At 39.4% G+C, this 268,344-nt stretch overlaps 1 protein-coding gene across 2 annotated transcripts; it reads left to right on the forward strand.

The window, feature by feature from the left end:
* The first annotated feature begins 34,189 nt into the window (after nt 1–34,189).
* cadm2a (cell adhesion molecule 2a) lies at nt 34,190–233,796 on the forward strand. 2 transcript variants are annotated; one of them, XM_080509554.1, is made up of 11 exons: nt 34,190–34,658; nt 171,614–171,640; nt 184,111–184,260; nt 199,065–199,217; nt 201,813–201,950; nt 212,047–212,208; nt 212,630–212,720; nt 212,820–212,998; nt 217,252–217,365; nt 231,280–231,402; nt 232,342–233,796. In XM_080509554.1, the coding sequence occupies exons 1-11, from the start codon at nt 34,598–34,600 to the stop codon at nt 232,458–232,460; spliced, it is 1,317 nt and encodes a 438-aa protein (XP_080365680.1). In that variant the 5' UTR covers nt 34,190–34,597; the 3' UTR covers nt 232,461–233,796. The 2 variants fall into 2 exon arrangements, with proteins under 2 accessions (XP_080365680.1, XP_080365681.1); XM_080509555.1 differs by lacking the exon at nt 171,614–171,640.
* Nucleotides 233,797–268,344: the final 34,548 nt, after the last annotated feature.

Consider the following 268,344-nt stretch of genomic DNA (forward strand, 5'->3'; position numbering starts at 1 on the left):
AAGGGATCTTTTTTTTTTTTTTCTTCTTCCCAGTACTCATGGTGTTTACTAGACGGATCACACAGTGTAGAGTAGAAATGGATAACGAGACTCCTCCATGCAGTAAGCCTGAGGCCTCTCTGTGCCACTGGGTGGTGCAGTGCTAATAACAACCCCATTAGTTGCTAAAAAGAATTTCTTGATGCAAAACTGATCTGTAAGATCTGGCTCTGAAACAATGAAAACATTTGTTCACATTAGGAGAAACATCAGTGGTCACCCTCGCATACAGTGCTCGTCCTTCGTCTCTCATCTTCCGCCACTTATTCTCATTAAAGTTCTCGGAGATGGCATTGGACGAAAGAAAGAAAAAAAAAAAAAAGACATTTGGCACATACTGTGCATCACCTGCAGGTTTACTATATGAAAGCAGCAGATTATTAATACATCCTCTTTATACATTCAGTGTTCGTGCCATGACGAATGGCAATAAAGCGCCTCCTTACGATCAAACAAGAAATTGCTGAACAGCTGAATTAAAAGTGAAACTTTGGAGAAACATATTAAAATAAAAGTGAACAATCAAGAGATGAAGTGGTAGAAATTGAAGACCATAAAAGACACGTAACAGTCTGTTATAAATGACCATATGTAATAACTGAATGGCTTAATATTTAACAAACGGTGATTAACAAAACTTGACCTATTTGCTGGGAGGCTTCGGGGGATACATCTTTCCTCTGACTGTTTATCTCTCACTGAAGAGACAAGGTTTATTAAATGCATTTTTGCATTTATTGTTTTTCTATTCTTTTCCACTTCCATTATAGAATTCCATTTAATAAATAAATATTGAGTTTCAGGGAGTTGCATTTGAATGACGTTATTTTCAATTATAATGTTTTCCTATTCCTCTTTAATCTTTCAGTTATTTAAGTGTATTGAACATTTTCTGTTGAAAATATATATTGTGAAACCAATCACCCATGGCCAAAATCCTTTCAGTTTGTTATCAACAAGGGCTGCAGGTTCTCTAAAATGTATACATTTAAAAATGTATACATACAAAAATGATGAGTCTGAAAACTGATGAGTTTGAGCATTTTAGCATTCAAATTTACTGATGATTAATGAGTCAAATAACGAACTAAATGTTGAAGCTGTAAATGTTAAGTTGCATTAGTCATTGGGATTTTGGGAGAAAACATTCTATTTACCACATACTTAACTGACTATTGTTGTTCAATAATATAAGGTGTTATTTGTAAAAGAGCATCCTCAATATAATTATTTTGGATGGACTAAAGTGTATGTTTGATTTGCACTGGCATTATATATGCCCAGTGGACACCATCAAATGTGGTGTCAAAAGAAGAAAACTATATTTAATTTAATTTAAATATTTGTGATTCTTACTTAATCCTTAAAAACATGTATCTCAGTGTCCAAAATTACATTAATTAGCTTGCCATGTTTAGTTCTAAGGTTACAGGGACAACTGCAGAAGTCACAAAATATCTTTAAAGGGTTAAACCTCTTTTACAATCCGCCGCTCAGTCTGCTTGCCCATCTCGCTTCTTCTTCCTGGTATACTGTCTGAGGCTTGTAATAGCCTCCATTACACCTGTCTTTGAGTGGCCTGAACCAATAACTCTCTTCCTGCAATATGTTTGTCCACATCTTTCACACACCCATTCATTGCTTATGTCCAATACTTCCCTCATCACATGTTGCTATATCAGGGTCATTTGACATGTTGGAACAAACAACCAGTGCTTTTGTCTCTCTCGTGTCGGTGTACTCTGTGGTGGACACTGTGGTACGTTGTATGAGTGTTTTTATATCGATGTTAGTGTTTTTTTAATGCATGTTATTCTCTTTTAAACATTTTACCTCCTTTTGTATATTTATGGTGCGGCACATGCAGTTTTATGGATTTTATTGTTTACATTTTTTTTTACCTCTTTATTTGTTATACATGCAGAGATGGTTCTTTCAATGTTGTTGTTTTTAACAATGACAAAGAGGATTCTGATTCTAACAGTCAAGGCTATTAACAATATCAAACTGCAGTCGAGTTATTCTCCTGAGGCCAAATTTCTAAATCCATGTTGGCCTTTTTTTGCATTTCTTTGAATTAATCCCTTTTTGCAGGAGACCCGTGTTACTGTTGGTATTATTACAATTTTCAACTGATATATTTAAGCATGAACTAAGAGGGAATAGGTTAGACTGGAGAATTTATTGACTGGCATTTAAAATGTCACCTCACGGCACAAGAAAGGCTCTTCATCTATAGTAATTGGATGAATATTTAACAAGCACATTATCTGGTCCTGACAGCCAAAAAACATTTGAAAAAAATACCTTCATTGTGGTTATCATGGACACAATGAGCCATTACAGGCATTGTTTCTTGCTCACTCGAAATGTGACACTTCCTCTCTCACTGTCATTTACTCACTATTGATGAAACAATAACATGCTTCCTATGGTAATAGGATACAAACAACTAAACATTTTAAATGCCATCTCCCTCTGTGATGCTCTCTCAACTACTCCCTGTGCTTCTTTTTTTCACTCTGTAATATATGAATATAATGGTCCCTTCTCCCAATACATGAGAGTATTTCTTTTGGGAACTTTTTAAAATGGAGGTGTCTGGTCTCCTGGAACTTTGCGGACTTATTTTCCTGTGTTTTGTTCTTAATGGTGATGTGCATAGCTGATGGAAGAAATTAAGGCATAGAACATGTTATGTGTAGTTGTTCCATTGGGGACTATTCCATTGAATTTGACCTTTACAAACTGGTTGTGAGTGACTATCAGGGAGTTGCTAATTAATTCAGTGGTGTGTTTTGGGGGGCAAACTCAAAGCAACTCCATCATGATCAGCAATCAAACATATACTTTGTTACCAGTTTTAGTCTGTGGCATTTGGTCTGATTGTTAATTTATGTCTTGAACTGTGCTAAATGTTTGTCAAACATTGTTGTCTGAGTTTCTTCACATTCAATGCCTGCTTTTTCTGTTTCTGTAAACAGTGTCAAATATTTGATAACTCAACTTGCACTTGGTGGCATTCACTTATTTTTATCCCAGCAGAATTTTTTTTCTCCAGATTTTTCCTGCCTTTCACCTTCCTTGGTTTCATGGTGAAACCAAGGGAGCATCAAATAGAATAATTAATTAAATTAATTAAATGTAAAATAATGATTTATATATATATATATTATATTTTATTATAGAGACAAATGTAAATATGTGAAAGACAAGAGAAAGTCTGGCACTTAGTCAGAAATTAGTACCTGGCATGAGATGAAGCATGTGCAGATCTTTTATGTGAGCATCATGTTTTGCATGCACCATGATGGGAGACTGGCATCAGTATTCGAGCATCCCACCCAGGGTGGCAGCTGCATGTGATAGCTATCAGTTTCACTTATTCACTCATATGCACATATGCAAACACACACTCGGATACACAGCAGGATCAAACCAAAAAGAAAACCTGTATTATTGTTTTGATCCTGATCCCACTCATTTGAATGCTGCTCCATGCACAGCTGCTAGGAGGGATGTTTCAGTCAGAGTTTGTATAACCATCAAGAGTTTCAATCATCAAGCAGAGTTGAATGTGTGAGCTTTATATTTCTGTTGAACATATAGTACAGAGACATCAGGACACCAATCTGACTAAATGTGGCACGGAAGAAGCCCTTCACAATCAAGGTCAAAAAGAAACAATGTCAGCGCAACATCTTACATCTCCATCCATCCAAATTCTTTGCCGCTTATCCAGTTCAGGGTCTGCTTCTTCTATGTTTTACATTTCACTAACAGGCGGCATAGCTCGCATGCGTTCTGGTTTCAAATCCCAAAGTGTTTCTAAAAGACAGTAGAAAAAAATAAAGGCTTCCTGCTGTTAATCTCTAAGCTTGTGTATAACCCCAGTCCCCGCCTGAGTCCCAAACCATCGCCCCTGGAATTGGCATTAATTGCTTGAGAGAGGAAAGTAATTATCTCAGGTAATTATTACTCTGGGTAGAGTGAGAAACTAGACAAGCCTTCTCTGTCGGTTCCCTGCGGAGACAAGTAAAGAGAATTCTGCCTTTAACATGCTTTAATTGGAGGGGTTGGGCCCTCAAAGCTATAAGCTCTCATGGCTCAGGGGTTTACAGCTCACACGCATTAAAACGAAGAAAAAAAAAAAGAAAAAGGACACACGCATGCACAGCACTTAAACCCAGTGACAGGCTTGTTTGCACCTACACATTTACACTTTCAGATGTTTAATACCTCAGCAAATTAGATAAATGGATGAAAAGCGCTTTTATGGTATCGATTTATAATAGTCTGTCTCAAAGAAAAATAACAATATTTCTGGCATAAATATGACCATTATTCAAGATGTAACTACAACTCTCTCCCCCGATTCTCCTGAGATACTTCAACTCAAAAGCTTCTTCATTACTGATTAATGTTGCCGTTGAAGGCCGATTAATTCTTCAAGATAATGTCCTCAACCATCAAACAACACGGCAACTAAAAGTAGCACGTGAAGTTTGCGAGTACGAAAAAGGGGAAGGTTGTGTAATGATGCCTCTGGAGACGTGGCCCACACTACCTGCAGTGCAGCAAACATGCCAGTCAAGCACCAGGTGGTCAGTACCCTGCTAAGCCCTCACATCTGTAAATACAAAGATGCCCACATACACACATCAGCAGCGAAGGAGCACATGTGCAACTGCACTACACACCTTTCTCAGATGTGGAGCAGGACAAGTAAAGAGTTGATGACAGAGAAGAAAGTCTAGACAGTCTAAATGTCCTTTTTTTTGGGGGGGGGGGGGGGGTTTGCCTTTTCTTTTTTTTTGTGATTCAGGCACCAGAAACTGTGGGGCCTCTGTTTAGACAAGTTTGTGCCATAGAAGGCAGACTCGATGCAGTCTTGAGATTTCAGTGGGAGTGTGCAAGCGGGTGGACGGGCATGCGTCCGTTATTAATTTACCACTGTTGAGGGGGTTTGCATATCTACACTGTTGGGACCAAAATGTAGGTCCGCTGAAAGAAATGCATTGTATTATTACATGGACACTTGGTTTCAATCCAGACTCTAGACTTAATATTATAGTGAGGTTTAGGTTTAAATGTGTAGTAGTTACAGGTGAGCTTTAAATTAAAACAATTATGTTTTTTGATCGATGCATGTTTCGAAAGTTAGACTGGTCAAGCATATGAATGAAAAACATGCGCGTGTGTTGCGGCTATTATCAGCTCAAATTGTCCCTCTAAAAGTCACTTAGTGTTCAGTTCATCTTAAAAACATCTTACAAGAGAGTATTCCTTGGTTTGATAAATACTAGGAGACATGCTTACAAATATCACACACCAATGACAATGGAAACATCAAATGAAGATAAGTTGGTGTCTTTTCCACAATGCTGGACAAATACAAAGAACAGGAAAATAAATTTTATGGATGACAGTTTGTGTAATATTCCCTAAACTGTCCACACATGTCAATGTTTCCAACATCAACCATGATCAACTGTCATTTTCCAATATATTCAGTCAAGTATCCACCAAACTGAGGTCAACAAACAACAATACTTCGATAGTTTTGCAAAACAAAGATCAAGGTGAGGAATGTACCTACTTGGAATAAACAGGTAAACGTACTATAATGTGTGCAATATGTCCGTGATGTGCTAGATCTCGTTCATCCACTCTTAAATAGTCATTTACAGCTCAATTGTTCACCAAGTTGAATGATCAGAAATACAGAGCTTAAGATTGTTACAGAAAAATGACACATTACAAAAAGAAGTATACAAAAGATAAACAGAAAAAGAGCAATGGTTTCCAACTGCGCACTTATTCTGGCAATATTTTCTTTCTATTTCTGTTTACTTTTGTTACACAACATGTGCACATTTTACCAAAATGATTTGATTACTCTTTAAATAAGCACAAAAGAGAAGCTGTGCCACAAACATTACACTTGCTTGAATTTAATAATACACAATGAGAGATTTGCACTGAGACGCAAACTGATATGAAACTTTTTGGTGGGAAAATAGAAGAAGCAGTATTGAAAGATAAAAGCTAAATGGAGAGCTGCAGTCCTGACTCGAAGGAAATTACATTCCTGCTGGACTGAAGAGGAAAGAGAGTTTTGACCAGATGGAAAAATGGAGGGTTGCTACTGAGAATGGACTGCAACACCTCCAGCTGCTGCAGAACACAGGGCAGAGGAGGAAGAATTGTGCAGGATCATATTCTACTGATGGGGGGGGGGGGGGGGGGAATTGCTACCTTTGTATACTGTAGAGGGGAGTCTGGAGCTGGCCGTCTGGAAAAATAAAAAAAGCAAATTTTGATGTAACAAAATATTAGTTCACATAGAAAACCACAGGGTGGTAAGTATGTCTTGCGTGTGTGAACAAAATATAATTACTGTTTGGGTGAAAATATTTTCATCTTATAATTGATAAACTATTAAAAATGGTTCAAAACTGTTTTTAATCGATGCGCCCAGCAAATAACAAGGGGAAACGATGCAACTGGGGAAGCTTGATGCTAATGTAAGATCCTGTCCATTGTAGTGGTTGAAGCAACCATGACTTTTGACTTCATTAAATCCATCTTCCGATGCAATTCCACAATCACTCCGGGGACAGGTGATGTTTGTTGTTTGAGGGGCTGGAGTCAAATCCCACCCCACAGGTCGTCCATCTATCACAAGTCCGGCACAATGACACCTTCAACAACAAAACAAAAAAAGCAATCTTGAGTCATAAGATTGGGAGAATGAGTAAATGTGTCTGAAGAAAACAGAAAATGAGAACATGCAACCTACACTCACACAGGCATGTGTATGTATAATTATATGTATTCCTTGGTCTGATCTAAAAGTCATGATGGTAATCATTGACAATGTGAAGTACAATGCAATAAAGGTCTCAGACACAAAGAGGTGGCTACAATATACTACATGAATCCTCTAAGCACTTGACTTTTTCATTCGTCTTTGTTGGTTATGCTCATTTTACAGACAAAAGATGAAAGAAGACCAGTGTCCATGATTGATCTTGCACCATTAATACCAAAGGGAATTTAAAAAAAAACCAAAAAAAAACACCAGGGTGATATTTCTTTACCTATGAAGGAGATTTGAGTTGGAGACAGATATAGTCAGAGTCTGGGATGATCATCTGCATTTACATTTTTTTTCTTAAAATCATTAATCAGAGCAATGGCTATAACCTACATTTTAAATAGGGCAATTCATTACATCATTTAGAGAAACAGAAAGAGCCATTTGTCCAATTCATGCCAGAAAATGACTGAGATAAAAATAAAGCAATTCATATTCTGGGCTAAATTAACTAATTCGGCTAGCCTACTTCATGCAGCGTGTCATTGTAGCGTATTATGAGACATGTTTAGGCACCAGTTTGATCAAAAAAAGTGCCTGGTTACTCTATCGATCATGGTTACATACAAGCAAAACAACACAAATACAGATACAATGTACACGGAACAACTAAATCCTTATTGTTTTTGTGTGTGTTTTGAATATAGCCATTAGACCTCCAAATGCGCAGGTTAACTGGGTGCTTCAGTTTTTAGATATGTTGTTCAAAGTCGATCGGATCACCTGGTGGTCCATGAGCCATACATGCTCATTATTGGTTTCACAGGCAAAGTATAGATTATTTTAGGCACATTTGAACCACATATCAATTCATGTTGTTCTTGATTGAATTGCATTGAACTTCATAACATTTTAAAACATCAAACAACTATATTGTTTTTTTGTTTTTTTTATATATTATTAAACTGGTAGGGTTGTGTGTTTTGTGGTTCCCTAAAATAGGTTGTTTTTTGTTTATTTACTTGTTCTTGTATTTTCAAACTACTGTTCATATTTGAAATTAAAAGCTGTATTTATATGTTTTACCCTCACTTGATTTCCCACAACTCTTACCTTTTTCTGCTGTGCATCAAATTCCAATCAGGTAAGCATCTGCTCAGAATGCACAAAACAACCTGTCATATTTACGCTGGGATAAAAAAAAAAACAAGCTTTCCAGGATATTGCTCATTTTCCTTCTGCTGTTTGGGATAAGAGCTATGATTTATTCATTTTGAACCATTTTGGGCTTTCGATGGTATTCAGGGCCTATTTTTTCCTTTTAATCAGGAGTTACATTTGTGTAATTTATAGCACAACTCCTCGCTCACCCTGTGTCCTGGGTTTGTAGGTATCTGTGAACATGAGTATGTGCATGAAAACACTGCATACACCCAGGTTTATCAACAATGATAGGATCACTAATGTTTGTGAATCACTATTATTCTGTGTCTCAGATCATGTTATCATATATTGTTTGAGGCGCTGAAATTACCAGAAGAGTATGTAGATGAGACATTGCGATGCATGCTTGAGGTTGCAAAGTCCTGGGTGATTAAAGTAATTTTAAAAATAGCATGCTGCCTCTGAGAGGGGACCGACACTCAAACATGCACGCCAACAGATTGATGGATAAAAATAAACCAAGACGGTCCTCCGCCTAGTCATTATGATACTTGTGCATTCAACAGCATGGACTATTATTAAGTATAGTGCTGTCGCTTGGAGGTTTACAGTCTGTTCACATGCCCATCTAGTCCAAGTTTAAAATGGGGGTTCACTCAAACTTTTGTTACTGTTTTGAACATTCTAAGACAGATGAATTTGTTTGCTGGGTATATTTCCAAATGTTGTTTAGTAAAAATAAGATTTAGACATTAAATATTATTTTCTTTTAGCTGTACATTCAAGAATTATGACTACTGTGAGACTTTATGTGATCATGGGCAGCAAAATTGCACTTATAGTTTAAATCACTTGGATATATTACAGGAGAGTGTGTTATATTCTTTACCATGCTACTTGACCAAAGGCCAGTCAAATGTATTTTAAAACATATCATCCTGATGACTATAGCTTTAAGGGAAGACTTTACTGAGCAAGTTGGAGTTTTTTGTATATATGACAATCCAAGATTTCTGAGGCACAAGTAAAATGTACAAAAGTTTTCAATAGGTTTTCAATTGTTTGCTATGCAAACAGAAAATTCAGACATACAGCTCAAACAGAACTGATGTATATTCCTTGTCTACATTTGAGTCTGTTCAAATTCAAAGTTCAGTTTTGTTGGTCCATAATTTGTGTTTCCAAATTACTATGGGAAGTTGGATCCCTCCTGAGGAGGGTGCAGCTGTGAAATTTGGCTTTGGAATTCACAGAAAATCCTGAACTTTACCTATCATACTCTGATCCAAACAAAGAGACAGGATCACCGGACTGACCAGCCAAGTGAGGACAGGATGGTTTGAGTGTGAATGATGCGACCAGTGAATTCTAATGTCAGTCTTTATGGCCAAGTATCTTATCTGCGTATTTGTGGAGTAAAGTGTGATAGATGGAGTTGGATCAAAACTTTGGCAATATTATAAACAGGAGATATAAATGACAAAGCAAGCTGTACATTATATTTTTGCCATGGACTAGTATTTGTGTGATCTCGAAGGCTTGTTTATGAAAGTGAATAGGTTAAATTGCATCTGCATTTTTATGCTCATCTGCGAGACTCAATCTTCAGTTGATTCCTGTTTTAGATCAGCTTCCACGTGTGTGCATGCAGTATCAAGTGTGTGCATTTTTTTTATATATGTGTGTTTGTGTGCGCGTGTGCGTGCGTTGTCCAATACTAGTGCTGGTAACTTCAACTGACATGGGAACAAATGGTGATGTTTTAAGGTTAAATTGAGATAAGTGTAATGGTCATACTCATATTCGCACATCAATTGTCACAGTGGGCGAGAAAAAAAGCTGACTCACCGTTTTGACACATGGACAGGGGGAGATTGGGAATTGAACCATAAATAGTGGAATGGTGGAGCAGTGCATTGATGTGTGCGCAAACTGTACGAGCATGACAGATCCTCAAAGGTCGACAATGTACATTTGAATATTTTCCTCTCAGCAAAATCTTGTAAAGGATGATGATGGTCCATACACAAATGAGTGCCACATATTTGTAAATGAAAGGCTTTTTTTTTCTTTTTTTTTAATGATTTTTTTCAACTTGTACAATTTTATCAAAAGAATCCACACTGATACATTCAGAAGATGACTAATGTAATGTAATGGTAGGTGACAGGATGATTGTATACAATTGCTTTGGAAAATCTGTAACACAAGTATTTTTTTTTTCATCTGACTCCACCTGCAAATCTATTAAACATTTCTCTATCAGTTTTTTTCTTACAATTTTCTGTATTAACAGGCAAGGAAACCTACGTGTTCACAACAGGAATTATTCAGGTCTGTCCAATGACTGAGAATCTGTAATTAGATACGAACAATCCAGTTTGGACTAAAGTCAAATTGAACACAATGCCCTCTACTTGAGCATCATTACCAACATTTCACACTGAATAATGAAGCAGCGTGCAATGCTAATGCAAGATGAGAGTCAAACGAACAACACCAGTCCTGAGAGGGAATGTCCATGTTGTCATTAATTATAGGATCAGAGCTCTCAAGTAATATGCTGAAAAGTCTGGAAACTAAGAGATGACCCAAGCTTGCACTCATTTCAGTGATCTTACTTTTCTGGGACTTCCTGTTAACCTTTGGTCAGGAGAAAGATTATTAGGGTTGACTTTAAGAGTTTGACCAGTGCTCTGATGCCACTCTAAGACTTACAGTTGGTTCAGCAGTGAAATTATGTCGAGTCCCTCTTGTGCATATCCTGAATCTCATTAATGCCCTACTCACCCCATTTGGCAGACAGTTCAAACTTCTTCAGAATTTGGAGAAAAGTAGCAGGATGAAGTATCGGCACTGGTCCAACTCTTTAAGTAGATATTGGTGATTCATTTCCAAACATTGCGGTCAGTTAAATTGTAATTAGTCAGCAACAGCAATGTTTATTTCACAATGCTGAAAATGGCAGTGACACAGAGTCTGTATAATTTGTGTCTCTTAAGTTTAACTCCAACTTAAGCAAATGTATTGAACTGCAATTTAGATGTAAAGCAAATTGATTTTGTTTCATTTCAGTTGAGATGAGATTTTAATTCAGATGCATCAAGAGAGAAAGACTCATTTGGTTTCATGAGCATTGCCATGGTAATTTGTTGCATTTTTAACATCCTTAAGTGTGATACTTTGACTGTTGACAAAGTGCACGTGCATGATAAATCTGCACCATTAAGACACCCTTTAATCATGACCCTTTGCTCATTTCAGGCTCATCAATTTGAAACAAGAAAGAGAAACTTCTCCCAACCATACCCAATCATGCTGAAAAGTCTGCAACATCTGTGGACTCCTTTCATTCTAATAACATTAAAAGATTTCACATTTCAACAAGCATCCACTGGCATAGACTAAAAGCAATTCTGAGGAAGGTTCTTTAGTCAAGAGGACATTGGGTAACAAACTACTGAGAGCCGTTTTAAAACCTCAAACCCTGTATGAAATAGGTTTGATATCCTGTGCTCGGGATTATTGAGTTGTGTATTTACCAATCACCGCGCTGCTTGTTTTGTTGAATGTGCTGTCAGAATCCACCAGCTACGACTGAGCAGAGCCTAATGATCTACAGCAAGCCCAGTTCATTCTGGCTTTGAGTGATATGTGAAAATTATTGCAGTGTTTACTTGTATAAATTCGGTAAACCTCTATTCCGCATTCCTATCAATTTATACCAAGGCAGCTTAACTCAGGCTTCCTCAAGCATGGCTTAAACAGTGTAACACAATGGACTCACTCCTGTACACATCAACAGCTAACAACTGCTACACACATACACACGAACACAGTGAGTGAGTGACTTGTCCACTTGCTTCCCACACAACCACGTACATACAGCACACACGTCAAACTTCTCTGTTTTCATCAAGACAATGGTGAATTAAGCCGACACAGCAATTAATGAAAACATAATTAGAATACAAATATCAGGAATAATTATAAAGAATGATCAATAAGCCTGTACATGATGCCTGCAGGGACTTAAATGTCATGGGAAAACCAAGAACTGTGAGACCCAGTCACTACAATAAAATATGTGTAGTCATTGAATTGGTTCACTCAGTCAGTGATTTCTGTCATCTACTGTGCCCAAACAGGATGATTAGAGAAGGATAGTTGTGAAAGTGGCCGTTCTGCTCAGCTTCTCTCGCAAGCTGTGCAGCGGTGGGGTGGAGATCTGTCTCAGCGAGAGTCTCTAGAAAACAGGGTGTAGAAGTCACAGGGAGACTGATTGTGTTACCTTGCTGTGTGTTCCTAGTAATTTGATTGTGTTGGGTCTTTGGTAGCACTTCTAACAGGCTGGGATGGCAGCCAGGTGTGTGAAGTGATGAGCAGGCAGCCAAGACTCTGGTGACTTGTCTTTCCATTTATGTGCTCCTTGTGTTTACCATCTTCCCATCTTTCATTGGTGGGGAATTTATCAGTCTGCTATTCTAGTTGTCATCAGTCAACCTTTTGCTTGGTGTTTATTAGGTCTTACCATTTTGTATTTACTTTTGTTTCTATCTATATATACACATCTTCTCTTCCACTACTACCGTCACTTAATCACAAACAATTACTTATCAAACCAAATGCTCTGTGTTCACATTATACAGGCTTGTATACAAACGTTTCTGCTGACTGATTGCTTGTTTGGTGGGTGGCTCACACCAAGTAGGCTGTTAGATACTGGTAAATGTTTCAATTAAGGCTTCAGGGAGCTGCAAATATTGAGTACAACCGTCACCTATAACCTGCTTTAGCTTTAAAAAAAAAAACCCAGCCGGACTTTGGCCATCAATAATATATTTAGGCAATTATGTGTTCTGATCGCTTTTTGAAACAACGATTATTTTTTTATCAAACCTTAACTATCACACCAAAAGTTCTTCACTATATCAGAGGGTTTTTTTTGGAAATTATTGTGAAAAGTTGTACTGGATTATAGTTAAAAATTCTCAATCTTCTTTATTAAACAAATTAGTTACCTTAGAAGTCTCTCTGAAATGGAATGTCTTAATAATGTGCACATACTGTAGTTGTAGTGACACATTAGTGGTCATTAGTAGTTATTAATAGGTTATTCGGTCAGGTTTAAGTTTTAGGTCTTTTACTGCCAATTTGTGAACAAGCATTTATTTCAGGAGAAAATAAGTTGAGGTTGAAATGTATGCAATATGTTAGTTGGATAGTGGATATCACTCATGGATGGATGGATTGATGGATGGATGGATGGATTGATGGATGGATTGATGGATGGATGGATGTCACTATGAAACAACAAAACAACTTCAGCATTAACTGATTGCCTTTCACTGTCCTAAAGCAGTTTATTTTTTGTTAACTCTCTGTCATGGACTTGAGCAATTCCCATTTAATAGATTGCTGTCAAACTTGTGGTCATGTATTTTTAGCAATGACTAGCATTAATTGTACTTTTATTGAAACTGACAATGGTCACTGTCAAAGCATGTTCTTGTCTGCAGCTTGCAGTAAATAAAGCAAGGGCATGTTAAAACCTGAACAATACACATTTCAATTCAGCCACAGTTTTCACACCACCTGCCTGTGCAATTTCCATCATAATTACTGTAGAGGTTTATGATGCAGTGTGAGCATATCTAAGGCTTCCTGTGTGTGTGCACGTGCATGTGAGTGTGTCTATTTCTGCATCCATGTGTTTGGTCCCCGATGATCACTAAACAAAATGGAGAGCTGCAAAAAGTTGACAGATATACAGCTGACGCAAGGGCCTCTGGGAGATATGAGTCACTCAGGAACATTAGGTACTGTAGTACCTCTAATAATTCTGCCTCTGCATGTATTTGCCTGGCATTGCTTACATGGTTACGTGATTTCTTAGTACTTTCCCCGTTAGTATGAACAGTGGCTGTGCGCAGGTGCCAGTTTCCATTTCTGTCAGAGGGAAATATGAGTGTGTCTCTTAATAGGCATGTCATCCTCTCATGCTTTTGTTTTCTTCCTTTTCTTGGCTGGCTTGAGCCTCCTTTTATTAGCCAGTGGCCACAGCAACTGCAGTGTTTTCAGAGGCAAATAGTTACATGCTGGAGAATAGATGAGAAACACAAAAATGGGTTCAAGGTAGAGGGAGAGAGGGATGATAGATGAGGGGACACTTGATTTAGGAGGGGTGCAGACAGGTGAGAGCTGAGAGCCAACAAGTGAAATGGGGCAAAGAGGGTAAGAATAGGTGAGGAGAGATAAATGGGTGTCATATGGGTTAAATTGGTGGATAGTAATAATAAAGTCCACAGAAGAAAAGTGTGCTGCTGAAGAAAATATAGATAACACTGTGAGAATCGGGCGTGTGAGGAAAGATCAAACCTCCATACAATGGACAACACTGATATATGAATTCACCATAGTATTATTAGAAGCTCTTCATTATTCTCCTCTGTCTCTGGGCCTTCTCTTCTGTCTCAATATGTTAGACCATTATCTTCCACCCCCCTCTCTCTCTCTCTCTCTCTCCCTCTCTTCCTTTCCTTTGCTATCCAGCTGTTTCCATCAGCGACAGTATATTGCGGGGCAGTGCATTATGGCTGTGCCATTATCTGTGTTACAGAAACTGCCTGTCCACTGATAACAGTAATCAATTACATCTCTGTTCAATGCCATTAAGCACTGAATCAGACATTACTTTGTGTAACTCACTCGTCTGATCTCTACACTTTTTTGGTCTTGAGTTCAAGCATCTCCACTTCCTCATTATTTCCTTTGAAAGGCATTTCTGTGTGTCTTACGTCTATGCACGTTGTGACAATCTCATCTATTTTCCCATGTTGCCAGTCCCCAAAGCTCTTTTATTTTCAGCGCTATCTTGGCATTGTTGTTTCTGTATTTAAATGTTTAAATGGTTAATGTTTTTTTAAAACCATAAACATTTGCAAAAAGTTCTACTCGTGGTGGCGATGTCATGTTAACTGTGGTATAGCAGTAAGTAGCAGCTGCACTAATTAAGAAACAGGCGCACAGTTTCTAGCTCATGATGGCCGTGGGTGTCAACCAAACTGCAGCTGTGAGTGCCCTGGTAGCACAAAGTGTTAAGAGTGTAGCATGCACAAAAGGCCTTTTAATATGTGCTTACACCTTTTCACTGCTGTTAAACATAGGTCGAGGTCACATTGTATATAATAAAAAAGCATTAAGGATTCTTCCAGTTTCCTGTTGCCTTCCTATCAACCTGGACCACTTTACAAATATTATACGTTAAAAAAACGGCTTGTTTGAATGGTTTGTCTCTCTGTATTTTGTTGTGTTGAAAATAACACCTTGTTTTCATGTTCTCGTTTTTTGGTTTTTACTGTGTTTCGTGGAGTCAATCCATCCAACTATCTTCTATACCGCTTTTTCTTATTAGGGGCTGTGGGAACTGATACTCGCCATCTATGGACAAAGGCAAGACAGGTCACCAGTGTATCACAGGACAAACACAAGACAAACAACCACCACATTCACACCTTTAGCAATGAAACTGGACTCCACAGGAACACAAAGCAATGCACACGTGGTGGGAACAGGCAAAATGCGGACCGTAATAAATTCTTGCAGTGAGGCAAGAACCACTATTATACATTATTACCTCCAGGGTTCGAATTACAACGTGGCTTTCGGGGGAGCCCTATTTTCTGATCAGACCTCTCAAGTTTGTAGAATAGGTATGCGTGAGATTTTTTTTTTCGTGCGCGCGCATGTAAAAAAATGTGCTTGGCAAGCCACGGCGCTTCAGCACCCGGTAGACGGATCAAAGCTGCCAAATAAAACAGAAAATCGTCTCAGATAGACCTATCTTCTGCGGTGGACATCCACCCTTGGGCAAACTGTTTGCCACGCGGTTGATTCAGTACCTTGGACAGGGCTGTTTGCCGCAACATTGACATAATTTTTTTACTATTTTTTATTTCAGGAACCTGATGAAGCTTAACCCATAGAAAATATAAATATATATGCGAAAATTGCCAGTGTTTTTAGAGCTCCCCCTAAATTTTTCAAATTAGGCTTTCAGGGGAGCTCAGGTCCCTTTCAGGGGAGCCCAGCTCCCCTTAGCTCCCCCGTAATTCGAACTCTGATTACCTCCACCACGAAGGTTCTAAAATCACCCGCATTTATTTCTGTTTGTCTGTCTGTCCGTTAACAAGATATCTCAAAAACGAATGAATGGATCTTCATGAAAATTGGTAAACAGGTGAATTTTGATCAAAGTAATCCGGATCAAAATAATAGTTACAAATGAGCATTTTCATATCTAAATAAATTGTGTTGTTCTTATGTTCTTTCAAATTATGAAATAAAGTCACGTGATCGCCAAACTAAATATACGAATAAAGGCAGGTGATCTGGTGATATGTGTCATTTTTTTTGTGTCCATGTCTACCCTTGGCAGAGGTCAGAAATCTCTGATGTCTCTTGTTTGAGGGTATTTTTCAGTCCAAAATCGAAAATAATAATTAAAAGTAAATGGGTGAGAAATGTAATGATTCTCGGAGGACAGTTCGTTGTCCTTATTATATTCTCTATCCCCAGAGTGTGTTGCTGAATACTCCCAGGTAGGGAAGTCCTCATAAAATGCCAGAAAAATACAAGCAGCCTCTGCTGAGGGAAAGAAGCACGTTCATGCTGCTCCTCACACACAATTCCCATTCTGACCAAATGAAACCAACGTCTCCCCCGCTAAACTCTATTTCAACCCCAGTTCTTCAAACTCAACCAAATGCAGCAATAGGACGGTGAAGTAATTGAAAAGGTTTACTGCCTTACAACATGTTCATCTCTTGAATAAGGATCAAAATGACTGAAGAGGGTGAGAGCGATACTGGAGATCCAAAAAGTGTCCAGATCCAAAAACTCCTTTGTTGCAGTTTCTATTTTTGTTTCTACCCCTGATTCATATGATCTGACTTGTTCTTCAGTGACCTTTTCAGCTTAGCTTTTGATTGAGATTTACAATTTAATTTGTTGTGTCCAATTGATTAATCTATCAAATGGGTGTGCAGTGGAAATATAAAAATCATATTAGTGTCTTTTATTGTCATTTAATCTTCTACACTTAGAATATATTAATTTGTTCTGTAATGGATTAATTCAGTGTTTTGTTTTGTTTTTTGCATGAGTGTTCATGATGTGTAGCACTTTGCAATACATCACAACAAAACTTTTTTTTTTTAATTGCTCACTCTTGTTTTTTTAATACATTTGCTGCGGTGGATATTGAAAGTGATTGCACAGTAGTGGTTTTACAGCTTAGCTCCATAGTCAGATTGGAAGGGTTCAAGTCCAGGCCAGGCCTGTCTGTGTTGAGTTTGCATGTTGGACTGGGAACTCCAGTTCCTTCCTTGCGCGTGAGCTTAATTGGTATGAGTGTGTGTGACTGGCAACCTGTCCAGGTTGTACCCTGCCCTTGCTCATTGTTAGCTGGAATCACCTTCTGTGACTCTCAGTAGAATAAACATAGCTGAGTTTGACAATACAAACAGATAACAGGGCAGGATTTAGGGCATCACCCTCTGTTTTCAGCTTGTTTTATGTATATTGATCACAGTTTGTTTGTTATAGATACATTTGCCTTTGTCTACTAGCACAACTCACAAATAAAAAAGAACTACGTGATTTAAGTAAGCAAAGAGGATGATTTTCTGATTAAAGATGATTATTAAGACTAATTGATCTTGTTGAAACATTGTTTTTTTTATTGAAGAATTGTATTCATTCACCAAATCTCTGATTTGTATTTTGAAGATTCTTTTCTGTTGAAAATCTCCCAAATGCACTGCATGACAGCCTCTTCACACTTTTTAGGCAGTTGATGCCTAAGCACTTGTTTGTGCGTGCGTGTGTGCGTGTGTGGGTGCGTGCGTGTTTTAATAGCACAGGTTGGGCTATAAAATCAGTGAACCTGATGGTCAAGAAGTTTGTCAGCACCCAGAACCCTTTAAACTTCTCATCTGGACCTCAGTCACACAAACTCCAAGGTTTATTGCAAATTTGTGCTCAGGCATGCTCACTGACATCTCTGTCCTAAAAAGATATGAGGAGCAATTTATTGGAAGAGTAAAGTTTAAAGAACCAGGAAGGAGATTGCTTGATAATCAAAACTTGCAGCTTCAGGACTGGATGTGCACAAACATGTTGGAGCTGCACAATTTCGGAATTCTTCATCTGATGAGCTGCTGACAGGGAGTGCAAGATCCCACAGGTTTAAAAAACAAAAAAAATCTAATGAAAGACCTGACAGGATACACAGAAATCAACTAACCATCTTCCAACTTACCTAAAACTATCTATGACTTGGCAAAGTCAAATTAAATGATAATAAAGGAAGCATGATCATTTTCTCTTCAGCAATTTAAGGTGTGTACGTGCACAATGCATTCAGATTGTATTCAACATATTTTCTTTTCTTGATGTTAGGTAAGGGAGCATTGTAAAAGAACGGTCCACTGTATGCGGTGACATGCTCAAATGTCTGAGCTGAGGTCAGTATGACCTGCTGAGAAGTATGTTCAGCTGTACTGAAAATGTGTCTCCCATTTTCAGGAGTGACACAGTTCTCCACTGACCTTTAAAAAAAACACTGTAATCACAGCTACAGAAGTTTTTGTTCTAAGCAAAAGTAAATTAAAGTGGTTGACTTGATACACGTTTAGCAACCGTAAAAAAAATTGTTCCGATATTGTGGGAGACGAAGTTGTTGGAAAATATAAGAAGGAGCTGCAAACAATAAATAGCAAATCAGAATATGTAAATACAGTGATCTACAGCAAGCTGCAAGTTCTTGGCAAATGAAGTAAAGTATATATTATAATGAGATTTATAAACGATCCGAGGGCAGCCCGAGGCAATCACTTGCCATGTTAAAACATGGGCAAGAACTGTCAAAACAACCCTGCAGCACCACAAAAGTTCAAAGCTGTTGCCTCTAAACTCAGAAATGTGTCTTTTCCAAGCCTAGCTCTTTGTGTGTCTTTAAAAAACAGTGCCACTCGGGATCAAATGGAGTAAGGCTGTTACACAGATAATGACCTCAGATCCCATCACTTTTACAGTGAGATATGACGCAACTATGCCCGCACTATGACCTGTGAAGGTTAATATCTCTTGCTGACAGCGGATTACTCTCAGAAGCTCAGGATCAGAGAGAAGGGCCAGTGCTGCCAACACAAAGCTATTCTTGTTTCAAGATTTTTCAGATCTAACTCTATCTCATGAGACAAATAGAGAACAATTGATCAGTGCCAGAGTTTTGAATAATACTAATAATAATAATACTAATTGGAAAACAGTGTAGGACCAGAGCTATTATGGTGTGTACCGTTTTTTTTCTCATAGAACGGCAAATGATGCTCTTCGAGGCTCCATCAGTTGTAGCTTTTCAGACAAACACTGTTGCTTCAAAGGAAAGAATCCTGCAGGATGTACTTCGCCTGGTCATCTCACTGACTGCAGATGATGTTGATCCAAACAGGTGTAATTACATTGTGCGCCAACACCTGGTGCAGCTGTAGCCATGGCAGAGCTTAGGTTGTTATGCTAATGGCTGTGAAACATTAGTTTACAATGGGTGTAACGTCTATGCTCCATGCAGTTGGGTGTAGTGGCATGGCTGTGCCAGCTGAGCAGTGAGCTGAAACCCCGATATTTCTTTACTCCTGTGGCATATTGGTAACTCGGTCATAAAAGCCTGTTCTGTAAAAGCAATTACAGATAGTTAGTCTATAGCTGCAGTCTAGACATAATCATAACACCATAGCACTGGTAGAATGTACACTGCTCACAGGCTTACTTATAAAAATGAGAAATGAGAAATAAATGCATAATGCAAAGTGTCATGTCAACTGTCCTTTCTGTTGCTTCAGCAGAATATTTTTCCTGGACTGGCAATTCATTATAATTGGATGAGACCAGTAGTCAAAATACTTCTGTAGATCAGATCATGAGATTTAGGTCTTGAAAATAATATAAACGTATTGATGCCTCCTCACGATACATGCAATCACATGTCAGAGGTTCCAGCATCCTATGCTTTTTATCATTGTAAAAATGAAAATAAAAATAATGAAAACAGTCCAGTAGTGCTTACACAAAGTTTGATTTTGCCTCAGTAAATCGTCCATGGTAATTAGACTGATGAACCTATTCAGGCCAAGTGACATCTCATTCACCCTCTTCCCTTTGGTCAGGATCACAGCACAGATAATAAAATTGGTCTCTGATGCGAACAGTCTTTTTTTGTAACAATTTTTAGTGTCTCTGACACCTTCAGACAGCCAAAAAGCCCAAGTATCACCCTGATCAAGTGCAATGAACCGCTTGTCAGTTTTCCACAAAGGAGTTAACTTTGAAACAATACCTGTGGTTCAGGTTAGCCACCACTATCTCTTGATTTGTTCCTGCACACTATTTGTCACTTCTTGCACACACGCAAGCACACACGCACACACGCACACACACACAAACGAGATCTGTGGCCCATGGGGATATGTTTTCTTTTGGCTGGAGGATCACAAGGATGCAGAGCTGTGAATGCTTCAGTCCTATTCTCCTCAAGTGTGCGCTCTCGCTCACACTGAGTTGGGAATTAATGACATCTCTGTGGCCCATCAACAGCACAAAACACGTGGGGAGAAAACACAAGAGAGGGAGTGTAGGGGGAGCAGCTGGGGAGTAGAAAATAGCAGATAAACCTGGGACTTGATGTTGAATTTCTTGGCCATGCACAGTACTGCGGCAAAAGAAGCAGTAAAGGATAATACTAAAAGGTGACTTGAGAGCAATAGGAATGAAGAGAGAAGAACAATAAGTTGGTGCTGAGTCAGATTGGTGATATTGCAGGAAGAGGTAATTTCATTTTGGCTTCCCACCAGAGACTTGAGAGAAGAAAGTGAGTTTGAAGACTTTATACCCTTTCCATCTAACTTCTCACGTTCATGTTGAGACACAATCACTCATTTGATTTGATCCGAGTTTAGTGACACACTCAAACAGTGCAAGCTGACATTAAAGAAAACGCACAAAAGAAAAAGTCAAACACAAAAGAAACACATTTAAAAATAGATCTAAAAGAGCACATGTTCTTGACACTTGGGAGGTACCCTTTTAGAACTTAATTTTGTGCTTGTCCATTTATCTACCTTGTTGAATTGTCTGTCTTTTGTAGCTTGCGAGCTCAAAAATTTACCTTTTGGAAACTAGTGTATCAGAAATGTATTCATTCAAAAGGTAAAAGTTTGGACTTTATAGAAACAGAACCGTAAAAAAAAAAATATTCACAAGATATTGGGTATAGACAGATTAATGTCAATAAAATGTGTTTTTCACTTTTGTGATTTTTCATAACAAAAAACTCACCCTGAGCTATTTGTTCCACCTTCATTCAGTCAGATCTTATATTGCTGTTTAATTTTCAACAAAATATCTTGTGGTTGCTTTTTTACGTATCAGTTTTAGTTCATTGTTTAGAGAATGATTGTCAGAGACAGAGAGAGACCAGAAACTTTATTCAAGTGAATTGTATTTTCAGGGAACTCACCTGGGTGAGCAGAGAGTAAGTGTCAGTCTTTGCTTCTCAAGTTTAGTCTTTCCTCTGAACGAAAGGGCTTATCAACATGTACACCTAAAATCTATTTTCTTTGGAACTTTTCTCACTTGTACTTGAAAAGACTTAATTCCCCAGAAAGCCAAGATATATGACAGCGTTCTGAACTCCTGCATAGTGATTAAAACGACTGACTGTGGCTCCCATTTGAGATTTTTGTCAACGTCTCCTATATGTATACTAAACATTTACGAGCAAAACAAGGTGGTGCCAATATATTATTTTTAACAGGACTCTGTGGTGCAGTAGTTAAGCTGAGTAACTTTGGGATTATGGGAGCAGGGGTATACTCTGCATCAACCCTTGAATTGTATACTTTACTTAGAATATCCATGGAAACTGTACAGAATGTATCAGGTCATATCATACCTCTGGCTTCAGGTTGAGACAACTGACTTTGTCGTAACTGAGTTGTGTTCAAATCAGGCCTCAATCCCCATCCAAATAGTGGTCTTTCTGTTTTTCCCGGGTAATGAATAGTGATTTTAGACAACCGAAGAAAAACCCAAATAAGTTCCAATGTACAACTGCTTTCAACGTCAGCACTTGTGAGTCTGTGGTCGGAAGGAAAATGCTGCACGCAGGGTTTCAATCACAATTCAAGACATAGATTTTCTCTTCTGCCAAGGTTCTTTTTAGGTATTTCAACAGCCCGATAACAACAAACCCGGATCCCATAAATATAAATGAGGTGCCAGTAGATGCAAGGAAATCTTTGCAAAAATGTTGACTAAAAATAATGATGTATAAATTAAATGTATAATTGTCTGTAATATACACAAATAAGATAATGATTATGATTTTCAATCACAAATCAAGCAGTGAAAAATGTCATTTAATCATTATGGTATCAACATTACTTGTAATAAAGAAAAGAATGCAAATATAGACTTGTTGGCAGGTAACACTTAATATTTTAAGTGTAGAAAGGATTCATTTTCCACAGCATTTTAACGTTCAATCACTTTGCTGTTAATAAACAGTATCCTTAATGCTGCTTCTGTTGAAAATAATATGTTGCAAAAAAAAAAAAAGAACATAGATCAGTAGCTGATTCACTCCAATGGGGCGACAGTGCCAAAGCAAAGAGCCACTTGCATCTTTAAGTGACAGCTCATGCTGTCTGTTTTAGTACTTAGTGGTCTAAAGAGGTCACTGGATCAGTTTTGGATAGGTCTGGCACTTTCAGCAGAGTGTGTAGGCAGCCAGTTCAGTGCAGACCAGCTGGCTGCATTTCACACAGATGAACTGAGATTGGTTCAGTTAAAATCCCAATCAACACCAACAGAGCCGTTTTAACAAATTTATAAGCAGAAGGAAGAACGAATTAAAATCAGGGACGCGCAGAGCACAATGCATTGGCGCCAGCAGCTGCAGTGGTTGGTAGAGAGACACAGCACAGAGGTGGGAGTGCTGTGAGGAAACCTGGCAGCCTTTTCGAAGTCCAAATCCTGATTAATCCAAAGATGAATGAGTATAACGCTGTTGCAACAAATCATCATGTTCAAATTTATGACAGCACATTTCTTAAAGCAACAAAAAAGTGGATGAATGTACATATTGTTCAATCAGTTGAAACTAATAAAAGACACAAGAAAGTACTTTTTGGTCTGCATTGTATTGTCTCGTTATCGATTTGTGATTCTAACACATTTGATGGGTCTAGGGATTTGTGTTATTGCAGAAAGTAATCCAGTTTTTGGTCATTGCATTGATTTATTACTTTTTGCTGCTGATGTGAATGTGTTACATATTTGGTTTAGTTAAGAAAACAAGTAGTAAATTGCTTTGTGTTCTTCTCCTCTGAACATTTATGTCCATGCTGACATTTGTGTTCTATCTCGTGCTTCCAGCTTCTGTATCTGTTGTCTGCCCCAGGTTATCCACAGTTGGAAGCCAACAAACTGTCAGCTTCCAAGGATCATGCCTGTACTCTAGCTCAACAACACTCTCTTCCTCGCTTTTTATGAACATCACGTCAAACTGAAGGCTGAAAATGTGTCATTTTGTTTCCCTTCTCACTGACAAGCACATAATTAAAAACATGCCAGAAAATAGTTTTTTTTTCTCAATTGATGCTGCTCATTGTCACTAATGAAATGCATATTGTCTGTTTTAGTTTTGTATTAAAACTCTTTTTTAATTTTTTTATTTCTCCCATTACTGTTTTCTTTCATCACCATCATTTGATAATCCAAAGTGGGTAAACCAGGACTTGTCACATGAAGCTGGCATATAGTCTTCCCGTTAAATCTGACAGGTGAGCAACTTGCCACCAGGTTAAGATAGACTGAATGGCCTCTTCATTACTGTGATATTATAACACAGGTTTGCTGACTGATAAATGACAGATGCATCCAATTATTACCAACGTGAAAACAAGAGCCATATTCTCAGGATATGTTGATGTTTTTTGATTGGGGGGGTCGAGTTTGACAGACAATTTGACTGAATCAACTACCATCTATTAGTAATTGCTATTCAGTTCTCACGGCACATGATTACATGCAATACTGTGATTTATTGCAGGCTGAAAATCAATACTCTGTCTTAAAAATGTAGCGCTTTGGTGTAAAGCATCAGAAAATAGACTCCCTTACACTGACACTATTGGCACAACACCTTGGAGGTGGTTTATGCAAGGTTCAGGTGATGTAACTTTTATGAATCGGGCATTGATGAGTCACTGTACTATACCCAGACTACCTTTATTTTGTCTCGAGATGTTTTCAGTTTGCTTTTCATTTTACAGTTGCCAAATTCATCTGCATTACACGGTTTACTCTTTGATTGGACAAAACACAAGAGTAAATAACTACACCATGTTAATATACTGAGGTAATACTACAAGACTGAACAGGCTGGGCACACATGATAGTTTTATTTGGCGTCATCAACCCCACAGAAAGATTTGAATTGAGAGCTAAATATAAATGTAATCACCCAAAATTTAAAGTCCTACTTGCGCTGTCTCAAATTTCAACAACTGCCAGTTGAAGAAAGCTGCATTTGAAACTATAATTATGACAAGTACACACAAATTTTGACGCACAGTAATTAGTGGATACATTGCTGGTGAGGGTGTCAGCAATGGAGGATTGCGAGGTCGATGCAGTCACTGTCACATGCAGCAGTAACAGAATTGATGTGGTTGAGGACAGTGGCTTAAAGAAGAATGTGTGACCATAAAATCAAGATAGAAACCTCACTGCTGACACATCGCCACTGTGGACCTCTGAGCAAAGCCTTTAACCTTAGAAAACTTCCCGGGGTGCCGCACAGTGGCGGTCCACTGCTCATTAGAAATGGGTTAAATTTAGACTGATATAATTGTGATCATAGTATGAAATTTTCAGCCCTAAAGTGAAATGATACTGATTCCTGAATATGACAGGGCAACTTGACCTTCAGCATGAGATTTAATGGCGATAGAAAAGGACTTCTTGATGGAACCGAAACGCACACATAATCTGTACTACAGAGTAATTGAACTCTGATTAAAGAAAAAAAGGATGCATTTTGTGTACAAATAGTCTGGATTTTTAGTGAGTAAAACATAACTATTTTCCTAAATAATATTTCAATTTTCTGAGGTTAATATTAATATTGATATTGCAGCCCGGATCTGTTTCTAAAGTAAAGGCATTTACTCTGGCTACACAAGTAACTATCTGTGGTGTGACGGCTTTTTATACTTTATTTCTACATATTAAGATGTTTATTACTGCCATAAAGACTTGGATGGTTTTATTGATTCTGACCAAGCCCCACTGAAGGCCTAGGTCTGAAAAGCACGGCTCGCCACTGGATCATACTTGACACCCTGTCTTAGATGTCGTCTGCTTTTCACCGAGTCAGCGGTGGTCGACTCCAGCTCCGGTGTGACAAGGTTCTCAGGAATGACTAAAGAACTAGACTCGAAGTCCATGTTATTAATTTAAATAAAAAAAGAAAAAAGAAATGACAAAAACTCACAGAAAGTACATACCAAAAGGAGGCAAGACAAAATCTAACATGTAAAGTTGACACAGAGAATCACAACAATTCATCTATAACACAGGTAATCCACAGAGAATGGGCTTTGCCATAATACTGCACAGACAACATCTAGGTAATGATTTGATGAGGCCCAGGTAGAAATGATGAGGGTGAGGGCAATGGAGACTTCCTCTCTGTTGTCAAAAACTTCTAGATCAGTAGAAAAACTTGTTTTCCCCAACTTATAGCTGTATTAGAAACACACACTAACGAAGCTACATATTGAATTGCCCTTCCCTTCAATGTAGACTATCTGTTGGCAGGGTAAATGAAGGTGACACTGAGAAGTTGAAGCTAATTGAGACAAAATAGCACATTTAGCCAAGAATTAACAGATTGTACACACAGCTTTGCCCCACAAGCTGGAAAAATCAAACTGTGCTTGTAATATCTGTCCTTTACAGTGGTGTTGATGACAATCCAAACTTTTAGTTTTCTACACATACCTCAGTCACCAAGGTCAATTGACATACAGCAGAGAAAGTGCAGAAAATAATATTTGGAAAGGAATATCTGCTACAAGGTGGCATATAAAATATATATGCGTCTGAGTGTTAATCTTTGGGAGCAGACCATGTACAGATTCAACAATTGTAGGCCAAAGAGGCAAAACATAATATGCACATCATACATTATTACATGTTTTCCCAAATGTTTATTGTTACTCAGCTTCAGAAACTATGACAAGTTTACTTACAAAAAGTGAAAAGTTTATTTTGATTTAAATGGTTGCAAATTACAGTAATCAAATGCGTGTGTCAAACTAAATTATTATTTATGTTTTTTGCCCATCGACGGAACAACTTCTTTTATGTGAGAAGCTGATAAATCCCCACTTTCAGCCTTTTATTTTCCCCTTCCTCCTTTCTAAATGTCAGTGCCGCCAGATCACTGTGCCGTCGTTCCACCCCTGAACACCCAAACGGAATTGAGGGGAGCCAAGAGGAACCGGAACAATTTGGCTTGATAGCACACCCTCTGCTCAACATTGCTAAGCGACCACCGTGAACTCAATTTCGCGAGCCTTCCCTTACCTAGAGGCTAAGGCTGGTGAGTGAGTGTGTGTAAGTGTATGTTTGTGCGTGCGCGTGTGCGCGTGAGTGTGTGTGTGTGTGTGTGGGTACACTGAGGACCCATCCCTCAAGTGAATCATCCCAAAATCTGTGCAGGTTCTGGTCTGTTGGGTTCCGGTTTCGATTTGGCTCAGTGTATGTTCATGTGTGTATAGTATGTGTGCGCATGTTTGCGTGCATATGGCATTTGTGTGGTTCTGCATGAGTGAGAATTTCGTGGCCCAACCAGATACCTCAGCTGTGGAAAGTCACACTCATATTTCGAATAAATGACAAATGATGGGGCATATTACTGTGAGCGAGCAGGAGAGACAAGAGAGCATGGGAGTTGGTTTGTGGTTTAAGCTTTGAAGAGCTAAATATTTTCATTATTTGCCCTTCATAAAAATAGCTTATTATTTTTCATTGCGTGAATGCAATTTTTTACAGTAAAATAAAAGTCCTTAGATGACTTTCAAGTAATCTATAATGTGTAATTTCACACCAGCATTCATTTAATGTAGTTTAAATTACACATTTTTGTGATACACTAAGTAGCATCCTTTTTATTTTTTTTTATTTATTTCATAGAAGTACCGTGAACTCATCTCATTGCATTCTGAATTTCCTCTTTCAGCTGCCTGAATCATTTATTTCTACTACCAGCACAGACTGTGGATGGAAAATTGAAGCATTAGGAGTCTCTTTTTAGCACTTGATCTTAGCTTTACTCCCACTGTTTTGGCATCACTGGCACTGCTTTGCTGAATATGGCAATCAAACACGGAAATGTAACTTAAATGGACTGGCTAATAATTTATTCCTGACTGCCAGGAAACAGTTGGTGTATTCAGTCCTGGCTACCTCCCCCTAGACCAGTACTGGATCAGACTGAATCAGATGATGTATTGTGTACAAGCTCATAAACAGACACAGGCAGCAAAAAAAAAAAAACGACCAAAAAAAACCCACATAAAATGACGGAAAGAAGCAAAAACAAAAATAAGAGCATAGGCTAGTCTCCGATGTTGTTTCATGGTCCAGTTTTTGTCATTCAATCTTTATGTACATATATGAAATACAGTCCTTCCTTCCCGGTGCTCACAGAAAAGGAACAAAGCTATGGCAAGAAGCTCAGGCATAATAAGATGAAAAAGCACTGCAAAAAAAAAGTCTCGTACTTACTGATAACTGGGAGCATCTCGTATTATTATATAACAATGGTATATTCAAATTTGTTAGCACTTGCAACAAGTTGGCAATCACAATTCAAATGAGCTTCCTCACAGCTCACTGAAACTGAATTTGAATATTCAAGAAAAGGAGGAGGGGTGGGAGCTGCCGGTACAGGTGTTGTTGTCTCAGAAATAACTGTGGCTCACAAGCTATGCTGTGCTACCAGCACAACATAATGTGACATTTCACAGGCAACAAAACATACAGGAAGAGAATTCTGACCTTTAGAAGTTCAAATTTATGAATCAAATGGATACGTGCTCACACAAACACACTCACAGCCTCTCCGTCTCACACGGAGGCTACGCTTCAGCGTGATCTCCAAGAAACATGGCCATTATTCTGATCTTACAAGAAAATGAGCGTCTCTGAACACCACAGTGAAATTTGAATTGTCACATTTCTAGTTTATTAGATTTGCAGAATACTTCAGATATTTTTTTCCGGTCTTAGTTGTCTCAGTTGGGTACCCTTTGTAATGCAGACGTCTTTTCTTGTACATTAGGCGCGTCTTGCAGTGTTGTCTGTGAGGCAAAACAATGTTAGGCATAAGAAATAATGATAGTGTTTATTAGAGAGAAGATGCTGCATGTGAGTCTCTGAGACTGAAAATAAGAGAAAAATCATGACTGCAGATAGACGAGAATACTGGCAAGCGTGGGGAGTAGAGATAGCATACCTAAAATATTATAATGATGTGCATGAGAAAGCTGTAGTGGGCATAGGAATTAATGTTTAATTGAAGAAAGGTTGTTTGGGGGAATGGAACAAAAACCCTCTGATGATGATTGGCTTGCAGGCTTTTTTAAAACACGGCCTCACCTTGCATGTTTTTCTTTTGTCTCTTAGTGTCATTGGAAACTATTATTAAAAAGTAACCAGTTTAACTGTAACCATTTAAACAGAACGTGGATAAGATAACATTTTAAACAAGTTCTGTTTATTTAATGCTTTTCTTTAATTTTTTTTTATTCACTAAAATCCATACAATAACTATATTTTTGCTTAATTGTAAGATTGTATTTGATACTAGAGAATACAGGTAATCATTTGAGCTACAAATAAATTCCGGTATTGCTGAACAGTTGGATTTTAAAGCCTGCTGGTGAATGACAGACACCGTCAGAGCCACCAGCTACAAATGATCTGTTCCTGACTGTACCCAGATACTAACCTGACCTTTGTAACCAAGCAACACAACCAACACATGGTTTATCCTTTTTTTTTGTCATGAAGCCTCAGTATATACACTGACATTCATGCACACACACACACACACACACACACACACACACACACACACACACACGGACACGCAGCAAAAAAAAATACAGACTCCGGTATGTCCTGGCATATACATTTAATCCTTTCGGAGCCCATATGTGTGGGTGAATATTAACCAGACAGGGCAGCTACACAGTCTTTTACACCTCTGAAAGGATGTGGATTTGTGCCATTCTCATTAACAAGAGGGCTGTCCCCACCATCTTTGTACGCAGAGTTTGGTTGAGGAACACTTTCCGAGTGAGTGGTACTGAAACAATTGGTGTGCCACTCTAATCTCAACACTGCTGCTGAGCTTTGGATCTGGTTGTATTTGGCAGACGGTCTCCCCTTGTGGTGTGGCAGTCTGCAATAGCTCTGGTCTTTGAGGCACTTCATGGTTGCCAAAATCTGACGGAAAGGTCATTTATACTGCTGACACAGTGGGAGAAAAAACACTCAGGTGGCTGCGCGAGAAGTTGGATTCATACTGAGGTTGTACAGCCGTTCTGGATAGAAGCAACTGGACTGTAAAAACGTTTCAGTTACTGGTGCATTGTATAATCTACATACAATTTCTTTCCTCTCAGCTTGCTGTCTGTACAGCTGCAGAACTTTTCAGCATGCTCCCACCCCTCTCTACTCCCACCTTCACTCAATGCATCTCATTTTCTGGTTTTGGCATCGCGTGTAGCAACTACACAGGATGCATGTTGACAAGCCCTCTCAGCTGAACCGCACATACATTAATGAACTAAATTCAGTGTTATCACACATTATGCGATGGGTTTCGGCAATCCTGAAATAGCTGTATAGTGGAATCAATTAGTCATCTCGTGCTTACAAGGCATTTCAGGTAGCTCATCTCTCAGGTGATGTTGCTTTAACTAGATAGTTAAAAGCATATAGCAGAAAAATGAAGAATGAAAAATGGATGGCAGCAGAGTACTGCCAAAAAAAAAAAAGCGATAGAGTTCCTAACTCTCATAATCCTGGCAATAACTCCCACACACTTCCAGATGTCACACCTCAGATTTCTAACAACTGTATGCCATTAACAGATGTTATGAGTCCAGAAAGTGCAACGGAGGAGACACACCATGTAATATTCAAAACTCACCATGATTAGTTACGTTTCCACAGTGTATTGTGTTAAATTGGATTCTGTAACTCGAATGAAAAATGGATTAGCAAATAAACACAGTCTCATATTTGGGGAGAAAACAACATGTATTTAGGCATGTTAATGAACACTGGGCAGATAATGGTTGCAGAAGTCTTTTTTGTTTTTGGGACACAAAAGTGCACATTTTTCAGATGTTATTTCTGACGGACTTGCATTATCCAGTTGGTATGTTTTTCTCCCATTTCATGTTTTATTTATTTATCTTACATTTGTTATCGTGGATGGGCTTGTACTTGTTTGACAAAGTAGGTCATTCAATTGAACACATGCAAACACATAGTGGAAAGAAAATTTCAATATAAAAGGGTGAGGTGATTTATGTGGTGCCCCGCCTTGTTCCATCTGAGCCGAAGTGCTCGGCCCTCAGCTTGGCAACATGTGTCAGCCCACATTAGGTGGACCAGTGAACAATGGACTCAGCCAGGAGCAGGTGGTGGTGGTTACTTTAAACTCTGAGAGAGATGTGTGTGTGTGTGTGTGTGTGTGTGTGTGTGTGTGTGTGTGTGTGTGTGTGTGTGTGTGTGTGTGAGTGGAGAGAGAGAGAGAGAGAGAGAGAAAGAGAGAGAGAGAGAGAGAGAGAGAGAGAGAGAGAGAGAGAGAGAGAGATGTGCCATCTGGAGCACTGTGACAATCCCAGGTGAAGCGGAAACTTGAATGTGCTGTTGCTATCAGTTTAGTGGCCGGCCTCTCTCCGCTGGATCCAAACAGGTTTCAGAGAAGACCCCCCTGGTTCTTTGCTATGCCTCTAGTGATGGCACACACCAATTTTGAGAGTGTGAAATGAGCCATTACAAGGTGTGCAGCACCTACTCTTAAAGTGGATTGACCCAAAATGAGATCAGCAGGCCAAGTCAAGCCAGGTTTATTTATAGAACGCGTTCCACAAACTGATTAAAATCTTTTTGGGGCACAATAAAGGCAACTTATCACATGTGTTTGCGTGTGTGTGCGCACGAGCACGCATGTGTAGAACCGTTCAAAAGCTGCAGAATCACCAACAACATGCTGTGAGTTCATGCAGGTCAGCAGCAGAAATTAAAGAAAATGGTCCAAATTTGACCATTTTCTTTTTTCAAATTCGACACACAAGTCAAGTGTGTGCACTGTCAACCTTAAATGACCCGCCAACAAGCTACAGGGACAATGATATTGTGACAAACAGCGCTGGTAGTATGTTTGTTTTGTGTTCACCTCGGATGGACTTTCCCTGCGAAGCAGCTTTTTCGTTGCGTGATTGAAATGATGCTGTGCTGTTATTAGTATAGGCAGGCAACTGAGCATAGCTAATTTGATAAATAATGCATAGGTGTATTTAGAAGCCATCTTATAATCAAGATATGCAATCTAAGGGAGAGACCCAGTTCCTTTACCACAGAGAAGTGTTGTGAAAATTATACATACTGTGATACAGTATGTGATTGCCAAATTATTACATAAAGCATTTGATCCATAACTAATTTTGTTTTTCAATCACACCAGATGCATTAACCCGGCATTTTGCAAACAACACCTTATTAATTCTTACTGTTGCATAAAGTCTTTGATTGCAGAGGCTCCGTATGTCTCTTCCGAGATTAGTTTTATGTTGCTTGATTTTCATTTATATGTACAATAATTATATAGTTCACTGCAGTTTTGTGGACTCTTTGTGTTATGAGATTCCTTCTGATAGTTTTACAATGGTTATATTCTGAAGTGGTTACATCCTGAAATCTTTTTTTTTTTTTTTTTTTTATGATGACAAAGGAAGTCTGTCATAAAATCTTTCACATCCCGGGTTTTTTAGGACCTTACAAAGCAGTTTGCAGGGCATATCCAGTTCATGGAAGCTCTATACTTCGGCACATTTATTACAAAACAATAAGGCCGAGAAGTGCCATGTTTCTGCTTTAATTGAGTAGATGAATATTTTCATAGAAAGATCACAATCTTTTAACACACTACGCTTTATGGTTGCGGACTGTAATGCAAATCAAACAAATGATAATATTTAATATTCCTTGCAGCCACTGACTGGCCTTAAGTCCCACACCAATAGACATTAGCAGGTGTTCAGGCTATTCCTCACCGTGGAAGTTTTATGCTCTTCATTCCGACTCCTGCCCCTCAATCTATCAGCTTATTTTTGCTGGTTATCAGGTGCACGCCCCCATTAGCTTGCTGAAATCAGCCCTGTTCTAAATTTGGCAAGCCAGCCTCTTTGAACCCCTTGATGGCTTATTTTGTGCCTTTTTTTACAGCTTCATTATTCTTTACTTTCAGGGGCATCTCTTCACTCATCATACAGTATTGACAGGCAACTCCAGTGCAATCTAAATGACCACACTTGACTGACAATCAGCAGCCACAATTTTCCAAGGAGACAAGTATTAGCTATGTTAAACTATTTAAACCCTTGCAATTTTTTTAAAAATATGGGTTTATTTCAGAAATAATGATTAAAAATAGACGATAACAATACATTATAATGTAAATACACTTAAAAAAAAAAAAAGAACAGAATATATTGTCTCGTAAGTTAAATTGCAACAATAAACTTATCAATGGGTCAGGCTGTGCCAGGAGGGCCTGTCTTTGAAAACACCCGAAATAAGACAAAAACAACCAGGATCACGAAGCAACATGAGCCACAAGAAGCTGTGTCACCAACACCGTGCACTGTACATCCAGTTCTTTCCTTCCCTCCATTTCAGCCTTAACAGCTTTTTCAAAAAGCAAGCAGACCACTTTCACCCCTGTCCCCTCTCTGTCTTGTCCCATCACATCCCAGCTCACCCCCTCCACCCCACTGATTGTCCTCTGTGAGACAATCTTCAAAACTCAGACCGTTGTCAACCGTTATACTTCACAGCTGTCTAACCTGGACAGTCACGATATTGAAGGGTCTTATATACACTGAAACATATGGCGTGCCTTGTTCGTGTGGAAGGACAAGCTCTCACCCAGAAGCATGTCTGCATGCGCTTTCTCTGTTTTGAATTCTAAACCCATTGTGCCCGTACGCTGCAAAAAATGACCATCCCTCCTCTCAGGGTTGCACCGAGCAGCATAGTCCATTTAAAGGAGGCAGCTTCTTGGAAACAATGTATTTCACACCATATTCCACACATTGAAATGAAGAATAACAGCCAAGGAGCTGAATCATTCCCCAACTTTTGGAGTGGTCGATTCAGTAAACTGACAGCAGGCTTCCACAAGCTTTCACAACCTCTCCCGGTTTTTTGGTTTTTTTTTTTTAGCACTTACTGTAGAAAAGTCTGTTTTAATATTCAAATGCTGTGAGTAATAATTTAGTTGGTTTTTGCTTGACTGTGGATGCTTTCCAATTGTTTGCAATTGGTTAATAACCTCTGTATTGTTTTAATTGCAGTGTGCAAATGAATGAATAATGAATTTAAAGAAAAGGGACAATATCTCCGTCCTGAAAAGCACACTTTAGAAATAGCGTAATATTTACATGAGTGTGTGCGTTTTTTTTGTTTTTTGTTTTTAATTGGATTACTTTCTAATAACATAATGCCTAAAAACGTCCTTACGGTGCCTGACAGTGATATTTCTTACAGTGTGTCTAACGCGCTGACTCTCCCTTCTCCCTCCCGGTCCCGGATCCCTCCCCCACCCCGGGTCGCCTCGGCTTCTCGGTGATTGGTTCACGTTTCCCGTCAGTCTGAAGCCGCGTGGGGGCGGGTCTCAAACAATCCACTCGTGTTCTCTGCACTGTGGCAAGATCCACACAGCCGAGCAGGAGCTGAGCAGGCAGTAGTATCACACCGGCAGCGTTTATCCTGTAAACCGGAGGACGACTGTACTTAGTCCCTGAGGGTTCTGGCTGCTGAGCAGAGTCCCGTCAACTGAGTCTGAGGCGACTTCACCGGTGGCGCATTCCTGAAAAAACAAAAAAAACAACCCAAGAAAAAAACAAAAAAAAACAACCAACAACAACATCCAAAATATTTTTTTTAAGGAGGGAGAAAATATCATTCATCCAGAGCAACATCAGTCGTCTGCATCAACCAGTTTTCTTTTTTCCAAGAGACGCACAAAAGACGCACTCTCAAGTCCACCTGGATTGCTGACAAAGCCGTCAGGTCCGAGAGGTCCAGTGGGGGAGACGGAGCGGAGAAATACGCAGGAGGCAAAAGAAAGAAGACAGGATGATTCTCAAGAGTAATTTAATTTTCACCCTCTACACTATTTATGGGATTCTTCTGAAAGGTGAGTCAGAGTGGTGCGTATTTGTGCGCGTCTTGGCGTGCGTGCGTGCCCTGAGAGCACGCGTGCGCGTTTCGGGCCAGCGGCAGGGCAGACGAAGGGGGCAAAACGCGCGGACACACACACACACACACACACACACACACACACACTAGTGTGTGTCCGCGGGGGGGTCCAGTGAGAAACATGTGGGTCTCACAATATCTCAACACACACACACAATGGTTTTCATTCATGTACACGTGTGTCTGGCTGAGTGTGTATACGTGCGTTGAATTGAGGGTCCGTCTGCAGACGTGTGCTGTGCGTATATCTCAGAAGAGAAAATTGATCCTGTAACATTATGCATCTATTGGATATTAGAGTTCATGAATGAGGAATTCCTGCTTTTCTCTGTTCGTCAGCACAAGCTGAGCTTAACTGTTCAGCTCTGCAGTGTGGCGCGTCTCCTGCATGTTGTGTCCTGTGCATGAATTACAATGGGGGCAAATAAAGACACACCTCAGTGAAATAACCAACACCGCAGTTGGTTTTGACTTGCAGCACTTTAGGGATAGGTCCCGCATACAGTTGCGGGCATCTTACTGTTTGATGCTGCTGGATGTGAAACGGTGCTTTGTTCACTTCCTTGTGTATGGCTTTTTCCCTCTCGTTTTTCTATCTTGTTCAGCGACACACTGTCAGCTCAGGTCAACTGTATGTGAAAAGATTTAAAAGCTGCTACTAACCTCAGACAACTATTAAAGGCTCATGAGAAATTCATTCAAATGATCAAAACTTGATATGTTGGCAGCATATTTAATAACATTAACCTTTACCTTTAAGGTTAAACCAATATGTCAATACCTTACAGGTCTGACTTGCAGTTTGAGTTATAAGAGGAAGGCCAATTTGGTGTTGTGTATGTCTTGACCAGAGTCTTTTGGTAGCAATACTGTAAACACCTCACAGGGGTGTTAAGACTACAGATGATCCTACTGTAAACACAACAGTCAGGTGACTTTGGGGATCAAGGTCACAGTGAATGGTGCTTGCCTGTCTCACATGTTTCATACACACACCCGAATAGACATATCATTGCAAACAATTTGAAATATAAATAACAGATGCACATTTGCTTTAGCGGTGTCACATTTTACAACTTGTCATTTACCAAGTTTTCACTATGCATTTCCAATTTGTACCAGTTCTAAAAAGATGCATTTGCAAATATCTACACATTGGAGAATATCCTCCGACACTACTGGGATAATTTTTTTCTACCGTTCTTCCCAAATTTAAATCTGATTATGCTTACAATAATTTCATACAGATTCCTTTTAATTTCAGGATTGACATTCAGGTCTTTATGCTTAATGAGAGATATTGTACTATTTATATTTATATAGGAAGGTAAATGATGAAAAAAGCCTTTTGGGATCGTGAACGGCACATTCAAGATACGTGGCAGGAGGAAGGTGATGGATTAACTCAGAAACAAATAAAGGCATATTTAAGGCCCAGAATAACACATTTAATAACATGAAAGCCAAAATTAGCATCATCTTGACTTCCATCACTGTTTTCCACGCATCTAAAGGAGGAATCCAAAATGAGAGATCATTTGTGCTTGATTCCCTTGATCATTTGTTGTCGTCTCTTTGAAGTGCATGTGTGTGTGCACATGAGAGACTGAGAGCGGTCCTTCCTTAATAACCAGAAATGATTAAGGCCATTCTTGACTTAATGAATTGGTGTGTAATGAGGTATCTTAGGATATATCTGACAGCTTCCACTGCAGCATTTATTGACGTTCCGGAGCCTTTATTTTCCTCTTTATTCTCTTAAGGGCGGCACACTCATTATGAGTGTGTGCTCAAATGCTAGGTAATGTTTGCATATATTCCTGCAAATGTGTGTCCTGTTTGGATAGCTCGTGTTTGAAGAGGCCTAAGCAATGGCACAAGCATGCCAGTAACTGTGGCGCTCCCATCAGGATCATTCGATGTGTGCTTACACACCGCACGCACTCGCACAAGTCTCTGTCTCCCTCATCCTAACCCTGAAGAGGATAATACTAGGCTTCTTGATTTGAACAGTCATCTCTTGGAGCAAGACCTATTATTGCATAGGTTCCACACAGCAGGCAGGTCAGCCTCCTCCCGAATGAAGTCTATCAAGCCAAAGACATATCCGTGTGCCCTGTAAATGACAGCTGTTTCAGCCCCTCTGGCCTTGAGCCAGCTGGCATCAAGACGTACAGAGACACTAAATCTCTGTCACTGACTAGACCTGCGTCGTATATATAGTGTGAATGTGAAGTGTTGTGATGGAGGTCGCTGTTTACCAACAGCCCGAGTTGTTAACATATTATCCAGTGTGTCTCATGTGCCCATGCCGTAGCCAGAGAAAACAGCCTGTTATGCAAATGGGCCTCTTACGTAAGAGCTCAGGGCTGAGCAGCAGGCGAGGGGAGATAGAGGCAGGGAGCGACAGAGAAACGGGGAGATGTTCTAGAATAGAGGAGTTGATGTAAGACTAATGTGGGAGCAGAGGTGTGGAGGAGGAATGTGCAATCTCCTCATATGTGATATGTGCACTGGTTGTTTGCTGTTTGGAAGCTTGTTTATCTCCGCTGCTCTGCCCGTTTCCTGTCGCTTTGCCTGCCTGGCAGTCTGTCTGTTGTGAACTCTGATCTTGCTAGCCTAAATACAAACCCCCGCTGAGGGATGTGTTTATCCCCGCAGTGAGTCTAAGCTGCTGAAGGCTGACCCTCCATCCCTCTGTACTTCCGTCCATTCCTCCCTCGCTTCATCCTCCCATCCTGGTGTGGAGCTTTGTACCACAGCAGCGTGGGAAAGCTTCTGATAACAAGCGGCCTTGTGTGTGTGTTTGCAGAGCCACTGATTACACGGGAGAAACAAGATGTTCCCTCTTTTTTGCTCACTTGCACTCTCCCTCCCATTTCTGTGTGTCTGCAAGCGTGTTCTTTTTCACAGCTGAGCTTTGACGCATGGCACATGTGAGATGCTGTGCACCTTATACCCATGCCATGAAGCTTCAATACTGAGAATCCTCAGTGGAGCAGTGCTGGCTTGGTGTGCATCACACAGACAAATGCACACGTACACACACACATGGGGCTCCTCTGTGGATTCATTGCTGCTCTGCCAAGGGATTTCCCATGATCAAAGCCAGTCTTTTGTTAGTCCAGGTGTTAAAAAAAGTTAAAACAGAAAGGAGGAGGAGGCTAGAGGGGAATGTGGTAGGATTCAGAGCTTAGAAGCTCTTCGTGGCAGAGTAGAAATCTGCCTCTCCAGCACTGCTCCAGTTAAAAAAGAAAACCTTGGTGATCTTGCCACCTGCTTCAACTGTTTCACATATCATTGAACTCGTGCATTTTGGCAGGTTTTGCAAGGAACTCTACAGTAATGGCAAATTTAAATGCAGATGATCTGAGGGTTTCCTTTCAAGATGGAGGGATAAAGTTAGACAGGGAAAGAGGCATTGCTATGCCTAATACGCATACTGCAGATGGCAAAGATTCCAGTGTGGCTAAAACACACATGGCAAGACACCACAGAGAAGATAAAATGTTTTATGCAAATGTGATCTTGTGCGCCGAACAATAGCCAATAGCTCACTTACCAAACCAGCATGTGAAAATCTCCTAGGTATTTATGAGCTGCAAAAAAAAAGTGCCAACAACAAATGGTGCAGCACAGACTGAAATGAGACCCAAAATAAGCATCATTGCTTTACTACAATATTTTAGTAGTGTTTGATATTGAATGTGAGTTAACAATCCATTTAAAACAATCAAAAAAAGTAATTCTGTCAATATGCTAGTTTATAGGGCATCTTTATAATCGCCTCAAAAACACCTGTCAAATTTGAATTTAGTCGGCGAGTGTCACTGTAGTCTTCCCTCTTCCATTTCTTACAAGGAGGAAATCGGAGCAATTTCACAACTGGCTCGCAATCACCTGATTGCTGACTTGGGAAATAATTGAACTATGAAGAAAAATCTGACTGATTCTGTGTTTGGAAAATGACAAAGTAATGCCACCTGTAATGTTACAGTTTTTATGCATGTTGTTCCTTATACATGCAGGAAGAGGTATTGAGAGTTATGGGCTATATACCCATGTGTTCATGTATGCATGTACCTTTAATACAAGACACAAGAGACCAGGGGTCGGCAAACTCAGGCACAGCATACCACAGTTGGCACGCACCAGCATAATCACTGGCACGCTTGCAGTGGCCCTCTCAGTACGCATATTGTTTAAAATCCGTCATCATCATGGTAAATCCCTGTCAAAGTACACTAGCGCAAATGAGGTCCACATGCATGGATATAAAAGCCTCCGACACATTTTTTGGCACGTTGCTCCTTTGCATTTGATCGTGTAGACCTTTCATTTTTCTGTGGCTTTTTGCAGGGATTTTTTGTCACAGCTGTTTGTCAGAAGCCAAACTGGGTGAAAATGTGTTGTAAAATGAGTCTGTTATGAATATTTTACTCATATAAGGACCCTTTTCCTTAATAAAAGTAAATAGACCAGAACCAGTGAATGAGGCGTCTCGTCGTATATGTCCACGTTTGTTATCTGAAGTGTTTGCCACATCATTATGATCTGTATGTCGACAACCGAAAGGAACTTTCTCAGGTTCAGTGAGAAAATGTCTGTACAATGCCTAAGCTATTTTTTAAAAACATTTTTACAATAATTAATAACTGAAAATTAACATATGGAAGTTCCAACCCTAGATTTTGGTTAATTTTATGTCAATCAAACTGTAGTTTAATTTTGTTGAGCCTGCTGGTGTTTATGCCACACTCACTGAGAATAGAAAATCAAATGGGCCCTCTGCATCAAAAGCATTGACAGCCCGTGCAATAAACCTAAAACTTGGCATTAGTTGTTCAGTAATGCACTTCTTTATCTTTTTGCAAAGGTGAACCAACATGTCAAACATTAGTGCAAAGATTTGCTTATGTTAATTTTAAAACTACAGAGACTTGCCCTATGATTGATATTTCATCATCCGCGTGTGACGAAAATCTTTGGTAATGCCTTTTCTGTTGAGTAAGGACATGGACTAGAATGGTTTTACCAGCCTAAGGTATGACTGTAGTAGTACAAATTCTCACTCAAAATCGGGCATTATTTAGCGCTTTGGTGAGCATAGAGATCACAGTGTAAAGCCGACTGAGATCTTGTGTGGTATCTGCTATACTTTGAAGGCCACAAGCCAAGTTCCAACAGCTTATTAGTTTCACAGACAAAGGTAAGAGTGTAGTTTTAACCACATTTGAGCCAAGTTTCATTCACAATTACAAATTAAATTAAAAGGCATGCATGTTGATTAAAAATAGGAGATATAGGTTATTCTCGCCACAAGGCCTTGTGGTGAAACTGGCTGGCCACAGAAAGTTGCCAATGCCAGATTGTAAAACAAACGGTACAAGGTTCATCTCAAGTTTTACACTTATGTTGAACCCAATGGCTGGGGAATAGCATTCATGCTCATCAATAGTCAATATTCAAACATTCAGTGAGCCCTCATGTTTTGCGGATGTATTGCCTTCTCAGAAGACTTCGCTTCTGCCAGAAGGAATATGTTTCGTCATCAGATAAAAATAATCACTCAGAACCAGAGTCCCTGTGCGTGGAGAACACGCATGCACACAGACATTTTTTTTTTTTTCCCCAATTTGTTTTCAAGTATAGAATTTGTTTGAACAGACAAACACACCTGCCATATCTTAAAAGTGATTATTCACTTTACTTAATTCTGAAGTATTGGTCTTTACTGACTTTGGCATGGAATATAATAATTGGCTTTGTCATAGCAATGAGACTGTAGTTGTTTAAATCATTGCACATTTAAAGATAAAAATAAGAAAAAACCCTGCAATTATGCTGTCAGGCTTAGAATCAAGAACATGTCTCATTTATCGGTTGTAGTTGAATTCCAATGAATAGTATATTTATACCCAAGTGATAAGCCGTATCCAATAGAATCATAAGATGCTGATGCTGCGAGCTAATATCCCCCTTTTAGTTAAAAATACAGAACATGTCAATCACACTTCTAAGCCACGAATAAACATCTTTGGAGAAAGTATGGTGAGAGTAAATGTAGATTTTTAGTTTTGGCATCAAGGCTGTGTTTCTTATCTCTTAGGCAATGAGTAATTTAAAGGCAGCCCAAAGCGAGCAAAGAGAGAGATCAAATGCAGCCTCCTATTGAGAATGGTACAAAAAACAAGCCCACAGGTGGATTCGGCTGCAGCAGCGGCATCAGCAGACGGCAAGTTTCCACCCTAAATAGACCTCCCAGTAGGTGAAAGAAAGTATGCAAGCTCAGCTAAAATATGAGCTGATAGGGCTTTTCTTTAAAGTTGCAGCTATTTATGTTTACAAGCAGGAATATGAACTCCTGTACATTTACCAGTGTGTGATGCTTTTCAAGTTGTTCTGATGAGAGCAGCGATCCAATGTGCTTCATACTCATCAGGGAACACAAGTATTCCTTACATTTTCAGGTTAATCACTTTATCTAGTCGCTACATCTTGACTGACGAGCTGACTTCTTTATTTTTCTTTGTTTGTTTGAGGCAGACTTCATCAAGCAGATATCATCTACCCCTTCAAATGAAACACAAGCATGCATAGTGGTAATGACATCGACTGTGTTATTGTGTCTTGTGTGTGTCTGTGTGTACGCAAGCATGCATATGTTGATGTCTGTATTAGCATTGAATTCCAAAGGATTAGCGAGTGGTTAATCTGAAGCTCCAGTCTTTAACGAACCATGTGTCACTAATCTCAAACACTCTGGAATAAAGAGACACAAACACAATCACCTTTTTGGATTAAAACTCTCCACACAGAGGGTGTTGTAATCTTTTGCTTTTACTCAGAAAGTTGAAAGAAGGTTCAAAGTGAAGAAAATGGGCAATTAAATAAACTGCCAGATTAAGACAAAATGTGATGACTCTCCTCCTCTCGGTGTTTCTTTGCCTCTCCCGAATGCATGGAATATGCAAACATGCAAACATGGACACAATTGAAGTTGATGCCCTTTCAGTTTAACCAACTGCGCTTGAGAGGGTTCATGTATCGCACCGTCTTCTAGCTGAGATAAAGTTCTTTTTATGCCATATGCACTTTCATCTGACAGCTTCTTTTCATATAGCTCCCCGAGGGCCAGAGTCAGTAGCATGTTCCAGTAATCATTTTGTTCAACAGAGATGAAGATATGGACAGCAGTAAATCTGCTCGCCTCTCCTCCCCCAGCTCTGTTATTATTTGGGGACTCTGTCTGATCTTGACAAAAATTGAATTCAGCTGAAGCCAAGTTGGGCTGTCTTGTATTCTTGCAGAAACCTCCATGTGATACGTGTACAAAACAGTCCACTAATGCAATGCGCTCATGCAAGTATGTATAGAAATGTGCAGTATTGTCGAATTTAAAAACCCAAATCTTATTTAAAAATGTGCAAAATATATTTAGTATGAACAAACATGGAAAGAAGCTTTAAAATCTCTGCTCATGTTCCTTTTGGTTTTTTCTCCTTTGGTGGCCCAGATTTTTGTGTCCGCTCACACGTAACCGTTTCTTCAGTTAAATCAGGGTTGGCAGGATGAGTTTACAGGGAAGACCGGGGAATGAAAATGTAGGTAGATCCAAACAGAGAGAAGGAAGAGAAAAATACATTTGTGAGCCTTTAGATTTGAGCGTGTCCTTTGAGATTTTCTTTTATTCATGTCCAGTCAGTTCAAAATTAGGATTTCTAAATCAATATTCACAGATCATCCAGAAGGTGCTCCCTCAGTCACTGTTCATATTTCTCAAAAGTCACTGTTGCTGCACCAAAGTAACCCTGTAAAGTGAGTTGGTTCCCTCTTTAATTTCCCTCTGATGATGATTACATATTTCTAATGGATACTCACAGTTGTTCATTCCTCATTGCTATAATTTAGTTCTAAATCAACTTCAAATGTGCAGCTGCATTGGCTATAGCTGCATAAGTCCTTCAGCATGCATGCTTCATTTTGATGTTACAATTCTTTCACATCCCACAAAACATTGATTTAGTGCCTAACTTGTGCTTACATAGTAACAATATGGAGTTATGTCATGATACTAATTAAAAACCAGGATTTACTGCATTCGCAAATACACAACTGTTTTAACATTATGGTCTCAAAGGAAAGCTGAAGCTAATTGAAATATAATTCCCTAAAGACACATGTTCAAGTTAATTGACTCTGTGTGTACGCCCGTATTTCTGTGTATGAGTGTGTGAGTTTGAGTGTGTATGTTTTTCCATTCATATTATCGCCGGCAGTCACTTTCTAGTCCCATGTCTAATCATCAGCTGGAGGGTCCCTTCACATCTTAATTTAGTCTTTGAAAGTTATTAGACTCTCTTTTGCATGAGCACTATTTCTAAACACATTTAATGTCATAAAATGATGCAGTTGCAATCTATTGATGTTGTCTTAGACTCAAATAGAAAGGGTCTGGTTACCGTTATATATGGGCTTTCGATTTGAGTAAACTGAGGACTGTGCAGTGGCTTAGTACATTTGTTCGTACATGGGTTTCTGTCTGTGTGAAACCTGAGAGATTTTTAAAGGCTGTAATTCAGTGATTACTTTTGAGAGCTAAGAGTGTGAAATTTCATCCAATTGAGACATCTTTACAAGGCTTTACACCTTCAGCCTTTGCACCTGTTAACAGACTCATAATAGTATGTACATATACACTCCCACAAACACAGCCTACCTACTACATACCCAACAATAATGAAAAGGACAATTGACGTAACATGATCATTTAGAGGAGGAACAAAACTGTTTTCTTTGTCTTTCTGCATGGGAAAGACATTCTAGTATATTTAATTTACGGAGTGAAATGTGATATTGGCTTTACCATGTTAGAACTGTTAGTGTCCTCATCCCTCTCTTTGTCAGGTGCAGTCCACTTTTATTTTCCTTCAGACATATATACAAGTATGCCTACATGCTCCTGATGCTACAGGGAGAACATTTTGTGCAGGTTATATTTTTTTAAGGCAATAGAAGCAGCAGTGACTTAATGATTTGACCAGGTTCTTTTTAATCCCACAGTTGGTGGTTTATGTCCTGAGCATCACCCCGAGTTTCTCCTAAAAGTACTTTGCAAAGCAGCCTCGTCCCAACATTGTGGATTTTAATCACTTTTTAGTCCTGTCAGAGTGCTTTACACTGTGCAATATTGAATGTTTCAGACAAAAGATTAACAATCGCACAAAAGCCTTTATCGTGGCATAAAAGCTGTGGTGATACGTCAGGAAAGTGAGACAGTTGTTGTGATGGGCGTGAGCCAACCGACAGCCAGAGATGATTTTCTCAGAGTGTTGGAAAAATTCATAACCTTCGCCTCACTGCTCGGGATGTTCCTGGCTACTAATTACAATGTTGACAAAATTAAATTTTAATTAAAACTTATCAATTAGTGTTGGAAAGAAAAAAAAAAAGGGAACACTCGGAAAACAATTACAATTCTGCACAATTCATAGTCAGCTTTGTTTTAACATTGCCGCTGAAATATTATTGTGTTTAAGCAGAGCCACATGAATCCTTTCAGCAAGTTCAATATCGTTGTATCGTTTTTAAGATGCTGGTATTTTTAGTACTTTTACATTTTGTGGCCCAAGACTGTATATATAAGTTAACTTTGTGAAACCTGGTCCTTCTGAGGTGAAGCTTAACCATATTTTGACTCCATGGCAAATATTTTCCTTGTGTTTGTATAGTACTAGAATAAAGGCTCTATTTTCTGTTCACTATATATACAGTATATATACACACACACTTCATCCAATTCAGCACACCTGAAGTGTGTCGACTTGTTTGTTGGTAGCAGTTGAAATATTTGATAATGTCTTCCCTTGGTTTGGGTTTGTTTTTATACAAGTTTGGACCCTGTTTGAATATTTGAAAATCTGGTATTGGTCCTAAGTTTGAAGTTTGTCTCGCTCTCTGTGCAGAGATTGCCCCGGGCTTGTTGTAGAGGGGAGGGAAGATGGAGTCAAGTGAGACAATTTATAACAGTTAAAAACCAAATGAACTGAGACCCTTGGCTTGGGTGAGCGAGCGGCAGCATATATAATGTGCCTAAGGGATTTCTTCTCCACAGTGTGTGTGTGTGTGTGTGTGTGTGTGTGTGTGTGTGTGTGTGTGTGTGTGTGTGTGTGTGTGTGTGTGTGTGTGTGTGTGTGTGTGTGTGTGTGTGTGTGTGTGTGTGTGTGTGTGTGTGTGTGTGTGTGTGTGTGTGTGTGTGTGTGTGTGTGTGTCCAAGCTTGCAAATACATACCACACAGAAACACACAGCCCCCTCCTCCATCTGTCTCTGTTTGCCACATTACGAATCCATTATATGCTACACAACATTATTCCCCCCATCCTAAGTGGCACACACCCCTAAGCTCACTTCCACTCTCTAACTCAGTGGCATGGTGACAATCTGCTCCCACATACACATCTTTGTTAAAGATGCTGTGGCATGATTCCAGTTGGATTTTAATACATATTTTCATGCTCCATTTGAATTTTTTGTAAGTTGGTGTTGAGCATTGATGCTCTGAGATTTTACAACCTGGTTTGATTGTTCCTGCTGCTTCATGCGGAAATTAGTGTGATAAGATATTTTCAACTGGTCCCTGTTGAACTGACACTGGACTCTAGTAATAGCGCCTCGTCCAGAATTATTAATTTCTACAATTTGGCAGATAGATTTAACACAAACACATGCACTCGCACACCGCATGAATCTGGCGAAGGTTCGGCTCAGTAGTTTTATAGCGAACTCATCTCCAGTTCTAATCAAAAAGCTTCCCCAGCCCCGCACCTCCCGCTGAGGAAACAAAGAAGTTATTATGTTTTTAAATGGTCTCCAATTATGGGTAATTTCACTGCCTATCTTAAAGCTATTTGCCTTTCTCTCACTTTGCTTCAGTTGGGTAGAGCGAGCATTGTGCTTTCTGAAAACAAGCAGACGGGTTAGACATACAGCAGATGCATTCTTTAGGAACTAAAATAGTTTGGCTTTCGTTGCACTCCCTTCCTGTCTCTGCTCATCTCTTATCATTACAAATGGCAAACAAAAGTTGATTCAATTGCTTCTTTATCTTCTTCATTAGTGTTTGCACTCTCATTCACCCTGTTCATAAGTCTCACATACACTCAAGTGTTTCCACTGGTATGTACATGATGGATGCCAAAAATGAGCATTTATCTGCAAAACATAAACGTGACCAAAAAGTAATGCTACTTTTTATGTTTACATAACTTTGACATTGCCGGTCTGAATCCTGCTGGAGCATTTCACAGTTTTGAACAATAATCTGCAACCCACTCAGGAAATGAACTTAGCTGGATTAGTTTTGATGGATTGGATTTCAATTGTAACCTTGGCTTTATGTTCCGGCTTCTGGCACAAATCATTTATTCTCAGATTTTCTGACATTTCAATAACAACAGTAGTTTCTCAGTGAGACATTTGTCAACATGATCGCTTCAGATATTCAATGTTGTTTGGCACCATTTTTGTACACGTTTGTATAATGTTGATATTTTATTCTGAGGATAACTCTATGCCTGTGGAACGACTATAATATATGATATGCAAAGGCCAAGAAAACCAAATTATGAATTCTAAATTAACAGCATGTTCTTTTTATTATTACAGTTTATGTTGCTCTTCTCCTAAACTGTTTTATTTAAAGTAGCTGCCTTTTCTGATCTTTTTTCTGGATTTACAAGATACTGGAAATGTTTTGTGGCATACACTTTTTGGAATTGCAGCCAGATATTTCTCCTGTTTTCTGCTCCCTTACCCCCATTTATAAATGTGTACTATGGCTTCAGGCCCAGCCTGGTTTGCCAACATGCAAATGCTGCTGTATGCATATCCAGTTCAAATGGACCAGCTAATGCTAATCTCTGCTAATCCTCTGAGAAGCACCCTGAGTAACATTATCATGCTACTCTGTAGTTAAGATGGATAGCAGGAGAACAAGGGGACAGAAACAGTTAAATAAAGACATGTTTGGCAAATATTGAATCTTAATAGATGCCACACTCAAAGAATTATGACGAGTGGTCATCTCACAATATCTGCTTCCCCACATCACACACTCTTGCAAATATGCATAAACACATGCATCCTCAGGCGTGATGCAGGGATGAGCTATTACTGGAGAAATAGAACCAAAATCTCCAGGCACCACATTCATAATGAGCCGGTGTTAAACCACAGTTGCACTGAGGTGGTAAATAGTAGTGACTGTCCAGGGCTAAGCACTGATCCTAAGCCCTTGCCTTAATGCACTGGCCACCCTAATCCTGACCTTATTAAAAAGTGATCTGTTAACCAAAAAGGAGCCGTATCTTTCAAGGGTAGTCGTGCTGATAACAGGCCAGCCTGTTTGTGGGGAAGTCCCTTTAACCCTCTTAATCCAGGATCCACCTTTTACCTCAATAGGTCTTATGATTACAAAGCTGAGGTCATTTCAGCGTTACGTTTCAATTGCATGGCATGTAGTCATTTAAATGTCAGAATGCAAGAATCAAATAAAAAATCAAAAGACAAAAACAAATCGATGGTCAATTATATTTGACTATCTTCAAAATAAACATATTCTACATACACCGTGCTTCAATCTATTTCAGCAAGATAGCATTTTCTCACATTTCCACATTTATTGAACATATATAATAAGGGTTTTTATGCTAAATTAGATTTTATGCATATAGTGATCTAAATGGTTTCCCGTGTCCCACACATACAATACAGCATTACTCGCAGTTTTTCAAAAGAAAAGAGTCATGAAATTGATAAATTGCAGTCTGACTTTGATCCCTCCCTCATGCTGTGAGATTTAGTAAAGGTGCTGATTCCAGTGGTTACGTCGTGCATGTCCAGGTTCATTGTGTGTACTTTGATGTATTGCTTTCACTTATAGAAAATGTGACATTTAAGGTAATGGCACTCCTCCAGTTTGAATTTCGCTCAGCATTTAAATTACTAATATTATGGCACATTATTTCCATTCTTATAATGATACACAGCAAGGTGCTAATTTAAAGAGCAATTTCATTATATAATCCTTAAGGACAAATTAGGGAAGTGCTGAGTTTACTTGAAGCAAACGGATATTTTCTGACAAATTTGTATCAAATCAGGCCTTTTAAAGTGTGCCACTGTACCAAACACAATTATTGCACAAACTCCTCAGTGCTTTCATCTTTTTTCAGCATGATTAGCAAAATTAGCAGCATACTCTCCAAAACAGCAGCTCCGCTGATATTCAGTGGCTATTTGTCATTCCAAGAAGACCACCTTGATAGAAGAGATAAGAGGAAAAGCAAAATAGGCAGGAGGAAGACACATGCAGACAAAGGCAGCAGACGCACACCAGGGGAAGGCGACGGGTTGTTTTGAGATGCTATGTGAGTGTACGTGATGCCTGTGGCTTGGCTGGCATCCTGAATGACATGTTACTGGCCACTGTTGTGTCAACGCTCCCTTCCAATCTCCCTGTGATGGGATGAGATGAGACAACGATGAGGGTTACAGCAAAACACTCTGTGTTTGTGTCTCATAAATGGGCTGAGGGTGAAGGGGGAGTGAAAGAATTAGCAGGGTGTAGGGGGTAACAGGATGGATGGGGGAGAGTAAAGGAATTCCCTTGTGCTGTGAGGAAGAGAAAAAAAAATTACAGAGCCTAAAAAAGAACAGCAGCCATGCATGAGATATTCAGGAAATGAGCCTTGATACAGCTTCAGTGTTGTCCTCAAACACAAAAACTCACATACACTATCTGACAAATGTAAGGAGAATACAAAAGCGTGGCTTTGAACCATTTATGATCTATGTAGATACAATTCCTCAGCTAACCAGTAACAATGAAGGCAGTGTTTGTAAAGGTCCATGTCATGTTTCTCTGAAAAGCACAGAGAAAGCAATAAAATGGTTGATTCATGTGTTTCCCCCCCCCCCACTCTTTTACCGAACATTCCTTTCGCCATTATTATGAATAGAGCACAACAGTACACTTGTAGCATAAAAAAAAAAAAATTCTAATGCGAATATTTCGGTTTCATTTCTTTTGTGAAAAAGTGCAACCTCCTAAATGTGAAGGCTATTGGATTGGCCTGTAGATAGATATGCAAATGGATCTGTCAAAAGTACTGTCTTTATCTGCATTTCCACAGTCGAAAAAGGAAGCTGGTTATTCATTCCTGCTTGCTGCTCACTTTTTCACAGAGTTTGTCTGTCTCTCTCTTTACGGCTCTCCATCTTAGACCCTCTGCTCTCTCTCCCTCCTATCTGGACGTTTCATTTCTCTTACCCCGACACCTCACTCTCCAGTGTCACCCTGGGCTTTCATCTTTCCAGGGTGCTTCCTTTATAAGAATACTCCAATTGGCAGACAAGCGCCCTTGTCAGACACCATTCATTGCACTTGCATAGATATGAAAAGTGTTTTAACAAGCACCACTGAGTTTTGCCGTGCGGTGGAAACTGCATACCAATGGCAATGCAGATCCTGTGACCAAATTAAAGAAGTAGTGAAGTTTGGAGACAGTCATGTTGGCGTCTTTTTCAGATATTAAAGTTTCACCGCTGCAGCCCCGAGGTAGTTAGCAAGTGAAGTTTGTTTTGCTTTGCTTACATTTTTTGAGAATTCGGACTTTGGAATGAAGTTATCTGAACTGGATACTTTGCCACATTTTCAGAGTTGAAGTTGTTTGCATTTTTCCAATTTTAAGCATAGCTGTCAGTATAACATGGATTTGGTATTCAGATACAAAAATATATACTGTATAATTTTCTTTGTTAAAGTTGATATATATTTTGAATTTTTCACTCCTAATAATTTCTGACTGACTGCTTTATGCACAAGTGCAAAAAAGTGAAGAAAAAGTAGCATGTGATGCATTTCAACAACTTTACTGAGAGTCAGTGACATAAATGTAGATGAGATTTTCAATGTGAGATCTCTGCAGTTGATATGGGCTTATTCTTCCAAAGAAGGAAGTTACATATGACCAGATAACTGAGTTAAACGGCCCTTCATCATCATGCATTAGAAGAAGATACACTTGCATCACGATATAACAGCATTGCAGTGGTCGGCACTGGTTACCACTGCCTTGGTTTGATTCCATCCTAGAAACCTTTTGTGAGGAATTTGTACTTTATTACTGTGTGAGTTTCTGCCTGATACTTTAGCTTCTGTACAAGATTAAAAAAACCAACATAATTTGCTTGGTTAATTGATTAGTTGTCTATCTGCTTTTCCTCCTATTTCCGCTGGGACCATCTTTAGTTCCCCAGGACCCTAGTTTGTAATCAACAGAATTTGGTATTGAGATTCAAATGAGCTAAAAAATATATATATTCTTGCTTTCTGCTATACAAGTTATACATGTAGCATATCTTATCTTGTAACTCTGTCTAACAGCATGACAGTTGGATGGTCATTGTTGTGAATGATGCCATTTATCCCATTGTACAAGTGACTAACCAATTTTCTGTCGGCATATTCACAAAAAGTCTTCAAAATAGCAGATCGGCTTGAATGAGACAAAATGGCACTGGGTGGGTGTGAATGTCTGCCATATCATTATGTTACTTCAGTTCTATTTTGGCCCTTGTCCTGCTCAAACTATGTGAATGGAATTTGGGAAACTCTATCCTTGAAGTATTTCGATCTTCTGCAGTCGGCTGCAGCAGAGAAACTAAATGACTTAAAATGGAGTGATGTCATCATGACAGCCACTGTACAATGATCTAAGCCACAAGGATGCTGTCTTTCAAAATACATTATGGGCTGGCTTTATAGACCGTGACATATAATTTCCTTTCTTCAGAGCGATACATACAATCCTTCGTTTCCATCAGAATGCACCCAGGCTGTACTGATGAAACTGTTACACAGGCAAGCTACTTTCACTTTGTTTCATTATCTGTGTCCTTTAAACTCTCTCTTTCTGTCTATATCCTTGGATGAAGTGAGACTTCAGTTTTATATCACTGCAAGTTCTCCTCCGCTGCATAAAGGTTATGTGCATCTAAATGACAGTTAATATGCAATGTCTGTCAGGGGGCTCAGACAATTTTCAAGCTAAGCATTTTTGCGTCTTGTCCTGATTAATGTGCATATAGCATATAAATTCTCATAATGGAGTAAAAAAAATAAAAAAAACCCAGCTGTGGCAAAAGCATTGTGGATGTGACGTGAAGATTCAACCTCTACCTAGAGTTGAACTCAATTCTGGAGGTTATGGGATTTGACTCAGAATACAATAAGGCCATTGGTTAAGAGCAGGTGGAGAGCAATCAATGTGGTTCAGAAGAGATAGCTGGAAGACAGAAAGGTTGAAAAAAATCCAATAATACATTTCAGATACTCATTTGATTGTGTATAAAAGTCTTTTTGAAAGCAGGCTGAGATACAGCATTTCTTTTTTTCTTTTAAAATTTTAGTAGTGGTTTTAAACTAAATGTTAAAAGTACTAAAACATATAGCACTGGAAGATATGACTAAATGTGAGTTTTGAATCAGTAATGTGTTTGTAGAGCTTTATACACCACAGCTAATTGTTATTGTTATGACTGCATTATAATCCAATATATTGATCGAAACTAATTAATAAGCCACATAAGAGGGAGTCACCTTTGCTTGTTTTCCTCAGTCATAAACTGCAAATAGAGAAGTAACGTGACCAGAATGAAATATGTGGCTGGGAAACTGTTGGAGACCATGGAGTGCCACTCAGTGCTAAACACAGCAGAACTTTTGCACTTTCAGATACTTTTTGCTCATTTCAAAATCTTTTCTGCAAGGATTTTAAGAGGAGGTAAAAGTGTCTGAGTTTTAACACAACAAACTGTTTACTGAGATTTTCACTCACTATGTTCGGCATGACTCGACTCTCCCAGCAAACTTGCAATTATAAAGATAACATATGCACATATTTTTAGCGACAGCAAATCTTTGGTGTATCCTGCTGACAATACCAGCAGATGATTCAGCAGTAACAACAGGTTATTCAACACTCTTGTGTTTGTCTCATATAAGGAAGTAAATGTAACCACAACAAAGTGATCACTGCAGAGGTTGGTGTCGCTGGAAATTCATGCTGGCTGTGGGTGAAGGCAGGGTACAGCCATGACGGGCTGCTAGGAAGTGCTAGCCACGACACCACAATGCAAATATAAAGCATCAAAAATATTTTTAAAAGCCAAACTCTACACTCAATGGTTCCAATTTATCACAGTGGTGTCGTATAGGTCAGTGGACTCCATTCCTCTGGTTACAAAAGAATATTTAACTCAATAGGACCGCTTACATTTTCTGTACATTGATGTGCAGTTTTTAAACCCCTGAGGAGGTACAAGACATTGCATATCTTTCTCTCTTTCTGTCACTTCGCTCTTCCTGTTTCCGTTTTCTCGGTCTCCTCGAGGGGAAACATGACTTGTTTACAGACTCGGCGGCAAGAACTAAATGAAATCACATTTCCCACCAGTTAGTGAGCTAATTGAGGCTACCTCTTCCATTAGTCGTCTGCTCACATCGGCTTTGTTGGAAACCTGATCTTGGAAACCATCGGCTGAAGGTCTGACAACAGGTTAGTCCCTGGGGGCAGGTTCAGATATTTCACAACCTTCAGTAGATATCTGTAAAACTGATATCTGGGTTGTCAAGTATTCCTCTGCTCCATTCTACTTCTATATATATTTTTTTTATGTCATGGTGACATTCAAAGTAATCTCCACTAACGGATATCTTCATTTGACTGCAGAAAAACAGGAAGTTTTGAAGATTTCGTCTCTTCATTCTGCCTGTTTAACTGGACGTAGCCTAAACACTCAAACATGATTCATCAATATTACTTTGATAACAACTTGCCCTCTAAAATGGAACATAAAATGCTTCCTGAACCATGATTTTGTTCCTTTGCATACAGCTTCTGCTGAAGGCCAGAATGATCAAAGCATAGTATCACGAGCATACACAGGCACACCATTATACACACATATGCATATATTTAGATAGAGTTCAAAGTGTATAACTCAATGGTGCTATAATTTTGTATCTATTTCATTTTACCGTGTACGTTTGTGTTTGTGGAAAACAAAAAACATCTGTGTAAGTGTTTTGCATGCATTCTAAGTAGAAAAGTACTGTAACTGCTGCATCAGGCTCAGAAAAATGGTGATACAATCAAGGATAATACTTTCACAGCTCTGAATGTTTGTATGAGGGAATGAGAGAGTTGAGCTGCTCTTCCTTTATCTTTTGTGGTTTAAGAAGGAATCTGGCTGTTCCCACAGTCTTGGCAAATTCAGTCTTCCCAAATCCCTTTCTCAGTAATTCTGTTGTCCTGCCAACGGTGAGTGAAAGCGCAGAAGTGCATTATGGACTGGTCATGCATGAGTAACGAGGGGCCCCTCTCTCTCTCTCTGTGTGTGTGTGTGTGTGTGTGTGTGTGTGTGTGTGTGTGTGTGTGTGTGTGTGTGTGTGTGTGTGTGTGTGTGTGTGTGTGTGTGTGTGTGTGTGTGTGTGTGTGTGTGTGTGTGTGTGTGTGTGTGTGTGTGTGTGTGTGTGTGTGTGTGTGTGTGTGTGTGTGTGTGTGTGTGTGTGTGTGTGTGTGTGTGTGTCTCTTGGGTTTTAGCTACTTTTCTGCCCAACAGAAACCTAGTTATTATGCAGTGCCCTTAAGTGGTCTTCTGCTCTTTAGTTACCCCACACGCACACAAACACCTACACAGCATACGTACACACGAAACACAAACAAAAATCAACAAAACAAAACACCTCAGCACAGATTAGAAACTTGCTTCTGCAGTTCACTGCAATAAATACACCCACGCCATACTTGCAGCACTTTGCCCCTCATCCCATCTCCCACTCGCACCCCCCCCACCCACCCCTTACTGCATATCCATGCATAATCCATGTGTAGCAGGTTGGAAGTCGGTTGCTGTGAGCTTCTTTCTCTGTGGACAAAATGAGCCGTGCCAAGACAAACCCGATTCTGCTAGCGGAAATCAAAGTGTGACAACTTTCCGCACACCAGCGAGAGATCATTGTGCTGCAGTTCGAATTCAGTGTTTTGAGGATTATGGTGATACATTAGTCCAATCTGTGTTGATCTAGCAAAGCAGGAGATGAACAGCCCGTATGTCAGATTGTCATTTGGATTGGTTTGGGTTTTTATCACGTCTGCTTTGGTCCAGTGTGTCTTGGCGAGAGCGTTTGAAAGCTGTACCGTGTTTGCTTTTCAATACACTACTCGTGCCAGTGCAGACAACTGTCATCAGCAGAATCATGCTCTGCCAATACCTGATTCAGCCATATCCCTGTATTTTATCACAGTGACTTAATGTCTCCATTTATATTTAATGTTATATCCACATGCATTATGCAGGTACTAGAAATATTAACACTTTTATTTTTATCCCACTGTTGGTATTTTCTGAAAACTGATGAATTTGACTGTTCTACATTGTAAGCCCGTGTAACTAATCATCAGTTTGAGAAATACATCAAACCATGGAGGCAGGATTAGCATTTGAGGCTGCTCTTCCTTGCAGGATGAACAATAATTTCACATACACTTTATTTGCGATTTCATTATGTTCAATTCTTGTCAATAGGCTACTCTCTTCTTCTCCTTCTTCACATTCATGGTGACACAGAGGAAACGTGTCATCATCCTGAGTAAGCAATTTGTCAGATGTAAATCTTGTACAGCAAGATATATATAATCAGGTGATTTCAAAGCAATGTTGTGATTTTGTTTTTGAAGAAAAAATGATAGTGGTTTGTCACCTACTACCAAAGACAAAACTATTCACCATCCCACATGCCCTTGCAGCTACTGGTGTTTCTCTGATCTCATCTCGTGTCAGTATCTCAGTCACATGCAGGTCAGATGTAGTCAGTGTGGTTTTCTCACACACCCATATTCGCACACCTTTAACCAAGGTCATGCATAACTCGTTTGGCATGCTTAGGTGTATTTGCTGATGTAGCATTGCACTTTCTGCCCCCTTCTCTCTCTTCTCATTTTGTGTGTGGACTGTTGAATGGTATTACGCACGCACGTACAGAAACATTAATGATTAGAATATACTGTTTGAAGACATGTACATGATACATTAATAAATTAGAATTTAAATGATTTCTCCTCTGATTAATACAGTATTATGGTGTGCTTGTGTGTGTGCGTGCGTGTGTGTGTTTTCCCCTGCTTCTTACACATTACATTTGGGCTTTGGAGGATGGTATTGTTTGACTTTCTTTTTTGTCACATTCTATTTTAGTTGTACCTCAAACACAGCATGACTTTTAGCCTACGGCGCAGTGAAGTGCAAAGTAACAGAAACCCACTGCACAGAATTTTCTGTGCTGTCTTTGATTGTTTATATGTCTGCAACTCCAATCATTGAAAATACACTCTCCCAGGATGCACAATAAAATGTTACAGTAGTGGCTGAAATTTAATGGACTGGAATAGAATATTTGTTGTCTCTTTTAACAAATTTGTGTTTTGTTGTGTGTGCTTGCTTGTGGGCAAATTTGATTATGTTTATGTTGGCATCATGAGGATTTTGCTGGTAAATGGTTAGATGATGACCAATAATGACAGACGTAGCCCTTTTGAGGATCTGGATCTGCTTTTTCCCCCAGTCCCTTTGCAAAATGGCTCTGCGGGTCAGCTTTGGCCCACTGACAGACTGACGAAGCGAGCGCTGTCTGTTAGGGGCCAGGCCTATTAAATGATCAGAGAGCGCCTTCCCACGACGCCGCTCTGGCTGAGAGGCCTCGCTTTCCTCCTGGAGACGAGCCCAGAGGTGTGTACTTGTGTGCATATATGCATGAAAAATGTATGTTGGCGAACTTGATTTTTCAAGTGCCACTATTGTATAAATGTCCCACAACACTGTTATAACTTGGTGATTTAAATTATACAGAGCAGTGCCATTGCATACTGCTCATAAATGTGAGTCGGAGAGGAGCTAGTGGAGCAGTCACATCAGAGTGTCGTGTGTGTGTGAGCTTTGCCCACAGGGTGTTGTGCTGTATCTAGCGCAGCAGCCCAGGAGCTAGATTTATCCCGACAGAGCCATTTCAAGGAGGCATAACTGTGCAAAATTGTTTCTGTGGTGGGGGGTTGAGGACAACAATGAATTTAGACCCCAAAATACCCTAATCTGTCACCGCTGGTCATCATTTGACCATTTGCCAACTGTTCCCCATTAGGAACTATGACAGCTCACAGACATGAATCCACTGGTTGCTGCTGCCGGTTAGACTTTTAGGCAGAATGACATATTAGACAGAAGAGACAGACTGGAGATAACGTAAAAAAGGAGGAAAGAATTGATAGAATGGAATTGATTGAATTGAACCACTCACTGCAGACACCTTTTAGGTCCACGTAAAATATACCATAACACTGTAATTGTCCTGCTACTTCACTTTAGCTTGAAGAAGCACCATTTTTTTATATGTGTTTTGCTTTGGTGGTGATTAGATTATTAATGTGACTGTATGGTACACAATAGGAATGGATAATAATATCAACTAATTAAACATTCAGATGTAATCAGGTCTGCAGTGACTCATGATCGATAGAGTAAGATTATCTTCTCAACTATAATCATCAATGAATGTCAGTATGATCTCTTCGAAGAGCTTAATAACAACACATATCATATCAATGGACTTATATACGTAGTACTTATGCGTTGCATGACGGTCCCCAAAACGTTATTACACTGTTATACACACACACACACACACACACACACACACACACACACACACACACACACACACACACACACACACACACACACACACACACACACACACACACACACACACACACACACACACACACACACACACACACACACACACACACACACACACACACACACACACACACACCAATGGAGGCGGCTGCCATGCAAGGCGCTCAATCCATCCATAAGAAGTGATTTGACATGGAGTGGAGAGGGGAAGATGCTGAATCAAACCTGCAACCTTTCGATTGAAAAACAAGCCATAGCTACTTGTTGAGGTCTGCCTTTTATCTGCCAAGATATATTTATTATTTGTAACTGGGATGTCTGTGAGGTTGTGTCCAGAACCAAAAGAGGGCAGAAGTCAGTCACGCTGTCTGTTTTAAATAAGGAATACCTCTCCCATGTCCATATGATTTGCTCCTTTTATGTCTTTATTTTGTTGTGTTTGCACCCACTCTGTATCTTTGCAGTTGAAAATTGTGAGTTGCATATGGCAGACAGGCAGCTCCGGGTTTCATTAGAAAAGCATCCACAATAACATTGCATAATGCCATCTCCAGATCCATTGTACCTGTTTGTATCCTCTGTGAATTTATACAAGTGCTCGCTATTTATTGTTTTCAGCCTTTATTTTTTTCATTGTTCATATTTTTAAAACAGCATTTACCTCCTTCCTGAATAAAAAAAACTTGATTTTTGGACCGTTAGGCTTTCAAGTGAACATATGCCATTGTTTCCTCTATAGTTTATGATTCATGACGCATCATTGAGAGGTAGTAGTTTGAATCCTGATTTGTCCAAAATGTGTGCGCACCAATGTGTGTACATTCACAGAACATGCTCTTGCATTAGAGTGTCATTAATCAAATGGGATATTATTGTTTTCAGCATCTCGCCCAAGTCTACACATTACCATTTTAATGACATTACTCTCCTATTAATCTGCTTACCACACAGCCACTGGTGCAACTTATAAAACTATCAAAGAAGTACTTTGATAAGAAAGAGAGCGAGAGAGAGAGAGAGAAGAAAAAACAAGGCCGTAAAAAGAGAGGGAACAGTAATTAAAAAGCCACTCTAATGAAAGAAAACTCATAAACAAGAAATAGTACTGAAAGAATGGAAAAAGTGCATATGCTGCAGTCTTGAATTAGACATCCGACAAATAAATGGATGTGCTTTACAGCACAGACACACTGTGTGTGTGTGTGTGTGTGTGTGTGTGTGTGTGTGTGTGTGTGTGTGTGTGTGTGTGTGTGTGTGTGTGTGTGTGTGTGTGTGTGTGTGTGTGTGTGTGTGTGTGTGTGTGTGTGTGTGTGTGTGTGTGTGTGTGTGTGTGTGTGTGTGTGTGTGTGTGTGCGCATTAATACACAGTCATACTCAGTGCCTCCAGCAATACCAGCTATAATTGTAACTTAGCGTGTTCCCCAGAGCCTAATCAGATAACTAAATTAAACCTGCCATCAACATCTCGCAGACTAGATTTAGGAGCACAGCAAACGTGTTCCAAACGGTCCATGATTTCTCAGAAAGTTAAAAAGCATGCAATTTTTTTTCCTAGTTTTTCTTAGGCATAAAGTGAAGATCAGGAGTTATTGCTGGGAGAGAGAAAGATTTTTCTTTAGCAAATGATGAGCTGATTAACCTTGTTCACTAGGTCTAATGAATCTGTGAAATTCATTTGCATGGGGTGTAGGAGGTAGACTTACGGGCAGCTACACTGATGAAGGGCAAGTACGGCCCATGGGCAGCACTTGGCCACCGCACCTCTTAAACCTGAGCCCTCTACCTCAATTTCCAATTTATATGAGTATTTTGCTTGTTTAAAAAATACAAACACCAACCATTCGTTTCATACGCTAAATAAATCTTTTTTGACCCTTAATATACCTGAATATATATATGATTGAATACATTAACACACCGCTTTGGTTTCTCAAGCCTTGAAATGATCTGAACAGGTGTTTCAGGGAGAGACTGCTAAACGATTGGCTGGAAGTGAATGCAAGTCGCCCACTCTCAAACAAAAGAGGTATGTGTGTAGAATACAAAGATAGCTCGCTCGGGTTTTTTCATGCTTGCAACTCGCAGCTTAAAGGAGACCGTACCATTGAAAGGTGTGTTGTTCTTCAGCAGCAAAGCCGACCTTTTAAAGTTGGAAAGGAAAAAAAGCTTCAGAATTGATTAAAAAGCAGCAACACAGTAATTGACACATACTGCATGGTCCTACGGACATGCAGCATGCTCCACTTTAACTCATATCAATATTGCAGTATACTGCAGTATATTGCAGTATACTGCCAGTTATTATTCTGTTCACTATTACAAAATGTTTTGCCCGTCGGCACTATTAAGCTTGGCTTTGCCATCTCTGAGTGCTCACAGCTTGAGTATTCATCTCGAGCCAATGCAAGAGTAATTCACTGTTTCGTGTTAGTGATTTGCAAACACGTTGGGCTTCATTTAATTTTTCTTCCTGTCTTTCTCATTAGTTCTCACTGTGGCACTTTCTTATCGTGGCTTCTCTCACAGGAACGTTCTATCATTGCAGTCTGTTAGCACCAGGCTCTTCATTACAGGGTGTTTGTGGTGCTCCACAAGTTAAAACTTCTCCTGCAGTTTTGCTCTTTGTGAGTATGAATGTTCAAATCAGACTTTAACTTAGTCTTATTGATTTAATTCTCCACAAACTGATGATGTCTTTCAACATATTTACCAACATCTGCAGCTTCAGAGGTCCTCGGTCACACCCTGTCTTTTATTATACTGAAGTAAATTTCTGCATATAATTCAAGTAGTTGTCTTAATTATAGCAAACGTTTGTGTATTGCATTTCTTTGGACAGCTATTTTTCTCTTATCCAACATGCAATTATCCTGTAGATTAATATTAAATATACAAGCTCACACATATTGATATTTTACTTTTATTACTAAAACCATGTAGTTATGGAAGCAACCTGGTAATCACCCATTTGCTGGTTCGTGTCCCGCTGCTGACTGCATCAGGAAGGGAATCTGGTGGAAAGGTTTTCCCAAATCAAAGAAACTTCCAGCTCACGTGCTCAAAACACACTCTTGTACTGGAACTAAAGCTCTGTCCACACACATTTCTTTTTAATCAGCGAGTCATTTCTTCCACATGAGAGTCATACCACACCTGAGTGGACAGATCTGAAAGCTATGGCGAGATGGTGAAACAGTGATGTTACAGCCCCACCTCTCCTTCCACCTGCCAAACAACAGGGCAATAACGGATTATATATTTCTGTTGTGCGTGTTAGAGAAGCACTGAACTGGTTTTAGCTTTTACAACACATTTTGACATCCTCTTGTAAATTGTTAATGGCATTGTGATTTTTTTTCATGATTAATCTCCCAATTATTTTGTTCAATTCATTGATCATTATTATCCCCCAATATTTAATTAATATAGCAATTTACTCATTGTGAAGATCAAAAAACATTGATTTCTTTTAACATTTCAATATTAATTCAACATTTCTTTGATTCATCCCTTCAGAGTATTGCTCCTTAAATCTCTCAAAATTCCACAATAAAATTCAAGCAAGAAGAATTAAATAGTGCAAAATATTGCAATCTGGTACCAGGTCAACAAAATAAAACCAAATAAAGAAGGAATGCAAAAATACAAATATTTCAATTTACAGAGCAATTGAAAGAAGAAAACAGGTTTTTCCCCCTTTTAGAGATACCAACAGTAAATAGTCCATGTGCCTTTAGTCATTTGTTCTGTCAATTACCTAACTTCATCACCCTGGCCCTATTGTTAATAATCCACTGCGACGCAAAGCAAAAGTTCAACTCTATCATCAGCACATAAATAACTCTTTTATGAAATTGTGTGTAGAAAAAGAATGCTTTTATGTTGACTCAAAACGGAAAAACTGAGTCACCTATGCGACTGCACTCTTAAAAAATAAAGATGTTTCTTGAACGATATTTTTTGGCTAACATATAATGCTCGTGGTCATTTGGAATGGTGCTTTTTGCATTTCAGTGTTTGTGAGAACAGTTCATCTCTTTGCTTGATGAACTTTTGTACTCCTTGTTCAATCGGCCTTCAATAATGGCAGTGAGAGCTGGTGTGAAGTCGGTTCCAATTGGTATTGATGTAGATATTATTATCAAATGGAACTTTCACAGTAATACAAGCAATTGAGAAGGAGATTGTGCATGACGTTGAAGAGGAACCGAAATCAGAAATATAAAAATAATAGGACAAATGTGTCCGACCTGAGTTCAAATAATGTTGAGGGGAAAATACCATACCGTATATAAATGTCAGGCTGTTATGAAAAGTGCCTCGTTCTGGTTTGCTTTGCCTTACATAAACAGAAGTGGTAGTAACTGCTGTTGTGGTGTCTGAATCTTAGTGGTTGGACATGTGCAACCAGCCTGACTGTAAATCACATTCACACATTCAGCGCCTTCTTTATTCTCGTTCGCCTTCGCTCCCTCGCGCTCGTATTTTGTCTCTGTGCTCCTTCAATCTGCATCTTTATTTTCTCAACAAATATGTGCTAGTGTCAGTTTTTATACATGCATAAATGCTCTGAATGAAAGAGGATTCCTGAAAGTCGCATCCCCAGCAGCTCAAATTTGCTGTCCAAGAAAAGGTCTTATTGGCTTATCGTGTGCTGAGAAGACCCAGCCACATAATCTTTAAGCAGCTAGAATCCAGAACATCCATCCTTGTCAGCCATTGTTCTGTTCAGGAAAACAGAAAGCGTGTGTGTTTTTCCTGAAAGCGTGCTCTATATGTATAAACTGTGCTGCCTGCTGTCCTTCCTTAACATGTGTCGTTGTTTGGCGCACGCTCCCCTGAGTCTTCTGCAAACGTGTGTTCATATATGTGCATATGGCTATCTTCCACTTGAAAATGGATAAAAATGCTTTAAAACATGGAAATGTGTCTTTATTTAGATGGTGGCAAGAGGAAGAGAAGCTTAACATAGTTTTTGTCATTCTATTGTAAAATTAACCAAAAGAGGACTGAGCCTATTGTTGTCAGTAATCCAACTATTTCCATTTCAAAGGCAGAGCTAAGTGGCTGTGATGGACACAAAAGCAGCCTATTACTACTGCCATTTTGTGCCTCTTAGATCACAGGACCGTGTTCACCATGGGATGTCCATGTAGTCGAGGGGCAAACTTCACATGGTACACTGGATAAAGTTGAGAACCCCTAATTGGGAATTAGTACAGCACATCCAAAGTGACCAGTGTTGTCGGGATAAAGCATGTGCGGCTCGACAACCCAATATTTTGTATTTGTTTTTTTGCGTTGTGTGTGGGAGTAGGGTGTGGGGGATTGTTCCCCTGGCAACCTGACCAGGGTCAGCATGTCATGCTGTTTCCCCGGCTGAGTGTGCTGCCATATGCAAATAAGGCTTGTGCCAGCCTTCAAATATTAGCATTAGTGAGCATTTGCATAATATCAACTTTTGCTGGTGGAAAAGTAGGCCAAGAGAGAGTGAGTATGAGAACAGGCTGGAAGAGTGTAACTCTTAAACAAAACATATGCAGTGTAAGAGATAATCTTCCCAATCAGATTATCATATGAGAAGTCACTCAGACAAAATGGATGTATGTCTGTCAGAGCTGAGAGTCTTCTTTGTGTATATGGAGCTGATTAGTGCCAAGTCTGTCATGGTTGACATGTTGTCCAAGACAAGGCACTAGAATTGTTTTCAGTGCAAAGTACATACACTCATTATTGTTCAAAGTGAACCACGTGCCAGTGAGTGCATGCTTGTAGGACTTGTGTGCCTGTGTGTGTTGTTTATAACATGGATTTGCCTTCAGTCAGCTTCCCCCTACTGAGCTTTTCTCTGGAGATCAAAGAACCTGCCTCTAACTAGCTCACTTGCTTGTGGATCAGGTGTTGAGATTCCAGTGTGGACCTCTCTGTCTTTATGTGCGGATTGTATTTTCTCTCTCACTCTCGCTCTCACTACGGCTGCTCTGTCAATTTATCTCTGTCTGCGTTGCGTCACTGCAGCTTGAATGCTGTGCAAAAAATTCAACAGTCAGCTGAAAGGAAAAGATAATGTAAAACATTAAAATCTTATCTCCTTTTTCACCATATATTTTATTTTAGCAAAATTGTGTGAGGCTCTCGCATGTTGCTTCATATGGCCAATGGTATGTTGGGAATTGTATGAACCCATATGAATATCTTACAAACAATATTTTTTGGCTCATCTTAATCATTTTAAAATGTATCACTGTTGATTTTTGTATCTTGTCAAGTCTGAGAAAAATATGTGATGATCCCTGAGGTTTGCTTTGAATTTGCTGGATGTGGCTTTTCACAGAGATGAGCTATTGACAGAAGCAACATGCTCTGGGCTACAAGTCGACTCTACATTTTGACTTTGACACATGCTCATGTACACAAAAAAGCACATGGAGTGATGGATCTATGGCTATAAGGATATTTAATGGTCATCTAATATACAAAGCTGTGAAGGGCAGAAGGAATGAAGGTTATGCAATGTTCACAATCATGATCAATGTTTTAAAAGAATAAAACTGTCAGCACTATCTTGGTTTTATATCTTATCTCACTCCTCTATTTGGTATTTTTTTAGACTGAGGGTGCTAGTAGGTGATGGCAATATGCAACAGTTGTATTTTTAAATTCTAAGGCACCTTCTGTTGCCTGTTGCTAAAAGTCATTACCTTGAAGGTGCCACAAGAAGGAACCTGCATCAAAAAAAACACAATCTTTTTTCTTCAGTAAACTACATTTTGACTTTTTTTTTTATTGTTTCCTGTTGTTTCCTCCACCTATCCTCAACTGAACTGTCCTCATCATTTTACGTCTTTTGTCCATTTTCTTATTTTTATTTTCATTGTGCACAAGTGCCTGCTGGGAAGGGTTACAAAACTTCCTCAGGTGCACACAGTCCCCCCAGTTAGAAAGCACACACGACCACATACACAAACTGATGAACCACAATAAGGTAGAGTCCACAGACATTAATGCGGATGGAGGAAGGTTTATTTTATGTCGGGGTCACATTGTCTGTAACTGGATTTTCAGCCATTTCAAGCCAAGAGCTGACTATATGGAGCAGTGGTGTTGGATTTAGTCATCCAGTGTTTACATATCTGTCACTTACGTCAACAATAGTCCACATATGTGCCAAGCCATGAACAAATCATCAAATTCTGGAGGAAGCTGTCATTTCTCCTGTAACAGTTTATATTCTTCACTTCCCAGTGATTTTGTGTGCTTGACTCAAAACTTGAATAGTGTCTATTTCTTCATTATGAGGAAATAGTATGGGTTTTGTGTAATTCAAGTCTGTAAACATTATTTATATATATATATATATATATATATATATATACACACACACACACACATGGTTCATAGATTTTTCGTTTTTTCTTTTGGTAATATCCAGCGATAATTTCATTTTGTCTGCACCGATTTCCTCACATGAAACTTAAAAAATCCTTATTGTTTTATTGCGCAAAAAATTGGATGGTAGTCCAAATGTTTTCCTCTTTTGGTTTCTGTTGTGGTTTACTATAACATTATCTTTGTTATGCTCTATCCTTAGATCAGCGCTTATGTCATATACACAAAGATGCAGAGCAGGTCTGCCTGCAGGGCATGCACTGTATTATATATTAGGACCATATGTTGGTCTGCTGAGCTTGATTTGTTTTAGAGCCCCTGTAATTGCCTGTGCTAGATTCAATGCATTTGTATGTATCAGTAACATGATCAATTCTTGATGTTAGAGCTGACTGGAAAAACTTCTACAAATCTTCTGTGATTTCGCAATGTATGAACCAATCCATTCATTTCTATGAGTAAAAATTGCTTTCTTGCTTTCTCAGTAAAGCACAACCAATCAATGTGTCATGGTTACAATGCATTTTCTCCCAGATAAGTTCCGCTGGCAGGTTTCAACTTCAAGATCATACAGGCTATCAGATAGCAGGAAAAATGACTGTGTCATGATCCTGACTGGGACTGAGGCTCTTATCCAATTGTAGTTCAAAGAACAACTTTCACTGTATGTGTTAGTGCGCGAACTGTTCGTGGGTGTATGTGCTACAAAGAAGCCTTTAATCCCATATGGCATGTCACATATTGTGACAGCGTCTGTCCCCGCCCACGACTTTGATTTTGTGAGAGAAAAGATAATTATTTCACCTTTCACTTAAAATTCATTATCAGAGGGAGAGAGAGACAGGTAAATGACAGGTAATTGCTTTTTCGAGTCTACACCATTCTTTCTCCAATATACCAGAGCAAGCGGGGAGATGTGAGGAATAGAAAAAGAGCAGGTGAGAGAAGCGAGACAGAGACAGAGTGGGAGGAATGAGAAAGAACGGCTAATTTCCATAATGAAAAGGTAATAATTTGTGGTGTTAGTGTTAGTTTCAGGCTAGTGTCTATGGCATGTCAGCTCCTTGCTCGAGGTCATTGTGTGCTACCAGCCATGCATACTAATTCATTAACAAAACCCGCACGGCCTGCCCCCTCTCAAGAATGTCAGTTTCACCTTCCCTCTTTCCTCTCATCTTTCCAATCCCATCAACCCCCACTACCCTCCCACCCGACCCGCTGCACTTGACTTCCACTTCTCTCCTTTCCCACATTCTTTTAATTTGATAGTTTTGGGGATCTAAGAAAGCTAGTTTGGTATATAAAAATCTACAAATGAATATTTACTTGTGGAATCCCACTAATAGTACTGTATGGGATTTTTCTTCCACTCCCCCCTCTCTCTTTCTCTTTCTCTCCCTCTCCCTCCCCCTCACTTGTTATATTCTTATATTGTTACATTGTAACATCAATAGAAGCCTCTCCTTCCTCTTCTGACACACTCACACATAAACACACAATCCCCTCAACCCTACATGAATGATTTAGGAGCATGCACATTGACTATCTGCCACCTGCCTTGGGCTCTGCTCAGGCCCACCTAGTGGCTGCTGGCCCTGCATGTTAATGCAGAGTGGATAGGGACTTGCATGTTAACACAGAATGGGACACTAGACCAGTTGACAGGCTGACAAGGAGTGGACACTGTACACCTCCAGTGCTGGTTACAAGGATACATTAGGATATCAAGGAAACTCTGCCTTCAAGCTGTTTTCACTTGTGTCTTTCCATAGATTCAATAGATTTGAGCTTTTGGACTCATGTTGGATGGATAAAAGCAACTTCCCCCTTAATTCCTAAAAAAGTAGAAAAGACCACTGAATCTCTAAGATGTAACAATGGTTGGTTTAAAAACGGGTTTCCGAATGGTATGGAAATGTCAAGTGAAAGCAAAACACAGCAACTGTTCATGTCAAAGGCAGAGAGGTTTTGTGCTTTTTTTCACTACAGTAACCCTTCTTAACAAATGCTTTTGGGAAGGACTGGTGATGATGGCTGCTGTTGCTATGTGACTAATGGAAACACGTTTGAAGTGCACTTCCCTTTAGCTAGCTAAAAGTTAGACTGTTTCTTTTTCTATTCTCTGCACTGTGAGCCTTAATCACATGCTAAGCTTTCAGTGCTGTCGGGATGGACAGCAGCAGTGCACAAACAGTGACTTGAAGTTTTTTGTGCTGGGATCACACAGCAACAGTGAATCACAGAAAAAGAAAATAACTTAAAGGCGCCACAGATCCATGGTTGCTGTTAAAAAGAAATGGAAGGCAACAAGTATTTTAGAGCACTGATGTTGACAGACATTATAAAGCTGATCTTGATGAATGACATGACAGGAAGTGGTGCATTAGGTCACATCAGATCAAATTTCTTAATTTCCCATAGCTGTCACACTTTACAGCTTCTGTCCATAAAAAAAGTACTGCTGTATGCAGGCAGCTTTAGCTCAGTTGGTAGAGTCAGTCAACTTCCAATGTCAAAGTTTGTGCTTCGTAGAACTTCATCATATCATATGTACCATGAACAGTGAACATGCAATATATGATAGTTATTCATTGTTGTGATAATAATAAATGCAACCACATATGTAAGTGCAAGTGTTCTTTCTCTTGCCCCTAATTTACAGCACCTGTTTTTTTTTCCTTTCTGATTTGTTTTGTTTTATTCAACACATACAGTATGTATCTGCAATTCCCATAAGCAGTCCCTGAGAAGCAGAGCCGCTTGTTGACTTTGGTTTTGGTCCCCTTGATTTTTGAGCTTTTGTAAAACTTAAGGCAGCTTCAATGAATAGTTGATATATTGTTTGTGGAGTCACACACCTTCCTGCTCCACACGGGAACATGAGCATTGTTTACATTGAATGGCTGTGAATCACACCAGTGCTGTGGTGCGTCAGTGAGTTGCCAAAGCATTGTCTGATATGACATGTTCTGTTTTGTTGAAGAAGCGTTGGAATCTGCCATTGGTATTGTTGTTTATCTACTCACACATATTTACAGAAAACCTACTGACTGCCACCTCGTCATTTTCAGGAATTGGTGCCTCGTGCAGGAGGGATCCATTTGATTGGTCAAATATGTTGACATGCAGAGCATGAAAGGACTGTGCATTGAAATATAACGTATTGTTGTTAAGCCAGTATTTGTGATATTTATATCATGCATCCCTGGTGATTTTATCCCCTGATTCATCTTTAAATGTTTATGCTGGCAAAACATTGAAACCCCTGATTGAAGTTTAATGTCTTGCATAGCAGCTGTTGGCATTGGTGTATGAGTCTTTGTTGTCCATCCAATCACCCATCTTAGTCCACATAGGGTTGATATGATAAATGGTATACAGTATATGGAGTTCATTTATATAACACTTTTATATTGATTTAATAGTCTCCTAAGCACTTTAGAACGTTAGTCACATTCACACATTCAGACACATTCACGCACCAGTGATGGCAGCTGCTATGCAAGGTGCTCAGTCCATCCACTGGGAGCAATTTAGGGTTCGAAGTCTTGCTGAAGGACAATTTGACATATGTACAGGTGAGGGGTAAAACCAGCAATTATCTGATTGAGAAATAACTCGCTCACTCAACTGAGCCATAGTCACATAGTAGTATGAGAGCAAAGAAGCCCAAAAATCTTCTACCACAAATTCTTCCAGGTCTTCTAAGGGAACCTAGGCTGCTCCCAGATCAAACAAGAGAAATAATCCCTTCAGGGGGTCCTGAGCTGACCTCAGATCTTCCTCCCAGTTGAACGTACATAGTAAATGGGAGGCAACCAGGGGGCATCCTAATCAGATGCCCAAACCACCTCAAATGGCTTCTCTCACTTTGATTTCAATTGCACCTTGACATCCTATCCATGAATATCACAGTAGAACAGACAAAGGACCATCTTGGCAGAGTCTTGCACCCACCTTGAATAGGTCTGATGTGAATTATACAGACACTGCTGTCATATCAGAGGTACGGAGACCAGATCGCCCCTTAGCAGTGGCTTCAGTACTCCATACCCTTGACACTTCCAAGGTCGCCTTCTCAAAGTCTACAAAACCCGGTATGACTTGATTGACTCGATTGACTCCCATGCCTCCTCGATAATCTGTGACATAGTCTATTGTTCCATGGCCAGGAGGCAATCTTTATTATTCCTCCAGGATCTGAGGTTCCACTCTTGTTTGGAAACCCTTTTGTACTACCATGGCATACACTGTCTCATGGTGGCGAAGCATGATAAGCACATACTCTGGTCAACTGTTTTGGAAATAGGTACCACCTCTCTTGCTGAACTCAGCTTGAGCAAGACCCCTCTAACCCTTCCTTCTGATGGAGCCCTACAATCTTTTTAATGCTGACCAAAAGTCTCTCAGTCTTTCCAAACTTCTCCCATGCCACATATTTTGCTTAGCGTGCAACTTACCAACTGAACCAGGCTGTAAAGGCCTCCTTTTATTATGTTTGACTGTCCCCGGGACAGCTGGTGTCCTCTGATGTGGCTTTGGGCTGCTGCATGATTATGCTCTGAGACTGCTGAAGTGGTGCACAATGCAACAGAAGTCTATTTACCATTTACATTTTAGATCAGTTTCTGAGACTTCTTCCTGCACTTGATCATAAATCATAATTTAAGATGTTCCAAAGAGATTCAAGTGCATCGAGCATTTGAGTCTCACCTAGTCTCTCACACGTCATTTTGCAACTGATTTGTCTTTTTTAGCTTTGGAAACTCAGCCAGTGCCTGTACAGCTTGTGTCTTAGCTTAGACAGCAAAGAATGTAATTGAAATTCATTGTATGTGTATGGTCACTTTCTCCCCATTAATATTTGTTTCCAACTCACTTGCTTTTCTAAATAGATTCCATTCTTTCTCAATATGAAAACATGTGCTTGACGAATATTAATATCTAACTTGCAGCCAATTTTAAGAGGTTGAATACATCACAGGTTCAGAAAAGCCTTGCTGAATTTTAATTGGCATTTTTATTAATCAAGCAGACATGATTTTAAAGAGTTTGATGCATTTCCATCAGAATCAGCCACTACTATTGGTGATAAATGTGTATTTGGTAACGCGGGCTCACACAGAACACATTTTGTCCATGTTTTGGCTAACCTCCTAACATGACAACTAATCACACATTCTTCCTGCAGTTTCTGTATTTTTAAAGCTTGAAAACACACAAAATAACTCAGTTTGAGTTGGGAACAGAAAAAACCTGCTCTACTATTTATGGCGGTGACATTTGATTTATGTATGTATGTGTTCTCGAGGTGAGATTGTGGTCTGTGCGTAACTGTGTAACAGGATTAACCCAGCTGGATTGCATATCTCCTTCCACTATCTCCCACTGGCAATGCAGAGTGATCAAGCTGAGGAGACTGTCAGTGGGTGGGCGACATATTCTCCACAACTAGAGGGGGATTTTATAGAGTTTGGCAACCGGCACAAATAAGACACAGGCAGGCAGCTCCCCTTCCTCTATCCACCTCCCTTCACCGTCTGGGCTTGTCACTGCTAAAAGGGGAACAAAGGCGAGATCAGCAAAGGGATTTGATTGCTATTGTCTGCAGGAGAAATGTGTTGCTTGAATGTCGGTAGCATTTTCAACAGGTTGTTGTGTGATATCCTGAATGCGGGTGTTTATAAAAGGTGTGGAGAAAGTTGGCTGTCTCATCAAAACACATTCCCATCCATCTCGATAATAATCTTTAGTTACTGATTTGAGTGAGAAATATGCAGTATCAGTGATGACAAGTCTCCTGGAACCTAAAGCAGATGGGTGTGGCTGCTAATTCATGCTCCAATGCAGCTGCATCAACACCTTGCCCCCATCATATGTATATGACATATACTATGATGTTTGTTGGAAGTGTGGGTGACAGAACCATAATGCTATGTGATGGACTACTCTACATAACTGTTGCAACTCAGTGAATGGTAGTATATTACCTCTGTTAAAACCCATATAGATTATTTTCTATATTCTATAATGTTTCCAAATATTTGGATTCTTTTGTTAAATGCTCAACCAAAATGGATTTTCGGTTTTTAACAATATATTTTCCACATCGAGTGAAGTGACTAGGAAGAATAATGGACAAATGAATGACTAATTAAAGTAAATGTGAGCTTCAGCTTTAGGCCACATCAGGCAAAACAATATTTTTTCCTCCCTGGGATTCTCTAAAAAAATTCCATCCACACGTCACTATGAACACTGCTCAACACGTGGCTTCAGGGCATGTAGTACATATACCAGATGTTTAGGGGCGCTTAACTCACCAAACACACCAAAAATGCAGAAGAAGAGACAGAGTACTCCCGCTCCTAGCGTCGGTAGTTCCTGCTGCTTGACCGGAGATTGTAGTCTGTGCTTGTTGTGGTTATTTCATGAGATTGCAGACTGTGGTGGGGAGACAGGGGGGCGATTACATCCACAGATGATTGCCTTTGGTGGACAGCACACGCCAGGGTTTTAGAATTTCTAAAACGCCGCCTCGTATGGATGACCGGCCACAACAAATCGTATATGTGAAACGGCATTCTCGTGTGGACGGCCCTTTGTGAGCATGTTCTCATACATGTATAAACACATGCAAATAGAAGTGGTCAAGTGTTGGTGTTGGTGATTGCTCATTAGTGCTCAAAATCCTGGAAGCAGTCATCAAGTAAAGCAACATTTTTCTCTGTCCGGTTACTGATAAAAAAAAAAAAAAAACGAGACTGTATCCTTCACACTTTAAGAAAATTATGTAGTGACAAAATAATTGCATTAGCTTTCTTTGATAACTGTTTTTATTTTTTGTAGATTTGCTAGCAGATATGCACACATCAAAGAGCATGGAAGAGAAAGAGTGACTTTGGTTGTTTTTTTGTTGGTCAGTGAGGCATGGATAAATATTCTACTTGTAACAAGAAGTAACAGAGACAGTGGTTGTCTGAGATTGTACCGCTTCTCTCCTCTCAAATGTTTGCAGAAGTGATGCTCAGAGTCTGCAGGAGAAGAACTATTCATTTGCACTTATGCAAATTGTAACTGTTTATAAGCTTAGTGCATGAGCGGAGATGGACAGCATGTAACCCCAGCAAAGCATTCGGCCTCCATCTAACTCTCTGAATCGCTACTTATATGTCTTTTATATTTGCTTGCTTATCACCAGTCAATCTGCAGTCCATGCTGTGTCCGCATTTGCCCTAAGCTGAGTTTGTGAGATACTCCCACCCCCCACCTCTCCACTCTCTGTAGAATATGCAGTCACAGTGAGGGCTTCTCTGTTGCTTGTCAGCTTCCTTGGGTCAGTATGGTGTTACTGACACATTCATTGCTGATTTCACAAGTTGCTTGTTGTGAAGCAAATACCCCGGCATCGGCAATTCCTTTGACAATTCAAAAAATCACGACATACAGCCGTGCTGAAGCCACCATGGTGTGGTAAGCTGTAGTTGCAAATTAATGGCTACAAGCAGTGTGGAAGCAGAGCAAGTGACTCTTGTTGGACATGGGGATTTGAAAGCCAGCATGTTGTCTCTTGTGGGGGATGTGTTCAAAGCTCAGTGGCTTCAGGCTTTATCTCTACTGGGAATTTTATGGAGTTAAAAACACATGGATGTAAGGTATCTGTTCTTAAAAAATAATTGAGGAGTCTATATCCATTAATACATAGACAATTCCCAATTGTCTAATATTTGAATGGGGTACCTGTTGGAGGTATTATCTAGAACACCATACACTCACACCAAGAGAGTCATTTTCTGTTTTGATAAGGATTATTAGAGCTTAGAATGTTAAAAAAAACAATAAAAAGTTTTACTTTTGCACATATTTAGCACATCAAACGCCATGCAGATTATACAATGGAAAAAAAACCTTTCAATTACCATTACGGACACTGAATCATGCTAAAACTGTAGTGTGTGTGTGTGTGTGTGTGTGTGTGTGTGTGCGCGCGTGCGTGTGCGTGTGTGTGTGTGTGTGTGTGTGTGTGGATCAGCCATTGTGTTAGGTAATCGCACTGCCAGTTGGTGGACAGACAGACTGCCTTGCAGGGAAGCAGACTGCCTTGCAGGGCACTCTGGGGACAGCAGACACTTTGCCTCCTCTGGGTCAGTGATGAGGGATGGAGAGCGAGCACCACAGGGGGCCAGCTGACACCTGGGTCACTCTCTGAGAGTCTGCACCTCATCTGGCCTCTTTGTTTCAACTGAATCACTGGTGTTTTGTTTTTTTGATATTTTGTGAATTCCAGATATGCATCTTTCCTTTTTCTGCACTTACGCAAGATCCACAAAATTGAAAAACGTTACATGTCCTCGTCGGCAAATAGGAGCAAGTCACAATTGAACAAGGACTGTGTTTTCTTGAAATAAGTTGAACATTTAATTGATTATTTCTGTAAGCTACACATTTGATAATAACATTTCTGGTGTGTTTTCACAAATACTCTAACATTGAAATAAGAGCTTCTTTGTGTTGTACTTTAATATTATGGGCCAAAGTTTGCCATCATGGTGATATCAATGAATGCTTTAATACTTGGTGATGACTATATTGTTATGGTGTAGAATACATTATAATATGCAGATGCAGCATATGATTCAGTGAATGAAATAGAGCCTGAGTACAAGACAGTTGTGTCTTCAATGATAGCATCCATGGCTGGATGGATGCTATGAGATGCTGCCGTCATCTCTCTCTTGATATCAGGTGTGGTTCTGAGCCTCTGCTACCTCAATGTACTTGTGTGAGGCAGTGATGAAACAGTGATGCTAAAAGAGGCACAGCCTTGATTGGAGCAGATGTGACATGTTTGTCAAATGACCTACTTCTGTCCCTATTATGAATTAAAATTGTATGATGGAGACTGGGGCGAATAATGAATGTTACATGTGGGGGTGGGGCCAAGTGACTGAGTGGGGAGGTTAGATAAAAAAAAAAAATGCATATATATATGACTCATTTTTATTTTGTGTGTGCATGTTTTGTTTACGTGAACACACGTGTAAATAACACATGGCAGTTCACGCACCATGAAAAGATAACATTAATTTTGAGAATAAGCACAAACACAAACAGGCATGCTAACCCACTCACCACCCACCATGCCTGAGTGCTAATGGCTCTTTAATTGGTTGAGTGTGAGCAGGCAGGTAGCTGTAGACAGATGTTATCTGGCCCTGCTCGCTGTAGGAGGTGAGAGTGGGGCTCTAATGGTCTGTGCATATGGAAACAGGACTTGGACCTGGGGTGTAGACATAGCCTGCTGATCAGGCCCTTTTAGCTACTTCGCTGCTGAATTAGTCGGCGTGGGAAGAAAGTTGACTGAAGAAAGATGAATTTCCACTTTTTGTGCTGGATATTATTGTAACAGAAACCACAAAGGGCTTGTCCACTTCTCGTGGTCGGAATTTCTTTGCCTTTATAGACAAACATACTCTGAGTGGGATGCTGTTTTTGATAAATGGACAATGGCTTGCCTCAGGAAAAGTTGCTTGTCTTTCTTAGCCCCCACTCTCATTTCTCTTTCTTAGCACTTCGTTCTTTCCCCCATCTTCCCCCTTTGTCTCCCTTCTCACTCTTTCTCTCTCCATCTTGCGTGTTCCCTCCGGCTCAGTGAGGCACAACTGTGTGTCGTGAGAGATCATATCCTCTTGACCTTGCTCCAGGAGTTCTGATATATTTCATCTCCCATCGATTTTCTATCCTCGACCATTTTTTTATCGCCCACTCCCTCCCTTCCATCGTCATTTTTCTTCCTATCCACAAAATCATTTTCATCTCTCATCCCATACAAACATACTAACAGAATTTCTATTAGTCAGAAAAAAAAGACTGAAAAAGCTCGAGAGTAAGAGGATGGGACAAGATTGCATTTTCCATCAGAGTGAACTCTGAGAAAATGTCCACAAACAAATAGAAAAATACAGGTATGCTGGCCAAGTAAAGATGAGAAAAGAGGTGAAAAATAAAATCAATACACTAATGTGCATACACGCACACGCACAGATCTTACTTCACCAAACAGCAGTTTAACTCTATTCAACAGCAGCTCCACTGATCTCAGTCCGAGATCTTCCTGGTGTCACCACCGCCATGATTAAAAAGGGACACAAAGCAACTTCTTTCATCAAGTGACTTTTTGACCTCGGTGCCCCTGCTAATGTGTTTTGACTAACACAGTCTGTCCCATTAGCATCCATGCTGTTGGAGGCCAGAGGGTCAGTCACCGTATGGTGTACTGGTCAGGGTTCAGGGTTATTGCTACGCAGGCAGCATAGGCATCGTGTTTACTGTCCATGGAGGTGACTTGGCTCATGACCCGCTGCCCCATTGCATCTGGGTCCTCCCTGCGGAATGGCTCTTTGTCGTTTTGAGCTTCTGACCTCAGCTGTCACTCAAACCCTTTCATCTACTCTCATTGATGTGCTTCATGCCTTGTTAAGGATGAGTAGTGAGAGTAGACATTGGAGTAAAGATGGAAAAACAAGGCATTTCTCACAGTGGAATACAATGACCAGACAACTTCTTGTCAATGTATGATATCACTTTCCCTTCTTTTATCCACTTACAAGTGCCCATCCTTACTGTGCACAGCTCCCAGGGAGTAGTATTCTTTCCTGTTAGAAAACACAAGTGAAGCAACATTAGTGTGGAGAATGGCTCCAACAAGAAACAAAGAACAGACTCCCTATTGATTTGATGGCTTGACTCAAAACAAGGTTATGCAAAATTGCCCTCCGTCTTTCTCACCATTATGACAAATTATTCTCTGAATTTAGCAATCAAAAAAATCTGCTGCGTGTACGTGCACATGCAAGTGCTTGCATAATCAGATCAACCTATGCACTACTGGATATCTTTATTAGTGAGATTAAAATTCTGACTGCTATCAATATTAACAATGTTTCCATTGTGTAAACAAAAAATTAATGTGCTTACTTCATTTTCTTTCTCATTGTCTTCTATCATTTTTTTTTTCCCTGGTGCTTCTATTTTTTTTTAACAATAATGAAGACAGTAGTGTCAGATGAGTGTCGGTCAATTATTAATTTTGCACAGTCTCCGTTTGTGTGTGCGTGTGTGTAATACATAAGAGCATAGACTTCTGCACTTTCACGGCTGCACTGCAGTTCATATTCTCTATTGACATTTTTTTTTAATGTTGTCATTTTCTCTCTTTCTTCCCTTTTTGTCTTTTGTGCTCATTGCTTAATGTAACCTCAAATCATTTTAATCAACTTCCATTCTGCTATTTTTCTTTTTCTGAGAAGCATTTGAGTCAAATTCTTCCATTGATGCAGATTGAAACACGCTCTGTGCTGATTACCCATCATGCATTCAGCGAGCCTCAAATCAAACGGATAAGTCTGTTTGAATAAGGAAAGACAACATAATCATTTTTTTTTTGCCCCTTTTAAGACTCAGAGAAACAGGTGAAATTTTGAGGTATCCGAGGGAATCTCATGATATCCCAATAGTTATGAGACGATCAATGAGGAATCTGTACAAATCATAATTTGTGCATTTTGATGTTTTGTTTTTACACGCACCAGAGCTACATTTAAGTGAAGTTGGTTTTTAGTTCATAACGGAATTAATTTCAAGACTAAATATCTTATATTGACTGTTTATAAATGAAGCTTGATAATATTATTAATACATTTTATTTGTATAGTGCTTTTCAAAACATTCACATACACCATTATCATTATCAACATTATCAACAAGCATAAAATGGAGAAACTTCATAAAAACGGTCATAAAAACACGTAGATTTGTGCTAAGCATTAAAAGCCATTCTGAGCAGGTGGCGCTTGATGAGCAATTTGAAGGTTTTTAGGTCATTACAGTCACAGGTGTGTTGGGACAGGGAGTTCCAGAGTGCGGGGGCAGATATGGAGAAGGTTCTCTCACCCCAGGTTCGGTGTTTAGGTCTGAGCAGAAGGAAAAGAAGGTTTGCATCAGAGGATTGGAGGCTGCGGGAGGGAATATGGTGGTGTCGAAGGTCTCTGAGGTATGGGGGGGACTTGGCTATGGAGGGCTTTGAACTGGATGCGTTGTGGGTCCGCGAGCCAGTGGAGGTTTTGGAGGATGGGGATGATGTGATCATGGGAGTTGGAGTTGGTGAGAAAGCGGGCATTAGTTTTACTTAACTGAATGTAAAAACTTCATCATATTACAACTAATGATATCAGTTTGAACAAAGGAATGCAAGGATGACTCTCTGAAAGGAACACTTTTTTTTACATAATTACTCTACGCTTTCATTCAAGCTGGTATGCTCTTCACACATTTGCTTTTAATGCCTGATAACCCTTGTTATCTCACCAGGATGTGACATTCTTGTGATGTTTGGGATGCTTGGCTTTGCCACTCTTCAAGAGCCCCCATAAATCGTCGGTGGGGTTAAGCTCAAATGATCATCATTACCTTTGCAATTATTGCCTCACTGCAGTATGAAGCGGTATTCAAAAGGATGCCAACCAAATTGAAACTGTGAAAGTGTATTTCTTTTATGTGGTTGATTTGTTGAAAAAATGTTACTGTAGATTTGGATTTCCAATTATTATGTTTCCCTCTCAGATTCATTAACTGTTTATATGTTGTGTTTTTGCATATACCGCCCTGTCACTGGCAGAAACTCCCCCCCCCCCCAAGTTTTTCTTTGGAATGTATTTTTTTTTCAAGCCATTGTTCATTTTTGGCATTGGCTCAAAGAAGCCCCTGCTTTTCCTCTGGCACCTCTAATAAACACCCTGTTTTACAGTCCTGCATTTTTTTTGCTGTAAGATTTGTACCTATGATTTAATTAAAAAAAACAACAAACTAAACAAAAACATGCTATGTTTTCATCTCCTAATGGTGTGCCAGTTTTGTTGGGGCTGATTATACTTGTACAACAGATCCAGTTTCTGCAAAGTGCACTCACTGCACCATAGAGACTTCGAGCCAAGTTATAATCTCTCCTTCCTTGGTTGCAATAGCAGTTTAGACATTTTTCCCAACTGTTAGTGCTTAACATTGGCCTGCTCTAATAAGAATAAAAATAAGAATAACAATAACAATAGCTGTGCCAATAAGTATCTGATAAGTTGCCCAAATCAGTGGCATGATACAACATAATCATATCTGACCATTTTTACAAAGAAATAAGTAATTGCCACAGAGGTGCCTGGATGTGGTTGTTAAAATATGCAAATGTACACAAGAGTACTTTGGGAATGTAATGTTTGTGGATTGAATATCATTTTGCATCATAATGATTTCATTTTAAGATGGTCTGAAGCTAAAAAAAACCAAAACAATATTTTGTTTTCAAATAGTTTGTCAGACCAGGATTAGCTTCAGTAAAGTTCCGCAACAAATTGTGCAAAGTCTACCATGTGCAATTTGTTTGGCTTTGCTCCTCTAATGGGATAAGTTTAAATCCAGCACAGCCTTGTGTTATTAGCAGCCTTCTTTTTGAGGATGCATCGCTGCTGCGGCTCATCAAGGAATGTGTAAAGCTGTGCTTGTCTGGGTCAGTGTTCAGTCCTTGCATTAGATTTATTGGGGTCTTCTCTGTGTTCACAAGTATTTTACCGTTACGCCTTCGAACTAGAGAAAATAAAACAGTTTTATTTTGCTGCAATGAGCTGGCATTTTGGTTTGGTCGTTTCAACATGTTTTATTTGTATTCCTTTGATCACTGAGCTGCATTCCCCAGTTTCTACCATAGAAAACTCTGATTTACAAGTGCATAAATGGAGTGAAACCAAAATTGTTTTGTCAAGGTTTTGATACAATTGATGTTTGAAATTCCATTATAGGCTGAGCAGCATTCTCATTGGTGCATTTAAGTCTGTCCGTGTGTTGATTAGTTTCAGAAGAATGTATTGAAATGGAACATTATTGATGTCTGGTTATTATCACACCTGCACATACTGTTCTGTACCATTCTCTAAATCCCCATTTTGTGAGTTTCACTCATTGCCGAAAGAACCACTGGAGTTATCAAAGTCTTTACAAAATATTAGCAGTCAGCAGTTGGTGTGATTTCATGATTTTGTACTGTTGCTATGGTAATTCTTTTCCCTGCATCCGTTTCCCCGCATCTGGTCTGTGACCTTACTGAACTCTGTCCATCTATCATCAGAGAGGGTGGGAGCACATGGTGGGAAGTTTGACCTCTGCGTATTTGTATGGTTGACTGATAAAAACCTGAGTCTACCTGTCCCAATGGACAAGGAGAGGATTGTAGAGTGCAGGCCATGACAGACTATTCCCTGTGTGCTCATGGTTGGCCTCTTGTGAACAACCAGTTCCACAGCTGACATTTACGCACAGCTCACTCAAGCCCTCAGAAAGAGGGAAGACTAAAGTGAGCGGATGTGTGTGAAGGAAAAAAAATCAATTTGCATTAACTTACATCTCAAGTTTAAGGAGGGGAAAAAAAAAATCAAAGAGGCCTTTTGCCCAGTAGTAGCACGTACTAAGTTCTCTACAGGGAAATCAACTCCTCTGCATGCTTATGTGACGTACTGCTGCTGTCATGCCAGCAAGGAGTACTACTCTGCCTCCTACAAAGGCAAAGTGCACTTGTATGTTCTGTTCTGCAGTTATTGCATTTTGGACAGCTGCATAGATTCTTGTCAGGCGTTTTTTTGTTTTTCGCAAGTATAATCCAGCTTTTAAAAGCAGTTAATATTTCTTTACATAATGTAGTGTGAATTCTTTTAACACTGTAATTATCAAAGTGTGTGTGTGCGTGCGTGCGTCAAAACTCACACATTTTCAATCTTGTTTGTGAGTTATTTAGCAAACCGAGGACATTAAGCTATGTTTTTGAGATGTGACGTGTGTGCAGGGTGTATAGTCATAGTAAACATGTGTGTTCAAGAAGTTAAATGTGTAAATGAACCTTATTAATATGAAAGGGCGTTTTACCAGAAAATGATACCACGATCAAATGTTTCCCACCTTTTACTGTTTGAGATTTGTATTTCCTATACTGCATTATCTAATAAAAAAATGTGACTCTTCTTTATATTTCTCTTTATCTCTCTTTCTCTTAGGTGAGTACCGGGATCCTGGGTGCATGCATCATGGCCACATGACACACTGAGTTCCTGGTCACAGTATGTGCTCCTGTTAAATTAAGTTTCATCCCCACTTGTGAGACTTGGGAAATTTACTGTGATTCTCGAGGGCATCTACACTTAACTTCTGTGAGTAATGGCTGATTATAGTTGCAGGTGCTACAATAGATAATCATTAGCCATATGCACTGTGTACTGGCATCGCTCAAGATTTAGAGCGCTGTCCATGGTGCTGAAAACAAATCTACTGCTGCCAATACATTTGTGCTCAGTTGTGTAATAGGTCTATTCTGTGTGCAAGAATCTGTGGGAGCATGTGGCACTGTGTGCCCGTCCATCTTTATAGCATGTGTGTGTATGTATCCGTGTGCGTGTGTCCGTGTAGCTCCATTATCTTTGCGTCTGAACAGTTTTCCCGTCCCATGCATCATCCACCCCCGTCTGTCTCCATGTCAGGCCTGATAACAGCTCCTATTGCCCACAGAGATGACTAATCAATAACACACAACCATGGGAACAGCAGCGTGCTGTACACACACACACACACACACACACACACACACACACACACACACACACACACACACACACACACACACACACACACACACACACACACACACACACACACACACACACACACACACACACACACACACACACACACACACACACACACAGCGGAAATACTGGCTTAGTGTCCGTAAACATTGCATTGACTGCTGTAGGCTGACAAAGAATCAGTTGTTTTCAAATTTCAGGATATCTGGAAGACTCACACTTCCACTGCTCCCCTATTACTTGCACTACCACCCCTGTAGCTTCACTACACTATCACTAAAAAAAAAGTGTAACACACACACACACACACACACACACACACACACACACACACACACACACACACACACACACACACACACACACACACGCGCTAATCAGCCAACAGATTCACAGTCAGTTATGCTTTTTCAGTATGACAGTAGCACAGTGTGGTGTTAAGGATGTTTCTTCTTCGCTCCAAAATCTTCCGTTTCTTTCTCCTTGCATCACGCTCACCATTTGCTCCGTTGCCTTCTTATCTATTCACGTTCTGTGCTTTAATACTCTCCTACTACAAGGCCTGTCAACTTCTGTGGAAGCTAAATCAGCACCTCAGCTGAGTGAAACTGCTTACTGATTTCTCTTGATTCAGTGCCCCTCACCTTCAATCAGTATCTCAGTCAGCCTTGGTGGAATAACACAGGACAGATGACAATAAATGCATAAAAAGCCTTAGAAGGCACTGACAAAGCACTTTACCTTCCTCCCCTTTCTTATTTGGTCTTGTTTCCTCCACCTCTCAGTGAGGTGTAATTCCCATAGACAGACTGGCCTGTATAAAAGCTTGTCTGCTGTCCTGATTCCCCCCCCTGAGGTGCCATTCTGACCCAATAACTCCTTCATTCCTCTCTCATGCTTCATTCACTCCTCTTTCTGGCTCCTTTACCCTCCCTCTTCTTATCCTCTCACTATTGCTCTCCGTCACTTGCTCGCTCTCCCTCCGGTGGCCAGAATGCTGTAATTGAGTTTTTTATTCAAGTCAATTAAAAGTGCAGGCCCAGTCGGAGACAAAACAAGTGTGCAGAGTTGCTTTTTTCTTCAGGCTGCCTCGTTTTTTATTCAGTCCACTCTTTATATCACTCAGTGACTAAGAAAGCACGGGTGTGCGATTTCATTTCATATGTGTCATTAAATTGTTTTGACATTGTTTACAGTGTAATTTATCTTTCTGTATGACGCTGCCCCATCCCCCCCAAAAGAAATCCTATTTAAATGGTAATTCAAACTTCCATTAAGTTGGGCCCTTTGTGAATGCCATGCAGAAGTTGTTCTCGTCCTCCCTTCTACCTCAGCAGCCATGTGAGGCATGATTGCTTACTCCCAAAAAAACAAATACTCATCAAACTGAAACACCCGCCATGTTTTCTTCAGTTGATAATGTTTCCCATTTCTCATTTAGCAGCGTTTTTTTGTTAGCCACTAGAGTGACGAATGAGAGCGATGAGTGATGGGTTCATGGACATCATCCGAGATGATGGAGTGTCGTAACTATGTGTCTTCTGTCGATGCGTAATAACTTAGTATTCAGCAGGAAGGTTCACCAAGGCTTCAGTGTGAGCGGGTCCACTTCAGACACCACCTCAAGTTTTGGGGCATAAATTGATATGCAGATGTTGACACTGTGCCACATATCACAATTTAAATGTTTTCTCCTGCTCGTTTACCGAATTGTAATTCAGTTTGTGCAACATGGAGATAGTGGAAGTGAAGGTGATGCTTTTCATATGCTAATGAGAAATGAAATGTGAGATTTGCAGCATTCATTAGAGAAAAGCAGGGAGATTTATGGTGGCTGTGGGGCTAATTTTCTTTAAATGCTTTAATCAGCAAACTGTTCGGAAGGCACAACTCTGAAATCAGACTTGTCCTCCTCTTAGACACACACACACACACACACACACACACACACACACACACACACACACACACACACACACACACACACACACACACACACACACACACACACACACACACACACACACACACACACACACACACACACACACACCCATGCTGCTGACAGTATTTCACTCTGAGAAGTAGCTGCAGAGCTGACTGAAAAATCTGATATATGCATATCTGTTTTTTAAGGTTAATTGTCAGTGGGCTGATTTTAAAGCAGTCTCGTGCCACATAAGTCTCAATGAGAAACTAAAATTAAAATCGTCCTCACCGTCACCTTTTTTTTCTTCAAAGCCATTTCGGGTGGCAAATTATAGTATTATTGTATCATGCTTAATTTTGAACTCAGACTTGTCCCATTAAAAGCTGGAGTCCTCATTTTTTTGACATTTAAAGACGGGATAAGAAATAAAACGTTCATTTGAAATTAATTTTTTTAAATTAGGATTTCTTCAAATAGTTGAACCTTTTTACTATTGCCATTAAAATACTGCCTGTATTTCACATTTCTCTAACATGTTTGTTTTTAATCAATAAACACTTCAGAAATACACTCTGGGTACTGTTGGAGGAAGGTCTGTGTTATTAGACTCATATTATGGAATAGAATTGGAAAAGATGTGACGTGTGTTGTTTTCTGGAGGAAATGTTATTGCATTTCGCCATTTTCTTTATCTCTATTCCTTTTGTCAGTTATGGTAGCAATTACATTCATTCCTATCCTTTTGTGTAAATTTGTATTTATTCGATTACATTATTAAGCATTGGGGGTTTTTCATTGCATGGGAAAGCAAATACTCATTTCCATTTCACTGGTTCATGGTCACTATTTCAAACATTGTTCGATGATTTACAGGAGCAGTTCACCTTGCAGGTTGAACATTAACACCTCCTATCTTTGGGCTCCATGCTGATCTCCTGATTGTTCACCCTTTCATTATTTACAGGAAGTTTGCGTGGGCGTGTAAATGCCATGAATAACTGAGTGGATATAATTGATGTGGTCTGTATACCGTAGAGGAGGATGCTTCTCTCCGATCAATAGCTGTATGGATACAGGCTTAGCGGCTAAACGATTCAGCTGTAAGAGATGGGGTTAATAATACGTGGTCCGGGCTTAACTGGATAGATGTGGCTGGTTGGGAGATCATTTTAGAGCTAAGAAAATACATTTCCAGCACACACATCGACCTGAGTCTGTTTTGTCTGATATCTTTTCCCCCAGTTGACTTGTTAACCTTTCTATTATGCATGCTTGATGAACTGCAATCTTTATGCTCACAGTTTGGAAAAAACAAAAAACAACCTGCAAACGACCGCATTAGATCATTTGATGCTTGTAAGTAAACCAATGTTGATTTTAGATGGTGGGGCTGTTGGTCAGATTAAAATAGCTTTCTCTCTCTGGAAGGTTAGTGACTCAATAGCATAAATCTCATTGAGCAAAACAACAAAGTGTGTTCTTTCTTTTCACAACACCCAACAGCCATTTCAGGCAGGCGAGGTTTGATATACCTAATGATGTGCATCATTGTTCTAAGTATGCAAATGAAGGTTTCATTGGAGGCACGACAGACTTTTACAATACGTTGCATTTTTTACTCAATACATTTTTAATTGTTTTAATTGAACAAAACAACAAAAACGTCAATGGGAACATTCTCAACTCCCATAAACCAAAACTGTTTTGAAGAAAGTCAAATGAGTAGGTTATTTACAAGAGTTATTTAACTCTTATCTACCTCTCTTCAATATTGTTTTGTCCAAATCGGGGTCGCTTTGGTCCAGAGCTGATTTCCAGCTGACTGTGGGTGAATGCAGGGTACAACCCCAGACAGGGTGCAGTCCATCACAGGGCAAACAAAGAAAGATAGTCTCTCACGCACACTCACGGCTTCGAGTATTTTAGAATCACTATGACTCAAATCGAAAGTTCACAGAGAAAGACTAGACTGGCGAGCCCATCCGGGCCATCCTCATTATAAGCTGAACCATACTATAACCACTCCACCACTGCGTGGCCTGCCGAACAACTCACTTTGAGACATTTCATGTCTGAAACTTGTAAAATTTGTGTTGCATATCAGTAACTCTTCTTCCATCTAAACAGAAAAATAACGGTGATGTAGAGAACGATGGCATTTTGAAGGCTGGGGCCTGCTGCTGACATATCCACACGCTATTATTTTATCTTATAAGCTGTTTATCTGTCTGGAATAAGACAGAACCGATGCACTATCAGCAGTTGACATTTTACAGTTTGCTCAATGTAGCATCTTCTGGGTGATCAAAAGTTTTACCCACAAGTTTTTGTGCCTTGACTTCTGTTTTGTCACATTTTTTTTATTTTATCTGGAAGCGATCTTTGACTTTTTGCCCTGATGCTTTTCACTGATGTCTCATCGTCTTCCCTCTGCTAGTCTATTTAGTTTCTGTGCTCCGCGGCCGCTGTGTCAGTCCATCATCTCAGTGGCGTGTGCCTTTCTGTTTTCCATTCTCTGCAAGTTCCTTGTTTCATTCCCATGCCGGCTTGTTTGTGTTTGTTTCTGGACCTTCTTTTTTTTTAAAATATTTGGATGCAGCCGAGTGGCTCGCTTTGTTTCTCCGTCACCTGTTTGTGTTACAGCATTGCCATTTTCGTTATTCAAGGCCTTTGTTTTGCCTGAACCACCTGCCTCAGTTGTTTGAGTCCTTTCCCTGTGAACACCTGTGTCACAATCAACAACTTCCAGACATATACTGTATATATGCTACATCTATTCTTTGTGTTTTAATATTTAGATTTTGATCACTCTGTGTCTTTCCATCTACACTGAATAAGAGTTCAGTATTCCTACTTCGCCCACTTTTCTTTTTTTCTTCTAAATTCTAGTTTCCATGGTTACTGACGGCTGTAAAAGGCAGGTAGATGCTGGATAGACACTTTCAGTCTGTATGTGGACTCACCAGTTAAAAGTGCCTAGCCTAAACCCTTCACTAGATTGTTATCCATTTAAATGATCTGCAGGCAGGACTGCATATGAGGCGCTTTTTCTAATGTGTTTTCATGATCAAGACCAGACCACAGACAGACCTGCTTTTCTTTGTATTCTTGCCCTGCTTCCTGTTCAGCCTAGTTTATTGTGTGCCATAATGATAGTAAAAGAAAAACCTCCCTGTACGAGCACTGTAGCAATATATTGGATTAGTGAGGCCACTTTGTGTTTATACGACATTTGCAAACTGTCAGTGCACTACCAACTACTGTAAACAATAAACAAGGTATGCATGAACGGAGTCGTATGTCGATTCAAAGGTAAATGTCTGACAATCATTTTTACTTCTTTTTTTTTTTTTCAGCATAAAAGAAAAAGTCAGATTTATTGTGTAAGTTGCATTGATTTGCGAACAGTCGTCCCAGTACTTTTATTTTGGCTTTTTATTATTGTATCATGCTGATAAATGCTGATGTGATGTAGCATGTTGTGAGAGATTAAAACTCCCTCACCTTGATTTTCTCAGAAAAATCAATCCAAAGCTCTTCCTTCATGCTCTTTACAAGTTTTTTAATCTTGCCACAGTCATGTCTCTCAACTCTGTGAGTCTTCCTTGCAAAAAAAAACCCAAACAAATTAACCATGTGAGTTGTCTGTGGAAACACTTCCCTTTCGTGGCAGGCATCAGTGAATTAATTATAGATTTGCAGAAGCCATTTTGCTAATAGCTTTACAAGGTTTCCACATAAAAGATGACACTCCTAACTTTGCGAATCATCCAGGAGATAGGTGTATAAGAGCTGCTCATTTCACGTATTTGACGACCGATTTCGAACCGTTTGTGGTTCCTGCTTGGTACTGCTCACAGTGAAAACCAGCTTAGTATGTGAAATGCTGTGTGTATCATGAAATATAATGTCAATCAGCTTATCTAAGCAAGGTCAGCAAACACAATTGAGCTACCACAAGCCAAGTGGGATACAGAAGAGATATTGTGAAGTCCAGGAAAACGCTGGGAGTGCTGTAATGCCAAATCCACTTCCCTTACATTTCCAAACCAGTCTTGTTATTTCCTATGTCTATCACCTCTCCCGCAGCTGCTGTTGTTATCAATTGTAAGTCTTGGAGACTAAACCTCGAGCAGAAATATCTGTCGTTCCACACCTAAGCTGTTGACGATTCCCAGTCGTCGGTTTTGTTTAGCTGTGATTAAGTTTGAGTCTGATCTATTAGATTTGAGTTTGAGTCATTGGTTGTCAGCTGAAAGGTTCTTGTTAAAGGTGGGTATGCTGTGATCAGACAGGACAGTGGAGGAGCTTTCCATCTGTCAAACACTGAAATATAATTTGTTCTATCACAGAGCCGCTACTGATACTGGTTTGACAAGTGTTAGTAGAGTAAAACAAAATCCTTGTGAAAGTACATGGAACTGTCCTATGATGTTCCTCGTTGTCACATCTTGCATTGTCTTGGCCGTTGTAAATAAATATTGTCGGAGTAAACACAGTTAGTGCTGTTTTCACTTGGTAAAGACAGAAAATGTTATAAGGACAAGACTTTTAATTTGCCAAATCACTATTTATTGAAAATAGTTTTTTAAAATATTGTTTTATATTATTATTATTATTATTATTATTATTATTATTATTATTATTATTATTATTATTATTATTATTATTATTATTATTATTATTATTATTATTATTATTATTATTATTATTGCTGTTCTTGTTGTCATTGTTTTTGTTGATATCGCAAGCCTGGTATAGAAAACAGTGCAAGAGAGTTGGTGCTCACACATTTAAAACTCTGCCTTGACTTTGTGACTGTTTTCCTTCTGCATTTTAATTCAAGGTGACTGTAAGACTTGTAGGGCTGGTTGTGATTTTAATTTCTAAATATTTTATACACATCTGTTCCAGCTTGGTGCTCACTTTAAAATGCTATAAAGAACATCGTTTTGTTTCTTTATGATGATCCAATTTCTGTGGTATATTGTAGATACTGAAAGGGAAACAAAATGGTCTCTTCAGTCATTGTCACGGTAACTTTTTTATAGCGGACTTTTTAAACTAACAAATAGACTGTAATCCCCCCCCCAAAAAAAAAAAAAAAAAAAAAAGCCCATTTTAAAATGATTAATTTACAGCAGTTCTGCCCTCATAAAATCCTTCCATGCCCTTCACAAACACATATCCTTCTTCCACGCACACTACGTCTTGGCACAGTGCAGTATGGTACGGATACAGATCAGATACCTTTGTCAACTCACCTCAGCAGGATGTAATGATATTGATGACAGGAAGTCATCATGGAGGACATGTATCACAGCAGGAAATGTCTTAGGTGAAACATGTTCCCTCTTGACTCATCAATTCTTTAGCAACCTGCTGTCGTCTCACTCTTCTGGGTACAGCAGCATATCTCCCATCTTTGCTCCATTGGCCTCTCTCCCGCACATCCACACATAATAACTTACACACAGAGCAGGATTACATCTAGACAAACATACATCACATACCCACCTTTGTTTTTTTCCCCCCCTTGTTAATGGACAAACAGGGACGAGAAGAAAGTGAAAAGAAGAGCCAATAGATATTCTAACACCAAGGGAAACGACATACCTGTGAAAACAGTAAACTTACGGGTAAATAGTACAACGACACACTGAATTAAGAAGGTGCCGATTTTGAACCTGCACTGTAAGTAATTGGGTTAAGTAAGATCCAGGCACTAAGCAGAATCCACAGCAAACAACAGTTGAAAAAGTTGTTTACTGCACAGTTATAGTAAGAAGCCAGGGAAGCTCAGGAGGCTGAAGAGGATGACTCACCTCTGGTAATGTGATCTTTTTTTCAGATATCCTACCTGAGCAAACAAAGATGCTTATTTGTGCAAGGTGCACAGTAAAAACCCTGCAATGTGCACTGTAATGTGAATGTGATCGTGTTTGCCAGATGATCTCAGGTTGCAGATCTTTTTAAACTACGTGAGCCAGAGGTGAAACTTCAGTCAGCTCCCTGTGCATGTTTGTAACAAAACTACATGTGTGCATTGTAATGTATCAAAGAAGCGGAAAGATGAGGTCAAGAAAAGGCGCTGTGACATAGTTCACAGAATACCTTGATGTTAATATTGCAACAATATTGCAGGGATGAAAGTTGATGCATTGAAAAGTATTTGCTGAGATTTTTAATAAATATTTATAAGTGTTTAAATGCAAATAGGCCAGTGTGTTCAGAAAATTACCTTATTTTCCTGAATTCAGTCTCTAAATCAAGCATAAAGCAACTTCACAGTCATATATTATGGTAACCAATAAATAACACAATCTCAGTGTGCATACTATGATATTGATTCATGGCTCAGTCCTCTTTCTGTGTGATTTCCATCCACCTGTCACCACCTTTCTTCTCCCTGTTTAAGGAAGGAGGTTTCTGAGCTCTAATGGTTGAAAACACAGCAAAGTCTGGTATCTGATGCATTCAAGGGAACAGCCAACTGGAACATAAATATCGTACAGGTGGAACCTGCACCTGTCGGGGTTTTTTGTGTTGACTATGCTTCACTTTGCCTCTCCTTTCTCCACTGCTCTGCACTGTTCAGGTGAAAACAGCGCAGCATCATAACAATGCCTGCAATCGTGTTGACATGCATTAGCTTTAAATATGAGACCAAGGTGGCTTGTATGTCACTGTTTTTGAAAATATTGTATGTATTGCATTTTGTCTCTGAGATGCTTTTTCGAGTGCTTTTTTTTTTTTTCTTCCATTCAGCCATGACATTATTAGACATGTTTTCGAGTGGTTGTTGAATAAGCTCACTGTGATCATGCCCTGTAGCGCTCTGCGATAGGTAATACTGGTCATGTTGCTAAAATGCACCTTGGTACAAACCACTTTTTATTCCACTTGGCCTAATTAATGTTTTATTATCTCTATTACTATCTGACAGGTAAAAATTCCATATTTTTTTTCTCATCCTCTCTTTCTCTGTATGTGTCCATGTTCCCTGCTGAGCTGAAGAGAGTCTGGCTGTTCAGCTGAATCTACTAGTGAATTAACAGCTCTACAGCCTGGCAGGTGCCTCATTAGAAATATATTAGAGCTGTTATCAGTAACCCAGCACTCCCTGTTTAAATGTCTATAGCTGTGTGTGAGAGAAAGTGAGAGAGGCTGAAGGACTGTGTGTGTGTGTGTGTGTGTGTGTGTGTGTGTGTGTGTGTGTGTGTGTGTGTGTGTGTGTGTGTGTGTGTGTGTGTGTGTGTGTGTGTGTGTGTGTGTGTGTGTGTGTGTGTGTGTGTGTGTGTGTGTGTGTGTGTGTGTGTGTGTGTGTGATATTGGTTTAATTTGAGCCGTGTTAATGCAGCTCAGCAGTGATTTAATAAAGGAACTGAATGTGTTTATTTCCAGACCTCACATTTAGTTGTGGTTGTGAAGTGGCTCTCAGGCAGCTTTGTGTGTGAGGTGAGGTTTTCACAAGTGCGCTGAAACTTTCCTGACTCAGCCTGCCACACGTAATATGTATTGTGTGCGCGTATGATTTCTGAGTTCTCAGCTTTGACAAACAAATGGAGACTGCAAATGGTTTTGAAACCAATTTTAGTCATTACAAAATACTCTTTAAGAAGATGAGTTGTTATCTTGGATTTCACCATAAACTAAAAAGAAAACTTATTGAATTCATATTTTCATCCTGAAGTACAGTGAAAAGCTCAGTTTCCCAACAGTTGAAACTAAAAACAAATTTGCTGGTCTACTTTTTTTTTTTCCCCAAAAAGTTTTTATTAATTTTTATAACATAACACACAACAAAACACACACACAAAAAAAAAAAAACACATCACACTGCCCGTTTAGAAAGAATTAACAAAGGTAAAGTAACCATCACACTATTACTCATGCTCAAAGGTCTTTGACATACAACATGAAAGGCCCCCAGACACTCTCAAAAACATTTTGTCTGCCCTTCAACACATAGGTGATCTTCTCCAATGGGAGTGTTGACAACATCTGCTGCCTCCACTGTTCCACAGAAGGTCCATGACTCTTTTTCCAAAATAGTGATATACATCTCTTAGCATTCAACAGGCTTATATTTATAAACATTTTTTCACTCCTTGTATATGTACATTCCTCTGGGTATAAACCAAATATGAATAGCTTTCGGTCCAATATAAATTTCCTAGAAATAATTTTTTCAATGACACCCCTTATTTGTTCCCAAAACATTATAATCTTCCTACAATACCACATACAATGAGCCAGTGTTCCCCTACAGTCGGTGCATTTTGGACATAGATCAGGAATGTTACCATTATATCTATGAAGATCTACCGGTGTTACATATACTCGCATTAACCATTTAAACTGTATTAATCTGAGGCGTACGTTAATAGATGTGGTATGTGCCAAGTTACATGTAGCCCTCCACTCCTCCACAGTTAAATCCAATGACAAATCCTCGTTCCAAGCTTTGAGTCTGCCATATGAATCTTCAGGATCTCTTCCCATCATAAAATTATATATATGTGATATTATGCCTTTCTTTTGACTATCCTTTGTCATAATTTCCTCTAAGTCTGAGTGTGTAGGTTTCGTTAGTATATTGTTCTGGGTTTTGTGTATGTAACTTCGCAATTGAAGATATTTAAAGAAATGTTTTTTATCTATATGAAATTTATCTTGTAACTCCTGAAAGCTCATTAATGTATCACAGTTAGGTAGGTAAACATCTCGAATCCTTCCCAATCCTTTGACTCTCCATGTATGAAAAACTGCATCAGCTCTCCCAGGTACAAACAAAAAATTGCCCCATATTGGACTAAATTGGGATAAACTATTTGATTCTTTTAAGTATTTTTTCACATCTCTCCATATTCTGATCATATTTTTAAGTATTGGATTTTTCGTCTGTTTTAATAATTTTGTAACTGTGTTGGAATACATGTACAAAGGGAGTTCCAAATGTAACCCTTGACTTTCCATATCCACCCAATGTGGAGAGTGATTTGTATAATAAAACATCATAGACCTCAACTGTGTAGCCCAATAATACAGTTGGAGATTTGGGCATTTTAGACCTCCTCGTTCATACGGAAGGTAAAGCAAAGACAGGCGGAGTCGTGACCTTCTATTATTCCATATAAATGTGATAAAAAGCTTCTTAATTTGGAGAAAAAAGTCTGGAGGAGGCGCTTGACTACTTTTGCTTGCACTGAGTCCATTGTCAAGACTGAAGATGGTATCAGTGTGTCTCACACAAGGGAGTGGACATTGTCTCAAGCTGAAATATTCCACTTTTCTTTTAGAGATGAAAGAAGTACATAGAGAAAAGGCAACATGTTTACTCAGCCGCCAAGGAAATAGCCCATTGACTTATGACCTGTGTAGTGGATGTGCTGTCTCTCGTTGCTCCCTTGAGCTGCTCCACCTCCTATTTAAAACAAGCTATTGAGGGTTCTCAACCAGTAAGTCACGTGTGAGACTTGAAAAATTTAAAATGGAAAAAAAGAGAGAAATGGAACAACTATTCAAGATATTCTCTGATACCGGGGATATAAATTTGGGGTGGACGATTTAATTCCGTGCTTGAGGGCTCAAGTCCTTAATTCCGTTAATTCAGATACAGAGGATATATAAGGTATAACTTGGGTGATTTGATTTGACCCTATACATCCGGATTACCTGTGATTCAATCAAATATTTTAACGTTTTTAGTATTTAGGAGAATACACAGTCGACGGTGTTTTTTCGGAGCAGGATATGTTGTCAGGTGCTGCTTTTCTCTGATATGTAATAGAGCTTCAAGGTTTTTCTGTTATGCAAGAATTGAATCAAACAATGGAGATAACATTAGAAAACGTGACTGTCGGTTAGAAACTGGAGCTTTAATTGGGATAATTATTGAATGTGTATGAAGGATTGTGTGTTCCTATTTTTGGTTTATCTGATTTATTCAACCATACACTAAACATGACAATATTATATCATATTGAATATAAGCTTAAGCTTGTTGTACTTCTTTCCACCTTTAACATGTTTGTGATTCGGTGTCTGCATATATGAAACTATGTATATTGAAGCAGACTGAAAATATCAGCTTGACTCCAATCAACTCTGTCAGCAGCCAAAGACTAAACTCTGTCAATTTCCACACTTTGTAAACCAATGATTACATTTATCTGACTTCTGAAAAGGACAACATATTTCCATATACATATGCTTCATTTTCTTCTTTATTTTCCAATCTTACAACATGCTGGGAATGTATCAAACTCAATTCTCAGAGTCTTAGAAGACAATAAAACACAATTTCTTTGAATGGTTGAAAGTCAAAGTCTTAAACATGATGTAACCATTTGGTATGTACGCATGCAGTCGACTGGAAAACTGCACTTTTCTTTGTCAGTATTAGCACAGCCTTTTTTGAGGGGGTGAAAATTACGCAAAGGACACTAAAACATTTGCTTCACTGTCCAATTTTACCGGTGATTTCAAGGTTTTAGCTATTTTGCAGTGTTTGTATGTTAGGGCAAAGAAATGAGGCTTTTGTGGTGAGAAGCAGAGAATCACTCAGTGAACTACAAAGTGTGGAAATTGACAGAGTTTAGTCTTTGGCTGCTGACAGAGTTGATTGGAGTCAGGCCGAGATTTTCAGTCTGCTTCCACAGCCTGAGATCTAAATTAACTGAGACTTTCAAACAGAGTGAAACATATTGCTGGGCACTTTACCTACTCGACTGTTTGTGTACAGCAATATACACAGTTTGATATATGCAGACACAGAATCACATATATGTTAAATATGCAAAGATTGTGAAGAGTGTAAATTGGAACAGCTTCAAGCTGAAAATGTATTTAAGGGCTATTTCAGTGTATACGAGAATAAATAGAACAGTTTTAATGGTCAGTACAAAGACGAGAACAAAGCACATGAATCATTGTGAGGTCACACTTCAAATATCTGACCCTGACTGCTCATTTTATGACTTCAAATATCATTTTGTCCACAGAGAAGGGGTTTTGGGCAAAGAAATGGTCTGACATTTGGTATAATTGGTTACAGGGTGTTTTTGCTCATAACTGTGTCCTTGGCGATGAGTTCAGAAATGTGAAGGATACACATGCATATTTCAAAAAGAGAATAAGCTTCAGGGCTTTTATGAACAGTGTTTACATGTTCTCCCTGTGCATGCATATTTTTTTTCTTTTTTCTTTTTGTTTTTTTCTCACAGAATTTTGTTTTTTCTACAACATTTCTCAAAACATTAGGTGTGAATTGTGCCTGTGAATGAATTGGGATTGTAAGTGTGTCAGTGTTTGTATTGTGATTTACTGGTAACATTTCCTAAGCTAGAAAGTGGTACAGACGATGCATTGATGGTTGGAGTTCAGACCTTCAAAAAACCTCTAAAAATGTACCTTCACGTTACGTCAAGATTTATTTAAATATTTAAATTTTCACAGTGATGAGAAACTTTAAATGCCCTTTGAGCATAGCCAAACGCATTTGCAATGCAGTATCAAGAGCAAATACAGCAATGCCAAATTTAACCAGGACTAGAAAGCATTAAAAAAAAATCTTTTGAAGTTGTCATTTTTTTATGATATATTCAGTGTGGCTCATGTAGTGTTTAATTGTTAGTCACAAAAAACTTTGGGCTCTGTGAGTGTGCTTTTGTTATACAAGTCGGTAAAAGGACACAGTCTGGGCCAAGTTTGAAAACCATTTGCCAGGAGAAGTTTCGCACTATTCAGTTAGTCCTCAATGCTGCTTCTGTGAATCAAATCCGAGTCTAAACAACATGTGTCTCTGTAGACAGAATATAATATCCTGCAATGTCAGGAGATGGGTTCGGGAGCAGTGAACCTTTGAGTTTTGGGAACAGAACGACTGCTTTTGAATCAATAAATATGGATTTGTCCTTTACGAAGCAAATCTGGCTTTCACTAATTAGCTTTGAATTTCACAGTCTAATTCAGACATGGTTTATTTTCTTATAGTGTGGAAAATATCCACAGAGAAGCACTTTAGCCTGGCAGAAGTGTGGTTGGCATGATTTTGTCACTCCAAAGTATCGCAAAACCTTGTGAATAACCAAGAAAATACTTTTTGAGCCTTGGCGGACTACAATACACAGAGCTAATGTTTTTTGCTCTGTTTGCGGAGTTTTCTGAGCGCTTGTGGTAGCAACAGTAAGTTAGTTTCTTAACAGACTTAAGACTCAAATTATTAGATCCAAATTTTTAAAACTTCCACCATATAAACTGTGTTTGCCAGTCGGTGAAACACACCCAACGATGCTGGTGAACGCATTCAAATAACTACTGCATCTTTAAGACAGAGATGACAGCAACATTACTCTTTCAAAAATGTAATAAATACAACTTTTCGAGTGAATTGGTTTGGCAGTTAACATTGAATATTTTCCTCTGCTACGTTTGTGAACAAAAGCTTGTCTTTTCTGAAGGTCTATGTTTTAATGTGAACCATAAAGAAATGTAATAGCAACAGAGAAAATCACCACATCAATGAATATAATTGGATGCATTTAAGGCCAACTCTGTAGTCCTTCAGGTAATATTGCATGATGGAATTGCCAGAATCAAGCTTTTTCTGGCATGAAATAAAGTTCTTAATGCTCTTTTATTGTAGAAATTGTCTTTATTTTTTATTTTCTTATTATTTTTCCTATTTCTGTAAAGCTGTTCTTGGTTACATTTAATATTAACAACAAACATATGGATAAAAAAGTGTTATTCTCTGGTGAAGGGCACATTTCCCATATTCAGAAACTCGCTGTGGATTTGACAGTGGGTCTTTATTTCTATTTTCATGATGCCACAAACCTGATTGTTTCAACGTATATTAGAACTCACTGTCCAAGCCAAGAGATCCTTCACTAAACAAAACATCCATCCATCCATCTTTAATGCTGTTTTATCCAGTTCAAGGTTGTAGGGTGCTGGAGAAGATTTGATGGCCTATGAAGTACTATAGTATAGAAAATACCTTTTAATAAGAGTTGTGGGGGAGTCAGCTCAGAAAATGCCTTTCACTACAATAACTTCAACATCTCTGCTGAAGGCTGAGCATTTTACAATAGACACTATTACCAACAGTCAGATGTAGTAATACCATTGCATGTTGCAGATTAATCTCTGGACAAAGAACATCACTCTTTGAAGGTTTAATGTTCTATATTTGAACTGTTTGACATGTCTCTAAAAGTGCTTTACATATTTTATATGTATTTTGAGGATCTTTGCTGATGATGTTGACCTATTTTGTGCCCTGCTGCCTGATCAGTAAATGGAGCAAATGTTCATGCGATGCTTTGCCTCGAATGTTTGCATTCATCTGAACAACTCACGGCTCATTTTGAATTTGATCAAACTTTTTTTTTTGAAGAGGTGACAGCCCAACCATGAATTCCTTCTTGGGTTTTGTGTGATCTGGAACTTACCCAATATACCATATTGCTGAAGGCAAGTGTACCAAATCGATGGCATGTGTTACTTTGTACTCTATTGTCAGATGCAATCCTCTATGCACCCCCTCAAGTTATCAGCTCCCACGTGTGTGTGTGTGTGTGTGTGTGTGTGTGTGTGTGTGTGTGTGTGTGTGTGTGTGTGTGTGTGTGTGTGTGTGTGTGTGTGTGTGTGTGTGTGTGTGTGTGTGTGTGTGTGTGTGTGTGTGTGTGTGTGTGTGTGTGTGTGTGTGTGTGTGTGTGTGTGTGTGTGTGTCAACTTTGCGCCTGGGGATATACACGCAAACCTTGAGTAGATCAGCCCTTATATGTTAAAGACACTGTTCCTGGTAGAGAGAATAGAAATCAATACTGAGAGGATTTGGGGTTCTTCCAGCCTTCCATTCATTCATTTCTAAACCACTTTATGCAATTCAGGGTCATGGGAGCTTGAGATGATCCCTGCTGACTGTGAGAAATGGCAGAATATGACCTGAACAGGTCATCAGTTCATTACAGGGCAAATACATATGAACTCACATGCATGTTTTTGGACTGTGGGATGAAACTGGAGGACAAAATGAACCCATGTATGCAAAGACAGCACATCAAAATTCCACACGAAAAGGCCTCGAAGAGCGAGATCTTGAGACCGGTATCGGTGAAGTAGACTGGACTAAAGTTTTGAGAAAAAAAAAATTAATCTTCAATGTGTGCAAGACACTGTCTTATTCAGTTTAAGGTGGTACACCAAGCTCACATTCACAAATCTAAACTGGCAAGGCAATACCCTCATATTGACCCAACGTGTGACAGGCGTAAATCTGAGGAAGCCACTTTAATACATATGGTTTGGCTTTGTCCCAAAATACAGCAGTATTGGGAGGGTATTTGTGAAGCACTTTCTTGTGTATTTGGTGTTATTTTCTATATTTTCTTGAAAAAATTGTTGTTAATGCTGTTCTTTGCACACTTCTGTTCAAACGTTAATAAACATACATCGAGCCACACTTGATCACTGACATTCTCATTCTTTCTCAATCTCCCCCATGTTGCAGTCTTGCTATGACCAAATATCCTCTTGTAGAAGTTGAAACTCACAAATTGGCAATAAGACATTGACATAACCTATGGAATCAGCGTTGCATAGATATTTGCGCAGAAACACAAGATTGCACATTCAGAAACTTATCTGAGAAGCATTACATTAATTCAACATGAACGCAAAAATTGTTTTATAAATGACTATGGAAATGTTCTCTATTTCCCATAAAAACTGCAAAAAAACACAACTATAATCATTGCATCACAGCATGTGACATTACAAACCATATTATCTCTACTTCATCAAATGATCACACGTTATATCGCCTAATGAATGCAAGCAACATAAGAAAAACTTTGTGTTGTCAGTGATCTCTATGCACTATCCCAACTTTGAATTTCAAAAACTTTTTTAGTATTCGTTTTTCTTTTTCAATTTGTTCTATAATGCAAAATAGTGGGAGTAAGGAACCAGAAAGAAGGATGAAAGGAACACTCTTGGCCCAAACAATGCAGTTCTACCACCTAGATAAATGGTATTCTTCTTATCTGTTACAATTCTGTGTGTGCGTGTGTGTGTGCGTGCGTGCGTGCGTGCGTGCGTGCGTGCGTGCGTGTGTGTGTGTGTGTGTTGTCCCAGTATCATTGCATTTGCACTTGTGCTTCGACTCTGCTTTTAGCAGCTTTTACACACGTAGGAGGGACTGAGTGAGAAAAATAGCCTGGTGAAACCAGCCCACTGTTTCACAATTTCAGTGTTGTCTGGTAAGATTAATTTCTATTCAATATTTCCGATTGAGCGAGGACTGATGGCTTTCCTTTTCTCTCAGGATTCATTCTGAACTTTAGAACAGTATTATTTTCAAGTAAATGTGCCAAATTTTCAATTGTCATTGGTCATTACTTCTTCTGTTGTGAGATTTAAGACCAACAGGAGCCCAGGCCAGAGCTGATTACTCATCTTTTCAGGCTGATCTTAACGTACTAAAAGAAACTCACAATTTTGGAAAGGGGCTCAAACTCTTAGAATGAGTAGTCTTGGTGACAATACATGAGCTCTCACAAAACAAACGCTTCACACCAGGGATTTGCTCGCAGTCACGAAGCTGATGTGTGCTTGTGCTGGGACTAAAACACTTGAGATATTTTGGTCTTTCTTGAGTGGGTGTCACTGTGAGTGTGTTTGACAAGATCCCAGTCCTTAGTTGTCTTGAGTTCTTAGTTCCTGTCAGTATCTTAGCACTTACGTTTTAAGGAAAACATTAATAATGAAAGCTGAGGGGTATATTCATAGATTGTGTAATTAGTGACTGTATATGCAATTATTGTTTTATTCAGCCAAACATGAGTTACATTTAAATGTGTGTGTGTGTGTGTGTGTGTGTGTGTGTGTGTGTGTGTGTGTGTGTGTGTGTGTATGTGTATGTGTATGTGTGTGTGTGTGTGTGTGTGTGTGTGTGTGTGTGTGTGTGTGTGTGTGTGTGTGTGTGTGTGTGTGTGTGTGTGTGTGTGTGTGTGTGTGTGCATTGAGAAAAGAATAGCATGCCATTTACCTTTCCTGAATAAATGAAGAATGTAATATCCAGGTACGTTATATTATAGAAAACCGCCTTTGAGTATTCAATTACAGATCCTTTAGCTGATCTATCTCGAGAAAGGACATCATCTCGCATTTCAGGCTCTGCACCACAAGCACATACACTCATTCTCTGGTTGGTCTGCCTGCAGCGGAGCACTGCAAAAAGCTTGCAAACACTCTACCACGCAGATAAACCCGTGTGTACACAGACACACACACACACACACACACACACACTCACACTCGCTTTCAGCTCGTCAGCGCTTGAACCAGATGTGTCTTGATGGGTAAGGCATCCATTAACACATTAGTGCATCTTCATCCATTTCAGCGCAGCTGCACACCTCATGGTGTTTTCCTCCGTGCACACAGCTCAGCTTCCCATAGCAGCGAGAGCCGAGCTTGTTGCACAGCAGCAGTGCGCCAGCAGGGTGAGCTGTGTCTGGATGTTTGCTCACAATGACGCAAAGTCAATTCACAGAGGCGTTAATGTGTTTACTGAAGAAAAGTAACAATTTTCCACCTACTAAAGATCACTTTGTTCCTTGAGGTGGGTTTTTCTGTCTAATGTTAGGTTTTATGTCAGTGACCCAAGCTAATGTGAAATTCCTGGTTGGAACAAAAGCTATAGTGAGTTTTTTAAGGCTGCTTTTTTTGTGCCCCATTAGATTTGCTATCGTGTGATCGGAGGATATGGGCTTCTACTTTGCTTTTGACTTCAAACCAAGGCTCATTACCCCCCCTCCACTCTCATTCTGTCCATTCAACCTTTATTTCCATACACACGTACTCATTCACACAGTGAGTGGAGCTGTATTCTTTCAAGAATTGTCATTAACACATTTATTAGACATGTCATTTACACATCACACAAGTTGCCATCAAATGATGCAAATTGAGTCAAATACAAAGGGATTTCGCGAAAGCAGAAAACAAAGTGTCTTTCATAATTTGGAGCTGCCAATGATGGCTGACACTGAACCACATCGCTCAACATTTCACAAGATGCCAGAATCTCATCCGCCCACTCGTACACATCCTTAGAAACCCATATACGCGGATATACAGGCATACATCTTCTCTTTTCAAATAAACACACTCTACTCCCTCTATAATTTCTATCAGTCATTCAGCAGGAAAAAAATCCTGATCCTCCTTCAGTGCTTTCTCGCTTTAATGAGGAAAGTAGGGCTTTTGTGTATGAGTGTTTATCCATGGCCATATTTGTTATGCCTCAATAGATATATATGCATGTGTAAATAGATACATGTCCTAAGAGTCTTACAAAACATGTTTATGAAACACTAGTGACTAATTAATAAATTCACTGCTCAAGATAATATGGAATTTGATAAACTAATCTTTCTCGTTGTCTCGGTTTCTCTCTTTCTGTCTCTCCAGGTGAGTGAATGATGTGTGAGGAAACTTCCGAGGTGAAGCACCATGGGTTTGTGAGTGATGGGAACATGCCCGTGCAATTCATGTGTACATTTATGCCAGGCTCATGCTGGGTTTGTTTGAGAAAGTTTTAAAGTGTTTCACAACTTCATTCTCAAATTTCTTTTTGAGCATTTCCCCAAAAAAAGTCATGCCGTGTTTCATTCCTCTCCCTCACAAAACTTTGTTCTGAATGTTTTAAATTGTCGTTGTTATGGCATTAACCTTCACAGATCTTACTGTGAATGGACACATTCATTTTTGCTTCTTTGAGAATGGGTTACCCGGTAGAGATCACCAATAATCTTTTTAAACACAACTCAGTTTGACTTCTCAGCAGCAAATAGATCCTTGTAAAAATAACAGGACTCTTCCTGCATCCTTCATACTGCCAACGTTATCTGCCCAAAAGCAAATAATAATGATGCACAATTCCTTTCCTTCTTCTCTTTCCAAGAATCCACATGCTGGACCCCGAAGCGAAACTTCTGCATAGTGCCTTGCCAGATCAACATGTATGTTTGTAAAATGTCTGTGGGTTAAACTCCATTCAGATGCAGTTGCAGTTTTCATTTTGACACACTCATACATGGTCTGAAAGTACCAGGTACTTCAAACATCTCCATCCACCAGGTGGCAGCCACTGTTCGAGCTCCTCGTACCAGTTTTTTTCTCAAGTTCAGACAGCCCCCTAATCAGATTGGGGGAACAAATGAGATTAAAGCAACAATTTCTGCCAAAATACTCCTGCTGACGCTTCGCTTCAAAAGATTTGAAGCATGAGTTTTCCCAACAAAGATCTGTGTGCACAGACGGTAACATTTTCTTCTCTGAGCTCATCGGATCTGTTGGTTTAATCACAAAACAGACTACTGGTATCTTCAGGTCACGTGTAGCTGCTTTCAGTTGGTGTTGCTCTGTCATTGCACACGAATCACCAGCTTTTTATCGTCAAATCACTTGATTTTTGTCCACTTTTCACCCCCACTTAATTCGATACTCCATCACAACTTTCTGACATCTATTTTTTGACACTAACTGTTCTTACAGTCATTTCACTGTTGTTTAGTTTTAGCTGGAGGCATTCTGTTAGAACTCATTAAACTTTGAATGAGGACAATGATTTAATCAGGGAAACAAACTCACGGTGCTTAAAAAGCATGCTATCTGCTATCAACAGAACATATGCATGACTTTAACATGTTTTGGTGCATTTAATTACCAGATAGCTAGATGAAATTATATCTCATTAATCTCCCAGGAAATTTGGACATCCTGTAGCTTTAGGAGAACACAAATGATAATGACAGAATGCGAAGTGATAACAAGCTGATTATATGAAATGATACACTGATAACAAGCAGATGGAATGAGATGATAATATAGGCATGGTATGAATTAATGAGGAATATTGTGGACATTGCAATACAATGTGCAAATTGGGGCAGTGTCATAACAGCAAGGGTCACAGTAATTAATCGTTGTCGGGCAATTGTAAGAAAAAAAGATAAACAGACGTGACGTTTCAATATAAAGGATCGCAGCAGAGTAACTCAGGTCAACAATAGCCAGTCTCCTGCCTCCTTCATGAGGTGTTGAAAGTGTTGATGGCTTTGAGGACAAAGGATTCCCTCAGTCTGTCCATCATGCAGCTACATGACAGCAGTCTGCCATTAAACATGCCCCTCTGGTTAACAAGTATGCTGTGCAGAGTGCGATTGGCATTGTCTGTGATGAACAGCATTTTTTTTTCAGTCTTCTCTGCAACCAACACCAACCTACTGTCAAGCCTAATCCGACACTGTGAACGTTGTTTATTGCAGGGGTCTGTAAACAGTCTCTCCATGGGATTTTTTTTTAATTTTTTTTGTCTTTTTATGCATCTACATACTCTTGATTGTGTTTTTCTGCCTTTATATGGTATAAAACTGGCAGGAAGAAAACTGATTATATTCCACAAGGCCATCGTAGTTTAATTCATGCAGAGCAAAAGCTCTTCCTCAGTAATATTAAAATACTGCAGTTTGTATTCCCAAAGTCACCACTTGAACTCTCATCTCAATTGAAAGCTTTGAAATGTGCTTTTAACAGGATGTGGTCATTATAAAATTTTCTAGTAATGGACATTTCTTGTCTTTTATGACTAACATGTATATTTACTGGCATCTGGAGGGTGAAAATGCAACAGCAAAAAAAAGAAATCATCATCTATTGAGCTTGTTCTTAATGCAAACTCAGGTTCTCATGATATTTGTATTATCAAAACCCATTACACATGAATACAAGAAAATACTGTTTTTCACCCTCCAGTAGCCTAAGACTTGAGGCTCAAAGGTTGTGTCCCAAGTTGCTCTCGTCTTCCAAACCTTTCAATGATGCCCATCTTTGTTTTCATTATTTACCATCTGACAGTCTGCTTGATGGTTGTTTAAAAGTTATAGTTGTTTGAAAGTAGCTGAATTTAATCCTAATGTATCATGAATACATGTACTGAATGATTGTTTCAAACTCGCAGGAGCTTAGTTATCGTGGAGTGGTTACTAATCTTACCTCACACTGAGCTAACCCTGGTTTCAATTCGGGCTAAGCAGCTTTTTGGAGTTTTCATGTTCTCCCTGTGCATGTGTGGGTTTCCTTGTATAATCTGGTTTCTGTTAACAGTCCAGAAACCAGATTATGAAACACATAATCCAAAATTATGTGTTTCATGTTAATTGGTGTCACTAAAATTGCCTGTAGTTGTGAATGTGTGAGTGTGCCAATCCTTAAATGCTTAAATTGATATACAAGGTAAAGTATAGGGAAACTGTTAGTTTCCTTCGCTGAGGCTTTATGGAGATTAAGTGCTTGACATTGCTACACATTACAGAGGTTCGAAAGAGAAAAACTTTAAGGTGTTTGAGTTGCTATACTCTAGTGTATACCCGGTGAGACTGAGCTAATAAAGGGAGATTGAGATAAACTTTATCACAACTTCCCGTCTTTCTAGGTTCACCATGAATACACATACACACATTAAAAAAGACTTCCCTGTCTTCCCAAAAGAGAAGTAGATCCCCACAGTGTGATTGTGTAAACAGATTTATTTCCCTACAGCAGGGGTGATAAAAACACACACACACACACAGTAAAACACATACGCAAGTTTAGGTTTTTTTTTTGCACTACATATCTGCTATTGTTCTCATCAGCTCCTTTTCTCTTTCAAGAAGCCTGTTTAATGATGTTGCTGGACTGAACTCAACCAATTCTCCATAACCTCATTCTACCCCGACGTCCCTCATCAGGACATAAGCAGCCCCTCCCAATGGCTTCTGTCTTCTTTTATGTAGACACATCGGCGCACAGGCACTTTCATAGAGAAGTAAAATTTCCCTTCCACGTATGCACCCGCAATTGGGCAGACACATGCACATACACCCTCCCAGCTGTCTCTGGTAAAACATTAAGCACCCAGACTTTTGATCATGCAGAGTAAGACTGGCTACAGAAATAGTAACAAATGAATCCTGGGCAAAGGCAAACTGTTGTCCCGTCTCAGTGTGCTTTGATTGGCTCACATAGCAGGCAAACCCACCATCTATAAAAAAAAAAAAAATTAAATCTGTGGTTGTAGTCAACCCATGCTGTAGCAAAACACACGCATCTGGTCTGCATTAATGCAGCTTTACTCATCTGGGATCCCTGTCTGCCCTTTCAGTGGAGACCACCCTTCTGTTTTCTCTTTGTTTTAGTGGTGACTGAAGTCATTAACTACTGGTTTGGCTCATCATAAAATAAAAAACAAAGGAGAAAAGACGGGAAAAGAAAGATTTATCATCAGCGAGGCAATAGCAGCGCATTTTGAATTTGAAATGGTAATAAAGCCTCGTTTTAATTTTCTAGAGTCAGCAGGGGGTTTGTGGCATTAAAGCTCTGGCAATAAGAATTATTTGTCTCGTGTTACATATAGCCGAGTGTTCTTTCTTAATAATCCCATGATTTTTTTTAATGCTTGAATAGATATATGTGACATTGATGTGTGTTTGCCCCAAGGCTTTCAGAAAGTTTTTTGTCCCCCCAACAATGACAGAGAAACCTCTATCCTCCAAATTGCATTGATCTATATCCTCCAATTTCCCTGATTTACACAGGCGAGCGAACAAATGCTATGCTCAAATAGTCAATGGAAAACTCCAGTGCAGGGTTCCACATTCCTCCTTCTTTTATGAACACAAGATATAATCACACAAACAAAGAAAACACTTGAAAGCTGTCAGATCTCATCACCCTCTGTGCTACTTCCACTTCTCCCCTGCTTTTCTTCTGTGATGCTTCATATTTTGAGGTGTAAACAACCTCTACACTGGTTTAGAACCGGCCTGGCCTCCCTTTGCAGGAGCTGTCACATCACTTTAGATGCCACATTAGATTGTGAACACAAGCACACACACACACACACACACACACACACACACACACACACACACACACACACACACACACACACACAGACACACTTGTATAGGCAAACACGTCCCCAAACCCGCACAGCCCTTAGGTTATTGGAAGGACCTCAGCCTGTGGAGCAGTTGGCTCGTCTAGGCTCCACCAAAGCACCAAGAAACACATCAAACAGACCCAGATCTCGGCAAACACCAAGGCGCCAGTTGCACTAAAAAAAAAAAAAAAAAAAAATAGTTTTAAATAGCCCTCATCATTTGGCCTTTACTGTTTCAGAGCTGTTGGGGGAGAAAAAAAAGCAAAGAAAATCCAATAATTTCCTCTTGTGTGTAGTCCAAATCAAATGTGACTAACATTCTCAAACACACTCACTTTTAATGAAATGTAAATTTTGCTTAATAGTTGGGTAAGCTCATATGTCAGTGTGCAAATTCAAATCAGCTCATTAAGTGTAGTGGGCTACTCTTGAAATCAGTATGTAAATCGAGAGCCATTGTGATGCTTCCACACACATTATGAACAGAGATTTTTACAGTCCCAGTCTGCTTCAAACTACTCTTTGGGCATAGACTGTAATAGTATGTTCTTTATTTCTTAGTCCCGTTGACATTTGGCTGATGTTAGAGGGGTCTCAGCACTGCATTGGGAACCGAACATGTAATTAGGGCATCTGTGCTTGTGAATGTTGTTGCATGTGTACGTTGCATTGACAGGTATGGCTGCAAGGCTGGAAAGAAAGCTTTAAAGTCAGACATGGAGAAGGAGCGTGCGTATATACATGGCCCTGTGTCTGTTATTTTATCTCTGAGGTTAACCTCAAGCTACGCAAAGGAGCCAGCAATAACAGAGCTCAAGAAACCAACACTACAGCATCGGCTGGTGCAACATCCAACACAAACCTGAGCGCTATTGAGCTTTTAAAAAATAAAAAAATAGGTGCACCATAGGGCACACGTTTAAATCATGACGCATGGCGAGGATGGTGTTACTGTCAGAGAGGCCGCTCTGTTTCTCAAAGGTCACACATTTGAACCCCACAGCGGTCAAAGTGCCATACTCTGCCTACTCACATAACCCTGCACCTGCTGGCTATTCCAGCTCTACTCAGTTCATCCAAGCCTCAACCTACACAGTGACCAACCAATAACAAGATTTGTAGGGTGATGAGAATTGAAAAATAAAGTCTGGTTTAAGTAAGTATAGGGCAAACTTGAAAAATGCTGGCAAACACATTTTTCATGTGCAACTGGTGTTTTTGTAAATGTATCCTGTATACACTAATATTCTTTTATGTTTTTGTGGAAAAATGTCACCATTGAAATCACAATGAAACAGAAGCCATACAGCAGTATTACTTCCTTTTTATAAAAACTGACTCAAGAGTGCAGTGTTTTAAAGCAGTAAGAATAAATGGCAATGTTTTACTGTGCTGAAGTCTACCTTTTTTTTTTTTTTTTTTTTTTTTCCTAATTGAAACAAAGGTCAGTGTGGTTTAGGGTTGGTTTGGCTCGCTTAATTTTTCTGGGGATGAAGACGTTTTTGTGGTTGATATATCTTCGAATTCTGAATTTCTGTGTACTGGAGCTGAGTGGGAGGGGCACTGAGCCCATTTCTTCATTCGTTTGTTTTCCAGAATAGTCCCCATATGTGTCCCAGTTGAATTTTCTCAAGATAAAAGTAGAACCTTTTGATGGATGTAAAAGGAGTCAGATTGAGTGGGTGGAAACTGTGGTCAGGGGGGTGGGGGGGGGAGGTTGGCTTGGCTTTGTTGCTGTTAAATATAGGTTGGAGAAACACCACAAATTGAGAGTTCAGCCACTATGTTAGATCATTCCGGGGCCCAAAGGCACAAAGGCAGAGTAATGAAAAACACACGGCCTTGCACAGCCGGACACAAAATATTGCAGCTTGTTTGCCTTCCTCCCATCTCAAACAGACATGTATGTCAAGAAGACTGTCCAAAACTGGATCAGATATTGACATTACACTGCACTAGAGGACTGATTCAGCTTTGTGTGCTTTGCTCGAGTGGACTTGAAGTATCATATGGCTTCACATGTGTTGTTTGTTTCGCATTAAACTTCCATGTGGCTTGTTATAATTCTGTTTATTTTATGAATGTCTAATCGTTTTATGTCCTATAAAACTCAGTTATGTAAATTTAGATTGAATTTACCACTTCTGCCACTAATATAATGTTCTCCTGCAGATTTTCTTTTTCTTAATTCATAACATTGCAACACACTGTGAAGTGTCTTTATGTCAACATCAACACCACAGTAGGGCTTTTTTCCCAATTCCTTTTATACAAACCTAGGATCAAACAAAACGCTTATATGAGTTTGACCTAAAGGGGGCAGAGACTCTCCTGGGAGGATTTAGTGTGGACCAAGTCAGAGCCAATAAACGCTCCATTCAAACAGGGCCGTGACACCGAACAGGCAGATATTTCTGTGTGTGTGTGTTTGTGCCTGTGCATGTGTGTGCACGTGTGCGTGTGTGTGTGTCCGGGCCTCCACTGAGTGCGCCCCAATCTCGCTGTCTCCAAAGTGTGCTGTGACACTTAAAGATCAGAGAACCCAGAAATTGGCACTTGTGAGCAAGCATTTACCAGGCTTTGATGTAAGAAAAGGCGAGCAGCCTGATAGGGTTAGAGATAGGTTGAGGAGAAAGCATTTAATGGTTGAGGTTAAGGAAAGTGCGAAGGGTGGAAAAATGATGGAAAGTCAAACAATTGTCCTCAGCTTGAACAGAACACGAGTGCATGAGCTCGTACATGCTTTTTCTATTGATTTTTATCTTTGTGCAGTCTCATGAATCGTTAAGGGGGGGATGTTGCTGTCCTCTGCCCCATCAGGGCCCAGGTTGCCCCGCATGGAGAATGGAGGTTTGGGATTGAGGGTAAAAGGTTGATTGCATTAGTGACTTATATCAGGATTCATTTGAAGACTAGTTTAGAAACAAAGTGATGGTTCTTGAACTTTGAGGGTGACCTCAACATTGGGGTGTCCAGCCAATCTCACCCAGTGGGATGTGTGTGTGTGTGTGTGTGTGTGTGTGTGTGTGTGTGTGTGTGTGTGTGTGTGTGTGTGTGTGTGTGTGTGTGTGTGTGTGTGTGTGTGTGTGTGTGTGTGTGTGTGTGTGTGTGTGTGTGTGCGTGTGCGTGCGTGCGTGCGTGCGTGCGTCTGTATATCTGAATCGCAGAAAATTCTCAAGAATTCATAAAACCATTAGCCAGACTGAAGCCTTTTTAATGAGTCACTTTTTTTTTCTGGCTCCATTATTACAACTTACAACTTAATTATGTGCAAAGGCAAGTTCAAACTTTGTGAAAGCTTTCTTTTTGAAAGCTATTCTTGCAAATTGTTAATGAAATACACAGAGTGAGAGTGTGTGTGTGTTTGTGTGAGGGGCACTTGAGTGGAAGAACAATATCAAAATGTAGGCTTGAGGTCAAGAAAGCCTTTACTCATGCATGAACAGATACCCATAAAGTGTACGTACACACACACACACACACACACACACACACACACACACACACACACACACACACACACACACACACACACACACACACACACACACACACACACACACACACACACACACACACTACATACCCCTGGGCTGTATACACGATGAGTTTTTCGCACTGTGCTCACTGTGAAGTAGAGCGTAGGTAGCCATGACGTTAACGTGCATCAGCATGGGACTGGAAATGAGAGAATAAAGGAAGCGAAAAGAAAATAGTTAAACAAAACATGGTGTCCACTCTCCCACTATTCATCTTAACTACAGACAATCCTCTATTGGCTAAAAAGACACCACTAATTCAAAGGAAAGCAGATTAGAACTGATGCAAATAATGCCCTGTACTCTTTTTATCCATACATTATATTCTGTCCTCACATTTTACTATTTATTAATCAAACACACACACACACACACACACACACACACACACACACACACACACACACACACACACACACAAAGATTTCCATGTTTTCAAATCGAATAAGAGGCTCATTTGACAAGAAAGCTGTGAAAGCTCAGCCATCGTCAACATTCAAAGAAACATTTCAGCTCTCCCCCCTTCAAATAATATTATCATAATGACAAGACTTTAGCCTGTTTAAGTCTGCTGCAATGTGTATCGGTCCTCACAATTACGAGCATGCAGTGTTTTGTTCTGCATATTCGCATATATATGTTAAAGTGAATTATGTTTACCACATATTTTCTCTCAGTCACGAGTGTGACATGATGTGTGAAGGGGGAAAGGCGAAAGAGAGGCATGCTTGTCTTGGGAATAGTGACCTACATGGCAATATACAGAGAAAAATATTACAGGTTCCATCCACCGCTGTCTGTGACGTCACAAGCTTCCCCAGATGGGATAGGAGCCGGGAAACAGAAATGATCGCCACCTTTTGCTTTGTCCTTCACAAAACAATGGCTCGAGTAAGCTCAGTTTCTCCCCTGTGGTCGGTTGGTAAGAAACACCAGTGTATCTGCACAGTTATGAACACATTTGACAGAACTGCAGGTCGAACAATACTGGCTACTGGCTTTTGGGTCATTGGCAGATGCTATTTAGATGCATTGCTCTCACCTTCAGTACTGTCTACCTCCCCCTCTTTATTCTCATCTCCTCTTCTCTCCTCCACATTCTCTTGGATGTGTGTGTGTGATGGATGGGCTGCTCTATCATATGAGTAATACTAATGTAGGCCTGTCTGCATGCAATGGCTCTCGCCCTTGCAAATTGAATTTGTCAGAGGACCCTTTTTTTTTTTCTCCCTGCAGTTTTTTATCCACTCCCTCATCCCTTCCTTTGTGTGTGTCTGCTGGTGTGTGAATAAAGCCACTAGATTTTACGTCATCAAAAACACATTTTCGTTATTCTTCCCCTGGAAGAGTGTGTGGGCTTACCTGTGGACCTTTTGAGCAAACCATTCTGTATTCAAATGACCTTGCATCGATCCAGATCATTGTAGCTTTATCTAGTAGGGAAAAAAAACAAAACAAGTACAAAATCTCCAGCCTTTTTTATATTCAGTTTCCATTTTTCTCCAGCTTTGTCAAGTGCCTGCCCCTGTTCTATTATTTTTCTAATTCTCATACCTCTTGCATTTTCTTCATAATATCTAGTTTAAGATTTAGTGAAATCTTATGTGCAGAACACTTGCTCCTAACAAGTAGCAATTTCAAAAAAATAGGCTGTTATTCGTACCTCTTCCCTGACTGACGATGTCACTGTGTGATTGCCATACTAAATGAGTCACTGTTCATTGCCAACAGGGAGATGAAAGATGGAGAGGGACGTGTTCTTTCCCCTTTTAACTGTTTTTACCCTCTTTTCAGACAGGGCAGATGTTGATGACATAAATTTGTTAAATATTGATTATTTCTCATCATGCGTGTGCTGACATGCACATTGGTGCGGCACACTCGCATGTCTGCTTTGGCCAGCGAGACACGTGTGATCGCACATACACCTGGTGCATTTACACTTTGTCTCTCTGAGCCATCAGTCTGCTGCTAGGGTGAAAGCGAGGTGTCACGAGCCTGGCACAGCTGGCAAGGCAACTTTGCCAGTTTGCATGTTAGGGTGGGATCACCGGGGATACGCCACAGACACCCAAGGGTCTTCTTCTTTCCTGCTATTAAAGGAGCGATGTAGCTGAACATGACTATTTGACCCTATAAAAGCTCAATTCTTACAGCCTTTGGATGTTTTTATGGGTCATTTCCTCACACTGGAGTATTCATTCTTGGTATCTGCAGTCTTTTGTTTTATATCTCGATCACTCCATCTGTTTCTGTTTGTCTTTACTGCACCAATTACATTATCTCTCACACAACCTGATACCAGTTCTCTTCGCTAGGTCTTCCTTCCGTAATCCTTTTTCATCTCCTCCTTCACTCCTGCCACAGCAATACATTCTTTCCGGCCTTCTCTTCCCTCCGATGTGTTTTCTCACCTTTTTCTTCACAACCCCATTTATCAGTTTTCTTTCCCCCCTCTCTTCACTCATCTCTCTCATGTCACCATAGAGCCGTCACCTTGCTCTTTTGAGCCTATCATTAGGGACCATTAAGGTTTCAGCTGTTCCAAAGAGAATGATGGAGTCACTCTGACACCCTCAGTGAAGAAATTAGGTGGGTGGTATGATGGAAAGCAGCAAAATATGTGATGAAAATGAAGAGAGCTAGTGAGTTTAAATCTGAAAAAAAAAAACATCAAAATCTATGCAGGCTTTTCTCAAGACTAACTAGAAGGGTGCATGTGATAAATGGGTATTTGGCAAAAGCAAAGGCACGTTTTCAGATTGATGATGATGGAAGTGGGCGATGGAGTGAGAGGTGGGAATTTAATTCATGAATTAAAAGAATGATGCATCTGCTTGTGCTTTGGTTAATTTGATAGCGAACAATGAAACACAGGGGTTAGAAATATGTACTATTATCTGGGATATTCCCCAATATCATAGCCTGTTGCTGGTGTGTGGGTCGGGCTATCACTTCTCATAGTATATGCAACTTAGTCGGTATGTTGCAACATATAATTCACAGCTTTGAACCGCTTGACTGCTCCAGCATTTCATTTGTCGCCAGCAGCCCTGGTTTTATACACGAGCGTTGCTGTTAAAGTTTGCTGGAGGTGCGTGTGGAAAAATAAAAAAGGAAGGTAGAAATAACTAAATGAATAAATTCCATTTGTGCAACATCTCTTTACACTGTGTCCGTATGGTGTGCCAGGTTACATGTTCCAATGAATCAAAATGTGTGTGAGGGGAGAGAGGGAGGAAAGAGATCTATCAAAGTGACACTTAAAGGCTTGTAGATCCCGGAGCTGCTCAGCCAAAGTGGAGTAAGAGTCCCTCAGCTCATGCCTGGTACTCGCACATCTATTTTAATTTCGCTGCTCACTGTCAGTCTTGCCTGACTAACATGTGATCAATATACGCAGACATCCATGTAATTATGATAGATTGGATTTCTGTGGGCATGGAACTAGTGACGTGGAGCAGGGGGATTGTGACATGTTCAGTGGAACAGAGGGTCCGTTCTCATTAGGCAGCACATTCTTGTCTCTGGAGTGTGGGCAGCTCACCACATCCTCCCACATCCAAAGTTCAGTTCATTCATGGTAGTTTCTGTTCCTATGACAAAATGATTAACAAGATAATGATCTATAAGCTGTTCATGCAATACAATCAGTTCAGCTACATGCAGTATCTTCTAATGCAGATGGATTTGTGTTCTTGCTTGGTGGGAAACTTTTTAACAGGTAATGATTCCATGCTCAGTGCTCCTTCCTTTTTAGTAATTTCTTTGTTTGATTTGAAGGTCTTCATAAATGTAAAAATCAGTCGAGACATGCACTTTCAGATCAGCTTTCTGGCCTTTTACCTCAAGTTATCTTCAAGGCCACCTTACTGTGATGCAGAACTCATTGTTGACTGAATGACCACAGCCCTCTTCTTGACACAATAAAGCAACATTGAGCCAAAACATTTCCACCAGCGTACTGCACTGTTGCTTTGAGGTTTTTCCTCCTCTGAATAGGCTGCTGTTGCTCACTGACCCAACATGTCTGCTTTAAATGGTTGACAAGCAGCTCTATCATTGATTTTCCTTTCCACACCACATTATTCCATAAGCCCTGTTTTACCTGTACGTTCATTGGAAAACTGATTTTGCCTTAAAGCTTCATTTTGAGCTGCAAAATCTTTCTCCGATACAGGACACACTCCAGTCATTTCTCTCTGATTCTTCAAGCATGCATATTGATGCCAACCTTTGCAAGTGCTACTTGCAGAGCATGTGATGGAATTTCGCTTTTTCTGAAGACTTATTTTTGAATCAGACAGTGTTGAATGTATCAGAATGACCACTCGCAGACAAATTGGCAGTGATTTTAAATCTACACACTTTGTAGATAATATTCCTCGCAGCTCAATGACTTATTTCAGATTATTTGCGCTTGCTTTTAAATCTCCAGCCGGACTGGTAGGCGTCCAAAACCTTCCTTAAGCCCTTGGAAGACTTTTTTGCTCTTGGCAAGATGAAACCTCACAGTTGAGAATCAAAGGGATCAGCAGACCCTAAATGTCAGAGGTTTAAATAAGTCAGGATCCACCTGTCACTTCCTACGGGAGGCTTCTAATCATTGGCTTGGCACCTGGCTCCAATTTTAGAAATTTCAAAGTATGATAAATTTTGCTTTGATGTGTTTTGCTTTCCCTTTTCATGGGACAGATTATATTTTTAATGAACACAGGTTAAATTAGCTTAAAATAAGGTTTTAAAGCTGTAGAAATGTATGCTGCACCTAAAAAAAAAAAAAAAAGAGGCTTTTTTAAAATGTCTGGATTGAGTGACATGACCCTCAAAGTCGAGCGTAATGTCAAATAAATGTCAATATGTGATGATCATTGTTTTATACATCTATGAAAGCTCACAATTTGGATTGCTGCCATATGAGGGGGAATCAAGTAGCCATTAACTCGGAATCTGCAATTTCCTGTCAATGAGTCAGACACAGGCACAAAGTTTTCAAGGTCTGAGATTAACGTCGGCTTCATTAAGTGTTACCCATCTGACTAAATACCACATGCCAGATCTAATGGCCAGGGTGTTGAATGACAGTGTGGGTCAGATGGTGAGCTGTTCAAAACAAGTTTGAAGATGTAACTTTCAAGTTCTATCAAGGTTCTCCAATACTCCCAAAGTGCATTATAGCTTATGTGACCTAGAATGTTACCCTTGTGAGTGACTGGTAACTCTGCAGGGTTCCCCACATCTCACACAGTTGGCTAAGATTAGATCCAGTACTCTCACGTTAGATGCAAGTGGGCATGGATGATGGATTTATATTATGTTGTCCAGACAAAACATCAATGAGAATATATCCCCTCTGTGCATCACGTCACATACAAAACAGCCTTCAACTTTAGAATGGGCAACCTAAGGGATGTGGAGAAAAGTTGAATGGACTTTTTTTTAGTCAAGTCAAGTCACTTTTATTCATATAGCACTTTAAAACAGCTGTGCCTGAAGCCAAAGTGCTTCACATAAAAGACACAAATTAAAATAGAAGAGTAAAAACAGCAAACTACAGTAAGATTGGCAATAATAAAACCCGATAGAGTCTCAAACATATTTAAAAGCCAAGGAATAAAAATGGATTTTAAGATTAGTTTTAAAAATGGACGGTGAGGGGGGTTGTCTGATGGGCAGTGGTAGCTCATTCCACAACAGAGGAATATATAAACCTTGAGATGGAGAAAACTAGTCGGATCCCGCCTTTGTGTTTATATTTCAGACATTGAGTTGAAATCTGAATAATATCAGCCCGTGACAAAATTTTACAACAGTGATTAATACAATCAAAACAACCTTGCGTCCAAAATAAATATATACATAATTTAAAAAAAAATTGCTCCACTTTAATTTGAGCAGAATTTAAGTATTTTTGTACTTCGAATGAAAACCTAATTCATGAATGCCAATTTGATTGTGATGTTAATTTGCAGTTCAAGCTAGAGAATGTGAACATTTCCGGAGCAGCCCACCTCGATAAAGGCAGTCTGTTTTTGTTGTGTCGAGTTTGATAATACAACAAAAAATGCAACATTTCCGACGTTGACAAGCAAACATCACTGAATAACTCAAGCAAAGCATTTGCCAATCAACACACAGTAGCGCCAGTAAAAACATGCAGATTATTTCCTCTGTTTGAGTGGACTCCAGCAGGCACTTTTGATGCTGGGTTGGCACTGTGTGCATTTATCCAGTGAATAACAAGCAAGTCACACTTGTTCAGTTTACAAGAAGTGCAAATCAAATTTCATATGTCAGTCACAAGGGCCCAATGAAAACATTCAGCACATAAATGTATTTCTCAAACTATGTTAATTGGCTCTGCATTACAAGAGTCAGTGGCTGCGTAAATCACTTGAGACGTTCGGACAATTACATGGCCCTTGCAGTTGTAGGAGTTACAGTATTCACATTAACAATAATTATGATGGTGTCAGAATTTTACTTTTTCGTAAATTGTTCCAGACTGGTTAAATTAATGAGACACAATACGATTCCCACTGTGTTCATTTCAGCTCAGCTATTTGACTCAAACATTGTGCAGTTCAATTAAATCTCTGAGTACCACAATTTGGACAGTGTTTTTTTTTTTTCTATACTCAGAACTTGAATAGACATTGATTTTTAATACTGATTAATCTGGTTACCATTTTTGTCTCAATGCTAATATTGTCCCTGACATCTCACCCAGTTAATTGCTCATTATTTAAAGAAAGATTTTACTAACATGTATACCATTTCCAAGCAACCCTAGAACAATCTATGCAATTATTAGCTTGAAAAAACAAAACAAATAAACAAACTGGAGCTGAAAGTTATTAAAAGAAAACTATTGATCAATGCAGTGATGTACATTTTCACAAACTGGACTGCAATGCCATGGCAGAAAAGACAGAATAGAATAGAATTGAATAACCCAGACATAAAGAACATACACTAGTAGAGTTTCCCCCCCCCATTTTCTTCAATTTAACTGACAAAAAAACTGAATCTGTATTTTTGTTGGGATGAGAAAGTATAATGTATGCATATTACAAAGAGCCAAAAAGATGTGGAAATGTGATCCCAGGGTAATAGTGCCCATGTTTATGTCTTTTTATGGGAGGTTAGGGGCTTTGATCTGTAGTTTAGTTTGAAAAGACCAATGTGGAGGAGCGCTTCAGCTTTGTTTTTGTTTCCTGTGAGTGAAATGAAATAGAGGGGTTCTTTATATTATTTGAATTTGCGTGGAAAGAGAAAATGGAGCATAGCATCATCCGAAATTCATTTTTCTTCAGATATTTCAAAATGCGATAAGATGTTGCTTTGCCCCAATTCAAGGCATCAAATATAAAGTGAGGATACTTTTTAGGTTTTGTCAGATCGGTTTTCAAGTTCATCTGTAGCAGATGACAATTGCAATATATTCGTTCTTGGCTTTGGGGTTTGTCCGAAGACGATTTTCCATCTTTATTATATCATCCTTCAAATGTCTCTGACTGGCCTATAGCCCCGTGTGCTGCACCAGTGCGTCATATCACAGACTTGGTTCTGTGTCCATATTTTAAGATTCCCCCTCCACTTTATTGACCAGTTGTTGTTTCTGCAAACGAAAAAGTTGAGCAAGGGTTAAATATATATTCAAATGCTCATTACGGGTATGGGAGGGCAAGGAGACCCGAGCAGAGGTGACGCGTCAGCCGTGCTGCCAGACAGCAAAGGTTCACCTCAGCACCCCGTGAAGAGGGCGTTGGGCACGGGTGAAAAGTCTTGCTTTTCCCCTGTCTGAGTCTGTCACAGCCTCCCTATGGGAGTCTGCCATGTGTCAGAAACCTTAATTACTACACCTCATCTTCTCAAAGATTAATGATGCCTCTGTTCCCTCAGTATTTATCATCTTATCTGCTCATCTAGATTCTGCTGTGGGTGTACTGCAAAGTGTGTGTGCCAGTGTTTGTGAAGGTGGGCAGCCGATGCAGTGATATGCTTATCCTCTGTCATTCTCTCGGTGTATTCGCCATTCCTATTTCAAACGTGCTTGCTTACTAAAATGAAGTGAAATGCCTTGAAAATTGAGCATGCTGTTAAACTCATTTGTTTTCTTAATTACCTGCCGTGCACAAAGCTCCTGTTTGACTCACTGTTGAGGCTCTGCCTGGTGAGTCTTTTGTTTTGGCTTTTGTTGCTACGATTTCATGTTTTATTACCAGTATCACTGTTTCATACGGCTTGACGTGCGTATTTATGTGTGAAATCTGTTTCCTTGTCAACGCCATTAGTCACACATAGAGTGCCAATATGTGCATGTTTGATGTAACCTTTGCGTATTTTATTGGGAACGGTTGACACAATGAGTTAGTGGCACAAACACTGAGCAACTAATGGCATGTTTTATCAATTTGATCCGTATATTTACAATGTAGCTTCTCCAACTGGAGCCAACATTCCAAAGTTGCTGTGTTTGACCAACAAGAGGAGAAAGACGCGGTGCATAAGGTCAGAAAGGTCTGTCTGTCTCTGTCATCTGCCGCTCCTGTTATGCAATGTTTATATTGTGACCTGCTTACCCTTTGCCCCTTTATCCACATGACCAACAGCCAGATCATCTGGGTCAAATGCCAGTAAACTACGGCCTAGCTGAATGATGTTACCCTATCATGTTCATTTTAATAGGGATCAAAAGTCAGGCTACCTTCATACGTCTGTCTGAATATGTATTATGCCAGTGAATCCTATCGTAAGTGAGTCCCCCAGTGGTACATATCCATTAGGCTCATTGTTAAGATGTGAATTGCTTTGAAAATTAGCCCTGATTATCATGCATAACTGCAATTTTATCCTTGAATTCCCCTTTCTCCTCAAGTCAGCAAGTGTTCATTTTTTCTGAATGATGTCACAAATATAAACAAAATGTGAAAATGGCTGGGCAAGATGCTGCCAGCCAAATCACAGTTATTAATATCAATTTATTCCCAACCACTTGTCTTTCCTACAGTTTCTGCATAATCAAGCTGTCATCAGGCAGAAATATAGAGAAAGGGAGGAAGGGGGTAGAGGGTAGAAAGGAAAAGGGAAATAAACATAGTTGAAACCTCAGAGAAAATCTATTTCTCTTCAAATTGCTCTGCGCAGGAACTGAGTGCGACACCACATGGAGTCTGTCAGGAGTTCGGAAAGTATTTGTGCTGTGCTGTGCATGTGCGTGCGTGCGTGCGTGTTTGTGTGTGCGTGCGTGTGTGGGTAGATGTATTGATAAGAGACACATCATTGGATGGATAGTTGGTTTCATATATTATATATTAAGAAAAGCCTTGGTTTCAGCTGAGAGCATTTAAGTGTCCCGGCTGTCAGATATCACAGTTGTGTATTGCGTTTTCTTAATAAGTCTTATTATCTCTGATTATCTAAAGCACTAACTGAGAAGGATCAGTGTGTTAATTGATTGAAGAGTCGTTAATTTACATGATAATGTGGTGGAAAAAAAACACAACCCCATATGACAGATGATGGATGATGATAGGCATCCTAATTGCCGTGTAATTAATGAAAGCTGAAACATTTTGTGGATGTTGTAGTTAGATTTGAAATTCTATTTCTTTTCCAATGACTAAACTGAAACATTTAGGTAGTGGTCATTTGAGTATTATAAAACATTGTCAAGTGTTTGTCCAGGTGCCATTAAATACTTAATTTTAACTATAATTATGGTCTCTTTGTTGAAGCTACCTATTTCTAATAATTGATTAAGATTGCACAACGTACATAATATTTTGATAAGCAAAAGCTCTCTCTTAAACCCGTTTAACACCTGGAATCTATTGCTCGTGTAGCGTCTCAGTGTGTTATGGTTCCAATATTCTTATGGAAACAAACTGCCGTTCCCAACTAACCTTGGGCTGGAAAGGGCCTGAGGAGGGAGAGGCGGTCACAGATAGGAGTATTAATCACAAGACAACCTCACCAATACTTCCGAGTCCCATCACCTCCCACACACACACACACACACACACACACACACACACACACACACACACACACACACACACACACACACACAGGAGGCAGCAGCCACATACGTACAACTCCCTGCAAGACAGAACCAATCATTCTCAGCTCAGCAATGAGATCCCTGATGAGCAGCATCAATAGTAATCATAGAATTTGCCATGATGGTGATGGATTTGTATGCCTTTTTGCCCTCATTACAGGCCAGACTGATAGCTTAGCTAAGCTTATTTTTACTTAACTAAGCTGTTTACTGGTAGTTTATTCTAATCGAGAGAAGACCAGGAAATATCATTGACTTTGTCTGATAGAAAATATATTCAGATTTTTTTATGGGAAAAATGTTGCAATATTTTATCGACAGAATATTGAGACTTAATGATATTGGTATCAGATTATAGGCTATACAATGTCATCCACTGATCTTCTGTAAAATAGGAGATATGGAAGCTTAGAAACATAGACTTTATCAAATGATTGTGCTTTAAAGAACATGACCTCAGCCGATTCTGTCTCTGTAAATGACTCAAAAAGATGTTTGCTGTACATCACATAAACTTGGCTTTTTGTTTACAGTTCTATATTCTATTTGTTATATATGCTGTGTGGATGTTACTTTTTATACTTGGTAATTTCCCCTCAGCTACAAATAACAAGTTGAGTTCATTTGAACTGAGTAGGTTGTTTCACTGTCAACAGGCCACTTCTTCGATCCAAAATTGCTGTGAAACTCGACTGGCAGAAATATCTCATTTCAGCCCTCCTACAGTGTAAATGTTGGGCTGAAATTATAGCGTAGCAGCAGTTTGCCTGGAGCCAAAGCATAACATATCTTCTTTAAAATCTCTTCATTTGCCATTCATATAGGGTATTGTCAAACAAGCGTTGCCATAGGATGGATGCTGTGGCATTCTTTCTCACCACGATACCACCCGAACAGTTTAAGGTTAATTTCATTCCTTACTGACATAGTGAAATTATTTTTATTTTCATATTGATGAGTAAATCTTTCACACCAACATGTTGAGTAGTCAGAAAAGAACAGTCTTTTTCTTCCCTTTTAAAGGATGCTCGTCATATTTATCATAATGAAATAGCTAAAAGTGTTAGATTAGAAACTTATTTTTAATTGATTGTGTCTTAATCCTGAGAATATTACATGATGTGGTTGTGGCGATGCGGAAAACAGGTTCATGAGCACATGAGAGGAGATGAGATGAGATGAGAACCCAAGTTCAAGCAGACCTTCACCAAGTCATATATGTATGTATGTATTTATGTATGTATGTATGTGTGTATGTGTGTGCGTATATATGTGTATGTATATGTATGTATATATGTGTGTGTGTGTGTGTGTGTGTAGTATATATGTAGTATATATATGTATGTGTAGTAGATATGTAGTATAATTGTGTTGAACTAAACTGTTGGGATGCATGTGGTTGTATATGTACTCCCCATCGGACGGTGTCATATATTAGTGGAAGACGCAAACAACAGCATTCAGGTGTGAGTGTTATTGTAAAATTCATTTAATTCCATTTTTATTCCCCATGTGTGTCTCCACTTATGGATTTCTGAAGAACATTATATATGTTATATCTAGCTGAAACCCACAGGCGCATGGTGTGTAGTGTTTTTGGTCTCCCTCCCCCTATATTTACTTCATAGTCAGTTCATCTCACTCTAAATGGCGAGGTCATGCATACAGTATATGTGCACACTAACATGCTCTATTTGTCATCTTTCCCAAATAAAGGTTGAAATACACACACATGCAAATTGTCTTGGCAAGTTCTTTCAGAGTTTTTGTTCTTTATGTCCTTGTCTCACAATTGGAAACATGTATAATACCAAATGTATATTACGATAAACATACAAACCTAGGAATTGAACCTCAAACCTAATGAGGTTTTGTGTGTGTGTGTGTGTGTGTGTGTGTGTGTGTGTGTGTGTGTGTGTGTGTGTGTGTGTGTGTGTGTGTGTGTGTGTGTGTGTGTGTGTGCGCGCGCTTTCCTGGACTATTCATTTTTCCTTGCAAAGTTTGAGCCTTTTCTAAAAGTGCATATTCAGGAGCAAAGTATTGAGCTACAACTGTTATTATTTATTTCTAATGGCAGAAAGATAAAAGAATAAATGCATGAAATGGCCAAATGAAAAAAAAAGTGACTTATGAAATTGACAGAGAAAAGCTTAAAAGAAAAAAAAAAGACAGTTCGAAGGAGAGAGAGATGGGGGGGTTATTAGGCTGGTTGTTATAGACTGTCTTGCTGTTGTTTCCAAGGGAACAGCTATGCGGTGTGTGGAGGTTGCTGTAACCTCTGAATTCTCAGGCATTACTTTTGGCTATGGGCTGAAATTGGCTGGGCTATAACAGGATAACATCTAATCTCTTCAATTAGATCCACCAGGGGGCTTCCCTGTGTGTGCGTGTGTGTGTGTGTGTCTATGTGCGCGCGTGTAAACGCCTGTAAATTAGGATGTTTGGATCAACTGTCTGTCCTTGTGTGTTACTGTATATAGATTCCACCAATTGCAAAGCGAAATACCAGCAAAGACAGTACATCACATGAATGTCTCTCTCTCTCTCTCTCTCTCTCTCTCTCTCTCTCTCTCTCTCTCTCTCTCTCTCTCTCTCTCTCTCTCTCTCTCTCTCTCTCTCTCTCTCTCTCTCTCTCTCTCTCTCTCTCTCTCTCTCTCTCTCTCTCTCTCTCTCTCTCTCTCTCTCTCTCTCTCTCTCTCTCTCTCTCCTCTGTGTCCAATATGTAAGCTTTTAATGTCCTTTTCTCACACTCTCCAAAAGCCACCTAAGTACACACTCAATACTCTTTCCTTTAGCATATATAATGTATAATTATCTATGCTCAGTACTCCTCAAAGTGCTGTACTTCAACCGATTCTCAGTTATACTCCCCACTCTCCATCTGTCCTCAAGGCAATTCTTCTCATCTCTTGCAAGGTATAATTCTCTCTCTCTCTCTCTCTCCCTCTCTCTCTCTCTCTCTCTCTCTCTCTCTCTCTCTCTCTCTCTCTCTCTCTGTCTCTCTATATTCAGGCAACACCTGCTTCTTATTCAACATTAGGCAAAGTACTTTTTACCACCGTATGACTATTACTACGTAAGAGGTTAAATGTAGAACTTAAATATCAAAGAATTGTAACTATGCAAGTTTGTATAAATAGCCTTGTATCTACTGTTGTATCTGACTGTTTAACATTAATTACATCATGAGCATGTTAATTATGAGGATCTTGTTTAACAGCTGCATCACAGTGATGATATCTATGAATGCTTGGGGCCAATATTTCACATGGCTAAAAAAAATTTCTAAAGGGGAATTAACCGTTTGAGGAGGAGGAGAATTACGTCATGACGTTTTATAAAGTGGATGCAGTGCTAATTGCATGACAGGCTGTTTCCTTAATTTACTAATTCCCTTGGAATAGAAGAGGGGAGCAAGAATAGATGCAACGCATTTGGCAATGCCGCTTGTCTCACCTCTTGACGACACTGTTAATATATGCTGAAAACACAGAATAGCACATTGGGCTGGCTGGAGAGAGGCTTGTGGTGTAGTGGTTCATGCTCTCATCTCACAGTAAGAATATCCCCAATTCAAGCTTTTCTGTGTAGTGTGTACTTGTCAATCAACGTTGGTTTTCTCCAGGTACTCCAGTTTCCTCCCACAGTCCAAAAACGTGCATTTTAAAGTGTGAATATGATTGTGTATGAGCGTGTGTTTTTTCTGAGATGGAGTGGTGACCTGTCCAAAGTGTTCCTTTTCCACGCCCAGAGTTTGCCAGGATTGACTTTAGGCCATCATGACACCAAAGTGGACAAAACTGTATAGAGGATGGATGGATGTTAGCAGGAAAAGTCAGAATCCAGCAAAAGTTAGAGGAGAAAAGTATAAAAAGAAAAAAAAGGACAGGTAGAATTGGGGAAATAGAGAAAGTAAAAAGAGAATATGTCCATTTTACAAGGGACAGCTCATTTCACACAGATTTTGCCTCGTAACAGCTACAGAGCAGTGTACCGAAACTTGGTTCAGCAAGTCAGAATGGATCTATAATCGCCTTCTTGTACTGAACATAAAAGTACTATTCATAATGTCACCCACAATTCACTTTCTTTTTGTAACCCAACAGCTCAGAGGGTACACTGCACATATGCAGCCCTCATTGCTTAACCATCTACTTTCGTTGCTCCTGCAGTTACTTTTCCTCTGCAAGACATTCAGCCTCCCTGTTCTTGTTGGGCAGAGATGGATAGTTTTAAGGTGTGTACAAGGTGTGACATTTCACTCGTCCTTTGGGTTTGTGTTTTCGCACATTGAAAAGTGTGTTCAGCTCAGTACGGCTCACGGTAATGGACAACAGTAGGCTGCCTTCACCTTTTTACCTGACCAGATGATTGCTGGGACTTTTCCTTGTATAGATAGCTGTGATTGTTGATTCTCTCATAGATAAATTCCTTCAGAGTGCCTCTTTGTAGCAAAGCAGGATTGGACTTTTATACTATATACGGTTTCAGGAAAATGTGAAAACTCTCAGGCAAGTGAGATAAATCAAATGTGCAACAACATTTATGAGGCCTCACACACGCATACACAGCACAGCACCACGTCTCTGAGCGGTCACCTTAAGGGTGAGATGATTTAATGTTTTTTTTTTTTTATATATGTATATTTATTTGATATAATCTGATCATTTTCTCCCACATTCCTCATAGCTATCTCAGGCTTTTGATTGTGATACATTCTGACATTCAGACGTCAGATAGTGAGACACACACGCAGGCACACACACACACACACACACACACACACACACACACACACAGAATGGTGCAGTGGTAAATGTACAATACACGTGGCATCACTGGCGTCACTGATAGTATTTTTAGAGAAGGACTCAGCTGAACAGAAAGGAAATACAATTTTCTAAAAAGTAAACGGTCCAATTCATTATTTAAAAATATTAAAAGAGAAATTCATTTCTATTAACAAGACGTCATTTAAGTAGATCAGTGACGCATGTCATCAGCATTGAAACATCCATGAAAGGCTGTTTTTGTAATACTCTCATCTCATTAGATGTCCCATTCCTTGTTTATTATTTATTTTTCTCCCCAGCAGAGTCCCTTTCCACCATCAAAAATATTTAATATTAATGCTACCTTGGTTCAAAAAACATCCTCCATTCGTGTCATTGGCCTTATGTCCTTTTCTTGTTAAATATACTTGCAAAGTATTCACTTTTGCTGTCCTTCAGACAAAACCAAATTACATCCATAAGACGGCGGCCTCATAAACACTGCAAGTTATCTTGTTGAAATGTGGGGCGTGGCCAGGTGATTTCCAAATGCTGCAATCTGAGTTAAGGCGACAAACACTCTTCTCTCCAGCCATTGCTTTTCAACGTGTCAAATATTTGACAAGTAAAAACATTAATGATGTAGTGGTTGCTATTGGTAGTAGTACTGGTGGCAATATTAGAAATTTTGATAATACTGTAATAGAATATTCTTCCAAAGGGTCGACATAGAATAAAGAATGGTTGTACTTAATATCTTAATAGATATGAATTGACTCTAATTGAAGTTACATCTAAGTCAATCTATGATAAAATGCAGTCACAACCTTGAAAACCTATGTAATTGAAATTGTGTAAAAAAAGTGTATTTGTCTTCACACGACATTGGTTTTTATGTAATTTTATGCAAAATGATCAAGAGGAGACTTCATTTTCAGACACATGGAGAAACTGATTAATAAATGATAGGTAGTAGTTGTGACTGTATAATAAAAAGGTAGTTTACATGAGGATATGATGTGTATCAACTCCACATGGAGTAGTTTTGAATGAAAGTCTACGTCAAGGCAATTATATACTCGATTATTACACAGAAAATAGTCCAATGACCAAAATTAAAAAAAAATAATTACATTGTCAATTAGCTTTCTATATACACTATGCTACTGATACCTTATGATGTCAGCATAGAGATTATTGGGTTTTTTTGTAGTCAGAAATAAAATAGATGTTAAATTGGAATGATTGCAAAAAGAAAAAGACATCTAAGCAGCTCGGCATTTGAAGAAATTTGTGGGCAGCTGTCAGAGATGGTTAAAGATGCTGTTATTAAAAAACAGCACAAGGAGGAAATCCTGGATAATTAGCAAACTAAAATCTCTTGCTGGAGAGATTTTTTTTAAGGAAATAAATGACCAGTATTACAGCATGACGGACTAAGCTGTCCACATTATCAACTCAAGCAGTCTATCTGGCAAAGTAGTCATTAGTTCTTTGAGCAATCTAAATCTTTTTTAAATGTGAAAGGAAACTTAATCAAGAATTATTTAGCCATCTGCATGTGCACTTGCTTTTCTCACAATCACAAAATTGCACAACCCTAAAGATAGCCTTATCTCGGAGAGAGAGACACGCATTGCATCACTGTTCTACTGTTTAATTGAAGTGTATGGTGAGGGCAAACAAGGAACAAAAATGTGAGCTGTCACTCACCTCTCAGCTCGGTTACCATAACAATTGTCTTCTCCCCAATCACACGCCATAATGAATCGTCCTCACTGTTATTACATTTAAAGAGGTTTTTTTTTGCTTTTCACATGCTGCTTCAAAGAAAAAAAGCTTTTATGAATCATTTTGCGACTGTTGACTTTTTCTTCCCCCCTTGGAATTGTCCCTCATTCCTGTAAAGCTGTGCGACCTTTAAGTGTGGACTAATCTCAGTTTGCCCGTCTGACTGCTGGGCCTTAATCCACTGACTCTCTTTATTCTTCATTCAATCTCTTTATTCAACACTTGGAGACCCACAGTAATCTTTATCCAACAAATGTTATATACCGTAGCCTCTCTTTTACTCTTCCCCACTTCCTGTCAGGAGATTCAAGCACACATGCAAACATCGATCCCTCTATTCCTTCTTTTTTCTCCAACATGTCATTCTTCTACTCATCATTTTAATGGAAATCAACACAGCAATATAACATGTATGACATATAGGAGCAACACAAAGCAGGAGCTCAAGGTCATTTCGAGGCTTTATTATTTTATTGCTTTAGTAAAAGTGATAAAAGCAGTGTGGGAGCATAAGATGACTTCAAATGAAGAATCTCAGCACACACACACACACACACACACACACACACACACACACACACACACACACACACACACACACACACACACACACACACACACACACACACACATATCACCTAAAGTCTTAGTGTATGTTTCTTCATTAGCACATGCACCTGTGGGGCTGTGAAAAAGTCAAAAGAATTCAAATAAATTCAACTGTGTATTCACATGTTTGCAGCGATAAACATGAGAGTTTTTGCATCAGCACGCTGCAGCATGTGGATATGCACACGTTGGGAGAGCTACGACGAGGTCAGGAGTGCTGTTGGCTCAGCGGGTCTGTTGCATCGGTTCTGTAGAACAAATAGCTTGTGTGCGTGCTTGTGTGTGTGCGTGTGCGTGTGTGTGTATAGCAGGTGGGTGCACAGAGTCTCATGTGAGTGTTGGGCTGTGAAACAGCTGTCTCAGACAATGACTCTGACGAAGATGGATGAGATGGCTACACAAGGCGTTGTCCACCGGCCAGAATACACGCTGCCCCAAAGCAAGCATACACCAAGTGCGCACATGCACACACACACACACACACACACACACACAGATCCACTCTGCTGCGTTACATACAGCATTGATATGGGCGCTAAAAATGCTGTTTCTCTCGCATGGTAGCTCTGAAGCGCCACTGTGTAGCTATATTGCTGAACTGGCAGCAAGAAAGAATGGCTGTGCCGAGATTAGCTAAATCTGAAAATCCTAATGCCATGCTTGTCTCTGCCAGCTGACACAGGACCAGACTCTTACTGACATAAACACCGTGTGCTTAGTCAAACACACACACACACACACACACACACACACACACACACACACACACACACACACACACACACACACACACACACACACACACACACACACCAAGCTGGCCTTGCACGCTGTATTTTCTGACAGATAACGTATTCATTGGATTTTTCTTCTTTTCTTTGTCAACATGGTTCTAGCAAGCAGTTCTTTGTCAGACAGCCAGTTACAGACAGACAGACATAGATCATATAACTTTACTAGTGACATTCAAGTTAATGTCAAAATATTTCAGTTTTATTGTTGTTGGTTTTTGTTTGTTTAGTTTTTTTTGCAATGTCCATTTATCTTTTTAAAAGTGCAGTTATGAAATGCGGACGTGTGTCTGTCGTCACTATATCAACTTTACAGAGTTATTATTTTGATATTTTTGTAGCGGATGTTGGAAGAGAGGTAGGCAGGTAGACGGCTAAAATAAGTCAGAAACAGAGATGGAGAGAGCAAAAGTGAGAAAAAGGCCAGGCCTGCTCTTACACAGCCTCCCCAGCACACTCACTGCCACGCACATACAAACAGAGAGAAAGAGAGAAAGAGGGTGAAGCTGTCGCTTGTCAGTGCCAGTCACTTAGCCACAGAGGCGTGGACAGCCACCTTGTATGGAGTACTTTTTTATACAGAGAGGAGACAAGGACAGTGATGCACCTCAAAGGTGGGAAGGGGAAGAGAGACGGGAGGTTTGAAAGCAAAACACATGGGAACAGTCAAAAGAAACGGCATTAACAATCAAAATTTACTGGATAAGCATGACTAAATATCTTTACTGCTTTTAGAAAGAAGACAGCTATGAAAAGAGGCATTCATGAAACTGTGATGTTGGTCGCTCATTAATTTATCAACCCATATTCCAAGTTCAGCCGCATGTTGTTGAATTAGTTGATCAACTCCTCTGTGGATCTGGCTTTAGCATTTGCAACATCATAAATAAATGCACTGATTAACACCTCTCCTATACATTTTTTTTCAGATATAATTGAGTAAATCCCAATAGGAGTACACCATGTATCTTTTTTTTTAAACACTTGGAAGTGAGGTTTGAATTATTTTGACCTACAGAGGTTTATTAGTGATACTGGAGTTTTTCTTGCAAACATATTATCAAACACATAAATACACTTTTCTTCTAATCTGGAACTTCATCTGTGGATGATCAGTAACTGATCTGATCTGAAGTTCTTCATTAGGCGTTTTAAGAGGAATATTCTGGGAGGAACATTCTCTGAGTTTAAACTGTTTTGTATCAACCAAAGATTTTGAGCCAGGTAGGATTCTTCTTCCGAAACTGCTTCTACCAGTAAGGTGGATTACGCTACTTTTTTTTCTTCTTCTGGTGGATAACAGGAATGATGCAGCAACTCTCTGTCACCTTAAGAAGTGAGGGGATATTACATGCTTTGGCAGGCTTTGGGTAGTTCGTGAGCATGCTCACATCAGTAGATGTCTGTGCAACAAAATACACAGATATCCTTGACGTAATGTTGAAACTGCCTTCTGTTTTGAATATTTTAATCTGAAACACTTGCGTATTGTACTTTTAAACATAAAAACGAAAATCCTTTCTGTGTGTTCTGCCATATTGTGTGTAGTGTTGTTTTAGTTTCCACTGCCTGTGAACCTGTTAGATCCCTTGTATTGTTGCCATCCTACTCTCCTACATTCACCAGCTGATGTGAGGCGAGGCTGCCTTGTGGTGCCTGCTGTCTATTTACTCCCATTCAGGGGATTCACTTGAGAGGCCACGGCTCAAATAAATTCACTCAACAGCCACTGCTCAGTGGGGACCTTTCTCTCTCTCATTCTTTCTGTCTCACTCTCTCCTTCTTTTAACCACTTGCCTGTTCGTTCTCTCTCTACCTCTATCTCCACTCCAACTCCATTCTTTCTCTCTGTCTTTTCCTGTCTTGGTTCATTTCTGTTTCTTCCCCTGTCTCAATGACTTAGTGTCGACCTGTGCATGGCTGCATGGCCTTTTCTGGTTTTCTCCCTCAAACTGATGAGTAACACTGTGGCTTAACACCATAGCAATCACTCTCTGCATGGGGAAACCATGCATGGTGTTGAAAGACTGAAAATGTGGCCTTCTGCATTGGTTTAGCAAGTACTTGTGTCATTTGCCGACTTGGTTGTTCCTCCATGGCAGGAAGCAGTGGATATTCATGGCAGGGCTGCACATGTTTGTTAAAAATACAGAAAGGTAAACCAATTGCTGGATCCACGCTTTTCCCTTCAAATTGTCTGACCATTGATTATTCACTACATTTTCTAAAGTGGGATGTATTCCTGTGGTGATGTACGCAGGGTTTATTTTTTCTCAAAAAGGCACATGAGTACACACACACACACACACACACACACACACACACACACACACACACACACACACACACACACACACACACACACACACACACACACACACACACACACACACACACACATACTTTGTGCACATCAGCTCACAAATGTACACACACGTGTACACACAGACACCTAATCTTGTGTTTCTCCTTTCCAGAAGGAGCATGAATAAAACAGGAGTGCAGGGACTCAGTGAAAAGCAGTGAGAGACGTGGGGTGTACTGGCAGATCTCTGCTGCAGTGGCAGTGTATTCGTGCCACAATCTCCGTGTCTGGACTTACAGGATTAGCTCTCCCTTGGACGCTGTCTGCTCCAAAAAGGCACGCTCTTTTTGCGAACCTATCTGTATAAACATGTGTACACACACACACACACACACACACACACACACACACACACACACACACACACACACACACACACACACACACACACACACACACACACACACACACACACACACACACACACACACACACACACACACACACACACACATTTTTAGACACCTATGTGCATGTCTATCTTCTACTCGTTGCACTATTTCGCAACCTTGCAAACTACATGAAACAGTCCCAAACATCAATAGTTCCTTTTTAAATGTTTTGATCCAATGAAAAGAAAACCCTTACTACTAGTGTCATGGTTAAATATTACTGTATTGCATGCGTGCGTGTGCGCATGTTTGTCTATCGTCTTGCTCTCTTAGCTGGTTTCCAAATCAATACTTCAAAATCTCCAGGGATTCTTTGGCCTGGTAGTGAAGCAGTTATGAATTCTGAAGACTCAGCTGACTGAACCTCTGACCCTGAAAAACGCCCACTGAAAAGAAATGAATACTGCCACTGTGTTATTTCAGTCTCTGTAAACAAATGGAATGTGGAACGTGAAAAAATGCAATGCCTCTCAGTGCTTTTAATATTTGATTCTCCTGAACGACCTCAATTCTCTGAAGGTCTAAAAGAAGAGTCTCATTCCAAAATGAGGTATTCAGTATTTGGTAAGAATTGTGACTTGTACTCTGAAAGCTTGAGTGATGACAAAAAATATACTCAGAGACTGTTCAAAAAGATATTACTTGGCAGAGGTCCTGGGCTAAAGACAAATTATAGGTAGATTTTCTTGTTTAGTCACTCGTCTGAATTATTGAAAATAAAAATGGAGTGGGCGATGTGGCTTTGAGTATCATCACAATATTTCTGGGTATTTTTGCAATAACAGTATTTTTGAATATATGGCTTCAGAGTGTGCAAAACAATGTATGTCCTTATATGATTTACAGTGTCATGTCGGGGCTGATTTTGGTCAAAATTGGATGTAGCCTGAATGCCGAAAATAATCGCAGGGGCTGCTGTGTCTACACTGTGTTTGTGTGTGTGTGTGTGTGTGTGTGTGTGTGTGTGTGTGTGTGTGTGTGTATGTTTGAGCTACGACAGCTCGAATAGTCCAAGAAGTTAATGAATGCGCAGCTATCCACAGCGCACAAGAGTATTGATGTGTGTCAGTAAAAGCCTCATAAAGAGGTGCTTTAATAGCACTGTATAACCATCCACACAAAGGCCAAAAATGTTGGGATCTTTTACATCATCATGATTGTGACACTTGTAAAGCGTTTAATGTACAATAAGTACATGGCTCATTTACAAACGTTGCTTTTGAATCATGTATTCTGAATATATTACTTTATTCTAGAAATTAAACCACAATTTAAGGCATATCTTAGGCAGTGAGTCTATTTTTGTACGTGTAGTTGGTTGTGAGCCTTACTCACGTGGAGATGACCAATACTACGAACATGTCCTTGAAAGCATATTCAAAATTGCCAAAAAATCAAGGATGTCCAACACTCTGAACCATCCTTGACTCCTCTCCAAAATCACAACAACCCAAACTCTTCACTGTCCTTACAAACCTCTCAGATGGTGGTAAATGAGCTGCTTATGCTAAATGACACCAGAAGATGAGGTGAAACTCTCATCAAGGAATTTTTAAGTTCATTGAGTGATGAGAAAAACATTTTAAAAGGAAGGGAAAATCATCTTTTTGGACGTTTCAGTAAATGTGGTGCCGCAGAATAGCTGTCTTGAGCAATACCTAATCTTGTTGTATACTTGCAACGTCACCCTATGAACACATAACAATATGTTGTTAAAACATCAACAGATTAAGCGTTTTACTGTCATGGTGATATTGATTTTTATGACGGCACACTCTTGATATTGGTACATAGAACTGTTTCTCATAACCCCAATGATGGTGAATTTAAGCTCCATATAACAAAGTTTAACTCTCAGTGTTTCTTGTAGTGTGTGATTAATATATTTATCTTAAACGAGGCATCCTTTTGTATTTTGGAAGGATTTTTTTTTAAGCCAGCACATACTACTTTGAAAACATAAATATCTGGTTGTTACTATTTTAATTCAATATTGCACCAAGTTAGGGTATGTTATTATTTAAAAGCCAACACACATGGTTTAAACTGATTCATGTATGATTATATGTATCATCACTTGGCTGTTTGATATAACTTTGGATACATTTACTTTGACTGTCTTTGCCTTTTATGTCCTTTGATTGTACTGGAAATGTAACCGTTCACGCTGTACGCACACATGCACACAATATCTCTTTTCATTGGGTCTGCGTGCCGCTTGCCTGCCAGTTTCCCAGATAAGAGGAGCAGTGGGAAACCTATGAAAGCTTAATGTGCAGCTTCATATTTAAAAGGAAGTGCATTAGGGGTTTTGTGGCCCCATCAGTCCTCTCACAGAGTTTCTCTCCTGCTCGCAGCTCTGTTGAAAAAACAGTGACCCTCCCCTCCCAGCTCTCTCTATTCCTCTTCCAGCAATGGGATTCAGCCATTTAAAAAAATGTGCGTCCAGTTGTTAGTTCTCTCTTTAAGTATTCCAAATGTATTGCCACAAGTGTGCCACATTTGTGGCGATATGCTGCTGCTGTTGGTGAGCATAGTGGCATCCACATGGCTTTCCATCACAGTACACAGACCATTCTCTCATCTGGATTGAATCTTTCATATGGATTATTATATTTCAAATGTCATTGCTGCACACTCCTGATATGGTTTAACCATTCTTACCACTTTTCTGATTCTTCGCAGAAAAACATGTATTCTGTAATATCTTAAAACTGTCATAAGCTGTGTTGTATTCATTGTGAATGTAAAGAACAATTCAGTGATTTCGTAGTGGTAGCAGGCTATATCGGACAATAAGATCCAGTAAGATCCAAAGACAAATGATCCATGTATGGAATTATATGAGAAGGCTCTTCCAGTTTTATTTTGAGCCGCACTAAAACGTGATGTTTTCCTATGTTGTTTACACGGTTTGAGAACATTACTTTTTCATGTTTTGGGTTCACAATCACAAAGCACCATTACTGAGGTAAAAGATTCATGAATATGTTATATTCAGTAGTCACTAAATGTTTGAGCCTTTCATTTCCTGCAGTGAAAGCACATTGAGTTTACAGTATATCCTCCTAAACACCTCTTTAAATCTTCTCAACATATCTCTGTGTAAAGTGTACATTATCATTGCTTTATGCTCTCTTGGCACTGCTGAGTGTTGACCTCAGCAATTCAGTTTTTATACTGCACAGATTTAGATATTAACGGGGCAGTTTAGTGTCACTGATAAACAGTAAAATATCTTTCAAAGGACTTCAGTATGAGGGTTTGGGTCTGTTATTACAAACCATAAAATAGCTTCTGAATAAAGCTGTGAGGTCCAGATTACCTCCAGTTGTTCTTGGAGTGGATCACGCTGCAAGCAAAATTGCTGGCACGAGCTTGTACTTATGTGTTTTATACATGGTTTGAAGTCAGGTCTGTCTTCTCTTTGAATGCAGAGTTCAGAAAGTTCATCTATTGAGCGTCTCCGGTCTCCATGTGATATAAAAGCCGGCAGAGACGATACTTGGTTCAACGGAGTGAACTCGTATCAAAACATAAAAAGGAATGGCACTTTTTCAATATAGTGTACTGTGCACCAACTGGTACATCAGTGTCAGTAGACAGCTGCTAAATGCATGGTTCGTGTCAAGATTCAGTAGCTGCAACACCCATAGGTCCACATAGACAGCGTCAAGCATCATATCATACAAAATATTGTTTTGAAAGAAACATTCAGGAGACCACTTGCAGGTGAGAGGACCTGCCACGTCTCTTGTCAGCAAAAATTTATCCTGGCAGATTTCAGACAGTTTGGTTCATTTTAAAATCTGGAGGCCATGACATCATAGTGGAGGTCACCAGCAGAGGTCAATGCTGGAAAATGTTCCACCGCTCAGCGTAACTCATACCTGTCAACATTTTCAACTCCAAATCAGGTTCAGTGAACGTTTTTCTAGCACTCATGAGCACTTTTATAGTATGATTGTTATTATCCTGCAGTTTTGACTGTCAATGGGTTGTTTCACTTGATGGTGGACAAACCGCGGATAAAACACAACACAAATGAGAACGAACTTGGGTTAGATCATGCTAAGAAATGCTCACATCAAATTGTCAGGTTCTGAAATGGAAATTCATACACTGAAAATCGAATGGATCATAGGATGTTTATAGTTTACATTTAGATGTCTTTTTCCCCTCCATTTTACAGTAACTTGTGATTACATTTGAAAGTGACTTTTACGCCACTTTTTGTGTTATTCTGAGGAATTACATGGTGATTAAGACCAAGAATATTAATTCTGTCCCCTTCTCTCTCTTTTTCTGTCTCACATGCTCAGCATTAGTCTCACACTCATCACTTCACTCGTCCTGCATCATAGTCTCCCAATTACTCCGAGTCATTGTGGTTCAATGCAGAACAAAGGCTAATTTGAGGCATGTCACCAGCTAATTTGTGACATGTGGCTGGCTCTTTGAAATGATATCACACATAGACTGTTGACACAGCTCTCCACTTTGATCTCATTAGCTGCCTAGTTGCACGTTGGAGCTGGACTCTCTGTTCATCAGCTCTATAAAAGAGGTCCTTTATGAGGACAGAATGCAAAGTAACTGATCACTCTCTGAATTTGTATGCCAGTGATAAGTATCCTAATAATCCCCACATGTGGTCGTGACCGTTATTTATCTCAGAAACACAAAAGGAGGTCTTTAATTGAAGGCTGTTGTGTGCAAGATTCCTATACTTGTATTGTTTGTCAAATTTCTAAAGACCTTTATCATAATTTAATGGGAACTCTAACATTCCATTGCACTATAGAAAGCATTGTTACACTGTTTATTCATTAAGGAAATGCATTGTGAATCTCTGAAGTCAGTATTAGAATAATGAAACAGCTTTGGTATTTATACACCACTGCACCATTATTGCATGGATTTGCCAGTAAGCTTATACGCAAACATGCTGCTTTAGGCTAACATGAGCCAGATTTCTTGATGAATGGATCACTTGCCGATTATCCAGCAGATGTGAAAAACATTTATGGGACCGTCTGAAGTACTTTTCAAACTTTTCTAATCAGTACTAAGTGACAGAGTCGAGATGTTGCGGTTGATGCTTTGAGCGTTGGTGGCTTATAAATGTTTTTAGCCAGACGAGACAGGTTTTGTTCTTCGCTCTCATTCAGCTCAATAGGCTTCGCAATTAACTGGCGGAGTGTGTCTGAGCAGAGTAAGAGCACAGAGGCCTTGATGCTCAGACGTGACCATGAAAAGTATTTTCTTGTTGGGTTCTAAACACTGAAGGATGTCTGCTCGCATGTCTCGGCCAGGTGGCTCACCAGGTGTAGATGTGGGGGACGTTGCCTTGACTGACTCGTGATGGCGCTTTCGTTATCCATAATTTTATAATGCACGATGTATTAGGCGTGGACTCAAGAGCGTCTCTAAAACCTCAGTGAGTTTGAATATGCAAAACCAGGAATATATGTTTACTGATTAGTTTGTATATAGTTTATATATATTTCCCAGATCTGTCAGTGAACTTTGAGACAGAGAATTAGTGGGAGAAATACTTAAACAAAAAACAAAAAATGCTCCAAAATGTAGCAATAATATAGATCGAGTTCACATGATCCTGAAAAGCTGTGCACTCATACTATAGAGTCTATAGTATAGACTATATATGGTGCTGTGCTGAATGCTTCCATCTGTAGCCACACCTAATATTGTATATGCCCTTTTCACCCTCGCCCTTGTGCATTTCAATCTCTTCTGGAAAATAGTGATCAATTCCTTCTGTGGTTTTGTGACAAAGTATGATTTTTGTTGACTTGTTTTCTTATGCCTACATATTTGTTTGACACCTAGATTTATGTAATTTAAGTTTCATAATCTGGCACACAAGAGCAGATATCTGTTACTCTGCAGCCGTGGGAGCATAAATTGTCCACCTTGATGATGAACACTTATATGGTCAACTGTTTTCCTGATTTGAAAAAAAAAAAAAAAACATATTGCTGGTTGCTTATCCAAATAAGATAGAACATACTTGGTCAATATGCCAATATGGCTCAGGAAAGAAAGCCACGTTACGTGACTGTGTTCTAGTCCAGTTGGGAATTATTACTGTGGACTTTGCATGTTCTCCCCAGGTGTGTGGGCATTTGCATTAATGTGATTGTCTGTTTCTCTGTTAACCCTGTGATGGACAGGTGATCTGGTGATATGTACCCTGTTGTCACTGAAAATCAGCTCCAGCAACCCTGTGTGTGTGTGTGTGTGTGTGTGTGTGTGTGTGTGTGTGTGTGTGTGTGTGTGTGTGTGTGTGTGTGTGTGTGTGTGTGTGTGTGTGTGTGTGTGTGTGTGTGTGTGTGTGTGTGTGTGTGTGTGTGTGTGTGTGTGTGTGTGTGTGTGTGTGTGTGTGTGTGTGCGTGCGTGCGTGCGTGCGTGCGTGCGTGCGTGCGTGCGTGCGTGCGTGCGTGCGTGCGTGCGTGCGTGCGTGCGTGCGTGCGTGCGTGCGTGCGTGCACCATTAAAAAGGAAACCAGTTAATCAGAGTGAAAAGACCGGGGCATTTTTAGTTATTTACAGATTTATAGTAAAACGGTGTGTGATTAGTTTACATTGTTTTGCATATGTATTTGTTTTGGAGTATTTAGCACATCAGCCTCTACTGCCTTTCGGTTGGTATTTCTTGTGTTTCTGCCAATGTGGAGATAAATATAGTGATTTTGCACAGTGAAATAAAGTTTCCCTGCACTGTCTGAAAGGTGCCGTTTAGTGTAACCGGTTAATGACTGTCAACTTCGAGACACCACAACACAAAATGAACTGGTATTCCTTTACACATGATGTCTGCTTTAGAAATGTGAAAATAACTGATAAAATTGGTGTCATTGGAGCTGTCCGATTTCTGAGTTTGGGTATAATCTCCTGTGTAGCATCTCTGATACTATACTGTTGTTGGGATCTCACAAGACCACAGAAAGTTTGTTCATTTCTGATGAAAGACCATCTTCATTTGTCTCCGAGCATCTCGCAGCAAAGGGGTCCTTTTGCTACTGCAGAGCCATGCATGCATCCTCCCCCTATTTCTGCTCAAAGGAGACTGACTTCCCATGCTTTCTGCCAGTCACCCATTGGGTGAGGCTTCAGGGTTCGACACCTTTGAATTCCCCCTCCATCAAAAGCCTTGGGAAGATATTCTCCCTCAGTCTCCCCCCTGTGAACACCGGGGAGAAAGGACCTGCATCCCAGCAGCTCAGCTGTAGCCCAGCCCACTAACAGCTCACACCAGATGCAACCAAAGGTCTCAACTCCTCTTCTGACTGGACCACAAGGGTCAGAACTTCCCTGATCCAGAGACCAGCACCCAGTGTCTGATATCCCATCAACCAGGAAAACCATCACAGACCTGAGTGACCAGCTCCTCAGTCTGGACAAGGAAACAACCAGGAGGCTGCAAAGAAAGACTCTCCTGAATCGTCGACTTGGTCTTCTTCTTCTCAGCCTGCAAAGCAGCCAGCCACAGTTAGCAGGAGGTGCTAACTGCTACACGAGCCAGCAGCTTCTCTCCAGCTTGGACAACAACCAAACTCCTTCTTCATGGAATCACTTTGGAATACTTGCTTTTAATACTTGTTTTATTAATATGCATAAAGGTGAACGAAATGCCGACCACTTCTGTGTCAAGAACTCAAAAATCCTTCAAGCTTTATTGTTAATTCTGATAATAATTAATTTAACCATTAATTCAAATTCATAATTAACTGTTTAGTATATCTTATGAGACTGGTGTAACTGAATTGGCTATCATTTCCTGTTAAACAGATGGTGCTCCAAGGTATCTGATACAGATCAGATTAAAATTGCAATAACATAATTAATAACTATCTTAGATAATTATTTATCATTATCGATAGCCAAACGCAACAGATGGTACCCCTTGGGTGGTAAATGGTAACAACATAACATAAATGGTACCTAGTGATCCTTGTGAGGTAAGAAATCCCTACACTATTAGAATATGTGCAAGCTCTCTTGTTAAACTAATTGTGTGATGTTTCTTTACTCTGGCTCTTTTATTTGACTGCTGTGACTCTTGCTCATGCACATTGTACACAGAGAGCCCCTGACATCATAAAATTGGTGTCTTTTTTTCACCAGATATCCCAGCGACAACCCTTTGACCTATACTCTCAAGCCATTGCATTGTGCAGTGCCTCTCTGTTGTAAGGGAGTCACTCCAGGTGTCCCAGTCACAGTAAATAAAACATCCTCCCACCAGTGGTGAAATATTGAACAGATGAGGCACTGAGATGTTTGTCTGGTCTGAGGTAGGGGGCTCGAGGGCGAGAGGGCTTGTGGAGGCAGAAAATGGAGAGGAAAAAGCACCATGGTTCGGGTGAAACTGAGTGAAGATATGGGTGAAAGCACATCACCACAGAGAATTCAGTTGGAAGAAATGGTTCTAAAAGAGAAGAATGATGGGGAGAAAATGGAACTTGATAATGGACTGCAGGCACTGCTGCTCCATCTTCCTGTTCCCTTTCCACTTTTTGTCTTTCAAACTCAACTATTCGTACATAAACTGCACAAAACGGAGGTGGAAGCAGGTCACAGTGGCTTTTTACCATGTCATGTGTAATGGTTTCTTTTCTTTGTTTCTTCATTAAGCTCCTGTTGAGCCATCATCCAGAGACCCACAATATCTCAAGCTCATTGTCACATTTACGCCACTGTGTGCCGGCGAGGCCGCAGTCGTAACACTGGACAATGCAGATCTGTCTGTGTTTCTCATTGACACATGCAAACGAGGTGGGGAGGTGGTATTCATGCTAAAAACACTGTGATTCTTGCCTGTATGACATCCAAGAATGTGCTCTAATGGGGTGAATACAGATCATTTTAAAATGTAAGACTCTAAGAATTGAGGAAATAATTCATATTGTACCTAGTTGTTCATTTATCCCTTGATTTCTTTTAGATGACAATACTGGTGTCCTCTCACACCATTTTTTTTCTATTAACTTGGTCTAATATCTCTGTATAAATATGTAGACTTTAATTATAGGGCCTTTAATGCCTATTATGTCAGATAAGTCTTACACTTTTATTATTAAGTCATCTTAGTCTCATAATAGTTCACCTGAAAACCACAGCAGTGTATCACTGAGAGCAATAATATGTATATATTGGAGTTGAACCTTTTTTTTTTGTTTAATTGCAGTTTATCAGTGTATCACATTGTATCTTTTTACTGCTGTTGAAACCTTTTAAAGCAATGAAAGCTTGTCACCAATTTTAGCTTTCTGCATACTGTTATGCCATCAATGGCTGCAAAGAGTAGATTCATGTAAACACATGTGGAGTCAATTTTTGTTTATTTTATTTATTTATATTTTTTTTTTTTTGGGGGGGGGGGGTTACTGAAAGGAAAAAAGGGAAAATGTTGGGCCCCCTGCTATGTCTAAATATCTAAATATACTTATGTAGCTCCACAGATGCTAATTGTTACATTTCAGCTATGAAACACAAATAAAAAAACCTACTGCTTATACAAATTGTGAAACCAAATGCCTACATTCTTTTGATATACTTTTGCATGGCTAAAGCGTTTTTGACAGGGATTTCGCAACATAGTTTTTTTTTTCGGAAATATAACTCGGTACTCACTTAGTCCAAGTGACACAAAGACAAGCAGAATAGACTTGTCTGCATGTGGTCGTGCCTATAATGTGAACATCTGGGATTACAAGAAAGTGCTACTGAAAACGGTGTACCTGTTGAGATAAATACAGGTCATTCAATGGAAAAATCAACTTCACCATATGACTTCTCCCAGCCTGCAGTCAGATCTTTAAGAGATGTGAACTCTTTTATGCATGTGACACAAAGCACCTTATGAAGTGTCTTTAGTGATGAAAAGCCTGAACAAATAGTAAAATGCCATATGCTTGGGTTATAACCTTTACTGTACTATGAGTTAGATGCTTATTATCAATAAATGATTTGAAAATGACATCATCAAATGAGATAAAATGTTTTGAGTTATTTCTGAATAAAAGCAATATAATGCATCACCCAACAGAGAACATTATGACTTAGTGGTTAGCAGTCCATCAGATATCATGAAAACCTCTTCAAAGAAAGTGGTTAGATGTTGCCTTTTTTTATGTACTTGTTACAGTTTTTCTCAGACAAAGTTAGCGGAGCAGTCAGAAGTCAAATCTCACACCGCTTGACCCCTTCTCTGCCCCTGCTTTCCTCAAATATGGGCAGTCATTATTCATTCTAAATGTTATTTCTGCATACAAAACCTGCCAACTGTATTGTTCTTCTCAAACTTGATGATGGAAAGTTCTATCATGAACCCACTTTTGAATATTTCTGAAGTGAATTGTTCGGTCGCCAAGTACTGACTCCGAAAGTTACAGCGTGTGTTCTTTTCTTTCTGTAAATCTAGTTTGCTCTTTCATCTATAAAATAATGTCTTTTAGAATTGTAATTACATAAATCTATGGATGTGATTAAATACCTACTCGTATACCTGCAACTAATGTCAGCTCTGGCTGGAATAAGAGGTAATGATGCTACATTTGATGCTACCAAACAGAGGGACATGAATCAAAGGATTAATGGGCTTATTTAATCCATTAACAATTAGCAGTAGTTAACCAAGCCAGATCAAGAGATATAACCTGCGGGTAGAGCAAAAGGAAAAAAGTCAAAATTCAAAATACCTCTTGTCAACTTAACAGGAATGTATAGTACATAATTTGACTTACCCCGTTCTAAATGTAGAACGAAAAACTTTCAGTGAAATTGATTCTTCAGCCCGCCTCAGACAAATCACTGCCTCAAAGTCACTGCAAGTATGAACTAAAAAAAACAAAAAAACAACAGACAGGCCATCTGTACACCAAAGTCAAGTCCAAGAGTGAGAAAGTGCTTGTGAAATCTTTGTTAGTACCCTCTTTTGTTTGCTGATACAGCATTTGTGCAGATGAAGGAGAGCTATGTAAAGCTGCTGTCTTTATTGCAATGGCTGCAGACACACACTCTCTGAGCATTATGCGGTATCAGTAGCTGAATAGATAGATTAAAGCGGATATTACTATTGGAGATTAATTATTATTAAGGCCCATATGTTTTTGGCTCATAGTTGCTGATCATCATATAAACATTAAAAACATTTCAACTGGGGATTGGTCTCTATTAACAAAAAACTGAGGTGAAATTACTGGGGTTTTTTTTGCTGTTTCAGTGACTTGAAAAACTCAATGAATATCAGTGGACATTATATATACATTTGTATGTATCTGTGCATTAACAGGGCAATTTGAGCATATCTTGATTGATCATGGTGGTAATGGTAACCTGGTGATTTTCATTATTTCAATCCCTTTACTGTCATTTACTCTGTTTTACTCTTACCTCAAGAAGGCATTGAGCAATCTGGCAAATTATTTACTGTTGAGGTATAACGATGCCAGAAGAATCAGCCAAATTTTGGATTGTTGTTCTTGTGGCTGTGTGCAAGGAGATGGTGTCAAGCCAAATCAAACATGAGAGAAGAAAGAAATCAAATAAAAAGATGAATGCAGCCGTTAAAAACAGACATTTGTACAATTGGTAGTGGATCGACAACAATGCATTTTTAACATTTCTAATGTATACATACATTTAGAACAGCTATTAAAAGCAGAGTGAATAAATTAAATGTGTATTAGTCATTGTATCTTGTATGGATTCCGATACATTTTGTGCTCATATTGCATATTATAGTCTATACTGTATATATGTATCCAGGTATAAAACAGTCATATGCTTTGCTACCATGATCAAATCAATATTTAGAGATCATACAATATGGAAAGAGTGAAATTATAAAACAGAAGACTGACATTCCTAAAACCTTTACCTTCGACAAAGTTTAATAGACAAGTATCTTTAAAGGTCATTTTTGTGATGAACTTTTTTTTTTCCCAATGAGATTACAGCATCTCTGGGTAAATGATGTCGTGAGTGTGACGCTACTCTCTCATCAATGGGCAAATGCTTGATTCAAAGGTGGTTGCTCATTGCTTCTAGTGAAGTGATGATTTACCACTATGTTTTTGTAACAGAGCCTCCAGTGCTGCATGTTCTCATGTTCTCAAAGGAAGTACCAACAAACCAGGCTGGCTTGGTTAGGGCTGATCTCTTCAACTTCTGTTGCTATCTTGCTTTCTTTAAAATGCAGTCTACTTGTGCTCTGTTGCAGGACACAGGGCTGCTGTCTGACGGCTCTATAGCCCCTACTCGAAGTGGATGGTTAAGCTTGTACATGAATAAAACATCCACCCACTAATATTTCTGGTGCTGACTAGCAGAGAAGCAGATGTTGACTGGTTTAAGCAAGTAGTTGTGTGCCTCCTGAGTATGTATATGTATTTTGTTTTTTTGTTGTTGTTGATCATGGGTGTGACTCTATTACTGCATTGCTGATCTCACTTGCAGAACAGGTGAGCTTAAAAAAATAGTTTGTTGCAATATTACCTTCAGTTGCAACATTTCTTTTATTGTTTCACCTGCTAAACAGTGAGGTAGTGTTTGCCTCTGGTATATGCATCCTGTTTGTTACTTGCGATACGTTTTTCCTCCTGGCATAGACATTGGTGAAATTACTTGTGGAAAAATTAAAACAACACCCCAACAAACCGAAAAAATTGCATTGTCTACAATCCACGCGCAGATGCTCACACAAACACAGACCCAGTTAAGCATCTGGTGGCTATATTGTATTTGCCTTTTAAGTGACTAACAGCTGTCCCCTGGTTGATTTCTAATTAGAAAGCTATTGATTACACTCAATACCAAACTTCCACTTTAGGTCTGATGAGCAAACACAACAGATGTTTCAAAACATCAATATGGGAATCATTATTTAATGAATGCCATATTTTCACTTAATTTTAGGACCCCATTTCAAAACTTAAGTACCAACACATTCCTACATTAATGGGCTGCAGGCACCATGACCATTTGACAGCAATATAGACAGTTTAACTTTTCTTATGCAACTACATAGATAATAACATTTCTTAACCAAAACTCCACAAAGTCCATCTAATACCTTTCACCAACAGGTGCGTTTGTTTCTTTTACATAGGAGTTATGTCACCTCAAGTCTATTGTTACACCTTCTATCTATTTTAGTAGATATCTAACCATATCCAAATATCCATTAGGTCTACTCTAATGGATTATGCAGCATTTATGATAGACATAAGTAAAATAATATCTGTTTATTTCTAAAGCAGTGTGACAAACATTGAGGGACATTTAACAGCAATAAGTGGATTCACTGGCGTTCCTGCATGTTAATGTTGCTATACCCAAAGACATTGTGGTGGAGTTTGTGGTGGTTCCTCATTAGCCATAGGAGCGCATGTCTATATACCAGTGTAATGAATTAATTATTATTTTTCTTCTTTTTTTTTTTATTTAATCAGTAAGCTGGCATTAATAGTTTGATCATGATATTTAAAAATATTTCACTTTATCTCTTTGTTTCCAGCCACAGAGTGCTTGGCACTCTTGCCTCGTAGCAAAAACGTGTCCAGTTCAATGTAGGTTGGATTTTGTGGTCTTTCTAAGTGGCGTTTGCTTGTTTTCCCTGCTCATGCAGTAGTTTTCTCCAGTTAATAGTTTCCTTCCAGTTTAAAAAAAAACATGCTTTTAAGTCTTTTTAGTGACTCTAAATTGCCTGTGAGTCTGAATGTGAGCGAGTGACTCTGTTTACCCCGTGATGGCCTCTCGGGGTGGAACCTTGCCTTCACCCATGGTCTGCAGGGATTGACTCTAGGGCTTTGCGACCCTGAGTAGATTAAAGTGGTATAGAAAGTGAATAAATTTTTGTTTACCTTGACAAATTCTGTGTGCTTTCGGTCTCATAGTGGTTGTAGGCATTATTCTTATCCATCACATACTGGAGTTAGTGAGAAAGAGCATAGTGTATAAGCTCACTTTATTTGATGTATGTCATTTTTAATATGCTCAGCTTGGTTCTGAAAAATTATAATTGTTGAATTCAATCATATTTTTTTTGTTGTTGTTGCAAACAAAAGACCCGACAAGATGCATTTTACCCTCTAAAATATTTCTGTTTTACCAGATTGTTGGCTCAGAGTTTGTGAGTCCAAATTTAATGTCTTTTCCTTTCGTATTTTATTGACTCGCATTTACTAGGAAATTGTAGTCTGAGGTCAGGAAATACATGACGTAAGAGTCCACTTTTTGATGTTGACGCTGATTTATAAGCTTTGACAGCTGTTAAGCATGCTTCAGGTTCAAAGTCAGGAAAAGGGTGCTTCAGTCACGTCCCTGCCCCTCCAGTTCACCAAGCAGAGGGTCCCTAATGAGAACACTTTATTTCTCTTCTTCTGAAATATGTTGGGCAGATAGACTGTGTCTGTTCCGCCTCCCCACTGTGGAAGACACAGGGACATATGGCAGAACAAGTAAACACCGCCAGGAAAAGTTGTATTGAAAAGTTTTTTGTTTTTTTGTGCCCAATGGTCTTTCTAGCTTTTTTAGAAACATTATTATTTCATCAGTCCAGCCTTGTCGATAGATAATTTGCCCTCTTGCCAGCCAGCTGACCATGAAAACAGGTGTACTTGCCAGATGCATGTGTTACACAAAAGACACACATTCCCTAAATTATTTGACTAAATACCACATGACCTGTTATTGAATAATGCTGCTTCAAAAGCCACCTTCTGTGTTCCCGCTGTAACAAGGAACATTGTGATCCCATCACAAAACTGACTGTGACTGCTTTCAAAAGCCCTGTGAGACACAAGGATGTGAGACTACCCTTAAGTAGAACTATTTCTCTCCAGAGGAAATGGAGTTGAAGTACACTGCCAACAAGAATATTGATGACAGTCTTATGGGTAACCACTACAAAAAATTAATAAGAAGTTTTTACATTAAAACACATCCAGATGTATTTGTTACTTGGCTTTAAATCCGGTGAATCTGCTTATTGGGTGAAATTTCCAACTTCTTTCTCTCGTTTATTTTGGAATTGTGCTATTTATAAATACATTCCCTCCCATGGATGTAGATTCATGTGTGTTTGTGCATGCACTGTGCCTCTGCGTGTGTGTGTATGTGGCATCACACTCAGCAGCCCCTCACTAAACCCTCTTATCCTTCCTCTGGGGGCACAGCTTAGTGTAAACAAAGGGAGAGAGAGCGAAGAAAGGAAGAGGCAGAGTGGATTATCATCCCTCTCCTCTTGAATCCGGGGGAGATCAGCGAGTCATTTACACAACATAATTCATTTAAGATGTATTATTCCCCAAAAACTAATGGACTTAAACACTACCACTGTTGCCAGCATATGACACACTGCAGTCAGCAAAAACAACCAATCAAGGCTGGGACGTCACTGGTGTGTGGCGCCCCAGCAAGTCGAAGCCATTTCTCCTCAGCGCCCTGGAATTGTGATGTGTGGTTTTCAGTTCCTTCTTCTCACTGTGCTTCAGTTCTGAACTTCACTTAATTTCACTCCAACGACTTCACAAGATTTCTATAACCTGTCATATATGGTACTTTTACACTCACCCGCAGCAGGGTGGCCTCTGTAAAGCCGGGTCCCCAAGTGAGCACAAACAGGTATATCCGTTGTTACCTTGGAGACAGATTCCTTGCACAGCCAGGACGCACACGTGCACACTAAATCACACGGATCTGAACACAGCATTAGTTTTTGACAAGATACCGAAAACCTTTTTAAGCTTTCACAAATGGCATCAACAACGTTGGAGCATTGTTTTGCGGTTAGAAATGTGTTTTAATTTTGCAAAAAAAACAAAAACAAAACAAAATGCAATAAGATTAAAGTGTTGTGAACAATAATCCATACCCACCATTTCTTTTTTTCTTCTCTCTTTTTCTCTTTCATTTCCTCTTCCCTGCTGGCCCGGCTGTTACCTGACCACTGTTGTTTCATCCACAGGTAAGCACACAATTTCCTGTACACTGATATCAGACTTGGTTCCTTTCTCCTTGAGCTCATCCATTTGTCCCACACTTGATCAAAGCATTTTTTTTTCCTGACAGGTATCTAGACATTAGCAGCGCTGCTTATATTACATTCAGTCCTCAGGAGGGAAAGTGGAAGGGAGAATTACATTTTCTTGCTGAATATAATATGAGGGAATTGGATTTTCACGGTAAAGTCCAACTTTTTGGTGAGTGTAGGGGCATTTCAATATAGATATGAGCCTCATCACTTCTCGTTTCATTCTATTCAGTCATCAAGTATATCAATTCTTGGAAGAGCTGAATTGTCCTCAAATTGTTCAGGTCAATCAATCTGCTTTCTTTTTTTAAAAGGATTCTTACAATAGTGAGAATCACTGGCAGAATATAGAATAGATGTCACTGGTCCTCTCCCTCGATAGCTAACTTCTTCTATTCAGTGGAAAAGTTCCTTCAGTTGTCATTGATCTGTTATTTCCTCTCAACTTTCATCCCTGAAGTGCATTACTAAAAGTTGCAATAGTCACATTCAGCATACACATCATCTCACTGTAGAAACACAATAATGAGCGAACAAACATTGACATTGTCTGTTGACCCTTTTATGAAAAAACCAAATGAGGACCAAGGTAACTGGTTTTGTACTTCTTACACTACAGTGCATTGTGTACGTTGAAAAGTTTATCTGCTAACTTAAGTGGCTGCCTGGTGGCGCAGTGGTTAGCGCTCTCACCTCACAGGAACAAATCCAGGGCCTTTTTGTGTGGAGTTTGCATGTTCTCCCTTATGTGTGTGGGTCCAAAAAACAAGCACTGGAGGTCCATGAGCAAGACCCTCGTGCCCCCCCAGCTCTCCAGGACACACTTGTAAAAGAGATTATTAATCTCAATGTGGTTCCCCCTAAACACATTTTTAAAAATTACAAAGAAAATGCCCCTAGCCCTTTTAGTCCAGGGTATCTCTTCAATCCCCTATATTTATAATGAACAATGCATAACTGATACATTTTCAAAACATACACAAAAACTTGTATCTGGATGAAAACAGCATGAATGTGGTTAAATGTGGTGCATTTATATTTCCACATATTTCATTAATCCCCTTGGGGAAATGAATTAATTTGCATTCAACCCATCCTATTCCTGGTAAATTGCAGTGGTCTGCAGTGCAGGGAGCTGCTGGGGTGTCAGGGGCATGTTCAGGACGCTTCAGTTTTAACCTGTCGGCAAACCTGCAAATGCAGGATAGCATTCTCTAACCTCTTGGCCATGACTGCCCTTTAATCTTCCATGAAGAAGTATCTTGGGTTGCCACCATCCTCTTTTGTGATTGAGATGAACTAACAAAGCCAAATGTGGCAACGACAATCTACTCTTTTGTTACATACAGAGGAGGATCAATGCATTTTTTTTCTAATAACAACCACACTATTAACTAACAATAAACATATATTCTGTGCTATATTTTTCATATTTAAGCTGTTTAGGCAGCTATCATGATGCTGCTATGTTGCACAAGCAAAAAGAAGAAGCAAGTGAAAGCTAATCACTGTTAAATGTTTCTGATGGCTCTGAAGCCCCAAATGCATGAGCATGCTCAGAGTGTTAAGCACAAGCAATTAAAACTATGGACCTCTAAGCAAAAAGTGCCATTCATTCTAATGCCGCGTCTCTAAGGAAAAGCAACAACCCGAGCATCTGTTTAACAGTGGCATCTTAAAAGAGACGCACTCTGCAGAGACGAGGCCTTAGTTAGTTTAGAGCTAAAGGTTAGTGGGAAGCTTTCAGGGGTCAAGCCATTGATGGTGGCTGTAGTAAATATCTCTAATGGCCAATAATAAACACCGAACATATAAGGTCCTTGCTATTGTCAGCAGAAAGCTTAGCACTACATCATTCTAATGGCATCCCAAATGGACAATGTCTGCCAGTGTCTCGAACCACCCAAGGAAAGCACAGCCACCATCCTTTTATCTCTTTAACTACCCAAGGTGTGGAGAAATACAGCTTGTGGTACTTCATAAGATCTTACCATCCACCACTATAAAATTCTGGCCAATGAAAAGATCTAATATTAGCCCTTCGCTGCTAGTGTAACTGGCTTACTTTAGTAGTGGATTGAACCAGTGTGTGAAGCAGTAAATCTCTACTCTGCCCCTGAGCCATTATCCATTTGCACTCACCTCTCTATTATAGGCATGCATATGAGTCATCATATACTGTATGCATGAGTCTACATAGCTTTAGGTTGGCAATATGTGAATCATTACATATATATCAATTTATGCAAATGACTATTATAATAGTAATTAAATGAAATGTGCATACATGCAGAAATGTTAATAAAAGAAACAATGTTCACATAGTAGCAGTTACAGTAGCATATTTTCATCCTGCAGAAAAACAGGCCCACAGCCTTTAATGTAAGTGCCCCCTATCCACTCATATTATAGTATGTATTACACTCACATAGACTAAAAAAAAACCCTGTGAACAGATGGCCGAATTTACTTGACTTCTCAGTATCCCATGGAGGATCCTGAATGTCTACTGTAGTAGTCAGCTGAAAGAGAATCCCTTTGCCCCACGAGAGATGTTTAAGCTTAAAAGTGCTCCTGTAGGGCAATTCTGCAGCCGCTTCAAAAGCCTGTCCTATCAATGTATGTGCGTGCGTGGGTGTGTGTGTATGCGTGCGTGCGTGCATGCATAAATGCAACATGACAACTTTCTGAAGTAGCGCAACACCCTCTTATTGTTAAATTTTTTTTCCAGTATAATGAATAGCCTTATTATTTTTGTTGAGAGAGATAAATGTAGTTTTTTTCCTTCTGTGACAGCAAGTCACTGTTTGTAGCTTGAAGTGATTGATAGCTTTATAGAACAGTGACAAAACATTAATAAGTAAAACAAAAAAAATATGTGAATGTGCCATGAGTTGTGTTGGTGAATGTGTTAAATATTTGTGCTCAAGCTTAAAAACACATGAACAGATGGTGAATTGCAGGGTCAGAGTGAATCTGTTTGAATAAGAGGCCGTTTTTATCATGGCAAGAAACAAAAATGGAACTAGTCTCCAGTAATGGATAATGACTTAAAATATATATTTTAAGGGAAGTACACTCTGCCAGGAGTGAAAGCATTTTTCAGACCAGGTTAATTGAGTTAAAGTCCTCCTTAAAAAAACTAAAAAACTGCATTAGTCTATTGGATTATTCTGCATAGAAACAAATGAAAGACATGTATTTGAATTGATCAAAGCCATTTCATTTTACATTGTGACATTTAACAAATTGAGTTTGTTTCATGTTTCACTGTATTGACATTGTCACCCCATAGCATACTGAATGTACAGTATATATCATGATTAGAACAGAGTCGATGCTGTTTAGTTCATCCTCTAACCATTGAATGCCAGGAATGGGTCCCTCATTACCCATCAGCCCATTTGCCAGCTGCCTCATCATTACCCGTCTCCCCTGCCGGCCCCTGTCACTCAAAATGCCCGGGAAAATGCTGGAAAGTCAATTAATGTGTGCTGTATTCAAACATGTTGATTTGCCTGCCTACTTGCCTGTGTGTGTGTGTGTGTGTGTGTGTGTGTGTGTGTGTGTGTGTGTGTGTGTGTGTGTGTGTGTGTGTGTGTGTGTGTGTGTGTGTGTGTGTGTGTGTGTGTGTGTGTGTGTGTGTGTGTGCGTGTGCGTGTGCAACAGAAAAGGCATTTAGGTTAAGAGTACATAGTGCCCCAGTGGATTCTGTACACAGGTGAATGTCTTCAATTCTTTGAGCTCTTTTCTGTCCATGTTGGTTCTTAAATTATGACCAGTGCAAAGTGCTGGATGTTTCATGCAAGGAAAATATATTCAAGAACACTTGCTTTTTATTTTTTTGTAGAGAATACAGTGCTGTGAAGGTTTGTGTAAGCAGAGTTGTCCTTTTAGTTATTCACATGACTTGTCTCTTATCTGCTAACCAACACAACCAGACGTAGAATTTGAATAAGTCTGGAATGACTTAGCAAAAAAGCTTGCACATTTTAATTCACTAGTATTGAACAATCAGTGTCAAATACTATTTAGCATTATAGTAACCATGTATTTTCATTGAATTGCATGTGATTTCAACTACATGTACAGCCTTTTCGGCTTTAGAAGTTGTTTGTGGTTCCTATACTCATTATTTGAAGTCTGTCAAGTGCTCCTGTGCTGCCTACTGTTGCAGAATTGCAGCATTTCAAATTTGAACAACTAAAACTGATTTAGCATAAAGTTTATGCATCTATTTGATGGCTACTTGGTTTTGTTTATGCTGGATTGTAACAATTGTAATCTCATTGCATCCGCATGCAAAATAATGCTTCGCTGCTCACTTGACTGTAAGATTCAGTTGGGGTTTTATTTGTTCAAAGCAAAAGTTTCAGTTTAGCTTTACTGTGTGGCTAAAATGTAAATAGTTCTTCATTTCTTTTTGTCTGAACTACTCCAGAGGCACACATGAATGGCAAAATACCAACAACAACAGTACAGTTCATTTAAGTTAGAGATATTTCGTAACCAGATGTTTTTTTTTTTTGCCAATTGGCTCCATTCGTAAGTAGCCGGTGTACCAATTTCAAATTCAGTGGGAGGTGTAGCTTGAATTTCTCTCGTCTAATGTGTTGGGCTTGGATGAAACGTGTGTGGGTAGTTGAGTGTTTACATCATCTGAAAATGTCAAAACGGATGATACTGAAGTAGAAGCAAATGAGCAGATGATAAGAAGTGTAGGGGGTGAGAAAGGAGGAAGGGAATAGAAAAAGAGAAAGTTTTCTCAATGCCAGATGGAGGAGCAGTTGGCACCTCTCTCATTACTGTGGGGATGGATTTTCCTCCATTGCAACAACACATGCACTCATACAATCACACAAACACACGCATGCAGAGCTACCTCCTGTCACTCCACACCACCTGCCCAGCACCTGGTCATCAAAGACCAAGGAGGCCTCTCGTCTTGAGTGGAGGGGGAAGGAATCTGAGCCATGGAGAAGAAGTGGAAGGTCATCAGAGCCATATGCTTTCACCTTTGGTCGCTGTTGACTGTATGGATGAATAAGTCTCCTCCTTTGTGATCCATTAATTTACCCGAATCAGGTTCTTTCAACCCTTGCCATATCGGGTCGCCTTCCTTCTCTCTGTTGTGCTCGGCTAGCCGTGTATCTTCTGTCCCTCCCTCACAATCAAAACAAGCCAGGCCTGACGTGCCTCAGTTAAATTAAAAGTGACACAGATGGGTGGAGTTGCTTCCCACTTTGATGTGAGCAGTGCGACAGAAGGACAGACACTGACCAACACATGTCAGACAAAACTGTTGGGCACCACCAAAGAAAGCTTTATGGTCCCATTGGGTATTAGCTGGGGGTGTTGGGGGGGGGGGGGGGGTCAAAGAGAGCAGAGCAAAGACATGTTCACTAAATCGGAGTGCGAAACACGGCTGCGTTTATTGAATTTACAGAGTTACAGATTCATTGGCGTGAACAAACGTGTGAGTGTGATTCAGGGCATCATTGTGTTGAAAGCTGCACACAAGTTTTGAATAAATAATATCTGCAAGTGCGAACTTCTGTCTCTTAGTCTGTCGCGCTGGATCTCTTCTCCTGCTGCAGCTGCAAGGTGACAGTCTGAGTCAGAGCTGAACAATGTGCTCCAATCAAAATGCACTCAGCCTCATTGTTTGGCAGACGTGTCACTCAAACAGGAGTAGACAGCCACGTTAAGTTGCTATGTATTCAGAAATTCCTCATGTACCACAACATAGCGAATATGATTATTGGTGCTTGAGCTGTGTGGCAGTTGCTTTGTCACCTTTCTCTACTTTTGCTGGGCGCGTCTCGGAGTGAGCATTGAATGAATGACACTCTGTCACTTGCATTCACCGTCTATCTGCAAGAAGTTGATTTGAATCTTGACAACATCAGCAAGAATCAATGGAGACAAACTGATATGGCATTACAATCCAAAACGGAAACTGATGAGGACCTTACAATGCCATGCCACTGACAAGGATGGTTCCATTGACATTCAATTGCAAGGTATTCTACTAAATGGCACTAGTGACTTGTGTTATTGTGCCCAGTTTCTGTATGCAGAGACGCCATGAGTACGAGGTTGTTGGAGAAAAAAGCATCAGGGGGTCTGAGGCAAAAAGGTCATTGGGTAGATGAGGTGATATTTCTCTGAAGCCAATAAATCAATGTAAAGAAGCCCCAGCGTGCCATACCTGTGGTTATGATAATGTTTAGAATGCATTGTCATTTATACTCATACGGATAATTGCACCCATGTTGTGAATTAATTTACACATAAAATTATTAACACTGAGATATTTCGCAAGCCTGATTTCCAGAGAGACAGCAGACAGTTTGTTAATGGAGCCAGCAAAATAAGCATATTGAAATTAGAATGGCTGTTTTGATTGTAATGTAATACAAGAGTCTAAAAATGCTCATTGCCTAATGGCATACTTACGGCTATTTTTAATGCTATAGACTTGAAGTATAATAGTTACTATGAGATATAATACCACCGCTTCATCTAAAGTGGGTGGAGGGTGAAGGAAAATCATTTTGCTATCACCCTAATGTCTTTGGATATAATAGCTTATTAGATTCCTGCTTTACAGCATGGGTACTGCCATACTTACACCAAACTGTCTCCAACCATCTCAGGTTATTCAGGCTTAAAAATCTAATGAGAACAATGACCTTGTGTTCCATTTGGGTGGCTGGATAGTCTGTCTATCTCTGTTACCGGCAATCCACCAACACTGCTTCTCTCTTTGACATCCATCGTTAAGAATTCCCTCCTTTCTTCCCTCGCTTTCTTCTCTATGTTTCCCCGTACATGTTTTGTCATCCTTTCAACTTGGTCTCTATCTCTCTTTGTCTCTCTTGCCCATCCACGTGGTGTTCTCCTCTGGGCTCAGCGCAGGCATCCTAAATACAATTACAGTCCACAGCTGAATGGAGAGGAAGGGTCCTCGGGGATCCCTGGAAACAGGAAATGGTCAGGAGGGTTGGACTGAGGAGGGAACGGCAAATCCCTAATTCAATTGGCTGAACCTTGGCAACAAGCCCCTGGCGGCTCTTACTGTGGAATCAGGGGAATCAAACAATGCGGCTCAAACCGCAAGAGAGATTTTCATCCACACTTGCAAATACACATGCACACATACACACACAAATTGGCACAAATGCATCTCATTTTCCCTTCCTCTATCGTTCGGTTTTCCCCTGTTCTTTCTATGCTGCTGCATCCTTTTCTATATACGTTTTACCGTGCATGATATTGGGTCCCAATTGGAAGTCTAACTTAAAGACTCAGAAAAAAGATTCAAGTCACCACCAGCTTACATGTTGGTCTAAAGGCCTGTTGTTGACTCTCCAGTTGTCTTAACTGGGAAGTCAATCAATAACTGCTCTATATGTCGGCATTGTTGACCTCCAGCCTGGGGTTTACAGGTTACACTTGATTGCTCAGAAACTGCACACTCATCGCACTCACACAAGTATACTGGGAAGGTTGTGTGTACTTGACGAAAATCAATATGTAACAACACAAAATGTTTTAATTCACACCATGGGTGTCCTTTGGCAACATAGAGAAAAGGCCGGCCAGCACACAGACACACATATAGGCATTAATAACTTAAGTCTTTGGGCACTGTATAATTAATTGTAAGGAAATTTTCCTTATGTCATACTGTTAATATTTTTAGCCTACTATGTGCATTTATCTCTGGTGTCAGTGCTATAACCTCAGAACACAGCTCTATAGATTAAGTCCATTGAATGTCAGACGATGAGGCCAGGATATTTAGCTGAAGCCTGGTATCTGTCACCTAGCCATAAAAATAACCAATTTTGTAAACTATATTTGTTGTCTCATATATGTTTTTTGAACTTGCTGTCCTTCCCCCATGTCTCACTCCCACTAAGCCTCCGCACTTGGATACTGTTGCTTCTGTGGCTCTAATGCTTGTGTGAATAGCAGTATTAGGGCCCATAACCTTACTGATAATTGGAACAAAGTGGGGGATCGATGCAGAGGCCACGCACATACATAACAACATAAACAATCACATTTCCCCACAAACACTCATGCTGGGTGCATTCACAGACACACAGTGGACCAGAGCCCTGGAATCGATACAACTCAGAGACAGGATTTTCCTCAACATTTACACACGCTTAGGACAATCTGGCTTGCAACATTTTGTGCAACAAATACAGAAACCAAAGAAACAACAGAACTATTTGCAGCAGTTTGCTGTTATTCTTTTTTTCGTTGCTTTTTACATTTGTTTTTGTTGCAAATTTGTACAGCCTGGTGTCAGCCACACTTCTCACATGCACGGGTTTTCTGCCGTACGTATATCAGAGTGACAATTCCTCCAACTAAATACTGAAAACTGTTGATGTATTTTCACAACTAAGATGCGCTGGACTGTTTCCACCATTTTGTGGAGTTGTTGAATATCAACATTCATAAATCCAAGCTGTCTGACTAGCAAATCTCAGTGCTTATAAAATTGTTTAATTCATACCTTTGTTTTACGTGCTCCAACACATACTGTATGTTTTCTTTTCTTTTTTTTAAGTACAATTCGCCATTATACATTAAATACCACCCGTTTTCCGTGTCAGTGCTCTCTTTTCAACCGGAGAAGAGATTCGTGACTTTCTGTCTCCCTGCATATAAATGTCCGTCTACGTCCGTGTGCGTGTGTGCACATTTGGCATGCATGGATGCACATGCACATGCGCATCACGCGCATGTGTTTTCCCTTCAAATAAACGTCTTGTGTTTTATAGAGTTCCTCCTGGGGGAGGAAAGAGCAGCCAACTGAGACTAATAGGCAGGTCTAAGTGGAAGTGTGCTGATGGGTCCAAGAGAAAGCGTGCTGATGTAAGAGGTTACTATATCCCATTAAAACAGGGAAGATATTTGATCATGGCCTCCAATTGTCCTTTTTTCAGGACACAAGCACTATAAATGTCAGTGTAGACAGTGTTTGTTTGTTTTTTTTCTGAACAAGTCCCCCTTTTTGTTGCTTTAGAGTTGAAGTAGGTGATGTTGGATGTCATTGTGTTCAAGGTTACAAGCAGCCTGAAGGCCTTTTGTCAATTTTTTTTTGTTTGTTTGTTTGTTTGTTTGTTTTTCCTTTAAGTTTGAGTTAATTAAGCTTGGAAAGTGATGTGTTTGCGACCTATAGTTTATCAGAAAGTGAATTACATTCAATGTTTCCCATTACTTCCTTAAACAAGAAAAGCTTCACGATATATGTACATGTACTCTGTTGGTAACATTTTGTATCTGCTTTTGTTTGCACTGCTGGTTGACTGAATTTGAGCCCAGTGTGCCGATTTGTCTGGACATTTTAATTGCTTGTCAGTTGGATAGAATTGATCTTTTCCATATGTTGTTTGCCAAGAAAAGAAGACTGAGTAAGAGAACACAAGGCATTAACCTCACGTAATAGATTTTTCTGAAGAGGATTTCTCTCAACCTCGTAACACAGGTAAATCGAATTGTCAGCAGCAGGCACAATGTGGCTGAATTCAATAACAGATCGTTTCCTGCTACTTCTCCCACATCTTACATTACATTTTCATTTAGGTTAGGTTTAAATAATAGAGCCTGAGCAGAATACAACAGGGAACGTAATCATTTGTATGACTTGGATAACAACTGTCATAATTGTGAAATGTCGAGCATTTAAAGTGTGAGGGTAAAGATAATTTAATCACTTCCCAAAAGAAGAAAAAAAAAAAAAAACATAAGTATGGGTCGACAAATATTTATCTTTTTATTTTTGAGTTACCTGTGTGTTATCATCTTCAAAAATAGTAAAACTTTTTTTGGGTGGTGAGGTAAAAATAATAACTAGTTTATTTTTCTATTAAGAGGATACATCTGTCCTTCCTGAGGGAAATAGGTCCAGTCGAAGAACAATCATTTATTTTTGACTTCTAAAAAAATAAGACCCCTTTCCACAGAAAACTCAATTGGTATTCTCCTCTCCAGGTTTGGCACGTTGGGGAAAATCTGCCAAAACTTTCATGTTTCTATTTTCCAGCTCATTTAGTCAAACATTGACCACTTATGCCATTTGCTCTGCCCTTTGTGTCCTTGGTATTACAAAGTGATTTGGCCAGTTTTGAGACATTTTCGAGAAATGCGGGGAAAATGTCAACAAAAATCAAACCTTTAACTACATTAAACACGTGATTTCCTGAACATAATCCTCCAGTTGGATTGACTTCAAGTCATCAGTTTAGGTTCATAAGAATTCACCTTTGTCAGGTCGCACAGCAGGCTGATTTCAGCTGCATCAAACATGGCAGATTTAAAGGTCTTTAATCAGCAAAGTCTGGATTACTGTAATTGAGTTATGAAGATTTGCAGTAATTATATATGTACTTGTATGTGTGTCTGATCTTAGTACTTGAATGTCGCTGTGTGTGCACATGCATGTACACATCAGTCTTACACTCTTGATACTAGTGTAAGAAATGTGCCTTTTTTTCAGCACAACACAACTTTATTTCACTGCACATAGTGCATGTCTTTACAAAAGCTTGCTTATGTCATTGCCGACAATCAACCTTGCATGCAGAATTTGTAGTCTAACTGCTTTAAACCAATATTTCAGCTCAATTTGTGGTTGTTGCAAATGTTATGTATAGATGTGTTGCACAATTTTAAGATGCTTAGTATCTATCAGTAGGATTTCTGGATAGTAATGTTTTCTGTCCTGTAACTCAATTGTGGTTATTACTTATTTCAAGGAATAAAACTGAAAAGACCTAAAGCAAGAAGAGTTTTGTCATGTGACAATACAGTAAGACCGAAAAGTTCCCAAGCTTTGAAGAAAACGCTTTAAGGAGTAATATTTATTGACCTGAAATGAGCGGAACTAAAAATAGTGTGCTAAAAAAAGAATAAAGTGGGTTAACAGTGAGAAACTTCAGATTGTATTAGTGCACATGGGTCACATATTCAGTGAAACACTGCTGGAATCATAAAACTTTAATAGATGTATCAAACAATCAATTTCTGTGAAAGTCTTGATCTGTGCCAGAAGACTTACCAGATAAAGCATCATACACAGCACAATTTACTATTATAATATCTTAGTAAGATGATGATAATATAATAATAATAACAATAATAATAATAATAATAATAATAATAATAATGATAACGATAATGAGAATAATAACAGTAATTATAATGACAATAATAATAATAAATTGCTGTTATTATTATTGGCACCACTTTTTTCTTAAACCACTGCACACAGTGGTTTCAAAAGTTTCTTAAAAATTTGAATTAAACTACACCCATACATCCACTGAATCACATACACTAACTGCACACCAACCAGGCCAATCCTCAGATAACCTCACCTCTTAATGGGAACTTGGCAACCAGGAAGCACTAATAAGAGGATGGTGACAAGGACGAGGACAAGAACAAGAAGGTTACCTGGCATTAGACAGAGACATATTTCCAATGACATTTGGGCCACTTTGGTAGACCATGTCATAAATCATGACCTAATGATGTTCCACTTTGTGTTGGAAAGTGTGTGACCTCCAACCACTTGTCCTTTTGACTTGTCTTCAGGCAACAGAAAAAGAATGGAGAGTCAATAAAGTTGTCTCTTGCCAAAGTTGGATACAGTATGCAAGGCTAAAAAAATATCCCTAGACACCTGCAGCTTAGCCGGGGATGACATTTACTTGTTGCATCGATGAAGTAGAATCATCATATCCTCATTCCCTCACAATTATACTTTATATCTTTGTTTGCTATTCCAGCATCACATATTTAGTTTGTTAATGAATACAAAGTGAACGTACTGTATCGACTGGCTCACTTTTATTGTTTTCTCTTTATGTACATATTAAAACGTGGATTATCAATAAATCAATTTCATGTTTGGCGAAACATGAATTAATGTGCTTTACTGTGTAAGAGTGTTCCCATTTGAGGAAATTGTGGAAGAACTGGAAAAAAGTATAGGAATGACTGTATGTATGTGTGTGTGTGTGTATATATATATATATATAGATAGATAGATAGATAGATAGATAGATATATTTGATATTAATATTATTGTATTTGTCCTCAAACATTAAAAAAATTATATTTTGTCTATTATGTTGTGGAATCCAATTTCTGTTGCATTTTGTTTAATTTTTAATGTAAATTGTTTTCACGAAATATTTTTTATTTAATTTAATGTGTCTTTAAGTTTTCCGCTGCTTTTTTAGTCTAGTAAAATTCCATTCTGTAATACTGTGCTGTTGTACAAGATGAGACAAAAGAGAGACAACTATGAAAGAAAAAGTCTCAATAAGAAACCTATAAATGTTTAAAGAAACGTTGGTGGCTGGTGTAAATCTGTAAATATGAGGAACCAATATATCGGAGAGAATGATTCAAGTGGGACAGGAGAACATATTTCATGGAGACATTTATTTTATGTTATAATGAAAGACAGCAACTGCCTTGGAGGCATTTTGGAGCTGAAGACATTACTTCAAGAGCCTACAGGGAAGTTGCACGGTTTGATGGAAGACAAATAAAACTTGAACAAGACCTGGGCTGCATGTGTATTTGTATTTATCATTGAAGAAGTACAACTCAGGCTTATCAAGGTTTTATTTAAGACTTAGACAAAATACATCAGATAGGTTTCAGCTAGACAAGCAAAAACTTTTTAAAGAAAATGAACTCACGCTCGTCACATACCAGTGAACAAGATTTTTCTTTTAATTAAGAAAGATCACACAATCATTGTTCTTGATGCAGAGAAAGAAAGAAATGTGGGCCCAAGACAGAGGCTTTTTGAACTCCACAGATGCAGTTGAGAGATTTCCAGGTTGAAAATATCTGGAAAAAGTTTGTTGTAACAGAAAACAAGTGCCGTAATCATTACATGATCTTATCAAGACTTTGGCTAGAAAACTGTATTTTTATCATAATAACACGTCGTGATGATTAAAAATGGACTTGTTTTCACAAACGCAAGAGTGATGATAAGAAAGAAGCCTTGCAAGCAAGGTTAATGTCAGAGAAAAAAACTTGATATGATGAAGTCTGCTAAAGTTTTTAAACACATTTAACTACAAACTTGACTTGCCAAAAAATGTACTTGTTATTTTCAGTTGACACTGGGTAAAACTTTACTGTACAAAGTGTTTGTGTTTTGTTTTGTTTTTTTAAATTTCTTTTTTGTTTTCTTGTTGACTCAAAGTGAGTTTTAGAGGGGTTTCAGAGGTCATCTTGTCTGTGGTCTGTGATGTCCCTGCCAGCTTGGCCAGACCCACACAGTTTATTTGTCTTTAGGTAATTGAAAGATTGCAAAGATTATCCTTCGTACCAAACTGCTACTGTTGGAAAACAAACCGTTTCCTTTTTTTCTTCCTTTCCTCTCACTGTTTGATCAATGAATCAACTGAGTCTTTGGCAAAAGATTAAAAAAAAAAAGCTTTCATCTACACAAACAAGATTGTATCTCTTCATCATTGATTAGCATGGCCATAATCACATTATGTATATACTTGTAGACACTTCTGTTTTCTTTGTCTGATGAAAAATATGGAATTGACAGCCATTCCTGATGTCCGGGCCATGTTAGACTAAAGCTGAGAAGGAATATTTCAAAGTTCAGCCATCTTTTATGCCACTTAAACCTGGCATCGGGTTTGGTGGTCAAGGTCACAGATCTGAGTTTTGCACAATCATATATGCTCTTCCACACCTACTGTCAATTTCAAAATACCAATTTCCATAATAGGCATACAACTTAAACTGGAATATACAGAGAAAATCCACGTATGCACATGGAGAACATGCACACCTCAGTCAGAAAAGTCCTCCAGCCTGCAATGAAACCAGAGTGCCAACTCTGAAGCTATGTTTATTTACCAATTAATGTTTAAATTTCATTTTTCATTAAGTTTTGAGTAACAAATAAATATATGTACCATCCACATCCACACTTTTTGTGTCCATGTTGAAGACATCTTTTTTTACTGTGCTAGCAGGGTTTGTTAAGTTTAGTTTTGCAGACGTTGTATGAAGTTTAAAGATACTGTTGTGTTAGAAAATGAAAAGATAAAGAAAAAAAGTTGTGTAATTTGACAGTCTTACACCCGACTGAGCAATCTGCAAGTGTCTCTTGATGACTGTGGCGCTTTAGCAGCAGCGTCCCTCATTTCCATAAGTGCTGATTTGCCAGAGTTGACAGGTGTGATTGTACCGACTGAATACTTGCCGTAGAAGATGAAAACATATCCATTCATTAAATCTCAGTGGATTGCTCCTCTTGAGCTTTATATATGCAGTGGCCTTTTTCCTGAGTTACCAACTGACAATCACTGGCTACCACCTATCTATGAGAGCATGGCTATGTGTCAGGTAACTGACATTTGAATGGTCTCTTCACTCACTGTGTGGTGTTGAGGTGTCAACACCTTTGTCTGGCCTGACAGAAAGTCAGCTCTGATGGATATGACATTGCAACTCCTTGACATTATTGCTCCCATTGAGAGGTCTGTGGAAATCCACACCTACAGGATGCTGCTGGCTCCCCTGCTTCATGCACAATCTCAGACACATGTGCATGTACAAGCACGCGCACACATGAAGTGACCATGAAGGAACAAAGCCAAATAACATAATCCTTCAATGATCCATCAAGTGTTTGAGCAGCCATTGTGTCCCCACCATTAACTGGGCACGAAGAGCATCTTTGAGATGGTAATGTTGCTTCTCTCATTTAGCACATGGCCAAGACAAAATGCCAACTGCTAATCAGCCATGTGTGTTCGAGGAAGAGAGAGCGGGAGAGAGGGAGAGGACCATTAAGGCTTTTCACAAATTCACATAGGCATTCTCGCTCATTATTTGTGTGGATAACCTATCATAATCCAGCCCCCGCCAATAATTGGATTTTTGTTGGGGATCTCATGGAATTCAGTGAGTGTTCAGTATTTATGTAAACCTTCTATCAGGGATGAACAATACCAGCTGCTAGACAAGAGGTGGAGCATAATTAGTGGGTAACTAGTGACAGCAAGTTGCAGCCAAAGTTGCAACTACAAAGAAAGCATGTTTGTATCAGCAGCGAAACCTCTTAGCATTGTCTTTTTCTCTTCAAATCATGTAGCTTATGAATGACGAGCGAGTTACATCTTATTTATCTTACATCAAAGCTTCTTTGGATTTTAGCATTGAATGTTTATGTCACACTGAGCTGTACTGGTACATAAGGTGCATAAAATCCTAAAACTCTACATATCAGTTAACCCCCCCCCCATAATGGAGCACACACCAATTGCAATGTACCGAAATATATGACCCATTAACACAGTAGCTGCATGGCACTTCCATGTGCGTTGCATGAACATCTCAATATCTGTTTGTTTTTTTTCTTCCTTTTGGCACCTATGTTAACGGGTTGGAGCAGTCAAACTGCCTGCATGAGATATGTTTACACAGAAATTCTACGTAAAATCGTTCCCACATGTGCCATATTCAGTACTCAGAAAATTGCACAGTGAAAAGCTGTGACGGGGATACTGGCATGATTCTTGCCATACTAATAACTTAGAATATAGATGCGTTGCCCAGTCCTGGTCACAGAGGCCAGTGGCTTACAGGTTTTTGGTGCCTCAGATCTCCAACAGAAATGATTTTAATGAGTGGCTTGTTAGCAGGTCTTTTACTTACGGTGAAGACGGGGCATACTGAAGATTTGCGAGTCAGTCAGTTGCTGTTCCGCAATGAGAGCAGCTAACACTGCGTTTAAACAGCTTCTCATACCAGACGAATAAACTTGCACAAATGGATGTCCATTATTCCTGTAAAAATGAGCTCAGTGTAAACAAGTAGCAGCACTGCAGCAGCTACACACCACCAAACTGCAGCGTCATACACTCTGTGTTTAAGACCAAAAATAGTGCTTGCATGCAGGTTTCAGTCTACTTAATGCTTTATTAGAGAAAGAAATAGTCATATTGTTATAATATTGTCTTGATACACTATATGACGAATTATGATCAGCACACTGTGAAGCTAAATGTAGCACATGTACCAAAGTAAAGGAATGACGGACTCTGAACGACACGTGCATGCCCACATAAACATGCAGCGTGGTGCACTGGGATGTTTGGGTGCATTGTGTGTTGCACTGTGATGTTGGGGGCGGACATTTAACAGATGGCACCAGCTACCTCCCTTGATAGTAATGTTCAATTATCTGTGTCCAATTTACACCTTTGAAATGGGCGAGAAAGACAGGGAGAGAGCGAAACAAGAGAGTTTTTTTGTTGTTGTTTTTTGTGAAAGCCAGCACAGACAGGAAATGGTAGTATGGTGTGTAATAGTAACAGAAATATGATTTTGTTTTGTGTGTGATTAGTTTTGCTTTTTAAAAAGACTGAGCCGGATTGTGTGCCTTCATCTGTGGAGGTTGCACCACAGCTTAGCATTACTGTGTACCCCTTCCCCCATCCTTATACAGCTCCCATGGGCCCGAGCATGTGGAAAGCTATAATAGGAGCATGTTGAGGTCAACTTTAATTTGATGGGGAGGTCATGGTAAGCAAACAAGTTACCTTTTTTTTTTTTTTTTTTTTTAGTTCAATTGCAATACTTGGAAAGGAATTAGTTCCAGTTCAATTTGTTAGAAATGACCTAGATGTGTTCAAATTTGCCTTTGGTAATTGAACACAGTTTTCCTTTTGTTCTTCTGTAAATATAAGCTGAGCCATGAAATGAAATTATTCATGTCGCCCAGCCTTGGATGAGAGGTAATGGATGAAGCAAGGTGTGTCAGCACTTAGATAGTCATGTTTTCTCTTCTTACTGCCATCAATCAATAGCACCTTATAAATCATCTAAAATGTTGCCAAGCAGCATCTAATAAATGAAACACATTCCTCACAAATCATTATTTACACTGAAATTAAAATATCTCAGATATGACAGATTCAGATGCATAATAACAGCTTTTTAAAACCACTATAGAATATAAATGTAAATATAAAGTGGTTAAAAAATACACACGTGATGAAGACCTTATGTACTAGATCTGAATGTGTGTGAATAGATGAGTGTAACTGATCGTGCAAAATGCTTTGAGGCTGCTAAAGTGGTAAATCTGCAGAATACCTGTGTAATCTATTCCTCATTTAACTGAACACCTGAAAAATCAAATCCATGATATCTATTTGGTCATGTGAGAAATCAGTTCTTAACACTGTTATGTTTGTGTTTGTTTCTACCGCGCTTCAAAATGTATCTTCGGGAGATAATATGTATACTTTTGCAAGAATATAAAACCTGTCAAGTATTGTTTCACACATTTCTACTTCATATACTGAAAGATTAGGGTTACCCCCCCACCTCCTGTGGGAAACCTGTGCATTGCTACACTACTCACCTCAATACGGTAGTTTCATTAGTAACTGTACTGCAATCGCCGATCACTCCCATGTGATTGTTGGTATGTCTTGTGTATATTTATGTCTTTCATTAACGTGAGCCCACATCTCACACACACACACACACACACACACACGCACACACGCGCGCACACACTTCAGCTGTTGTTAAGAAGCACTGGGTAAATGGAGGCTGTAGAAATGTAATGAACGGTGTTACACACACGCGAGCACTGAGGTTAGCCAATTTCTTTTACCTCTGCTCTCGTCCACCTTTCTTTTGCCTTCCCATTCTACTACTTGGTCTTATCCCATCAGGGAAGGAACAACACACATGGTGCATTGTTGATTGATTTTCAAAGAAAGGAGAGAAAAAAAACATTTAAAATTGTTAAAGGAGAGAGCTTTGGATGTAGAAATAAAAGTGGAGAAACTACAGCCATGGGCTTCAATCCACACCTATCTCTGAGGCGTTTCTTCTTCTAATCTGTTATAGATGTGGTCGACACCGATACCCCAGAGATTCCTAATTGCCCTCTTCACAGAAGACTCAATGCACTGCTGCACTCAACACTAGAACACACGCGTGCATGTAAATATGGAGTTGCTTAAAGTAAAACACTCACTGGCAGGCTTGCATACACGCAGCATTCATCAGGCTTGCATAGCCCCACAGGACCAAAGCTCTCAGTCTCTCTTGGTAAGTCTATTTTCTCCTCGACCTGCAGGAGAGCCACAGAACCACAATACCCTAAAAAGAATGGGATATAAAGGTGATGGTTTGAAAATATGAGGTAACAGCCTGGCGATGACTGAAGCAGTAACAATCACAGGGAGCTTGCGCTGTTTGATGCCAAATGGTCCCTTGAGGGTGAGGCTCACCGGTCAGCTCCCTACAGAGACACAGCGAACACTTTGCCAATTTACCATCATTCTACCCTTTGTAAGGCAACAGAGCACAAACAAGCCTTTGTTCACTGACCTTTGAATAATTCAGCTGGAGCAAAATGCTATGACACATTTTTGATCAAAGTCTCACTATCAAGGGGAGGAGGCCTTTTCCAGACGTTATGTGTTCCTCTCCACCGAGGATGAAAGCTTCCCTCCTCAACACACTCTCGAACAGTACGGATAAGGCCGCAAAATAGAAAATCCCCCAGAAATATAGCACGTTCCGTATGTTAGAATTAAAAAGAGCAAATGATACTGAATAAAGCATTACTCCCCCATAGCTCCTTATCCTGTAGGGATTTGACCTCTGTGTGAGGTAAAAAAAATGAAGCTTGTATTATCCGGAAGTTTTCTTTGGGAAATCTGCTGAAACCCCCCCCCCCCACACACACACACACACACTCCATTTGCTGACAAATGGCTGGAGATTACAAGTTGGTGACCACATCCACTTCAAAGCTTTGTCTGGAGGAAGTCATTTGTTACCCGAAAGGCATCGATCACAATATAACCTCACCTTCTGAACTGTTCATTTGAAGAGGCAGAGGAAACAGAAAGCACCTACTGAGTTATAGGCTGTACCTCGACTGTCCATCATCTAACGGTAGAAGCACTTCGGCACTGTGTGTGTGTGTGTGTGTGTGCGTGCGTGCGTGCGTGCGTGTGTGTGTGTGTTTTCATGAGTGTCTGCGAATATATGTGTATGCATTCGGGTCTATCATCCTATAGCAATATGTGTTTGACTTTTCTTGTTGAGGAGATTCATGATTTTACTACCCCCTGGGTGTTTTGTGGAAATTGAAATGTGCTTCTCAAGTCCAGGAGGATTTTTTTTTTACTGCTTTAAATGGCAAAAGTTTATGGGCTCTCTCTGTCTCTCTCTCTCTCTCTCTCTCTCTCTCTCTGTCTATGTGACAGAGAAAGAGAGATACAGGCCTACGTGTCCCTACATTTGTGTTTGGTTGTCAAAGGGCAGTTTTTATGAAATGACTAGACTGAAACTTGCACTCATTTTATCTCCTCTCTATTTTGCTCCAGTCCTTTGAACCATTCAGCACATTATGATGAATAAAAACAATGTGCACCACAGTGACCTAATAAAACCATAAAACTGCTTTCAAAATAACTGTGATATTATGCTGTCATTGTTGCTGCTTAGAGGCCATATTGTGTTACATGGCATGCTTACACAATGTTTTCATGTAGAAACAGCAGACTTTTGTTGCATTTTGGACGTTTGCTTTTTTACACAACAGCGTTCAGAGTGATGCACTTGCACACTGCAATCATCGTAAAGAGTTCTGCATATGCACGAGTAGATCAATAATAACAACAATGTCTGTGCTGCTCGCTCCTTTCAGTTTAACGGCGCTTATCCAACAAAGTGTACATTTATTACACCATCTGACAAGGAATGGATGAATAGGTGGTTGAATTCCAATAACAGCACCAACTCCTGGCCTGACGTCCAAACTACAGTATTGTCAACATTTCCGTGTGTACAGCGATTGTTTTGAAAGGGTTGCCATCTGAATACAAAAATTCTCTGAACTGGAAACACAGAAGCAATCCTGTTTTTAGTTAATCGCCATCATGTAAACAGGGCCTGAGTTTGCCTGTTTTACTTGTGTGTGTGGGGTGGGTGCATGTGTGTTTCTAATTGTATGTTCGGCCTGTGATAAACTTTACACAGTGTGCTCTGTTGTTCCCCAACCGATATAGTAGCTTTGATTTTCTCCCTGCAACCTTAAGTTGGAGAAAGTTGGTATTAAACATCAATGAATGAATTATCTCACCCATCTTGAGCATCACAATGTTTGTTGATTCCTCCTTTCTTTAATCTGTATGATAGGGGTTTGGTTGCTACCGATCATAGCTTGAGACAGACTTCATGGATTGTGGCCTCTGTGTTTTCTCCTGAGTCAACAAGATGAGGTGGCTACTACTGTCTCATAAAGATAGCTATGACTGCTGTAGATATACATTACCTCCAAATAAAGTGAGGTTTCTGTAGTCGACAGCTCTACATGACCAAAGCATGGACCTATTTGGCAAATGTGACTAAATAGAACACAAGCACAGAAAGGTTTTTTGTTGCTTTCAGAGAATATTTCAAGAGAATATTGCATGACAATAAACAATGGAGAGTGGTGACTGGCACCAAATTGTACCTGAAGAGAAAGTGAAATATGAACAGGGCCTTTGGCCTTGATTATAATATACTGTATACTATCAACTGCATACTTACGTTTTCTAAATACTAAATTATATCATACAAAGACTATACCAGCAATCTTCTACTGTATATTTCAGTGTGTTCAGGGACATTTCACTTGTCTGTGTGAGAAGAAAAACCCAATGGTTCTGTAAATAATCTCACTATGATAGAAATAATGATAATTTACTGTTGATTGGTTTCCAAGGTTTTGCTCTGCACAAAACACAAAACAGACTATGTGGCTTTAGCTGTGCCTCAAAGCCTACATCTTTAAAAGCAGGCTTAACTGTTTGAGTCGTAATATTGAAGAAAACATATTTTCTTGCAATTGCTTTTCCCACGTCAAGTCTTTGATGTTTAATATCACAGAACCGTGCCCCATCCAGATATAACATGATAGCTCCAAGCTCTATATTTGTCTAGGAGTGTCCCAGGTAATTAATATGATATATCAACTGGGGGATAAGATCAGTGCAGGTCTCTGTACAGTACTCACTGCAGAACCGCAGTTGTTTCTGATGAGGTCTGGTGGGAGCACACAATATGCAGCAGCAAGCATGTACATTCTGTGAATAAATCCTTTATGGTGTGCCAGCACATTTTGTAAAACTACATGATTTACTTTGTATAGTATAAGTGCTGTGCTCGTGTGAATATGTGCAGATGTAGTCAGGAGTCCACACATAGTGTTTTTGTGGCACTGTGCATGCTTTGACCTTTCCTATAGAGCAACTGTGAAGTCAAGTGAAGAAGGAGCTGGAACCCTAAATGTCTTGACATTAAAACCACCAGGACACTGTCACCGAGCCCTCCTCCTTATCAACTAACTGTGGGTTGTGACCATAGCAAGAGTGTCTCTTTACAATTCAAGGAAATGTGTATTGTTTTTTAATTGCTATCAATATAAAGAGCACAGGTACTGCTACTTGGTGAATGAATAGTATTGTTAAGGAATGAATCAATAACAATATTCTACAAAAAATGGTTCCCAACTGACTCTGTGTTTGTAATTGAGTCATTGGTATTGACACATTGACATTGCTAAGACTATGCTAACCTCTACTGAAAAAGTAAGAGTGAACTTAATTACATTATTTGGCCTTCCAACAGTGTAGTGATAGTTGAATTCTGTCTCTTTTATGAAAGTTAATGATGTGGCAAAGCTCTTACAAACAGCTCTCTATATAATAGAATTTGGCTCAAAGTTACTGCAAACTACAACCTCAAAATGTTAACATATAGTTAAATAAACATATCTGTCAATTTCAAGCAAAACTGATATTTATTACATCTGGAAAGGCTGAATGTAACCATGTCAGAGTTCACTCTACTTTACACAAGTGAATGTACATGCTTTATATCACTGTATACTCCACTTATAAGTATGTAATGAATACTTATGTAATGGGTGTAATGGGTTGATATACTTTAATAGAAGTTTGAGACATGTCTTCAAAGCTTGTAAAATATTGTTTCTTTAAGGCAAATAAAGGAAAATTGGATTAGTGAAATAGATACATATCTCAGATTAATGCGCTCAATTATTCAATGTAGCATATGATACTGAATTTAATGTAAAGTCGGTTGTTTTAAGGGCTGCCAAAGGGCACAGGGCAGATTTTTTTTTTTAAATAAACGTTGAGCTTTTTAACCTCATGTCTTCATGTGTATGCTTTATTTGCCTGTAGGTATTTATGCTACTGTTTGTCTATGTATTAATGCAAATTAATTAACCAAAGCTGAGAAAATCTTAAAAGCTAACAGGTGGTTTGATTAAGCATTACCATATGTTTATTGAGGGAGAGAAACACTGCTGCTTTGATCTACTTATAGTCTCACTTCCATCAAATTCCACTTACATTCCCGTGCAAATAAACTGTAACAAATATGGATAAAGGTATGCCTTTTTGTGCTTAACCTTCATATAGTGAAAATTGAAGCAGTGAAAAGCTGGCACATGTGGGCTATTTGTGTTTTTTTGCTGTGTTTAGCTGGAGGCCAGTGGCCATCAGCAATAAGTGATGAATCCTGTGAGTCATTCTTTGCATTTTGCCTTCAGGCTGTCGCCATACTTGCCATAGCATTGCACACAAGTTAGAATGAGGTGTGTGTGTGCGTGTGTGCGTGTGTGTGTGTGTGTGTGTGTGCGTGTGTGCGTGCGTGCGTGCGTGCGTGCGTGCGTGCGTGCGTGCAGGTGGGTTGGGGTTGGAGGGGATAAAACACTTTTTCTATTGTCTTGAGTTATATTTATTATTCTCTCACATCCCCAAACTTTGATTCATATGCTTCTTAACCTTCTCTCAACTATTGCAACCACCCAGAGGTCCACTTATTTGGAACTGTTTTCCAAAGGGGACATGTAGTTGACAATGTATAACAAAGTTGGATTTTTTTTTTTTTTTTTATGTCACGAGCCTATACCATCCACATAAGATTAGATTGGTTTGTAAGTGAACAGCAATAACACAGGCAACTATGAAGACACTCTCTGAGGCCAGATTGCCTGGTGCTAATCACACATGGTCTGGTGATGGTGATTCACTAGACTTCTAGCATGCAAAAAAAAACCAAAAATCTTCTAAAAGGCATTCTGTCTGAAACCATAAGCACTGCTGTCGACCATCGTAAAAAATGTTATGAAGTGTCTGTATGTGTCATCATCATGTGAGCTTCTGCACGTCTTTGTTTGTGTTTTACGATCTGTTGGTTTATGAGCAGATGATTCTACCGCAGACAGGGTGTATATCTGTAATTGTGTTAAGGACTGGAAATCAAATATGCTAGATTAAGTGACAAAATAAACAGATGTGTGTCTCCCTGTGATGTGAGAAAACAAGGGTGTGGTAGACTGATCTAATAAAGCAGCCAGTATGGTGACAATAAGCTGTGTTAAGTAAGCTTGATTCCATCTATTAACACTGTTTACCATCTCTGCTATTACCCGGAGATGAATTGCAGCCCATAGCAAAAGCCACGTGAAATGATATAAGATTTAAATATATGTGGTGCTAAATCAGTTGAGATTTAAATACATTTTCTTATTCATTTGGGGGCAATTTTTCTACTGATGATTCTCAAAATCAAAATAGACACAAACGCATGTACAGCTCACCATGAATATTTGACACGATGTGTATTTTCCGCAATGTTTTTATGCTCTTATGTGTATCCGTCGATTGATGGCCCCATGTACAGCCAAGTCATAAGGTGACAAAGAGTGTGTTAAGGCTTTAAAGCAATCTGCTCACCGGTGGAATATTGGTTGGATTCCAAGGGCCTGGAGTACATCAGACATACGGCAAAACAGCTGCTGCTGTACGAAAGATAAGCTAAACTCTCCATCATGGCATGTGACAGCTCAGAGAGCCACGCTGCACACATCGATCTCCATAGGCTTTTCACTGCACTGACAGAATCTGAATATATCTGCCACTGTGAGAAAGGTAGCCTGAGGGGTTAGGAAATGCTGTAGTGGGAAGCAGAGTAGGATGCATGGGAAGAAAGTGTTAATCAGGAGGCAGGGAAAATACAAAAAGGGAGGTGAGACAAACTCCTGAATGACACAAGTTGAGGCAGATTGAGACGGAAATGAAGTGGGAAAACAGGAAGGATGTCGCAATAGAACATGCGTCCTCCCAGGAGACTTTTACCCTCAGGAGATACTGTGATCACTGCTGTGGATGTGTGTGTGTGTGTGTGTGTGTGTGTGTGTGTGTGTGTGTGTGTGTGTGTGTGTGTGTGTGTGTGTGTGTGTGTGTGTGTGTGTGTGTGTGTGTGTGTGTGTGTGTGTGTGTGTGTGTGTGTGTGTGTGTGTGTGTGTGTGTGTGTGTGTGTGTGTGTGTGTGTGTGTGTGGATTTGCGTGCATGTGTGTACGTGTAGCAGTAGGTGGTGTCTGTATGAACTATCACACAGTTTATTTATGACGGCTCCCCGCTGGTGGTTACAGAGACGCGGAACAACCTGCTTGCAACTCGGAGCGTCTCTGTTTCACCACCATATAGTCACTCACATTTCTTTCTGTCAGGTAGAGTGTGGGTGTTTCCACAGTAGTTAGTCCAATAGCTTCAAGCCTGGTTTGCGTAATACTGGGAAAAGATAGCTATTGGTGTTTTTTTTGTGTTTATGCCATTACTGTCATTCTTTAAAATAATTTAAATAAATCATTTTGACAAATGCAACAGATACGAGTGTATCTGAAAAACTTTATTCACTTTTGGGGGGGGGGGGGGGGGGGGTCCGTTCACATCGGTGTACAGATCCACTGCATCCATGAAGTTTTAATACCAGCTCCCAAGGTTGAACGTTTTTTTTCACGGTCACGATTCCCTCCTGCAGAGACTACCGGAGGCAACTCAACGCTGTTACAGCGCAATGAAATCTCACCCCCATGATAAATAGTTCCTTCGGCTCATGAGCGTGTAAACAAACATGGCGGCCCCTGTAGTGGTATGACTCGTTGTCCATATTCTAGTTTTATCGTCCATATCCATAGTTTAATAATTGAGACTCACACCTGATAGCATCTATGCGTCATCATTCCATACATACGTATGGAAGGTGCTCTCCATTTCCTTCACCTTTACTAGCAACCAACCACCGAGTTGCACAACCAACAGAAAGAGGGAAACATCCCCCCGCAAGTCAACTTCAATATGCACTCCTTGTCGAGCTGTTTGTAAATTAGGGTTGGGGTTTTTTTTGTGTTTTTTTTTAACAAAACAAAGTTCAGTTGGAGAACAATGGAAGAGTACCAATACTGTTTCAAATGTAGCAAGGTACAATGCCCACAACATTTTTTTTTAAATTCGAGGTGTTTCTCTCCTGTCCTCAGTGTATTCAGTCCAATCAGTGTTGACTACAGAACGCACATGAGAGATGGCCATTGTGTAATCAATTGGGAATACTCTGCTCACTGTATGGTGAAATTGGGGAATGAAAGATTGAATTGAAAAGTGTTTTATGCAATTTCAGCTTGACTTACAGAACTGTTGTGTTGGTTGCTTAGTAACTGTAATACTGAGATACAAGTGTACTGTAGTGTCTCCTGAATAAGACTCCAACTTAATTTTTCTCTCTTCCTCATTGCTTGTCCTCTCTCTCTCTCTCTCTCTCTCTCTCTCTCTCTCTCTCTCTCTCTCTCTCTCTCTCTCTCTCTCTCTCTCTCTCTCTCTCGTCAAGCATGCATCTGTTGTTGAGAGTGAAGAGCTGTAAAAGTGTATGTTTTTCCCTGTTGTTTTTTCTCTCTCTATGACATGTCCTTTTTTGTGTGAGTTTCAACTGGAAGAGATCATAGAGCCACAGTTGTGACAGGAAACTCATACCTTGACAGCAGGGATGAAAGGCAGGGATAGTGCGAGGTCAGACCTTGCTGAGGGAATATTTCACAAAGCCATCAGTCTCATGGAAAAGGTGACGTTGGTAGAGATGTGACATTCACTGCCCTGTCTCAGTGCTGGGCCCTCTCCCTCTTGACCAGTGACACAGCAGTGAGGTGTGAAAATTGCACCGCATGTATGTGCATTTACGTCTGTGTGGAACAATGTGCTTTCTGCTGACAAACATTTTTCTCCAACTTAATTGCTTTTGCCTTTATTTCCTCTCTCATTTCCCCCCCGTGGTGTGCTACTGAATTTACCGTGATACCGAAGACCAAAACAAGTGTGTGAATTTGTTATATTAAAAGAAGAATACACCAATTCTACAAATGCATTCATTTCTCTTTTTCAAATTCTCACTTCGTCACTCTATCTTGCACCTTGGCAAGTTGTGAAATAGTACTAACAAAGCATAATCATCTCCATCAGCCACTGGAAATTGGATATCAGGATTTAATGGCGCTGAAAAATAAACAAAGCACTGTCTTTGCGAGAGTTGAAGGAGTGGTCACACCGTCAAGCAGCTGGTTTGTGTCTCCAGGCTTGCTTTTCCGGATTTGGTTTCCGCGTGTCGCTCCGACATCTAATTTCAGACTTTGCATTAAAAGTTGTTGTTTACAGGGTTGGTGGTTCATAAATCTCTCATAGAAAAGAAGCTACAATAATTTTTATTACCCGCAGTCTCTGCACCTGCAGTGACATTCTCTTTGTTCTACCTCGCTCATTTTTTCAGGCGCTGTCTCTTAGAGCTGTAACACGTTTTCAGGCTCACTGGAGGCATTCCAATAGATCCATCAATTTGGCAAAGCAGTGTGTGTGAAGCATAAGAGTCATTCCCTCAGGATACACACACAAATACAGACACACACCCAGGCACACTAATAGACAATCTATGCTGTTTATTTGGCTCTCCTCTGTGTTTAAGATGGGACGTCGATCACATGTTGGTTAGATCCTCTGTAGTGTGGCTCCTATTGTTTTATGATGGGCTATGTGGTTCTCTCCAGATTGCTTATTGAATCCTCCCGTATCATGGCAAACTCTCGACAAGACGACAGACCTCTCCGTGCTTCTCTCTACTGATTATAGTGCTGTCAGTCACTGTGTAATATCACAGTGCAAAGGTGTGCGCCTGCGTGACTGTTATCTGCATAGGCAAACATGCAAATCGTTTGCATGTCCTCATAAGACAGAAGCTTTCACGCGTCAAAGGCAAGGGAAAAAAAAGAAAAGAAACAACCGTAACATTTTTCCTAAAGTCTCTAATTTCCACTTGAAATCAAATGAAGCACAACAGCACTAATCAAAAGCATGATATGTACAGTATGCCCATATCGTTATGGGTCTTGCAAGCTCATTAGAAAGCAACAAGCCCGCTTGTATGATCCAGATGATGTGACACGACTAATTAAAAGGTGCCACACTCTAAGCTCTCAATTTGCTGATGAGCTAAACCAGGACATTTTCTTTCAGGGTTGAGCGATCGGCGGGCGGAGGGTTCAGCTTGTGTGACTGACATTCCAGATAAAGACAATGCTGTTTCTGCACGTATGCGACAGATACAGACGCGCTGCTGTTCCAACAGTTATCTAACCAGTTGCTCTGTCCTCTTTGTCTTTGTCCTCTTTTTTTCTGACACATGCCTCTCTCTTGCTGTCCATCCAACTTCTTTTTCCTACTTGGGAACTGCAGTGATGGCTTCAAAAGGCAAAGTCCGAGGTGAGTTGTGGCTGCCGCTGTTTACCATGCTGTGCCAAACTCGAGCCCAAAAGCGACCAACAAAACAAAACGCTTCCTTTTGGACCAACAAAAAAACTACTCGTTTGGTTGTCTGCTTGAATTCTTCAGTGTTCTGCTATTTTGGCAAAATCATATCCTAATTTGTGCATGGCATTTTCTAAAGGCTCGGGGAGCATTATTAAAATTTTTTGTCATACACTCATTTCGAATTTTATTTCAGCTTTCAAACATACTATTTTGTTTTAATGAGATTTTTTAATGTGGTTTAGTTAGCACACAAAACAGCACCGCACATTAATTGCTTACTTGTCACTACTCAAACAGAAGAATATGACTGAGCAAGACTCATTCATTTAAGATTATAATGTGTTGTGAAGATTTAAATTTGTACCACCATTCCAACTAAAAGCTTATCGTTATGTCAATGGAAATGTACTTACAAATGACCTAAACTCAAAGACTGAACAGGACAGTGCAATATCATGGCACGAATATTTGGGCATTTAATTATTTGACATTGTCCTTTACCATTGGTAATGGAAAGGTGTAGTAAATTACAAAGATCAAATCTTTTCCGTCTTTCACTGCGTCTGCAAGATGACAGTGAGCAGGGATTACAGATCAGACTATCAGAGAGGGGAAGCAGTTTTTATTGAAGAAGAGATTACCTGATTTTATTTTGTGTAAACATGTTTCACCAAAATTGTAAATTTAGACACCCACAACCACCAGCTCCTTCTGTTTGAGGTCCTTCTTTGACAAATGAATACAGACAAATCATACAATTTGTTAGTAATAGTTAGAAGTTAAAGAAGACGCACAATGAAATCTTATTGCATGCATTATTTTTTTAAATCTTTGACAGTTCTATGTTTTTCCTTAGTTGAATGTGTTCCAATTCAGCCATTGGTTGCTTGCTAGCCTGCTGTCATAAAACTCAATTTGGTTTGGTGCTTCTTTTTTTTTTCTGTGAGACAATTACTTACAGATTACATCACTGCCACCGAGAGGTGATGGCAAAGAAACACATTTGTTTCTTGAATGTCTGATGTTCATATCGGATGTTTGAAGGCAGATCTTGGTGATATTTTCTTTTAATAGTATATGTTGCTTGAGAATTAGATATTTGAATAATCACAGCATGTCATCTTGCTTGCTCTTTTCAAAATGAAGTTATCCCAAAGAGAGGTGGTAAATGATGGCTCATTGCCTTATTTCTGAGGCTGAGCCATTTACGGCTACATTAAAAAAAAATTATTCTTTTGACTTTTTTTAAAGCATGCTCTTTTTGTTGAGCTATTGTTTTTTGTCCATGTGCACCTTTCCAAGTGGTACGTTTCACTGGGTAAACAATGGAGCGCAACCAATCCTGTTTACCAAACAGCATTAAATCAAGCTTTTGCTTATTATGCTATCACAGGTTTAGTGCCTGTCTCATTTCCTTTCCAGCAGTCCTGTCTTCCTTTTTGTTCACCTTTCACTTTCTGTAGCAACAGTAATGGTGATGTTTATAGTAATACCCTATACTTTACTGCAGTATTTGCATATGTTCTTGCTTTATCTGCATGCACCGAAACCAACGCTTTCTTGATCAACAACCAACTGGGTTTGTTGATTGTCAGATCTGTGTCTCAATCACTGCTGAGCCCTTCTTTTCCTGCAAGGCTTCGCTTAACCTGACTATCATTGTTTTCTGTCTTACTGTGACAGTATAGGAAATCCATTGTACCCTTAATAGGGGAACAGAGGATGTGTAGATCAGAGTCAAGCACATGTCTCCATCCTGCTTCTTATACCTTTATAATGAGGCCATTGGATGGAAAACATAACAAGCCAGATAAGATTCATGCTGATCAGTGGGTGGAGAAAGGCGGAGTTGGAGCTTGAGGTTTGTCAGTAGGTGTGTGACTGAAGGATTGAGTAGTTGGTTAGGGCTCTATTATTTGGTAAATGCATGTATAGTCTGTCCAATTACTAAACTCAGCAGCAGAGATTAAACCCGAGCATGAGTCTCCTCTGTCTCATCTCATCTTCTTTTTGTTAGTTTTTTTTTTTTTTCTTTCTTCAGTTTTCCGGTGGAAGATTGAATCAGGGTTATTTTTAGAAAATTTGACAACATGATAGCGTCACCTGTCAGGGTTGTAAATGAGGACAACAACAAAAAATACACAAGCCAAAGATAAGATGCATATTGCACCTGTACACAAGGTGTCTCTGCAAGAAAGACATCTTTTAAATACCTTTACCCTGTCTTTGAAACAGAACTGAGTTTGCAGCCAGGTGTGTTATTTATAATCAGTGTTATTTGGAATGGGAGTCATGCAAGTGTGTCACTGGTTAAGTTCAGGATATCACATGAAGAAGTGACACTTCTGACACAGATTCTGGTATATATGGAGCAACCTTTGTGACTTAAACTATTCCATTTTTGTTTTTTATTTAAACCTAATTGTATTCTCTTTCATGTAACCTATTTGAAAAAGAAGTCTTACTGAAAGGATGGAGAATTTGATATGACAACTGTGGTAACAGTAACACGAGATAAAATAAAAACGTACAAAACATGTATACACAATATAAACTTGGTAGGTATCTGTAGCAGATAACTCTCAATGAACCCCTTGAATTCAATCATACCTTGAGAAACTGCTCGTTATATGCAAGATACCTATATTGTATCTGTTTCTTCATCAGTATTCATATATTGAAATAAATCAACTTCAAACCTATACAATTTTACAGATTGCCCCACTGGATGAAATTAAATAAATGTAAACGCATTCTCTGGAGATGCGTGGGTTGAAGGGAGTATAAAATGAAATCATGTCATTAAGAATAAATAGTCTACACTCATGTCACTTTTCGTTTATAGCAGTTTCTTCAAATTATATATTCAAATGTATTCACTGTTAGGCCACTGCGAGCTTAACTCTGAGAGAAGATCAACAGTGTCGACACCACCATTGTAAGGCCTGACTCGAAGATGTAGTAAAAAAAAAAAGCATTGCAGTAAATTAAGTCTGACACCAGCCAAATGATGAGAGCGTGTTTTGAAAACCAGCTCTCTGCCCACTGAATCTTTCAGATCCCCCTTGGGGCAAGGATCATTTCCCCAGATCACTCTTAAATGAACAGTATCTGTCAACATATCACTACACATTACAAAATCACACTGTGTCATGTTGATTTGGGGAATTTGGGAGTTTTGGGTGGCAGCAGCGATTAGTCTGATTTCCCTAATGAATGCTGCCCTAGCCTGCGATCATCCTGCGCTCGCCCCATATGAAAGCATGAGAAATGAATTCCTTCCTGTGTTAAAAAGAAGATGAAGTCAAGTGCGCTTTTTTTTTTCCCACACCATATCAGGTCGGAAAAAACTCCACAATAAATCTGATATCTCTGACCTTATGCTTTTATGACATTTAATTTACAAAACCAACGAAGCCAGCAAGTGTGTGGACGTCTGCTAATATTACTTGGCCTTGTATTTAAAGAGGAAATAGAGCAGAATATTTGAGGCTTGATATGCTGCATACTCCAGCCAAAGCAATGCCTTCTGTGTCCTTGTAAAAATTGAACAGATGAATCTGGGATCTTGCTGTTTTTGTAAAAAAAAAAAAAAAAAAAAGGAAGCCCAAATTGAAAATAACTTATAGTGTATGTTCCTCTGCTCAATTTCAGCTGGCACTTATCATTTGTAACACATAACCAACACACTGACCATACTCAAATACACATATGCACAGCACAAAGTGGCAAGTGCAAAGACAGATTTACTTATAATCCTTACACAAAATGTATAAATCAAGACATAATAAATTAAGAGCATGTTCCCCACATGCCCGCTTGTCATTTCAGAAAGTGCAGCCTTGTGGGAAACAGGTTCTCCAAGGCCAGACAGACACATTTAAAATTATTGCTCTTTTGTTGCTGTGCCTGCCTCACTTCTTCCTGCGTTCACTTATCCGTCAAAATCTGTACTTCTATCCTTGCCTAACTCCCCTTTGCTCCCAGCTTCGTCTGCTTGCTTTTGCCAGCTGGAAAAAAAAAATAAAAAAAAGTCTGTATGAAGTATTTATGAAGGCCAGGTTTACCTCTGTCATAAAACCATGAGATGTCTGACCTTGGCTCAGAAACGATAGTGAGATCCCTGGCCATTCTGGACCAAGCACGCTTGAACTCGGGCAGCGTGCACACAGAGAATTGGGCAAAGGTTTATATCCCTGCCCTTTGAATTGATGCAGCTTAATCAAGGACAGGACAACTGGAAGTGTTTGGAAGCGTATCTGGCCTCTATTTTGAAATTACTGGGGTGTTTTTGTATGAAGGAGGGCATAAAAGCATTGCGCAAATGTTCAACAGTGGCAGCTTTTCCTCAGCAACAAAACAGACAAACAGCTATGTGCTCCGGCATGTTTGTTTCTTGTTGTGCTTTGTACACACAAAAAGGTGCTATCACAGGAGAAAGTCTTCCTGGATGTTTGTCACTACCTTAACAACGTCTGTTAACACTGCTCACACCCCAGATGCTACTGGAAACATCCTCCCCCTTAAAAATACTCCAAGAAAAAAAAAAAAAAAAAAAAACTGCACTTGCACATGTTTGACAGCACATGCTTTCTACCAAACTGCCCTCTCTCCGTGAAGCCACACTTAAACAACAACTAAGAGCACTACAGAGAAGTAGGTGAGACTGTGTATATCTGACTCCGAGGGCTGAGTTTGGATGTCGAGTTTGTGATGGCAGCACCAACAGCTGCCCGGTCTAATTACTGTATGTAAATGACAACAGCGCTGCCATAGCCAGCCTCTCTGGTGTCGGATAATTAATTTCATATCTCCAGATCAGAAATGACTGTCCTGAGGTGGTTGTATGCCAGCGCTGAATACAAAGGTAGCTCCACCCTCTGCAGGGGCTGCTTTCAATTTGCTCACAGCAGGAAACTTATCACTGTCAAAAGAGCACGTTTAGATCGGGGATGTAGACACACGCATGCATGTCAAACACGCACACACATACAGTTTGTCTGCAAACAAAATGGGGCCAGCCATGAACAGTGATGCTGGTAACGCGTTAATGAGTAACGCATTACTCTCGTATGACCACTTTTTTCAGTAACAAGTCATCTAACACGTTACTATTTCCAAACCAGTAATGAAGTCGCATAGAGCAGGCAGTGCAAATAAATAAATACATAGTGCAACAATAGACTACAACTACATCTCTGGGTAAATAAATATCAGTAATAGTAAAAAAAACAGTAATCGGATTAGTTTTCTAAAGTAACTGTGGCATAACACTGACCATGAAACATATAAGGTAGAGAAATCCTCTCTAACACAATTCATACTAATTTGTACAGCATTAATAGAACTATTTACTATTCCAGTCTCGACAAATAAATTAAAGAAATTATAGTATTTCCTTTATATGTTTGCCAACATAGTGATTTAAACTGTTAGAATTGTCATACTAGAAACAGAGAGATGGGGCTTACAATCTCATGAAAGGTTAGCACATCTTTTCTTTTTACGTACTCGGACAACAATGCATTCATTAATCCTCGAAACAGTATCTATTGTCAAATGTGAAAAACAAATGATCCACACTTCAATTAATTTGACATGTTAGGTATTTATTTAATTATGTATTTAAAAAAAACTCTTTTTTCACATTTCGATTTTAAACGTGCCAAGTTTATCATCCGGTAATGTGACATTTCAGTATTATCTCTATTGAAGTGTGATGGAGTCATCCAAATACTTTTCTGAGGCCTTGAAATTAAATGTTGGGGATATATTTAGTCTAAGGAAGCTTTTAAAAAAATCCCCAACTAATTTAAAACAAATATTTTCAGTGTTTGTTCAGTGTGGTCAGTTTTGAGTGATTCTTCTCATTTTTGGCACATGGACTTTGACACAAACAATAGGGGAATTTGCATGGCAATGGATGTTCTGTTCAATCTATTGATTCATATGCAACTAAAAACACAGGGTTCCCAAGTAAGGATTTTGGTTTACTAATGCATCATTAAATCAAAATGAAAATAATAATGTTTAGTGGAGTTGTAGTTTAACATCATCATTTTACCAATGTGTAGTTTTTGAATACAAATTTGAATCTACATTTGTATGTAGAAACTCAGTCAATGAAAATCCTCAAAATCGAAACAATTTCAATGTATTTATGTTTTCTTCTATATATTACAAGATGAAATATATAGACGCTGCTTAGCTGCTGTATAGTTTTGTCACTGTTGACTTCCTGTTTTCACAGGAACATATCATTTAATTTCACATTGAACACGGGAGGCTCACTTTTCAAGCCAGGCGTAATGGTGTTATGAAATGTTGACAAATCGCATTGGAGATGCAACAAGGAATTTGGGATGCATGTTGATAGAAGGTGTGAAAAAGGTCAAAGCAAAAAGAGCTACAAACAACTCTCCTTGTACAACATGTTCTTGAGAGAAAGGAGGGAGCGTGTTTGAAAATTGTCACAGTGGGAGGAAGAGTCCCAGAGTGAGGGCAGGGAGTGATGATGCACTTGTCTGATATGTTAGCTGCTTTTCCTTGAAGTTACTAACAACATTTTGTGTTTCATATTATCGACCAAAATTGGTTCTTGCACAGAGTGAGGGAAAAAGAAAAGAAAAAAAAAAAACCCACATCCTTCTTTGGAAATTGCTTTGGATTTGTATTTTTTCCCCCCACTCCTATTTTCACTGTTTTGCTGATGCTCTAAACCGGGGGAGGAGCGGAGGCTGGAGGGTTTTCTTGCTCAAGGACACTGTGACAGGATACATGCCTGCTTGATGCATTCACACCAGCTCTTGACATGATCAAACTCTTGACCTTATACCGTCTCTCCAATCACTGGGCTGCCTTGCTGCCTGACAATCTGGGAATCACTCTGTCTGAAAACCCTGCGTACCCAGCTGTGTAACCACCTGTGTAACCTTATAGACGCTAACTGGTCACGGCAAAGCTGTCATGTCCTATGTAATCTTCTGCATCTCATTCATGATCTCCTTAGCAGAATGCATTTTAACAGCAAGCCACTTGAGGTCATGCGCTGAGACGTCTGAAGAGCCGCACAGCGGAGCTTTGTGAAGGTGGTTTAGCCTTAAAGAGGTTTGAAATGTCTTTTGATGGCTTCAGAGGTAACAAATACCCTTTGAAATTCCAAGTAGTAATAATAATCAAGGCTGTCATCTGACTAGAAATTTTAGATGAGTTAATTGCAGGGTAGCCTGCAATTAATTATGATTCATTGTGGTTTATAAATACGGAAAGAAAGAAAATCAGGATTGATCACATTTTCATCATCATTTGTAAATATTTTATATATTTTATAATATTCCATCTTCAGTATTGCTTTATGCAGTTCCAGGTTGGAGTGCTCCAGGAAAATGTGTTTATCATATTTCCAAATTTTTAAAAAAAACCCACCGTGAATATGTTTTGCCTTATCAAAAACATCATTAAATCGGTAAATACATTTAAACATGATCATTATTCTCTAAGCTGATTCAAGCTAGGATCACCTTACACCCTACAACCTAAAATAAAACCACAAAAAATTTGAACCACAAAAAAATGGATGAACATATTTCTTCTAAACAAGCTCAACAAAAACGTCACGGACATTATGCCCATCACATTACATCAAACTTTTTGCCTTTTTTTTTTTAAACAATCAAGTTGTGTAATTATCTGTATTGATACAGGTCTGAGTTTTGGCATTCAGCATTTTGTCACATCAACTGAAAACACAGTTTTGAATCACAAGGTAGAACAATGTCTTAATTGGTTTGTTATAAATACATTGAAGTGCAATACATTTTGTACCCGTCTATAACTGCTTTAATTAATTACCATGGATTAAATGTAATAAATATCAGCATAGAATACCTTATTTGCATATCATTTTTCAGAACTGACTTACGAAGAATTAATAGAGAAAACAGTAGATAAGGCAGAACACAGTTATTTAAAAAGTGCAGTAATGATAAGTGTGTTTTTAGGACAGATTTAAAGGAGGACAGTGATAAAACGAGCTTTATTTCCTGGGGCAGGTCGTTTCAGAGCAACGGGGCCCCTGACAGCAAAGGCCCTTGGTTTTTAATCTAATTCTAGGAATCATTAACAAAGATATGCCAGAGGACCCCGGGCTACATTAAAGGTCCTATGGAATTAAACATTTGGTTCTATAGTCAATATAATTGTGAAAGAAAGAATAAAAAAAAAATACATTCTCCAGGCAGTTGCTAACGATAATTTAAACTTAAAGCTTTTTTTTTTTTTTTTTTTAGATCATTGTGATGTATCACAAGCTCTGTTATTTCCTTGTAGGCTTCATCATTGTTCCCACTCACATCAGTGTGCCTGCTAATTACATGGCAGTCCCATGAGACCTTCCACTCAACATTGAAAGTTTCATCTTGCAGCAATATAACAAATCAGGATTAAAAAATTAAGTAAGTTTCAAACAGCTTGACTGACTTGTTTCTTGTTGTTTAACTATCATCCTTTTGACACTTCTGAGAAATTACAGAACTGAGTGTACCCTTGAAAAAAAATTATGACCCATGGCATAATTAACTGGATTTATCCTTTACATTTTCTGCAATCTGATCCCACGGCTTCAATTTTTCAGTTGTGTGCGGTCGGCTTAAAAGGTGAGTCAGCTAATCAAATTGGTGAAGTGCTTCTATCTATTTCGTAATCTTGTATTCCCAGCCATACATCATAGCTCTACAGCTCAGTTGAGCTCCAGTCCGGCTATAAAGGTCAGTAGCTCCAGGCTGTCCGTCTGTCTGCCTGCATATCCCTCTTTTTCTTCTTGAATGCCTAAATAAGAAAGGTTAGCCGACTCAGCTGCTCTTGCTTAAAAGGTCATGTGGGAGAGCAGACAGGAAACATCCAGGATACGCCTATATTTTTATCTGCATTATTTGTCCAGTGGTTTGCTTTAACTAGAGGCAGTTGTGTCTCAATGTGCCCCTTTGTACTTGCAGGGTTAAATGGTTGTTAGAATTCTGCACTTATAGGAGACACAGAAACATATTTTTATGAATATAATCACACAAACTCACATTGTTGTGAGATTAAACTTGTGGTTTTGAGTGGTGCAATTTTGCATTTTTTTTTTTTCTTCTTCTTAAATTCAGGAAGAGAAAAAGTTGTAGAGAAGATAAAGTTTGACAATGAGCTTTGGTCTTGTGTTTTTACAGTAAATAAGGATTTGTAATTTGTACTGCGGGAGCTGTGTCTTGTGTTGCTCTATAGCAGGTCAACAGGAAACATGCAGCCACATTTTACAATTTGGGATAGAAAATACATTGCAGTGTATGCTTTATAGATGTCAGAAAGAGGAAAATCATTTTCACCACGATAAAAGCAGATGTTCTATTATTAAATTCCTCTCTCCATCCAAGCTGTCCATCCCTGCTCTATTGTATATGGCTGTAATGGTGGAATGGGTAGTACTCTGTTAATGATTCAGGTAATTGAAGTGAGTGCTTTGTGGAGGTCAAACCATCAGTTGTAGATCTCCTTCTTATTATTGTCTGAGGAGATATTGTCTTATGATTCTGGCTCGTTGCTTGGAGTCATTGTTATGCTACAGAGCCAATTCAGAGCGTATCAGATACTCCTGGTAGCAGTCCAAGACAAGATGCTGGACTGGATCGCAGAGCAATTTCATACAGTATTGTATATTATCTCATTCTAATATGAGCCAAATAGAAGAAAGCTAATTTCCCTGCTTCATAATGTCCAACAGATGAGCATTGTTGACCTGGCTTAGCCTCGGCATGTCAGTCAAGGTGGAGGGCAATTAAAATGACCTTACTCTTCATAAACGATAGAGCACAGTTGTTAAAAAGAAAAGAGGTAGGATCAAGATAAACTTTAAAGACTGAGGGAGCACCGGGAGAGAGAATATGAAAATGAGAGACAAAGAAAGTGGAAATGCCACCCTTCAGGGATCAACTGGAGGAGGAAACGTGACAAGGAGAGAGAAGAAAAGAGAGAGGGGGGGGAATTGAGTGGAATGGATGTGAACTGGAAAAGACGGAGCAAGAAGCTGAAAGTAGGAGAAAGAGTGGAGTTGAAGTGAGGGAAGGACCTAAATTTAGACATGGAAATCAGAAGAGAACAGCTGCCTCCTTCCCTCAGGAGATACATTTAAGTCAGGTCTGGGTGGCCAGAGGGGAGAATGGAAGAACCTACTCCACTGGCCAATTAGGTGCACAGAACACTGCACTGTTCTAATATAACCATCATCGTGGCCCCTTTGGCCCTCTCGGTCCCACTGGATGTGTAGCACCAGAAACTGACGGCACTGACACAGGGCTTAGACAGAGGGATCCCCGGACCATTGTAAATCTTAGCAGTCACAAGTACGACTCGAGAGAGAGCTTGGCATAAAAATGTATGCGAAAAAAAAAAAAAAAAATAAATGTTTTCTGTCTGTCTGACACACTCAAAATTTAGGCAAGAGTGGATATAAAGTCTGCTTCAGCTGGGCTAAAATATGCAGCATTTTACATGGATTCTATTACTTTTGTATCAGTTGGTAATGGTAATTGTCTGTTTTCATACTTGTGTAACACTCCTTTTTCCCCCTGCATTCAATCAAATTATAAACATGTTATGTTTTCTTCCTTGGCACAAACGCATCATTTGGAAAATGTTTCTTTGATTCTTTCAGACATGGAAAGTTCCCAACAACCAGGCACATTCCCTGAGCGTCTCCGACTTCAGTGGCATCTCACAATGATGCATTTACAGCAGTAATGAACTAAAATTACGCTTTTCAAAATCTCACTTGGAAAAAAAAACACCCTTGCTACCATGCAGGCTAACCATTAACTTGTCTTTGTGGCCAGCACAAAAGAATAAAATGTATCACACTGGGCTGTATGTCGCCCCACTGCGTGAGTGAGAAAAATGAGAAAAAGTAAGTGATTTAAAGAGAAGAAGTAATAAAGAGAGCGAGGGCAGGCGCAGGAGAACTGTAAATCGCTGGCAGATCATGCCTCATGCAAAACTTTCATGAATAAAACATATTCCTAGCCTCCCATAGCTCAGATCCATTTTTCCTTCGTTTCCCTCCTCTTCCCTCTCTATCTCTCACACGCATGATTAACCTCAGGAGGCCTTAATCAACACTGGAAATGACCCGTGCTCCTTGACTTACCTCTTCCCTCCTTCGCCTCATCTCCTCTCTTCTTAACAGGTTTCTCTGTGATGGGGTTTGCATCGCCTGTTAACTGAGCAGACAAGCACAGATTGAGGGTTTGTTTATCGTGCCGGCCAAATAATTAACGGCTATAAGGAAAGCACAAAATTACAGATTTATATCCAATGAAATCCTGGGTAAGACAATCCATTAGTGGTGTCAGAGTCCCATGGAAAACCATATTGTGGCATTTAAAAACTTTCAATTTTAAAGTATTACTTTTCTTTTTATCTATGTTTTTCTTTTCTTCAATTCTTTCCGATCCTTTCCTGCGGGTGGTGTGTGTGTGTGTGTGTGTGTGTGTGTGTGTGTGTGTGTGTGTGTGTGTGTGTGTGTGTGTGTGTGTGTGTGTGTGTGTGTGTGTGTGTGTGTGTGTGTGTGCGTGTGCGTGTGCGTGTGTTAGCTGGGGATGAATAATCTTTCTTACCTAAGCCTTCATTCACACAGTCTTTAAAACCTGTCCTCTGGGGAAAGCGACAGAGATAGATTTATGGTTATTATTATTTACTTGCTTCTTCAGCCTCTCTCCCTCTCTTTCAATATCTCTCTGTCTCTCTCTCTCGCGCACACACACAAAGCATATGCACATATGCCTTAGAGGTCACTCAGAATTATATAACTCAGCTCGTGTGTCTGTTTCCCGCATCAGATGAAAGCAATACACACATCACCAGCATCCACACGTCCAGGTCTACAGAGAACCGTTTTTAATTGGTCCTCCCCGTGTAGCTCAGGTCTCAGGGTTGGTACCGCAGGCTAAATGCCCCCTGTGTGTTCAGTGTTAGGGTCCAATTTAGCACACTGTAGCGACTGGCCATCCTGCCTGAACATTTGCTTTGTAATTAGGTTGTTACATTTTTCAAGCACATAAACCAGATTGTTCCTCTTTGTCCTGAAGCTGATTATTCATCCAGTGATAGAGAAGTAACATCCTTATTTTTATGGACATTTTTATAAAGCAAGTTTATAAATATCAAATCACATTAGTTTTTTATTTAACCCTCCATAGTTTTTATTTTGGCTGGATAGGATACTGGAGTGAAATTTACCAGGTGGATTTAACAACCAAAGCAACATTACAAACCACGCAATGAAAGATGTGCCATCTGTCCCCCTCTGTCTGCTTCTCTATCCTTCCCTCCCTCGTTCGGAATGCATCCCAAAGTCTTCTTACACTTTTCTTGTTTGTGTCTTGCTGCAGGTGTCAGCGGTCAGTATCCCCTGGTTACAAACTTGACCGTTACAGAGGGTGGGACAGCGAACTTGACCTGCCGTGTGGAGTACAATGACAACACTTCCCTCCAGTGGTCAAACCCGGCACAGCAGACCCTCTTTTTTGGGGACAAGAAAGGTGAGTTGGAGATTGGCAGACGCCAGCACCTGCACACCAGAAGCTGTCTTTAAATGTATTCCCACTGTTGGATTCGTGGCGCTACAGAAATGCACCCAGCAGAGTTTTTTTTTTTCCTCCTACCTTTTTATTCAGGTTGGAGAGCAAACTAAAAAACATCCATCTCTTTTCCCGTGTCACTTGAATAAGCTGCTGTCTTTGTTGTGTCATTGCATCTGTCCCACATTTCATGTGTTTGTGTTTTCCTGTCTGTGCCCTGTTTCCTGTTTTCACAGCGCGCAAATTTGCAGTACAGAGAAACAGAGACACACACATCTGAACCTGTTTTCATAACGTCTTTAAACCTTTTGCTCTGGGGATGGATACTGTGCGGCTATTTTCTTTTTCTTTTTTTTTACCTTATCCCTTCAGCTTTTCATACACCCACACTCATAGACAAACTAAGGAGCACTTGGTGGTGCAAACAGATACAGCCGGCTTTGTTTTTTGACTCGTTTTGTCTAAAACAGGATAATCGGTGGTGCACTTTACCTGCCATGAACAATTTGGAGGCTTTTTTTGTTTAGGTTTTTTTTTTTTTTTGCTCCCACCATTTAACACAATTATCAGGATTGGTTGAAAGTAGAAATGGATAAAAGTCATTTGCCCGGAGAGTGTACACAGAGCCGTCTATGTTGTCAATGAGTTCCATTTTCTAAAATCTGAAGACCCGGCATATTCACAGCAAACTTTGAATCAGGTGGTCCGTTGAATCTGAGGTGGAGGATCAAGCCAGTTTTCATTTTCAATACCTGCGCCATATGAATTAAAAGGTCATACTGTTCAGATCAAGTTGAAACATCAGAGAAACCCACACACTTTCAAAGTCAGTCGCTCGCCCTGCTGCGCAAGTGCCCTTCAATGCAGTCCTGTCGTACTTAGCTTGTACCACCTTGAGCACATACACAATGGTACACGTTGAATTACTTTCCCATAATATTATGTCCTTGTGTGTAACTGGTGGCATGAGAGCATTACATTGCTACAAATATTTGAAGGCTTCCACATTATTGTGCATTCGGTTTTCAATTTCCTCGTTGATGATGTATTTGTTCCAAGGTATTGCAATAGATTACAGGCAAAATGATACAACGGCACACTCATTTGAACTCATTTCAGCTTGAGTGAGAATTTGTGGCATACATCAGTGATAGAGGTTTTGTATTTATGATTAGTGCCTTTATGTTAGACCTTGGCTGACAAAAGTTATGGACTTCATTCTGAAAGTAGATATTTTCAACTTCAGTGCCATAACCAAGGTCAAATGCCCTACATTTATTAAAAATAAAAGGGAAAAAAGTAACAGCACTTGTATAAACCTGTCCAATTAAAGTCATTCAAGTCTGTAAGTTTATCTACACTTAGTAATTTTGAATATTGCTTTTATAGACTAACTCTATAGTCAGTTTATCATATAGGGAATCATTTAAAACCTTGAAATATTGTTATTTAACAACCTCAGGGACTTCACACATACGCCACTTGGATTTAGATTTATTTAGATTAGATTTATTTATTTTTGTTTTTTGTAAATGCAACCATGCATAATAATTAACATAAACATTTAAATGTGCAACATTAATCTCCATTCCCCTGGAAGATCAATACCAGCGTCATAAAACTACCTACTACAATACATTTCAGACTGAAATTTAAAACAATAACAGGAACAAAAAATGTTGAATGACATCAGACCAGACAAGGCACCACAGCAAGCAAAACTCAAGATGTTAAATGTATATTAAGTGCATTAATGAGATTGCACATTGTACACATATTGGTGTTATTGTGAGTGATGTTTCACTGTAGAGTGAGGCTCCTCGTAGAAAACAATCTGAAATGTCATGCAGAAAGATTCAGACGCAAAGCACACATATGCACAACTGTACAGGCGAGTGTGGCAACAGGCCATGTGTGCCTGTTTTAATGGCCAATAAGTGCAAAGGTTTTACTTCTGACCTTTCACACCACCTTCAGTAAAGTTCTCATAAAGAGGATTCATGGATGTTATTTTGTTGGTTGGTGCCTCCTGAAATGATTTTGGCTTGTGCGTCTCTCAGCTGTATTAGTGGAGTGTAATAGAGTATGAATCACTCTCTCTTGTAAGTGTCTGGATTAAGCACATATGGGATTTACACAGTCTTCCTCCATTATCCTGCTGCCCACTGGGCCTTCTTGTTCATTTGTACATTTATGTGCTCTGTGTGTGTGTGTGTCTGTGTGTGTGTGTGTGTGTGTGTGTGTGTGTGTGTGTGTGTGTGTGTGTGTGTGTGTGTGTGTGTGTGTGTGTGTGTGTGTGTGTGTGTGTGTGTGTGTGTGTGTGTGTGTGTGTGTGCATGCGCGGCTTTAACTGTGTTTGTAGTTTTTGCATACAGTAAGAGAATGCTGAACTGTGAAGCATTTCAATTTCTAGCCATTCATATTTTCACTTACCTGCCTTTTTGTGGAAATAGCAGCAGTAAAAAGCTGCATTGAACATCAAATTCAACAGTTGATGTTCTCTGCAGGTTATTCCATATCACACCAGGGGTTGGACTTGGGGGTCTATTTCATGGCATTTCCAGTGCAGGGCTCTGAGATTGGAAATGAAAAACCAGCCAAGGACTCTCTTATTATCACAAAAGCAAAGGGATTGTACCGAGGCCCCAGAACTCTGTCTTCCTTTCTTTCTTTTTTGGATGGCTTGTGTGTCTGTGAGCATGTGCGTGTGTTTGTGTGTGCATACGTGTACTTTGGGAGTTGTCTTACTGAACGTGGCAAATTCAGATGCACATGCTGATGGGAGTGCTGCGATGGTGAGTGTTTCCAAAGTGCCACTGGCAGTGTGAGAAAGGAAAGATGCCTCAGCTGCAAACGTCTTTGAGCACAGCGAGCTTCAGATTAATTTTCCCCGCTGCCTGTTGGGAGGAAGAGGGCAGGGTTCTTATAGCAGATACTTTTGTAAACTTTTCTGCATTCTTACAATTGTTTTAAAAATATCCTTGTCAGAAAAAAATAATACATTAGCAAACATCGATGTTGTTTGTAATACGAGTTGACTCTTCTTATATGTAAGTGTCATTAAAAGTTTTAGATTTTATGTATTAGTTGGCATTTCTCTGTAGTTTAACCAAACTTGTGCAGAAGAGATTATTTCTGGATTTTCTATATGTGGGAATCTGTCCAAACATCTACCATCTTTGTTGATTTTGTTTGGTGTGTTATTCAACAGATTGTTGGCTGTGTGCCTGCGAGCGCTGTATCACAGAAGAGTGTCACTTACATCCTCTATTAAAGTCAGCCATAGAGCATTAGCATAAACATATTGCTTTTTCAAAGACAAATGTGGCTGCTGACTCCATTACAGTCCTTTGAGTGGCGCCGGTCCCGCGTCTGTTGTTGTTTAATGTCAGGGCTGAGACTCACCTCTAAGACGTTTAGTCGGATGAAAGAGACTGCTCTTGTCTCCCATCCTCTCCGAGGTGCCGGCCGTGAAGAGTTGTTTGAATTTCAAATAAGTCATTGTCCCAAAAGTAGCCAATTTTGTCCTTTCCATCACTTACCACTCAGGGACTTAAGCCAGGCTTTGAGAGAGACGAAGAGAGTGAGTGAGAGAGAGAGAGAGAGAGAGAGAGAGAGAGAGAGAGAGAGAGAGAGAGACAGAACGAGAGAGAGAGAGAGAGAGAGAGAGAGAGAGAGATGAGGACCGGGCAGGAGGGATTCTCTGGTTTATAAGATTCAAAAGAGGCTAATATCTCTTTACAAATTGCTCCTTTGGTTTCATGTAATTCAAGACTTGATAATAGCTTTATTTCCTGGATGGAGAAATTTTTGCAATGAGGCATAATTACAATATATCCATTATTTCCATACTAGACAGGGCCTATGTATAATTACTTTCCAGGCTAAATTTTCTGGCCCATTTAGTGGACTCATCATGTGTGGGGACTGATGACGGTATGTCATTTGAATCACTTATTCAACATGGTGGCTGTAATCTGCTGCATTTCTGTTTTCACCACCTACATCTGTATTTTCATTTTCAACCCGCAGCACTTCCTTCATTCCTTTCCCTTTAATTATCTGTCCACCTCTGCCTCCCAGAGCTCGGCGTGATCGCAGCTTACCTGTCCTTACAAGCAGTGGGAAATATTTCCCCAAAGCACACATTTAGTAGAGCTGAATAAATTACAGCCTCTAGAATGTTACTAAATGCAGCGAGCCTTTATATCGGCAGATGTATGGAAAACAAAAGATGCTGTCTGTGTTCCTCCAGCAGTGTTGGTAATTAGCAGGCTGACATTTGGAGCCAGGTCATCTTGTCTGGAGAGAAGGGAGCCGCACTGCAAGGATAAACAGCCACATGTTTTGCAGGCACAGTACAGTAGTATTTCTTCAAGGTCAAAAAGGAAGAAAAAAAAATGATGTTACTTTTCAGAATAGTTTTCTTTCTGTGGGCTTTACGTCAGTTGGACTCAGTTTCGAAAATCATTGTATATATTTTGGTTAGTTAATTACACGCTTATTTGGGTAACTTTTTAACTTGTGTTTGAATTTCTTTTGCAGTGTTTCGTGTTACCCCGCAGCAAGTATGAATTTGTTTCAAACCTTTTTAATTGCTTTAGATTTAATTGTTATAATTAGGACTTTCTTTGGCAGATGGATTAGAAAGATTTTTTTTTTCCCGAAACATGATAATTGTTATCTAATGTTCACATGATGATAAAAGATGCCATGTCTTATGGCATTGAATATATTAGTTTGGAAAACTACGGTACTTTGGCAATAAAAATAATTTGGACATAATTTTTAAATAAAGCTGAATTATTGTTTTTGTTGTTGATAGATGAGTGTAAATTCTGAGCCAGAAATGTTTTTGCCCATGCTGCTGAAAATGCAACCAGCTACAACAAAGTCAATGTGGTTCTGTACCTTTAACCCTGACTGAACCGTGTGAACTGCCTCTGCACAACACCACACATGCATAGTTTATTAATGTTTCTGAATAAAGGCTCAATTTTAATGTTTGATATATGCAGGAGTTGTGCTCTTGCTCTTTAAAAATAAAATAGTGATTGTAACAGCATATGCAATTTTTTGATATATGTCTAAGCAATCATTTAATATTGCTTGTGGAATTGCCCGCTGTACCTGTCGTGGACACCTCTGCCTATGCTGTGCCATCTGCTGATTGATTGAATCTTTTTAAACATTAAGATTAGTGTTATGGGTGAACGGCTAAAGGCCAAATGTTCGTTTTTAGGCCCCGGAGCTGAATATGAAATTGTTTGGGTCCTCAGATGTCAAATATTCAGCTGTCTGAATCAATTTGCGAGCTGTTTGTGGTTGTGTGAGCACGCGGATGTGTGTGAGCTTGTAAGTGCACATATACGTGTGTGCATGTGGAATCTTGAGCATTGCACCTCCCCAGTATGCAACCATGAATGCTTTGATGCATTCAGAGTATCTGTGCCTGAGCAATTTAGGGGATAGGCTTTTAAAAGTTTTCCAAAGTAAATAACAAAATAAGAAATGCCTGACAGACTTTTTATTAAACAGATAGCAGAACTTTCTCTCAAAACTTAATCTTTGGAGGAAAGTTAAAACTTTTCAGACAGCTGTCTGTTTTTTTCTCTCTCTCTCTCTCTTCCTTTTTCCTGGAAGAGTGCGTCTACGAAACATCCTTTCATATCAGCCTCAAGATTGGTATGGTGTTCTCTCTGATAGAAAAAACTTGACTGTAAATCTCCAAAGATCCCTAACAAGTCCCCTCTCTCAAAGACAAGGACCATAAAACATGAGAGGAAGAAAAAGGAGACGAAATGTAGGCCTTGGTGGGATAAAGGAGAGGAATTAAGGAGGCATTTTATGAGAGCTTTCAGATGCAGTTATCGCCTCTGAAACACACAGGGAAACTTTTTCTTTGACCTTGAGTATTTCAGCTACTTCTTTGTTTCATCTCACTTTGCACTTGTAGATGTTTGAATGTATCATTTGTCTCTCGGTTTAAAAGGATTTTTGTTTGCATTGAACTCAGAGGAGCATTTTTCTTAAAAAATTAAAAACACTGATCTGTAATAATTGCCACTGCGTGTTGCCTGTGGATCATGGGAACTGTGTCTCACAAATGTCATCTATATTTGGTCGGATGTAAAGCAGGTTAGAATGAGAAAGCGGCTACATTGTCAAGGCAGCAACAGATCCAGCCTTTATTAGGAGAGCCACTTGTCATTTGCAGGGTGTAGAGAAAAGTACCTGAGGCAAATGGGAATAATTAGCTTATACTTTTGGCAGGCTTATTCTTTCTTTTCTCCAAGAAAAAAAAAGTTCTGGAGAAGTGAGACGGAAATAGTGTGCGTTTTATATCAGAATTTGAAATTGAACATTGTTTGTGAGGAATTCTCTACAGTATCAAAGTGGGGATGGGTCCACCAGCACCTTTTAGTTTGCTTTCAAAGACTTTATAAAGTCATCTCAAAGAATAAATGTAGTTGGTACCCCAGAAATATGTGTACCTCATTGTACACTGAGGCACCTGTTCTCCTGCTCCTGTGCTGCCGCAGAAAGTGTATTCCTTCGCAGAATACAATAGAGTTTATGGGCAAGCGCTATCTCCTCGCTGACCCGGTTCTCACAAGGACTTAATGAAGTGGGGCTGGTGAAGGTGTCCCACTGAACTCGGCATGGCAGGTAGAGACTGATGAAAGAAAATCATTTCTGTCACAAGAAAAATCTCCACCAGCCAATTACTGTATGGAGTATGGCACATTTTACATTTTAAAAAGCTAGTTTTCCTCGGCAAAGGTTTCACAGGTAATGGAGGTTGAGAAACGGTTGAGATACAGAATATACATTAAGCTTTTCAATAAGCAATGCATTCTGCACCCCCACCCCCATTTCTCCCTATCACACACACGCACACACACACACACACACACACACACACACACACACACACACACACACACACACACACACACACACACACACACACACACTCAAACAGACAAATTCAAGTCCCCAGATGGGTTGTTGACAAGGGAAAGAGAGCAGCCACATCCAGACACAGGCAGCTGAATGTATATTCTGAAATTTGCACTTTTCTCATTATAAGACTGTGTCACTTGAATGAGCAAACACCTGCCAAGGTTCTATACTAATACATACTGTCCCTGGATAGATGAAGGGGCAGCAAGTGGGGGGGGGGGTGCAAAGAAGCAGAGGAAAGGGCAGAGCCGAGAAGAAAGAAATGGAAATAAAGGGACGGAGCAAAATGTGCAAACATGATAGGCTGAAAGTGAGGGAGTTTAGAGTCATGATTATTTGCGTATGCGCGCACACCGTGCTCGTACAAAAGCATTTTCCTAATGCACAAATGCAATTACCTCCCATACACATACACATGGCCAAAAAGCCTCCTGTTTTCTCACCTGCTGCTTTTAATGATGGGGAGGAAAAACCGGTGTGGATACAAAGCCAAATTAGATGTGAGGATATGTGCTGGATATACATGTATCACATTAAATATAAACACGGAATATGTTGCTGGCGTGCTTTTGTCCATCTGTGCTTGGATGTTTTGCAATTGTAGCGAGGCGCTATTGACATGCCGATGAATCCCAATGAAGAAGAAAAAACACCAGTTGTCTGTGTGATGACCGTCTTCGGATTGTTCATGTTGCGCCATGAAAGGCTTTTTAGACTAAAGTCACTTTCTCACCTTTTTTGAACTAAAGCAGAAAAATGATTGCGTCTTAGTTCTCAATGTGCTGTGTGATGTGAATGTCAAGGTTGACTATGACACAAGCTTGACTGTATTATACTGAGACTGAGACACTTGTTGTGGATTTCTTCTTGTAACTGCTCTTGGAATAATGTCGTGAAACATTTCTTCTGTCAGGAATATTTATTGAAGCTTCAACAGACACAATACAGACGTCACAAGTCAATCTGATCAATCTGCTCTGGGCATGTGCTCCGTTCAACCCTGGAGCTAACATTTAAAGGGACGCGGAGAGGCGGAGGTGAGTATGCTGGTTACACCAGGACGGAGAGGTCGAAAACACCAGGGTGAGAACCCACATGCGGTTCCCACGCCTGTGGGTGAGAAACCTTTCCCACTCTCACCGTCCTGATGGAGCTGTGCTGAAGCAAAGGGAAAACATGTCCACTGAGTCCGTAAATAAGATTATAAGGCCGTAGTCACACAGACAAAAATAAAAACATTTTAGCAGAATACAGGGAAGAACAGAATTCTTCAATAGCACAAACTCATTTTTCTATTTTTGAGATATTGCATTAATATTGTCGTCTGAATTCTGTATATGTTACTGTGAACTCCATCATTTCACAACACGGCCAAATCATGTTTATGCGATTGGGAACACAAGAATACTTATTTACCCAACTGCATCAGACAGAATCAGACATTTCTGCTGTGTGAGCATGAATACAGATTATACATTTCAACAGGACAGATGCTTCTTTATGTTCATCCATATATCCATCTTTATAATCACTTTATACAATTTACGGCTGCAGGTCCAGCCTCATGTGTAATGTCTTGTGATTTAGATGGTGTATAATATCAGATAATTCAATTTGTAAAGGCTTCTGACAACTGACATTACAGAACTTACAACAGTTGTGAACTTGTGACAAGATATCACACTGAGATGATTTGTTGTCTAAATAAAGGAAAACTGCTTTGAAAATCATCTTTCTTTAATTGAAATTGTGTTTATTGGAGGCCTTATGCAATATGTTGCTAAACAGTTACTAGTCTCAATGAGGCTGGTTCACCAGCAGACTGAAACCTTTCCTTTTTGAATAAAAATGTTCCTTTTAATTAAAAAAAAAACAAGGCCACTATGACCGCCCCAACTCTCTCTCTCTCTCTCTCTCTCTCTCTCTCTCTCTCTCTCTCTCTCTCTCTCTCTCTCTCATCATTCTCACAGATTGTTATTTTCTAAACAAGCCAATGCTGACACTTTTCTGCTTTGTTCTGTCGCTCTACGAAAACAGTGTTTCAGAACAGTCTCGTCTTTTGGTTCTCTCTGAGCTGCATGTTCAGTGTGAGCTGCGTGCGAGGGGAGCTCAACACAAATGGCTCCTGTGGAGCATTGGCCATCCGCTCATATGGCCTTGATGAGCACATGAGCCTTCCTCGATGGGACTTGAATAGCAAACTGCATCTGTTAAGGTGAAACTTGGAATTGTGCATCTCACTGAACCGAGAATTAGATTCTGTATGTATTCTATATGTTCATGTCTATAGAAGCCTCGCTTCACACGTCAATATTGAAGTGTATTTAACAAGCAAGAAAAGCAGACTGCTGTGTGTTGACCATTTAATGCAAAAACAGCTCAAACTTTGATGGTGATGAGTGCAACTTTGTTATCCATCTCTATTCCTAACACACACAAAACACTCATTGAGTAAAACTCTTGGCTGTACATTCACTATGTAGCCATTGCGGAATATAAATCTGCCACTCTTTGATGTTGACGACGGCACCGTCCTCCGCGAACGCAGTCTGCACTAATGGTCTTTAATGGATGGCGGACAGCTGCGAGTGGCTTTACAGACAAATAGCAAAAGATGCGTTCCTCTTCCCGTATGCTCCGTCTGTCAACCTTTTGCTTAAGAGAGAAAAAGGGAGCAGAAAAAGAAAAAGTGGTGTAATGCACTCAGGCTCGAAGAAGTAAAATGTCATTTAAAATCTTTAATGTCTTTAAGATCTACATCTGCACAACATTGTGTCTGAAATATTAAATATATTTTGTTTTGGACAGAGTAGAAAAAGTGTGTCAGTTCTAAATAACTGTACATAATTGAGCTGTGCACAGCTTTCGCTGGGGATTTTGGCACATGACTAACAGGCTCCAGTTTGTGTGTCATCTGTGGTGGGCTGTGATTAGACCACATGAGCTCCTGGCCTATTCTTCCCATCAGCTTAGTTCACCAGTTTCTCCCAAATCCCCTGTGGCTCTTGTTCTCTCCTGATGCAAGAGACCTCTCTGCTGACCTGATGAACTGAGTGGAGGGTGCCGGTGTCCCATGTGATTACTGCGAGGAGCGCTGCACCTGCCCTGGATGAGTGGCAGGTTGCAGCCCGATAGGATGTGTGTGGAAGGGGCCTTTCTTTCCACAAAGCTTGCGACACGGAGTTTCACTCAGTCCCTGCCTGTGCTGTGGATGGGAGAGTGTCTGATGGCGCACTCCTGGGAACAGGAAAGAAAATCCACAAGGGAGCCAGTTTTCACTTTTATTTCCATGAGACCTGTGGTAGGTCCTACTTTGTCCAGGCATTCTGGGGAGGGCGAAGCCTGACTGCTTCTGCGCTGTTATTTTTTACTGCTTTTTCAAGGCATAGCACATGTTTGTTTTTTTCCTTATGTTTTCCTCATTGCTGGGAAAGCATGATTGGCGGTGGGAGTGAGTTGTACAGAAATTTGTATTTGCTGTGTTTGTTTTTAAAGGGCCCTAGAAATTAAATTGAGTTGATAGTCATGAGATTCCAAAACAATTCCATCAATTTCTGAGAAAGCCGAGCATTCCATTTGCATTGTATTATTGTGGAAAAAGTAGATATATTGTCACTGTCCAATGTTTCATCTTCAGGGTCAGGGTTCAAAACCTCCCTGCTGACTGGTCACCACTATGGGTGTCTGAACAAAGCCCTTGACTTAAGTTTCTTAAGGACGGAGAGCATAAATTTCACCATACTCCTTTGTAAGTATGCGTATGTAACAAACAATCCATGTCCCCTTGTTTTCTCACAATCAGCTCCCTGACTTGGTTCCTAAAAAACTGGAAAATAAAGGTAAATTTGGCATTGTGACAGTTGGGAAGCCAGCAAAAGTGAATGTTTGGGGCTTTTTTTTCCTGACATTTGTCTACTCGCATTTCCTTGCCCAAAGCAAATAAGACAACAGTTGAATAGAAGGATTGTTTAACTTACATCGGAAGTTAACATATTCGTACACAATCGCAGGTTAGTAGAGCTGCCTGAGTAGACAGAATGAGGTCTGCGGGTGGGAGGAAAGAGACAAATACAGACACTGAAAAGAAGATGTACGGAGGCAAAGAAGAGTCTTTGTGTAGAATCAGTGCAAATCATGCATTATTTGTTTTGGTTCATTCTTTGGAACACAGCCTATACATGCATGGCATGTCCATACATACTGCATGAAATTGTATGTTTGGGACAGGTGTCATCGGTAGCTGAACCTGCAGTGCGTTGGAGTAAAACTAACTTGGTTGTCTTGCATTGATAGCCATGTGTCGCATCTCTCTCTCTCTCTCTCTCTCTCTCTCTCTCTCTCTCTCTCTCTCTCTCTCTCTCTCTCTCTCTCTCTCTCGCTGTGTCTCAGGCACAGACACACAGGGAAACAGAATTGTACTGTCACCAGTGTAAAGCATAAAGATATGTCATGGGCTTATATCAACGTGTCACGCCTGCTCAGGCTCAGTACTTGGTGTGTGGAGATAACCGGTGTTGCAAGGAACAGGACAGAACAGAACAAATGAAATAATAAATGACATACAGCAGCTGTCGCTTAGTCAAACTGATTACAACTGTGTTTCCATTTACTGTTTAGCCCAGAACCAGTAAAGCATACTATCCCCTGGCAGGTAGAGTGACACAAGATAGTGTCCTCACTCAAATGTCTTTACATTTGTCAGTTCTGTGATCACATACACAGAAGCTGTAAAACAAATAATGCACCTTATGTGATGAACACATCCCCTAATGGCTAACTATGATCTATTGCTTACAAAGGTTCGGTTGCCGATGTGTACGGTTTATCAGTTTGTACGGCTACAGCCAACTTGTAGGAGAATAGAAATTGAATTCATCCCAAACAAGTCCTGTGCTGAGTAATTAATTTTAAAACTAGCAGCTAAAATCACTGAATGTGTAAGGTAATTAGCTGAAACAAAATTACCAAGTAGATTTTACTCCCACCAGACTTTCCAATGTTGAGAATATTGTTCCTGATCAGTGTGGGTTGTGTTTGTGCGGCTGTGGGAGAAGAGATATTTGGTGTACTTACTGTGGAACTGCTAAAAGGAACTGCTTGGATGAAGTTAATTGTGGTTTAGTCTTTACTGTACTTTACAATACAGTCATTTTCATCTCACTCCCTTTTCATATCGGCATGCATGGAATAAACTGATTTCACATGACAATGAGTTGATGACTACGATGAGTCCTTACATATGACGGAGAGTTTTCTCAAAGCCTTTGAATCCATCCATCCATCCACCCATCCATCCATCCATCCATTGTCCATCGCATCAGATTTTTACATCTTGGTATTGGAAAGAAACAACAAATATTTTCGTTTCTGATCAGCATGATTACGTATCACCATCAAACATAGTATTGAATTGTACTTTTAAGTCCGCATGAAACAGAAATATGCTGTGAATTATCACAGTACCTATGATAATGTGTTAAAATCACTCATGTAAATCTATTTAAAATGTATATGCTAAAAATGGTGAAAAAAATTTGTAAAACATTTTAATAAAATGGCACCAGTGATGTCAACAACTGATTTTAGCAAATATATTATGCACATTCATACAGTAAGTGGCAGCCACGTGTGGACACGTACAGTATACTGCTAACAATGGAGGAATTGGTCAGTTAAGCTCTTTCGGTAATTTAACGGTCCAATAGTCTATGAACCCCAGTTATGTCCAACACAAACTTGTAAAACTACCCAATGTAAAGCAATGAGGCAAATAGTCAACATCAGTCTTACCACTCATTTCAAGCGATTATTCTCAGTATATAGGATTTATAAACTGCAGATACAGCATCAGCATGTGAACTGATTTGCACTGTTGTCTCACAGGAAGTTGTGTTGGTTTGAATCAAATTCGGTGCAGTTATAATTTTGGGTCCTCTTCAGACACTCTTGCTTCCTCCAATCTAAAAATATTTATCGATGGTTAATTGGATCAAAACTGCTGCTCGCCTAACATCTGCTGGGGTAGATTTTAGAAAATAGATCCATGAATGGAGGATAGATGGTGGAATTTATTTAAACACAAAGTCTGATTTAGCTTTAAATATATTTTAAATAAAAGCTGCATGATTAGTCCATTTTATACAGATTAAAATATTTAAGAAAAAAAAACCTGGCATCCTAAAGCTTTGGCATGTTTTATTTGATGTAGTATTCGCTGTAGACATTTCTCAAGATTCATCCAGACAGTCTTTAAAGTACACATCAAACAGACTTTGTAATGGCTTTCAAAGTATCCATAAAGGCCGCAGAAACCAGACCAACGTCTTACAAGGTTTCTCACATGTCATGATGAAGATAAAGCCTACCTCAAAATAAAGAAATCAAAAACATCTGTTCAGAGACATGCGTGCTTCTTTTCCTTTGAAATCATATATAGACAGTCTCATACGCGCACACAGAAGCACACACTGCATTTAGAAAAGGTGCGCTCCGAGTCACTTTCATGGAGATTAAAAGCTAAGTATCCTTGGCTGCTCATATTAAATAAAGTTCGTAGAGAGACGTACTTGTAAAAGAGGGCTTGATAAAAAAAATAAAAAAAACTCCTCAGAAGCCAAGGCCAAAGCGGCAGCGTGAATGACATTTTTGCACACTCGACAATCCACATGGTTCTTTCTTAATGTAAAAACCAGATTTTTATGTGGTTCTTGTTTTGTATCTCACAATAAACCTTTTGGACACAACAATCAAGTCATTTTTCAAGGTGCCATCATATTGTGAAATTCCACAGCGTGCTGCCTCTGTATCACAGATATGAAGTCGACTTTCAGGACTGTGGAGTATCTTTTCAACTCGCCATCCAATCTCAGCAAATCTATTCCGACTCTCACATCTTGCCAGATTCTCATTAGGCCACTCTCTCGGCCTGTTATTGCAGTATTGATTTCCATTTTGTCATGCCTTTTGGAAGATTACATTTTCATATAAGTAAATGTCTACAGCGGTTTCCAGCAGAGAAAATTGTATAAGTACGATTTAGTGAAGAGTATTGCTGATGTATTCATTATCAGATTGAGTTTAAAGTTTTGTTTTAAGGTCACAGTTTTTCAGTTATTTATGCATTTACATTTATTCATGCATATTACACTTCATAGCTTGGGTTGTGCAGCATGGATATTTTTTTTTAACATTGTAAACAATGATATTAGAACATTTTTGCATTGGCAATGATAAGAACTTTCGTTGGCCAAGAGGATTAATGGGCAAAAGTACATTACCTCCATCAAATATTACAGAAGAGTGTAGGACGTATATTTATAGATAATGCCTGAAGCCCACTTGTTCATATTTCAGGGCTGCAAATGCAGAAGTTTGGGCGGAGACCCTCCCTTGTTTGTTTGTCCACTGAAGAAAGAGCTCTGCTGTTGCTTTGTCAACAATGGGCACATGTCTAGCATTTTATAATAGAGAGAAAACAGAAATATTCTCCTACCACTGCTCCCTATTTTTTTGTTTTGCTGTTTCCTGCTGCTTCGATCTAGAATTGGTTAATTGCTCTCGGCATGTCCATTTCACTTTTTCATTCCACCTATGTGACGTTGTGTACGTGAATAGTTTCACCCAATGCTCATTAAATATAGAGACTAAATTACATTATGAATTACTTTTGTCAAAGAAAAGAAAGCACAGCAAAAAACCCAGCATCTATTTTCTGCTTGTGGGAAGAAGAAAAAAATCCTGCAGTGACACTTTTAATGTACTTTGCAATGTCCACTCATTATGTGTCTCTCTGTCTCCAGCTTTAAGGGACAACAGGATCGAGCTTGTACGTGCGTCATGGTCGGAGCTGACCATCAGTATCAGTGACGTGTCGCTGTCTGATGAGGGCATGTACACCTGCTCTCTCTTCACCATGCCTGTCAGAACAGCCAAGGCCTACCTGACTGTCTTCGGTGAGTATTTTAATCTTATTACAACATTTCAGCAAGTTGAGAAAATTTTGTCTCAAAACAGCAAAATAAATGTGATATATTTCCTCCAGTTGTGTTGCAGTCAAATATTGCAAAAAAAAAAAAAAATCCACACACAGGAAGAACATGCAAATGCTGCACATAGTCTGTGTTACAAGTCTTTTTTGTATTGAGTGGATTCTATTTTTTCCTCTGTTTTTGTCAATTTTGTGGATTTTGAGGAACATTTCATTTAACCTATAAGGTCAGTCTGATGTAGTGCTCAGACAAACTAAAACACTATCACAAAAACCTTGTACTGCAATAGTTATGTCACTATTTTTACTGTTGGTTCTTTCTTTCTTGGATGTTTTTTTGCTTTTTTTCTCTCATTTGACAAATTGTACATTTTTGGTTTTACTGGGATTCGCTGTGTTTTGAAATAGTCTCTTACTTACGCCTGCCACGGCAGACAAATGAAAATCATACCTCTTTTATTTTAGTATTGTTTGTATTGTGATCATCATCTCATACAAACATTGTCTCATTCCCTGCCACTGGGCTTATTATCTTGCCAATTAGTTTTTGCTAATGTTAATAGATGTGCTTGTGCACTCCAGGACCATTAGCTGGCTCTCTATGTTAACAAGCGTTCAGAGAATTGGAGACATTAAAGGCTACTACTCAATAAGGATATGGAGAAAATTATTTTGCAGACACTGAACAACAGTTATTGGCGCATGATGGGAAACGGAGAGGGGGATTTAATAAACACAGAAAATGGTCTGGGAATGGCCTGGTTTATCTGCCTTTTGTGTCAGAACAGTGAGTGCTGGAACTGAGCACTAGAAGACGATGGCAATGATTTACACAGAATAAATAAGGATGCCTCGCATTCAGACTTCTTGATGCCAAATGACAAAAAATGTGCTTGTGTGTTACCATTTAGAAAAAGAACAATCAATTTTGAAAACTGAAGGGGATATTTCTCCTGATAGTGATTATGGATGCAGAAGTTAAGGGGTCAATAAAACCTATTTTAGTTCATCTTCAATGTTTTACAAATTGCTGTTAGATTATTTGGTCACTGCAATGGTTCAACCGTCAGATTTACACTGCTATCCCTAAAGCTAGGCCATTTGACTGGTTTGAAACATATTCCATAACAGGATCAGTACTTGAGCCATTCAAACATATTGGGAAAGGTATTCATACCATTATAACGTTCAAATATGTTACTATTTGAGAAAAGGCCATGTTTCTATGTGAACATATGTAAGATACAGTGATCTTTTGTTTGTTTGCTTCCACATCCCCTCCAACACAGAATATTTCTTTTTTCATGCATGCTTAAATTGTCATGCACACATAGAAATACAACCCGTGCAGACTATTTGATGTTGCACAACAGAGATACCTCGGCACACATACACACACACACACACACACACACACACACACACACACACACACACACACACACACACACACACACACACACACTCACACACATGATTTAAAGCCTCCAGCGACACAGGGAATGTGACTGCATGAGATTAGATTGTATTTGATCCCATCATTTTCATAAGAGTACCCATCAAACACATCAGTTAAGCTTCTTTTAATGATTCACATACACTCCACGCTTTACATATACAGAATATTGTGACACTCGTATGTTCGTATATCAAAACTATACCCTCTACTCATTCTCAAAGGAAAAAACTTATAGAATAGAATAGAATGAATATTGAGATTTAGAGACATACATACACTAGTACATAGCAGTGATTATTCAGACAATGCTGTAGTTGTAATTTGTATCCTTAAACAAACGGTAAACATCAAACTGAGAGCTTTTACGATGGGAATAAGCCTATAAACCTTACAGGAGATGTTGAGACAGACTAGGTGAGAGTCAGTCAATGGCATTGACTGACAGACCTTTCAGTCTCTCAGCCTGAGGCAGACTTATTGCTCATTGACATTGGAAGGGCAGGCACTACACACTTGAAAAAACACTCATTATAGGAAAAGGCCAGTAATTAACATTTTCTGTTCAACCTCTTGGCCTCCTCTGTGGTCACCAATCATTTTTGTTTACCCACATGCTCACAGAGACAAAAACAGATTTCTCAATGATTGAAGTCATTGTAAAGTGTTTGTCACACAGCCTCTTGTAGTTAGTTTTAGCAGGCTTTCTTGGTAAATCCTCAGTTCAGTTGTTGAAGTAGATATTGCTTTTAAAATCAATGTTGTGTTTTGTATTTTCTCAACCTTCACAAATAAAACCTAATGAAGACCCCCACTGCAATTGAGTCTATCTGCATGGTCACCACCAGATAGATTTGTTACAAAAATGTCTCTTAATTTTACCCAACCTACCTCTAAAGTGCCAACAAGGACTGAAAAAAAAAAACTGAAGGGTTTTTGAGCATGGCACTTCTCAGTGAAGCTCTGCATCCGGCTCTCTAATCTCCCTGCAGGTGGGATTGCTGGAGGAGAATTTTCAATAAGGCATAATATTATTATTGTTGCATAATGGGGTCCCGCTGTGTGAATTAGTTCCATCCTTGTGATTTCTGCTCCGTCCTTCAGGTGTGCCGGAGAAGCCAGAGATCGATGGCCTCACTAAGCCCGCCATAGAGGGAGACCACATCACTCTGACCTGCATCACTCAGGGAAGCAAGCCTGCCGCTGACCTGCGCTGGTTCAGGAACGAAAAGGAGGTCACAGGTTTGTGACATCTGCTCTGTAACATCTGCATCAACATTTACAGGAGCGTGTCTTATCGGATTTCTGACTAAGCCAGTTTTTTAATTGAGGAGATGCCTGAAGATTGTGCTGAAGTTGTTTTTATTGAATTTAGTATCTGGCTGAATTTAATATCCTTTACATGTGTTTTGAATGCAGTATAAAAAAGAAGAATATTATAAAAGAAATCCAGGTGTGGCTTTGTGCACAACCTTGTTTTGTTTAAAAAAAGTTGTTTCATGAAAACTTATATTGGAATCCAGAAATAGAGCAAAATGTCCTACACTAATGTGAATAGAATAAACTTCTGTATCCACATTTCTTCCACATCAGATAGTTATGCCTTATACTTAATCAGGTTTAAAAGCTAGATCAAAACCTAATCTTTGCCTGCTGTGTATATAATGCTTCAGGGCCTTAGAAATGAAAGCAAATACAACTTCAGTCACTTGTACACTCTGCCAGTGACAGATATTTTTGCATGATCAGAGCTTTGGCGAAAAACAAAGAATTTGTCATTTTAATGCATTACGAGCCTATAATAGAGGAACAAAGTTGTTTTCTCCATCAAGATATAAAACAACAGATTTAAGCTTCCTGACTCAAGCTTTTCTCAAGAGCAAATTTCTGTAAGTGCACTTAAAATAAGCTATTTGGAAAGTCATTGTTATTTTCTTGAAGTTGTTTGGTTTTCATATAACAACTGGTTATCATATTTCAGCCAGGGACACAGAATATGTAATAAACAAACAGGGGGCACAAATGTGGCGAAGATAATTCCTCATTAGCGTATAACAATGCTTCCGAAAGGGGCAACTAAAATCTATGAAAACATCGCGGTGAAAGTCTCATTACTGTATTTTTGTTCAGAACAAGTTGTTTCTAGTAGAGCAGATTCAGCATGAGTCCTCTTGCCTGAGACCGAGACATTAACCTATCCTGTTATCAAAGGGCTTCTCTAAATCTCACAAACTGGACGACATACCTCATTTCCACCTTGTTCCTGCTCTGTTCTGTGTGAACGAGGTGGCGAGAGAAAGTGTGTGTGCATCTGCATATGTGTGGAGGGGCTGAGAGGGAGAGAGGAGAGCTGGAAAAAAAACAACGAAAAGAGATTAGGATGTAAAATAATGAAAATATGTTTTTGAGGAGGAGAGAAACAGAGGCGGTTCTGTATCAGAAGAACATGCAGAACGCAGTGGGACAGACTGTCACAGATCATAAGCACAGATTCACAACTTTTACAAAGGTTTCTCTGTTGTTCCACAAAGCAGATGAAAGGCACATATCAACATCCAAATCCCATTTTCTTCCCATTTAAATGACTGTAAAATTGGATCAAATTCACAACTTCACATTTTTTTCGAAACTGAAACTCAACAATGACAATAACACGCAGCCAGGTATTGCACATCCTTAATGCACGATTAAAGGGAGCAGATGAACACTTCACAGAGTTCATTTCCCTACTCATGCACATTATTAATAAATCATGAAATATTTTCTGCAGCATGCATGAATTTTTTGCTTATTGCCTTTAGATACTATTACTTTTCTTTCTGCTTTCACAGAAAATATGAACTGGATCTGTCATCTATTTTGGTGTCATTTCCATTTTGGCTGGAGCTCTATTGCTTGTGCATTTTATTTTTTTTTAAGTGTTCCACTATATTAGAATAGACACAACCTTTTGAACTGAAAGTAGAGGTTTTTTTAAATTAAATATTTACCATCTTCTTATTTCTATACATTTCACATTAATACTAAAGCAATATCACACCATTTATTCATTTTATTTACATATAGAGCTCCAAGTTGCACATTTTCATCTCCTGTTTTTCTTGCATATCATAAAAGTTTGCCAATCTTTTCTTTTTTTTCGATTCTTTTGAGGAGGAAGCATATAGACGGAGAATACACACTAATTAGCAGAGTGAGTATTTTTTCCTTACAGGCTCAATGTGTCTCTATGGATGATTATTACTTCTCCCAGTGGCCCACTACTGTAACAAGAGCTCCCTGTGAGGCAAATGAAATCTCAGCCAGGACATTATGTTCTTTTAATTTACCACAGAAAGTTAACAGGTAGTCAGCGCGATCCATGGTGGCTCGAAGGGAAGGTAGTCTCAAGAGGATATGTGCACTCATTAGGGTCAGATAATTCTCTCCTCAACTTGGCACATGACTATCTTTATTATGCGCTCTATACAATCTTATATGCTTTTGTTTGTCGCTGTGACAAAATTGTGTTTTGTCACCCAGAAAGTACACGATCCTCTGATGAATTCATTCTGTACCGCATATGCCTCAGCACTCTTATGAAAAGCATTTATTGATAGATGGGTAGATGGAAAGATCGATAGATAGAGGAATAGATAGAAGCACATACTTTTTTTTGTAGTTGTGATAGAAAACTGTGAAAGAAAAAGAAAAACCCTGAAATTTAATACAAATGTCAGATTAGAAGATAGTTGTCAAATCCAGTATTGGACTCTTCAGGAATCTCCATCAGAGGTGATGCTTGGCCCTCACTGAATTCACCGAAAAGCTCTCTCAGTGCCTGCCATTATATTCTTTTTACTCAGCCTTAAGTTCAGACAGCTCAGCCTGTTATCTGGCATTAAAGTTTCCCAGGGTCCAGGTAAGCAAGCAGATAAGACTGAATCGATGCTGGTTTTCCAACCAGTTTTTAAGCAGATATCATGTTTATCTTTCATTTTAATTAGCTGCTGGATGATATTGAATCTGTGTCGTCACGTTCAGAGCCGCTCAGAACATCCTCTGCTTATAAAAGCTTTGCTAATCTCACACGCCGGATCTGGGAAGAGCACAGAAGAGGAAAGAATATTTAAACTTGGAAAGGTATTTTTAAAAGCCGAAAAGCTTCGCAGTTTCGAAGGTGAGGGAAACATTGATCCATGGAATAATAAGCTGTCTTTCCTGAGAAGTAGGTGTCTGTTTTTAATTAGCAGTTCATTGCTTAGTGTGATGCTTTTATCAGACAAATTCAGGACCTGTTAAAGTTCAAGAAAAAAGTCTCAAAAATAGAAGTGACACACACATTCACTTCTTCCACATCAAATCAGCCACTAATTGATTGAAGATCTTGTTGTAATAGAAAGCCGTGAAATATTATAGAGTGTGCTGTATTCAAATCAACAAAAACTTAAAGCATCCCAGCAGGAAGCCACTCTGTGGTGGTCCTGACTGTCTTTCCTCACTTGAAAACGCAATATATAAGCATAAAAGCAAGAGAAGACAAAGGGCAACACATGTTAATACACAATACATGTAAGCATGTGTAGGTGTTCGTGAGTGTACTTAATGTGTTCATCACTCTGACAGGATAGGGGCGTGTTCGGTGTGAAAAGTCATCTGATTGTGGGCAACCATGCTGGGAATAAATGACAATTGTGACATATTGGTGTGGGATCTGGGGGAATAGAGAAAATTATATTACCGGCGGAGCCAGTGGAGCAGTCCATCACCCATCGTATGCAGTTAACAGACACCCTATGCTAATAGTGTGTGTGTGTGTGTGTGTGTGTGTGTGTGTGTGTGTGTGTGTGTGTGTGTGTGTGTGTGTGTGTGTGTGTGTGTGTGTGTGTGTGTGTGTGTGTGTGTGTGTGTGTGTGTGTGTGTGTGTGTGTGTGTGTGTGTGTGTGTGTGTGTGTGTGTGTGTGACCAAAACAGACAGATGGAGCAGACAGCCTGCATGTAAGGACATAAGCTTGTGTGTGTGTGGAACAGAATCCAATATTCTTATTTCTCAGTCTCTTTGTCCCTCAGATCCCCTCAGTCCCCACCCAGTAATGATGTATTTCTATCTCAGTTACACACCATAACCCGGAGAGACCCCTTCCAATATCACCACATGTACAAGTTGTTTACACACCACTGAACCAGAGGGAGTTGTGTGGAGACCAAGCAAGACAGAGATGAAATGAATATTTATTTCAAATAAGGGTGGGGATGTTCGCTATCGCACTGGCATTATCATACTCTCTGACCTAAACTGTAGAGGTTATTGCTTCATCATGTTACGCGATAGCTCTATTCCAAGGGGGATTAAGGTAAAAAAAACACAGGGATTTGATTCGGATTCACTTGCGGTCACATCCTGTTCTATTGTCAAACTTGTTAGTCAAGGACGAGGAACTATAGCAGCAGACATACCTTGCACTATTTTGTCTGGAGCTATCACTCAAGTCTGCCCACTCACTGAAGACTTGAACAATGATTCAACAACCTTTTGAAAAAGCGTACGCTATTTTTCCATTTATGGATGATTGTCCTTGACTACTGTGAGCAAGAACAGAACGCGATGGGCATCATTATTCTAAGGTTTGCCCCAGAAAGAGCTATTGATGGAAGTGAAGAGGAAAACGCTCCTGAAGCTCATTGCAGAGAGGATGGTATTGAGGTTGTTGAGGGTGCCGGGGACTATGTGAACACTGAAACAAGACCAAAGTTGGGGAATTTAAAGAAGTTTTCTAGTTAAAAGAAAAATACATTTTTCAGCAGCCTTGGCAGTGTTAGACAGCCCTGCACGCTGCTCAAAAAGTCTGTGTTGGGACTACATTTATACTATCCAGCTCCCTGGGGTGGAGTGGATCAATGACCATTAAAGATGTAATTTCAAGATGGCTCCTGCAAGTCAGAGTGGCATGAATAAAAGATGCAGAGGTTGCACACACAAAGAAGCACATTCACCCTCTTTATCTCACTACAAGTGCACCACAAACACACGGTATGCACATTCATGCACTCACACACATGCACATGGTTGAAATGACATCTTTTAAAGTGGATTTCTGTACTAATGGTTAGGACATTTGCGATTTATTTTTGTCTGACATTTGAGCAATACAACAGTCAGGATGAGGAGCAGATGTATTTTGAGCATGCGGACCTCATGGATCACCTATCTTCCTTTAAACGTGTATCACTTTAATGAGATATGCACATGCAGAGGTGTCCCTCATTTATCCTTTCTTTCTGGCGGTGTAAGAGTGTGATCACGTTAACAGACTTGAGCACAATAGAGAAGGAGATCAAACTACTAGACCCCCTGTCTGTGCCTATTAAGAGCAACATCCTGGAGGTGGAGAGCTTGTCCGATATTAAATGCCAAGGAACCGAGTGGCCAGACTGCTTCTTTTGCAGAGGCACACCGTCCTCATGAATCCACATTTGACACATCTCAGCTGTGAATGCTCAGGGAGTTTTATGTCAGAATGGACATTATGATAGGGGTCTGATAGGAACTCTCCTAACATTTACAAGTGTTCCCTGGATGTCGTCACCCGTCAGTTAAGTGTAGATGCAAGCCAGTAAGACAGGTAGGACAGAGGAGGGTGCTGACAGGAAAAAGTGAGGTGGAGGACAGAATGTCTTCTTTACACCTCACTGGAGCTGGAGCTTGGTACATGTTGTGCCCCTGCTTTCTCATACCTGTTGCTGAATGCAGCTCATTTGGCAGGCAAAGAAAACCACATAGATTAGTTTGTAACCTGGCATCACATTTATTATCGGTCATATTTTTTGTTTATTTAAGAATTAAATACGCATTTTGTGCCTTGTGTATCGTTTGATTAATCTCATCTCCTGATCCCCACCTACAGATGGTTCTACTCCGTTATTGCTTGAGCAAATTGTTTTAAATCTCGGATGGGATTCAGTTCAGGGTTGTTGAGTCAGCCCTTGGACCCCTGCTGCCAGGATTAGTCAGCCTCCGCCGCAGTTGTTGACGCTTCCTTCCCAAAAGCACTCCACTCCACCCCAGTCTCTCTTGTTTGCCCCTCCCATATTCTTTTCTTAGGTCGCCCCTCTCTCCTGTGAAATGGCATAAAAGGGTCAGATTCTCACATTTTACGCCTGTCATTTCCATTTCTAATCCTCTGGGGTTGTGTCTTGGCTCACACCAAAGATGCAGAGCCATGAGCATCCACCCACAGAACAGCAGTCCGCAGCCAGCGCCAAATACTACCAGGCTTTTTGAGAAGGAGAGACACTATAGGTGAATGTGGCCGCATGGTGTCCATTTCTTGTATGATTTTGCATCCCAGACATTGTAGGTAAAACATGTAAAGTGCGTAAAATATGTGTATATGTTTGCATCAATCAAAACTTATCGTATGATATCACATATCATGTAAAATATCTAAAAGAGCAACATGAAGTTTATTTATTCTCCTGGAAAGCCAGATTTTTCTAAGAGAGCAGATGAACCGTCGCTCACCATCTTTGCTTATTCAGGCCAATGAAGAAGGTCTGCATGCATGTGCAGTTTGTGTGATATGAGACAGATGACTTTTTGATTGACAGGCCTAAGTTCTAATGGCAACTCAATGTCAGCTGCTCCTTTCAGCTGTCTTCAAAATGTGATAAGACACTGTATTTATAGACCAATTAAACCAACTCTCACCAAAATGCAGGCACAAACACTTTTGTGTCTCTCTCTTTCTCCCTGAGTGCATACAGATTGACGCACTTTATCGATGAGGTCTTACTTGCTATTAGACAACTGTTATTATGGTGGATCCTAGGAGGCCAAATAATGACAGTAATGAACTCAAACTTTGTGCAAGCATGTCACTTTTTGTAGTACTCTTATCCCAAATCACACTGAGGCAATCAGAGTCCATTCAAAATGTTATGAGAACAGAATATGAAGTAGTGGAGACACTTAAATGGGCCTGCAAAATTATCCTCAGTAGAAAGGGCTTTCTGAGCCACTGTGATGGTGTTGTTTCAGTGCAAAGTGTTTATTATAATCAAGAACTTTTGAGACGTAGATATTATAAATCGTCTTGAGGAAAAAAATCCTGACACTTTGCAACCTACAGTGAGAAAGTAGTTGAAGTGCAGTTCAAGTACAGACATAACATCAGGTTCGTTGCTACAGGGCCAATGAGAAATACTTATCACATTGATTGGCGTACTTAAATTCAGGTCTTGATCAGCATAAGACTGCACGGTTCACAATGACACAGTAATTTCCAAAATATAAAAAACTGTTTCATAATTATCTTTTAAAAAAAAAGTGCTATTACAAAATTTGAACGAGGTGTCAGGTGAAATATTAAAGATAAGCCTTTCAAAATGAGGTGATCTGATTTAACCACACACCACTGTATAATTTAGCCTTTTTGTGGAGTTCTTTCCAGTTTGCAAAATGTAGCCACTTGACTAAATGTGTTGTTGTAAATATAGCAATTCAACGTGTATTACAAGAATTTATTTCATTTACTTCTTAGAATTTCTCTGACTTTTGATTCTTAAATGATGATGGTAGGTACAGTCAGAATTCCCACCGGAACAATAGCGCATATCAATCAACAGGCAAGACGAGGAAACAGACCTCAACGTAAAATTAAAACGTATTAATTTGTTCAACAATACATTTGTGTAAATAACTTTTTTTGGTGAGACAAAATGGCAGCTCGAGTCAGCTTTCACCAACTTGGTATAACTAATAAGTTAAGCAAAAACAAATGTAGTCTCCTAATGCATGGCATGGGTTTTACATATCAGCCATCATTTTCCTGTAGCCCTCTTCTCCTTTTTCCATGTCTTGCAGTTTTGTCTTTGTGGGGAACATTTTTTTGCCATTTTTTCCCCCTCTCTCCTGCTGTTTGAACGGATGTTGCTAACACTGCAGACCTGTCACTCATTCATCTCTGGAGGAGGCGGGCACATTGCCTCAGTTGGGGGAAGTGGCTGAGAAGAAAAGTTGATTGGCAGAATGGAGAGGGAGAGGAGACATTGTGCTGGGATGCTTAAAAAGTGAAGCAGATGAGCAAGGAGGAGTGCAGGATACGGTCTCTTAAGGTGATACAAAGTGAAGCGGTCAGCATGAGACCAATATTGTACAAAGATCCATGAATTTTTTATGGTTGATAAAATACAGAAAAAGAAAAACACATTTTTCAAAGCTGAGAAACAGCTGAAGGCAAAGTTAAACCTGGGAAAGTGAATGTGATTTCATGTATATGGATTGGCATGATATGAATTAAAATACATTCTAGTGTGAAATGTATATAAGTATAGATCATATTGGCAGGATAACATCAAAATACAACTGTGTGTCATCTTTGTGACATATTGTAGTTACACATTTGTGTAGGAACAATACAATATTATTGTTTCCCTACCTTTAGTATTTCTTTTTCATTTTTCATTTTTAAGTATAAACTAAATATACAGATGCAACTTGTCAAAAGAAACAGTGTCACTTTAATAAGAACTCTGTGTTCTGTTGGATTATAACTCTATTAAAAATCTATTCAATTGTGGCTATCCAGATACCACACAGGGTTTCTTGACCAGGACGTGGTTGTCAGGCTCAAAGACAGTCAGACAGGGACAGGAAAAGTCAGTGTTGCCACTCTTGTGTCCCTCTAGTTAGACGCCTTGACCTTCTTGGCCTCTGTTTTCAGGGAGGAGAATTCATCACGAGCCAAAAAGATTTCAAGGAGACTAATGCACTGCTCACAGTGGCAGGTCACTACACTTCCATCCGATACCTTCGGCTTATCAAACGCCTACGTCATTATGGAGGCAAATGAAGCAAAAAGGGGAATGATGTGATCAGGGAGTCCGCCAAATGTCTGGACATCAGGCTGATAATTAAAGAAACCCGAGTCTGAGAAGTTTCTTCCTGCCTTGGCAAAGATGCTTGTGTTGATGAGCATGGAGAGATGGATCAGCTGTTCAGTTAGAATTGCAAGACAGGTGCACACGAGCATCGTGCCGAGAACAAATTGTACATATAAAGAGGACTGTGCATAATGTTACTTTTCTACATGGTTAATTTAAGGTACTGCCAAATGTCTGATTGGCACCGGTAATTTTCTTTTCTTCTTTTTTTTTTCCCCACTAAGGTTTGAACTAGTTGTCAGGTAGAGGCATTGGTAGAGATGGAGAAATGAAGTGCCTGTGAAAGCTTGTTAGTTTTCAGAAGCTGTCATTGGCAGCAACAGTCAATACTGTATAATTATGCCCATTCGATTCAAAGAGGCCAAACTGAGAGGAGGCAAATAGGTTTTGTTGTAGCTCCAGCCAGAATTGGCTGTGTTGACATATCAAAGCTGCAAACTAAGGAGACGATATACTGAGGTACACAAAGCATTTAAAGTGACAGAAGACAGCTCACGATAGCTTTCTCCCAAAAATATCCTGATGTGATGATCACAGTTGGTCATGTCATTAAGACGGTCATAATTTAAAAGCGGACTTTGGCCTTTGTGTGCGATCGTAACAACCATTCCTGAGTATGTATTTTTGCCTTAACATTTAGATAAGAAATCATTTATAAAAACAATTGAAGGGTAAACGTATTTTCTTTCATTACAGTTAAGGCACTTGCAAAATATAAATAAATATTTAGGACGTTATTTGAAATTAAAAGCACATAGACATACTATCTTATAATGTGGGAAAAATAATGGAAAGTTCAGTAAGACCCCTGTTTTAAAACAAATATATGAACGAATGTCATAGCCACACCTGTATTTTATTTTACCTTTACTTGTTTGTTTGAGTCTTCATTATTTGCATTTTCATGCACAACTTCCCTTGAATTGGCCAAAAAGTGTGCACTTATTTAAAAAAAAGAAAATCTGATCTAAAGAAGCATCAGTTAGCTGGAGCCAAGACTCTAAACAGTCACAGTAACTGAATGATTTCTACTACCGTCAGTAAAGACAAATACAGATTTGTTAAATAGCAATTTTAACCACAACACGGTGTTGATTTGTGTCTGGTAAGATGTTTAAAATGTGTTCAGTTTCAGACAGTTTAATCAAATACTGGTGATTTCGCTCAAAATCTCCATTTAATCAATTACTCGTTACCTTGCTATGGATTTTATTCATTTAGGTGTTTGCTGTATTGCTGGATAGCCTCTGGCTTGTAGAATATTTATGTGTGGACAATACCCTGGTGCAGTCTGGCTGTGGCTGTGAAGAAGGGCTCACTGGTCTGTGGCACAAAGGGGAATCACATATATGTGTGGCCGTCACACCTTGAAAGATAAATGTTCTGCATCAGTGACAGTATGCGTCTCTCTCTGAAGGTGCCAAAGAGGTGAATGCAAGTGGGAAGACATTTACAGTACGGAGCTCTCTGCAGCTGCACGTAGGCAGAAATGATGATGGAGTGGCCTACACCTGCAGAGTGGACCATGTGGCACTCGCACAGGCACCACAGCAGGCAACTGAAGTACTGGAGGTCCACTGTGAGTGAACACACAAAGCTCACATACACACTCAAACATACACCATGAGTCGGCTTGTAAAAAAGAGGAGGGAATTAATGCCAATGACCTTGGTTTTTAAGTGCTATTATGGCTGTAAAAATCTTGTCAGCTGACATTCATTGTAACAAGACCCACATTGACAGCAGTGGTTGTGAATGTCCTCGGTTTACTTTTATATTCAGTGTACATTATCAAGCTATCAAAATGTTTTTATTCTGTTTTCACTTTTAATTCAGTGCCTTAGTTGAACCACTGCTGGCATCAGGCATGTTACTACTTTTTCATAAAAAATAAAGTAACCCTTGTATTATATCAATAGCAGGGTAATATTGGCATAATCACATCTGTTTTTGTTTTCCAACTATATCCACTTAATCCAAGGCCTCTCTGTCCATCTTAGATGCTCCACATGTGGAAATCATACACTCCCTGGCAGTCCCACAGGAGGGTCAGTACTTAAAGCTGGAGTGTGTGTCCAAAGGAAACCCTTCGTAAGTCTTTTAAATTGTCCATTAGTTTGGTTTAGCTTTCTATGTGATGTTGTAGACAGGTCTTTGCAGCATGCTTTATAGTCATGCATCCTCTTCCAGGCCGGATCCTGTGATGTGGACAAAGGATGGAGGTGAACTTCCTGACCTGGACAGGATGATTGTAGAAGGCCGTGAACTCACCTTTACTTCACTGAACAAGACAGACAATGGCACCTACCGCTGTGAAGCTACCAACCACCTAGGGACAAGCAGTGCTGAATATGTACTCTACGTGTATGGTGAGTTCAGAAGGACAACTGTACTGTGTGTAATGATGTCGAGAAATTCAGCAGCACAGAAATCTTCACCGCCGCTATTTAACAACATTGGAAGACAACAAACAAAACATGATAGGACTCTTTTCACTCCAAACACTGGAAACCTCACAGAAATGAAAACATTTTACCTGTTCACCAAAAAGCAGGATTATATTGCCTCCTGATCTGCATATTGTATCATTGCTAAGAGTGATTAGAGCTACCATCTTTCAGAAAAAAGAATAAAGGCCTTGGGTGACATAAATGCCACCAACGCCTTTCCTTAAATAAGCTTGCGTCCCAGAACATACACACACACACACACACAGTGGCCCACACCAGGAGGGAAATGTGTGAAGGAGGCAGAATTTAGTGCTGCGTTGTCAGGAATATCACCGGGAAGGAAAAGTAATTCCTAGTAATGCCAGAGGAGGTGGAGGATAAAGGGACTCAGTGTCAGAGAAAACAGATAGTTCTTCTTCTCTTCCGTTTCTCCTCTGCCATTTGTCTCTTCACATTAAGTAATAATGCTTTAGCAAAAGAGCAGTGCAGTAAAAAATCCTTCCCTCCTGTTTTAGAAAATGTAGACTGTGTTAAGAGCAAAATAAATCACACTACTGGAGATATGTAAGAATGTCATTAAATACATAGTAAAAAAAAAAAAAAGGTCTTGTATTAATAACAATAAAAACACCAAAGAAGGCATTTCATGTACTATTTTGTATGAAAGCAGACCTGATCTAACCCATCGACTGCTTTTAGTTATGTTCTGCCAAAGCTTGAGTATTTAGGAATGTTTCTGAATGCCCTTGGTGGGTGTAGAGAAAATCGCAGTTGTGAAAATGGTAAGAGACACAAGAAAGGTTTTGGGAATTATAAAAAAAAAAAACATTAAATTCCAGAGTAAGTCTAAACAAGCTCATAAATGTTTAAGTTGGATCATTGGATGAGCTTATAGTCAAAATGCCAATCAATGGTAATATGACCTATTGTAGTAGATTATTAAATTGAAGAAGTTCTCCTCATATGGAGACAATGGAGAAATTACTAAGTGCATCAGAAAACTGATTATAATTTATACAATATTGTGCACATCAGTGTACATGTACTTATTTAATAACATCTTAAACACACAATGTGCACATTTTAACATCATCAAGTCCTTTTTTATTCTTAAAACAGCCAGAGACTTCCCTCAACTCATTGCAAAAGTGCTTTAATAGATCCCTGAATCAAATCAAGATCATAAATGTCATAGAAATATAATGTCATCTTTCAAATGAACAGACTTGAAATGGCTTACAACTTGATCTTCAGCGAGCAGCGCTTCATAATGTCTGCTGAGTGAAAATCAAAAGGGTAAAATCAAAGTTAGGACAATGTAAAAACCCAACATTATACAACTGAAAATTCAGATCTAATTAGGTAGGCTGCCAATTTATTAAACATTTTATATCATGCACATTAACTTCTGTGACAAGGTAATATGAAAGGTACAAAGTAACTTCATTTACTGTGTGTGCTGTGTGACTTTTATATCTTTTACAAGCCATTTCAAGCGAAGCAATAGCAATGTTTATGGGCCTCTTACTGAGATATTTAATTAAAGCCTCCATCCATACAGTTGAAGCCACAATATAGGATCAGGAGTAATTAATTATGGATGCTATCTAATATTTATGACACGTTTCACCTTCAAGTTCAAATCCTGTATGAAAGCTTTATTATGGAAGAGGAGGATGTGAAGTTCACCAGCAGATGTCTCATCCAGGTAGGGAGGATCACTGCGAATACTCACATTTTCATCAGATACTCAGTAAATTGCCATAATCTGAAATCGGATTTCCAAGTTGAGATATGAATCACTGAATTATTTTCCTTGACATCTTTTTTTCATCTGTAATTTCTTTATTGAAGCCTTTCATGACTACAATGGAGTATAATTTGGAGTTTTAGCTTAAGGCTACTTTTATTATGATTATAATTGTATTTGTTTGTGTCAGAATAATTACTTGAAGTAAAAAAGAAAATCATCAAATTGTGAAAACCTGCCGTCACAATGTTCTGCGTGGCGTTGTTAAAAAGCAATAAATCACTTGATTAGTCACTGGTGTGATTAATTATTTAAATAGTTGGCAGTTAATTTGCTTTTGTGTAAATGACTAATCCTTGAAGCTCCAGGTTAACACGCATGCATCAGTATGTGCCAGCACATTACCGTTCTTTCAAATGACTGATAAAGCTAACAGCAAGAATAACCAAAGCACATAATGGAAGTGATGTTATTAAATGGACAAATTCTATGACACAAAAAAAAAAAGCCATTTGGGTATGGGAGGGTCAAAGAGTCCTATTCAGATTCATTACTTGTTCTTCAAATGGCACCCAGTCTGTTCCTACCCTTCATTAGTGATTAGCAAACCTTTTAGCCCTTCACAATTACCACCATAATTCTTGGAAAATACCTTTTTAATGGTTCCCCTCCAACAAGGAGACGTCTTCGCTCTTCACCTCTTTCCTGGAGACTCGCTGCTTAGTGAGTCACGCGAAAGGCTGAAATGTCACAGAGACACAGAGGACGTTTGGCCCTGGAAAAGACTACCACAGCCAATTAAAAGTTCCCCGCTCACCGTAAAACGCAGAGCAGCATAAACATAAAAGGCAAAGTGGTAGTGTAACCTCATTAACTGTCTCACAGTGTTTCTGTCCCTTTTTTTTTTTTATTGCTCCGACATGTGACGGTGAGAAGCGCTCTTGCCATTGTCCTGTGTTGAGGAGTCAGAAAAAGAGCATGGTAATGATGGCCTGGCTTCTTTTTACGTAAATCACTTCTGCAAACATGGGTAATTGGCACGGTTCATTTGTCAAATGACTTTCACTTGGTGTAGTCCAAATTCCTTACTTGTCTGAAGTTAAAAGAATATCTGCTTTCAGAGGCCAGCAGCCAACATCAGTAGATCCAAGGGTTTTTAGTTCTCTGGCTACAGACGTGGCCCTCCCATCCAGACCTAGAACATCTAAAATAACCATCACTTGTAAAAAAAAAAAAAATTGTGAATATGGCAAAATTATAACATTACTGGAAGCACATGGAGCACTTGGCTCTCTGAACAGATTGTACTTTATATGTTGTGTTTGCTGCTATACATACATGCTTTTATCATGATATGTATACAGTATAACGATACTCCATTGTAGGAATGTCCAGCTAATATAGTGGAAAGGCTTTTATATGGTTTTCATCCAGCATAAGACAAATCACATAGTGGACTTTAGCTACTAATGTAAGATCCTGCATAAAGCAAGCTAATAGATTTAACTTCCAGTTTTGTAGATGACCAAATCACATTGGGGTTTTGCCGGCTTCACCTTTTCACACAAGTGCAATCGGCTGAAAACAATATCTTCATTTGCTTGTGGACTGAGGAATTGAATGAAGCGCTGAGGCCCCTCCAGGAATACGTGAACTGTGATCCCATAGAGCTGAACGTGTTATGGTGAGACGTTCTCAAAAATATCGCTGTTATTGGAGATAAATCTGAATATGCAAAATAAGAAGGAAAATCACATTATGAGGGATTATCAAATTCAAAGTTTGACTACAACACAGAAAGTGTTAAAGAAAATTTTATTTTGAACACAGAAGTTATGGTGAGGCAGCTAAGGAAATGCCTCTCATTATAATACTAGGAGCGTTTTCAGACATTGGAAATCACATTGTACATTAAACCATTAGCATAAACTCCTCCCATCATGTTACACTATCTTGAACAAACCACTATCTTCCATATTCATGAAATCAAACCTTGAAAATGGGTAGTGTCAGAAACAATGTGTGTTTATGTTAATAGCATCCACACGTGTATGTGCACAATATAAAAATTATGGCTCGGTTTCTTATTTATGATTTTGGTACTTCTCATAAATCATAAATTCTTTTGGATGTATCATTGATTCAACAAATGTTGATCTCACAATTGGTAAGAAAGCCTTACCACCTCAAAAGAAATCCATAATGCTTTAAAACAATGTTTGTTTTTTGGTGCCACGCTTTCCCGCTTGTCTGTTTTCAGTGATCGCACATTTTATGCTTTGAATTATGTCTTAAATCCCTTTTGTTGTCTATTACTGCATATTTTCTTTTGTGTTTTAAAAAGTGTCTAACTCTCCCATGTGGCTTTATTTTCATTGTGTTATTTTTGTTTGTGCATATATCTGTCTGTCCCCTCCACCAGACGTCCCCACCACCCTGCCTCCATCCACCACTCCCCCAATACATCCCATCCCTCCAGATCCCACAGCTCTATTAGGCACCCACGCCTCAGACCCCACAGTCACTGGCAACAGAGGTACAGTACCACCCCACCCATCTCCACAACCCCCTCAGCATGCCGACGTATTCCGACTTCGCTTGTACTTTCATTTCTCCTCAGAGCTCTGACTTAACTTTTCTGCTATATAACTGCCTGGAGCATCCGTGCTCCTTTTCTCTGGTGGGCAATATAAAACCTGGAAACGTATACAATATATTGCAAAGAACAAAACTCTTATCTGATACTTTTATCTTCTTTGAAAAAATTATTTGTACACCTTTAGGACTGTAAACAAACAGTGCATTTTTGATGCCTCCTGTCCACGTTTATAAATGTTGCTTATATATTTTTTTTAGCTCCCTGAAGACATTTCAGGTCATTGTATGCAAAAACTTGTCTGGCTGTCCATATACTCCATCCACTGTCCCTCTGGCATTTCAAAGACTCCAGTACTTCTGTGCCCCGAAACCTCAAAGAAGCAAATGTCATGTCCAACTGAAAATGTCTGGCCACTGGAGACGTTTCATCATGACTCCTAATGTGTGGTAGATTCTAGAGTATTCTGAGTTCGTCACAACCTGATTGTTGCACTGCTAAGGCTGCATATTTGGTGATATGAAAGAACCTTGGGACTATGGATGCTGTTGGTATAATAATTTATATTAGCATTTTACTATGAAATGCATTTCTAATGAGCTCAGGGGGAAAAAAACATTGAGGATCATAAAACGCTGAGGTTGTGTCAATTTTCAAGCATGTCTTGTTCCTGCAGAGCCTAATGACATTCAGCGAGTTATGGCTTTGGATTCAAACTATTAAAATTCACTGATGCGTAAGGTAAATTAAATAGCCATCATCATCCTGTTGCACTAACCAATCCACATCCACATAAACCAGTGTCATTTCTGAATGTCAAAAAACAGACAACAGTAGTCATGTTTTTTTGCTAAAGTTTGAACACATAGCTTCAGAGCTAAGGTTAAAGCACCGAACTCGTTTTGTTTTTTTAGCTCCACTACACACACTGGTTTCTATATTGAAATACTGCAGCATTCAAACAGTAAGCATGACCAGTCTTTTTTTAATAAAGAATTTAATGAAATCAATCAGTAAGGAAATACAGAGCTTTAGTTAAAAATGTAGAAAAACAAAAGTGAAATGATGGTTTTAAAAGCATCTCTTGTTCCTGCAGGGCCTAATAACAATATTTAAAGGCATAGTGTTTAATCTTTTTTTTTTCCTCAGGCATGTATTAAAACTGAAGTGAAAGGTGTGGGTTTTGCAATAGTAGCTAGTATAATATCAACAGTGAATCTTTCCTGAGAACTGCACACCTCATGTATGAAAAATAGGCTCCATGCAGAACGTCTAGATGTGGCACTGCAGCAGCATTGCGTGAACCTTGCCTCATACGTGCACCTCATGCAGTTTGTGTGGCAGCTCTAAGTTGGTAACACGGGGGCTGAAATGAAAAAGCAAAAGGCCCCGCGATGCATGCGCGCTGGGTTGTAAGGCTTAGATGAGATGATACAGATTTGATCCCGGCTGTTTAACAGCGGGACGGCTCTTTAGCAAACATACCATGAGGTTTGTGGGAGTTTTTGACTCTACTTGTGCGGCAGCACAGGTGAACTTAAAGCTTTGTCTAGTTGTATAGGAGTTTGAGCTGCTTGGTATAAATAATCAAGTCCTGGAGAGTCACATGGAGTGTTGTAGCTAATGTCAACAATACTCTGGGCACGGTATTGTTGTGAAGTGAGCCACACAAAATGCGTCACTTGTTGTTTGTTTGCTTGAGTGCAGCATGTCTGTTTCAGTGACCCGGAGAAACTGTTGTCCTGCTGCTTTCGATTTACGGGCCTATCTCCTCATCCACCGTCCCCCACGGTTCACCAGCTTAAATGACTGAGATGATTTTTTTTTTTTTTTTTTTTCCCCACAGAACGTATGTTTGCATTGAAAAGAGCCAGTTCTTTTCAGCATCCCTAACTGAACTGGCTCTGTATTTAAAGGAGCCAGTTAAGTTGTTTTGGGCATCTGACCAGGATCCCTACAGGAAGGCTTTCTGTGGGAGCACTCAGGCAAATCCAACTGGAAGGAGCCCCTGGGGCAAGCCCAGAACATGCTGGAGGGATTACATATTCCACCTGGCTTGTGAAAGCATTCGGATCCTTCAGGACAAACTGTACAACATGGCTGTAGAGAGACGGACTTGGCATCTCTCTAAACATGGCTGTAAATAGATGGTTGGTAAATATATCGCTCACCTCTCGGAAGGTATAGCTTTTTTATCCCAACAGTTCCTGCATTTCCAAGAGGATTTCTTTTTTTAGGGGGGGATCATTATCTAAATATGACTGAAAAAAACTCTTGCCAATTTGTCCAGTGCCTGAAAAGCCTTTGTATTTTAAAACAGTCCCAGTCTTTAGCGGCCAGTTCAGATGAAAACATTACACCGGGAGAAAAGTTCAAATGACTTCTGTTTGATGGAATTTTAGTTTGTCTTGTGATTATGTATCTTTGAGAGCGGTGGCACTGACGGCAGTGCTGACAAAGCACCACGTCCGCTCCAGCGGGGTGACATGCCCCTCGAAGTATTTTGAGTGGCATGTCAATTTAAAGCGATACGGCAGTATGCAAAGAAACACACTCACTCATATATCATCTTGATCTTGGTTTATGATGGCGTTGCAAGCATATGACATATTCAAGTTGAAGGAATTTAACACATTTGGATTAAAATAAATATGAAAATATATTCAATAGACTGATGGGTTATTGTCCTCATCTCTTGTCTATGTAGTTCTCGTCATTCAGGAGTCTTGACTTGCCTTCTATTTTTCCACTGCTTTGCATTTTCTCTGAGCTTTTGTTTCAGTTGTGTGTCTCCTCTGCCCTCACATCCCTCTGAAGACCCTGTTAGATAACAGGCCTGAACACATTGTTGGATATTCCTCATCAGTGCACCTCACTTCTTCTCTGATGTCTGTTTGCGTGACGCAGAAACACAAGAGGAGCTAAGCCTCTCAGTGTATCTTCAGGGAATCTAAATATCAGACTTCTTCACCGCGTCCCCCGTCACAGGATACCACACTATCTGTTTTCATGTGTCTACTTGATTTATTACCAGGCCCTTTCAAAGACCGGATGAAAGCAAACAACTGTGGAGCGGTACCAGCCCCCATGACGTTTTGCCTTCTTAATAAAGATGCTTTCCTGCGCAGAGGAAATACGCACTGTATTTTCAGCAGTATAGCTTATAAGTAGAACATTAGCATTTTATGAAGATACCCTTTCAGATGTACATGTCTATGCTTTTCTGTTGCTTTTTTTCTTGCACCAGCCTTACATCTTCCCTCTATTGCTCTTCATTAACACCATTTTGTTTGTTTTTTTGTTATTTTTGTTTTTTGCAAATTCCACAACAGTCTGTCCAAAGAATAGTTCGTCAGTTAAAAATGGATACATTGAAAGGAATGAGCAAAAAAAAAAAAAAGTCAAAAGCAGTTGTGGCACAAGGGGATTCCTGATGCAAGTTTACTGTCAGATTGACATGAAACCGAAAATTCATTTCAGTTGATCCCAGCCCTCGTCAACCAGTAGAGAGCGGTATACAAAGAGACCAAAAAAAGCAGAACTGAAAAGCTTTTCCAACTTTGACTGAAATATCATAGATGTAGTTTTGTGTGTTGTTCATAATAATAATGTTCTAATTGAGTTGTGAAATCCAAATATTCCTCTTTTTTTGTTCTTGGCAATTTTAGACTGCACTATGGTGGAGTTCAACCTCAAATCTTGGTTTGACATCATTTTGAATACATAGTTACAACAACAAAAAATCACCATGACTAACACATTTTTAACTATTGTTTTACTCAAGCAGTGACACTTTGGGGCATTTTCAATAACCTGATCAAGTCGACAAGGACAATCCCTAAAATAGGTGTACATTTAAAATGTTAACTCTGAAACTTAATTAAGTTGAGATTAATTTGTCACTTCTTTCATTAAAATGTAGTACTTAAAACACTTTGCTTATAAGGTACAAAATCTTAAACATGATTTTGAAAAACTTTTGCCTGATGACAGTGAGTATTAGTGGCCAATATAATAATGTGCCAGCTCTAATGGGATATGTAAATTTGGCAGTAACCTATGCGTCTTAGTTTATCCATGTTGATCCTTAAAGTGTAGCTGGTATAAAGGAATGGTGGAAATATTTCAATTTTTCATCTGCATTGTATAATATAAGGAGCAAAGCATACCTACAGCCTGTGATTCTCTTTATTAATGAAGTGCTGGCAGGTAAGCCCAACATTCACGCTGCTGCAGTAGCCCAGCCAGCCTTAATGGCTATAATAACTCTTCCGCTAAGTATCAGAGGTCTATGTCATGTCAGACCTTCCCATTTCCATAAACACACTCTCTCTCTCTCTCTCTCTCTCTCTCTCTCTCTCTCTCTCTCTCTCCCTCTCTCTCTCACCGACTTCTCTAAAAATTTGCCAAGCATTTTTTTTATTTCAGGGCTTGCAAATTAGCTTTGACCTTGCGGAGCTGAAAGGTTGAATCATGCACAAGGGTTCCTTTGGTGTTTAAAATATTTACTATTCACTACTCATAATCAGCATTCGTGTGGCCAACCTCGGCCCCAGTAGTCTGATATTGCTGCAGAGAAAAGGCCCACTGCTGAGAAGACAGCAATTATTCATGCCTGGTGTCTCTGCCTGTGGAGAAGGCAAAAAAAAAAAAAAAAAAAATAGAATAATACTCAACTACCTCCTTGCACGGTAAAAGTTATCCTTTCTTTGGTTCTGTATTATTTCCCCAAGAGGAGCCAAGGATAAAAACAAAGAAATGCACCAGGAACTTTGAGACTCTTAATCAAAGCAGACATCATTACTTGGAAGAGATTACTAAGTTGTCTTAAATTGTTACAAGCCAGGTTGCTCCCTGATCTTTTGAATGCAAGTGGATGCCTTTGTGGTAAAGCTGTCATGTTTTACAAAACACAATACAGAAGCGCTCCCTCCCCTCTTGAAGATGATAGCAGTGACTACACACTGAAGGAGAGGATTCATTGCACGGGCAAAGGATTGGTCAGGGCTCAAAAGTTTGGATGAGTCTCTGAGCTTTCTCAAGGAAATGTTGGCCAGAATGCAGCATACAAATGTAAAAGTAGGACCACTTTCCCATGCTACTTGTCCTGCTCAGGCTTAAGACTGCTGATCTATGAGGGTGTTGTCTGTGTACTCCAGAGTGGCAGTTTTGTAGACGAGTTTTCCGACAATCAAGCTATTCATTGGATTTGAAACGACTTCAATTTCAATACATAATTTGAATTATTCAGTTGTTTCTAAACCTTTTGACTAGTAGCATGTTTGTGTGCCTGCGTGTGTTTTTATATCACATGTAATGAATAATCCCTTCATCTTTTTTATTCTAGTCTTTACGCTGTAAAACTCTGTTGAATAAAATTTGGAATCCCTGTACTTAACGGATATGCAGACACATTCAAAGATAAATGAGTTAAATTACTCACACTTTATGGAGGCAGTTAACATTTCAACGAATGTCCTTTTTGTTGCTGGTAACAAGTATTTCAAGATCACACAGGCTATTTCACTGCACCACATGTTGTGTCTTTAACCTATTCAAGCTTCACCAGACCGAGGACAAAGCCTTTTGTGATAACTCAATAAGGAAAGGAACAATTTTTGTTCCTCTGGGAGATTTTTCACCACTTTATTCAATTGCTATCGATCCCGTTTAAAATGGAAGACATGGGTTAGGCTGTGTGATGCGAAAAAGACATATTTTCTTGAGGGCAAGTATCCAGGGCAGCTGGTCGGCTGCTGTGTTTGAAACAGAAAGGTTGAGGCGGCAGCCGTCTGGAATGGTGAAATGGTTAAATATTGAACTACACTGGCCATCTTCTTGCCATTTTCCTTTCCTCGCTCCTCTCTTTCAAACCATAAAGCTGAGAAGCACAGGAGAAATTAAAACATAATGCAAAGGTCTTTCCACTTAATGCCGGGCGAGCTTATTGATGACCTGTCACATTATCTCGCTTTGGGGAAGAATTATAGCAACAATTTGGTATAAAGTGTAGAACAGAAAAAGAGAAATCATTAGATCCTGGGGCTACTGTTATGAATTACATGTAATAGCCCTTCTTTTCATTAAACCTCAACCGGCAGAGGACACTTTGAGCAATCTTACAGAAGCACTCACGAGCATGCACACATGAGGCGCTGTAATTTTCATTTATTGACGTGATGTTTTATTTTGATCTTTAGTCATTTATTTTCTCCTTCCCTGTCTCCCATGGGAGATCATTGGGCCTGTGGTGATAACTTGATTCCTACAAAATGCATAATTTCTCCAGGCCTTTTATTTATTCTGCCTCTTTATTTCATGATTTTGATTAATGCTATGCTTTTCCCCTTGCAGTCAGAAAGCATCACGCTGTCATTAGATTACCTTATCATTGCATTTCTTGTATTTTATTGTTGTCTTTTCTGAGAGGTTATGGATTTTGAGGAATGCAGTGCTGCTTTGATTTTTGCATGCGGCTTGATTAATTTATTTGATTAATCATCCTTCTTTGCCGATGACTTCACGCCGTTACCCTGCTGACCACAATTTTCTTTTCCTTCTGACTAGAAAAGGAGAAGGTGTTTGAATATTCAAGATAATGTCCACATGTGGGCTTTATTGAATGATTAGTCAAAGTAATTTGTTTTCAGAATCTAATTAATCCACTCTGACCCAGCAAGCAATAAAGTACATGGACATACACACACACACACTTGCAAACCCACACACATACACGTCACATGTGCAAAAACGTCTCTACGTTTCTGTCTCTTGCCGTCCTCTCACATGCTTCGGTGCATGTATTCAGAAGTGGCCACACAAGTGTCTCTTAGCCCCATGCTACAGCCTCCAGGGACTCTTTCATCTTGGCGGTGGAGGCAGCATTAGATGCAGATTGGTGAATTTCCAGTCTCAGCCAAAAAAGTTGGGCATAATTCACTCATTGAACGAGTTGAAGTCTGCAGGCACTTTCTTTCCTTTACTCACCTCTTTTTTTAAAGGTTCACTTTCCCTGGGGTCTATAACTTTGACGTTCTGTCACTGCTTTGGAATTAATGCGCAGTAACAGGTGTTTCTTTATGTTTCTTGCTGGGAAAAAGTCATTTTGGGACATGAAATAAAGAAATCCCTTGGAGGGAAATGTTTTTTGGGCTTTGTTTTGCTTTCTTTTTGTGGTATTTTACAGCACGTTACTAAGCAATATCTTACCCTGGTAGCTTAAAAGTGTCTCACTCTGGCACACCTTTGCCCCAGTTACAGCACAGCGGTGTCAGCTGAGGGCGCTCAGATTACATGCAGCTTTACACAGTTAACCGGACTAGTGCACTGTGGTTTGGGATGTCATGCCACACTGCATTGAGACTGTACAGTAGGCCACTCTGCACATTTTGAGTTGGGATCATGTTCCTCAAAGACTCTATGTAACCATCCAGTTTAGCAACATGTTGTGTTACTACCCCAGCTATAATTGCTGTCATTACGAATGCCTGTTATCGTGCTGCTACCTACCGAAGAGAGAAGGGAAAAACAGTTGTTTCCATTTTGTGCTGGTCAGTTTAATGCTGCCTGTTAAAACATTCACTCTTCAAAAAAAAAATCAATAAAATGCACCCAAGCCACTAAATTATCTGTGCAACATGCCTCAAAATGTGAACTCCTTTGTAATTATCAGCAAGGGTCTCTCAGTTTTTGTGTGTACCTGTATTTTTCTGTGCTGGGCTTACACATTTCCCTCCAGCCATCGTTTATACCACTTTATCCAATTTAGAGTCTCCAATCCCAGCTAACTATCAACAGGGTGAAACCTCAACAGGTCGCCAGTCCTTCACAGGGCAAAAACAGAGAAGCAGGCAGTCACATATACTCATACTTGTATCCACATTTGTGAACATTGTACTAAGATCCTACTAAACCATGTTATTGGGGAAACTGGCGTGCCCCTCAAAAACCAACCACCACAGAACCATGAGTGAAATTCACAATGGTCAATTCGAAATCAACTGTGACTCCACTTTATCCAGACCCCATATGTGTAAACATAACAATTTATATTTGATATCTGCTAATCACTGATAACATGTCTGCATTTTTTTCTACATTCACACACAGCAGGTGCTGTCAGTAATTAACAGTTTATTTTGTGAGCAGAAAAAAAGATCGCATGGCTGTTGTATGTAGCAGTTCAAATTTGTTGAAACGGCAAATTGTAAGGCTGGGGGGGTTGGGTTTAGTTTGGGGTTTTTTTTAATACAAAAAAGAAAAAGAAAGAGTGGAATTTTCCATCATGGGTGTAAAACAGCATGATGTCATATTTCAAAACACACTTTAATTATACCCAGTAAACGGGTGAAAAGAGGGGAGCAGCTCTGAGTGGTATGGGCTTTCACCACGTGAGCTCTGGTTCTGTGCAGAGCTGTTTTGGTTTTCTCAGGAGGAAGAAGGAGGTGGATTTCTTCCCTCCAACAACTGAGAATTTGCTCAACTTGTTAAACAAAATATCCACAAGAAAATAACGTTCACATGCGCCAACACCTTTAAATATACCCATGACTTATTCTATAATATATCATAAATCTGTCATACATCTATTTCAGAAACATGTATTTCTAAAAGGGTTTTGTAGGTTTTACGTTTGTTGTGTCTGTTATTCCAAGGTAATATTGCCTGTTGAGGCATAATGGCGTGCTTCCATACAAAATTAGATTCCCTGACCTGACCCGCGACACAGACACAAGGACAGAGTCGCTCTGTGAGCCTGTGCTTAAACTAGATGCTGCTTTATTGATCTGTGCAACTGAAACCACGGCCTCAGTGAGCTATAGCTAAAAGGAGGGGCAGAGAAAACATAATCCAAAAGAAGACACAGTGTCACTAGGGGATGAATTTCAATATGAACAATTTTAAAACCAAGGAGGGAAAGAGGGTATCGGCAGCAGTATGGAAAAAAGTGTTTGAGATGCAGCAGTTATGATGTGTATGATAAGCTCAGACTGTTAATGTGAAAAATTACTTTAGATGAAAGGCACTGCAGAGGATGACGTACTGTCGGACCAACTAGATGCTGTGTCAATACTTGAAACAATGGCTAAGCTCTTTCGTGACGTTCTTCAGCTGTTGAGAGTGAATGTTGTATAATATAAGTGAGTGGAGGACGCATGTCTGACATTTAGTATGACGCCCAAAGAGCCACTCTCTGACACTTCAGCTACATACAAAGCTTTGGATTTGGAACCTAATGTTATGATTGGTTAGACTGGAACAACTTTGTTGTTTGATTGTTCTCTCATTACAGCATATTAGTCCTGGTTCAAAGTTCCTCCCATATTGCAAAGACATACTTGTTATTGTGATAGTTGATGTCTGTCTCTGTATGTTAGCCCTGTGATAGACTGAAGTGGGTGTGCCCTCCCTTTTGCCCCATGTTAGCTAGGATCTATTTAAATGACTCTCACTTGGATAAAGTGGGTGAAGAAAATGAATGGATGGGTGGTTCAGAGTTTGGTGAGTCTGACTGTATGTAACTTTTCAAGTACAAATCTGCGGCATATTTTCCAATATGCTTACGCTGCTGTTTATATGCTACAGACACATGGTGAGGTTATTGTCAGTTAGGGTTGAACGCTTTTAATGTTTTGTAGTTAATAAGCAATTCAAGAAGTTTATTATGCTCTCTGGATTTACAGCACCCATTGTGTGTTTGTCCTTGTCCTCAGGTTTTCTTAGTTGCCTGTTAGATGGTGACACACATCCAGCTGTAGCATGTTGGATGGCTTCTCTTAGCTTTTTTTTATCTACTTCCCATTCAAGGGAGCATACAGTATCTGTTCATTGATATTGATTAAAGTAGCAGTGCACGGCTTTGCAGTAGATTTCTTTTTTCTTCCGCCACATTGCTTTAGATTTAATATTTGAGCTTCTACTTCAACTAATAATATTCCTTTGCACATCATTTCCCAATCACTATATCACATTTCATAACCAAAGGCTGCCTAATGGCTGAATAGTTACGGTGCATAACAAATGAGCTAAAATGCCCTCAGCGACTGCGTTGACGATTTGACTCCCAGTCCCAGCCTGGTGGATCGCTGCTGCGTGTCATCCCTCTGCTCTTTCCCATTTAAATACAGATAAGGAAGAATACAAAATGAATACAGTATGGCTTACATTCCATCTCAAGCAGGTATAATATAATCAACATAATATATTGTGACCAGATAGAATGGCATGATTTTACATCGTCATTTTTAGACTTAACATTTACCCACACTGCATCCTTATTGTAGATCATTTTTCTCTTACCACACCCATGGGCAGCGTCCGTAAAAGAGATCACATGAGAAGCATTTTTAAGTGCAACGCTTTTGGTTTTGTCCGGCCAACCAGTGGTTCACAGAAGATCTCAACCCATTTTAATTTATTAAACAAGCCCAGCTCACAAGGCCAGATGACAAGAAGGGCATAATAAATATTAAAAGAAGGGTTTGCTCTGCCACGCTCTCATATTAAATCACACAGAGAAGAATGTATCTGCTCTTATTAAAAAATAATGTGTTCTGGAACCATAAAAATGTATAACCTACTACTCTAGATCCCTCCTCGTCTTCTTTCCCCTTACCTTTCAGTCCAAGTGAAATTTCTCCCATTTTGTGTCCATCAATCACTATTTTTTTCTCCTTTCTCTCTGTGCCTTTTTACACCCTTGCTGTATTTTTCTCCTGCCGTCAGGAGCAGTGGACTAGAACAGAATACTTATGAACAGAGTAGATGAACTGTTTGTTTTGTTTTTTTCTAGGGTACACACATGAAAAGCATTTACACTTTGTAAGTTAACATGATTTTATGTCACAGGCTTCTGTTGCAGCATGAATATCAAGTTAAATAAGTATGCCTCTGAAATTCTAATCTTAAAAGTCAAAAAGTCTACTCTCTTTGGCTAAAGTGATACTGTTAAAAAGAAATTCTCCAGCTTAATAATGTTGCAGCTCTTTTACATTTCTGTACTTGACACACTGTGATAGTCAGTTTGAAAACACTTCTGAATTAAAGCAGAACCTAAACAGTTCCACACATCTTTCTTTAATGTTAGGATTCATTTCCTGTATCAGCTGCACTGCATCTTGACAATGAACAGTTCAAAGATTATTCTGGTTTTGAGCTCTTGTAAAGACTAGAATATATTTGAACTCCAGCTTTAAGTCGTTCTCTGCCTCCTAATGCCACATCACAATAGTTTATGTGCCTCTACATTGTAACCCCAGGGCTTTTGGTTGTTGGGTTGTCTTGACATTAATATACACATATATACACATTTTATTTACAGACCGCTGTAAGGGATTTCACTTAAATCTGGCCCAAACAACCACTTTCACTCAAAAGTGAAAAAATAACATTAGGATCAAGCTATGAAATGAATGTGACTCAGTGGGGCAGTGGTTAGCTCTATTGCAATAGAATAGAATAGAATAGAATAGAGGAAAGAAACAGAATAAATCAATAATGTTAAATGCCAAAACAAATCTCTTTTTCGGAAGCAACAGGCTTTTTCTCATATGCCTTTGAAGAGAAGAAAGATAGTAAAGAAGGATTTAAGATTTCCTTTTTTTTTTCCAGGGTGTCCTTTCTTCACATTTAAACAAACTTACTTTTTCCTAAGATCAAATTGTTTGTCTGTATTTGGCCTGTGAACCAAAATGGGTTTGACATTTATGCTTAGGGGATTTATTTTTTCAGACTAAATGATTTCATCCTCAATAAAAACTGACTCATATTTCATCACAACGCTGATAAATGGCTCCACTTATTTAGCATGTCTTCACCTGAGTCTTCGTCACATGTGTTACAGATTCAATCCCCTTCACCTATTCACACACCAATAGTGGCAAAGCTGCCGTGCAACATATTCACCAGCTGCAGTAAGCAACCTGTGGCTCCCTGTCTTACTTAAGGACACTTTGACACTTGGAAATGTGGAGGTGGGATCAAACTGCTGGTCTTGCGATCAAAATACGATCTGCTTCACTACCTGAAACCAGAGCAAACCTGAAAGCAGTTTGTCAGACATTAAGCAGCTTTCTCCGGAGCTACAAATATCGCTATACAAAACGCTCCCTAAGTAATCAATAAATATGCTCCTCTTGGGGGAACTAAATACATAATTAGTTTATTTAAGGATACTGTGAACAGTCTGTGACTGTTTGCAATATACCAAGTGGATTATCTTTGACTTTATGTCACCTTGACATAAAGTCAACAGTTGTAATCTATTAAAGGATCAGACGGCATGTTCTGAGAAAGTCAAGGGCTTTGGCTCATGGCCGGATGTCTCAAGCATGACACCAGTATATTACCTGACGGAGATGTGCAGTGTGTGACTGACTTGTTTGTGTCTGCCCTGGATTGTAATAGCCAGACTGAAATGCAGCAGTCAGACAGTGAATGTGTGTGATGGTAAAAAGAAAGAAAGAAAGAAAAAAAAAAACACTCACCAGTCCTGACAGATAGAGGTGAGGAGGCACAACCATGTGTGTAAACTAAACGCCCGAATCTTCGCCCTGCTGGGTCCTGCCAAGGGAACATTCCTCTACTCTCTGCTCCACTGACCAAGTAGAACTGCAGCACAGTGAAACCGCAGCGCACACGCCTGTGTGTGAGCGCAAGTGTCGGTATGAGTGTGTGTTTGTCCACTGGGAGGCAGTCAAGTGTGACGGCCTGGTCACTCGGACCACGGAGACTTATGGAGCGAGAGCAAGGCAGCTGTTCAATTTGGCCACATGGGCAGACACAGAAAGAAAAGGAAAATACTGAAGAGAAACGGTGTCAATATACGATGTGGGCTCTGTGTCTAACCCGACACTCTATCACTACTCTGACATTGCCTTATTTTAGCTATCTTGAGCCCACAGACACACAAAATGGCAGGGGTTGTATGTGGCATGCCCTGGCACTTGGAAAGGGATAATGAGATGGGTGCTAATTTCTCAGGTGTCATGGACTGATATGAATAATACAGGCTATTCCGTTGCCTATCTTCCCTACTGCTGTCACTGTCAACTTTTTTTAGATTCACCCACAGTCGGTCCACACACTCTGTGCCATCAGTGGCGTGTCCTTACTTTTACCTTGAATAATCTACAAACTAGACTTTGTGAAAAAAGGAAGTCAGTGTGAATAAAAGAAATAAGACCCTGTTGAAAGAAAAGGACGGGTTTGATGGGTTTCTGCATGAAGCATGAACAGGCAGATCCTTGACTCTTTCATGACTCGACTGTCATCTCCTCTGCCTCTCCAACAGCTGGGGACCTGTAGCAACTCTAACACCTAATTCATTTTCCTAATAACAATTTTTCCTCACTGAGAAACAGAAAAAAATTGATCTTTCCTTTTCATTTTCCATGTGATGATTTATTTACTGCGTACTACCCTTCCACTAGTGCCCTGGTTTGCATGTTGGGGACTCGTAGGGCACTGTGGGGGTGGTCCTGAATTATTTACTTGGGGGGGGGGGTTTTCCCAGAGTCCCTCTTTCATTCTCTTTTACCTTCATTTTGCAGGGCGAATGTGAGTCTGCCTGTCTCTTTGTGTCAGTGTGGTGTCTGCCTCTCTTCTCTCCCTTTCCATTTTATTATTCTCGCAGTGCTATGCAGCTCTGTGCTGACTGCACGATGTGAAAGGAGAGGGGAATGACGGCTGCTCAGAACAATCATTAGAGCAGGAAGGAGCTGGAAATAATCTTCTCTTTCCTCCTTGCTGTGTTTTGTATTGTCTGCCTTTCGCTGTGACTCTGCCCTCGCACCCTCACCTCACCAAGCAGAGCTTTCATCCACTCTCTTTGTTTTCCCCTCTGTCTTTCCTCAGATCCCAACGCTCTGGGGCAGCACGGCACTGACCATGCCTTGATCGGAGGAGTGGTGGCTGTCGTGGTCTTTGTCACCTTGTGTTTAATCATTGTTCTGGGAAGATACCTGGCCAGGCATAAAGGTAAAACCCCACCGGACCAGACATTCGTCTCACGAGGCTCATGAAAGTAGTGGTGCATGTCCTTCCTGCCTCATCACGTTGGCCTCTCCCCATTCCCACATTGAATATAACACCTGCAACAGAGATTATGTTCAGTTGTGTACACATAGGACTTGTGCATTTTACAAGCAGCACAGAAGTTTTTGAAGTTTTGAATAAAGTAAGTCATTCACTGATAATTATGGTTTCAATAATGAATGAGTTCTAATTGAGACTGTGTATTCTAGCTGTGTGTGCGTGCTACTCAGGCACGCACGCACATTTGCATCCCTTATAATACATCATGCAACAAGCAGTTACATTATAGTATAATATCTATGGGTTTGAGATCCAAATTGTAAAACATCTTTGTTTTGCAAACAATGTCAACGTTACTGTCAATTTGTATTATTACAACTTATACTACATGGTGGTCTATACTGTTTTGAGCTGCACAAAGACTGAGAAAACTTGTAGATTGTTTGCATTCATAACAATATTCATGTATGATGTGACCGGCTATAATCTTGAGTCTGCTTACTCTAAGAGAGAGAGAAAGAGCAACAAAAATTTCGAGATGATGGCCATTTTTCAATGCTAATGCTCTAAAATTGAGCTCTTAATAAAAACTTCGAGCAGCATCACAATATTTAGACTTTCAATTTGAAGCCTTGACTGATGACAACGGAATATCTGCTGATGTTCTTGTTGTGGCGTGTATCCATGCAGGATTTTACATGTGTTCCCTCGGCTGTATTTACATATACCGCACTCTCGTAGCCTCTCAACATTCTGCGTATGAATAATGTAGCATTACTGATGTTGTCTTCAGATGTGCTTTTTGCCTCGGGCTACCGACACCATGCAGGGCTGCTCAGTATTTGTTTTGCTTGATATAGGTTTGTTTTGTTGCTTCCACAGGAACATACTTGACAAATGAGGCCAAAGGAGCGGACGATGCACCCGACGCTGACACAGCCATCATCAACGCTGAGGGCAACCACGCGCACGCAGAGGAAAAGAAAGAATACTTCATCTAGACTGCAGAGGGAGCTGTGCAGCTCTCTCCCTTCCCCATTCTCTCTTTCAGTCGCTCGATCACTTATTCTCTCTTTCTGTCTCCCATCTTTCTTCTTCACCTCTGACCACTGCTGCCGTTGTGTCGACAAGATGCCCGCAGGCAGCCCACAAACGGAGAAGTTCCCCATGTGTTTTCCAATTCTTTCCCTTCACCGGGTCCATCTCTTATCATTTGCATCGTGTCTTTTTACCTTTTTATGTATTTGGATTTTCTTTCTTTTCCGCCCATGTTTTTTTTTTTTTTTTTTCCACAGACAGCTTGCTGCTGCCGCTGTTGCCCGTTCACGCATTTTCTTTTTCCTCATCTCTTGAAGTGAATACCTGGAAATTTGTACCGTGGCGGCTTTTACCATGACCCTCTCCCCTTTGTCCCTCGTTTCTCCTGTTTCCCCAATGAAGCAGACACCAATCACATGATGAATTTCCTTTGTTCACACACTTTCACAAACACATATCATATCTCACATCAACACGGTGCCTAAAAATACAGACGCCATTGAACTTCTGTCAATGCCTTCATGTATCGTCTGTCAGTAGCAATGTAAATGCTTTGTAGGTGGTTAACTGGACCATCATTTCATTGCTTAGCACACAGCTTTTGATTATGATTATGCATTGCATCTTTTTTTATTATTATTTGAATGAGGATATGTGCTGTTTACGCCTTATACATGTCTATCACACTGAATATGGTACTTCTAGATGATCCACCTCTCCCAACCACTTCCCCACTAAATAGACTTGTAATTAAATGGTCGACCCTTGTAAGATAAGAAGAAGGTTTTGTGTAACACTGTAGCAAGGTTTGTCAGATAAGTGTATAATATGAGTTTCATTCTTAGGGTAGGAGTGATAAAGGGTAGTGTGGTTTTGTTTAGAGCAGAGAATACACACCAAAAATACACGAACGATGCTGAGAGAAGCATTCCATAAAAACTAACGCAATCAAGTATTTAAAAACTATTTTGCTGAATCTGCTGTCCCTGTGTACTTTTATCTGTATATTCCTGCACTGTTCAGGCTGCAGTTTAGCAAAGCACCAACAGCGTCTGTGTCATCTGGACAGCTTTCAGTAGTTTGTGATTCACATGAAGGGTCCGGTTGTACAGAAAGAGTTGTTCTCCTCTCTCTAAAAGCTGTAAAAAATTGTATTGAAATGAGTTTAGCTTTTCACTTTGAAGAATTTTTGTTTATGTTCATGTCACATGAAAATAATATTAGGGCTTAAGGACCCCATGAAATGTAAAAGAAACCATTAGGTAATAAAACCACAACACAATTGTTGTTGGAAATTTTGGAGTTTGTAAATTGTCTACCGTAATTTGTTTTGCTCATCTTGACACCTCGATCGAGGTACAGGCAGCTTCCTACAATTACTGGTTCATTGGTAAGCATTCAGTAACATCATTTCTCAGCAAACAAACAAACAAACAAAAAAAGTCTGACTGCAGGCACATTCTATATTTGCTCTGCCGCCTCCAGATTGAAGCTCAACTCAAGTTTCTAGAAACTGCTATACTACTATCACCAACAAGTCGTGCTTCTTTTTCATGCTTCACTCTCTGCAGGCCTAACTTTGATTTTCATTTCATGGGGTCTTCTGGCAAGAAAAAAAGTTTAAAAAAAAAAAAAAATGGAAAAAAGTAAAAGCTGGTGTAAGTGCTGGGTCATATATATATATGCAGGGGCCTCTTTTCCAAAACTTAAAACTGAAGATAAAGCGAGAAGCACAAAAATGTCTGAATGAGTTACTGTGTTCTTTTGCCAACAAATAGATTGCCTTGAGGAAACTGGAACACAAGAAGATGACAAGGCTATCTCTGATTCAATTCTGGATTTAAAATCAAAGAAAAGAAGAAAAAAAAAAAGGGAAGAAAAATGCAGTGCATCTTTTTTTGAAAATGTAAGCTAAATCATGTTTTTATATTTAAAAAAATGTTTCTAACTTTTTTGTTTAAATGGTTCTAAGCTCCCTGCTGTATATTGTGTCTGCTAAATTGTGGTTGACTGTGAAAATTGCTGTTAAATTCTGGATTTCTGTATTTCTTCAAATTTGTATATTAGCCATTTTACCTATTTCCTTTTTTTTTTTTTTTTTTTTTTTTTGCTTTTTCATCACGTAACCCTTATTGGAAAACTTTCAAACAATTGTATTTTTGTTTTGGCACAAGGCATGTACATAATGTGTGAGAACTAAATTTTGGTAATACACATTAGCATGTTTTTGTTTGGTTCTTTTTCATGTTTAAGTTATTCAGAATGAAGTTACTCCAGAGAGAGATGACAGTGAAAGTGTATTTGTCACCTGGTTTTTGGAGGTGTGCCCTTTGGCGCTACACATCTGAAGGATTTGGTGGCGTCGGAACTGGAGAACAAACGTGATTCGTTTTTGCCTATTGCTCACAGACAATGTGCTTTTGTTTTCACCAAATCCTTAAAATACCATTTGGAATTGTAATTTACAGACATTCACATTATGACTCGATAAGAAACATTGCCTTTATAGCTGGCGGCAGGAAACGTTTTTACACACATAGGACGACTTATCTTAGTAAACGTTTATTTAGTTTTATAAATGTTTCTGTTCATTTGTCATAAGTTTGCAGGAATTTGGCTGATTTACTCACATGAAAGAGCGATAAACACCTGAAGACTTTAAGGCAACGCACTAATCTACTAAAAGGGAGCAAATTATTACCAAGGGCAATAAAATAGTGGGCCCAGCTGTCTCCAATTCAGTGGCCAATTTACAACATTATGCAAATAAGGTCAGCAAGTAAGGTCTTTCTCTATGTGATATAACTCAGTGCTGGAGTGAATCACAAGTTGGGGATCGTTAGGTTAATCGTTTCAGTTTGTGCATTACCTGTCGAAAACATTATAGCTGGAACATACACCTTTAAGCAAACTGTCAAAGAAAGACATAGTTGAATACAAGCCTCCTCCAGCAGCTTTCTTCCTTTCACTCTCGAAGCCCTTCCCACCAAACAAGCAGAAGCGTTTGTATGCACCCCTCGGTTGACTTGTAAGCGTACCTACACACTGTATCAGACGACTGGAGCACATTGAGAGAAGACAAACTTTAGCAGCTTTCCTCTGCACAGCGGCCATTAGAAATTCTGGGGGGGGAAATCCGCAGTGCAAAGCCTCATTGTTCCAAATCCAATTTGATCACAAGGGTTTCTCCATGTCTGAAATACCTCAACAAACGTTTACATGCTGTGTTCTTTACTTTCTGAGTGAATCCTCCATATTCTCTGTTGCTCTGTGATTGGAAACTGCATTTCCATCGCATCAGACCTAATATCTTAACCAGTCTGCCAGGCGTTCTTCCAATCTACCGCTCAAACAACCGACTGTCCTTGAGTTTTTATCGATGAGTCTCCTACTTGGCCTGACTCTTAATTTTATTAAAAATGTTTACAATAAATGTGAAAATACCTAACCATGCACCTGAGAAACCTAGATTTTTCTCTGCAGTGTATTTGCACAGGTGACTAAACATCCGATTCCAAGTCAATGTTATTATTTAAATGGATTAAATGCATCTATTGTTGAGAGTGGGCTTAGAATTGATAAATATCAGCACTATATTGTAGCAGTTGTAAAACATGACTCTGAATAAAAACCTTGTCTATTTTGATTGTTGGCTGCTGCCATGTGGCACCCGTGAATAAAGATACACAGCAGAGTGAACTAAAACAAAACTGAAGAGTCCTTTATCAGTGTTAAGCCATTTATGAGAACTGAAGAGGAAAAATGCATTGAATATTTGCGGTGGCTGTTTAAACTGAAAAGTTGCCAAGTGTCTCGTAGTTGTTCAGACCTGAGCATTGGCCATTTGGCTTCCCCTGACCGCCCTGTAAGGTTCAATAACAAATGTGAGTCAAATGAAAATCAGCGTACATGATAGATGCTCGATAATTCATGCTTTACCTATTGCCACTGTGTTGAAAGGTTACAATTTGAATCACCATAATCAGACAAAACACAAAGAAATGTAAGCGCTTGACTGATGCAGAGCAGGAAGATGTCATTTGTGAGATTTGGTCCTCCTTTCTGCCCTGAGTTGTACCTGTACATGCAAGCAGCAGCTGCTGTAGACCAGGATAAAGACTATATACAAGTGAACTATCTGTTTATTCAAGCAACACGATACCAGCTTCTTTCAAATTGTTATAAAATCAAACTATGAGGGGCCCACATACTTAAACAAAAAAAAAAATCATAAACAAAATGTAAACACTCTAAGCCTGGATCCAGTGCCAAGAGGAGATACATTTTTAAAAATTTCAATTTCTCAAGAACATCATGGAGATTTAGGTTTTTATTTTCCAGTGACACCAAAAAAGATCTGCCTCCCAACCCCAGCTTTAATGATTTCTTTTGGAAATGCACAAATGTTGATTACCAGTTTCTCTTTTTTGCAGATCCAGTGCACATCAGTCAGTCAGAACAAAGCACAGATGTAAGGAAATCTGTGATTGGGAGATTTTTTTCTTTTCAGTAAGAAGGCTTTTCTGTAACGTATCCTACAGCTGAACATAATGCTGCTGAATAGCCTGTTCATTTAATTTTTAAATGGTGGTATATCTGTAAGGAAAATGCATTTGTGGATCGAGCAGCAAATAACCAGAATCAGAAATTTTTCATGATAATCCCGCAAAAGCATAACTCTCACACATAGGAAATGGAAATTAACAGGCTTTCCAGTGGTACAAGATTGAAGATAAAAGAAATAAATTCCCCAACACAAATGTCTTTAATTTTTGTGTGTGTGTGTTGATTTGTAGGATTACCTTCCACTGACATTTTAGAATACAGTGTTATTTGTGTGTGTTGATACAAAATTCACAACGATGTAATCTTTTTTAAATTATTATAATTTTTTTTACTGTTCTATCTTGTTTCTGTTCATTGTGTCTTAAATCACTGATGGTGTCGATCACATTTTTCTATTACTTTACACTTCTGTACCCATTTCAGATTTATCAGAATGGTTGAATGGATCCGTTGATCCTGGAGTCGGATAAACAGGCTATTTTATATTAAATGAACACTCTGAATTAACTAGGTGATGAGTTGGTGTCGGCGTTAGAAACAAAACAGGTGCCATTTACTGAATTGTGCACTCTGACTAATTTGACGGATAGTTTTTCTTTCTGAGAACCACATGCAAATATTTGTTTTGACATGGCAGTAATGAGCTAAATTCGTTGTAAATGGCTTTTTATAATCGTCAGACCAAACCTGAATCTGGTTTGATTTGTTTTTTTGTTTTTTTTCTAACCGTTTGGCACGTGCACCACCATGCACTATTTTACTATGACTGGATCAACTGTAGCTGTTTTATCTTGGGTGTCTCGGTCAGTGTTTCTTTGTTGTTGTCAGTTGAAACTAAGCTTTAAACATGTCCCAGCATATATTTGTTAATATTCACTACATCATGGGCCTCTAATTTCATCCTGGCAGCAGTAACAGTAATAGCATAGCTGCAGTGCCATTTTCATTGGGCATAAGTCCATTTTCTAGGATTGTGTGTCACTAATTTTCTGGCACCGAACAAACCCACTTTCTTCGGAAGGTGTGAGTGTCCAGACGAGGATGTGCGTTTATGCAGATTAAGCAGTGCGACACTGGCAGTGGTTTGGTTTTTTTGGGGGGCCATAAAATTGCAGCCAATTTTGAAAACGATTTTCACGTTTGTGGCGGCACACAGAGACCTGTACAAAATGACAAAATAAAACCACTCATGTGTTTTGTTTTTGCCTCCTACACTGTAAATGTGGTGTTTTTAAACCTAGCAGAGATTTAAATGCACATAAAATACATCTTTAATGTGATTAAAGCTGTTCCTGGGATAATGGGTTGAATAAAAAGCTGATTTATACCAGTGTTAATCCACAACCGCTTGTAGTTTTGTAGTATCCTGACTTGGCCATCAGATGTGTTTTGCCTTTACTGGGCAACAGACAGCAACGATAGGAAATGTGTCTTGATATACTACAAGTCAATGCTGGTGTTGACTGTGAGCTAATATTGTCTAATATGCAGATTAGGTCTACAGAGTGACTGTACAACCACATTTCTGTATATTATGAAATGTAAAAAGATGGTAATGTGGACAAAAAGAAGAGATACATGAGCCATTCATTTGTGTCTCTGTGCCTCTTTTCTATTTCATCCCCTCCTGTATGTGAGCTTCTTTAAAAACACGGATGTGACAAGCCGATGTGATTTGTGACTGTTGAAGCTTGTCCAAAGTCCTGTTGATGATACAGCGTTGTGTATTCATCCTGCCATGGCTTTTTTTTTTTTTTTGCCACAATGCACCAGTGAAATCTGGCCTCAAAATGTTCCAGTCAATTCACACAAGTACTCATTTTTCATCATTTTTGCATTTGGCTACTCTCTGAGTTACTGGATATTAGAGGCCCATATTGACTGAATCTATATCAGCTCCTTTTTTTTTTTTTTGGTCAAAGGATGGATATCAAAGTAATGGCCACTTTGAGTTCATTTCTGTCTAAAATGGCTATTTTCTGATTGTATTGGTTTACATTTCTCTTTTATCTCGTGGTTTTGTACTGAACAGCAGTGACGATAACATGGCATGGCCTTCCCCTGTCCTATGCCCTCCCCTTACCCTTCATCTGTCTTTGCCGTACAGTTTGGCTTCAGTGCACTTCTTTGTTCTTCTGCAATATTGACACTAGATTCAATCAACCCAATTCTAATATCCTCACACTGATGGCTACATGTGACAAAATCTCATGTGGTGAGTTTTTTTTTTTTAAGTAAAATTATTATACCAGTTTATTTTGTTTTGCATCTCAGGAATATGTTTCATTGAGTTTACTTTTCCTTTTTCCTTTTTTTTATTTTTTAAATGGGGGCTTATGAGCACCTCTCACTCTGCTCATCCCTGTATGCTGACACTATGTATTTGTTGAGTTTCAGATTATCACAATGTTAATAAAAAAAAATATTCAGTGACTCTTCAGTAACTCTGTCACTTTGCTGTCCTTGAAATATTAGGCTTAAGAAACCGTTTTTTGATATGATCGCTGACTTGAAATACTGAGAATTTAGAAATATGCTGCAAATAATCATGACTTTCAAGACTGATGGGTGTGTTTTAACAGAATCTAATTTCCGCTTATGATCTGTAAGCAGTTCAATGCTTTTTGTCCTCAACCATGATGTTTTTCTTGTAGCAACACACATATTGATGTATATCAGTCTTTAGCTGGAAGGTGCTGTTTGGCACTATGACTCACTAAATCCCAAATATCCACAGTAAAGTTCAGTAAAGATCGACATTAGAGCTAGAAATAAGTTAGTTCAGCTTCTGATGTATTGGTGAAATAAGGGGTTTCATATCAAGCTGTATTGAAAGAGCTTGACTTGATATATAGCACCATAACGAAGGTGTTTCTCTCCCATTGTCTGTGGGATTTATTATATTTAATTTAGAGGTTCGTATGTATGAAATGAAAATTGTTGAATAAATAGTTGCCAAAACATCTATATAAGCCTGATTCTATTTTTTTCAGTCTCTTGGAAGTACTTATTCTGAAGTGAGCGATAAGAACTGATAATACTCTACGAATACTACTGCTTTGGAAACATCCCTCATAAACCAAGTATCTATGCACACACGCACTTAAATCACATGCATGGACACATGTTCATATGCTTTTATCAAATAGAATAATTCACATTGTATTTTTTGCTACCGATCTGTATCGGTGCTGTTTTTGCCATCCAATTCATCATGTGGAGCCTTTCAGCTGTCTCTGGTATTTTGCCATATTACTCGACAGTCTATAAAGGCTGCAACACGTCAGGAAGAAGCAGAACTACTTGGGTGTGTGAGAACTTTAAAATTAGTCTCAGTAAATCACAGCAGCACATTGGACATAAAAATCATTGGAAAAATAGTAAGAAAACCTGTGATTCATTTTTAGACAGTGAAGTCTGTGTTGCTGGGGAAGAAATTATTTGTGGAATCTGAAATGGTTAGATAAAGACAATGAAGCCGAAAAAAGTATGACTCTGACAGGTTCCACCCACAGTTATTCTTGCGAGCAAGTTGCAGAAATAACAAAAACATATATCTAATTCTGATTCACCACAGACCATTTTGGCTCAGAGAAGAAAATGATGTTTGGTATTGCTAGTGCTAATAGATGATCTTGTAACAGGGATCCATATTTAACTTGCATCGTTGGGTAATAAAGGGGAACTGTGTTCACTGACAATGAATTATGTGAAGATTCCCAGGGCAAATGCAGTGGTTTCATGTGCAGGATCAACTGTTCTGATTGCAGTCCTGCTCAAGAGCTGTATATTTGTTTGCACCATAGGTGGCGTGATCTTCACAGTCTTTGAGGTGTTAGATTAGGTTTTGTTACATTTATACATCTGGTGGTTAATTTCATCCCCTTCTTGTTTGTCTCTTTTTTGTATGCTGCTGGAGGCGGCCATGTTGTTGTTGTTTTTTTTATTGCCATGTGAGTGCGGCAAACTTGGAAATGGACTTTCCATGTCCCAGTTTATAGCTATAATCTCCATTACATTCTACATCTGATTGATTGAGTTGAGGTGTGAAACAAAATATGGATTCAGAAAATTTAACAATCATTGCACTCTTTTAATACTTATATTTTTCTAACTTATCCCAATGTTTATGGAACTGTGGTGGTAAGCTGTGACAATATAGTGTTAATATGGATTTGGGGTTGTACAACTTTTTGATTTAGATTTCAAATGCATTTTAGTAAATCCATAAAGCTAGCTATGGGTATACTTACTTGTAAAAGGCTCTCCTTGTGGTGAGATTTGGGATATTGGCTCAGGATATCACTGTGTCTGAAGAACGTAAAGTGAAAATGGTTTCAACCCTCACAATTATTTGTGTTCCAACTGCATCAGGAGAGTGGAGATCATTATAGTGATATAAGGAAAAATGGAGCACAGAAAGAGGAATATGAGAAAATGAACCTGGAGAGAGCCAGAGAAGGTGTGAATGCAACTGAACCTGAAAGGCAGGAATGAGAGGTATCTGCACTATTTCAGTGAGTCAGAAAATGATGGCTGAGAGAGCGAATTAAGTAATGGCAATAAGATGTCATGTTAGGCTGGAAAAAAAGCAGCTGCAATCATCCCATCTGTCAGGAATAAATACAGCATGGAGAGGAATGCATTTGTGTAGCTCAGGCACAATTCTTCTCCTGATGAAAAGTGAGGGGTCAGTGAAAAACTCAATTACCACTCAATCAATCAAATCACTTTTGTGAACTGGCACAGAAAGATCAAGGACAACCAGGCAAAAATCACTTTCCATCCAAATTGTTATTTTGCATAACTGCTTTTGTCCTTTATTGTCGAACGGGCTTCGTGGCCAGCAGCTTCCAAAAGGTTTGCATTCCCCTGGGAAAAATATGGTTCAAACTTTCACACATTTTTCTAAAAAAGTTTTCAAGTTTCAATACTACACTTTTGCTGGAGAGGAGAAAGGAATTACTGGACAGATGGAAGAGACAGGTGGGATGACAGGCAACAATGGATTTGAAGATACGACGCAATGAATGAATAGCATGCAACAAAGTAGACCGAGCACTCACTAAATCAAACCCACCACTGTATTTTTTGGGGGCCTTCAATCGACATCTTGACAGCTTGGTGTTTCATGGCTAATCACACCCTAAACGTAATATTTAATATGTAATATATAACTATTGGATTTGTCAATGTGTTCCTCAGTGAAAGGAGGACAAAGAAGTTTTGTTGAACATCTGTCAGCCTTCATTCTGTATTCTTTTCACACACAAAAAAAGCACTAAAGACAAGGGAATTTTTCAAATATAAATAAATGAATAATGAATGACCAAAAATTTAAATTTGTTACAGAGTGATTTGATTGGAAGGTGACCCCATGACTGCCATTCCAAAAAGCCCCGGAGCATCACCAGATCCAGAAGGGTTCTATTAAACTGAGGGATGATCACTACATACACTGCCCTTAGCATGCCAATGTGAGAAAGCTGTTTAAAATGTCTTGCTTTGGTGCCACCCGTGAAATGACAAGGGAACAAAGTAGGATAGGAAAACAAGTGCTAATACTGATTGATGCATTCATTTAAGTTTGTCAGCACGTGTCTGTTTCAGAATGAAGAATGGGCCTCTTGTCTAACCAATAACAAGTTAAGCATGGTTGTGCTGAACACTCTGATACAAAACCAAATCTAAAATGTATGAGATAAGTTATAAAATCAGTCTTTAATGCACACACATACTTCGATGTTTAGAATAAAGTGCTATGTGCAGATTTTTCTCAATATGTACTGCTTGGACCCACTTAGAGTTGCAATGGTTGAAGTGGCCCACCGTTTACACTGGGCAGGGTCCAGAACCGTGGAAACACAAACAACCACACAAACACTCACTCATTCACACTGACAGTCAATTTATAGACACAAATTTTAAGTCTTTGAACCATGTGACCAATATATGTACCGGGAGAATTTGCATGCTAACAAAGTTCAGAAAGTTCACAGAGAAACAAGCCTGGAATTGAACCTGGTATTGTATTGTTCTTTCTGTGAGGTGGAAATACTAACCAGTGTAGAAAAGTAATTTTTACAGGGTTCCACAAACTTCATTGAGCTCCTTGAGACTGGATCCATATAGTTTTAAAGGTTCCCCAAGATCATTTTGAATGTCTTATGAGGACAAGTTTCAGTTTGAAATGACATAGTTTGTTCAAATGATATATTATCAGTCCAGAACCCCAGTGATTTTCGTCCTGTTTGTTATGCCTGTATATTTGTGGAGGTAAAGAAACAGGCTTTCTTGCTGTGAAAGATGTTGAGGTTTGTTGTTTCAGTTTTTGATCATGATCATCAGACATCTACTCTTGGCCTTCACTTTGATATCAGGTCACATTGTTGTTCTGTTCATAGTGTATTGCTTCTTACCTTCGAGATTTTCTCATAAACTCTCTCATCTTTTTGAAAATGTTTCATTCACAGTGTTCTCGACTTACAGGACCGTTTGTAAGCAATTGAGGCCACACCACTCTTTGTTGCTCAAAATTTGCAACCACTGCTGCTCTGGGCTCACTTTCGATTGTTTTTGTCTTCCCAATGGTTTCTCCTTGTCAAACATCCTTTTTGATGTCCTCTACTTCCCATATTCTTCTGCCAACAAATCTGCACAGGCATATTAATTTCACTTACGATACCATCTGTTGTAAGGTGAGCGTAGGCTTTTCGGGGGACGAAATACACTGGCAGAACAGAACTGCTTTGTTAAAATACATTTTTGTTTAAAGTTTCATATCGAAAGTGGCAACATATGCACAGCGCCATGTGTTCTAGTGTTGTGGTCTTCACAACCTGACATTTCCACATTCTGTTCCTTGCAGACCAATGGATCAGTTCACAGCAGAGAGACCAGCCAAACAAATGTAAATTAACTTTGACACATTGAATTGAAGTACTTCTTTATGGGGCGTCAACATCATAAATGCAATTTTGAAGATTAAAAAAAAAAAAAAAAAAAAAAAACATAAAATTCAAATTGCATTTACATACCAAATAAAACATTTAATGTTTTGATTCCTAACAGAGTTAAAATTATATAGTTTCTTTGAGTGATATGCTAGGTAGGCAATTACATGTCCAGACCCCCTGTGATTTTCCTCCTATATGTAGTACCAGAGCTTGAATGGTCTCTGTTCAGCCAATAAAGCGCTTTCCTGCCCCTGGGTTTAACTTTTGAGGAGAAAACTGCAGAAAAGGTTGTTCGCCAATTAGAAACAAGGATGCAGATGGCTGTGCAAAAGAAAAGAGAGAAATATGCTGGTTTGTCTCTCTTTCTGAAGACTGCTATACAAAGACTGCTCGAGATGAATGGGACCCTTTGCACGCACACACGCACACACACACACACACACACACACACACTCACACACACACACACACACACACACACACACACACACACACACACACACACACACACACACACACACACACACACACACACACACTCACACAACTGTCGTTAAGTGTCACTTTCTGAAAGTGCAACATCGTGGAGGCTCACACCTGCCCACTGCTGTCATTCTGCCAGCTGTGAGAGCCGGAGCTGTCTCGAAGGTATCAGCCACTCCATATGCAAATACATTCCTCTTCTTTATGATGTGGTGGCACCAGCGCACATATCTACTCGCCGTCTTCAAGTCTTTTCAGTTGGAGACACTTCACCCTATCCGTCTATCAATCCCAATCTTTCTCCCAACTGTTTTTTTTTTAACCATGATATCACTTCCTTCAACACACAACACTTACCTCATCTTCATTTGCTGGCTCAAACCTCCTTTTCTTCCTCCTCCCCTGCTGTATCCTGTCCAACCAGACCTGTGTTTACCTTGCGGTATAATTCACTTCGGAGGTTGACAGAAAAGATGTTAGTCGCCTTTGATGTCCAATAATTGTGCTGACCATGTTTTCGCTGGAGCCTTACAGCCACAAATAGCCCGGGTGCACACTTACACACTTAGGCTCCACAAACAGTTTGCTGTGATTCAAGATGCCATCAGAGAGAGAAAAAGAGCTTTGATGTCTACAAGGTGTACTTTGAGGGAATTTTCCCCACATGAGCTTCTTGAGATCCTCAAGCAGCTCACTTTTGACTTCTGTGAACTTCAGACCAAAGACCAGAGGTGATCAGGCAGGTGACCTCCCGTTAAGCCGTTATACGGGGACGGTGCCACATGTGAGAGGGACATGAAGACATCTTGCGTCTGTGGGGGAAACAAATGAAATAAATAAGTACAATTCTGAGATACAGCATTTTAAAAGATCGTGTGTCTCATTCATGCAAGCTGGTTTTATGTCAAATGTCACTCAGCCACAAATGGCTGACTGACATTTGACAGAAGAAGTACCCAGGGAGGGGAATACACAATTTGGGGATCATTTTTTATTTGTAAATCTCTGACCATATGATAGACATTAGACACGTGTGTATGGTGTTCTTTGTCAACTAGGTTCATGATTTTAATGCATTACATGCACAGAAAGATAATTTAATTTAAATATATTCAGAGTTACCATAATTATTGTTCCATTAGTGCCTACACAAAACATAAAATAAACCTGAAACATCTGAATTCAAAACACTGCTACCGTGTACAGTTGACAAAATGTGGCAGAAGTTTTCCTACTGCTCATTTCACAAGCAAGAAAATATCCATTAAAGCCGGCAGTCTGAACATGGTGCTAATAGCGGCTGTCTTAAGTAATAACATCGCAAAACCAAAACATCACTGCACGGCTGTCCAAAGATGCTCATTTCAGGTGAGGCACCAGTGCAGTCGGGGTATATCATGGTAGAATGTGAGCTTTACAGCGGGATTACAAAGCATTAGTCTGCCTTTGGCTGGATGCTGTCATGGTTGCAGTGGTCCTGCGAATTTATATCTGCTGTACAACAAATGGAGGATATAAAAAGGCCTCATGTGTGTCTATTCAAGAGTCTGAGTTTTTAGGACATGTAAGTGTACGTACACACGTATGTGCGCGCGCTGGTGCCTCATTGAATTGCTGAAACGTTATCATGCTTTATTCGAACAGATTACACTCTCTTTGAATTGGTGTTTAAATGTCATGCACATACACACAGTGCTGATAAATGCATAGACAAACACACCACTTAGCATAAGTTGTGCCTGTTTGTGTGCTGCATGTACAAACAAAAAAGAAGGCAATTTCTTCTGCTCTAAAGGGGAATCAAAAGTCTCTCGTTTTTGTTCATGGCTGCATGAATCGCACAAAGTCTCTCTAAACCTTTCGTAAAACATTTGAACAAATACACTCACTGATCAATGCTGTGATTGAGGGATAATGTCAGTTCTTGCAGAGCACCAAAGGTTTGCTCATTATGGTTCTGAGGTCTCGTGAGTCTGGAGACTTCACAGCTGTTGCCTGTTCACAGATGTGTCGCAATAACATGCGACCACATTTATTCACTGCCCACACTTCACAGGCTGACATCAGTGTTCGCACGCTCTCCACAATGTCCTCCACAAGGGGCTCCACATCCACGAGTCACAGCACATTGCGCCTCTGCAGTGGTCTGCCAGTTGTCGGCCAACTCTTGCAGTTCAGATGTCAGCAGGACAGAAGCTGAGTTTCTGAGCTTTTCATTGGACCGCATCCACCCTGTCTGAGGCCCATTCAGTAGACTCGGACTCACCACAGTGTCGAGGAAGAAAGACCCGCTGCTGGGCTGTTTATTGAGTGGCAAGACATGCTTTGGCTCAGTGGAGGTTGTGCATTCATGGCAAAGCATGTAAGCCGGCAATGGCAGCATCCATGGCGACTGTCCCTCATCACTGCCCTGTTACTGATAGAAAACTTTAGCTTCTGTAAAGTCACATAACAAACATTGTTATTCGGAAAATCTGCGAAAAATATTTCGGGGTTATTCTGCCTGTTGCCTGACAATAGCCTTAAGGTGGAAGTGATTAGTTTGTGTCATTGGCTCATACCATTCACTCTGTTCACTTCATGTCTGTTCAGATCATGATACAATCATATCTGAACTTTTACAGATTTTCTCAGCTTTGAGGCAAGAGAGGTTTGTATACCAGAGGTACATTGTGGGGAAAATATATCTTTGTGTCAAGATGCGAGTAGTTTCACGCTCTGTAATTCTATCCATCCATCTCCACAGAGAAAAGGGTGGCTCGATTCAATCAAAGTTGACAATGGGGGGAGGCGGAGTACATCCTGGATGGGTCACCAGTCCCTCACGAGGCACACAATCACACTCACTCGCATCCCATGCTCTGATTAACTTCACCTTGACAAAAACAGCATGCAGTATGTACAGGGAGAACATGCAAACTCCACGGAGAAATGCCTCCCAAACCCATATTTGATCACATCGAATGTCTTAGTAATATTCAAGTAGAATCACACTATATGTTGTTGTGTTTGGTCCCTTCAGAAGCTCACAGTAATGTGGACGTAATTGAACAAATCATTATCACACTGTGGCATGTTTGGGATCTATTTCGTCCATGACACTATTCTTTCCAAGGGTGTTTCTGTTAAAAACATAAATCAAATGAATATCATCATTTTCCCCTCTATTGATCTGGACTTTCCTTTTTTCACTAATGTAGGTAATTCAATGGGCAGAAAAACACATTTGTTTCTGAAGCGACTGTACGAGTGTTAAACCTTGTGTCAGGAGTAGTTTCTCCTCACAGCCAGAAATTGTAGACAGACACTTCCCGGCTGTAAGAATGCCAAAGGGCTGAAAGAGTTGTAACTTTATCAGAGGTTACAAAAAGGTCACGACGAAGCAGGTGTTTTTCTCCGAGCTCTGACTCCACGTACTTCTCTGTTCACGCACACTACCCCCTCCAGTTCGGCCAGAGGTAATGATCTATGTCGAGAGAAAGGCACAACTTTACACCAAGGTACTACACAGGGGTCAGGGTCACCTTTAAACAGATGTTATGGCAGAGGCTGCTGCCAGTGCTTCGGGACATGGGTCAGTATTAAGCAGATGTTGCTGACCAGAAGGGATTAGTGTGTCACGTTCTCTTTGAGCTGACTAAATGCTGCCGTCTCTATGAAAAGACCCCCTGCTTGCCACCGCGATAGCAGGAGTCCAGCTTTTATACTGTTGCCATGGTGTCTGAGAGATGATTGTTAAGGGTACATTTTGTGAAAATGCACCGTTGAACCCTGTGGCTCACTGCTGCCACCATGTCAGTCAACCACTGTCAGACAATATGTGGTGCAATTGAAAATTCAATGCGAAAAGTCTTATTCCTCTTCCAAATGAGGAAAATTACTATAAGTCATTAAGATATCAATTTATGAATTCAAGTTTTCAAAATGTATCAAATATTTAGACTTACTGTGACAACTTTCTTTAAAATCTGGTCATTTAGCAGAAGATTAAATGCATTTTTAAGATGGATTTGAATTTATAGAGTCACTGCAATCTCTGCGAACTTGCACAAGTGACAACTAATTAAATTGATGCTGAGTGTTTAGACAAAAACAGCACAGCAGTGTGCCTTTAAATGACAAATTGCAGCCGCCACAAAACAATGCATATTTCTCATCAAGAGCTTAGTAAAGGAATTCAGTGACATTAGTTTTGATTGTAGAGGATGACAATTTGGCTTATCGCCAAAATCCACTTTGCAGTGTAGACATAATGAGATGGTTTACAAAATACAGCTGCTAAGCTGGATTAAGGACAGAGTAAGTATATGCCTACCAATATACCTACCAAGGGTGGAAATAGCATCTCAATAATAGAGAGGAATTACAGAAAACCAATTCTGTAACCCAATTGTTTTATGGGGTTCACAAGCTATACAGAATTTTCAGAAGCAGGAAATCATCTATCATCTGAGTTCTATACTCGAAAGAAAATATGTTTACACTTTTTTCTTACTACATTTGCTCTTTTTAACTGGGTGTTTGAGTTTACTGACAACAAATAAGTATAAGAAAAGAAATCACAGACTTGCTTATTTGTTTCTTTGCAACAGTTTAACCTACTTTTTTGAGAATGTATTGAAGTAAAACTATAATTTTTTCAAACACTCCTTTTGATAGTCTTAAACAGTCAAATGAATTACAGGCCTCATTGTCCTGAATCTGAGGTCTTAAAATATCTGAATAATTTATAATCTGGTTTTCTGACCCTTGAACCGTTTCACCAGTGATTCAAGATGTCATTTCTATTTTGTTTCGTTTACAATTACGTTTTTGTACAATCTGTAGCTTCATTAAAGGACATAGTGAGAAATGTGTAGGATACAAATGTGGCTTTGTTTGCTTCTCTTTATCAATAGTAATTACCCTAAACAACCTTTCCTAACAGCACTAATGTTAAACATGACATTTGGTTTGTTTGGTTTTTTTTTGTTAATTAAATAAAGTTTTACATATAAGGTTCGGCACAATAGTTATTTCAACATAACCTGGAGAGACACTGACCATAGCATTAATTTGCTGCCGCTTCTGTTCACTTAGAGTAAAATCATCATCATACTCTGGTGTAGTGACTGCTTAACTATGCTCTCTACTGACTGAGGTACTGGCCACTATCAGCAAGTCTAAATTCTATAATGTAGTGTTCATTTTTAGTTTAAGTGACATTCCTGATTTTATGATAGACTGATGAACTAGTCATGTTATTACAAATAATGCGCCACTGTTCACAGCTCAAAGTCAGTGAAAACAAAGAAGCCTTCCCCTTCAGCCAAATGTGAAGCACTTGTACCAATCTGCATATCCATCATTCTGCCCGGTTAAGGTCAAACATTCAACAGAAACAAAAACATATCTGAGTGATGGAGAAAATACTAAATGCAGCAGAGAGTGAGACAACAGTGACTTCACTTCCACATAACGATGTCAAGAGTCAGCACGTATGTTTTAACGTGATATTTGCTCCCCGTAGCAGACACCAACTTGATCTGAAATGGTGAGTTTTGAGGGCTTTGGTAGATAAACACAGAAATATACAGTAGCACTTCATTACTTGCTGTTCTTCTCCTGTCACACGACGTTTGATGATTACAAATCAAATTTAAAAATGTAGTAGACATGAATTTAATTGTAAAATGTAATGACTTCACTTCACAAATTAACAGCATTAATTATTTGGTTCTCGCTGTTCTTTCATACAAACACATGCACTGGGAGGAGTACACAGCAGCTCTGATATGATTTAGCTCAGCGGTGTGCTGTTTATTAAAAAATGGGCAGACCGCTGAGTTCGACACCTCCCCACTGTTTCTGAATAATAAGTATTAACATTGCGCCATCTCCTCGGTGAAAAATGCTGCAATCGAGCAGTGATCGCTCCTGTGTGTGTGTGTGCGTGTGCGTTTGTGTGTTTGCTATACATGTGTAACGCTGTACAAACAAATGCAACTGAGTTATGACCTTATTTGAATTAACCGGAAGGCTTTGTTGTATAGCGAGAGCTTTATTAATTCATGAAACTATCATGCTGTCACTCTCCCTCCTGAGGTGATTAATATGTCTGTGACAGAGGAGAAGTGAATTCCCTCGAGAAAAATATGCACCACGAATCCTCCTTATCATTTATCTGTGCTGTGTATCTGTGTAGCATGATAAATCAATTTCCATTATCCTTCGAGTCACATCAAGTGCTACTCTGTATACCATGCATGTGGAAGAGCCACAATAATGCATACACGGCACGCTGTCATAAAAGGAAGTTTTATTTTATGGATAAGTGCCCGCAGTTTTCACATATTTGTATGAACAACCTTAATTTGTCTTTGATGAAGTGCCCATCAATAAAAGTAGTGTACTAAGACAACACAGTAAAGAAATTCTGCTTCTTTTATTTACTTCCCGAACGGACACAAATACTGTCTAGTTTTGTGTTGTATGGTTTATGTTCCCTTCATGTCTGATTAAGACATCCTAGTATCCGAGGATTTCACCTTCCACATCCACCTTCCACGCCACTTCCTGCATCTCAGTTCCGACTCAGCAACTAGAGCTAATCCTGGCTGACGATCGGTAAAGGCAAGCTCCAGCATGACCAGGGAGAACATGCAAACTTAACACAGAAAGGCCCCAGAGCCCAACGACCAACACTATCACCATTAGGTGAGAGTACTTATCACTACACTGACTTTGGAGTGTGATATAAATCTGTCTGTGTAGTTGCTTCTTGTTTAATTAGTCCAGCCACTATTCCTCTGATTTGGTTTGTTGGATTTGTCTTCCAGTTTTAGTGAACTGAATGTATGTAAGGGCTGCTTTTGAAATCAGCATCACTTTGTGAGATAATTATCTTGCTGTTGTTCCAAAGGGAAAAATAAGTCTTTTATTTAAAGTCTTTTTGAAAAGGTTTTGTTCCTACAAGTGTGCGGCCTAGACCTGGTTCTGGGATTAAGTGCATGTTATAGCATTTATTTAGATACTAAAGATTGTCATGTCGTGTTAAAGTATAGCCTCTAACCCAGGAACAGAAGAGCTGGCAGACTGTCTATGCCAGACGTCTGCAACTTTTATGAGAAAAAGAGCCATTTTTTGGTCACTTTCAATGAAATGTTATTTATCTGGAGCCTCAAAACATGTTAAAATCTTTGAAAATAAAGGTAACTCTGGTCATTAAATTGTAAAGTTTGATCATATTGACAAAAATGGTTTTACACTTTGGAGCGGTAAACATTTTATCATATAATATTTATCGTTTTTGTTGCTGTGTTAGGTAGTTACACCTCATTTTAAAAGCATTTTTAAAATAGTTCTTTTACTCAATTGAGCTATTTCAAGTTAACAATTTTTTTAGCAATTTTAGTCACGTTATATATATATTTTTTTTTTTTTCTCATGGATTTTAAATATTGTTGCCATGAAATCAATCCTCGCCATTTTAGATTTGTGGATTCTTTTCATTCCTTTTTGGTTAAGAAATGGGAATAATTTTGGAAATGACAAATAAATGTTAATTTGCATACAATTTTGTGAAAGTGAGGAAAAGGAGAGTCACGGGTAAGTCTAAGCAACCAAGAGGGCGCTACGCGAGAAGAATAACACAATCCTCATGCCACCTAACATTCACCCTTTTTCCCATTTGCAGATTAACACTTGAACAATGAAGTGTCCTCAATAGAATTAACTGTGTTCTTGTTTGTATCAAGTGGATACAAACAGTGTGGAAGGTGTGAAAAGGATGCTGCTGCTTTCATGAGCTGCACTCAACATCTGACCAATCGGTGTCCAAAAACGGACAAACAGGCATGTGAGGAAATGGCAACCAAATCGAGAAGATGGAAGTTAGGAACAAAAACAAGAATTAAAGAAGATTCAAGCAGGAAATCCACTGGCCAGATGGAGTGAATAAGCTTCACTCGTTTTAAAAATGACCATGAAAAGCTTCCCTTTCTCTACATTAACAACGGTTTAGTGAAGTCTGTTAATGTTCCACTGGACAAGGTGGATTCATAATTTCCTTTCACTTAGGGCCTCAATTTGGTGAAGGGCTGCCCAGGGTCTCACAAGCATCTCTGTACTTGAAATAAATGTAATTTTGTCCAATTGCACATCAATTTCTCTGAAATTGTACAGCAATCTCTGTCATTGGCATGCTTCTCCATCATGAAATGTTTGAGTGTTTGCTGGCGCCTGCTGCCTGTGTCAAATCCCCCCTCCCTCTGCATTTCAACAAGATTTAAATCTGGGCTTTGACTTGGGAAAAAAATCAACAAAACCTCCATCTCTTCAGTTTTGAAGCATTCCCTGGTGGATTTGGCAGTTTGTTGTGTTGTCCTGGTAAAAGGTCCACTCTCAGTTTAGCTTTTGCCTTTGGACAGATGGCCTTGCATTATCTTCAAGCTCGCTTTGTTATGATGCAGAATTCATAGTTGACTCAGTGACTACAAGCTGCCCAATCCCAGAGGCAGCAGAACAACTCTAAACTCTTCCTGCCACCAAGCTTCACAGTTGGCGTGAGCTTCATTTTTGCTGTCTTTGGTCTGCATGTCTACTGTTAGTGTGCCCAAACAACTCCAGCTTTGATTCATCTGTCCAGAGCACATTATTCCAAAACTCCTGCTCTTTGCCTTTTACTTTCTCTGGCACACTGTGTCTTTGCTTTAATGGTCTTTTTGGACAGCCGAGGCGTTTTTCCCTGGCTTGCCTCCCATACGGGTCAAACTTTTGCAATCTCTGTCTGATTGTGGATGCATACAATTTGTACACTTTGCCACCATGAGTTGCAGAGTTACCTTTGAAACCTGTGATATTTTGAAGAGTTTTTCTTCTCCATCATTCAGTGAGATTTCAAGCTGAATTTATTTTGTAAACCAAAGCAAAGCTATAAAGGTTTGTCTATCTAATAATCTGTTTAATGCTTTCTGAAAAGACTGGATAATTGCTATCTTTATTTAATGCCTGCTTCAAAAAACCACCAATAAATCATAATATACTTTCAATATAAGTGAAGTGTAAATTAATAATAATCTATTTTTTGCAGTTGTTCCATCAATGAAAGAAACCCATGAATTCCGCTTTTCATATCCTTTATTTTCTTTCCAGCACTGATTTCACTTCACAGCACTGAGACATGCCAGATAGCACTTTAAAATAACCCCGTGTGAGAACTAAATAGATGCCCATGAAAAAAAAAAAAAATATGGAGAGCGTAGGCAAGACAGAATAAGTGAAGGAAAGATATACCAATAGAGATGAATGAACGAGGTGAAGGACTATGACATTTCTTTCCTTGATGTGGTGTCAAAATCACTTTTCACTAATGTCCCTCTTAACCCTGAATGTATCACCGCAAGCACCCGCACACACAGTTGCACGCGCACAAGCACAGCCATTCATTTTTTATTTTTATTTTTTTTTGCCATCTGGTTGGAGCATTTGAGGCCCTTTTAGTGGGACAGGGAGCTCAGACAGAGAGAAAGCGACTGAGAGGAGGAGCAAGGTGAACACTAGGGCAAGTGCACTAATTGGGCACAAGCGAGGAGGGAAAAACACTTTGACTTTCTTGTCACCTTGTCAATGGGATGAGTACATTTATTTATTTTCAATACTTCCAACTGTGGATGGATTAAACCAGTGGCTTATAATGTGGTAATCAGTGAGCTTCAGAAGTGCAGTCGGTTGATTTGCGTACTTTTGTGCTGAGCCAGTTTCCTCTGATGCTTGTTTGTCTTCCAGCTTTCCAGTGAGATTTCTATTTACAATACAGACACGTGAGAAATATGTTCTCATTCAGACTTTCACAACATGTCGGTGTGACAGAACACATGCGATGTGCCATCTCAGTTCAGCTGGGTTTAAGTGGATTTTCTTTGTCACAACTATTAAGAAGATAGACAATGAATTGAACACAATGAATAGATGAAAGGATTGCAGGGTGCAGTTGAAGCTTCTTAAGTGTTTCTTTTCACCCTCCATTTTTCACTATTGGTTTAAAAAAATAAAAATAATAATAATTTACCTCCTTGATAACCATCAAACCAAATGCAGTCACTGCATTTTTACAGATGTACATCTTCTTCTCAGTTCTTTTTTTAAATCTATGTACAAATAAAAAAAACAACAACAAAAGTACCAAAAATAGGAAGCTTTAATTCAATCGAATTATTATTATTATTATTATTATTATTATTATTATTATTAGTAGTAGTAGTAGTAGTAGTAGTAGTTGTAGTAGTAGTAGTAGTAGTAGTATTAGTATTATTATTAGTATTATTATCATCATCATCATTATTATTATTATTATTATTCAATCCCTCTATTACAGTGAACCAAAACAGTAATTTCATAATATAAAAATTGTGAGAAAGAAAGAATTGCACTGTGTTGTTGATTATCAATTTTGGTTTATTTTTTTTAGATGAATATTGAGTTTAAATTGAGCCATACAAATATGGCATATTTGCAGCATTTAAAAAAAAAATATATATACTAGCCTTAGATTTATGCAAATAGGAACTATGATGACACCTAAAAATTTGTGTCTCAAATCACATTTCAGATTTTTTGGTAAAGGTAAATATCAGTTTAGCAAAAAGCATACATTTCGCAATATTTAAAGACAATTTGTTGACATCAGAAGAGACAGTTTTGCTCTGAAGCCCCTTGAGCCCAGAGGCGCTGCTGTTCATTATTTGAAAGTGGAGCTTTAATTGCCAGTCTAATATCTCTCTCCATCTACTCACAGATTAAACAAAGAATAACATGGTACATTTTGAATTATTGAAAAACACTTATCGATTAGCGTGTAGTTAGCCGTTTGTGAAACGCACGTACAAATGAAGCGCTTTATCACGAGGCCATTCAGGCCATGTCCAATTTCCCCTCACTAGTCATTGATAAGCTTTCTCTTTGCCCGTCACTCAGGACTTAGACTGATTCCCTCTCAGCCCATGAGCCCAATTTAGTCTCCACAAGAATCTATCACACCGCGATGTTATCTGCAAGTAACCCAATCTCCCCATCATCCTTCCATCTGTCATCCTCTAAATGTGTCTCCCTTTCTTTCTCTCCCTCTCTATGTCTCCGCCTCTCTCTGACTGAAATACTACCTGTACTCCCAATTCCACTTCTGCCTTTCACTGTTTCTCACTGCTCATATTTCTGGAGGACCTCACAAACTGATCAGGTGTGTGGAGAACCTGACTTTGCATATAGATCACATCCTCGTTGACAAGGTACGGAGAAGAAAAATGCCTGGATCCCTCACACACGAAGCCGTTCAGTAATGTGATGGATGAGTCGCATTTAGCTTCAGCAAACTTTAGGGACATTTCACTGATATGATTTGATTAATTGCCAACCAGAGACGTCCACTGCGACCGAGGGAAATTCTGTTCGACGGATCTCTGATAAACTCCTTAACGGCTGGTTCTGTCAATCAGTCCCATGCACCCAATGTGAAAGCATATTGAGCAGATGTGTGCGTGATCTACGGAACAATGAGCCTGCCCCTTGGACTGTCACTTTGTGGAAATTACGAAATGTGTAAGTGCCGGACGTTGGCACGTCCTTAGCAGTAAGAGGGACAAACGGCCAGTATCATAAATGGTGATTGGCTGCTGGCCCACAGACTTACACTGACTTGGTAATGGGCTCTAGAGATGAAGGGAAATAATAGAGGAGATAAAAGACAACTCTAGGGAGAGTGCCTACTGGGACTGCGCACGAGAGCAACCCTGCATCACCCGTCAGCATTAAATGCCACGCAAGATATTAAAATCTTCAATTATGAAAATTAGATGTTATTTAAGTTTTGGATGCTTTGGTGCAAAGACCTTAATTAATCCATCTGTAATGGTCAAACCATTTTCTTGGCATCAAGGGAGCGATCGTCCCCGGGGGTTTGTGACCTGGAAGCCATTCTTGTAATGTGAAGCAGATGTTGAACATAATCAGAGTTGCATCTTAATTTTAATGAATCCTGCAGGGTCGTTATAACTGCCATTAAATACCACACGGTGCCACATAGTCTCAATAACTGTCACCGCTTCAGATTATGCAACAATATGGACTGTTTTGAAAATATGAACTCAGTGGCTTCAGCAAATCAAAGAGACATTGTCTCGCTGCTGCGTTCAGTCTTGTAGCTGTACCATGAGCATGATTAAGGGATTAAATCAATACATTATGCAGGAATACATCTAACACAAATAACACAGCCTCATGAGAAGATTCAACGGAAAAACACCTAAATGACAGTTTATACTTAGACTACTGAGTGCAGCGATAACAGTTGAATAAGGAGAGCTCAAATGAATAGTGCCGCATGATGGGGGTTTTTTTTCTTCCCATAATAGGAGCAGAGTGTCCTGAGCCAAAGCTGCTGATGGAAGACAAGCACACCAGAAAAACCGAATCATGCACATCATTAAAGGTACACTCTGCACAGCTCTGCATATTTGGTCTCTCATTAATGGTGTGGTTTGACATCAGTTTGGTTTGTTACCACAGTTATGATGCCATATAGGGAGAAGCTGCAGCGTCGACAGTCTGTTTGTGCAGGTCTGACACTGAAGGCCAGACCACTGTCAGCACAAGACGCGGCAGCTAGTCTCAAATTTAAACTCACACTATTACTAAAACATTACATTTTTGTATGGCTCTTAGTTTCTGGACAAATCATTTTGTCCCTTATGATGACAAGTAAGATATTTGTGGAGTGTATTTACATTAACTGAAAATAATAAAACTCCATGAACAGAATGTGCTGTATATTGTACTGATTTCATGTGACATTGCCAAAAATAAATAAATAAATAAACATAAGGAAATTTGATGGTTTGGATAGTTCGTATTAGTTCAGAGCTCTGAATATCAAATAAGAGCAATACATGTCTGTTTTTGATCTAAACTTTTATTAAATTAAACAACATTGTTGATTCTTGTCTGATTCAATATCATGATCTCTTGTCCCTCATTTGTTCATTTTGGCTTTCTATTTAAAAACTAGAACTATTGATCGAACGTCTTGGTGGAATATAAATGATTATATAAGATTTCTGGAGGGGATGAATTGAAATAAGGGAGCTAGAGGGGAGACAAATAGCTGGCTATATCACTGAAAAGTTATTGACCTGGAATCTACGTAGTCCTTCTTTCTTTTTGTGTGGTCCCTTGTGATGCAGCAGAATCTGTATCTATCACATTTCAGTAAAACAAAACAACAGTTGTATACAGTATATGTACATCCATACATACATACATACATACATATACATTCATTCATTGTTTACGTTCGTAGACTGTGTATAAGACGTCCATCAAACATGTCCTTGCAAAAGTCATCGGTCGGCCTGCCATCACCAAACAAATGACTTCCGTACCTACATTCTCTCACCTCTCTTCCTTTGTTAACACCACATAGATCCGTATGTCCTTGGGAATAAAGCCCATCTTAGCATGTCATGTTTTTTAATATCCCCCTGTGCCCCCTATAAATATTTATTAAAGATGGGCCATTAAGATGGGCCCGAAAGAATCCCTGTGCCAGACCGTAAGCAAACACCTTCTTGTTTAGCTTGTATAACACATTTCTGGTTTTTGAAGCCCAACTGCAAACGCTGTAAGAGAGCGGACATGCTTCGGCATCAGGGAAGGACATTTGTACCCTTTCGCAGCCTTTATAAGCCTAAACATTATTCTCTTGTGATTTTGCATTTCCAACCAGAGACCCTGTGAGAAGACAAACCAATGCCAGATTTAAGGAAAAAAGTGAGTCGGTGGATGGCGTTGCAAACTTATTCGAATATTTATATACTGACTTTCGAAGTTTCAACAGGAGGCTTGACCCAATTTCCAGTTTAAAATAAAACATGATGTTTTGTTTTTTTCTTTTATCAATATATTTTGCTCTCCCTGTGGGCCACACAGCGTTCAGACAGAAGGATTAGGCCTTTGTGATTTAATACTGTGTTTTGAAGCTAAAGGGGCTGCATAAACTTTGTTCTCTTTCACTACCTTGTCACGTCTCCCAGTCCCATAACTCTTTGCTATTTTCCCATTTCTTGCTTCTCCCCACTCAGACCAGCCCTCCGGCCTCTTCCACATCTCCATTTGGCTGCTGCACTTTCTGTCCTGCTTCATTTTCCCTCCAAGGCCCTGCTTGGCCCAGTTTAGATCAGCCGCCAATGTAAAAGTGCGTATTTCTCCACTTTTGCATATTGTGCACCTCCAGTGTACACTTTATGAGCTCATGTCCTGATTTGCTTACACAAACTCTAGTTGACATTGTATTCAAGAGTGAAATCATACTTTCATGTCCCCACTGAGGTGGGTAAAAATAAATAAATAAATAAATAAATAAACATTTAGCACGGCTGAAGTGACACGGACATCAAAGTTTCCACTTTTCTGAGGGAAAGTTTAAAAGTGCAAATAGGATGTCAAAGTAGCAAGAAGATTATTCTTGTGTCAGCCACACATCAATACACATAATTATGCAGCGTGCAAGGGAGGTATCAAAATGCAAATGCACACGCAGTCAGATTTAAGGCTAAATGTAAATCAAAAAGCATAGAACATTCACTTAAAATCAATCAAGATCAAAAGGGCACGGTATCAGACACATTTGAGTTGAAGTAAGCCGGGGCTAAGTGGAAAACAGCATATGAAGTGTGCTAGATAGAGTGCAAAGACCTGAAACGCTTTCTGTCTTCAGTACATCTTGGGCTCGTTTCACTGAGTGACTGTGATGCAAGCGTTTTGAACTGCCATATGGAGAAATTAGCATGGAGTTTGGCTCACGGTTCTTCCTCTGGAAAGCTGGCACCGCATCAGCAAACGGGTGAAATTCGTCAAAGTGAGCTTGATTTTCGGTGCAATTTGGTAATTAACTAATCAACACTGGCTACTTTCATTCTGTTGGTGTTGTGAAACGATGACTTCCGTATCATATTTAGTGACGAGTGTAAATTTGTACTGTGAACAACAATTAATGCAGCCCCCCCCCCCCCCCCCCCAATTAACAAACATAATTTGTTTGTCTATTGTTTTTCTTTCTGTAACTTTGTGTTTGGAATATTTGATTTGTAGCGTGAGTGGAATGCCACTGCTTTTGGCTGTGCCGTACAAAATGCATCCCTTCCACAGTCCATGATTGACTAAACAGACTAAAATGGCATGTTTGCACCACCATATGACCTCCAACCAACTGATGTGAATTCAACTGAACTTACCGAGTCATCAGACTGTGTCACACAGCGCCGATAGCTCAGCTCATGTGTCCCAACATTGCGACTACTTGCACATTATCAAGATGTTCTTAGTAAGAAAGGCAATTAGAAGTAAAACGCAAGACGGTAGTTTCTGCAACATGTTGGTTGGCACAGTTCAAACAACTATCAAAGTGTCTTCTATCTCCATTTCTGAGCACTTTAATTTGGCAACACTGGCTTTTTATTACATTTGTAGTTTTAGTTCCACGCTGCAAATCGCATCATTTAAACTAATTCTAAACTCAGATTTCATAGGCATGGCTTCTTCTTCAGGGACTGACGAGTGCAGCGTTGAATTGCAACATCAAGGGAAATTATTTTAAGAATCAACAGAAAGGGTTTCCTACTGTTGCAGATGGTGGAAAATTCATTTTGAGCATGGTTCAAATCAGCAATGGCCCATAAACAGAGACGAGCACTTATGGCTCAGAAAGTGAAGATTCTTTATGTGACAAAATGCAATATGGGTCAGGGCCATCTTGAGAAAAGATGTGTAGTCAATACAGTTGTAATAAAATCTCCCAAAGATTCTGACTTGTAATCCCTGATGATAATTGCGTTTGTAAGATAAGTTGTGACTTTTTCAATGTGAGTGTGTTTTCTTCTCAGTTCTCTGATTTCTCAGTCGAAAATCAGACATTTGAAGTTGATGAGCAGTGATGTTGGTAACGCGTTACTCTCATATGACCATCTCATATGATTTTCGGCAATGAGTAATTTAGTGCAACAACTATTTCTGAACCAGTAATCAGATTAAAGTTACTTCTCCAAGTCACTGTGCGTTACTATTGTAGCGTCCAGCAGGACAAGTTTCTGCTTTTTTATTAAATGGAACCGGGCCGCTCCTTCATTCTCCTGCAAACGACAACAACGACATCACGGGGTAAATAAATGCCAATTATAGTACATATCTGACAATAAAATCATGAGTCAGATATAAATACAACAAAGAATGAAGGTTAAAGGTTAAAATATATGTATAAACATGGTGCGGGAGGCAGTGATCAGCAGAGTTCTTTCATTTTCATGTTGAGACGATGGGGGTGGGTGTTGTCGGCAGTTGCTGAAAGTAACTAAAGAAGCAACTTGTAATCCAACTGAGTTCATTTTTAAAAAGAAGTAATCAGTAAAGTAGCAAAGTTACTTATTAAAGGAGTAATTCGTTTTTTCAAGGTAACTGTGGCAATACGGACTGTAAATTGCCCAAAGGTGTGCAGTTGCCGGCTTCACTTGGTGTTTGCTTTGTGTTTGCAGGGTGTATTCTGCCTCCACCCATCGTCAGCCAGCTTCAGTCAATATGGCCTTGAGATAGATCAAGTGATATATTAATATACAATAAGGATGGATGCATACATGTTCACAAGTACTGCACTTGAATGAGTTCATCTTTTCGCTTCTCCCACATGATTTCTTTCAATAAAGGAAAAAAAGAAAAAAGGTCCTTTTATTGTCCAGACTAAACGTCTTTCAATCTTTGAGCAAGATGAATACTAATGGACAGACTGCAGCCAGGTCGTGGATGTGTTTTATAGCCCCCCCGATGCTTGTAAAAGTAGTTGAGGAGAAAAATGATTACCTTGTTCCCCATCTGTCTGAGGGACATGCAAATCAGAGAGGTCAAAGGGGGGTCACAGAGGCAGTCACAAATTGTCCAGTAATGGATTGAAGTAAATTCTCCCCTTAGCGTCTGTGTGGAAAAAACAATAATAATGCCTAAGCCTCGTCAAATTTCACAAAGTACAGCAGAGCCTCATTATCATTTCAAGCAAACAGGAAGCTTCATAGTGTGAACGAGAAAATTCATGATTAATAACTATGGGAAATGCAGTAATGTCAACACAGGAAAAAGGAAATCAACCATGGACACCTGAAATACTGGAAACATTGATAACCGAATATGGATGTGACCAAAGATTGTTTTGTAAGTTAAGCAACAAATTTCTACAAATATGAATATGCTAATCCTCCTATGAGTCATACAGTATGTGCACTCACACAGTCACTCATTGGCATGTTTAATATACGAATGTTCTCAAACATCCATGAACAATCAAAACAACTCTTTTCATCCGACTTGACAGTGAAATGCCTGCAGAGACGGGCAGCTCAGACCGACGCTCTCAGTGTTCTCCAGCGGGAGAATAAATCTTTATTTATAGTCCCTCAGCTTGACATGTTACATTATGTTTCAACAGCAGTGCCAAACGGCCTCTAAGATTTAGCAGGATAAAAAAAAAATGCAGATAAAAATCAAAGACTTTTCTCATTTTCTTCCCAGTGATTAGTCACATCTTGAGCTTGGAACTGTAACAATAAAACAAACTGCAACAGAAAGATGACTTTAAACATTTCGGTGATTAATTGTTTGCCACTTTTTCTCAGCTGCACTTTGTTTTGTAACATGCGTGTTTCAGCTTAATCTCAGTTCAGCTGTGCATTCATCTGTCTCCAGTTACATTAATTCACAACCTCAATCTCCTATGCTCGGTTTGTACAGGTGCATCTCTGGGAATTAGAATATCACTGAAAAGCAAATTGGTTTTGTCAGATATTTCTGTCTTCATAACATTTCAACTAAAAAAGTCTAGAAAATTTGACAAAAGTTGCCAAAATAAACAATGCATATACTCTTAGAAAAAAAAATGTATGTTTTAAGGTACTTTTGGGGGGATTTCAATTACTTCTATGCTAGATTATAATAAATAAAACCATTTTAGTTTATCTGAGTTCTTCTGTTTGATTTCAATTGTTGGGAAAAATTTACATTTCATGGTATTCAAATTATTTTGCATACAATTGACCCTGAACTGGATAAAGTGGTGAACGGATTCATACTGCGTTGAAATCATCATGTTTGAAATCCGTAATGATCAAGGAATTCCCTGGTTTCCTGCTGACTTATTCTTTTTTTTTACCTTGATATTTCCTTGCAGGTATTGGAAAATAACGTTAACGTGTCATCAGAAATATGCCAAACATTTAGTATGTAATCAGCAGTATAACAGAATTTACTGAACTCGTAAAACAATGTGTATGTGGGCATACTTATATAACTTTTATCATCGCATATGCTCTCCCCCTCCATAAAGACCTCATTCAATAAATCAGATTGGATGGAAGCAGACACGACCAACAAACTTTTTATCATCGCACTAAGAGGATGCTGACTGGACAGTATGAGGCGCCTAAAGAGGAGAAAATTTGAGGCAGTTTGCGTTAGAGCACTCTATCAACCGACGCTGTGCTGGCATAACAAAACGAAAAGATTTATACGGTTACAGTTTAAGTACTTCTTCTCCGCTTTCTCTCTAAATGGACTCTTACTTAGCGCAATAAAATTTACATTCACATTATTACAGACTTTGGCTCACGATCAAACTTTGCAGAAATAATGCGACCATGGTGGACCTCTACTGTTGCGGATTCATAGATTTGAGTGCGTGCGTGTGTGCGTGCGTGCTCCATGTATTAGACAGTGAGCGGAAACTCGTTTCCAGCAGTGTTTGTGCATTCATGCATGCATGCGGATTGTGTCAGTGCGTTCTTACATATGAATTTGACTATGCCTGTCTTTGTGTCTTCTGCATGACAACCAACAATAACATTATAACCCAGGGGAGCCTATTAAGAATTAGGCCTCCCCGGTGTGACTCCGGTATGAGATGAAAAATAGAAGCCGTGATGGGTGAACTTCACCGGCTTACTCGGGGGGGTAGTGACTCACTTACAAAAAGCTTTTGTCACTCCTACGTCACCTGCATTACAAAGACTAAGTTGCATACCTGAAGCATGCTGTGTGCATGAATGTTGGGATGCTGTGGGGACTTAAACCTGTTTACACAGTTACATTATAGGTCCCTGTGGGGACGATAAGCAAATGGTAAACCCTTCTTTTTTTTTTTTTTAACTTGGAGGCATGTCCAGGTTACTATAAAGACAAAGTAAATAATCTATCCATCCATCTTTTCAACTGCTTAATCCTGTGCAGGGTTGCAGGGAGTCAATCCCAGCTGACTATAGGCGAGGACAACCACACACACTCATGCTGTTTAAACCTTTTGAGTTTGTATAGGTTTAATTGTAATTATTTTATGAGGTATAGTGGAATCTCAGGCTACTTTCTGTGTCTAGATTGCCCACGGGAGTTGGTTTCTTCGTGTATTTGTCTTGGGATGGACTGTTGACTTGTTTTTAAGCAGAGCCCAGAGCTCAGATCAGCTCCAGTTCCACACAAGCCTGAACTGAATAAAGCACCATAAAGGGTGGATGGACAGATGAATAACTGAGACTTTGCTATTTCCAGTCTGAAAATGTCCCACATTCGGATTTGAACAAAGAACTCTCACAAAAATCCTATGGACTGAATAAAATCATGGATAAAGGAATGATGGCAGAATGCCAATAAAGGTGCAGTCGGCCCATTCCACAACATAACAGCCTGTGTGTTCCTGTGGCTGTATTCGAGATCTTTTAACAGAGTGCAGCGAGCTATCACAGTGGGACAGCTGTGAAACCATGTCGCTGGAGCATGCTACCACAGTGACACCATGCTAATTCGACTGTCAGCATATTCATTAAAATACAAGAGGAAACGGGACAAGGGGACAGAGACACATTTTGCGCCGGTAAGATCCGACCATGATGTCTGGCATAGTGGCACGGTGCTCAAACACAGCACATTACAGTAATGACAGGGTGTTTTATCTTCAATATTGCACAGAGAAACAGCACAAGATTACTGGCAGTCAAACAGAGGAGGACAAATCTGAATGACTACAAATCAATTCCTTGTCTCTCCTTATGTGCGCGTGTGTTTTGAATACCTCAAAACCAATTTTCTGTTCTCTTGAGCACATGAAGTCAAACATAATAATAACATGAGCGCAACTTGTTTTTGAATATGAGCAAATGAGGTTCCAGCAATATCTCCGAGAGAAATGTTGAAATCCACTATATAACATGCGTTCACTTTTTACCAAACCACAAACACCTTCTGGAATCTGTGTCTCTAGCTAGTCAATGAAATTGCATACAAAAGACTGTCTTTTCTTAATATAAAATACAATTTTACACAATTCATACACAATATGTTTGCCTTTTGGCATCAAGAGCACATCTTATATAATACGTATAAGTTCAAATGTTAGTGTCTGTACCAGGAAATTGTGGAAATATAAAGTGTAACTGGCCATAAAAAGAAAAGTTATGCAGTAAAATTCAGAGGATCACCCCCGAGTGTGACCCTGAGTGCTTGTATCATCACGTCAGACGTGAGTGTGTTTCCAATGTTCCCACAGAGTGACAATTGCCTCTGAAACTGAGCTAACATTTCACATAAAAAATAAAAAAATAAATCCCACAGAGAGCATGATATCTGAAATATAATATATCTCAATATTGACATTTCTTGGGTCTGTAGGGCTTGAAAGGCCTGCTGTGTTGTTCGCATCAGCTGTTTATCTGTGCACAGTAAGCACAGTATCTAATGCACTTGTCTGTTAGATGCCAAAGCAATTTTGTTGCATTTCCTCCCCAGCAAACCGAAGCGCGCTCCAATTTCTGTCAAAACAGAGATTTAACTCTCTACCACATTGACTTACAGAAAGTATCCCAATCCTCAACTACAAACAACTTCTGTACTTGTGCTGTGGATGCAGGCGGATGCATTGTGCTGTTAATTTGCAGATAGATACTTAGAGCAACCAGCGGGACTCCACTTTGCAGCACGAACACTTGAAAATCAAATGGCATTACTAACTCTGTAATCTAATCGCTGGCCAGTGTAGTAATGTCGCCCACAGCACAAGCCCCGGGAAACTCCTGGGCATACAAGCAATTAATTAAGTTAATTGCACAGCTCACTTAATTGATTACCTTGTTATTTTTGCTGGCCTTGATAAGGCTCCATTGCACAGTGAGATAATGTAGACATAATGTGAGTATTTGCCTATAGGCGGCATTGCCTTCAGGTATCTCGCTCTCCCCTCCTCTCGAGTCAGTCAATGAAATATCAAAGTGTCCTAGTTGTGCAGCGAATGAGTAACTGATGTCAAATTATCATTCCATTATCATAAGCATAATTAGGTTTATTTATTAGCCATTAGCGTAATACATGCAATCCAACTCAAAACTGATAAGCGGGGCGTATGAGTGTGCATGAGTGCTGATGACTGGTGGCAGAGTGGCAGATTAAAGCTGAGTCAGAATATAACACAAGCACAAACGTTTCAAATGTTCTCCTTTAGTCCTTCTCTGGCATCGGTCAGACAATACCTTTCTAAAACCTAAGTGTTACTGAGGAGTCGTTCTCCCAGATAGAGAAAGGAGTGTACATGCAGGCCCTCTGTGAGATGGTGGGTAAAGCCAGCGGCATTTATCAGTGAAATGAATTGGCCTCAGATTTGGCCTCAGACAACTGTCATATCAACACCGCTGGAGGGTAGGGCAGCCAGCTTTTCCTCTCTTCTCCCCTTCACTCTTCATCCCCCTCTCCGTGCTCCAGTTCTCCATTATCTCGCAGCCTCTTCGCTCTGTCTTCCCTGTTTGACTTGTCCTAATCTGCCCCCCCTCCTCCTCTTCCTCTCGCGCTCATCTCCATTCCTCTCTCCGTCTCACACTGTTCCTCCCTCCTGTCTCTGCCCCTTTTCCCCCGATCTTCCGTCTGCCGTATGAGGGATGACTCTTCCTCCCGGCCTGAGTATATTAGCTCCCCGGCTTCACTCTTTCCTGACAGCTCTGACCTTGTTATAACTGGAAAGTGAGATGTCCACTTTTACAACTGTAAAACACTGAAAGAGCAGCACTATAACTGTTTTTTTACCTTTCAGTTTTACCCTTGAAAACGGATGTACATAAACACATCATCATTAGGGGATGATCATTAGGAGGAAAGCTGCCAGCACCCAAACATCTCACTGAAACGCTCAGTATGAGTGGGTTTTGTTTTGGGTTTTTTTTTTTTTTTTTTTAATAAAAGGAGTACAGCTGGCGTTTGTTTTGGTGGGGGTTTTAAAACAGAAAATAATGATTTGGCAAAAAAATTGGCACCACCCTCTTACAATGCACACCTTGATTTTTACGCTTCTTATAAAAACTAATTACCATAGTCCATCATGCTCCATGGCACCATTAAATGAGCTCATTAAATACCTTTAGGATTACAAATCAAAGTAATTGCCAATTAGGATTTTGTTAATTCTTAAAAACCTCAAGGATCTGCTGCTGTCTTGCTCAGTTTGTAGCACTCCACCGAGCCATGTCCAGCTGTATACTCATCTATCAAGCAGCCATTTTGATGGCTGATACAGGAAAAGCTGCCTGGACCCTATTTTGATGTACTCACTACAGTAAACACCAGGAGCTGGGCCAGGCCTGACATCTTGTGCAGGTAAAGAAGTACAGCAATGTCTCCATCTCTGGGAATTGGATCAGCTATTGTATCAGGACAGACAGTGTCAAGGTGATCTCGAACTTTAGTTTGAACTTCACGTTTTTCTCCTTCAAAGAGGATACAGCTGGACTGAAAACTCTCTTATGCCTTACTTTTCAGCTCAATCTCATGCCAGGATAATATTATAACACTATTATTTATTTAATATTTATATTCATCATCTTATTCTATCGCTCAGTAATGTTGGAGTTTATATATATATCTAATACAAGAAATAATAATACAACAAAGCAATTAAGAATCTTTATCTTAAGCTATCAAGATTGTGATATACAATTCAACGAAGGGATTAAAACAGCAAAAAAAAAAGGAGAATGAATTAGAATAAAGGTGAATATTTTGTGTATTTGTGTGTGTGTGTGTGGGGGGGTAGCATGAAAGAGAAAATGAGAATTAACATGTGAGTTGATTTACAGTATCCCACTCACACATTTTTAAACTGGTTTCCTACAAAGTCTTAAGTGGCACAATGCCAACACTAGAAACTGTCCTGCCATGCACAGTGACTCAAATAAGTTGTTTCACTTGAACCCAGTCCAAGAACACAGAATCCAGTTATTCCCAATAACTTCCTCACACTGTGATGTGTAGTCTTCTAATCCAATCCAATAAAAGAACAGGTTGCTTCAGGGACTCTACCCTTCAGCTACAATGCCCCCAGGGCAGTTTAGCCTGTTTAATAAGACTCACTTCGTTTTGTTATGTAGTTATGATTTATCTTTTTCGTTGTGCATATGGTCATCAGTAAAAAGAACACACATTTCCATGTGTAGTTGTCAACCTAATGTCTTCACTAGATAAAAACTGGGATTCTCTAATGTCTCTTATTATTCCTCCTCGGGGTACCATGAATGGTTGTGCAAAATGTCATGATGAGAATTAAATCTATAACAAAGTGATGGATCGCCAGACCAACTGATCATAACATGGGATTCAAACGCAGACGTCTTGCAACTCACAAAGTTAGATTTAGATGACTTAAGCACATTGTTTTCCACTGAACTTTCTGTGCTGTATGTTAAATGTCTTGTTACTTCACAGCATGATGTATCTAAATGCCTCTGGGCTTAGCTATGGAACAACCAGCCTC

This window comes from Blennius ocellaris (genome assembly GCF_963422515.1).
Source record: "Blennius ocellaris genome assembly, chromosome: 14".
Classification (NCBI taxonomy): Eukaryota; Metazoa; Chordata; class Actinopteri; order Blenniiformes; family Blenniidae; genus Blennius; species Blennius ocellaris.

Bases quoted from the DNA above. Each gene is read 5' to 3' on its own strand.
- cadm2a (XM_080509554.1), top strand. From the start codon at position 34,598: ATGATTCTCAAGAGTAATTTAATTTTCACCCTCTACACTATTTATGGG. The intron at 34,659-171,613 runs GTGAGTCAGAGT...TGGGAACTGCAG, and splicing joins TTATGGGATTCTTCTGAAAG to TGATGGCTTCAAAAGGCAAA. The intron at 201,951-212,046 runs GTTTGTGACATC...CTCTCTCTGAAG, and splicing joins GAACGAAAAGGAGGTCACAG to GTGCCAAAGAGGTGAATGCA.